At 55.0% G+C, this 245,939-nt stretch overlaps 13 protein-coding genes, 1 long non-coding RNA gene and 1 pseudogene across 25 annotated transcripts; 6 read left to right on the plus strand and 9 right to left on the minus strand.

Moving 5' to 3' along the window:
• Nucleotides 1-30,074: 30,074 nt before the first annotated feature.
• Nucleotides 30,075-44,750, minus strand: LOC138120458 (guanylyl cyclase-activating protein 1-like). Its single transcript, XM_069033157.1, has 4 exons — nucleotides 44,360-44,750; nucleotides 35,169-35,318; nucleotides 33,405-33,495; nucleotides 30,075-32,434 (listed from the first exon to the last, which is right to left on the minus strand). The coding sequence occupies exons 1-4, from the start codon at nucleotides 44,555-44,557 to the stop codon at nucleotides 32,307-32,309; spliced, it is 567 nt and encodes a 188-aa protein (XP_068889258.1). The 5' UTR covers nucleotides 44,558-44,750; the 3' UTR covers nucleotides 30,075-32,306.
• LOC138120452 (acrosin-like) lies at nucleotides 39,393-42,380 on the plus strand (annotated as a pseudogene).
• A 4,250-nt stretch (nucleotides 44,751-49,000) lies between the features above and the next one.
• On the plus strand, nucleotides 49,001-90,136 carry GOLGB1 (golgin B1). Of its 3 annotated transcripts, none has more exons than XM_069033174.1 (24): nucleotides 49,001-49,113; nucleotides 52,148-52,281; nucleotides 54,927-55,023; nucleotides 55,644-55,796; nucleotides 56,543-56,695; nucleotides 60,352-60,498; nucleotides 61,421-61,543; nucleotides 61,972-62,085; nucleotides 63,773-64,184; nucleotides 64,832-64,923; nucleotides 65,227-65,323; nucleotides 68,509-68,582; nucleotides 70,245-70,335; nucleotides 71,100-71,167; nucleotides 72,105-77,122; nucleotides 77,928-79,878; nucleotides 81,328-81,506; nucleotides 82,735-82,900; nucleotides 84,000-84,131; nucleotides 85,260-85,418; nucleotides 85,551-85,648; nucleotides 86,308-86,442; nucleotides 87,980-88,085; nucleotides 88,458-90,136. In XM_069033174.1, the coding sequence occupies exons 3-24, from the start codon at nucleotides 54,934-54,936 to the stop codon at nucleotides 88,590-88,592; spliced, it is 9,693 nt and encodes a 3,230-aa protein (XP_068889275.1). In that variant the 5' UTR covers nucleotides 49,001-49,113; nucleotides 52,148-52,281; nucleotides 54,927-54,933; the 3' UTR covers nucleotides 88,593-90,136. The 3 variants fall into 3 exon arrangements, with proteins under 3 accessions (XP_068889275.1, XP_068889293.1, XP_068889285.1); XM_069033192.1 differs by having other exon boundaries at nucleotides 86,338-86,442; XM_069033184.1 differs by having other exon boundaries at nucleotides 49,001-49,069.
• Nucleotides 90,137-92,035: 1,899 nt separating this feature from the next.
• LOC138120474 (hematopoietic lineage cell-specific protein-like) lies at nucleotides 92,036-108,372 on the plus strand. Of its 2 annotated transcripts, none has more exons than XM_069033214.1 (15): nucleotides 92,036-92,111; nucleotides 94,311-94,394; nucleotides 95,618-95,691; nucleotides 96,382-96,511; nucleotides 97,731-97,841; nucleotides 98,219-98,273; nucleotides 100,732-100,842; nucleotides 101,436-101,546; nucleotides 102,168-102,223; nucleotides 104,573-104,642; nucleotides 104,880-105,016; nucleotides 105,639-105,746; nucleotides 106,240-106,549; nucleotides 107,294-107,365; nucleotides 108,141-108,372. In XM_069033214.1, the coding sequence occupies exons 2-15, from the start codon at nucleotides 94,311-94,313 to the stop codon at nucleotides 108,275-108,277; spliced, it is 1,566 nt and encodes a 521-aa protein (XP_068889315.1). In that variant the 5' UTR covers nucleotides 92,036-92,111; the 3' UTR covers nucleotides 108,278-108,372. The 2 variants fall into 2 exon arrangements, with proteins under 2 accessions (XP_068889315.1, XP_068889305.1); XM_069033204.1 differs by having other exon boundaries at nucleotides 105,636-105,746; nucleotides 108,141-108,371.
• Nucleotides 108,373-112,047: 3,675 nt separating this feature from the next.
• On the minus strand, nucleotides 112,048-113,042 carry LOC138120483 (olfactory receptor 5V1-like). Its single transcript, XM_069033227.1, has one exon. It carries the CDS (start codon nucleotides 113,025-113,027, stop codon nucleotides 112,083-112,085), a length of 945 nt encoding a protein of 314 aa, XP_068889328.1. The 5' UTR covers nucleotides 113,028-113,042; the 3' UTR covers nucleotides 112,048-112,082.
• Nucleotides 113,043-125,628: 12,586 nt separating this feature from the next.
• Nucleotides 125,629-127,898, minus strand: LOC138120506 (nucleoside diphosphate kinase 6-like). The gene is made up of 4 exons (XM_069033260.1): nucleotides 127,672-127,898; nucleotides 127,367-127,527; nucleotides 126,993-127,150; nucleotides 125,629-125,857 (listed from the first exon to the last, which is right to left on the minus strand). The coding sequence occupies exons 2-4, from the start codon at nucleotides 127,518-127,520 to the stop codon at nucleotides 125,732-125,734; spliced, it is 438 nt and encodes a 145-aa protein (XP_068889361.1). The 5' UTR covers nucleotides 127,521-127,527; nucleotides 127,672-127,898; the 3' UTR covers nucleotides 125,629-125,731.
• Nucleotides 127,899-128,246: 348 nt separating this feature from the next.
• LOC138120493 (rab-like protein 2A) lies at nucleotides 128,247-132,957 on the plus strand. 2 transcript variants are annotated; one of them, XM_069033236.1, is made up of 8 exons: nucleotides 128,247-128,649; nucleotides 128,737-128,766; nucleotides 128,891-128,970; nucleotides 130,271-130,350; nucleotides 131,077-131,188; nucleotides 131,809-131,906; nucleotides 132,103-132,243; nucleotides 132,518-132,957. In XM_069033236.1, the coding sequence occupies exons 1-8, from the start codon at nucleotides 128,261-128,263 to the stop codon at nucleotides 132,596-132,598; spliced, it is 1,011 nt and encodes a 336-aa protein (XP_068889337.1). In that variant the 5' UTR covers nucleotides 128,247-128,260; the 3' UTR covers nucleotides 132,599-132,957. The 2 variants fall into 2 exon arrangements, with proteins under 2 accessions (XP_068889337.1, XP_068889347.1); XM_069033246.1 differs by having other exon boundaries at nucleotides 132,160-132,243.
• Nucleotides 129,079-130,264, minus strand: LOC138120513 (uncharacterized). Its single transcript, XR_011155878.1, has 2 exons — nucleotides 129,790-130,264; nucleotides 129,079-129,212 (listed from the first exon to the last, which is right to left on the minus strand). It is a non-coding gene; the product is annotated as an uncharacterized lncRNA (long non-coding RNA).
• Nucleotides 132,958-133,765: 808 nt separating the features above from the next.
• On the minus strand, nucleotides 133,766-140,753 carry LOC138120518 (acrosin-like). The gene is made up of 5 exons (XM_069033279.1): nucleotides 137,632-140,753; nucleotides 135,784-136,026; nucleotides 135,329-135,588; nucleotides 134,753-134,898; nucleotides 133,766-134,348 (listed from the first exon to the last, which is right to left on the minus strand). The coding sequence occupies exons 2-5, from the start codon at nucleotides 136,002-136,004 to the stop codon at nucleotides 133,953-133,955; spliced, it is 1,023 nt and encodes a 340-aa protein (XP_068889380.1). The 5' UTR covers nucleotides 136,005-136,026; nucleotides 137,632-140,753; the 3' UTR covers nucleotides 133,766-133,952.
• Nucleotides 140,754-141,540: 787 nt separating this feature from the next.
• Nucleotides 141,541-143,035, minus strand: ATP6V1F (ATPase H+ transporting V1 subunit F). Its single transcript, XM_069033288.1, has 2 exons — nucleotides 142,694-143,035; nucleotides 141,541-142,330 (listed from the first exon to the last, which is right to left on the minus strand). Exons 1-2 carry the CDS (start codon nucleotides 142,849-142,851, stop codon nucleotides 142,129-142,131), a joined length of 360 nt encoding a protein of 119 aa, XP_068889389.1. The 5' UTR covers nucleotides 142,852-143,035; the 3' UTR covers nucleotides 141,541-142,128.
• A 623-nt stretch (nucleotides 143,036-143,658) lies between these two features.
• Nucleotides 143,659-173,058, minus strand: FLNC (filamin C). Of its 2 annotated transcripts, XM_069033299.1 has the most exons (47): nucleotides 172,659-173,058; nucleotides 170,455-170,703; nucleotides 170,060-170,157; nucleotides 169,498-169,648; nucleotides 168,815-168,933; nucleotides 168,615-168,692; nucleotides 167,891-168,053; nucleotides 167,048-167,248; nucleotides 166,470-166,607; nucleotides 165,985-166,111; nucleotides 165,453-165,589; nucleotides 164,652-164,845; nucleotides 164,389-164,502; nucleotides 163,909-164,052; nucleotides 163,409-163,532; nucleotides 162,830-162,990; nucleotides 162,597-162,687; nucleotides 162,221-162,390; nucleotides 161,438-161,555; nucleotides 160,560-160,822; nucleotides 159,614-160,211; nucleotides 158,765-158,938; nucleotides 158,084-158,246; nucleotides 157,252-157,412; nucleotides 156,363-156,530; nucleotides 155,747-155,870; nucleotides 155,496-155,652; nucleotides 155,136-155,325; nucleotides 154,635-154,658; nucleotides 154,290-154,537; nucleotides 153,457-153,544; nucleotides 153,231-153,371; nucleotides 152,892-153,020; nucleotides 152,591-152,764; nucleotides 151,891-152,052; nucleotides 151,366-151,569; nucleotides 150,533-150,685; nucleotides 150,310-150,432; nucleotides 149,327-149,587; nucleotides 147,671-147,940; nucleotides 147,114-147,251; nucleotides 146,738-146,853; nucleotides 146,004-146,133; nucleotides 145,415-145,591; nucleotides 144,939-145,157; nucleotides 144,219-144,428; nucleotides 143,659-143,903 (listed from the first exon to the last, which is right to left on the minus strand). In XM_069033299.1, exons 1-47 carry the CDS (start codon nucleotides 172,993-172,995, stop codon nucleotides 143,716-143,718), a joined length of 8,067 nt encoding a protein of 2,688 aa, XP_068889400.1. In that variant the 5' UTR covers nucleotides 172,996-173,058; the 3' UTR covers nucleotides 143,659-143,715. The 2 variants fall into 2 exon arrangements, with proteins under 2 accessions (XP_068889400.1, XP_068889410.1); XM_069033309.1 differs by lacking the exon at nucleotides 154,635-154,658.
• Nucleotides 173,059-178,455: 5,397 nt separating this feature from the next.
• Nucleotides 178,456-181,331, plus strand: OPN1SW (opsin 1, short wave sensitive). The gene is made up of 5 exons (XM_069033321.1): nucleotides 178,456-178,798; nucleotides 179,413-179,581; nucleotides 179,820-179,985; nucleotides 180,400-180,639; nucleotides 181,127-181,331. Exons 1-5 carry the CDS (start codon nucleotides 178,456-178,458, stop codon nucleotides 181,247-181,249), a joined length of 1,041 nt encoding a protein of 346 aa, XP_068889422.1. The 3' UTR covers nucleotides 181,250-181,331.
• Nucleotides 181,332-182,183: 852 nt separating this feature from the next.
• On the minus strand, nucleotides 182,184-195,633 carry CALU (calumenin). Its single transcript, XM_069033329.1, has 7 exons — nucleotides 195,567-195,633; nucleotides 191,879-192,109; nucleotides 187,710-187,903; nucleotides 184,316-184,482; nucleotides 184,154-184,214; nucleotides 183,666-183,865; nucleotides 182,184-183,579 (listed from the first exon to the last, which is right to left on the minus strand). Exons 2-7 carry the CDS (start codon nucleotides 192,097-192,099, stop codon nucleotides 183,475-183,477), a joined length of 948 nt encoding a protein of 315 aa, XP_068889430.1. The 5' UTR covers nucleotides 192,100-192,109; nucleotides 195,567-195,633; the 3' UTR covers nucleotides 182,184-183,474.
• Nucleotides 195,634-206,799: 11,166 nt separating this feature from the next.
• Nucleotides 206,800-211,238, plus strand: IRF5 (interferon regulatory factor 5). Of its 7 annotated transcripts, none has more exons than XM_069033403.1 (9): nucleotides 206,800-206,849; nucleotides 207,701-208,105; nucleotides 208,355-208,541; nucleotides 208,813-208,865; nucleotides 208,957-208,987; nucleotides 209,063-209,344; nucleotides 209,630-210,019; nucleotides 210,312-210,430; nucleotides 210,510-211,238. In XM_069033403.1, exons 2-9 carry the CDS (start codon nucleotides 207,935-207,937, stop codon nucleotides 210,741-210,743), a joined length of 1,467 nt encoding a protein of 488 aa, XP_068889504.1. In that variant the 5' UTR covers nucleotides 206,800-206,849; nucleotides 207,701-207,934; the 3' UTR covers nucleotides 210,744-211,238. The 7 variants fall into 7 exon arrangements, with proteins under 7 accessions (XP_068889504.1, XP_068889498.1, XP_068889472.1 ...); XM_069033397.1 differs by having other exon boundaries at nucleotides 206,803-206,849; nucleotides 207,932-208,105; XM_069033411.1 differs by having other exon boundaries at nucleotides 206,805-206,849; nucleotides 207,723-208,105.
• A 95-nt stretch (nucleotides 211,239-211,333) lies between these two features.
• On the minus strand, nucleotides 211,334-233,704 carry TNPO3 (transportin 3). The gene is made up of 23 exons (XM_069033360.1): nucleotides 233,530-233,704; nucleotides 226,089-226,289; nucleotides 225,463-225,536; nucleotides 224,589-224,745; nucleotides 222,837-222,980; nucleotides 222,475-222,650; nucleotides 221,841-221,979; nucleotides 220,652-220,798; nucleotides 219,871-219,978; nucleotides 219,433-219,524; nucleotides 218,293-218,432; nucleotides 218,039-218,230; nucleotides 216,765-216,856; nucleotides 215,705-215,781; nucleotides 215,427-215,487; nucleotides 214,836-214,976; nucleotides 214,159-214,275; nucleotides 213,644-213,738; nucleotides 213,352-213,508; nucleotides 212,814-212,981; nucleotides 212,555-212,667; nucleotides 211,882-211,972; nucleotides 211,334-211,805 (listed from the first exon to the last, which is right to left on the minus strand). The coding sequence occupies exons 1-22, from the start codon at nucleotides 233,653-233,655 to the stop codon at nucleotides 211,912-211,914; spliced, it is 2,778 nt and encodes a 925-aa protein (XP_068889461.1). The 5' UTR covers nucleotides 233,656-233,704; the 3' UTR covers nucleotides 211,334-211,805; nucleotides 211,882-211,911.
• Between the last annotated feature and the right edge of the window lie 12,235 nt (nucleotides 233,705-245,939).

Consider the following 245,939-nt stretch of genomic DNA (forward strand, 5'->3'; position numbering starts at 1 on the left):
TTGTACCTCTTTTACCATGCTCAGCATTTAATTCCCTATACACCTCTCAGCCTTTCCCGTGCTGAGCTTTTTACCCAGCAGCGCTGCCCCGCCGGTCCCACGGTGCAGCTCTTTTAGTGACACGGGGCAGCGGCCATACCTGCTGCTGTACCTTTTGAATATTTCTTAGACCATTGTCAATATTTTATTCCCCTCACGCTTCCCTTTGTCAATATTTTATTCCGCTCACACTTCCCAGCCTTTCCCGTGCGGCTCTTTTTACCCAGCAGCGCTGCCCCGAAGGTCCCTCGGTGCAGCTCTCTTAGTGACACGGGGCAGGGGCGGAGAGCCCTCTAGGTGCGGCTCCTCTGTGGCACTTTACCGTGTTCTATTTTATTTCATTGGTACCTCGCGCATTGCGCCGGGCGGCTCATTCGGAGACATGCGCCGGCTCTCACAGCGCCCCGCCCGCCGCCGCTCCCCGGGGCCCTCCCCGCTGCTCTCGGGAGATCGCACACCGCAGGCGGCCCAAGCCCCGTCCCGCCGACGGCACTCGCCACCCGCCGCCCGCCGCCGCGTTCTCCCGCTGCCTACCGGCACGAAGCGGCGCTGCCGATGACGGAGCCGATGCGCGGCTGCCACGCCGCTTTCCCCGCGCCTCAGGGCCGGCGGCTTCGGCCCCACAGGGCGGCGTCCCCGCATCCGGGCCAGCCCGCGGAGCTCCTGCCGCCGCCGCCGCCGCCCCCCGACTGAGGGGCCGCGACGCCGGCGCCCCCTTTTATACTCCGCACCCCCCTTTTCCCGCCACTGCCGCGCTGGGCTCCCCCCGCCTCAAAACCGCCCTGAAGCGCCCAAGGCGGGAACGGCGCAGCCGCGACGGTGCCTCAGAGAAGCTCTTTTGGCGGCACGGGGCAGCGGCCACCCCCCCTGCAGTACCTTTATTGTACTTCTTTTATTATGCTCAGCATTTTATTCCCTATACACCTCTCAGCCTTTCCCGTGCTGAGCTTTATAACCAGCAGCGCTGCCCCGAAGGTCCCACGGTGCAGCTCTTTTAGTGACACGGGGCAGCGGCCACTCCTGCTGCAGTACCTTTATTGTAGCTCTTTTACCATGCTCAGCATTTTATTCCCTTTACACCTCTCAGCCATTCCCGTGCTGAGCTTTATAACCAGCAGCGCTGCCCCGCCGGTCCCACGGTGCAGCTCTTTTAGTGACACGGGGCAGCGGCCATACCTGCTGCATTACCTTTTGAGTATTTCTTAGACCATTGTCAAAATTTTATTCCCCTCACACTTCCCTTTGTCAATATTTTATTCCGCTCACACTTCCCAGCCTTTCCCGTGCGGCTCTTTTTACCCAGTAGCGCTGCCCCGAAGGTCCCTCGATGCAGCTCTTTTAGTGACACGGGGCAGCGGCCACTCCTGCTGCAGTACCTTTATTGTACCTCTTTTACCGTGCTCAGCATTTTATTCCCTATACACCTCTCAGCCTTTCCCGTGCGGCTCTTTTTACCCAGCAGCGCTGCCCCAAAGGTCCCGCGGTGCAGCTCTTTTAGTGACACGGGGCAGCGGCCACTCCCGCTGCAGTACCTTTATTGTACCTCATTTACCATGCTCAGCATTTCATTCCCTTTACACCTCTCAGCCTTTCCCGTGCTGCTCTTTATAACCATTAGCACTGCCCCGAAGGTCCCACGGTGCAGCTCTTTTAGTGACACGGGGCAGCGGCCACTCCTGCTGCAGTACCTTTTGAATATTTCTTAGACCATTGTCAATATTTTATTCCCCTCACACTTCCCTTTGTCAATATTTTATTCCGCTCACACTTCCCAGCATTTCCCGGGCGGCTCTTTTTACCCCGTAGCGCTGCCCCGAAGGTCCCTCGATGCAGCTCTTTTAGTGACACGGGGCAGCGGCCACTCCCGCTGCAGTACCTTTATTGTACCTCATTTACCATGCTCAGCATTTCATTCCCTTTACACCTCTCAGCCTTTCCCGTGCTGCTCTTTATAACCATTAGCACTGCCCCGCCGGTCCCACGGTGCAGCTCTTTTAGTGACACGGGGCAGCGGCCATACCTGCTGCAGTACCTTTTGAATATTTCTTAGACCATTGTCAACATTTTATTCCGCTCACACTTCTTAGCCTTTCCCGTGCTGAACTTTTTACCCAGCAGCGCTGCCCCGAAGGTCCCGCGGTGCAGCTCTTTTAGTGACACGGGGCAGCGGCCACTCCTGCTGCAGTACCTTTATTGTACCTCTTTTACCATGCTCAGCATTTTATTCCCTTTACACCTCTCAGCCATTCCCGTGCTGAGCTTTATAACCAGCAGCGCTGCCCCGCCGGTCCCACGGTGCAGCTCTTTTAGTGACACGGGGCAGCGGCCATACCTGCTGCATTACCTTTTGAGTATTTCTTAGACCATTGTCAACATTTTATTCCGCTCACACTTCTTAGCCTTTCCCGTGCTGAACTTTTTACCCAGCAGCGCTGCCCCGAAGGTCCCGCGGTGCAGCTCTTTTAGTGACACGGGGCAGCGGCCACTCCTGCTGCAGTACCTTTATTGTACCTCTTTTACCATGCTCAGCATTTAATTCCCTATACACCTCTCAGCCTTTCCCGTGCTGAGCTTTTTACCCAGCAGCGCTGCCCCGCCGGTCCCACGGTGCAGCTCTTTTAGTGACACGGGGCAGCGGCCATACCTGCTGCTGTACCTTTTGAATATTTCTTAGACCATTGTCAATATTTTATTCCCCTCACGCTTCCCTTTGTCAATATTTTATTCCGCTCACACTTCCCAGCCTTTCCCGTGCGGCTCTTTTTACCCAGCAGCGCTGCCCCGAAGGTCCCTCGGTGCAGCTCTCTTAGTGACACGGGGCAGGGGCGGAGAGCCCTCTAGGTGCGGCTCCTCTGTGGCACTTTACCGTGTTCTATTTTATTTCATTGGTACCTCGCGCATTGCGCCGGGCGGGTCATTCGGAGACATGCGCCGGCTCTCACAGCGCCCCGCCCGCCGCCGCTCCCCGGGGCCCTCCCCGCTGCTCTCGGGAGATCGCACACCGCAGGCGGCCCAAGCCCCGTCCCGCCGACGGCACTCGCCACCCGCCGCCCGCCGCCGCGTTCTCCCGCTGCCTACCGGCACGAAGCGGCGCTGCCGATGACGGAGCCGATGCGCGGCTGCCACGCCGCTTTCCCCGCGCCTCAGGGCCGGCGGCTTCGGCCCCACAGGGCGGCGTCCCCGCATCCGGGCCAGCCCGCGGAGCTCCTGCCGCCGCCGCCGCCGCCCCCCGACTGAGGGGCCGCGACGCCGGCGCCCCCTTTTATACTCCGCACCCCCCTTTTCCCGCCACTGCCGCGCTGGGCTCCCCCCGCCTCAAAACCGCCCTGAAGCGCCCAAGGCGGGAACGGCGCAGCCGCGACGGTGCCTCAGAGAAGCTCTTTTGGCGGCACGGGGCAGCGGCCACCCCCCCTGCAGTACCTTTATTGTACTTCTTTTATTATGCTCAGCATTTTATTCCCTATACACCTCTCAGCCTTTCCCGTGCTGAGCTTTTTACCCAGCAGCGCTGCCCCGCCGGTCCCACGGTGCAGCTCTTTTTGTGACACGGGGCAGCGGCCATACCTGCTGCATTACCTTTTCAAAATTTCTTAGACCATTGTCAATATTTTATTCCCCTCACACTTCCCTTTGTCAATATTTTATTCCGCTCACACTTCCCAGCCTTTCCCGTGCGGCTCTTTTTACCCAGCAGCGCTGCCCCGAAGGTCCCTCGATGCAGCTCTTTTAGTGACACGGGGCAGCGGCCTCTCCTGCTGCAGTACCTTTATTGTACCTCTTTTACCATGCTCAGCATTTTATTCCCTTTACACCTCTCAGCCATTCCCGTGCGGCTCTTTTTACCCAGCAGCGCTGCCCCGCCGGTCCCACGGTGCAGCTCTTTTAGTGACACGGGGCAGCGGCCATACCTGCTGCATTACCTTTTGAGTATTTCTTAGACCATTGTCAAAATTTTATTCCCCTCACACTTCCCTTTGTCAATATTTTATTCCGCTCACACTTCCCAGCCTTTCCCGTTCGGCTCTTTTTACCCAGTAGCGCTGCCCCGAAGGTCCCTCGATGCAGCTCTTTTAGTGACACGGGGCAGCGGCCACTCCTGCTGCAGTACCTTTATTGTACCTCTTTTACCGTGCTCAGCATTTTATTCCCTATACACCTCTCAGCCTTTCCCGTGCGGCTCTTTTTACCCAGCAGCGCTGCCCCAAAGGTCCCGCGGTGCAGCTCTTTTAGTGACACGGGGCAGCGGCCACTCCCGCTGCAGTACCTTTATTGTACCTCATTTACCATGCTCAGCATTTCATTCCCTTTACACCTCTCAGCCTTTCCCGTGCTGCTCTTTATAACCATTAGCACTGCCCCGCCGGTCCCACGGTGCAGCTCTTTTAGTGACACGGGGCAGCCGCCATACCTGCTGCAGTACCTTTTGAATATTTCTTAGACCATTGTCAACATTTTATTCCGCTCACACTTCTTAGCCTTTCCCGTGCTGAACTTTTTACCCAGCAGCGCTGCCCCGAAGGTCCCGCGGTGCAGCTCTTTTAGTGACACGGGGCAGCGGCCACTCCTGCTGCAGTACCTTTATTGTACCTCTTTTACCATGCTCAGCATTTTATTCCCTTTACACCTCTCAGCCATTCCCGTGCTGAGCTTTATAACCAGCAGCGCTGCCCCGCCGGTCCCACGGTGCAGCTCTTTTAGTGACACGGGGCAGCGGCCATACCTGCTGCATTGCCTTTTGAGTATTTCTTAGACCATTGTCAATATTTTATTCCCCTCACACTTCCCTTTGTCAATATTTTATTCCGCTCACACTTCCCAGCCTTTCCCGGGCGGCTCTTTTTACCCAGCAGCGCTGCCCCGAAGGTCCCTCGATGCAGCTCTTTTAGTGACACGGGGCAGCGGCCACTCCCGCTGCAGTACCTTTATTGTACCTCATTTACCATGCTCAGCATTTCATTCCCTTTACACCTCTCAGCCTTTCCCGTGCTGCTCTTTATAACCATTAGCACTGCCCCGCCGGTCCCACGGTGCAGCTCTTTTAGTGACACGGGGCAGCCGCCATACCTGCTGCAGTACCTTTTGAATATTTCTTAGACCATTGTCAACATTTTATTCCCCTCACACTTCCCATTGTCAACATTTTAATCCGCTCAAACTTCTTAGCCTTTCCCGTGCTGAACTTTTTACCCAGCAGCGCTGCCCCGAAGGTCCCACGGTGCAGCTCTTTTAGTGACACGGGGCAGCGGCCATACCTGCTGCAGTACCTTTTGAATATTTCTTAGACCATTGTCAATATTTTATTCCCCTCACACTTCCCTTTGTCAATATTTTATTCCGCTCACACTTCCCAGCCTTTCCCGTGCGGCTCTTTTTACCCAGCAGCGCTGCCCCGAAGGTCCCTCGGTGCAGCTCTTTTAGTGACACGGGGCAGCGGCCTCTCCTGCTGCAGTACCTTTATTGTACCTCTTTTACCATGCTCAGCATTTCATTCCCTTTACACCTCTCAGCCTTTCCCGTGCTGCTCTTTATAACCAGTAGCGCTGCCCCGCCGGTCCCACGGTGCAGCTCTTTTAGTGACACGGGGCAGCCGCCATACCTGCTGCAGTACCTTTTGAATATTTCTTAGACCATTGTCAACATTTTATTCCGCTCACACTTCTTAGCCTTTCCCGTGCTGAACTTTTTACCCAGCAGCGCTGCCCCGAAGGTCCCGCGGTGCAGCTCTTTTAGTGACACGGGGCAGCGGCCACTCCTGCTGCAGTACCTTTATTGTACCTCTTTTACCATGCTCAGCATTTTATTCCCTTTACACCTCTCAGCCATTCCCGTGCTGAGCTTTATAACCAGCAGCGCTGGCCCGCCGGTCCCACGGTGCAGCTCTTTTAGTGACACGGGGCAGCGGCCATACCTGCTGCATTGCCTTTTGAGTATTTCTTAGACCATTGTCAATATTTTATTCCCCTCACACTTCCCTTTGTCAATATTTTATTCCGCTCACACTTCCCAGCCTTTCCCGGGCGGCTCTTTTTACCCAGTAGCGCTGCCCCGAAGGTCCCTCGATGCAGCTCTTTTAGTGACACGGGGCAGCGGCCACTCCCGCTGCAGTACCTTTATTGTACCTCATTTACCATGCTCAGCATTTCATTCCCTTTACACCTCTCAGCCTTTCCCGTGCTGCTCTTTATAACCATTAGCACTGCCCCGCCGGTCCCACGGTGCAGCTCTTTTAGTGACACGGGGCAGCCGCCATACCTGCTGCAGTACCTTTTGAATATTTCTTAGACCATTGTCAACATTTTATTCCCCTCACACTTCCCATTGTCAACATTTTAATCCGCTCAAACTTCTTAGCCTTTCCCGTGCTGAACTTTTTACCCAGCAGCGCTGCCCCGCCGGTCCCACGGTGCAGCTCTTTTAGTGACACGGGGCAGCGGCCATACCTGCTGCATTACCTTTTGAGTATTTCTTAGACCATTGTCAAAATTTTATTCCCCTCACACTTCCCTTTGTCAATATTTTATTCCGCTCACACTTCCCAGCCTTTCCCGTTCGGCTCTTTTTACCCAGTAGCGCTGCCCCGAAGGTCCCTCGATGCAGCTCTTTTAGTGACACGGGGCAGCGGCCACTCCTGCTGCAGTACCTTTATTGTACCTCTTTTACCGTGCTCAGCATTTTATTCCCTATACACCTCTCAGCCTTTCCCGTGCGGCTCTTTTTACCCAGCAGCGCTGCCCCAAAGGTCCCGCGGTGCAGCTCTTTTAGTGACACGGGGCAGCGGCCACTCCCGCTGCAGTACCTTTATTGTACCTCATTTACCATGCTCAGCATTTCATTCCCTTTACACCTCTCAGCCTTTCCCGTGCTGCTCTTTATAACCATTAGCACTGCCCCGCCGGTCCCACGGTGCAGCTCTTTTAGTGACACGGGGCAGCCGCCATACCTGCTGCAGTACCTTTTGAATATTTCTTAGACCATTGTCAACATTTTATTCCGCTCACACTTCTTAGCCTTTCCCGTGCTGAACTTTTTACCCAGCAGCGCTGCCCCGAAGGTCCCGCGGTGCAGCTCTTTTAGTGACACGGGGCAGCGGCCACTCCTGCTGCAGTACCTTTATTGTACCTCTTTTACCATGCTCAGCATTTTATTCCCTTTACACCTCTCAGCCATTCCCGTGCTGAGCTTTATAACCAGCAGCGCTGCCCCGCCGGTCCCACGGTGCAGCTCTTTTAGTGACACGGGGCAGCGGCCATACCTGCTGCATTGCCTTTTGAGTATTTCTTAGACCATTGTCAATATTTTATTCCCCTCACACTTCCCTTTGTCAATATTTTATTCCGCTCACACTTCCCAGCCTTTCCCGGGCGGCTCTTTTTACCCAGTAGCGCTGCCCCGAAGGTCCCTCGATGCAGCTCTTTTAGTGACACGGGGCAGCGGCCACTCCCGCTGCAGTACCTTTATTGTACCTCATTTACCATGCTCAGCATTTCATTCCCTTTACACCTCTCCGCCTTTCCCGTGCTGCTCTTTATAACCCTTAGCACTGCCCCGCCGGTCCCACGGTGCAGCTCTTTTAGTGACACGGGGCAGCCGCCATACCTGCTGCAGTACCTTTTGAATATTTCTTAGACCATTGTCAACATTTTATTCCCCTCACACTTCCCATTGTCAACATTTTAATCCGCTCAAACTTCTTAGCCTTTCCCGTGCTGAACTTTTTACCCAGCAGCGCTGCCCCGAAGGTCCCACGGTGCAGCTCTTTTAGTGACACGGGGCAGCGGCCATACCTGCTGCAGTACCTTTTGAATATTTCTTAGACCATTGTCAATATTTTATTCCCCTCACACTTCCCTTTGTCAATATTTTATTCCGCTCACACTTCCCAGCCTTTCCCGTGCGGCTCTTTTTACCCAGCAGCGCTGCCCCGAAGGTCCCTCGGTGCAGCTCTTTTAGTGACACGGGGCAGCGGCCTCTCCTGCTGCAGTACCTTTATTGTACCTCTTTTACCATGCTCAGCATTTCATTCCCTTTACACCTCTCAGCCTTTCCCGTGCTGCTCTTTATAACCAGTAGCGCTGCCCCGCCGGTCCCACGGTGCAGCTCTTTTAGTGACACGGGGCAGCGGCCACTCCTGCTGCAGTACCTTTTGAATATTTCTTAGACCATTGTCAATATTTTATTCCCCTCACACTTCCCTTTGTCAATATTTTATTCCGCTCACACTTCCCAGCATTTCCCGGGCGGCTCTTTTTACCCAGTAGCGCTGCCCCGAAGGTCCCTCGATGCAGCTCTTTTAGTGACACGGGGCAGCGGCCACTCCCGCTGCAGTACCTTTATTGTACCTCATTTACCATGCTCAGCATTTTATTCCCTTTACACCTCTCAGCCTTTCCCGTGCTGCTCTTTATAACCATTAGCACTGCCCCGCCGGTCCCACGGTGCAGCTCTTTTAGTGACACGGGGCAGCCGCCATACCTGCTGCAGTACCTTTTGAATATTTCTTAGACCATTGTCAACATTTTATTCCCCTCACACTTCCCATTGTCAACATTTTAATCCGCTCAAACTTCTTAACCTTTCCCGTGCTGAACTTTTTACCCAGCAGCGCTGCCCCGAAGGTCCCACGGTGCAACTCTTTTAGTGACACGGGGCAGCGGCCACTCCTGCTGCAGTACCTTTATTGTACCTCTTTTACCATGCTCAGCATTTTATTCCCTTTACACCTCTCAGCCATTCCGTGCTGAGCTTTATAACCAGCAGCGCTGCCCCGAAGGTCCCACGGTGCAGCTCTTTTAGTGACACGGGGCAGCGGCCATACCTGCTGCAGTACCTTTTGAATATTTCTTAGACCATTGTCAATATTTTATTCCCCTCACACTTCCCTTTGTCAATATTTTATTCCGCTCACACTTCCCAGCCTTTCCCGTGCGGCTCTTTTTACCCAGCAGCGCTGCACCGAAGGTCCCGCGGTGCAGCTCTTTTAGTGACACGGGGCAGCGGCCTCTCCTGCTGCAGTACCTTTATTGTACCTCTTTTACCATGCTCAGCATTTCATTCCCTTTACACCTCTCAGCCTTTCCCGTGCGGCTCTTTTTACCCAGCAGCGCTGCCCCGAAGGTCCCGCGGTGCAGCTCTTTTAGTGACACGGGGCAGCGGCCACTCCTGCTGCAGTACCTTTATTGTACCTCTTTTACCATGCTCAGCATTTTATTCCCTATACACCTCTCAGCCTTTCCCGTGCTGAGCTTTTTACCCAGCAGCGCTGCCCCGCCGGTCCCACGGTGCAGCTCTTTTAGTGACACGGGGCAGCGGCCATACCTGCTGCAGTACCTTTTGAATATTTCTTAGACCATTGTCAATATTTTATTCCCCTCACGCTTCCCTTTGTCAATATTTTATTCCGCTCACACTTCCCAGCCTTTCCCGTGCGGCTCTTTTTACCCAGCAGCGCTGCCCCGAAGGTCCCTCGGTGCAGCTCTCTTAGTGACACGGGGCAGGGGCGGAGAGCCCTCTAGGTGCGGCTCCTCTGTGGCACTTTACCGTGTTCTATTTTATTTCATTGGTACCTCGCGCATTGCGCCGGGCGGGTCATTCGGAGACATGCGCCGGCTCTCACAGCGCCCCGCCCGCCGCCGCTCCCCGGGGCCCTCCCCGCTGCTCTCGGGAGATCGCACACCGCAGGCGGCCCAAGCCCCGTCCCGCCGACGGCACTCGCCACCCGCCGCCCGCCGCCGCGTTCTCCCGCTGCCTACCGGCACGAAGCGGCGCTGCCGATGACGGAGCCGATGCGCGGCTGCCACGCCGCTTTCCCCGCGCCTCAGGGCCGGCGGCTTCGGCCCCACAGGGCGGCGTCCCCGCATCCGGGCCAGCCCGCGGAGCTCCTGCCGCCGCCGCCGCCGCCCCCCGACTGAGGGGCCGCGACGCCGGCGCCCCCTTTTATACTCCGCACCCCCCTTTTCCCGCCACTGCCGCGCTGGGCTCCCCCCGCCTCAAAACCGCCCTGAAGCGCCCAAGGCGGGAACGGCGCAGCCGCGACGGTGCCTCAGAGAAGCTCTTTTGGCGGCACGGGGCAGCGGCCACCCCCCCTGCAGTACCTTTATTGTACTTCTTTTATTATGCTCAGCATTTTATTCCCTATACACCTCTCAGCCTTTCCCGTGCTGAGCTTTATAACCAGCAGCGCTGCCCCGAAGGTCCCACGGTGCAGCTCTTTTAGTGACACGGGGCAGCGGCCACTCCTGCTGCAGTACCTTTATTGTACCTCTTTTACCGTGCTCAGCATTTTATTCCCTTTACACCTCTCAGCCATTCCCGTGCTGAGCTTTATAACCAGCAGCGCTGCCCCGCCGGTCCCACGGTGCAGCTCTTTTAGTGACACGGGGCAGCGGCCATACCTGCTGCATTACCTTTTGAGTATTTCTTAGACCATTGTCAAAATTTTATTCCCCTCACACTTCCCTTTGTCAATATTTTATTCCGCTCACACTTCCCAGCCTTTCCCGTGCGGCTCTTTTTACCCAGTAGCGCTGCCCCGAAGGTCCCTCGATGCAGCTCTTTTAGTGACACGGGGCAGCGGCCACTCCTGCTGCAGTACCTTTATTGTACCTCTTTTACCGTGCTCAGCATTTTATTCCCTATACACCTCTCAGCCTTTCCCGTGCGGCTCTTTTTACCCAGCAGCGCTGCCCCAAAGGTCCCGCGGTGCAGCTCTTTTAGTGACACGGGGCAGCGGCCACTCCCGCTGCAGTACCTTTATTGTACCTCATTTACCATGCTCAGCATTTCATTCCCTTTACACCTCTCAGCCTTTCCCGTGCTGCTCTTTATAACCATTAGCACTGCCCCGCCGGTCCCACGGTGCAGCTCTTTTAGTGACACGGGGCAGCCGCCATACCTGCTGCAGTACCTTTTGAATATTTCTTAGACCATTGTCAACATTTTATTCCGCTCACACTTCTTAGCCTTTCCCGTGCTGAACTTTTTACCCAGCAGCGCTGCCCCGAAGGTCCCGCGGTGCAGCTCTTTTAGTGACACGGGGCAGCGGCCACTCCTGCTGCAGTACCTTTATTGTACCTCTTTTACCATGCTCAGCATTTTATTCCCTATACACCTCTCAGCCTTTCCCGTGCTGAGCTTTTTACCCAGCAGCGCTGCCCCGCCGGTCCCACGGTGCAGCTCTTTTAGTGACACGGGGCAGCGGCCATACCTGCTGCAGTACCTTTTGAATATTTCTTAGACCATTGTCAATATTTTATTCCCCTCACGCTTCCCTTTGTCAATATTTTATTCCGCTCACACTTCCCGGCCTTTCCCGTGCGGCTCTTTTTACCCAGCAGCGCTGCCCCGAAGGTCCCTCGGTGCAGCTCTCTTAGTGACACGGGGCAGGGGCCGAGAGCCCTCTAGGTGCGGCTCCTCTGTGGCACTTTACCGTGTTCTATTTTATTTCATTGGTACCTCGCGCATTGCGCCGGGCGGGTCATTCGGAGACATGCGCCGGCTCTCACAGCGCCCCGCCCGCCGCCGCTCCCCGGGGCCCTCCCCGCTGCTCTCGGGAGATCGCACACCGCAGGCGGCCCAAGCCCCGTCCCGCCGACGGCACTCGCCACCCGCCGCCCGCCGCCGCGTTCTCCCGCTGCCTACCGGCACGAAGCGGCGCTGCCGATGACGGAGCCGATGCGCGGCTGCCACGCCGCTTTCCCCGCGCCTCAGGGCCGGCGGCTTCGGCCCCACAGGGCGGCGTCCCCGCATCCGGGCCAGCCCGCGGAGCTCCTGCCGCCGCCGCCGCCGCCCCCCGACTGAGGGGCCGCGACGCCGGCGCCCCCTTTTATACTCCGCACCCCCCTTTTCCCGCCACTGCCGCGCTGGGCTCCCCCCGCCTCAAAACCGCCCTGAAGCGCCCAAGGCGGGAACGGCGCAGCCGCGACGGTGCCTCAGAGAAGCTCTTTTGGCGGCACGGGGCAGCGGCCACCCCCCCTGCAGTACCTTTATTGTACTTCTTTTATTATGCTCAGCATTTTATTCCCTATACACCTCTCAGCCTTTCCCGTGCTGAGCTTTATAACCAGCAGCGCTGCCCCGAAGGTCCCACGGTGCAGCTCTTTTAGTGACACGGGGCAGCGGCCACTCCTGCTGCAGTACCTTTTGAATATTTCTTAGACCATTGTCAATATTTTATTCCCCTCACACTTCCCTTTGTCAATATTTTATTCCGCTCACACTTCCCAGCATTTCCCGGGCGGCTCTTTTTACCCAGTAGCGCTGCCCCGAAGGTCCCTCGATGCAGCTCTTTTAGTGACACGGGGCAGCGGCCACTCCCGCTGCAGTACCTTTATTGTACCTCATTTACCATGCTCAGCATTTCATTCCCTTTACACCTCTCAGCCTTTCCCGTGCTGCTCTTTATAACCATTAGCACTGCCCCGCCGGTCCCACGGTGCAGCTCTTTTAGTGACACGGGGCAGCGGCCATACCTGCTGCAGTACCTTTTGAATATTTCTTAGACCATTGTCAACATTTTATTCCGCTCACACTTCTTAGCCTTTCCCGTGCTGAACTTTTTACCCAGCAGCGCTGCCCCGAAGGTCCCGCGGTGCAGCTCTTTTAGTGACACGGGGCAGCGGCCACTCCTGCTGCAGTACCTTTATTGTACCTCTTTTACCATGCTCAGCATTTTATTCCCTATACACCTCTCAGCCTTTCCCGTGCTGAGCTTTTTACCCAGCAGCGCTGCCCCGCCGGTCCCACGGTGCAGCTCTTTTAGTGACACGGGGCAGCGGCCATACCTGCTGCTGTACCTTTTGAATATTTCTTAGACCATTGTCAATATTTTATTCCCCTCACGCTTCCCTTTGTCAATATTTTATTCCGCTCACACTTCCCAGCCTTTCCCGTGCGGCTCTTTTTACCCAGCAGCGCTGCCCCGAAGGTCCCTCGGTGCAGCTCTCTTAGTGACACGGGGCAGGGGCGGAGAGCCCTCTAGGTGCGGCTCCTCTGTGGCACTTTACCGTGTTCTATTTTATTTCATTGGTACCTCGCGCATTGCGCCGGGCGGGTCATTCGGAGACATGCGCCGGCTCTCACAGCGCCCCGCCCGCCGCCGCTCCCCGGGGCCCTCCCCGCTGCTCTCGGGAGATCGCACACCGCAGGCGGCCCAAGCCCCGTCCCGCCGACGGCACTCGCCACCCGCCGCCCGCCGCCGCGTTCTCCCGCTGCCTACCGGCACGAAGCGGCGCTGCCGATGACGGAGCCGATGCGCGGCTGCCACGCCGCTTTCCCCGCGCCTCAGGGCCGGCGGCTTCGGCCCCACAGGGCGGCGTCCCCGCATCCGGGCCAGCCCGCGGAGCTCCTGCCGCCGCCGCCGCCGCCCCCCGACTGAGGGGCCGCGACGCCGGCGCCCCCTTTTATACTCCGCACCCCCCTTTTCCCGCCACTGCCGCGCTGGGCTCCCCCCGCCTCAAAACCGCCCTGAAGCGCCCAAGGCGGGAACGGCGCAGCCGCGACGGTGCCTCAGAGAAGCTCTTTTGGCGGCACGGGGCAGCGGCCACCCCCCCTGCAGTACCTTTATTGTACTTCTTTTATTATGCTCAGCATTTTATTCCCTATACACCTCTCAGCCTTTCCCGTGCTGAGCTTTATAACCAGCAGCGCTGCCCCGAAGGTCCCACGGTGCAGCTCTTTTAGTGACACGGGGCAGCGGCCACTCCTGCTGCAGTACCTTTATTGTACCTCTTTTACCGTGCTCAGCATTTTATTCCCTTTACACCTCTCAGCCATTCCCGTGCTGAGCTTTATAACCAGCAGCGCTGCCCCGCCGGTCCCACGGTGCAGCTCTTTTAGTGACACGGGGCAGCGGCCATACCTGCTGCATTACCTTTTGAGTATTTCTTAGACCATTGTCAAAATTTTATTCCCCTCACACTTCCCTTTGTCAATATTTTATTCCGCTCACACTTCCCAGCCTTTCCCGTGCGGCTCTTTTTACCCAGTAGCGCTGCCCCGAAGGTCCCTCGATGCAGCTCTTTTAGTGACACGGGGCAGCGGCCACTCCTGCTGCAGTACCTTTATTGTACCTCTTTTACCGTGCTCAGCATTTTATTCCCTATACACCTCTCAGCCTTTCCCGTGCGGCTCTTTTTACCCAGCAGCGCTGCCCCAAAAGTCCCGCGGTGCAGCTCTTTTAGTGACACGGGGCAGCGGCCATACCTGCTGCAGTACCTTTATTGTACCTCATTTACCATGCTCAGCATTTCATTCCCTTTACACCTCTCAGCCTTTCCCGTGCTGCTCTTTATAACCATTAGCACTGCCCCGCCGGTCCCACGGTGCAGCTCTTTTAGTGACACGGGGCAGCCGCCATACCTGCTGCAGTACCTTTTGAATATTTCTTAGACCATTGTCAACATTTTATTCCGCTCACACTTCTTAGCCTTTCCCGTGCTGAACTTTTTACCCAGCAGCGCTGCCCCGAAGGTCCCGCGGTGCAGCTCTTTTAGTGACACGGGGCAGCGGCCACTCCTGCTGCAGTACCTTTATTGTACCTCTTTTACCATGCTCAGCATTTTATTCCCTATACACCTCTCAGCCTTTCCCGTGCTGAGCTTTTTACCCAGCAGCGCTGCCCCGCCGGTCCCACGGTGCAGCTCTTTTAGTGACACGGGGCAGCGGCCATACCTGCTGCAGTACCTTTTGAATATTTCTTAGACCATTGTCAATATTTTATTCCCCTCACGCTTCCCTTTGTCAATATTTTATTCCGCTCACACTTCCCAGCCTTTCCCGTGCGGCTCTTTTTACCCAGCAGCGCTGCCCCGAAGGTCCCTCGGTGCAGCTCTCTTAGTGACACGGGGCAGGGGCGGAGAGCCCTCTAGGTGCGGCTCCTCTGTGGCACTTTACCGTGTTCTATTTTATTTCATTGGTACCTCGCGCATTGCGCCGGGCGGCTCATTCGGAGACATGCGCCGGCTCTCACAGCGCCCCGCCCGCCGCCGCTCCCCGGGGCCCTCCCCGCTGCTCTCGGGAGATCGCACACCGCAGGCGGCCCAAGCCCCGTCCCGCCGACGGCACTCGCCACCCGCCGCCCGCCGCCGCGTTCTCCCGCTGCCTACCGGCACGAAGCGGCGCTGCCGATGACGGAGCCGATGCGCGGCTGCCACGCCGCTTTCCCCGCGCCTCAGGGCCGGCGGCTTCGGCCCCACAGGGCGGCGTCCCCGCATCCGGGCCAGCCCGCGGAGCTCCTGCCGCCGCCGCCGCCGCCCCCCGACTGAGGGGCCGCGACGCCGGCGCCCCCTTTTATACTCCGCACCCCCCTTTTCCCGCCACTGCCGCGCTGGGCTCCCCCCGCCTCAAAACCGCCCTGAAGCGCCCAAGGCGGGAACGGCGCAGCCGCGACGGTGCCTCAGAGAAGCTCTTTTGGCGGCACGGGGCAGCGGCCACCCCCCCTGCAGTACCTTTATTGTACTTCTTTTATTATGCTCAGCATTTTATTCCCTATACACCTCTCAGCCTTTCCCGTGCTGAGCTTTTTACCCAGCAGCGCTGCCCCGCCGGTCCCACGGTGCAGCTCTTTTAGTGACACGGGGCAGCGGCCACTCCTGCTGCAGTACTTTTTGAATATTTCTTAGACCATTGTCAACATTTTATTCCCCTCACACTTCCCTTTGTCAATATTTTATTCCGCTCACACTTCCCAGCATTTCCCGGGCGGCTCTTTTTACCCAGTAGCGCTGCCCCGAAGGTCCCACGGTGCAGCTCTTTTAGTGACACGGGGCAGCGGCCACTCCTGCTGCAGCACCTTTATTGTACCTCTTTTACCATGCTCAGCATTTTATTCCCTTTACACCTCTCAGCCATTCCGTGCTGAGCTTTATAACCAGCAGCGCTGCCCCGAAGGTCCCTCGATGCAGCTCTTTTAGTGACACGGGGCAGCGGCCACTCCTGCTGCAGTACCTTTATTGTTCCTCTTTTACCGTGCTCAGCATTTTATTCCCTATACACCTCTCAGCCTTTCCCGTGCGGCTCTTTTTACCCAGCAGCGCTGCCCCAAAGGTCCCGCGGTGCAGCTCTTTTAGTGACACGGGGCAGCGGCCACTCCCGCTGCAGTACCTTTATTGTACCTCATTTACCATGCTCAGCATTTCATTCCCTTTACACCTCTCAGCCTTTCCCGTGCTGAGCTTTTTACCCAGCAGCGCTGCCCCGCCGGTCCCACGGTGCAGCTCCTTTAGTGACACGGGGCAGCGGCCATACCTGCTGCATTACCTTTTGAGTATTTCTTAGACCATTGTCAAAATTTTATTCCCCTCACACTTCCCTTTGTCAATATTTTATTCCGCTCACACTTCCCAGCCTTTCCCGTTCGGCTCTTTTTACCCAGCAGCGCTGCCCCGAAGGTCCCTCGATGCAGCTCTTTTAGTGACACGGGGCAGCGGCCACTCCTGCTGCAGTACCTTTATTGTACCTCTTTTACCGTGCTCAGCATTTTATTCCCTATACACCTCTCAGCCTTTCCCGTGCGGCTCTTTTTACCCAGCAGTGCTGCCCCAAAGGTCCCGCGGTGCAGCTCTTTTAGTGACACGGGGCAGCGGCCACTCCCGCTGCAGTACCTTTATTGTACCTCATTTACCATGCTCAGCATTTCATTCCCTTTACACCTCTCAGCCTTTCCCGTGCTGCTCTTTATAACCATTAGCACTGCCCCGCCGGTCCCACGGTGCAGCTCTTTTAGTGACACGGGGCAGCGGCCATACCTGCTGCAGTACCTTTTGAATATTTCTTAGACCATTGTCAACATTTTATTCCGCTCACACTTCTTAGCCTTTCCCGTGCTGAACTTTTTACCCAGCAGCGCTGCCCCGAAGGTCCCGCGGTGCAGCTCTTTTAGTGACACGGGGCAGCGGCCACTCCTGCTGCAGTACCTTTATTGTACCTCTTTTACCATGCTCAGCATTTTATTCCCTTTACACCTCTCAGCCATTCCCGTGCTGAGCTTTATAACCAGCAGCGCTGCCCCGCCGGTCCCACGGTGCAGCTCTTTTAGTGACACGGGGCAGCGGCCATACCTGCTGCAGTACCTTTTGAATATTTCTTAGACCATTGTCAATATTTTATTCCCCTCACACTTCCCTTTGTCAATATTTTATTCCCCTCACACTTCCCAGCCTTTCCAGTGCGGCTCTTTTTACCCAGCAGCGCTGCACCGAAGGTCCCTCGATGCAGCTCTTTTAGTGACACGGGGCAGCGGCCACTCCTGCTGCAGTACCTTTATTGTACCTCTTTTACCGTGCTCAGCATTTCATTCCCTTTACACCTCTCAGCCTTTCCCGTGCGGCTCTTTTTACCCAGCAGCGCTGCCCCGAAGGTCCCGCGGTGCAGCTCTTTTAGTGACACGGGGCAGCGGCCACTCCTGCTGCAGTACCTTTATTGTACCTCTTTTACCATGCTCAGCATTTTATTCCCTATACACCTCTCAGCCTTTCCCGTGCTGAGCTTTTTACCCAGCAGCGCTGCCCCGCCGGTCCCACGGTGCAGCTCTTTTAGTGACACGGGGCAGCGGCCATACCTGCTGCAGTACCTTTTGAATATTTCTTAGACCATTGTCAATATTTTATTCCCCTCACGCTTCCCTTTGTCAATATTTTATTCCGCTCACACTTCCCAGCCTTTCCCGTGCGGCTCTTTTTACCCAGCAGCGCTGCCCCGAAGGTCCCTCGGTGCAGCTCTCTTAGTGACACGGGGCAGGGGCGGAGAGCCCTCTAGGTGCGGCTCCTCTGTGGCACTTTACCGTGTTCTATTTTATTTCATTGGTACCTCGCGCATTGCGCCGGGCGGGTCATTCGGAGACATGCGCCGGCTCTCACAGCGCCCCGCCCGCCGCCGCTCCCCGGGGCCCTCCCCGCTGCTCTCGGGAGATCGCACACCGCAGGCGGCCCAAGCCCCGTCCCGCCGACGGCACTCGCCACCCGCCGCCCGCCGCCGCGTTCTCCCGCTGCCTACCGGCACGAAGCGGCGCTGCCGATGACGGAGCCGATGCGCGGCTGCCACGCCGCTTTCCCCGCGCCTCAGGGCCGGCGGCTTCGGCCCCACAGGGCGGCGTCCCCGCATCCGGGCCAGCCCGCGGAGCTCCTGCCGCCGCCGCCGCCGCCCCCCGACTGAGGGGCCGCGACGCCGGCGCCCCCTTTTATACTCCGCACCCCCCTTTTCCCGCCACTGCCGCGCTGGGCTCCCCCCGCCTCAAAACCGCCCTGAAGCGCCCAAGGCGGGAACGGCGCAGCCGCGACGGTGCCTCAGAGAAGCTCTTTTGGCGGCACGGGGCAGCGGCCACCCCCCCTGCAGTACCTTTATTGTACCTCTTTTACCATGCTCAGCATTTCATTCCCTTTACACCTCTCAGCCTTTCCCGTGCTGCTCTTTATAACCATTAGCACTGCCCCGCCGGTCCCACGGTGCAGCTCTTTTAGTGACACGGGGCAGCCGCCATACCTGCTGCAGTACCTTTTGAATATTTCTTAGACCATTGTCAACATTTTATTCCCCTCACACTTCCCTTTGTCAATATTTTATTCCGCTCACACTTCCCAGCATTTCCCGTGCTGAACTTTTTACCCAGTAGCGCTGCCCCGAAGGTCCCTCGATGCAGCTCTTTTAGTGACACGGGGCAGCGGCCACTCCCGCTGCAGTACCTTTATTGTACCTCATTTACCATGCTCAGCATTTCATTCCCTTTACACCTCGCAGCCTTTCCCGTGCTGCTCTTTATAACCATTAGCACTGCCCCGCCGGTCCCACGGTGCAGCTCTTTTAGTGACACGGGGCAGCGGCCATACCTGCTGCAGTACCTTTTGAATATTTCTTAGACCATTGTCAACATTTTATTCCCCTCACACTTCCCATTGTCAACATTTTAATCCGCTCAAACTTCTTAGCCTTTCCCGTGCTGAACTTTTTACCCAGCAGCGCTGCCCCGAAGGTCCCACGGTGCAGCTCTTTTAGTGACACGGGGCAGCGGCCACTCCTGCTGCAGTACCTTTATTGTACCTCTTTTACCATGCTCAGCATTTTATTCCCTATACACCTCTCAGCCTTTCCCGTGCTGAGCTTTTTACCCAGCAGCGCTGCCCCAAAGGTCCCGCGGTGCAGCTCTTTTAGTGACACGGGGCAGCGGCCATACCTGCTGCAGTACCTTTTGAATATTTCTTAGACCATTGTCAATATTTTATTCCCCTCACGCTTCCCTTTGTCAATATTTTATTCCGCTCACACTTCCCAGCCTTTCCCGTGCGGCTCTTTTTACCCAGCAGCGCTGCCCCGAAGGTCCCTCGGTGCAGCTCTCTTAGTGACACGGGGCAGGGGCGGAGAGCCCTCTAGGTGCGGCTCCTCTGTGGCACTTTACCGTGTTCTATTTTATTTCATTGGTACCTCGCGCATTGCGCCGGGCGGCTCATTCGGAGACATGCGCCGGCTCTCACAGCGCCCCGCCCGCCGCCGCTCCCCGGGGCCCTCCCCGCTGCTCTCGGGAGATCGCACACCGCAGGCGGCCCAAGCCCCGTCCCGCCGACGGCACTCGCCACCCGCCGCCCGCCGCCGCGTTCTCCCGCTGCCTACCGGCACGAAGCGGCGCTGCCGATGACGGAGCCGATGCGCGGCTGCCACGCCGCTTTCCCCGCGCCTCAGGGCCGGCGGCTTCGGCCCCACAGGGCGGCGTCCCCGCATCCGGGCCAGCCCGCGGAGCTCCTGCCGCCGCCGCCGCCGCCCCCCGACTGAGGGGCCGCGACGCCGGCGCCCCCTTTTATACTCCGCACCCCCCTTTTCCCGCCACTGCCGCGCTGGGCTCCCCCCGCCTCAAAACCGCCCTGAAGCGCCCAAGGCGGGAACGGCGCAGCCGCGACGGTGCCTCAGAGAAGCTCTTTTGGCGGCACGGGGCAGCGGCCACCCCCCCTGCAGTACCTTTATTGTACTTCTTTTATTATGCTCAGCATTTTATTCCCTATACACCTCTCAGCCTTTCCCGTGCTGAGCTTTTTACCCAGCAGCGCTGCCCCGCCGGTCCCACGGTGCAGCTCTTTTAGTGACACGGGGCAGCGGCCACTCCTGCTGCAGTACCTTTTGAATATTTCTTAGACCATTGTCAACATTTTATTCAACTCAAAAGTCCCCTTGTCAATATTTATTCCGCTCACACTTCTCAGCCTTTCCCGTGCTGAGCTTTTTACCCAGCAGCGCTGCCCCGCCGGTCCCACGGTGCAGCTCTTTTAGTGACACGGGGCAGCGGCCATACCTGCTGCAGTACCTTTTGAATATTTCTTAGACCATTGTCAATATTTTATTCCCCTCACACTTCTCTTTGTCAATATTTTATTCCGCTCACACTTCCCAGCCTTTCCCGTGCGGCTCTTTTTACCCAGTAGCGCTGCCCCGCCGGTCCCTCGATGCAGCTCTTTTAGTGACACGGGGCAGCGGCCACTCCTGCTGCAGTACCTTTATTGTACCTCTTTTACCGTGCTCAGCATTTTATTCCCTATACACCTCTCAGCCTTTCCCGTGCGGCTCTTTTTACCCAGCAGCGCTGCCCCAAAGGTCCCGCGGTGCAGCTCTTTTAGTGACACGGGGCAGCGGCCACTCCCGCTGCAGTACCTTTATTGTACCTCATTTACCATGCTCAGCATTTTATTCCCTATACACCTCTCAGCCTTTCCCGTGCTGAGCTCTTCATAACCAGCAGCGCTGCCGTGCCGTGGGTCCCTCGGTGCAGCTCTTTCAGTGACACGGGGCTGCTGCCACTCCTGCTGCAGTACCTTTTGAATATTTCTTAGACCACTGTCAACATTTTATTCAACTCACAAGTCCCCTTGTCAATATGTATTCCGCTCACACTTCTCAGCCTTTCCCGTGCTGAGCTTTTTACCCAGCAGCGCTGCCCCGACAGTCCCACGGTGCAGCTCTTTTAGTGACACGGGGCAGCGGCACACCTTCTGCAGTACCTTTATTGTACCTCATTTACCATGCTCAGCATTTCATTCCCTATACACCTCTCAGCCTTTCCCGTGCTGAGCTTTATAACCAGCAGCGCTGCCCGGAAGGTCCCGCGGTGCAGCTCTTTTAGTGACACGGGGCAGCGGCCATACCTGCTGCATTACCTTTTGAATATTTCTTAGACCATTGTCAACATTTTATTCCCCTCACACTTCCCTTTGTCAATATTTTATTCCGCTCACACTTCCCAGCCTTTCCCGTGCGGCTCTTTTTACCCAGCAGCGCTGCCCCGAAGGTCCCGCGGTGCAGCTCTTTTAGTGACACGGGGCAGCGGCCACTCCTGCTGCAGTACCTTTATTGTACCTCTTTTACCATGCTCAGCATTTTATTCCCTATACACCTCTCAGCCTTTCCCGTGCTGAGCTTTTTACCCAGCAGCGCTGCCCCGCCGGTCCCACGGTGCAGCTCCTTTAGTGACACGGTGCAGCGGCCATACCTGCTGCAGTACCTTTTGAATATTTCTTAGACCATTGTCAATATTTTATTCCCCTCACGCTTCCCTTTGTCAATATTTTATTCCGCTCACATTTCCCAGCCTTTCCCGTGCTGAACTTTTACCCAGCAGCGCTGCCCCGAAGGTCCCTCGGCGCAGCTCTCTTAGTGACACGGGGCAGGGGCCGAGAGCCCTCTAGGTGCGGCTCCTCTGTGGCACTTTACCGTGTTCTATTTTATTTCATTGGTACCTCGCGCGTTGCGCCGGGCGGCTCATTCGGAGACACGCGCCGGCTCTCACAGCGCCCCGCCCGCCGCCGCTCCCCGGGGCCCTCCCCGCTGCTCTCGGGAGATCGCACACCGCAGGCGGCCCAAGCCCCGTCCCGCCGACGGCACTCGCCACCCGCCGCCCGCCGCCGCGTTCTCCCGCTGCCTACCGGCACGAAGCGGCGCTGCCGATGACGGAGCCGATGCGCGGCTGCCACGCCGCTTTCCCCGCGCCTCAGGGCCGGCGGCTTCGGCCCCACAGGGCGGCGTCCCCGCATCCGGGCCAGCCCGCGGAGCTCCTGCCGCCGCCGCCGCCGCCCCCCGACTGAGGGGCCGCGACGCCGGCGCCCCCTTTTATACTCCGCACCCCCCTTTTCCCGCCACTGCCGCGCTGGGCTCCCCTCGCCTCAAAACCGCTCATAAGAGCCCGAGGCGGTATATCCCCTGCGGTGGAATCCCTCCTGTACTGGAAAAGGCGCGGTAAAGAAAAAAAAATTGGGCTCCGAACTTTACACAAACGTCCCAAAAATCGAAGCCGCTGTGAGGGGCTTCGAGCTGGGCCTGGTCCCTCAGGGAACGGCGCTTTCCATTGGCTGCCGGAGTAGCCAGGGCTCCTATTGGCTGCCGCACGCTGCGACGCTTCCGATTGGCTGCTGCCCGACCCGCCGCCCCCGGGCCGCTGCTGCTGGGGGTCTCGCCAGGCGGGCTGCAGCCAGAGCAGGACACAGCGCAGCGCCAGCCGGCGTCCGGCGGTGCTCCGTGTCTGTCGGCGTCTGCACTTCAGACAGACAAATTGAATCCAAATTGCCGGCGATTTCCACCACCTGCTATTTCTCCTCTGTTTTCCTGGATGGATTTGACAGCGCCTTCTTTCCCCCCACAGAGCTGGAAAGCAAAATGCTCAGCTGCCCCTTGGCCATCTCCGCTTCCTTCCACAGCTCCAGCCTTGTCCCTCTTTCTCTCCCCCTTACTTTGCACTAGGTTCTCCCTCCTCCTTTCCCGGGCAGCTCGCAGCAGAGACATTTCACCCACCGGCACCAGCTGCTTCCTCTCACTCCGTCCCAGTTTGCCCACTTTGAACTACTGGAGCCGCCTGCCCGCGGAGCCGGACCCGCCGTGCGCCTGGGTAATGGTGGCGTGAATGATCGCAGGGATTATTGGGGTGGGCTGGGCCTGGCCAGGTGCCTGGTGCCAGCAAAACCGCTCTGTCCCTTTCCTCCTCACCCTGGGCAGGGAACAGAACACATCAGGAAAGGCCCGAGGATCGGGAGAAGGGCACAGAGAGATCACTCACGGGTCACTGGAATAAGAGACACGACTGGGGGGAATAAATTGAATTTATTGTCAAACAAATCAGAGTAAGAGAATGAGAGGTAAACCTGCAGGGGTTCAAGCCTAGGAACGAGGACTTTTTCCCCGGCAGCTCGCAGCTGCACGAGGGGGATAAAGGATCCCCCGGGGCCCCCGAGCAGCGGCTCTGCCCCCCCTCAATGGGGATGTGTCCAGACCCGCCGGTCCATCCCGGGCTTTGGGGGGCAAGAGTGGAGCAGGCGCTGAGCTGCTCCATGGAGCTTCCAGCCCCCGTTGGATCCGTCGGGGCGTGACACAGTCATTGCTGGGCGTCCGTCAGCGCTCGGTGTCTGTCGGCGTTTGCAATCCCGACAGATAAATTGAGTCCAAACCGGCAGCGCCGGCTCATCTTTACTGTTCTTTTTCAATTTCTTAATGAATTAAGGGAAAACTCCCTTTAGTCACCATTTCAAAGCCTTGAATCAAGGGGAAAACGGAGGTTCCCTCTCAATTTAGACCCGTAATTGATGCATAAGGAGGGTCTCCCCTAAATTTAAACCCAAAGAAAAAGTGAATCAAGGGGGAGTTTTGCTCAAATTAGCCTCCTAAAATGAGGGGAAATGCAGTTTTCTCTTCAATTTCCCTCAAGAAACACCATTTTGGGGGCTTTTGGACACATTTTTCCTCTATGAAGGTCCCTTCAAATGAGGGTCCCCCTCGATGGAACTCTTATAATGGCACATAAAGAGGTTCTTCTCAAGGGAAGCCCTTTAAAACCAGGGACGGTGGTGTTTTGCCCTCAATTTTAACCTTAAGATGATGAAAATGGGGCGGTTTCCCTCAATTCAAATCCATCAAACAGCACCATAAAGGCTTCTTCCATTTAGATACAAAAATGTGTGATTCCCTGCCAACTGAGATACAAAATCACGAAAACGTTGTGTGTTCCTTCAATTGAGACCCTCCAAATCGTAGATGAAGTGGGATCCTCCTAAGTTCAAACACAGTTACAGAAATGGAGTGTTTTCCCCTCAATTTAAATCCTTTTTCTTTTCGTAACCCTCCCTCCCCCCCCTTTTTTTTTGGGGGGGGGGGGGGCGAGGCACTGGGAGCATTTCCTCCTCCTCACTGGTCGCACTTGGGGCTACTGCACGTTGGAGAGTGGTGGGAAGTTTCCTCCCAGTTCCCTCCCAGCATTCCCAGTATCTCTTCCAGTGCTCCCACTGGCAAAACACTGGGGGGCACTGCATGGTCTGATGGATTGTCGAGGATCACAGAGGGGCCCAGGGGGTCCCAGGCGTCTTTGGTGGGGTTCTAGATTCAGCAGTAGGATTTTTCTGACTATGAGTGAGCTATGTGGCCTTTGGAGGTGTCCCTTCCTCTCCTGCTCACAACAGAGCAGCTCAGAGGTGATTTGGCTCCTGAGCGTTTCAATTTAGGCCCCCAAAGAGAGGAGGAGCTGCTGCCCACATTACACCTGACAGCTCTGCCAAGGGGCATCTAACCCCATGTATGCTCAGGAGGTGGGGATGCAAACCCCAAATCCCATCTCCACCTCCCTCTGCAGTCCTTTAAGGGGTTCCTCTAGTCTGGAAAACCAGTCCCATAACTACAGTAAACCCAGAGGCTCCTGAGTGAGAAACCACATACTTGTAGTTCCTCTGCAATAGCCTCATCCCACCTCCAGCAGCCCCTGGGAAGTTGCAGGCAAGAACACCTAACCTGGTAAGCAAATCCATTTCTTGGCAGATTTCCAGGGCAATGCAAAAACAGTTCAAAACATTTTCTCAAAACATCTGCTTATTGTCCTTTAATGCAAAATAGTGATTCCATACCAGTCCTAAGAAAAAGAGGCTCAGAGGAGACCTTGGTCTCTACAACTCCCTGACAGGAGGGTGTAGCCAGGTGATTTCCCGCTTCTCCCAGGCAACCAGCAACAGATCAAGAGGAAATGGCCTCAAGCTGCACCAGGGTTGGACATCAGGAGGAATTTCTCCATGGGAAGGGTGGTCAGGCCTTGGCAGGGGCTGCCCAGGGAGGTTTGGAGTGCCCATCCCTGCAGGTGTCCAAGGAAGGACTGGACATGGCACTCAGAGCTCTGGGCTGGGTGGCAAGATGGGCATTGGATACAGGACGGACTTGATGACCTTGGAGGGCTTTTCTAACCTCAGTGATTCTGTGATTCTCATTATTCCAAATTCACTTGCAAAAGCTCTCACACCTCTAGTCACACCTTAGCAGGTGTGTAGGCCCAAGCTCATACATTTGAGAGATTTACTGCCTCCAGTGGGATCTACACCGCAATTTCAGGAAGAGGCAAGACTTCAGCTGTTACGAGAGAAAACCCGACTTTGCAAAAGCATTCCCTGGAGAGACGTCTTGAAGGAAGGTGTCTCCCCTCTTTTGACCATAGAGAGAGCTGAGGCTCCGGTGTTAACTCTAAAACATTCAAGCTCCAAGTCCGACTTGCAGAAATTTTATTGGCCCCACTTCCCAGCATAATACTCAGACCTCACACGTCGAGGAAAAAAGCAGTGCAGATTAAATAATAAATGCTCCTGCGTACTGTTTTCCCTCTAAACTACACACAATCCCAAAGAAACGAAACCCTTAAAGATGATGTATTGCTCTTGCTGGCACAAGAAGAGAAGGAGAAATCTTACAGGAATATACTTCATCATTCTGCCAAGGCTTTGTCAAACACTCCAGCTCCTGCACTTCAGGGAATAAGAAGTGGCTTATAAGAAGTGACTTTTATGTCAGTAAGCATTTTATTATGGATTAATCTTGCCCTGGAAAACAGGGCATACCCTACTGCTCTTTGCATCACCCCAAGAGTTTGGAGGCTGCTGCCTAGCAAGCTCCTGAGTTGTATCTTCCTTGTCAATCTTATCCACCGCTTGTTTAATTGTAAAAACATAAATAAAATGCAACAAGCATTGGCCCAATGGCTCAGGACTCGCATATCCCTTCCAAAGAAAGGGGGAAAAAAAGTGCTTCTCCCAAATCACAGAGTTAAAAGGTTCATCTTATCTACATATATTTTTAAAAGAAAAGGAGGATCAGTAAAATATAAATTACTGTGCCAGTGGTGCTCCAGTCTATTTCTGTTCTCTTCTTTCACTTGTAGCATTTCTAAGAATACTTAAAAAAACAAAACAAAAACCATTGAATTTAAGCTGAACAAGAAGCAATCTGGCTGCTGGCTTGTGGCACTCCACTGCCTGAGTTCCAGTAAGGGATTTCATCCTCTCCACAGTTATGAGCCAGACCCCAAAGTACTGAGCATCAGCTTTTTTAAAAATTTACCTGTAAGAAAAGCTGCTGGCGAGGGCCATGCTCCAGGCACATCCATGGGATTTCATCTGTACAGCTCTCTAAGCTCAATTTGTGCCTTTTCCTCTACCTTGCTGGGCTTGGCTCGTGCACTTCTTGAGGGGAAGGCCCTGCACTGATCAAATCATGTACTGACTGTCAGATAAACAGCTTCTGTCAGTGTGGATCTATCCTAAATGAGCCATTTCCCAAAGTAATTCAAGTGCCTGAATTTCACTTACTCAAAACTGCTTTTAAAGAAACTTGGTTTAATTCACTCTCTTTCTCAAAAACTACTGGGCAGCAGCGCTCCTTCACACCCTGTCAGTGTTATTCTTTGACCCTTGGAGAAAGGCTTTAAAGCAGCAAAGAGCTTGTTAAGCACCGAAAATTTACTCAATCAAGAATTCAAATCAATAGCAAGGGCAGAGCCTGACTTCAAAACCTATTTTAAAACTGAATTTAAAAGCAGTTGCATTGCCAATTGACAAGATTAGAAAGGTTTCCTTAGCAGTCGTTGAGATCACAAAGTAATGAACTGTGCAGGGAGTGGACAGGAGCATGGCGTTGGGGGGGGGGGGCGGGGAAGAAGGGGAAAAGCTTCATTTGCACAGTGGGTTTTTAGCCAACATGGTCACATCTCAATGAAGTCTCAAAAAATGAAAAGCTTCCTGAATATTTTTCATTTCAGCAAGAGCCTAAGGAAGCCCTCAGGAGCAGGAGATTGGAATAACTGCAAGGCTGGTTTCTTGAGCAAAGGGAGCCGGGTGTGCTCCTCAAAGCCAAACCTTCACCCACAGCAGCCAGAAGGTAGAAAAACAAGGATACAACAAAGCCTTAACTGGGGAACGGGTTATCAGGGGTTTTATAAGGAAAGAACAAGGTCTGGAAAATAGGACCTGGAAGGTGAGAGAGGAAGGAAATAGGGAGGCAGCTGAGGAGGAAAGGAAAGGAAAGTCCTACCACTTTGCTGTGCTCGGAATCTCTCCTTTTCCCCGACCCCAATCTCTTGAGCAACCAACAGCTCATAAGGAGCCAGTCAAGCCAAGGATTTTTTTCACAGCTTGTTTCAGGCAGAGGGAAGGAGAAAAAAAAAAAATAAAAAGGAGGCTGTCCTGGAATGTGCAGCCTGGCAACCTCCAGACAATTAAAAAAAAAGCACAGTGCCTTGCAAGTGGGGGGCTCACAAGCAATGGGGCTGGTGGAGAGTAGCTCTTTCTATACATCTCAAAACAGCCTCATCCCCGGTGTAGACTGTTTTCCTCCACAAAATCCATAGGCAGCTCAAGCTATTACTCTCTCCTCATGCTCTGCCTCTGAGGAGGTTCACAAAGGAAACAGGGAGGGAACAGGACAGGTGACTCAAACTGACCAAAGGGATACTCCTCAGCATAGAATGCCATACCGAGTATATAAGCTGGAGGGAATTACCCAGAAGGGCAGCTGATATGGGTTCCAGAAGGGAGGGTCTGGCATTGGTCAGTGGGTGTCGAGTAATTGCGTAACTTGTTTTTTTCTATTATTATTAACCAATATTATTGTATTTTACTTTATTTTCAATTATCAAACTGTTCTTATTTCAACATACAAGTTTTACTTCAACTCTCCTCCCCATTCCACTTGGGTGGAGGGGGAAGAGAGAGGGCATTGAGTGAGCAATTGTGTGATGTTTCTTAAAACCACAAGACATTCCTAAACCATGATACTCCCCTTTACAGAGATCTCCTCTCCCTCTTCCTAGTATCCCTCCTCACAGCTTCTTACAAAGGCATATATACTGCTGGAATGGTCTCTCGAAGAACATGCTGTCCACAGAGCCAAAAGCCAGTGACGTTGTTCAGTTATAGAAGAACTGAAACATTAAGAACAAAACACTCATCTGCAACTTAGACAAAAAACGCCCCCACATCATGCTATCATGACACTGTTACAAATGTCATCACTGCATCTTACTGGGAAATGTTTCATCATTGGCAGCAATGACAGCTAAGTAAGTTTTCTTTAATGCCAATTAAATAATAAATTAAACTCCACTCACAAATATTCAGGATTATTATTGAGAATGTACTGTGTACATGCCCTTTTCCTTTATGTTCATCAAGAAGATTCCGTACAGTGTGTGTAGCAGCTTGCTGCAACACTGCTGACAGCTACAACTTCTTCGTGATTTCTTTAATACATCAGAGGCACTGACAAAAACTCTTCACATTCCTAAGAACTAAAAATAGGGGTGTTTTTCTGTATATCAGATGATAATAAAAAAGCCATTTTACATGTGAATGACCCACAAAACTGCAGGAGACTGAGGACTTATAACAGGTGCAGAACAGGTTCAAAAGAGACTTGGGAAAAAAACTCCACCTTCCTCAGTCCAAAGGGACACCAGGGCTCACATCTGCTCACAGTCATCCTCTGGAGAGTAGAGCAATGTTTGTGTGGAAAGATGCTTGGGGGTAAAATCAGAGGAAACTGAGAAGTTATATTCATATCCTAACAGGGGTTATAATGGGACAGAAATTTTAGGGTAAAATATAGCTGCTATTCTCAGGATGGAACTTGGTTGGCATGCTCCATGATGATTCCCCATACAACCATAAGCACCTGCTAAAGGCGGGTGGAGTGGAGTGGAGACACCACAACGAGGCTCTGCTGAAATCCTTGCAAGGGCAGCAACTTGATGATACTTTGAAGCTGATAAACTGCATAGCAGCTCTCAGCCAAGGGAGAGAGGAGATGTCTTGCTGCCAAGCCAGCAACTGTGGCAAAATCACTCTCCTTGGATGAACGTGGTTCATTATAGCCTAACTGTAATATTAACGCACACCTCCATCCCAAAGTTACCTGCCTCCAAGGTATGACCACCTCTCACTGGGCACGTGCTCTATATTTTTTTTACTGTATCTTTAAAAGTGAAGTTAGATAATTTTACACCAATCAGTAGCCAAAAGTATGCATGTCTAGAATCACTCAAGCTTCACCTAAATATAAAGAAATAGTATAAAAGTAAGCCAAGAATGAAGGAAAAGTTAAAGAAGGCTCCATCATAACTGCTGCGATCAGTCAATGGGAAGACCTGCTCAGGGGTCTCCCTTATGCTGTTGGCATATTTCCCTGAATGTCAGTCAAATTTCCCTCCAATCCAGCATGACTGCTCAGTGAAGGATCCCTGTAACAGGCCGCTGACAGACTGGTCGAGCACAAGGGTCTCAGCTTTCCTGGGGCACTGACAGACAAATTAAATACTAAGTGTCAAGGAAATCTTCCCTTCTCATGTGACAGTTTGCCAACTGCCAGGCTGTAATTCCTTGCAGAAGCTCTAAGACTGCAGACATGCACATGCCAGTGGGACCTGGAGCATGAGCCTGCCTAGAAAAATGTTGGTGGCTACTCTAAGCATGATCACTCCAATGACAGTACTTACTAAATCTCCCTTGACTTCAGTGAAAGGCAAGACACTTTGTTTTGAATACTATTGTGGTGGGTTTGTGTTTTGAATACTATTGTGCCAGGTGCCCACCAAAGCCTCTCTATCAATCAGTTCCCTCCTCAGCTGGATAAAATACAACAAAAGCTCATGAACTGATATAAGGACAGGGAGACATCACTCACCAATTACCATCACAGAGAAAAAAGGGAGAAATTAACTGAATTTATTACAAATCAAAATCAGAGTAGGATAATGAGAAGTAAAGCAAATCTTTAAAACACCTTCCCCCCATTCCTTTCTCCTTCCCAGCATTAACTTTATTCACGATTCTCTCTGTCCTCCCCACCAGCAGTGCAGGAAGATGAGAACAAAGGTTACAGTCAGTTCATGCCACTGCTTGCCCCTCAGGAAGAGGAGTCCTTGCACTGCTGCCAGCATGAGGTCCTTCCTCCAGGAGACAGTTCTCCATGAACTTCTCCAATATGAGTCCTTCTCATGGGCTGTGGTTCTTCATGAGCTGCTCCTCTATGAGGTGCCTTCCCTGGGGTCAGTCCTTCAGGAACTGCTCCAGCATGGGTCCTTCCATGAGGTCAGTCCTTCAGGAACAGCTCCAAAGTGGGTCCCCTATGGGGTCACAAGTCCTACCAGGAAACCTGCTCTTCTCTCCACAGGCCCACAGGTCCTTCCAGGACCTGCTCCAACATGGGGCTCTTCTACAGGCTGCAGGTGGCCTTCTGCTTCCCTCTGTGGACCTCCATGCGCTCCAGGAGGACAACCTGTTTTGCTATGGGCTGCATCATGGGCTGCAGGGAAATCTCAGCTCCAGTACCTGAAACACATCCTCTCCCTCCTTCTTAGCTGACTTCGGTGTCTGTAGAGCTGTTTCTCTCACATATTCTCAGTCCTCACTTCCCTGACTGCAATTGCTTCTGCCCAATAACTTTGCCTTCTTAAATACGTTATCCCAGAGGATAACGTATAACGTTATATCTCAGAGGATAACTACCATGGCTGAAGGTCTCGGAGCCGGCTGGCATTGTGTCTGCCAGACATGGGGGAAGCTTCCAGCAGCTTCTCAAAGAAGCCACTCCTGTAGCCTCCCTGCTACCAAAACCTTGCCATGCAAACCAATACACATATCAACTTCACAGAAACCTAAATATAAGCAAGAATAAGTCCAATATAAAGTTTTGTTGCAGGTCTGCAAGTTCTTCCTCCTGCACAGGAAAAACATGCCAACTACGCATAGGCACTCTGTTGAACTTTTCCTGCATTCTTCTTTCCTTCTGGTTCTCTCCCCAGATTCAAAAGAGCTTCTGATCACGACCTTATCTAATGAACAGTGAACAAGACACAGTTTGCTGGGTTTCTCTCCATGCTGCATCACTCTTCCCATCGTGTACAAAATCAGAGTCATTTACAGCAGCACTCTCTAGAGTATCAGCTTCACTCCAGCATTCACATGAACAGCACAATTCACAAGTCACCTTGGTGAGTTGTTTCTTTCGATTAGCTTGTCTCCTCAAGAACAAAAAGAAAGACCAATAAAGGATGTGTGAGGGCAATAATATTAGGATCATCTTCAAATATTTCATTTATCATAGAGTCACAGAATGGTTTGCGTAGGAAGGGACCTCAAAGATCATCTTGTTACAGCCCCATGCCATGGGGCTAGATCAGGTTACTCCAAGACTTGTTCAATGTGGCCTTGAACATTCCCAGAGACTCAGTTGTATGAGAGGAGAATAAGTAGGACAATGAGTATATAAAAGATTTGATCTGTCAAATGATTCTTCTGCTTTGGGAAACAGAGTAGCGTATTTTCTCTGGTTACAGAAGCTGCTCCAAACTGTTGACTTGTTTGCTAGAGTTCTTTGATCACAGAAAGCTTGAACAGCTGCAGCTGGAGACAGATTTGTCACTATCAGACTGGTTTTTCTTTCAGTTCTTGTGATCTTATGACTAAAGCTGCTTCTGTAGAGACTACCAAATCCAAGCACATCTGGTATGGACAACCATGCTGGTGCTTATGAACCAATACCATGACAAGAACAGTGCAAGTTACATTCTTTTGATAGCTCTCTATACTAATAACAGTTTGAAACTCTTCTTCTGTATGTCAGAATATTTCCTATGCACTCCACCACCCAGTTCTGCTAGTGCTCTGTACAAACTTGGTGTTATTTTTAGTACATTTCAAAGTGACAATCTGGGACACAGAATAAAAAGGAAATTTGTTCCCTGAAATTTGGCCTTTAAATTTTAGAAAGAGAAGTCAAATACTGCCATCCAGATCCAGTTTTTCTGAACCTGCCCTGCATTTATGTGGCTAAGCTTGAGTATTTGTACAGGAACATGCACTCAGATACACAAATATAGCAGTGTCTTTCTGTTCCTACTTCCATATTCATGTTTATGGAAATTTTGGTTTTTTTAAAAAACATGCTGTCACTCCTTCCTTGTGTTTCTACATCCTTCTGTCTATTGGCAAAGCATTTTTTCCCAGCTTGATTTATACACTATGCCGACGGTTGTTTATCATGGCCACAATGTGTGACAGGTCCAAACTTTTTATCATAACCTCCATGAACTCCTCATCTTTCCTTGCTCCCTCCACAAATTCATCCAGAGAAAGTTCACCTGTGTCAGACACAAATAAAAGACATCAGAATCCACATCTGACTGAAAAAGGAGTACAGTAGTCTAACTTGAGAGACCACTTGCTATATAGGCACTGTTCTAAAGCACTGTTCTAAAGACCTCAGAGAGTCTTCTTAAGCTTTTATGAAACATCCCCAGTATCTAGACAAAACCAGCTTCCTTTTTTTCCCCATACAAGGGAAGTGGCACATAAGAAAGAACGATACATGTGGGTAGCTAAGGAGTGGGATTATAGCATCCTTTTTGGCTCAACCTGTCATAGTAAAAACCTGCCCTATGCTTGCTGGTTCTCAAGGATAAAGCAACTGACAGAGGCTGTGACAGGCGGAAACAGATTTTTCTGACCTAGGCCAAAAAGCCCTTGTGCAGGGAAGCAGCTCAGCAGAGTTATTCTGGAATAACAAAAGAGCCTGTCAGAAAGTAATGAGCACCTGAAGTAGCAAGGAAAGAGATACCTCTCAGGGACATACAGGGACCACAGTGACATTGACCAACTTCTGACTGAGCACTTATGTTCTTGCTGCACTGCCTGCAGCAGACCCAGTGAAGAAACTGTGAACTTCAACTTTAAATTCCAGTTCTTCCTTTCCATGCTGAAATACTTAGGAGCAGCTGGGCTATTTGTTAATATTTCCCACTTCTAACTGGCATGAGCTACACAGCAACGTACAAAAAAGAAAACAAAACACCACTCCAAAACCCTACTACCAAACTCATGTGGATAGAACAAGCTGACTCAGTAGAGGGAACAAATCCTGTCACACTGATTACGTATAATGCCAGAAGAAAAATCCTTTGTGGTCCATGGAGAATACATTACTGGCTGAGAATGCAAACAGAAAGAAAATATGAAATGAAGAGGCCTAAAGTTCAATCAAATAAGGAAGAAATGATGTTACTCTGTAGAACAGAGACTGACTGAGCTGGATGACAAAGGCAGGAATCTTACCGTCGCCGTTTACATCAATCCTGTCAAAGACTCGGCTGGTGAACTCTTCTGCACTAGTTTCATGGTCACCACCATTAATAGCTCTAATAGCCTAAAATAAAAGAGCAAGAACAAGAAGCTGCCTAATGACTCCCAGACTGATTCCACAGGTCAGCATAGATTCAGAATAAGACAGTCATGCTTGGTACCTTCCCCATACAAATGAACAAGCATCATAGGAAAACAAAGCACAAATCATCAGGCCTTATGGATGGCACTGAAGGGTGCAAAGGGAGTGTGGCTCTGGAGCATGGAATAAGCAGCAAAACCCAGAGGATTGGCCTAATTCCGCTTAGGTACAGTTTAGGTGCTGCAGAAATGGCAGAATCAGAATCCAGCTAATTGATCCACTTTGGCCCACTTTGTGACCCTATGGTCCACCAAGCCTCAGAAACACTGTCAAACACCCTCCGCATTTGACATTATGAAATTCCTTTGTTATACGCTGTGGTAATTTATTTCTATTCTTACTTTCACAATTTCCATTTATATACTGCTTCCTGTGTGTCTGGCTTCTCCCTAGAGCTCACAGAAAATTCTTTTTCATCTTGAGAAACTTTAAGCATTATCCACTTTTGTTTGCTACAATTCTCCTTATTCATTACTACATAGTGCAGGGTTCTCTTTTCTTTCAATGCTAATTATTTCCTTTGTTTAAGGATGTCCATGAAATATGTGACTCCAGAGCCTTTATACTAAGACTATTCATTTTCTAGTTTTTACCCTTTGATATTTGGTAATTTTCTTCATTCTTTTTCAAATGCTATTTTACTAAAACTAAGTATCATCTCAGCAACTTCCTGACAACCACCACATAAGGTTACCAAAAAAGACACTGAACTATACCCACAAAATTCAAAGGGCAAGACATTTCTTGCCACCAGTTGTTGCCCACCAGACTTGTTTGTCAAGAGATCCGTGTTAACTATTGCTATCTGTTGCTTCACTGTAATGTCTGAGTATTTCTATTGCAAGCTACTAGGAGGAGGCTGTATGTTACTACAGTTATTGATTTTGGTCAGGTCTCTTTGATATCCAGCTCTAAAATTTTTATCTAGATCAGAATGCATTATTAACATCTTATTAGTGCTTTATCAAATCAATTTTATGACATTTCTTATTCAGAAATGTAATTTATTTAGGGTCATTGAATCTTTCCTGCATCTTGGTAATTTCCCATTATCTGGAAAATAATCTGAATTTGGAGCATAATTCATTTTGAGATATTTATAGTGATCTTTATGCCCGTAATCCCAACCCCATCCACAATAGCTATTGGCATACAAACCTTTCCATTCTCAATCATTCTTCTTCAGGCTACTCACCAGAGTCAGAAATGTTTTAATATGTTGATATTTAGGAGCTGATTCTAAAAAGAAAACTGGGAGTAGCTCTCCAACTTCTCATGGGGAAAAGGACATAGGAAGGACACATTGCAGAGATAGCAACTGACAGTCACAGACTCTGAAACCTTGGAAAGTGCAATTTAGGTCACAGGAAGCTAAAACAATTTTACGGTTAGCTATGCTGTAACATAAGCTATGGTGATAAAGAAGAGTCTGTCAAGTCTGCTTATTGCATTATATGGTAGTGGGGAATTCTGCTCAGATAAGGAATGACGTTAAAGGTCTCATCCATGATCATGCATATGGGAACAGCAAAAGTCTTACTTGTGTGATTTGTCTTTAACGAAAGAGGCAAGGACACAGACCCCTGGAGATTCACCTTAATGATGTTGAGCAGTTCATGTCGGTCAATGCAGCCATTGCCATCTACATCATAGAGCTTGAAATACCACCGCAATTTCTGCTCCATCTTCCCTCGTAGAACGAGGCTGAGGGCAGCCACATATTCCATGAAGTCAATATACCCATCCTGTGGGAAAAAAACCAACAAATTGTGACAGGAATAAACTGAGGAAGTTAGTGCTCTGGAATTGTTCCACCTTATTGCTCTTTAGATTCACAACTGAAAGAGAAAGGCCAACAAATGGCACAGAGACTTGGACTTAGGAAAAATCCTTAGTGCACAGACACATGTTATTTCTCTGGCCACTAAATACCTTCCTAAAGTTATCATCTATTACATGTCTAGGCTCCCCTCTGCTCACCCCCTTCAGTGAGGGAACACTCCTTTTCAGTGTGAACAAAGTCCCCTCTGTGCACCAAAGCTGACTGCCTTTGACCTGCTGGGAGAGAATGCTGAGCCCAGCCCGTGGTCTGCAAGTTTTCTGTACTAGTGTGTGGATACAAAAATGCTGCTAGCAAGGATTTTCTTGCTATTTTCTAAGTCCGTGAGAGATTTTTCTCTCTCACAGAAGAAGTAGCAGAGTTCTGTAAACAATGAAACACCTGCAACTTTGAGAAGTCTTGTTTATAGTTCTACTACAGTAGAAAAATATTTTGACAATGGATGTTTTAGGATTTTAGCCAATCACCCCCAAGGGGTGGCTGATCCTTGTCCAATTAGACTATGAAGAAAAAAGTCTATAAAAGAGTTTGTAAAATAATTAAATAGATCAATCTTGCTGCACAATTCCTGCCTGCTGGATCTTCTCTCCTCCTCTCTACGGCTGCGGGACACAGTAATATACCCTAGGGCATTTTAATACTAGTGTGCTCTGCCTTTGTAGGAAACTATGCTGTTCCACTAAGCTGTAGATCTCTTCTCCATTTTGTGGAAAATAAAGTGACTGGGGATATTTTTAAAAATACATAGAGCGTGATTTGACCACTGAAAAAATGTTCCATATTTAGATTTTTAATATTTCATTTCTTGAATCTACAAAGAAACTCACAAAGCTCTTGTTTCTTCTGCAAGGAAAATGCCAGATAGTAAAGGTTCATAGGCCCTAGACTTAACGCTGGGTAAAATTTGAAGTGGTTAAAAACAAACTACAAATAAAATATGTACCTAGGTCAAAGATTCCGAATAACTACTTCAAGAAATTACAGAGCAAAAAAATGAAACTTTCAATTATTAAGGTATTTAATCAAAGTCAGATGCCTTTCTGAAATGGATGTAAATAAGCATATGTAAAAGGTGAATGTAGGTGAACTAGCAGAGCACCGCTGTTTTACAGAAAGGATCACAACATTTTAAATACTCATTCAGGGTGGGAAGAAGGGCATGACAGGCTGAGTTATGGCTGGTCAGTCTGGAGAACAGAAGGTTCCAGGGAGACTTTGGTGCCCCTTCCAGTACTTAAAGGGGGCTTAGAAAAAGGCTGGAGGGGTACTTTGGATGAGAGCATGTAGTGATAGGACACAGGACAAATGGCCTTAAGCTGAAGGTGGCCACATTTAGATTCGGTGTTAGGAAGGAATTTCTGACTGGGAGGGTGGGGAGGCCCTGGCACAGGTTGCTCAGGGAAGCTGTGGCTGCCCCTGGATCCCTGGAAGTGTTCAAGGCCAGGCTGGACGGGGCTTGGAGCAACCTGGGATAGTGGAAGGTGTCCCTGCCTGCTACAGTGGGGATCTGTAACACGATGTATCAAACAAGGAAGCCGGGGAAAAGAAATATATATGGACAGATTCTTGATAGATGTTTCAGAAATGTTTTTTTCCCCAGCTGCATGGCCGGGATCTGCTGAGGAACTGTTCAATCACGGGACCCGAGGATCCCTGCCCATGCAGGGGAACACAAAACAACCAATGGGGAACGAGGCTGACCAGGGGCTCGGGAAACCCCGTGCCCCTCTCCCAGGGCTACATGGCAGGGGGAATGAACCCCAACACTTCACCCGTTTATTTTTAACAAAAAGAGATTTAAAACTTAACATTGAAAACAACGAGGACAGTTTCAAAACAAAACAAGCTACCCTCCTGAGTCTTTGAATGTCCAAACAGATTCTGTGGAACATCTTAAGGATGACAGAAAGGAGACAGGACTCTCCGGGCATGCTTTGTGGGGAAACTGAGGCAGGAGAGGGTTTAATTTCTTCCCTCCCCCTTTTCATCCCCCACTCGGCACTGGAAAGGGATTTTTGGGGAAACAATTGGCAAATGTACGGTTTTGTGAGGGAAACCATGGATGAAAAAATGGATTGGGAATACACTGGGGGTAATAGGATATAGGGTAAAAGGGAAAGGTGGGATTAGGAAAGGGAGACTGTAGGGGGGGCTTACAATGGAGATATTGTCTAACATGACTATGATTTTTAGCATATATACTGCCTTTTACAGGAACACCATCAGGCCCAGTGACCTCCGCTGCCTGCAACCCCTTTCTACCTTGTAAAATTTTGAATTCCACCACCTCTCCATCTCCTAAACTTGAGATGTATTTTTCAGGGTTATTCTTTTTAATAGCAGTTCTATGAACGAATATGTCTTGCTGGTTGTCACATCTCGTTATAAAACCATAATTTTGTTTAACATGATACCATTTTACTATTCCTAAAACCTTAGCTATGATGATCTTTTCCTTTTTTCAAGTGGCTGCTGCTTTCTGTCTCGCTGCGTTCTTGCTTTCTCTTTCGCTCACTCCCATGTTGGAATTGCCAGAGCTGCTCGTGCCTGCACGCTCTTCCTGGGGTCGCATTTGGGGCCGCGTGGGCCGGGCCGGGCTGTGCCGCTCAGTTCTCCATGTGTTGCCTCCTCTGGTCACAGCTTCGCTGCCGCTGCCAGGTGCTGCAGCCACATCTCGGCCAGGCCCCCAAGTGATGACTCCCCCGCGCCCTGCTCCAGCGTGCGTTTTGGTGAGGCGCGGCTCTGCTCCACTGCCACTGCCGCCGGCTGCCGCCCGCATTCCACCCCTCTCGGTCGGGTGTTCACAGGTCTCGCTCCACCACGCGCTGCGTGCTCCCGCCGTGCCTCGCTCCGCCGCCGACACTGCAGCTCGCATAACTCCGCCCGTGTGCGGGAATTGCCTCACTGCTGCCCGCAGAGCGCTCGGTCCACGTGGCCGAGGCTGCACGGTCCCTGAGCCAGGCTTCCCTTCGCCAAGACACAGCTGACATTGCTCAACAGTCTTGGTAATTAAATAATATTCACGAAAATATTCTTTCATTGGCATATATTTTGACTCAAAAATTAACTGTGTCCAAATGGTCTTCCAAAAGTCTTTGATAAGAATTAAATCCCAAGAAACATAGAAAAAGGTCTTAAACAACCATGCCAGGAAGTGTTTCAGTTCTTTCTGAGCTTGAATTAAGCTAAAATTTACAAATCGTTGTTCAATAATCTTTTGAAGATAAATGTCCATATGTGGCTCTGAGAAAGAGTCTTTCCACGGTTCTTCCATAGTTTAGATATGGAATGGCAAAACAAAAACAAGAAGAGGAATCCACAGTTTCTAGAATTTACTTGTTGGGGTCTCCTCCCCCCGCCATGTAGCCCTGGGAAGAGGGGCCCTGAGGGCACAGACACACGGGGTTTCCCTGCCCCTGGTCAGCCTCGTTCCCCATTGGTTGGTTTGTGTTTCCTGCGCGGGCAAGGACCCTCAGGTCCCGGTGACTGTAGCAGTTCCTCGGCAGATCCCGGCCATGCGGCTGGAGAAATAAACATCTCTGAAACATCTATCAAGAATCCATCCATATATATATTTCTTTTCCACAGGACTCCTGGTTTGATATAGGCGTGTTACAGTATCCCCACTGCAACATTTACTCACAAATCAGTCGCTGTAGGGATCAGGGATCATTCTTCTCACAATTCTCCACCATTTGCTACAGTGGGGATCTGTAACATGATGTATCAAACAAGGAGGCCGGGGAAAAGAAATATATATGGACAGATTCTTGATAGATGTTTCAGAAATGGTTTTTTCCCCAGCCGCATGGCCGGGATCTGCTGAGGAACTGAGGCAGCCATGGGACCCAAGGGTCCCTGCCCGCGCAGGGGAACACAAAGCAACCAGTGGGGAATGAGGCTGACCAGGGGCTTGGGAAACCCCGTGCCCCTCTCCCAGGGCTACATGGCAGGGGGGACGAACCCCAACACCTGCCCATGACAGGGATGGCACTAGGTGGTTGTTAGAGTCCCTTCCACCCAGACTATTCCATGCCTCTATGACTCTGTGCTGCCCCTCCCTGCCATGGCCAGCACACAGAACCGGCCCCTCTGTGACAGCGGCCCTGGGCTGGGGCACTGTGAGCACCACGAAGGTTGTGGCCGCTGTGTCGGTGGCCGCACTGGAGGTGACACCGCAATCCTGGCCACTGCCACCTGCACTGGCACCGATGGCTCTGCTGGGGCTGCTCGTCCTGTTGGGCCTGGCCAGGCCCGTGGGGGGCACCTGGGACACCTGTAGGTGAGTGGTCCCTCTTAGGGGGTCCCCGGTAGGGGCCCCGCATGTTCCCCACACCTGCACCACAGTGTTCCAGCCTCAGTCCCTGGAGGAGAAGCCTCAGTCCCTGGTCAGTGCCCAGCTACTGGCACAACCTGTCTGCAGAGCTGCAGCAGAACGGGGTGGGGGACAGATGTGCCCTTCAGGGGTCCCTGGTCCTCCTGCCGCTCAGTGCCAGGCAGCAAGGGATGATGGGAGACCTTCAGCCTGAGCAGCAGCAGCCACCGAGCAGAACACTGATGGCTTTGTGCTTCCAGAGGCACCTGCGGGCTCCGGCCCATGGCTTCCAACCACATCTCCGTGGCTTCTGCTGGTGGCACTTCCTATATTGTGGGTGCCACCAGTGTCCAGCCAGGGGCCTGGCCTGGCATCGTCAGCATCCAGGCCACCTGGGAGAACGGCACGTGGCACATGTGTTCAGGTGTCCTCCTCAGCTCCCAGTGGGTCCTCACAGTTGCACACTGCTTTGCCAGGAGCGGGTAAGGAGGAGCAGGGACAGAGATGTCCCCCGAGCACGGGCAGGTGGCCAGGTCACAGCACCACATGCTACTTCTATCCTGGCTCTTTCCTCTCTGCTTCTCTCTCTGCCTTGAGAAGCAGAAGGCCGGGAAATGCTGGGCTGCTGCAGCCTCTGGCTCTGCTCCCTGTCACCCCTCTCTCCACATGGGAGGTGGTGATTGGGACCACAGACCTGACTCAGCTGGGCCCCGAGTCCAAGGTGCGCCACATCCAGAGGCTCCTGGTGCACCAGCACTACGTGGCTGCCACGGCGAGGAACGACATCGCCCTGCTGGAGCTGGACCAGCTCGTGGAGTGCAGCGACTACATCCAGCTGGGCTGTGTGCCCAATGCCTCGCTCAGGGTCTCGGAGCTGAAGTCCTGCTACATCGCCGGCTGGGATTTTGCCAGTGGTGGATTCCCAAACAAGATGTGTGCGCCGAAGGTGAGCTGGGCACCCTGGGGACATGGACTGGGCACCCCAGGGACATGGGCTGGCCACAGACAGGGTCCGGCTGCAGGACGTCAGCGGGGCCGGGGCTCGGAGCAGCCCGGGCTGGGGGAAAGAGTCCTCGCCCAAGACGGGGCATGGAACAGGATGAGCTGTAAGGTTCCTTCCCACCCGAACAATTCTGTGACTCTGTGAAGCCTCTGGAGAGATGGGTCTGGCCCCTCCCCCAGAGCCGACAGCAGGGACACAGCTGGACACCGTCGCTCCATGGAGAAGGGGCAAAGCCAGTCCCAGAGAACGGGCAGAGCCAGGCCCGGGGTAGGGATTCACCCCAGGCAGGGGAGAGGATGGGTACCGAGCTGCTGGGGGCTCATTCCCCTCTGTGCCCACAGCTCAGGGATCGGGCATGGTGCTGCAGGAGGCCAAGGTCCATCTCATGGACATGGAGCTCTGCAACAGCAGCCGCTGGTACGCGGGAGTCATCCACCCTGCAACCTGTGTGCAGGATACCCCCAGGGCAGCATCGACACCTGCCAGGTAGGAGTGTGTGACTTACTTTGCTAACACCCAGTGCAAAAATGCTTGTTTGGGGGGTGAGTGCCTCAGCCCCCAGCAGCACAGGGACCCCCTCACCCCCCAAACATGGCCCGGCATCCTGCCAGCCCCAAGTCTCCACCACTGCCTGGGCTGCCCTTCATTTTCCCATCTGAGGGTCCCTCTCCCATATCCCGGGGCTGCCCTTCCCTTCCCCATCTGTCCTATGTCCCTCTGTCCTATGTCCCCTTGTCCCCAAGGCCTGGTCCTGCCCACAAAGTCCATCCAGTGCCCCCAGCAGACCCAAAGTGAGGATGTGGCCCTGGAACATTTGTCTTCCGCACATCTGGGACCAATGTGCAGAGATGGGAGAGCCTCCAAGCTGCTCCCAGCCAAGGGTCTGGAGGCTCCGGCCCCTGAGCAGAGCCTTCCCGTGCCGGGAATGCGGACCTGACAGGGGCTGGGAGAGAGAAGCCAGCCCTGGTGCTGGCAGCAGCCCCCCACAGCCCCTGAGCCCCCTCTCCTGCCGCAGGGGGACAGCGGGGGTCCCCTCATCTGCAAGGACAATGAAGCCGACTACTTCTGGCTCGTAGGAATGAGCAGCTGGGGCAGAGGCTGTGAGAGAGCCAGGCACCCTGGGATCTACACCTCCACTCAGCACTTCTACAACTGGATCCTGCTCCAGACGGGCCTGAGCCCAGCAGAAAGAGCCGGTCCAGCACCAGAGCCAGTCGTCACCTCGGCCCCTGAGCAGCGTCTGAAACCAGCACCAGAGGAACATATCAGCTTGACCCCTGAGTACAGCCTGAGACCAGCGCTGACATCCTCAGGCACGTTAATGCCCATGGCATTCCCACACCAGATCCTGGTGCAATTCCGGAATCTGCTGCAGGAGTTCCTGCAGTTCCTGAAGGACAAAAAGGCTTGAGCAGCAGCGGGATGAGCAGGAGCCAGGGCTACAGTGGATCACGGCATTTCCTGCTGGGCCAAAGGTAGCCTTGGGGCCCGAGGCTTCTCTGTCCTGCCCATGCTGCTCTGCTGGGGCCACGCCGATGCTGACGTGACTGAGGTGTTGAAGTAAAGTTTCTGTGTTCACCATTAACCTTGCTTTCAGCCCTGCTCAGTGCACCCGCGGGCTCGGAGAGTCCCTGCTCTGTCCATCTGCTGTGCGGCTCACATTCATTCTTCAGCCTGCAGAGGGCTCTAGGGAAACCTCAGTGCCCCTTCCAGTGCCTGAAGCAGGTTATAATAATGGGGGAGAGCGGCTTTTTGCATGGGCGGGTCCTGACAGGACAAGGAGGAGTGGTTTAAATCTAGAGGAGGGGAGATTTGGATGAGGTGTTGGGAAGGAGTTTTTACTCAGGGGGTGGTGAGGCCCTGGCACAGGTTGCCCAGGGAAGCTGTGGCTGCCCCTGGATCCCTGGGAAGTGTCCAAGGCCAGGTTGGATGGGGCTTGGAGCAACCTGGGACAGTGGAAGGTGTTCCTGCCCATGGCAGGGGGTTGGAATGAGATGACCTTTAAGGTCCCTTCCAACCCAAACCATTCTATAATTCTATGCTTGCAATTTATAAAAGGAGAATGTTGAAAATTTATCCTCTTTGTCATCATCAAAGTTCTCAAAATCTGAAGGTCCAGAGGGCAGACAATTCCATCCATCATGTGTGTATTACAACAGGGTGGATTTTCCTCTGGGTTCCCTTGTTCCTTGCCCTTGTTTATGAAAGGAGCTTACATTAAGTGACTAAGTATTAACAGACTAAGATTAACTGATGTAGGTCCATCTCCCCTAGTTGCCACACTCTTACTTCATTCCTCCTGAGATCGCTATCACTTTATTTAGATAATAGTTTTTTATCTTTTCTGACCAAATTTGAATTTGAGAATCTTCTTATAACATCGTTTACTGCATAACACAGGGCTCACAGGAGAACTCTGGAATGCACAACATCCTTGAATAAATTTTAAAGTCCTTAAACATCCCAAGAAATGAGAGAGGTGAAGTAAAAGAAAGACTTGTGCAAAAGCTGCAAAGGTTTTGCTTTAGCTGATGAAACTGCTTCTCATCACTATTATCATCCTGGACGCAGAGGACTTTGGGATGAAAAAAGATGTTCTTTGAGGTCTGCAGTCATTTCTAGTCATTACATCGACCACAAGACCTCAGCTACCCTAATGGAGCCTGTCTGCTCCTCTCTTTAAGAATTTTGTAATATTCCTAAGCATTCCTTAACTCCTTATGCTGTCTCACATGTCCAAAATAACATTCTTTGTTGGTCCCTAAGCTTTCCTTCTTTAAGACTAGCTCTGTGATTTCCCACCTGGTTCACATGCCTCTGTAACTGGATCCTCCTTGACTCCATTCCAGAACCTTGGAGCAGAGAGCAAAGCTGAATTTTCCCAGGATGCCATAAACCCAGATTTTTTTGTCATTAAGAATACAGGACTGCAAGCATAGGCTGAAATACATATGGATAAAAAGCAGGCAAAAGTGAGGGCCATTGCATGCTTAAAGGAATTATGGGGGCTACAGTTTCCTACCAGCAGTTGCCCGTCACAGTGAGGAACACTACTCCCCCCCTCACTCCTGCTTCATGCTGCACCTCCTGGCACCAAGGAGAGCCACAGACATTGTCTGCCCATGCAGTGTTAATTTCAGCTGCCAAATACCTGGAAATTACCCCTCTGTGAATGCTATAATGATTTCTATTGTGTCGGATTCCTGTGGTCTCCATGACCTCATACAGATATATTTTTGAATAATAAGAACACGTAAGAAGAATATCGAAATTAGTATTTTGCTAGTCAAACAAGGCCAAATCAAATAATAGGCGGTAAGTAATTTCCAAAATTCAAAGATGAACTTGCATGAGGTAGTTAGATAATTAGGTGTACCTATGTTTATGTCGTCTATGTTATCACCTGTACACATTCATTTGCCCCTTGCATTTAGCTACTTTGCATTAGCATCCTTTGGCAGCTTTCCACACCAATGTTTGCAAGAGAAAATGTTTGCAAGAGAAAATGTTTGCAAGACAATATTTCTGTTCTTTATGTTTGCAAGAGAAAAACAAAGACTCTGAAAGTGCAGGAGGTGGATCACTTCTAAGCAGCACGAGACAGTTAATTCCTTGCCGGAGAACTCACCTTGTTCATATCAAACGTGCGGAACATCTGCTCAATGTACTTATTGGCCTCCGGATCCAGCCCTCGAAGCCCAAAGAACTGCTTAAATTCATGCTCCGTCAGCTGTCCAGAAGGACACTCTGTCATGAATTTCTTGTACCAGTGGTGGATCTCGACAGCCTGTAGATCATCCACTGTGGAGCTGTTGTTGTTTCCCATATGTATCTGTGGTCAGAAGAATGATGCTACAGGAAAGATCCTCTTCCTCCTGTGGCTTTCACAGCACTGCCTGTTTGCTCCTGTCCACGTTCAACACTAATGTCAGTTATGTGAGGGATCTAACTTTCCGCAAGCCAATTATAAACATTAATCTTCTTAGAGGCTGATCCACAAACCAGAAAGTTTCAATGATACAAACAGTCTTCTTAGAATGGAAAGGAGATGCAAGATAATCTAGCAAATCGCTGCTATTTCAGGAGCTAAAGCAGAAAGGATGATAAGGTTAATCAGACACTGGCATTGGGAACTATACTGGTTTGGTAGACTACCCTATTTTTAACCTTGATATAATTATACATGAAGATAAGAGGAAATGGCTACAAGATGTGAGATGTGAGGTTAAGTAAAGATCTGCTCCTCTAACTGGATTTGAAAGTCTGTTTTCTCAAACAGACATGTTGAATAACAGAGTGTGTTGGACCAGAAAGTGTTACAGAAGTGGCCCAGTACAAGAGTGGGAAAAAACTCACCCCCACGCACACAAAGGAGCACAAAGGAACAACGGGGGGTGGAGGAACCCAAATAATCCCCTGGTTTGGCTAATCCAAGAACCACCATGGAAGTGCAGTCAACCCATGAAAAGCTCAACTGCACAAAGAAGAAGGAGCAAAGAGAGACAACCACAGGCTGGGGAACACAAATAACCCAGTAAGTGAAATGAAGGCCCTGTCCCAGCTCCTTCTAAATCTGTCACAGGGGAGCCATCAGTCCCATGGGCCTAGAGGTGGCACCCATCATGGTGAGTCAGTGGGAGAGGTTGTAGAGTACCCTACAGACTAAGAAGCGTGCTGCCTAGGGGCATGGAAAACACTGTGGGGTCCAGGTCAAGAGCATTTGGGGATTGCACAAGACTCACAAGAGGATGTTTAGGGGAAGAACAAAAGGTGGGGAAAGGGATAGGTCTAGGTGGTTTGGGAATGAACAAGCATGAGAAAATGGAGGCAAGGGGAATACAAGGGACTGGTTGCATGTAGAATGGTGCTAATTGGTATGAATGTCTAGCCATGCCTTTTGCCTGGTCAGCACAGTCTTTCCTGTGTTCTAACACTTCTACCTCCTTTTTTTTTTCTGGCTGCACAGAGCTGTGCTCTGGGCATATGTGTGCATGGGGATTTAAGAGCCCACAACTGGATTGAGTGAGACCATGTCAGTCTATGATCACTCATAAGTATCAAGCCAGACTAGTCAGCAAATAGGCAAAGTAGTTTGGGAAACAGGTGTGTGTATGTCTCTGTTAGTGAGAACATTGGAGTAGTTGACTATTAGACTGAAGGTGTAGAATTGAGGGTGACCCACTTGTCTGTGTGTTTCTCTGTGCAGGAGACAGACAGCTGCATACTGAGAGCCTCATCACGTACTGGAGGGACACACAGTGTACATGTCTGTTTGCATGCTGTTGTGTGCAATGGAACCTGTACCAGTGACTGTGGCAGGGTTGTGCACCTTGGAGGGTCTGGCATATCCAGGTGCCAGTACCTGGGGAGACCAGGCATTGAGAGGCAGCTGCTGGGTAGGTTGGATATCTAAGCCCAGACATTGTGTGTGTTTCCCACTGATGGACCTTCACAGAATCACAGAATGGTTTGGGTTGCAAAAGTCCTTAAAGATCATCTAATTACACCCCTTGCGGTGGGCAGAAACACCTCCCCCTAAAGCAGGTAAAGTGGAGGCTAGGCTCCCTTGCTGGCTATGTTCCTTCTGATGGAGCCCAGGCTATAGTCGGCTGTGAGCGCACATTGTTGGCCCATACTCAGTTTTTCGTTCCCCAAGACCCCCAAGTCCTTCTCCACAGGACTGCTCTTGATTCACTCGTCACCCAGCCTGTACCGATGTTTGGGATTGCACTTGGCCTTGCCGAACTTCATGAGGCTGGCATGGGCCCTTCTCTCTAGCCTGTCCAGATCCTTCTGGAGGCCCTATCCCTTCCCTATAGAGTATCAGTCACACAACTTTACATACACATTTAAAGCCACAACTTATTTTTAGTATAAAATAAATTTTAACAGTCTAATTTGAGAGTCATAATTAATCTACATCTAATTACAGAAAAGCAAAGAAAAATAATGTAGGTCAAGTATTTATATACAAGAAAAAAGCCGCACTAATAGCAACAATCCAATTAAAATTGCAACACATGCACTTTGTTTCTGTGTTTTTTCTGGTGTTACATCGACCTGCCTACTGCTCCTCTGGATCTTAAGATCTGTGGTTCACTTGGATGTTTGCAGAGGGGGAGGAGAGAGTCATGGGAAGTTGTCAGCATCTGGAGTTCTACACTGGAAGAAATGTGATGTTCTTGTTAACGGTTTCCTCATCCTCTCTTCTTTTTCTTTTTTTTCTTCCTTACTTCTCTTTCCTTCCACTTAGACTCATATAGGTATGTGTTAGAGTTGTAAATATCTCATTCTACGTAGATAAACTGCTTGCTATTACTACGAATATAAGCCCATGGTTGTACCACACAAAGATAGATAAGTAAAATAAATTAGCCATAGATACCTGAAGAAATTGCTCTCACAGCTAAAGTGAACATAGTGAACAAAGCTGCAGGCAGGGCATGAAAAATTCAGAGCAGGCCTGGCAAGCCTTGGTCCGGAGGCCCTGTGAACTTGGGACAGAGCCCATGGCCATACCAGGACAGCACTATATGGTGCCATTAGAAATAGGAATACAGTGCATCTGAGTGCACAATGAGGGTGGGCAGGAGGCAAGGAAACTGCGCTGCGCAGGCTTCCTGAAATCTCGCCCTACACCTGGCTGGGGGCAACCTCTGGTGCCAGTACAGACCAGGAAGTGAATGTGTTATAAACATATATTGTAATATTGGCTTCTCACAAGTATTAAAGTAGATATTATATAATGTTAGAAATGCTTTTGCTGTGTGGATGTAGTTTTCTTTCTTATTAGCAAGAACGTTAGCAAGTGTGAGCAAGTAAGATAACCTCCAATGGAACAGAGGATGAGGCCCAAGAAGCTGCTAATCAACACTTTGTCCAGAGAACAAAAGGGCCCAAAGGCTGCTCTGCCCGGAGAAAGGGGGGCCAGAAGAGCCCGGAGCCGCTATCACCGCTGCCCGGAGAGACAAAGAGGCCCAAAGCTGCAATCAGCCCTGATTGGAGAATTAAGAGATCCACCCTATTATCAACTCTCACCTAGCGAGCCCAACTCCAAGAATCAAAAGAAATAAAACCGCAAGGCAGAACAATACGCATGCTCTAAAAAGGCGGAATCAAGGAGTGGCCATGCAGAACAGCTCCTGGAAAAGTTTGAATATGAATAGAGAACAGACAGTAAAAATGATATAAGAAGGACTCACCTCGAGCATCAGGTGTGCTCTTGGCAGAGCACCAAGGCCGTTACCTCTTTGCTTTATTTTATGTGTCTCTTATTGTCTTTATATTAAACCCTTTAAATTCTCACAGGAGAGTGAACCTCGTTTTTCACAAATGGATCAAGAGTTCTGAGAAATACAAAAAACTGGACAGGGACTGGCAGTGTGCACATCCCCAGCAGCATGGGCAGCAGGTAAGTGGGAGAATTCTGCCCCTCTGCCCACTCAGGTGAGACCCCACTTATACAGCTGCCTCCAGTCCTGGAGCCCTCAGAACAAGACAGATTTGGAGCTGCCGAAGCGGGTCCAGGGAAGGCTACGGAGATGCTCCAGGGGCTGGAGCCCCCCTGCTCTGGAGACAGGTTGGGACAGCTGGGGCTGTTCAGCCCGGAGAAGGCTCCAGAGAGACTTTATTGCAGCCTATCAGCATGTAGAGGGAGCTTAGAAGAAAGACAGAAAAATATTTTTATGCCAAGAGCTGCGCCAGAGCAAGGGACAACAGTGCCCATGTGCACAAGGGCAGGCTCGGATTGGACATCTCCGGAAGCTCTCACGGCCGGGTTGAACGGGGGTTGGAGCAACCCGGCCTAGTGGGAGGTGCCTATGGCAAGGGGGTGGGACTGGATCATCCTTAAAGGGACGTTCCGACCAAACCACTGGGCACCACTTCGGGCTCTGCCCGGCAGTGACTAAGCGGGAGGCTGAGTCGGCCCCGGCCCCGGCCCCGGCCCCGGCCCCGGCCCCGGCCCCGGCCCCGGCCCCGGCCCCGGCGCCCACCGCCCACCGCCCAGTCCGAGCCTCTGTCTCACCAACACCCCCGGCCCGGCCCGAAACGCCGCAGCTGATTGGTCGCTGCCTTGTTATTGGGCGGGAGCGCAAAGCGTCCTCGGGATTGGTGACTTTGTGCCATGTTGTAGGACAACCATGGCGCCAAGGCGGCTGCTCCGTCGCGATTACCTGGCAGTCCCGTCTATCTTTCAACCCCCGTAGCTGGTTGGTTCTTCTCCGGCCGGGGGGCGGGGCCCCGCCGGAGGCGGAAGCGGCGGCGCCGCGTTCCGGTGCTGAGGTGGCGCGCTGGGAGCGGTTTGGTGGCAGCGGCGTCGGCGGGAGCTCGTCGGCAGGTTAGAGCCGCCCCTCGGTGCTGATCCCCTCCGCCGTGCTTCAGGTCAGTGCCTCCCCCCGCCCTCGGTGCTGTCCGGCCGCCATGTGCGGTCCGAGGATTCTGCCGCCCGGCTCGGCGGCGGTCGCCGGCTGGGCTCCTTTCGTGGCCATGCGGGGCCGGAACGGGTTCGCAGCTCCCTGGGGCCCGGGCCGTAAGGGGCAATGGGCCGGGGCGGGCTTCTCCTCTCGCTCCGGGCTTTGCGGCCCGGCCCAGCCCCCTTCCCCGCTGCCGGCGGTGCCCCCAGGTAGCGGGAGCGCAGTCCGGCCGGGGGAGGTTCGCGCTCCGCGGGGCCCGCCGGAGGCGTACGGTCCGGTCAATCTGCGGGGCTGCTGGGGCCCATCGGCGCTGCCCGTCACCCCTGTGGCGGCAGGAGCCGCCGCTCCCGGAACTCAGCACGGCGCTCCAGTGCTCCCTGTCGCTCCTTGTTTCTCTTGGAACCCCTCTGCACAGCATGAAAAGTTTGGCCCAGGGCTTGTGTACAGCAGCAGTGCCTTTAATGTGAGTTTGGTTTTAAACGAAGGGAAATGCAAGGAATTAACTTCGTTTATGTATAATAAACTTATAATAGAATAAATTAGGGAAAAACACTATCAGTTCTTTCTTTGCTATGACTGATACCTAGGGATAGAAATGCCTGGATTTACGCCCTGCTCACTGCAGACTAGCAGCGGGCTTAGGCTGTTTGAGTCAGGGATGTGTATTTCAGAGGAAAGGAGCCTCCTCCACATCACTGCTGGTAGTCCCAGTGATCAAAGTAAAGTCTTCCCAGCAAAAGTTCATTAGTCATAGGAATGCTGATCAAAATTATTTTCCGCTACAGCTAGAATGTAGAGGATCCTGCCTCACAGCCTGAGCACAGCGAGAATCCTTGTGTTCTGCTGCTCATTAGAGATGGGAATCCATATGCCAGTGTGAGTCTGGGAGAGCAGCAGTCTTACCTCTGAGAGCTGCACTGTTTGCTTTATTGGGGTGAGGCAGTGGAACACGGAATAACTGTCCTTTTGTGTTTGTGGGGAAAGAAACTGGCTGGCATTGTGTAACACCAGGATATTCCTGCCACAAGTCCTTGAAGCTAACGAACAGGACAGCCACCACCCTCTGTTCAGACTGTTGGCTTTGGGTCAGCATTTAAAGCCATGTTATGCTTGTTCCTGGATTTGTTCTCAGGGATAGTTCAAAGAAAGCAGAGCCAGGCTCTTTACAGTGGTGTCTGGTGACAGGATGAGTGGCTGTGAGCATGAACTGAGACAGAGGAGATTACCTCGATCATCAGGAAGTGCTTTTTCACTGTGTGGGTTACTGAGCAATGGCACAGGTTGTCCAGGGAGGTTGTGAAGCCTCTATCCTTGGAGATATTCAGAAGCTGCCTGCACAGTGATCCTGGGCTCCTGGCTCTGGATGGCCTGTTTGAGCAGGGAGCTTAGATCAGATGACCCCCTAACTTCAGCTAGTCTGTGGTTCTGTGATAAGATTCTCCTTGAGCCTTTTATTTGTTGTCCCTCACTGAATTTTCTCCAACAAGTTCCTTCCTCTTATTCTGGGGAGCCCAGAACTGAACGCATTACTCCAGACATGGCCTCACTAGCACCCAGTAGAGAGGAAGGATCACCTTTCTCCTGACAATGCTCCTAATGTAGCCCAGGATGCTGCTGGCCTTTGTCATGAGGGTGCATTGATGACTTAGGTCAGTTGTCTGCTGCAATTCCCAGCCTCTCTCCGCGGTGCTGCTTTACAGGGATGTGTTCTGAGGGATGCTGTCCAGAGCAGTGGCCCACCTAGGCCCATGTTTTCCCTCTTTCCTCTACATAGACAGCAAACGTGTTGCTGTTTATAGAGTTGTAGAATCACTTTTTGTTCCCCATTCACATGCCTTGCCATATTCAGCTGACCTGAGAATATAAATTAAAAGTAAATTCAAAAGACATGAATCTCTTAGACTTGAGTTCAGGTTATTGAAGTCCACATCAGTGCAAATAACTGCAGACGGTTCCTCTGTTTGCATTTTGGGAAGGCCAACTGTGAGCCAAACCCAGCTTGCGTGCAGTATCAGGGTAATGTGGCCAACCTGGGCAAAGGCCAAAGAATATTTTCTCAATCCAGGTATGCATGCTTGAAACTGTTAATACCTGTAGCATGCAGATATGTTCTGAGGCCCATGTAGATGCCTAGATTCTGAATATTTTTCACATTTCTAATACCTCTTCTAATAATTCATCTATTGGTTCTTTTGGTCCCAGCCACATATTATGCATTTGTGACTTTAGAAGCTGTGGCCTAATGCTCAGCTGGAAGATCAGATCCATCTTCTTCAAGTATTGGAGACAGTTAGAAAGAGGCATTCTTGCATTTGGATGGCTGTTTTCTAAAATGCACCGCTGCCAAGACAGCAGGTTTGGTTCCTCATTGGGGCATCATGGGAGTGATGGTTTGCAAAACTATAAATACTTTATTATTCTTATAATGGACTCCAGACATTCCAGGTCTCTAAGTGAGTATCTCATATTACCACCTTGGTAAGCAGTTGAGGTCGTCAACTAGGAAATCTCCCTAGCAGGAGCTGTAAAGCTGTACTATTCTGGAATTCTATGCCTCAGTCTCCCCCAGAACCAGCTGAGAAGTGAGCAAAGCACCAGGACTTGTTTCATTGACTGTTGTGTTGTTGCAGAATGTGAAAAATCCTGGCATTCTGACTGTGTTTCTGGAGGAGTTGCATCCCCTTGAGTTCTTTGCAGGAACCTATCTGAGGCCTGGCTTCTTGCTGCGTGTCTTTTTGCTACACCGACTGCCGCTCGAGCGTTTTATTCCATCGACTGAAGAGACTAAGCTCATGCTATGCAGTGTGAGAAACCAGGGCATATCTGCAAATCCATGTTCCCAAACAGAGCAGACTTTTCACTTTTTTTACTTATTGCAAGTGACTCACGAACAATCCTGGAGTGTACCGTGTAGGATGAAGGATGGGCTTATTTCTTTACTATTGGATAATTTATTTTCCTCTTCCCTTTTTGTTCTTTTTCACTTCTCTCTCCATCAAAAGTCTTGGTTCATGCAACCTGTCAGTACTCAAGAGATAAAAAGGAGTGGCATGAAAGACCTGTTTGTGACTGCTCTACCTTGGAAGCCTTACTACTGAATCAGCAGAACCCATGAGCTCCTTCAAGCACAAAACAGGTGAGTGTACACATGCTGTTTTCTGCTATTGAGGCTCTGATGTGTATTGTCATGTTTTCTACTTCTGCAAAATCAGGTGGCTGCTGCAGAAAAATAGTGCACTGCTCCGCTCCAGTGTCAATATTTTCACACATTTAAGTGGTGATCTAAGACCAAAGATTTCCTTAGTAAGACAAAGGAGGTCAGGAATCTGTGTAACCAGCTTCAGAAGCCTACTTTTAGTGAGGCAGAGACATCTTGTCATATTAAAAGATTCCATTTGATGGAGATAATTTTAATAACGTGAACTTGATCTTATAGCTAATGAGAGTTTGCCTAGTTTCAGCTTGCACTACTGGAGCTTCTGTAATTGTTCAAATGGTTTTGCCACTTACAGGCATGGACCGTTCTGTGGCCTTTCTGTTCAGAGTTGTCAAATGTCCCATGTGACCTCTTTTTATAGAATACTAGAATGATGATTCTGTGGTTCTTAAGGGATTTTTGGGAGTTCAATTGGTCAAATACTTTGCTCTTAGCTTGTCTAACATCAAAAATCAGATCAGGTTGCTATGAGCCTAATACAGTATTTTAACATCTTCCCTGTGCATTTTTTTCCCTGATTGAAATTGCTTGTGCTACGACTTGTGTCCTCTGCCTCATGTCCATCTGATGTGGACCTCGTAAGAGGAGTGTGGCTTTGTCTTTAGCTCCCTTATAAGTGGTTGTAGGGAGGACGGCAATTGTATCCCACTCTTCACCTGCTGTTCTCAGGGCTGAACAAGCCCAGCATTCTTATACTCTCTCTATGTCTTGTAGCCCAAACCCCAGTCATCCTGTGGGCTGTCTGCTGTACTTGATTCAGTATTTTGGAAGTGGGCACTCTACTTCAAATGAAGTCTTATAGGTGTGAATAGAGAGGAAGGAATAATTGCTGCCTGCAGTCCTACCAATACAGCTCAGTATACACCTGACCTTTGCTGTGAGTGCACTGGTGGCTTGTGCCAAGCTTGGCCACCGTACACTTCAAGCTTGTCTTCTGCATCACAGTTGTACAGCCAGTTGCTCCTTAGCCTGTACCACTCATGCTTTTCCCATCCCAGGCATAGGCTTCTGCCTTTCGTGAGCTTCACGATGTTTCTATCCATCTATTTCTCCAGCCTGTTGATATCCTGGTTGGCAACTCTATACTTTGGCTTATCACAGGCTCATTCAAATTTGATGAATTTACTGACATGGAGTGCATCCCATTGTCTTAGTTAATAATGGAGAATTTAATTTGCTGCTCTCCCCGAAATGACGAGTTATATGTTGCTTGCTGGTGCTGTTGCGTGTTTTTTGGCTCTTCATTTCCACTTGCTGGATTAGTTTGGCTCCTGAATTTCAAGGAAAGGAAAAAAGGTATGCTAAGCAGGAGCCAGAGAATATATGTCCTCTCCAGATTATTCCCCTATGTCAAGGTCCTGTCCCGTCCTGTATGTGACATGCGGAGATCTCATCATCTCTCTAATGCGACACACTTGCATCTTTTAGCAAACTTCAAGGCTCAGTCCATTATTTCCACTACTTATTAGCAGAAAGCTGATTTTATGTTACGGGCCATGTTTGGCCTGTAGAGAAATTACTTCATTTAACAATCACCCTTCTTTTCAGTAAACTGAACAGATCATGGTTCTGTGTTCCGGTTTGGCCAAATTTAGAAATATATCCTTTGAGAGAAGGCACAACCACCCCTTCCCCCCCAGGTTCGGGGAAAAAATAAATTTTCCTCGAAGGAAAGTGAAGGAGATAAAACTACTTATTTACCAAACACACAGGAAAAGGAAAATAAGGCTAAATAATAAAATGTTTCGCTGTGGAGGAAAAACCTGGGAAAGTGTTAAGAGTCCTCCCTTTGGTCTCCTCGGAGCTGGGGCTTGGGCCAGGGCTAGGCCCTCTGTGCCCGATGGAAAGTCCTCCCGATGTGCTCTGAGGTTGAAAGCAGTCCAGTAGAAAAGGGAGAAAATCCGGAATTCCAGAGAACGAAAAGCAAAGTCCAACTCTCAGTCTCTCTCTCTCCGGAGAACAAGAAACTGAAACGACTGGGCAAAAGCTGACTGGAAAGCAGCAAGCCAGGTGCTTTCTCGCTCCCCTGCTGCAGCTGGGGAAAAAAAAACCTGCTATCTCTGTGTGACCTTGAACAAGCTGCAAACTGCCCTGAAAAGGTTTTGCTCAGTTTTTTCCTTCCCCCTCTCAGGCTCAGTTTAGAGGCATAGAAAGACACACAAATTAATTTCTGGGCATAGGCAGCGATATGGGATACACATCATAAGGTTACCCCAAGACATTCTATAATGTCATTGTTAAGAAAGATCAAGAGTGAACTATGAGGATGACTTGGCATCTGGTATAAAAATGTATTTACACGTAGAGCAGTGAAGGAATCTTTGTCTGTCTTGACACCAGCACATCCTCTGCTTTAATGTTTAGAGGGTCTGGCTGCTCCTGTTAATGTGACCATTTTTTTTTTCCTGAGGTTTTACTTTGACTTGTCTCTCTTGGCAAAGGAGACAAATTCCCTGCAAGCCTGGTCATCAACTGTTGTAACGTTACAGATCAGTGTGACGGAGCTTATTCTTCACAGCAGTTTTGACTGTGGAACTGTATTTTGACTCTTGGTTTTGTTTTAGGCTCAAGATGCTGAGCCGTTTGTCAGGTTTAGCAAGTACTGTTTTACAAGAACTGTCTGGGGAGGATGGAGATGCAGTTACTGAACCATCTATTGCTGTAAGTACAGTGTTATCTAAAGACTTTCAAACCTTACTGACAATTAGTTTGGGGGCTGTGGTTCCTTATACTGCAGTGAGAACTGTCTCCTGCTTCTTCCTTGCTGAGCACTAGACTGAACTGTCATTCCGCTCTGCTTTTCTCCTACTCCTCACCTCTTAAGTCAGCATTTCTGTTGGGCAGACCATAATCTCTTCAGTTTCCACATCTCAAGGTGATCCTAGGAAACAAACTGGAATTAGGGTGAAGAAAGACTTTTAAGAGTACTAGTGATTGTGTGTAGCAGAAAGGGAAGCTCTGTGTGGTTGGGTGAGAGTGGGAGGCTTCATCTCTGTGCTGCCCTTTGGTATTGAGACAGTGGATAGTGTGTGAGGATGTCTCTCGTTTTAGATTTGTTCATGTGGGGGTCAGCAAGGTACTCTTTGTTTTTGTGTATTGGCTTATGAGTTCTCTGAGCTTTCCTCCTGGTTTCATCTAACTGTATATTTCTGCAGGCTCCATGAAATGCCTGCAGGGGGCAGAATGCAGCATTTAGGAGTGGAGCTGAAGATACCGTGCGGATGCTCCGCTGCCGGCTGTTTATAATTTTTTCCTTCAGAACACTAATTTTGTTGTTTCAGGTACAAGCTTTGGAGTCAGAAGCAGAGAGCATGGAGGAGGCACCTGAGGAGCTGTTGGAGCGCCTAGCCCAAACAGAAAAGCTAGTTGTTCAGCTGAAAGATTTGATTCGAGAAAAGGATGCTCTGCTCCAGGAAAAAGAAGCTGTACTCAAGGTACCATTTCTTTCTCTGGGGACTGAGAATAAAATGCTGCTGCAGTTTTCTGTGCAAGCCAGTCTCTGGTTTTTTTTGAACATGAGATACCTGCATGATGAATGGCATCAGTTCCAGGGAATTATTGGAATTTGAAGAATGGACCCTAATCCAAGAGATGCAGGATATCTTCTGTTAGTTTGATTGGGTTAATTTAGTCTAGAGTAGATAAGTTACATCCAAGTTACACAGCATTTTGTCTCAGAGCTCTTTGAGGTCCATGCAGATTCCCAGGGGCTCTAATAAATACTGACACCTTGTGTGAGGTTGTTCTTTCCCTGCTTCAGGGTGTTTGATACAGAGTAGCCTGTGCTGCACTCATCCACTAGTCCAGTGGTTTTATGGCACATTCCCAAAGGTTTGTGTTGCCTACCCTGTGGTATGGTGGTAGTGCGGTTACTTGAGATAGTTCTGAGGGACTGCATATAGCAGAGGAAGTCAAACTGAGTTTGTATTCACTGCTGGGTGAAGTCCCTGAGTGCTCTGTCCCTTGAAAGGAAGTGCTGGGGTAGAAGCTACAATTTTGGTATGTGTAATGTTTCAGAACAAATTGTTTTGCAGATGTGTTTTTAATAGTGCTGTTACTGGGGAGGCAGGGTTAAACAGAGTATGGCAGACTGACAAGCTGTGTAGCTTTTCAAAGTGATGCTTCTTGGGTAACAGCACTGGAGCCTGAGGTGCAGTCAGTTTGTGTCCTTCTCTTACAGAAAGAGCGAGAGGCTGCAGATGCGAAGCTGATGAAGCTTAAACTTCAAGCCAAAGCCAAACTGGCCTCTCTGAACAAACGCATCGAGGAGCTGACAGAGAAAGGATCACCACTGCCTACACAGACCTTAGCAGAAGAGCTGGCGTATCCCAAGGTTGGGAGAACGGGGCTTCTTAAAAGATGTGGCTTCTATTGGTAACCTGGTACTGCCTGATGTTTCAGGTCACAGTGAGCCAGCAGGGCCTATTTGTCTTATTAGCAGGATGTTCACAGTTCCAGCAAGGATGTCTATGCCTGTGCTGTAGGAAGCCTGTCTGTCTAGCTCCTTGTACTGCAGATACCCTTGGACTGCTCAGCTTGATCTCCTCAAGGGCAGAGGCTAGTTTCCCTTTGCATAACTTTGGTAATCCATTGTAGCCAAGGTCTTTCCTGTAGAAACTGTGTGTCTGTCTGAGCTTTGAGTTTCAAAATGTTACCTGTTATGTCAGTACAGCAAAAGTTGGCTGGAGTACAAGAGCAAAGAGGTAAGGAGGTCATTGAAACTGGAAGGCAGCAACTTAAATATATAAAAAAATAAATATATATTTCTTCCAGTCATGTAGCTTCCTGAGCCATCATAAAGTTTTATGGTTGACAAACCATAATTGTGTAACACTAGGTAAAAACTGAGGGGAAAGTATCCTCTATGAAGACATTAAAGAGGCTGTTAGCTACTTACCAGAAGCTCCCATTCGAGCTGGTAATTTTTGAAAACTTAACTATGTGATTAGCAGAACAATGTTTTAAAAAGTTGGTAATATTACACAAGGGAGATGGGATATAAGTCCAAAATGGTTTCCAGACATCAGATTCTGTTCATTAAACCAGAGAACATAAAGGTTATTTCAGACATTGAAAAAAATATTAAAATATTATAGGAAACAATAAAAGGTGCATGTGAGAGCTGTCAGATGAGAGGTGACTACTAACAAAGCAAAGATTGGTTCTGTGACTTGTGCTGACTATTTTTGATTAGGAGCATCATAAAATCATAGAAATGTGCTTCTGTAATTCCCAATACCAACTTGAGAATCCTTCTCAATGCAAAGCACCATCTGGTTTCATACATGAAGAATTGGATGATCTCAAGGATTGAGCTAATAGAAAAATAAAATAAAATTTAACAAGTGCACGATCGAGCATTTCTGGTGTCATGACACTGTATACTGCAAGGTCATGGACAATATTCCCTGGCTGCAGAGGCCAGTGGAGACCATGGAGGCTGTTTAGCTGCGTTAATTGACATGGCTGTGCTGGTGCTGAGGCTCTTTTTAGCTTACCTATATGCAGCATGTGTGTGTAACAGTCATGTGCTGTTACATGAGTTTGTGTAGACTTGCTGTTGAAGACTGGTGAGTGTTCTTGCTTCAAAATTCAAATTTATCAGTTGAAAAAGGCAAAATGAGAGAAAGCTTATCATCAGTTAATTGGTGCAACATAGATTTGAAAAAGACGCCTTATCTTTTTTGCATACCGTTCTAGCTATTCTACTGAGAGTGGCAAGGCCTTGTGTGGAGTGTTGTCATGTTCTGCTCACTTGGAATCGGGAAAGAGAAATTCTGAGAGCAGCAAGAGGCTTTCTGTTGTCCCATCATGTTAGTAGCTGCACTTGGGAGACACTCAAATAGCTTGGTTATTTAGTCAAGCAAAGTCAGAGAGGAAATGTCTTTTTTTTTCTACAGTTGTACGAGGAAGGTGAGCACTAAGAAGGTGGGAGAACTGTTAAAGGATAATGCAGGTGAATGGATGAATGTAAATTAGTCATTAAGAAAAATGGCCTACTAATTAGAGGAATGAGGGCTTGAGACAGTCTCCAGTGGACATGGTATGGACCACTGCCTTATTTGGTTTGGGTTAGAACATAGTTTGAGTGAAATCATGTTAGGGCAGTTATCTGCAATGTTATGTATTTGACCCAGAAACCACTAACTTCTTTCTTGCAAGGTTAGACCTACTGAGAAGCTACAAAGTACTTTATTTACACTTATTTCTCCAAGTAGATGCTGTCTTGAGTAATGGGGGTATCTCCTAGACAGTTACACTGCCATTTGAAGGTGAAAATTCTAGGTTAGGGTTGCATGTTGTGCTGAAGTATTGAACATTAGCAAAGGGCTGGGTTTTTTTCCTCTCTATGATGTGGGCCCTATGGGAAGGCTGTATTTTGAATATCTAATTAGTACTGTTGCTTCCTGGGCTTTTAGCAGAGTGCTTTATTTTGAGAAGAATGGAAATATCAGCTTATCTCTTTCTATCAGATAGTATTTGTATACAGAATAATTGAGGCTCCTCTCAAACTTTTAGAGTGGGTAAAGATAAATTATGTTCAGATATAAGAGCTTACACATTATGTAAAAACATAATATTTAAAAGCTTGAGCTCTGGGAACTTTATGGCTGTGCTACTGTTCTTAATTGTGGCAATCTGTGTAATGGCCAGTGTAAGAGGCTTTTCCAAATCCGACTGTAAATATCAATCCTGAGAGCTAATTACAAGTAAGCAAACTAGTCCACCCGTCTTCCCCCCAGCAACTCCTCTGCCCCAGTCTTATAAGTTATGTATATCCCCGGCTTCTTAGAGCTTCCTGCATTTCTGGTCTTTATTTTTCTGTCCTGTTCTATTTCTAAACTTAAGCACACTTGAAGCTTCCTTGTCTGTCTGTTCTACTTCCTGCCAAAGACCTTCTCTGTAGGTGAAACATCTTTTGAGAAACAGTAGCATCTTATTCTTATTACACTGATTCATAAGTACTTCTAAAAGCCTTCATCATTTTTTCAGGATGGGTTTAAGGACATAAATACTCTGTAGAATTCCTGTGTTATTGGTGGTATTTGACCAAATACCTGTCACAAATAAAAGAGATGCTTTTTCTATATATTCAGTACAAAATACCCAGCACTGAGTGCTCACAGTAGCTGGAAGTGCTGAGATGAGAATGTGGAATGGGTTTGTCTGCTCAGTGATGGGTGGTGTGAGGGACCTGCCCTGACCCAGGTGTGAAGCACAGCTGTGGGTTCAGGGGCCTGCCTTCACCCAGGTGGTTGAGAGACAGAGAGAAGAGTGCAGGTGTAGTGTGCTGGGTTGTCTGAGTAGACACAGCCTAAGCACATGTTTTATGTGAAATGTTGTTTACATTTCATGGTCATAAGCAGAGGATTAAAGTGCTTCAGAGTGGAGTAGAATTGGTAATTGTTTGCCTGTTCTCTTTGCTGATATCTAGTAAGTTCATTGCTATTAATCCTGTAGTCTAAAGAGATTTCCATGAGCATTTTCTATAGTCTAGAATGTCTACCCCTTTGTCACATGGAGAATACTCTTCTATAGCTAATTTTAAAATGTTTTTATTTTGGCTATTAGAGAAAGATGTGATGTTAAAAAGCCTCACAAATCAGGGTAGTCATATAATAAATTATGTATTATAATGTATTTAATAATATAATTTGCCTTAGTTTATATAGTGAGCAGTCACGGACTGTTAGCTGTTACAAGTGCTTTGACACTTCCCAATTAAAGGTGTCTTGTGCATGTCTACACAAAAATAGAGAAAATAGTTACTTAGTATAGGACAACTTCATTTAAGGAAACAAAAGAAATGTGAAGTTAAGAAATGAAGCAATGTAGCAAAAATCAGCATCTGATTAGGAGTCGAGTGCAGTAGCATTCTAGTGTCTTTTTAGAAATTAATTAATTTATTTAACTTATTAACCAGTAATACTGATAAGTTTACTTTCCTCTATTTCTCTTTTTCCCACTTGTTTCCTCTTGAAATGTCAGAAAAACGAAAATTCAAGTGAAGGGCACAGAGAGGAAGTACTGAAAGAGCAGCTCAGGGAGCAAGAGGAGACTGTTCAGGACCTGAAGAAACAGCTGGCTGTAGCCAAAGTGAATCTGAAAGATGCTGAAATCAAGTATGCAGCACAGGTACAGAATTTTTTTTCTGTTCATCAGTCTGTGTTTCCCACCTCACTGCTTAGACTAGTATGATAGAATAGAACAGTACATACACAGCTGGTCTTCAATTCCCTTACCTCAGTTTTTTCAGTTTTGTTCCTCCTCAAATCACCCAGGTCCATCAATTTCACTGCCTTTGGTTCCTCCTCTAAACATCACAATCCCCACATGATCTTCACCTGCCCCCCATCCTCTACCCCCAGGCCAGAGCCACCCTTGGTGCAAAAGGTGCTCTACAGGTAAAGATGGATTTCACCCTTGGACAGTGGGACTGATGGCTCTCTGAGGAGGGGGGAAACAGTTCCTGGAAGGGCCTGGATAGGGTGTGTACCTTCCTCTGAGTCAGAATTTGGGTTCTTCCCTGTCTGCCCTTGCTGTTTTGTGATGGGTTTTGCAATAGCTGGGGTAGAGTGTTCTTCCAGCTGCCAGGCCTGCCATTGCCTGTCTATGTTCTGCTGTGGGTGTGCAGGGCAGCTGCTTATCACAGAAGGTAACAGCTTTAATGTTACATTGTAGTTATTTATGGCAAGATTTTTGTTAATACTCTGAATTGCAGGTTTAGCTTTTGAACTGTGAATTGGACTGCATCCCATACAATTAAAACCCCAGAAGTTTTATGAACTGTTAGTTATATACTAATTCTTCATCTTTGTAGATGAAATTCTATGCTTTTTACTTTCTGGGATCTGAAATACTATCTGTTATTATACAAATATTAGTAGTATAAAGACACCAGGTAAAAATACCATTTGACCAAGGTGATGTGTAGGATTGTCAAGCTGAAAACTCCATCACACACACAATATGCTGATGCATGTTGAAAGCAAGCCTGTGTGTCTGTCAGGTCCATAACCTTGTTGGTTTGTTTTTATTTTGTGGCATATGTTTTCAGCTGAGTTCCCTGCAGGAAGTGATTCAGGAGAAGGAAGCTCTCTTGGAAGAGCACATGAAGCAGCATCAAGCTGAATTGCTCAAGATGGTTGTCAAGTCAGATCTGGAAGTAGAGATGCAACAGGTATATTTGATATAATAATCATATCATGGGAGGAGGAAGGAAAAGGAATTTTACCAGAAGACAACCTGAAAGAACAGTTCTCATTAAAGTAACTCAGAAGGGATAAGAAGGAAGATGCTTTGGTTGTTTGGAGTTTTTTGGAATGCTAGTTGGGACTTTGAGTCCTAGCTTAAATCTGCTGGTTTGCTATCAGTTGAAGAGAAGAACAGTTGAAAAAAGTATTAAATTATTGTGCTCCAGTTCCCTATTCATGAAGCAATGGGAGCTCGTCCTACTGCACCAGGGCTTCAGAATTGGTGTCAACAAAAATGAAGTAATTCAGGCTATTAAAGTAACCATGTTACAAAAACGAGGTATATCAATGAAACCTGGGAATCTAAACTTGCATTAGCCTCCCCAATTATGGAACAGCCTTGTCTCTCTCACAGAACCTGTGTGCACTCCAGAGGAAGCTTGAGGAGCAGGAAGCAGCTCTGTTAGGACAAACTCGGGAGGTAGAATTGCTGCAGCAGGAGTTACACACTGCTGAAAAACAAAACCAGGTACCTGGTCATGCTTTTTATTGCTTTACTCTGTGTGTGTGTGGTGGGTGGGGCCTTTGTCAGTAGCTCAGAAGTTACCAGATTAGGTTTTTTTTGGCATCAGCTTTCTGTCATGAAATCAGCTGGGGCCTCCCTCAGGTCAGGTGTTAGAGCTGCAGGTCTGTGTGCAACAGCTTACAGCAGGTACAGCCAGACAATGGGGTGCTGCAGCTGCCAGCTCTAGTGATCCAGGTCCTGGGCAAGTGGACAGGGTCTACATCTATCCATATCCATCCTGCTGACTGTACTTTCAAAGCCAAATACACAAGCCTTTGCCAAAAGCAGAAGTGCCTAACATGGTGCTGCTGAAGCCTCAGTGTTTCTGGACTGCAGTGTCCAGGCCAGATCAGAGCAGAAACAGATATTCTTTGGTATGTCTTGCTGAGAACTTGCTTGTATGGTGATTGACACAATTTGTGGAGTGGGATTGGCTCCCACTTCATCAGTTCAAAGTCTGAAGAGGACAAGATCCAGTCTGTGCTACATGACTGTATATACATGTGCTTCTTGAGACAGAATTAAGTACACAACCTCTTAAAAGGTAGGTTTGCAGATAGAGGGTGAGTTTTTCCAATATCTGAACTTCTGAAAATTCTCCATCCCTTTAGAAGAGACTTACACTGAATCAGTCTCATATTTGTAGGCTGCATGATCTCCAGCTAGTCTAATGCTGAACCTCACTTTGATAATTTTTACACACTTGTGCCCCACATACTTTCTTTTCCTCTGTGTCCCAGCCAGGCACAATGGTGGGTCCTCTTAATACCAGGAAGAGGTAAAGAGCCTCAGTGAGCTGACTTGTGCTCACTACTGAGACTGCATTGCTCAGCAGGGTGTGGCATGGAGTGGTGGCATGGATATCTTCATGACATGATTGTTTGGCTTCCTTGACTCCTCCTCGGTGTCTTTGACTTCCCTCATACATTCTGTGGTCTGAAGGCAACCTGGTATAGGTACAAACTTGAGGCCATGTAGCTGAAGCTTCTCTTCCTACCCATAAAGTAAAAGGAGCTCCTCATCATACTCCTCCTGAAATTAGCTATGCTGACCATCCGCAGCTCCAAGAGGAGGAAGTTTGACAACAGGAGCTTGGGCAAGTGTAAGGTCTGTTTCTGTCTCGTGGTCGCCTTTAATCTCTGGTCATTGTCGACCGGCCTTCTGAGATCTTCCTTAAAGTAGTGGGTACTGTGTGGAGCCCTCTGTTACCACCAGATTCATATTTCAGCATTCCCCTTTTACATACACACTTTCGTTCTGTTCTTTTTTAATTCTACTCTGCAATTGTTGAGTTCTTCCTCATTTGTTGTAGCCCTTCCTCCCCTTCTTGGGATGTTTGCTTTCTTCTAAAAGAGAATGCCTGGCCACCATTCTATTGCTTCTTTCCTCTAAATTCCCCTCCTCTAAATCAAGACTTACCTTTACCACAATGATCAATTGTTTCTCCCAGCATTGCTTTCTTGCAATCTCCAAATAGTGGGGCAATTGTTTTCTAATAAATTGGAATTTCTGACATGTTTGTTTCCTCCCTTCTGCTACTCAGGTATTTTAAAAGGATTGAATGAAAACCTTAAAATATAGTTCAGGTACTTTGCTTTTTCAAGGGATTTAACTAGCTGAGAGAGAAATTAATTTCTGTATCACTTTACAGACACTCCTAGATCAGTGCCAGAAGATGGAAGTGGATCTAAGCTCCATGAGGGATGTGCTAGATACGGAGCGACAAGCGTCTCAGGATCTCAGGGAGAAGATGGAGCTGGAACTAGCTGAGAGGAAGCTGTCTTCCCATCGCTTGCAAGAGGAGGTGCAGCGTCTCTCAGAACAGCTGGAGGAGGCAAGAAGAGCACAAACTGAACTAGAGGTGAAGTATAAAGACCTGGAACAGGAACACAGGCTGGAGGTGGAAGACAAAAACCATCTGATCAGTTGCCTTACGGTGTCTGAGCAAGAGCTGCAATGTGGCTGTGCAGCCCTTAGAGCTGAGAAGGACCAGCCGAAACAGGACATTGGCCAGCTCTTGGTGCGATCTGTGGAGCATGGAGCTACAACACATGGACCATTGGGTGAGCAAGCATGGAGCTTAGGTGGAGCAGGTTCTCAGGAGCCTGAGTATCACTGGTCGCCTTCTCTTTGGCTTTGTTTTTGTCACAGCTCATAGGAATGGCTGGTATAACAATTCCTAATTGAACAAGAGCATAGGAGGGGGGTGGTGCTGTCTCAAGCTAAGGGGGTCTAATTCGATCCCACCGTTCTGTCTTTGGCAGCTGCAAGAGGAGCAGAAGCGTGGGGCAGCATATGTGGTGCTTTGCTTGTATACTGTCCCAGCCTCTAGTCTTTTGAGGCCTACAGATTTCTTGAGCTGGATGTATTTCGTAATTGATTTAATTGATTTGTTGGCTTTTTTCCATCAAGTCCTTTTTAGATGTGCCATGTTCTTCACAGTCTGAATTTCTACTGAAATTATAAGTAAAACAACCAAGAAAAGCAAACTACCATTTTCCCCATAGACCTGTGTTAGAAATAAGGACATTGATCTTGCCTCAAGCTCTTATTTCAAATTGATTTTCTTCCAGCTTCTTTATCGCCCAAAGCTGACGCAGGGACTAAGAGATAAGGGATTTCATAAACTATTGTGCATGTGTGTAAAATGGGTGTAGTTTGGCAAAAAAGACAAGAACACATCTTAACTCTGCTTTTTCCCTTCTGTCAGATGAACTTGTACAGAAATCTGAAGAATTTGTCTGCTATCAGGATGAGCTGAAATCCCAGTCACAAGTGCAACTCTCTGAACCGAAGCAGTGGGTATGATATTTTCAAATGATTCTCATTAATTTTTCTGGTATATTTAGGAACTGAAGTCAAATTAAATGTCTGTAATTCCTTTTTTTATCATGCATTGCCTGAGAAAGGCTTTTATTAGTTCTCTCAGCTGATGGGCAGGCATGTTATGACTATAGAACCCTGGAAAGAAGTAGAAGTCAATTTAAATAATTTAAAAGTTGCCAATTGATTTTTTTTTTTAAGTTAACCAAATGATCAAATACTAATATGTATTTATAAACTGTATTAAAATTTATCTTTATCCTCTCCATCCTGTTTAAACAGGATGAATCAACCTCACAGGAAAAAATAATAGATCAGGAAGACCAGAATGAGACTTCATTCCTACCCACAGAAAACTTGGAAAGACAGGAGACAGAAGGTTGTATGATTACCGTACCTATTTTAATATTCTTAATATATTTAAGAATCATTCTAGAATTAGTTTGTACAAAATAAGATATAGCTGAAATGGTAGCTTTCCCAGGTACAAAATGCTGACAACCTGCAGGTGGTACTTTGGTGGAGGGGGGGAGTATTTTTGATAGCTTTTGCTGAAACAGCAAGGGGCCCGTATATATGCCACATATAAAAAAAACCCCAGACAATTACATTGGTTTTGAGTGTCTGGTCATGTAGACTGGTAGCAGCAATATCACAACTCTATTGGAATTGTACTATAAAACAATGGATTCTCTGGTGTTTACTTTAGGGTCTGGTGCACTATGACAGTAGGCTGTCTTGATTTCTGAGAAATAGATTCCTTTTGCTTCCTGTCATTCAAAGATAGAAGCTCTTCATAAGAATCCTGGGGGGGGAATAATCACCAATAAACCAGATTCCTACAGTCCTAGAACATCATCTTTCTCTTTTTTTGGTCCACAATCTCATAGATGCAGGTCTTTAATGGACTTCAAGACATTGTTTAGAATCATGGCATGGTTTGGGTTGGAAGGAAGTCGTAAAGATCATCTGGTCCATCACTTCTGCCGTGAGCAGGGATATCCTTCACCATGTCAGGTTGCTCAGAGCCCCATCCAACTTGACCTTGAACATGTCCAATGATGGGCCAACTGGCAGCTTCTCTGGGCAATGCAGAGAGAAGCAGCCCTCTTGAACGGGTGCGGTAAGGCCTCCCTGGAGCCTTTCTTCTCCAGGCTGAACGATCACAACTCTCTCAGCCTTTCTTCACTGGAGACATGTTCCAGCCCTCTGATGATTTTTGTGGTTTCTTCTGGGCTCACTCCAACAGATTCACGTCTGTCTTGTACAGGGGAACCCCAGAACTGGAAACAGTGCTCTGAGTGGGGTCTCACAAAAGCAGAGAAGAGGGTGAGAATTGTCTCCCTCAACCTGCTGCCTACCTCTTTTGGTGCAGCCCAGGATATGGTTGGCTTTCTGGCCTGCAGGCACACACTGCCAGCTCCTGTCCAATTTTTACTTTACCAGAATCCCAAAGTCATCTTCTGTAGCCTGTTTTCAATCCATTCAGCCCACAATCTGTGCTGATACTGGGGATTGCCCCAGCCCAGGTGTAGGGTCTTGCACTTGGCCTTAGTAAACCTTGCTCTGCACAAGGCCGCATGGCTGAATTCCTCAGGCTTGTCCAGGTCCCTCTGGATGGCATCACATCCCTCCAGCAAAATCAGCCGCTCAGCTTGGTGTCACCTGCAGGTGTGCCGAGGGTGCACTCCATCCAACTGTCTCTGTCAGTAGTTAAGACACTAAATAGTACCGGTCCCAGTATGGACTTTTGTCGGACCTGGTTTCCACTTGGATGCTGAGCCATTGACTGCAACTCTTTGCATGCAGCCAGTTCCTTACCCCACCTAACAGTCCACCTGTGAAACCCGTATCTCAGCAATTTAGTAGCAAGGGTGTTGGGGAGACCATATCAAAGGCCTTACAGAAATCCAGCTTTCAATCTGGTATCATGCCCCAAGTTACAATTGAGTACATCCAAAATGCACCTGGAAAACTTTAATCAGCTTTCTTAAAAAGCAGCTCCTCCCTCTACTGAAAGGCATTCCAGCTGAAAAATGCAGTGACTCAGAGCTTCATTGTCATGTTACTTAAAACATCCTTCCCAGTGCATGTTTAGCTGCATGTTTACTTCAGAACAAGCTGCTCTGTTGTTGTTGTAATTCTGTTTCCATTGGGTGCATTGAACACTTGAGTGCTGACATTTTTTTAGATCTTAAACACTGGGTGATGTAATTTCTTTAAAAACCTACCAAAATATTAAATGAAACGTAAAAAATCATCATCTTTTAAGTCTGCTCTATAGGTTCTAAATACTTTGTTACTCCTTTTTGTCCCATGAATTGTCAGTCTTAACTAAAGTGGGATGCCTAAAACTGCCCACCGTAATCCATTCCTAACTTGAATAGAATGAAATAAGGATTTATAGTTACCTTATATATTACAATTTCTGATGCTTTTCAAGCAGACCTCAACAAATACCTTCAAATTTCAAGCTGTCATTGTTTGAAATGTAAAGATTTTTGAAATCCTTGTAGTCTTTCCATTTCCACGGGTTTAGCAGTGCATTATACCAGAATATCTATAACTCTCTTTACATCCATATGAATTCCTTGAAGTTTTCTTGAAGCAGCTCTTTGAGTGATTGAAGGTCTCTCCTTCTGCTACATAAGGGAACATTGTATGAGGCTTTCCATAGTTCAGTTGGTGGAAAGACTACAGTATAGTATGAATCAGTAAAGGAAAGCCATTATCACAGAAAACACAGACTGTCTTTCATTTGTTAGAGTTCACAAAACTGATTCATTTGAGCTTCCTCAGCTTCCATAATACTTAGCAAATACAGTTTTGTATAATCAGTTGTATGTAGAAAAGTGTTTAAAGGGGTACAGAAGAAAACCTTGTACTGTATGTTGATGGTATGTGTGTCTTCTCTGCATGCTCAGAAGTGAAAAGTACAGAAATTTGAACGCCTAAGAGAACTGTTTTACTTGGTCCTGAATTTTATTTTGCATATATATTAACATATTTTTCATACCATCATTGGTAGTTAATGTGTCTACAAAAATGAGGCCCATTTTTTAATGCTTCTAAGTTGGTATTTCTGGGGAAGACATAGTATTCGTTGCTTTACTAGCTCCTATACTAAAAAACAGAGGCATCACTTAATACATTAATTAGAACTGAGAAGGATTACAGAATGTGTTTTTCTTGTAAATTTATAACAATTTCTCATTTTATTTTTTCCAAATGAAATTTGAAACGTTTTGCTACAACAGTTCTTTCTCTCCTCTCCTTTATAAAAATGTTTCTTAAAACTTGAATCTCTATTACCTGTCTTTCAGTATGTCTGTATGACAACAATTGTTCTTTTCTAAAAGCTGCTTAAAACAGCATGTTGGTTATGGGGTTGCCTCTAAAAAAACTAAACCCACATTATCCAATGACAGTGTTATGTATCTCCACTACATTAACTGTTATTAACAGCCACGTGTCCTTTCTCTAAAGCTCCTGGAAGAATATCCCATTTCTGTCTAAAGCAGAGTCTTAATTTTCAAAAAAATTTTTTGTGTTTGAATGTTTCAGAAATACCACATTTGCAACTTGTTCTCCAGGAGCCTCAGCAGGAAGCTGTGATGGTCACAGAAGATGCAGAACAGGTAATCATTAAGCAGCTGAAATAAGCTAAAATAGGTCAAGGACTGGCCTTAAAACAGCTAAGCTGTCAGGGTCTTTTTATCAATCCTCTTTGGAAGGTTATTATTAACCGGATTAATGGTGAAAGAAATAGCTTCCAAATACTTCTTGCGCTGTGTTCGTAATGGACTGCGTTTCCCTTTGCTGGCTGTGTGGATTTCTTGTGTCCTTCATCCACCCAGTCCATATTTGTGCTATTTTCTGCCTCTTGTGAGTTAGTTTTTCAGCAAAACCATGGGCTAAACTGAGACAGGTCTCTGGAAGTACAGTTCCAAAGACTCAGCTGTCATTATATAAGATGCCTTTCAAACCGGCCCTGGCCGTTCCCACTGCCCTGATGGGCACCTGGCTGACCGACTGGGGGAAGCTGTGTGCTCCTTGAGTGGGAGACAGTTGGGCACTGTCCTTGTGCTACTCCACTGTGTCCAGCTGCAGGTACAAATGCAGTCAGGCTATTGTTGGGAAGACTGCAGGATTAGGAACCTGCTGCTTGGCTTTACCCTCAGCATGGGGAGGGAGATGACAGCCTCTGTGTATCTGTACTGAGGATTTGCTGTGGAACTGTTTGTTAGCTTAGAGCAAGGTCTGGCTCTTTGCAGCCTGTTCTGCTTGCCCATCCTGTCCACAGGGGGAAGGTTAATGCTGTGTTTTATCTAATACATTCCTCTCTATCAGAGGGTTTGTGTATTACTGTGAAGTTTTAAGGTGAAGGTTGATATTTGGGACTCATTGGAACTGGAGAAATGTTTTGAGTCATTCATCCTGCTTGACTCAGACAGTTACCTTCCAACTGCCTGCAGTCAAGCTGTGAGCTGGTAGATCAGTGGGCTACACCCACACATGTAGTCTTTTCAAGGGCAGATGTAAGCATTTGAACTATTTTCTACTGCCCCTTAATAGATAGTGGAAAAAACAGGTTATTTAGCATATGAATCACCTGGAACAAGGTGGATCAAGTTGAAAATGGGTCAATGAAAACAACCCTGGAATTGTCCATTTCAATGTATTCATTATAAAAAAGAGTCCAGCTAAATAGCTTGCATCTAACTTTTTACACATGGACAGCTATTCCTACCATTTGTGCACCTGACCCATGGCTTTAAGCCAAGTTACCTAAACCCAGGTTAAGGACATCTAGCAGTTAAAAGGTTCTTATGGGGTTATTAGTTTGTTTGTGTGATAGAGCCTAGCAAAACTTAATTGGGAAGACTCCAGATCCTTTATCTGCTGGAGCAATGACGTATAGACTGACAGATATGTGACCTCTCACCTTCTCTGCTTGGGCAGTCAGTGAAAGGTTGTGATACTGTAGTTAGTCCCTTTGAAGTAGTGAAGATGGAAGAGAAATCATCTCAGGGTGGGAAGGAAGTTATTTAAATCATTGCATCGATTGATATGTTAATCTGGTGAGATATGTCTTAGTCTATTGCTTAACATCAAAACAAATCTCTCTTTTTTATTATTTATTTATTTACTTATTTATTTTCCATAGGCTTCAGAGTTGCGTCCAAAGTTGGGACCGATAGGTTTACTTAGAGCTTGGCAGACCAGTAGACAGCTATAAGAGCTGTCTTCTCATACCAGGATCCTGGCTCAGAGCTCAGTGTTTTTTCTTCAACCCACAGAATAAGAATATTGGTGCTGAGGCAAAATTGCAAGACTTGAAGACTGTGGAAACTCCAGCCTCTTATGTAGACTGTTCTTCTGCTTCTTCAGGTGAGGACACAGAATAAGGCATGTGACAAGAAAATTGTGGAAATTTGAGAAGTTTCAGGGACAACTCTTAAAATTATTTAGAAGGAGGAGCTCTGAGGTCAGAATCTAAAGATGATAATCTACAGAAGGCAGAAAAAATTTACATGAGGTAGAAGACAACATTCTAATGTGGGATGGGTAGGACATATCAGAAGAGAATAAAAAAGTGGTTGCTAAGGTTAGAAAGAGAGAAGGGTTTGAAGGAGTGCGTTTGTAGATGCAAAGAGGGATGTGTAAGGCACAGAAGAGAATTAAGATAAAATGAAGAACTGTATTTTTCTCTGCAACCCAGTAAATTTCTTTTTGTGTCAGGATTTAGTTCCTGCCCACATCCCACATGAAGAAAAGAAAAAACAGTCAAACCAATCTATTACCTGGTTCACTTGTCTCTTTGCTCTTCATCCTTCTGCAGGGGTCAGAAGTGCTGTGTACAGGTGATGCCAGCATGTGGCAAACACAGGGAGTTTTCACAGAGCCGTATTGCAGCTGCAGGGTCTGAATTGCTGGCTGGGGTTAAACCACAACAGGATGTCTGTGCACTGCATAGACTCAGACTCTGGGTTGTTTTTTTGTGTGCTTGGTTTGCTGCCTTTTTTTTTGTTTTGATTTGTCTTTTCTCACCTTCTATAGAAGCTCCAGTGCAATTTAGTGTCCCATCACTCACCTACTGAGTTTACCTGCAAGTCGTTATGCTGATGGTGACAAGTGTACCTTTTATCATTTAGGTGTGTCAGGAGAGCTGGTGAATTCTGAAGTGCAAAAGCCTTTTGATGACACTTTCGTGCTCTCTGAGGTACAAATGTAGTCCAAAACCCTTTTGGTTTCAGTATTGTATGCATTTGTAGATAGGAAAACTTTAATTTAGTTTAAAAGCCCCAAAGAGTTGGCTTTTTTTAACCTCCTGTGACTTAAAGTGGTTGCTGCATTGCGACAGCAGACTTTTTAAGAGCAGCTCTCCTTCAATGGTTCCCCAAAAATTGTTTCTGCCCTCCAAACTGATGAACAGCCTTTACAACGCAGCATGTTGACTTATTGGTGGGCCGTTGATCCAAAGTTTCTGGGGAGGATTTGTGACTGCTGTTCTTTTGTAATCAGTTTTGGGGGGTGGGAAGAAGCCTTAAGATAGTTATTTGGAAAAAGCCAAGCACTTTGTTCCAGGTGCTTTGTCTAGCGCTTTCAATTTGGACATAGATGCAGATTGGAATATGGGCTTCTATCCTGCTGCTTCTTCATGTTAAATGAACAGATAGAATAGGGGACAAAACCTCCTTATTCTAAGACTATGAATAGGATGCCACAAAAATGTGGCTGGATAAGTACACTAGAGGGCTTGTGAATCACAGGAGAACTTAAAGACTTCAGAGTCATACTGTCTTGTAATCAAGAGAGAAGGGGAAAAAAGGGAATAGGAAGTTGTCCTTATGGTCTGATCCTTCAGACCATAAAGCCAGAATCTTTCATGATGCAACTTCAGAAACTCAAATTAGCAGAAGTGACCTGGGAAGTCATAGAATCACAGAATAGTTGGGGTTGGAAGGGACCTCTGGACATCACCTAGTCCACCCCCCGCTGCCAAGACAGAGTCCCCCTGTTATTAGTGAGGCTTCTATTTATTGCAAAAGCCAGCTTGAGAAAGCTACAAAAGCTACAAAATGTGGACAGTAGATACTTCCAAAAGTGGCCCTTTCACAAGATTCAAAGGAAAAATGATACCTGCTATTTTCTTTCAGGCAGGAACAGATGGCTTTACCAATGGAAGCAAGCAGTTTACTGAGGAAAGTTGTCCACCTGGAATTCTAGAATATATCGCTGCAGAGAAACAGAAAGAGCTGTCAGTTTTGCTGCTCGAACTGAAAGAAGCCCAAGAAGAAATAACTTTTCTGAAAAGCCAGCTCAAGGGCCCCAGTGGCCAAACTTCTACAGGCAGCCAAACAGAAGCTAACCAGCTGGTAGAGAATTCACAGATACAGTGTCTGGAGAGGAAAGAGCTGAAGGTGTCAGATACACAGACTGTCTCATTACTGAGAGAAACAGAAATGCAGCAAATAGGCTTTCTTCAGGGAAACGGAATCAGTCTTCAAGAAGAGCCTCAGGGAAGCCCTGTCCCCTGCAGCAGTAAGGTGGAGGCAATGCAAGAAGTTTCTACAGCAGATCCAGAGCCTAGCACCTCTCAATCTCAAGAACTGATAAAGTTACAAAACCAAATTACAGAACTGCAAATAATTCTGCAGAAATCAGAAGAATCCTTTAGGAAGGATCTAGGAGAAAAATGTGCAGAAATAAATAGGCTAAACCAGTTGGCTGAGGAATACAGAAAAAAAAGAGAGGATTCTGACAGTACATTTTGTGTTTTGACTGAAGAACAAGATCAGCTCTTGTGTCAGGTGAAAGAACTTTCTACCATAACAGAACTGAAGGAGCGAGTGAAGCAACTGGAGGAAGATCTAGCTCTTTCAGAAAAGCAGAGGCTGTCAGACAGTCAGAGCAGTCTTCTAAGAGAGCAAATCCAGAGTCTTAAAAATGAATTTAAATCCAAGGATATAAAAATTGAAGCTTTGCAAAAGGACTTGGATGAAGCACAGCTTCAGCTTTCTGACCAGGACATGCAAATAAAGGATCTGAGAAGCCAGGTTGAGACAAAGGAATGTGAAGTACTTGATCTAGGACAACTTTTGAGGAAGAATACAGCAGAGATGGAAGAGCTTTCCCACAAGTTAGCCGTAAAGGGACACGAGGCAGCAAGCCTAGAACAGCTTGTTGCTGCGCACACCAGGTCTATAGAGAGCCTGCAACAAGCCTTGCTGGAAAAGGACCAACAGATGGCAGAGATCAGTGTCAGCATGTCTGAGAAAATGGTTCTACTGAATGAAGAGAAATTTTCTCTAGGAAATGAGCTGAAGAGTCTTAAGGAGCAGACAAGTCTGTTATTAAAAGCCCAGGAAGAAAAAGAACAAAACATAGGAGCAAAAGATGCATGTCTGAAATGTGGGGCATCTGAGCAGCAGAATGAGACAGAGCCAGCAAGTAAAGAAAATGAGGAATTAATAAATCAAGTTGAACTTCTGAGAAAAGAAAATGAGCAAGTAAAGCGGAAGCTGCAAGCAGCACTTGTGAACAGGAAGGAGCTTCTGAAGAAGGTTACCAAATTGGAGAATGAATTAGAACAACTGAGTAGAGAACAAGAATCAGAAACCTCAGTGGCTCAGGCAGCTACAGGGGAAGAAAACATGAGAAGCATGATCAGCAAAGAAGTGAGTCTTGAAAACCAGCCCAGTGAGGACTATCTAACTCAGCTGCTTTCTGAAAAGGAATCTGAGTTGCAGAGCATCCGGAAGGACCTGCAGGATAAAGAAGCTACTGAAACGGGACTGCAGGCAGTGATTGAAGAAATGAGGCAAAGCTTGCAAGGTAAGGCAAACACTGTTTCAATTAAAGATGAAATCATGGAGCATCAGACAATTCCTGGCAAAGTGACTGAAAGCAATGGAAGCCCAGAAGATGAAGAAAATGAAAAACATAGTTCAGCACGTACAAATCTGGAAGAAAATCAAAAGTCTGCTCTTAAAGAAAGGATTTTGGTTCTTGAACAAGAAAAAGAACAACTTCAAAAAAAACTTCAAGAGGCTCTGGTATCTCGTAAAGACACTATAAAAAAGGCTCAAGAAAAGGACAGGCATCACAGAGAACAACTGAAACAGCAGAAAGATGATTACAACATCCTGCAAGAACAATTTGATCAGCAAAGCAAAGAGAAGGACAGCATTCAGGCTCAGCTCAGACAACTCCAAGAACAGAAACAATCATCAGAGAGTGTTTTTGGGAGTCAAGGTGGGTTGGAGTCTTCATGCATGGAAGCAGAAGATACAACAAATAACAATCTTGTACAAGTTGCAGATGTTTCTGAGGAAGAATTTAAAAAACACCTTGACAAATTGCAGATGGAGAAAGAGAAATTGGAATGTAACGTCAGCCATATGCAAAGGGAACTTGCTCACAAATCAGAATTAATCTTTGATTTGCAACAGCACATAGCACAGTTGTTTGTGGAGATAGAAGGGCTAAAGAGAACCTCTGACCAAGCTGAAGCTAAGGGAGCAAGTCTTCAGCCAGAACTGGAGGAGAGTCATGGAAAAACTTCTGGAGTGGCCAGTCTGGAAGACTTGAAAATCCTTGTGCATCAAAAGGATGAAGAAATGGAATTTCTTAACCGGCAGTTAAAGGAGAAGAGCAAAGTTCTCACTAATGTGCAGGCACAATTGCTGGAAAAAGAGGACTTAGTCAAAAGACTGTGTGGTCAGTTGGAAGCTCAGGCTCAGGTGCATGAGGAACAAAGCAGGGGACTGCAAACAGAGATGCCTGAAATTCAGGAGAAACAAGAGGACAATGCAGAAGCAGCTAAACAGAAGAATCAAATGCAAAGAAAGTTGCAAGCTGCACTTATCTCTAGAAAAGAGGCACTAAAGGAGAGCAAATCTCTAAAAGAGGAGCTGGCTAATGCTAAAACTACTATTGACAGTCTTTCTGTCAAGCTGACAAATATGGAAAGCCAAATATGTGGCCATGTTAAAGAAACAGATACCTTAACAGAAAAGTTAATGTGCCTCACTGGAGAGCGAGAAAAACTTACTGCAGAAATTGGTAAAGTACTTAGAGAAAATCAGAATCTTGATGGATGCTGTAAAAACCTTACACTTAATCTGGACAGAGTTATTCTAGAGAAAGAGAAGCTGGAGAAGGAGGTAGAATCATTGAAGTGCTTTCAAGCCACTGAGAGTTCTGAGTGGCAGGAGAAATACAAGGAGCTTCAGGGAGAATATGAAACTCTGCTGCAGTCATATGAGAATGTGAGTAATGAGGCTGAGCGAATTCAGCGTGTGTTGGAAACTGTTAGGCAGGAAAAGCAGGAAATTTTCGTTCAGCTAAAAAGGGCTGAAGCCAAAAAAGAGGAAACAGATAAGCAGCTACAGGAAGCTGGACAGGAAATTGATGGAATGAAGGAGAAAATGAGAAAATTTGCAAAATCAAAGCAACAAAAGATCTTAGAACTAGAGGAGGAGAATGAGAAGCTTAGAGCAGAGATGCATTTTACAGATGGAGAGCTACACAGGACTGGAGAGAGCTTTACAAACACTAGCCTGAAAGAAGATCTGGAGTGCTCTAGGAGGGAATGCCAGTTTCTTTCTACTCAGCTTGAGACAGTAATAGCTGAAAAGGAGTCTCTTAATCAAGAGATCATGGACTTGAAGTGTCTTTTGCAGTCAACAGAATCTAAGCTGAAAGAAAGCAGAGAACTTGTAAACAAGTATGTTGCCCAGCAGACAACAGGGGAAGAAACAAATGAGGCAGTTGCCACACCACCACCAATGGGAAGGTCTGAAAATCAAGTGGACATAACTTGTAGACCAAAGCCTTTTGCTGCAGAGCTGGAACAAGAGGCATTTGAAGGTGATAAACCTTGTGAGGATCCTGGTATCTACAGACAGCAAGTAGCTGAGCTCACTAAACGAATCACGGAGCTGGAAAATAATAGAAGGGCTTCAGAGCACCAGCTGGGGGACATCCGCAAGTGTGTTGAGACTTTAGCAGGTGAGAAAAGGGCTTTAGAGCACCAAATGGAAGAGAAAGTCCATGAAGTGAGTGCTCTTCAGGCTACAGTAGCAAAGATGGAGCAAACAGTCCAAAAAGCCAAAGACGACCTGGTCACAATGACAGCACTGAAGGATGCGCTAGCGGCTGAAAAGGATGACTTGGAAGAAAGGCTCATGAATCAGCTGGCAGAACTTAATGGAAGTATTGGAAACTATCAGCAAGATGCAACAGACTTCCAAATCAAAAATGATCAACTGAAACATGAGCTTCAGAGTTTGCAGAGAATGATGCATGAACTGGAGGAGGAGAAAAGTCGGATGGCAAAGGAGAAAAGCAAAGCAAGTTCAGAAAAGCAAAAGGAATTTGTAGAAAAGCTAAAAGACAATTGGAGAGGAGAAAGCAGCACACATATAAAGGAGCTTCAAGAACTGCTGAAACAGAAACAGCAGGAGATTAGTCAGCTACAGAAGGACTGTATTAAAAGCCAGGAGAAGAACAGTAGTTTAGAAAGAACTGTTAAAGCTCTGGAATTTCTGCAGAGTGAGACTCAGAGAGAGGTAGAAGCAGCCAAAGAAACTTCAGCTAAAGCAGTTGAAGACACCAAGAAAGCCCAGGCAGAGCTTGCTCTCTGCAAAGTAGTGTTGGATGACACTCAAAGTGAGGCAGCAAGGGTTCTAGCTGAGAGTGTCAAAGTGAAAGAAGAGTTGCAAGCAAACAAAGAGAAAATTAAAATTCAAATGAAGAAAAAGGATGAGGACTTTGAGAGAAGACTGGAACAGGAAAAAGACAAGCACTCAAAGGAAATTAAAAACATGGAAGAAAAGCTGGCGACATTGCAGAGGGAGAAAGACCACATGGAAACAACAGTTGGTGATCTGCAAGACTCCTTGAGGACAAAGGATCACGAAGCCAAGCAACTGGAAGGCAGTCTAAACAAAACACTAGCCCAGCTTGCAGCCTTTACTAGGAGCATGTCTTCCCTTCAGGATGATAGGGATAGAGTGATAGATGAATCAAAAACATGGGAGAAGAAATTCACTGAAACTATTCAAAAGAAGGAAGAGGAAATACGTTCAAAAGAGGAAGCTTGTGTTGTGCTAAAGGACCAGATGAAACACATGACCATGCATATGGAAGAACTCCAGACTCAGATATCCAGGTAAATAAGCTGTGTCAGGGGAGGTTTATGGGGAAAAGGTTACTTTTTATTGTCTGCACAAGGACACAGGGTGATCAGTAATCTAAAATAGTCCTTCTTCACATCATTAGGATACCTGTGTTAAATCTGTTCTCTGTGACAAGCACTCACCATCCGATTACTATCTAGAGTCTTTCAGATTTCAGATTAATTAGTTTCTTTTGCATGGAGTTACTGCACTGAGAGGTCAAGAGAGCATTGGGATACATAATTCCAGTTTAATCCCAAAATAAATTTTATGGGGAAGATGGAGCTATGGACCTATCAGAATGTACATCTGTGTATTTCCAAAATTCAGAACCAAACCATTCTTACATGAGTAAAATTGTTTTATAAAAAGTTTATATGCTGTATCTTTGCATGCTGGAGCATGAAATGGACATCAAAGGTATCAGAACAGCAATTTCATTGTGGGATGGTGTGGGGTTGTTTTTATTGTTAGCTACAGTGGACGAGAGAATTAATGTAATGAAAAGGAGGTGATAACATTCAGTGTTTAAGTGCCTCCATTTTCTTCAGTATTGACATGAACAACTTTAAAAGAATATATTCCCCTGGCACCACCCCTTTCAGGCAGTAGTACAGTCAGAACTTTAAAAGATAGCCTGAATTTTAAATTGAGAGCTATTTCCAGCTCTTCCAGTTTTTCTTTAAGTAAAACGAATTCTGTGGCTTTTCTAAATTAGTATAAAACCAGTGTTAGTGTGGGTTAAGATATTGAGGTACTTCATGGATTTTTGACCAACTTTATCTTTTCTGTTTTCAGGCTGGAACGCAGCAAGAAAGACTGGGAGGCTGACTGCAGGAAGGAGATTCAGCATCATCAAAAGACATGTGAAATGTTGCAGGAGGAAAAAAAAGAGCTTTTGACTAGGCTTGAGCGGTCTCAGGAACTGTACAGCAAGTCTCAGAATAAACAGCAAGAACTGGGGTCAGAAATCAGCAGCCTGAGAAACCAGCTTGCTGACTTACAGAATTCCTTCACCAGATGTGAGCTGGCCAGGGAAGAGCTGGGGACTGTGGTCAAGCAACAAGAGACCAGTATCCAGAATTTTAAACTCAACTGTGAACAGCTTGAAGCTGATCTGCAGGCTTCCAAGGACCTAACAAATAAGCTGCATGAAGAAACCAGTGCCAAAGATCAAAAGATCATGAGTTTGCTGTCTGCCAAAGAAGAAGCAGTGATGGCTGCTCTAGCTGAATTACAGCAGCAACATTCTGAAGAGATGAAAGAGTTGGAGTGTAGGCTAATTAAGGAGGAAGAAGATAAAAAAGCCTTGGAAAATGAAAAGAAAAAATTTCTTGACAAACTTGATTATCTCACTGAAAAGATGAAGATAAGCAGAGAAGAAAGTAAGCAGCAGAAGGCACAACTGGACTCCTTCACCAAGTCCATGTCATCTCTGCAGGACGACCGAGACCGCATACTGAGGGACTACAAGCAGCTTGAGGAACGCCATCTTGTTATAATCTTGGAAAAAGACCAGCTAATTCAAGAGGCTGCTTCTGAAAACAACAAGCTCAAGGAAGAAATTAGAAGTTTCCATAGCCAGATGGATGACCTCAACTCTGAGAATGCCAAGCTGAATGCAGAGTTGGTGCGGTACAGAGAAGACCTTAACCAAGTGATTTCAATAAAGGACTCCCAACAGAAGCAACTTCTCAAAATACAGCTTCAGCGGATCCAAACTCTGGAAAATGAGAAGGCAACCATAGAAACACAGCTGAAAGAGTCTGAGCATACTCAGGACGATCTCAGGAAGTGCATGGAAGCCTTGAGAGAGGATAAAGTCAGTATGTCTCAAGAGATCGAAACCCTTATGTCCTCTCTGTCCCGGGTGCAGAGTGAGATGGCAGCATTACATGAGGGGAGTCCCATCATGGAGTGTCAAGCAGAACTGAAGGCTCGAGAGGAAGAGGTACAAGAACTGAGTCACAAGCTTTCCCTCTCCCAGAAAAGAATAATGGAACTTGAGGGGGAGCTAGAATGTGTTCAAAGGAATGCAGCCAAGAGAGTGGGAGAGGCTGAGGACAGGCTCCAGAAGGAATTGAAGCACCTGCATCATGATGCAGGGATACTGAGGAACGAAACAGAGACAGCAGAAGAGAGAGTAGCAGAGTTGGCACGGGACTTGATGGAAATGGAACAGAAATTGTTTACAGTCACAGATGAAAACAAAGATCTCAGAGCTCAAATTCAGTCTTTTGGGAGGTCCATGAGCTCTCTTCAGGATAGTCGAGACCAGGCCAATGAAGAGCTTCATGTTTTGAAACGGAAATACTCTGCAGACTTAGAGGAACAAAAGAGTCTAGTACAGAATCTTCAGAAACAGATGGCTCAGCTACAAGAGGAGCAACATTCCATTGCCAGGGACCGAGATATGGTCAGGTCTGAGCTGACAGAACTGCAGAAGGCTATTGATGAAAGAGGTCTCTTGGCCCAGATTGAGAAACTTAATCAGCAGCTCAGAGCTAAAGATGATGAGCTTCTCCATTTGTCTTTGGAACTGGAAGGCTCTTCCAACCAAGTCAAATCTTTCACCAAGGCTATGGCAAGCCTGCAGAATGACCGAGACCGTCTGCTGAATGAATTGGACAAAACACATAAGATTGAAGAAGTGAAACAGCCAGCAGAAGGGAGCACTTCCACCACTTCTTCAGAAGTGCAGAGTCTGAAGAAGGCACTGGCCTCCTTGCAGAGTGACAGAGACAGAGTAGTAAGTCCTTGTTCTCTCTTCCTGCTCTTACTTAAAGCACCACACGAGACTTGGATCTTCAAGTCTTAAAATTCAGCAGACTTAGATCTGGTAATTGCAATGCAATGCATAGATCATTGTCATCATGAAATCACAGAATAGCTGAGATTCAAAGGGTCTTCTGGAGATCTTCTAGAGATCTTCTGGTCCAACCCCCCTGCACAAACAAGGTTGGCTGGAATAGGTTGTTCTGTACAATGTCCTGTTGGATTTTGAATATCTCCATTGGTAAATATTCCACAGCTTCTCTGGCCAGCCTGTTTTTTCATGTATCTGGAAATGGTTTCCAGAATTAGTTGCCCCCTCACTTTCCCAGGGATGGAGATGAGGCTGACCAGACTGAAGGTTCCCAGCTCCTCTTTCTTGCCCTTCTTGTAGGTAGGGATGACATTTGCTTTCTTCCAGTCTTCAGGAACCTCTTGGGTCACCATGACCTTTCAAAGGTAATGGAGTTGCCTCCCAATGACCTTAGTATTTGTGGGCATGCTCCATCAGACCCCATGGATCTGGTATGGGCCATCTATGTTATTTCCTCTGACATGGAGGCTGTGATTTCTTCGTTAATTTCCTAGGGTGGTTTCTCTGTTAGCTTGGTTTAAAATATGAAATCATGGAAATCAGGTCCCTGTTAACCTGCTTAGTTCACACCTGTGTCAGCTCATGCATTTGATTTGCCTTAGGTTTCTAAAAGGGACTAGAGCAAAGGCTTGAGTTTCCTCCTCTTCTTGGCAGCTGATTTCCAAGGCGGGTACAAAACGTTGCAGATTCCTTTTGACATCCTTGCCTGCACACTGGATGTGTCTGTGTTTGTGTAGTCACTGGCACAGTGCAGCCCAGCAAGTTTCAGCGTTCTCGTTGCTGGTCAGAAGACAGACTGACAGTTACGTCCCACTGCCACTTATTAAGTACTTTCCTGTCTCCAGAGTCAGCCATATCTTCTTGTCTTCAAAAACAATTGCAGTGATGCATGCGTAACAATGACTTACTTCTAATTACAGCATGACTGGAATTGGAAAGCCAAAAGGATTTTACTTCATCAGTTTCCTGGTTTACAGTAAATACCAACTTCGGGAGTTATGCTTAACCAGCTCCTTCTGTGTCACTTTGTTTTCCTCTGAATAAGATAATTAATATTATAGCCTGGAGTCTTGTAATGTATGTCGTATCTTCATGGGAGGGCTCAAAATTCAACTGCCCTCATTAACAATACAATTCTCTGAGGGTTTTTTTTTTCTGAGTAGTTTTTAGTACACTGCTGCATTTGATGATTCAATTTCTAGTTCCTCTGTCATCTGAATGTGACCTTTTTTCCCTCCAGATACCACACTGAGAAATGGTCTTGAACAGTTCTTAGTAATAAACCTGATGCTTGCTTAGCTGTCACACACTGATGTTTCCCTTTAATTCCAGGTAAGAGAGCTGGAGAATCTGCAGCAGCAATACATCCTGGTCGGGGTGGAAACCGCTGAGAATTCTCGCTTAAAGGCACAACTGCAGGAATGGGAGCAAGAGGCAGACAAACAGCTCCGTCTGCAAGAACAACTGCGGCAAGAAGGACTTGTGTACCGGCAGGAGCTCCAGCAGCTCAGGTGAACTGTCTGTCTGCTCCCTGCCTTGGTGATGATGCAAATGTGTTCGTTTCTATCAAAGAGCAGTTGTGGGCAGAGGTGAAGGGAATGCTGAGAACCTCAGCCTGGACTGTGCCAGGTGCCACTGAGGCATTCTGCCCTGGCCAGGAGAGGGCACATGTTTCCCTCGTCCAGCTTCTGCCTCAGAATTTCAGCCCAGCAGGTTGGAGGTCAATGCCTGTGTGAAATAGATCAGTGACCTTTTAGTTCTTATTTCCTTCATCTGGTGGTGGTCAGTATCCTCTGTTGGAGAGGCAACTGCGGCTGTTTCTTGTATTGGAGCTTACGTATATGATCACAGTACTCTCCATTACAGGCTGCTGCTGAAAACCCTTTATTATCCCACTGATACCATAGTTTAGAACATACTCATTTTGTATGGCTGTCTAATCCTTGATTTCAGTTGATCTATGTCTTCTAGTGTTTTTAAAAAACTCTGTAGTTTACATCTAGTAAAATTGTCTTCTCCAACTGGACTAAAACTAGTCAGACAAATATGCTCTGTTCTGAAAACGGGGGGGGGGGGGGGGAACACTTTCAAATATTTCAGAGATCCATTTAAGAATGCCTGAAGCTGGAATGAAAAGGGTGGGATTTTCTTTGTAAAAACGTCTATGGCTCATCTTTGTCCAGAGTGATATAAAAACCTGTAGTTCTCTCCCTTCCCCCTGCCCCCAATCTGACCCTCAAACTAAAACTTCAGATCTCGTAAAGTTGAAGCATCTTACAAATTTTATTTATCCTGACAAAAGAACAGGAGGTTTATTTCCTGTGTTGCTTTTACACTGTACATGAAGTGATGGCCTCAGGTTGGTGTGGTGGGATCAGTACTATGGACCCATGGTGCACATGTGACCGTGTAGAGAAATTGTTATGGGGACAAGTGGCAATGACAGTGACTTCCTTGACAAAACTCTGTACAGTGAGATCAAAACAATGTCCAGGAACACAAAAAGTGTGAGCATGGAACAATCAGAAGTGTTCAACCAAATACAGAGAACTTCCTTAAACCTGCTCTTAAGGTTCCTCGACTTAAGTGAGTTGTTTTGGCTTGGCTTGGTTATAAAACTTCATGTCTAGCATGGGGATGATGATTGAATCACCCTTTGCTCATTCTTAGCTGGATACCTGGACATCATAAGTGATACTGGTAACTTCCTTGTAATTTCCCTTGTTTTGTGCTGGGCAGACAGGAGAAGACCACCTGGGAAAAGCAGAGCAGCAGCATGAAGGAGCAGTACCTGATGGCCATAGCAGAGAAGGACAGGCAGCTGAGCCATTTACAAAGGATCACACAGGAAATGACGCTACCCTTCAGCAAGTCTCAAGTCATAGAGGAACAGCACCAAGGCAAGGTGAGTGGAAAGATACTTCTTTACTGGAAGTGTGAGCCTCAAAACTCAGCCAGAAGAGCGTGTGTTGCCTGTATCCAGCTCCTACAGACTGCAGTATTGGATGTGGTTATGAGGCCTCCGAAGATAATACCAACAATCTAACTTGCATCACTGAAAGTTTTAGGACTTACCCCTAAGTGCTCTTCCTTAAGTTCCTGGTTTCCAGTGTTTCAAGAAAGAGGGTAAAAGCGGGCTTCATAGGCACTTTGGGTCTTTTGGAGCAGCATGGAACTTCTCAGGTGTGTATTCTGGCTGTTTTAGAATTGCAACCTTGCACTGTCTTTGAATCTAAGATTTTCTGGCTCAGTTCTCATTTTAGTGTCACATCTTAATTTTTAAGTTTTCTAATGAATTTTTCTTGCTGTTTTTACTGTAACAGGGATTTACAATCCTGGTTCAAGCCCAGAGAAGCTGAGGCTTGAACACTGCACCTTCTCTCTTATTCCCCCTGTATATATAGTCCTAAAAGTGGAGTGGAAAATGTTTGGTATTTTGCTTGTCTAGGGAAGGCTGCATGCACAGTGCAGTGCATCAGAGCCAAGAGAGAACTCTCCCACCCACGTCTGCAATTTTCCAGTGGTGTATGTCAGTGGAGGGGGTAGGAAATCTCCCTTATCCCTTTGATACATTCATGCATATATGCAAAGAAAAAGTTTGAACAATGTTCATGTGATGCTTTCCAGGAGGATTCTTCAGTGCTGGCCTTCTGGTCTTTGTTGATTAGAGCAGTGTGGACATTGCTTGGGGTTTTGTTTGTTTTTTCTTTTCTCATTCATGTGCCTTTTTTTTTTTTCTTCCTGTATTGTAAGCAGCTTTAAGACAACTTTTGAGAAGGATCCATCATATATGCAAGTCTGGTGATCTTTCCTAACCGTTTGGATTTTCAGATGGCTTTTAGGATATTTCTGTTTATTGCCCATTTGCTCTTTTGCCTGAGCAGCTCAAGTTCCAGGTCTAGGAATAATGTTGGGTTTGACCTTGGAATACTGAAAAGAGAGGACTAACACAAGAGCAAGTTGTCACACGTGCAATATATTTTTCATTGTTCTTTCCTTGGCAGATGTCTCCAGGAGTCCTGAAAGGGGACTTTTCAAGCCTAGAAACAGAGATGAAACACCTCCAGGCCCAGCTAAGTGACAGTCTGAAAGAACTGCACCAGAAAGAGCTTAGAATTCAGCAGTTAAACAGCAAGGTACTGATCCATGTCTTATACTTGCTTGCGGCTGAGGAATGTGGGGAGGGTTAGGGTGGAATAGGGCTCAGGAAGCAGGAATCAATCTGTCCTTGTGGGCATTCAATGAAGTAACACAAAACCAGAAATATATCTCTCAAAAAAGCAGTGTTAGAATCACATCGATGGATTCCCTGTTGCTGGATGGGGCTTGCACAGCACTAGAGCCCATCCTTCATCTCTCACACTGCTCTCCCTCTGTGAGTAACTGGGGTGAGTCAGAGCACTGGAGAGAGAAGCCATAAGTGGGACAGCTGTTCTGTATGGACCAGAAGGATATCCAGGCCCCATGCAGATCCCATCCAGCAGGCTCACTGACAGGGTCTGAATCAGCAGCTTTTCTGCCACTGAAATGTGGTGCCCTTTCTCCCAGGTGACCAGAGGGAGAAAGGAAGAGGGGAGAGGACAGGGGAGGAAAGAAGGAGGTGAGAGAAGGGGAGAGGTGGGGAGAGAGGACAGATGAGGAGGACTGGGGGAAAGATGGGTGGAGGGAGATGAAGATCAGACAAAGGGACCAAAGAGTGAGACCATATGAAGAAAGTTGTTTACAGGTTCCATGTCTGTTGTCGGGAGCACTTTCTAGCCTCCTCCTTTCTGGGCTGCTGAAGGAAGTCCCTCCTTGGGAAGGCAAGCTTGTCATCTTCACTTCTGCCTGCCAGTTTGAAACACTTCCTTCATTTCAGTGCAGAATCACAATCAGTCAATTCCCACACTGAAATGGAAGACCCAGAATTTATCCATCTTCAGAAAGAGTTGTGTTCAAGAAGAAAATGAGAATATAAAATCATTTACTGATGATAAAATTTAAAAATTTACTGATGATATTTCTGAAAGGTTTAGGTCAATCTCGGCACTTTAGAAATCTTGTTCTTGACATGCAGTATTCTGTACATCTCTTTGATGTTTTGAGACTTCCAGAAATCTTTGCTGCAAGCTACTCTTGGAGATTGTCACTGGTCTTTGGACCTTAGTGATGGGCAGCGTGGTAGTTATATGTTCTCAAGAGAATTCTTACCCTCAGTTAGACAGAGAAGAATTTTGCTTTCACAAAATCAATTTCTTTGCTTGCTAGTTGTGTTCTCTTCTCAGCTATCTCAGGTCTTTGAGGAGAAAAATGCCCTCTCCCTCCAGCTGCGTGGGAGCAGTCGGAGCATCTGTGAGAGCCATCAGCACTACAGTGAGGTCCTGAACCGCTGCCTAGTGCTGGAGAGGCAGCTCCAGGAGCTGCAGGCTGCAGACAAGAGCATGGTAAGGGGGTTGGGCTTGGTGCACAGCAGGGAAAAGCTTATTTCAAGTGGCTCTGCTAACTGTCCAGCATTGTAGTGGCTGTGTGTCCTCTTCATTCAGTGCAGTCTGCAGTACATTCCTGTGTTCTTTCAGGAGCTGTTTGCAACAGATGCTGCTCCAGGAGCACCCCAAGAAAAGAATGAGCCGCAGAGAGGCAGTTACACACCTGAACTGCAGGAGCTACAGCTGAGGTAAAGAAAGTCCGAGAAAACAGGGATGGGGATGTTGGTCCTGATGGAGTTCTTGAGGCTAGTGATGAGCCTGTTGCTTTTATTCTGTACCAGTGTGTTGGGAAAACTCAGTCCCACATTAGGATCTTGTGGATTTGGAGGAACTGTCGTATGCACTTAGTAGCTGTCATTAGTTATCTCTTTGGATTAGAGCTTTAAAAAGCCACAGTGACAACATGCAGCAGCAATGCCAGCCAGCCAGCATCTTGGATCTGGTGGGCTGCATCCTCAGTAGCTGCTGAAGTATATCAATGGTCCTGGTCTCAAGGCTGTAGCCTGAGAGTGTCTGGAATTGAGATGTAGCACGAGATTCCTTGTAACTTTCTGAAACTAAGATCTAGCACATGGCTCCTCATACCTTTTCAAAATAATTTTCAGAAGGTGGAGCCATGGATGACAGAACCAAGGAACTCCCTCCTGATGTGAAACAGAAGCTTCAAGAGATTTATCTTCTCTCATGTTTTCCAAATAGTTTAAATATAGTAAAGATAACTAAGTCCTCTGCGTGAGCTGGGAGGTAATTTGAGTCTCTTCAAACACTGCAATAGTCAATATAAACAGAAACACAATAGTCCATGAATTAGGCCTTTTTTGGCATATGCTTTGTTTTTTTTGGAAAGGTTGTCTGAAACAGAGCATTTACATAGCAGCACAAAGCAGGATATGAAATATTTGGAGGAGCAGCTGGAGGAAGAACGAGACCGTCGTCTTGCTGCAGAGGAGGCGCTTTTTGCGGCACAGGATCAGATCAGGAGGTGAGGCAGGTTGAGCAAACAAACGCTATCACCATAGAAGTGTGGTGGTTCTAGCTCTGTTTTTCATTTGCACTTCATCATACCCTTCTGTCAAATGGCACTGGGGGCATAGAGACAACTACCGTGTCTGTCACAGAACCACAGAAAGGTTGAAGTCGGGAGGGGCCTCCAAAGACTGTCTGGCCCAACCCCCTGCTCAACCTAGATCCAGCTGCCCAGGACCATGTCCAGATGGCTGTTGAGTATCTCCAAGGAGGAAGACTTCACAACCTCCCTGGGCAACTGGTGTGGTGCTCAGTCACTCTTACTGTAAAATAAGTGTTTCCCAGAGTTCAGGAAATTCATTTCCTTCAATTATAGGCAGATAGAATAAGACAAATGACTAGACATTGACAATTTCTGTCTAGAAATTAGATGCCCACTTTCTCAATTAGTTAAATTAACTACTGGAAGATATAATTTGGAGACTGAGAATTGGGTGCAGGCCAATGAGGAGTTGTCATGCTTCCAGGGGATTTGTCTTCTCAGTAAGCACTTGTCTGTCATGCATGAAACAGTTTTGACTTGAAGAATGTCATTCTTTTTTAATGTATTGCCAATTAACACAAACTTTTCATTAATTCGGTTGTTGAGAAGCAATTAAACACTTAGGACTTTTGTCCGCCTTTGCCAGGCTTAGCTTCAGCCTAGATCCCTCCCCTGCCCCCTCCCCAGTATCCAGCACTGTGCTCTGCACTGCACAGGACACTGCTTATCTTGGGGCACTGGACAGATGCCCTGAGAGTCAGCAGAGCAAAGGTGGCTGACCTGGACTAGATGTTGGGATTAGGATGCAGGTTCAAAATGCTTGATTCTCCTCATTGGCTATGGAGGGTTTTTTAGCACATGACCTGACTGTATGCACTTACGCTGTGCATTTCCTCGTAGTTCAAATAACTGGAGTTATGGACTAGTGTAGTCTTTTACATGAAAACAATGCCTTTCTTCTGATACACTTGCTGATTCAGCAAAAAAATAATGGTCTGTATGGAAGAATTCTGGATGAAGTTCCCTGGTAATTGCTACACAGTTTGGACAACTGTAGCTCCTTCTGTCATTGAAGTCTGTAAAAGCCTCCTGCAGCTGATCTCATTAATAAATGGCAGCCCCAGGATGTGACTGCTGCCTCTGTCACTAGAAAATAGTTAGAAAGAACCAGCACTATTGCAGCTAGAGCTGGCTTCAAAAATAATTTCACAGAACTTAAAACATACAGGTGTATCATCTGCCCTGGCTTCTTTCAAGTCACACTATGAAATTTCACTTGAAAGGAAAAAAGACTCCTGCTAGTTGGGTCACCCTGTTCTTTTTCTCAATGTGAGCTCAGGAGGCCTGAAACCTGGACAAATGGAACCAGTTCTTAGCAAGTGAAGCCAGGGTTTGCTTGCAGGGGTTGATTCCTTTTTGGAGAAATACCTTCTTTCCTGAGCTTGATTACAGTGTTGATTTGGGGCATCATAATAAGAAACTGAATTTAATTTCATGTTTGTTGTGGCAGGTTGCAGTCAAGTGAGTGGGCATCTTCCTTAAGTGCCAGCATTGATATGACTCCAGGTCACGAGCAGTCCTTGCTGATCGACTCCATGGATAGTAATTCCAGCAGAGTAAGAATTTAACATTCGCAGCTGTCAATTACGTGAGCCCCAGCTGACGCAAGAAACTGTGAACCTACAGCAGTTAAATCCCTCTGTAGACACACATAAATTGGTTGGGGACTGTGTAATTCTTCTGCTTTTGCCATGCTGGAAACAGGATTGGATGGGGCTGGTTCATGGAAAACCTGCAGAGAGCAGGGGAACGGCAATATTTCATGAGGATTGATGCCCTAGTGTTAGGATCTGACAGTGAATGATTTGGGGAAGGTTTATGCTCATTAGCCTAAACAAACTTACCTCCATGGTCTGGAGAGCTCTGGATGAAGGCAGCTGGGGACACAACCATTCCTTGTAGTGACTGCTCTCTCTTTACTCTTCCAGACTTGGAGTACTCTTGGACTACGACGCCTGTTACGCTCTCTCTTCCGCTCCCGGACCCACTTGCCTCTGCTAGTGGCTGTGTATCTTCTTGCTCTCCATGTTCTGCTCTTCCTGTGCTTTACAGGCCACCTGTGAAGAGGAGTGACAGCCTTTTATGGAGCCTCAGCCCTGTGCGTATCAAGGGCCTGCACGCCCTTACAGAAGGGCAGCACTTCTCCCAGCCGCCGCCTTTCCCAAACCAGCCCTGAAGCAGCAGCTGCACCCAGCATGCTGTTAAGAGTCAGTGCTGGTGCTGGGGAGCTGCTCTCAGGAGATCTGCCATTCCCTCGGTGTTTCTACATGAGTGGTTCATTTTCTGATCCAGGGTTGTGCTGCAAGCCTTGAGGACAGCATCTGTTCCTGTACCTGGAAGTAGTATCACTCATTTTAGACAGTATCGTGCTGCGGTCAGAAGTAAGAAAAATACTCGAGTTGCTGCAGTATGTCAGCACTTCTAAAACTGCAGAATCTTCCCCCTCTTAGGCTGAATCCATGAGTGGGGTTGGAGGAACACTGTAGCTGGGTGTAAAAAGAAGAATTGTCTTCCCTTTCTTCCACCCCTTAGATTTTCTCCGTGGCTCAGAGCTGTCTGAAATGCATATCCTAAGGAAGTTATGGGCACTTTAAGGAATGTGAATCTTAAAATCATGTTTCCTGCTCAGTTGCATCTCCTGTTGAAGAAGGGCCAAAATTAGTATATCTGACCCTGGTGAACATTCCATTTAAAATCAGTCATATGTCTGCCCTGACGGGGCTGTAAAGTAATGCCAGTAATTTAGTTATTTAAAAGGAATAGGAAACATGAAACTTTTTAGCTCTTAAGTTAAAACTCCTCCTATTTATAGCATTTGTGCACCTCTCATGATGGAAGGTGCTCCCTTACCTCTAGAAATAAGAGCAGCCCTGCTCCTGCTTTCTCATCTACTAAACACTCGTCTTGAAACTGAACCTGCACAGGCTGTGTTGAAGGGGTCCATAATGTGCTGTGTGGGCCCAAAGCAAAGGCAGAAACTCCAGAAATAAACTCTCTCCCCTGTGCTGAGGAAAGAGCCAGAGTTCTGAAACCTTCTGGTATCTCTGGTGTAGAAAGCTGGTGCTGATGTTTGGCCATGTTTGGACCCAAATCAAATGATGCAAATGGACTGGATCTTTTAGGATATATGGAAATATGGATATATTTCCATATGTTTTCTAAAGACCTCCTGAATTTGAGACTGCCCTCTTCCAAAAGGAGACTGTTGAATGCCAAGGAAGTTCCAGTCGTGTTTGCTGTCAGATCCCGAGTGGTCATTTCATTCAGAGTACTGGCCAGGAGAATCCTATCTGCCTCTTAGTAGAGTATTAGCACTCACATTTTTCCCATGGGAAAGAGGTAGCTCTTTTGATATTGCTGGTAAACTAAGCTGCTCTAGCCAGTGCAAGTAAGCCTGTTTGAGGATGGATTGATTTCACTGGTAGCTAAACCAGCTGGATCTCTGGCAGGTCCAGAGCACTGGCACTATATATCCTCTTGTGCTGTCCATGAATTATCAGTGTGAACTTCCTCTAGCTATGTAAAATTCAGTGACCAAATAGTTTGTCTATAGCTTCCTGGGGTATGAGCTCCTGTATGTATAATAAAGTTTATTTTTCAGATGGAATTTGTGTAATGTTGTCATGCAACTGTCAAAGTGGAGGATGCAGTGCTGCTCTATCACCACACCTTGTGTGGGACACAGTGGGACCGCAGGTCTCTTTTGTGTGCGCTGCCTTGTGTGATGGGCAGAAGCTCTGTTTCTTTATACAGTGTGAATGCCTAGGTGCTGACCTTTTTTCCCTATCATACCTCTTGCTCAGCCTTTTTCAATTGACAAAATAAGGAAATAGCACTTGAATAGGCAATGTCTCATGGCAGGGGTGTGTGGAACTAATGATTTTAAGGTTCCTTCCAACCCAAACTATTGCATGAATCGTGGAAGCAACTCCAGTAAAACAATATCTGCTGGGGTTTACTTTTCCACATTTGCCTGAGTGCTGCACTCTGTTAGAGTTGTGCAACCCTAGGACAGATACAGGAGTTGGCAACAGTGAGCTGGAATGTGCTGGTAACTCAGATGGGACAGTTAAACTGTCCCCTTCCAACTTTCTGTAGCCAAAACCAGATACCCTTGTTCATAGTCACTACTACAGTCCCCCACCACTGTTGGAACGAACGCCAGCGTTGTGGTGTTGTAAGGCTGTAGATAATGTTTCCACTGTGTTTAACAGGAACAACTATTATAAGCAAAGTATGTTTCCTTTAAGCCCATGCATTTTTCTTCCCCGAACTGAAGAAAGGCACAATTCTGATGCCTCAGATAGATTTATATGTTTTATACCTGCAGATGGAACAGTTATGGCTTAGATTAAATATAGGAATAAAACCTCAAAAGGAGCTCCTGGTCTGCTAAGCGTAATCTGACTGAACAGCTTTGTGGTTTGACCTGATGAAGATGGGGCCTTTTAGCTGATGTTTCCTGTCTCAAACATTTCAACATTTTGTTTCTTCTCCAATGGACCTGTCCTGCCTTGATTTTTGATCTATCTTCAGTAGAGCCTGAGAAGGAGATCAACCAACGAAGCTGTGCTCTATCATCCCTGGGACACTTCACGCCAATTCTGCACCACCACTGAGGCTGAGACAGGGTCTGGTTTTGTGCCAGGAGAAAGGCAACATCATGGGATAGGGAGGAGTGAATATAAGTTACTGCATGGAGCTCTATGGGGAACCGTCCTGACCCTCTCAGCTCCCATTACAGGACAGGTGTTAGGATCTGGGAATGGCAGACAAAGCACATGATGATGTAGAAGAGAGGGAACCTATGCAGGTGCCCTCACCAAGGGCAGATCAACCCACCTCTCATAATGAGAGCTGCATTAAGGCCAGTGCTGAGGAGAACAACAGAGGGGTACAGTCACAAGTGAGTCACTCCTGAGCAGAAGGAAAGCACCCACATGCTAGATTCTTTTCAGGATTGCTTGCTGCCTTTCCGGGAGCCTGAAACAGGGGTGTCACCAGATGACTGACTAAGTTCAATGCAGCCTTTGGACAGTGCCCACTCTGGTCCTTTCATGTGGGTAGTGGTGATGTTGCAACAAGAAGTCCAAGGTTGATCAAAGGAGTTTTCAGGGCCATGGGCAGAACGGGAAAAGGTTCAGGAGCACAGTTAGCATTCTCCTCAATCCTCCAAGTAATGGGGAGAGATATTGAAAGTAAAGGCATGCTCAAGACATCAATACCTGGCTCCAGGATTTGTGCCTCCACCAGAAATTTATTTTTTATACTCATTTGAGAGTTTTCTTTAAAACACAAGGTGTGCTAGGACCTGATGAGATCCACTGTGCTGATGGGGGAACCACTGGGTCTGCACTGTGTCAGTGTCTCAGAGCAGAGGCAGCCTGCAGGGGAACTGCAGCACTGGGGCCAGTTCTGGGACTCACGACTTGAGCAGAGCTGGGGGCTGGGAGGCAGGAAGTGAAAAGAGCTGAAGTTAAAACAGGAACTCGGAGGAGACACAGGCCCAAAGCTGTCGCTGGCAGCAGGTGCCTGAGCAAAAAGCAGCAAGTTTGCCAGCAGGAACTGGTGAGCCTTTAAAGGTAAGAAAACTTGAGTGGGTTTTGGGAGTGGAAAGTGAGAAATTACTACAAAAAAGTGCAGTGTTTGGTGGGAAAAGAGAACTTCCTGACCAAGCATGTTTTAGTGGACAGTGCTCAGCATTTGCTTCTCAGGCCATTGTCCCGTCATCGTTGTTCTTGTGTTTGAGGCTCTGAAGAACCACATTACCAAATCTACCAGCATAACTTTGCTGTATGGTAGCCCTGTATTTGTGCTGTAGTGGATGTTTTCCCAGGGGAAAATGGGATAAAAAATGGTTTGAGATGCTACCCTGGCTGATATTTCTCATACAGACAGTGTCCAGAGCCTCGTGATGCAGCTACAGCCTGTGGTTTGTCATAGTTCCCACAATGTATGGCAGGTGGCTTTGGAGAATGGATGGTCAGGAACCATTTACAGGAGCATTTAAAACCTTGAACCATCTTAAATCAGCTCAAATCAATGGCCCCGATAATGAGCAGCCTTGTGCTAGCTGGTTATTACTGCTGGTTTATGCTTTACAAAAATAAGCAATGAATTTGAAAAATCTTTGGCATGAGAGATGCCAATAAATTAGGGAGGGGAAAAAGAGAAGAAAGGTGGTGTTAGATGGGGCTGTGTTGTCCATGTGAGCCTTTCTGCTTCCCCTGCTTCTAACTGCAATTAGCTGTACTCAGTTTGGCATCAGATTGTGTCAGTGGGGAATGTCACAGACATGCTGTGGTCCTGAGGCACCTGGAGAAGGCCTAAAACCAGGTCTTCACTGTATATCTGCCTTAGCCCTTCATCTTCTCCCTTAGCTGACTACCTGACCTTTGTTGAACAGAAGAAAGAATCATCTCTGTTGTGCTCATTTGGTTTCTGTTCTCTTCGCTCCCTGGTCTTACAGTGCTGGTTCTCTGGAAAGGACAACTTGAAACTCAACTGGAAAGGAGAGCCTGAAAATGAGCAGTGCACTGCACTAAACAGGAAGGTTATTCATTTAAACAGCTTTTGACGTGGGACAGTTAATCACTTAGCAAAAACAGATAATTACTTAATTACTCAGCATAAACATTCTGCTTTCACAGGTGCCCGGGGCTGTCTGAGCCTTCTATACAGCTGTGGGAGAGAGGGGTTAGTGCAGCTGAGCAGCACATGGCAAAAACTGCTGTTAATTGAGGATCCAGCACATAGGAGGTCTCTTCCTTCCTGTTGATTTGGTCACATTCTGGTGTGATGGAGAACAGAGCTTAGCTCAGTCTTTCCTGTACATTCTCTTCCATCTTTCTTTCTGCCCCATGAAAAAGCTGCTTTGGGCAACACAGAGCAGAACTTGCGATTCCTCAACACTGCAGGCAGTAAAAGGGGTGGGATATGAAGGGATGGGGCTCTGATGAGAGTGATTGCTCTGGGGTGTAGGGGCAACCAACTCGTCTTTTATCTCTCTCTCGTTTTGTAAAAGCTCAGTTGTGTGGGGGTGGGACATTTTCATTATGTTTTTTTCACAGTCACCTTGAAAATGAAACACAGGGTTTTTAGATTTCACATTACTTTTAACTTCCTCTTCCTGGGCCCATCACTTCCTCCAGGCCTGCAGGAGTGGTTCCACCACAGCCTCAGCCAGTTTAACCCTACATCCTCAGTGCTTTTACCCCATTTCCCATTTTCTCCACATGACAGACATGAACACCGTACAGCACCAGCTCTGTTACACCTCTGTCCAGCCTTGCTCTGGCCCTTCTTGAGGCTACTGGGAAGGGATTAAAAGGTTGAAAAACAGACAAGAGGCTTGAAGAGTCCACCTCAGTTCCAGCAGCACAGTGTCACAGTGTTGGAGCACGCCATACTGGTGTGTGCAACTGTGCTAAAAGGAGGGGTTAACATAGGGAACAGCCTCCCACAGCACAGAAAATTAATGTGTGTTGGGAAAGCAGAATCTGGTAATTGGATGCCAGCATTTATTTACATTATAATAAGGTGTGTGTTCTAACCTAATAGTCAGGGTGCATGAAGGCTGTGGTTTACACCTACACTCCCTGTGTGTTTTGCCATAAGACATGCTGGGGCTCAGGAGCAGCTTTTTTGGGGTGCCCTGTCCTATATGAGGGACAGATGTATGAGGACAGGCGGCCTGTAAGGACTCCTTCCAGCCCAAGTTCTGCTGTGACTGGGTGTGAGCCAGCTGTGGCCATGGGTGACACCATGTCCTTGTTGTGCAGATGTGGAAAGCAGTTGTGGGACACAACGTGTCAGTGAAGGTGGAGGCTCAGGGAGACGACTGGGACACAGACCCTGATTTCGTGGTGAGTGTCTGGTGTGGCAACTGTTATACTGGTGGTGTGAAGAGTTCCTGGCCCTGGGCACTTACTGCTGAGCTGGGCCGGGGCTCAGGGCTTGGCACTGCATGCAGCACCGCTGGCAGGGCAGGATCAACTGAGTTCCACCAGCCCCTGCAGGTATTGTCAGGTGACCTGTCTGAGCCACTTCTAACACCAGGTTTAGTCTCCAGAACTTCCTACATCATTGCACACCCTATGGCTGACCACAAGTAATGGCACTTAAGGAGTACAGAATATGCAGTGTTTCTTAAACCTGCTCCCTGGTAACTTCCCTTGTCCTCCCCACAACGTATGTTACAAGACACAGTGAAAACTTAATTTTTTCTGTCCCACACTGTTTGTAACTGTACAGGACCCAGGATTTCCCTCATTTCTCTTTTTTTCCAGATGGAAAATCCTACTCTAAATAGAGTCAGCTTGTGCAGATGCAGCTCTGTGCCTCTTTTAGTCTTGTTTTCTATCTAGACCGACTCTGAGTGAGCTGGTGAGAGAGCAGAAGGGCTCAGCCTGGGGAGCACTCTGCATTCATACAGGGTCATGATTTTCATTTTCCGTTTGGTTCTCTATTACTTTCCTAATTAGCCTCTCCTGTTAGACAAAAGTCCTGTGTTTTCAAGGTTCAGTCTTGCCTAATTATTTCCAGTAAGAAATTCTAGTTTGGGACAGAAAAGCAAATTCCTGTCTCATAGTTTCAAGTTATTAATGTTTTAGGAAAAGTCTACACTGTCCAATTCTTTTGCTTACCTAATTTCTTCTATTTGTGGAAGCAGTCAAACTAATGAACAGAATAAGACTTTGTATTGATTTTTTTCATTCTCTTTCATATATACATATTTTCAGCTTTACTGTATATTAGGAAAGACTTTATTGATGCTTCACTTTATCGAATGTATGTTCAGACCTTCCACAAAGCTACAAAACAAGGCTGTGATAGCCAGGCTCTAGGGCTGAGGTCTCTGCGGTTTTTCCAGTATTTTCCCGAACAGCGAATTCCGCAGACTCCTGGTGTCATCTCGGCTCTGCAGAGTGGGTTGGAGACCCCGGCCCGGCCCTGCCCTGCACTGTCCTGCAGGGCGTCGGCGGGCGGCGGGGATGGGGTGCCGGGACTTCTGGGCTGTGCCTGGTCAGACGGAGCGGCACCGAGCCCCGTGCGGGGCCGGGGCTGACGGCCGCGGTTCGCCCCGCAGAACGACATCTCCGAGCGGGAGCAGCGCTGGGGAGCCAAAACCATCGAGGGCTCCGGCCGCGCCGGGCACATCGAGTGAGTGCGACGGGGGGAACCAGCACCGGGGGGTGTGGGGGACCGGCCCTGCGGGAGGACGAGCGGGGCGTTCCCGCGGGCACGTCCCGCCGCGGGGACCGGCCGCATCCGGGCTGGCTTGCGGCGGGGCCGGGAGAGCTCTCCCGGCGGGGCGGGCGCCGCCTCGGCCTCCTGTTGTGCGGCTCCTCGCTGGGTGCTGCCCCGCAGCGGGGTCCGCAGGCCGCCCGGGCTGCTGTGGGGGATCAGGGGGAATACCTGCACATGGGGCTGCCCCAGTGCAAAGGCTTCCCGCTCCTTCCCTGCCCGGGGCTGACCCGCGGCTGCAGCTCCCTCGGGACAGCCCAGCGCGGCCCTGCAGTGTGTCCAGTGCAGCACTCAGAAAAAGGAAGGTGTGGGGTTCCGAGAAAGTCGGGGCGTAGCCCTGAACAGGGCCGCAGGAGGGGGGCTGGATGTCCCCCTGAGCCCATTACTCTGGTCCCTTGCCAGACGCCGGGCTGCCCTCTCAGGCACAGTGGCCGCGTGTGTGGCTGGCACCCAGGGGAGCCCAGCGCAGGCACACGGTGGCAGCTGGTCCTGCGTGCATGTCCTGCTGTGTGCTGGGCTTTGGCTGGTGCAGGGGCACAGGGATGCTCCAGCCAGCTGCATGGCTCTGCAAAATCCCACGCTGACCTGCCCTGTCTCTGTCTCCAGCATCCATGAGCTGAGGAACAAGGTATCAGAGGAACATGAGGTCATCAAGAAGAAGGAGCTGGAGACTGGCCCCAAGGCATCCTATGGCTATGGGGGAAAATTTGGAACAGAGCGAGACCGAATGGATAAGGTAACAGCTGTGGAAGGCTTCCTTGAGCCTCAGTGGAAAAGTGCTTTTCTCATAAAGGAAGGGGCATCCCTGTTTTCTGGCCTGACCCTGAAGGGAGAGAATGGAGAGTTTGCATGGCTGCACAGATTCACACATGTCCAGCTAGCCCGTAATCTGTATCCAGGATCTGTTTGAATTCATTTGCATAACTCATCTCTACAACTTCTTTGCAATGCTGCCTTTAGCTGTGAAGGACTTCCTGTGGCTGTTCAAGCCTGCTGCATAACAATTAAATCTGGTGCCTCCCTATTTGTGCTTGTGGAACTAATGTATAGTAATTCCCTTCTCAAATTCTGCATTACAGACCTCATATCTCCCTGAGATAAAGCCTTCGACATCAGATCCTGTCTATGTTTTGTGATGATCATCATCATAATGCTTCTTCCTGCACCTTTCAGCATTTAATATTTCTTTTTCAGAAGTGAGATGATTCGATTGCAGTAGAGTTCAGTGGGTGTGGTCACTGTGGGATTGAACAATACCAGGATGGCAGGGTGAGAAACAGACTGTCCTGAAAAATTCCCTGCTCTCCCTGCCAGAGGTGTTGTAGTCAGGAACTGCACACACTCCTCAGGAGAAGGGGCAGAAGCTGAACATTTGCAGCATCCTGGTGCAACTGGACAAAGGCCAAGAAGTTGCTCAACAAAAACACCCTCCGTCTGGTCCGGCAGAGTCTGAGCACAGCTGTTCCATTTTGGCATAGAGTATCTGTGGTTCCTGGTCACAGCACCTCCAGCAGGGAGAGCAGAATCCTGGCCTGGCCTGTGGCCAGGTTTGCTGGCCGTCACTGTCAGATGAAGAAATGGGGAATGGGTGCCAGATCTCTGCCTGGAGTTCTCGGTTGTGTGTGCCTATCTGCACTTTTCTTTCCCCTGTGATTATCCACCATGCAACTCCACCAGCACTTGAGAGCAGATGGTATTTGGCTTTGCTCTTTGCCCGCACTTTGCTTAGTGAGCTGGCAGTGGGGATGGTTTGTGAGATGATAGCCCTTGAGGCTCCTTCCAGGCCTCAGAGCAGAGCTGTGCTGCCAAAGGCCACGTGGAGAGCATGGCCACCGTTGGCACAGTCAGCTTGGACCTGTTACCCCGTGGCTACGAGCGTGTCAGCAGCATGTAGAAGCACGTGGATCTCTGTCTGTCCACCATGGATGCTCATGTCATACTGTCTCTCCTCTCAGTGCGCAGTAGGACATGAGTACATTGCTGATGTTGGAAAGCACTCCTCCCAGACGGATGCAGCCCAGGGCTTTGGCGGCAAGTTTGGAGTCCAGCGGGACCGAGCTGACAAGGTGTGTTGGACACTGCAGCTGAAATATGTGCCTGTGGCCTAGAGCACTGCTGCATGCCAGACTGTGGCTCAATTTTCAAAGCTCGGGGTGTGCAGGGTGTGTCGTGTGCTGTGGTCTCTCTGAAGCACAGCTCACCTGTGTGCGGGCCAGTGGCCGATGACACAGTGTGGGGCACCTGTGGAGATAACTGGTGTGCATTGATGTGGTGGGCCTGTCCCATCCAGGCAGAACACTGTTTGTCCTGGGGGGCTGTGGTGTTTGCCCCTGCACTCTGCAGCACAAGACAGGGAGCTGGTAACAGCCTGGCCCCATGGGAGGGAGTCTGAGATCCATCTTGGCCCTCAGGATGACTGACAGTCCTCCCCTTCTTGTTCCAGTCAGCACTGGGCTTTGAATACAAGGGTGAGGTGGAGAAACACTCATCCCAGAAAGGCAAGTCCACGAGCACATGTGGCCCCTTGACCCTTTGCCCAGCTTCTCTTCTGTTCCCAGTATCCCGTGCTGTTGGCTGTGGCACAATCTCCTGTCTCTTGTTTCAGATTCCTGTTCCCAGTCCATCACCCTTGTGGCCCCATTCCCTGCTGTCCTTTCACCATCCTCATACTGTACATCCTGCTTGTCTCTGTGCTTTGCTTTGGTGGAAGCCCCATCCTGGCTGAGCAGAGGAGACACCCCCACCTTACAATGGATGGCTGGTGCTCCCTGTCCTCTCAAAGCCCTTCTTAGAACTGCTCCAGAGGATGCCCAAGCACTGTAGCACTTGAGAAGTGACTGCTGCAAAAGCAGCCCTGTAAGGAAAAGGTACAACAATGGGTATGAAAACAAAACCCTACAGAGCATCCAAACTTCTGCAGAATTCTGCAGATAATTCAACAAACAGTGCAAGAATTGAAACTAAGGGTATTTTAAATATTCTGCACCCAAGAGAAGATGAGAGGGCGTCTCTGAGATGAGATCTCATCTCTGATGAGAGGGCAGTCTGTTAAGGCAGCTGGTGTGGGGTCAGTAGCTCTGACCCACGACGCCGTGACCAGTCCAGAGAGATGGTCCCATGGAGGATCGTCTTCCCAGGTCCCGTGCAGAGAAGCTGTCAGCTCTTAGTGATTTTCAGCTCATGGTTCCAGCTCTTGCTCTACAGGGCAGTCTCCAGCCCAGACCAGGGAGAGGGAGAGACAAGAGGCCTGTGTAGCTGTTCTGCACGAGGTAGCTTTATTCATCCGTGCCTGGGGAAGGGGAGGCCAGTGACGGGCTTCTCTCTGCCCTCGCAGGGGTAGAGGGCTGGCTTTTATAGGGATACAGGGGGTGGGTGTCAGAGGGTAAAGGCCAATGGGTTACAAAGGATCTGCATGGGGTCTCCCAGAGGATTCTGGCTCTGTCGTCTTCTCGCCATAGCTGAAAAGCGGTTGCCTTTCTAGGGAGTCTTGCTGGGAGGTTAAGCAATCTCCTTATCTCAGCAGATGTCCCTCCAGGGCAGGGGCTGGGCATACCCCACAGTCTGTTGCTGTTTGAGGTAAATGTGAGGAATACTGCATTACCACGGAAAGAATTGAATCAGATTCATTTAAAAGGAAACTCTAAAAGAGGGAAAATGGTTTGAGGCATTATTGGTTGATCTTAAAATAATTAATCACATGCAGTTGTGCTCCATTAACATATTCTTGTAGACATAGAAATTCATCAGGCTGTGTGAAACCACAGAAATTGCTCAGGAAATGGAAATGTCAGAAATAGGGTGTTTGGATTGCTTTTCATAAAAATGTGTCCATACTGGAAGCTCTAGCAGCAAGGTAACAGTCATAAAATCTGTGTTTACTGAAAACTGCTCTCTTAAAGATCCATTTCATAACAGCCCCATAAGTAGGTAATAGTTTAGTCACAATAAGTTTAAGCAATTTTGGGACTTACAGATTAAGTAACTGAGCTTCTATGTAGCAGAGATCCATTCTGGAATACATAATGTTCTTATGCATGTTTCTCTAGATCATAGCCTCCATGGATTGGTACAGCTGAAGTTCTTGGAGACACCTCAACTCAGTCCCATGAAATGCAGACCTGTGAGAATAGTGTCAGGGACCAGGGAGAAGCGACTCCAATTTACTCCTGAAGGGCAGGATTTAGACACCAAGCAGGCAGGTGTCTAAAAGGAGGAGTCTGTACAGCCAGGAGTCAGGATGAAGGCTGAAATGTCTCAGGAATCAGCCAGTAATAACAAGGTGGTCCTTAGAAAACAGCTGAACATGGCTGAAGTCATTAATGGATCACTAGTTTGGAGACGGAAGAAGGAGAGGCACAAGGCAACCGTGATGTGCTCTCACACAGTGGCAAGCGTGCCAGTGAGAAGAGTGGGAGCATGTCTGCAGAAAGGGGGGTTCAGCCTTGGTGGCAGTCCCCAGGGTCAGGTGCTTCCGTGTGGAAGCTGAGATTCCACTATAGCAAACGTAAGCCCTTTTGCTATTCTTGTACTTCCAAAGCTCAGTGTACTTACAGCACTTTCCCAAGGCTGGCAGACCACAGGCTGAAATCCTGGCTCTGGAGGTGGGTTAGGGAGTGATGCCCCAGGTGTCAGTGCCCAAGTCCTGCTTGGCTTTGCCTTTGTGGGTGGCAGATCTCCCACTGTCCTTGGCATGTCCATTTTCTTCCTTTCCTCCTGGCCTGCTATGTCTCCTGGTGCCCTGACCCACATTTGCCTTGGGCCCCCATTCCTATGGGCTCTCATCTGTGGTGCTCCCTGCCATCCACTCTGTCCCCTCCAACCCTTCACTTTCTATGGCGTTTTCCATAATCCCTGCTGCCATCCCTTCTCCCTGGTGGCCCTTCCCAGTGCTGCTCCCCATCCTCTCCTCACCAGCCCCATACTGGGGGCAGCATTTGACTCCATACACCACCTCAGATTACTCCAAGGGCTTTGGTGGCCGTTATGGAGTGGAGAGGGATAAGGTGGACAAAGCAGCTGTGGGATTTGACTACAAGAGCCAGGCAGAGAAGCATGACTCTCAGAAAGGTGAGCCACAGCAGCCAGGTGAGCTGGGGAAGCTGGGTGAGGTGGGAGATCTGGGGGAGCAGAGGAAACTGAAGGAGCTGGATGAGCTGGAGGGGCTGGGGTTGCTGGAGGAGGTGGGGGAGCCAGCTGAGGGCAGGGAGCAGGGCTGGAGCTGGGGACTGCCCACTAGGACTATGGGGCACTGTGCAGGGCTTTTGCAATCTGCTGCCAGAATGGTGGAAGAGCTACAGGGAGCTGTTGGGAAAGGGTCAGGTGAGGAAAGCCATTGCACAGTGCATGGCTTCTGGAAAGAGTTCAGGCTAAAGGAAGAGGAGCAGAAGAGTTCTGTGGGCATAGGGATCTCTTGGACAGCATATCACCAAAGGAAGGGTGAAGGGGAAGCCCAGGCAGGTGCTAATAGCAGCAGACCTATCCCAGGGAGGAGGGAGGGCTGTTGCTGCAGCACCAGTGGGGAAATCTGGCCTTGTTCCATGTCCGAGTCCTGGGCACAGAAAACCTGTGAGAAAAGCCTGAACTCACACTGCTGCCACTTGTCTCCTTCCCTCCCTTGTCTGTTCTCTTCCATGCCCTGATCTGGATCCCTGTGGCTGAAGACTATTCTGTGGGCTTTGGTGGGAAGTTTGGGGTCCAGAGGGATCGTCAGGACAAGAATGCCCTTGGCTGGGACCATCAGGAAGAAGTACAACCCCATGCATCCCAAAGAGGTCAGGCAATGTTGCCAGAGGTGGTAGCAGTTTCCTTGGAGCACACACAGACCTGGAGCTTGTGGTTCATAGTAAGAGATCCAGCTGCAGAATGTGTCCAGCACGTTGCAGAGCAGCTGAGACACAGTGAACCCCAAAGCACAAGGGCAGAGTAGGTGTGTGCTTGGATCAGTGGGGGACATGGAATGTGAGTCCCTGAATCAGGACTCCCAGACTCTGCTGTGCTTTCTCTGTGAGGGACATTCCTAACCATAAGCTCACTGTAAAGGTGAGCACAAAGGAGTGAGGCAGAACAGATCCCAGGAATGCCTTGGGTACAGCACATTTGACTTCACTGAACAAGGCCATGCTCCACTCAAGTGGGGTGACTGGCCTCTCACCCTGGTGCCTTGGATTCAGGTTTGGCAGCTACAGCCATGCACACCTGTGCCCTCAGCTGAAACAAGGGAGGGATCAGTCCTAAAAGCTACTGTCCAGAGCACTTAGCTTTATCCATATCTCATCACATACGGAACTAACTAGAGATAACACATGCAAACTCATTTCACTGCTCACAGCATACTGAAGTCAGAGATACACACAAAATAAAAAATACTGTAAAATAACATTTTTTCCATACAGACTATGCCAAGGGATTTGGAGGCCGTTATGGGGTCCAGAAGGATAGAGTGGATAAGGTAAGACTGCTGCAGCCTGAAATTGCTTCCTCCTAATCACTGCTTTTTGCCTAGCTGAAAAAAAAGAGATTCTCCAGGTGGGGGTGAGATCCCAGTGCTCAGTAAACAGCTATGGCAAGAAGGAACTGGCTGAGTGCAAAATGCCAGAGGGTGTAGAGGGATGCAGCCTGGGGAGACTGTAATGCAGGGAATTCCTCATGGCACTGTCTGTAACTCCTCGCTTCTCTGCTGTTTGTTACCTTCTGCAGATTTTTCACTCCTATCAAGGAGTGCCTCATGGTCTGTTTAGGTGCTAAATCTCCCTGCACAGCTTGACAAACCCCATCAAGAATGGGATTGGCATAGATCAATCTGACATGCATGAGAAGAGGTCACCCACTTAGCTGGTTCAGGTTTTCAGTTTGGGCTCGTCTACAGTCACATCTCAGACTGAAGCACTGGGATTAATTCTGTGCTTGGCAGGCTGCCCTGAAGGCTCGGTCAGCAAAAGGGGTCCTGCCAGTGGGTGATGATCTGCATGGGTGTGGATAGCCTAAAAGGTGCGAATCCTGGAGCTTTGGGGTATTTGGAAGAGGTGGTAAGGGTGCCTTTCCTGAAACCTGCTTTCCCTGCTGTGGGGGACAGTGCTGTGCCTGGTACAGCACCAATGCTGCTGTCCTCGGGAGCTCGGGGAAGCAGGAGAGGATATAAACACACTGAAGCAACCCACATGGTCCTGTCCATGCTGCGTGTGTAGGCTGGGCCAGCAGCAGAGAGGGAATGTTGTCCTGCCCTCAGAAGAGATTAGCACTATCTGTGAATTTAACAACAGCAAATGGAGGGGCATTGAAAAAAGTCACATCTTGTCTGTGGTCAAAAACAACATGCAAAAGCAGATGACGACTTGGTAGAAGGGCTGTGGGTCCTTTGGGAAGCAGGGTGCAGAGGAGATAAGCAGTTCTTGTTTGTCTCAAAGTGAACATGAACTTGTGTGTTTTGAGAATACTGAAGCATAAACAAACATAGTAAAAATAAGGATATTTGGGCAAGTAACTAAGTGTCTGATTGCCTGGTCCTTAGGCGCTGCAGAAGTTCTGAATTCACTGCACCAGAGGAGAGCATAACAGACCCTCAGGCAGCCTGAACTCCCCTTTGGTAAAGTTCTGGACTCTCAGTGTCAGACTAAGTCTCACACAAATGCTGTCATATACACAGCATGTCCAGGCCCCTGCTGTGACCTGTGGACACCTGGTTCTGAGCCTGCAGGCTGGTTTGCCTGCTCGGGGGTGTTTTCTGCAGGGAGAGCAGAGCTGCTGACAGGGATCCATGGCGGCGGCAGTGGCAGTCGGGCACCAGCCTATTGTGACACCTGCAGGCAGCACCTGGTGTAAAGTGTCAGGCTGAAAAGTGGGTCCTACCTGCTGGTTCCTTTCTGCATGAAGTAGTTTTCTCATGAAAGCAGATAAACTCTTAAGCCCTCTCTATCTCACTTTGATTTTCCTGCAACCTCCCCACCAATACTATTCCCAGTTCAGCATCTCTTCACACCTCCTGAAGCCAGTGATGCCGCAGGTATTCACACACAGATGCTGGTTTCCAGCCTGTGCCACTGCACACACATGGCAGGTGAGGCAGCTGTGCATGCAGCAGGGAAGTGCTTTCAGGCTTTGTGCCACTGGGAGTGCAGGGATGGATGAATAGTGTTCCTGGGCCTGGGGAAGAGGCAGATGGCCAGGCATCCTGCCAGGCAACCCCTCAGCTCCTTGCCATGGTACAGGGAGTGTTCCCAGCCCTGCTGTCCTGTGCTGTTACAGTGGGGATACTGTAACGCCTATATCAAACCAGGAGTCCCGTGGAAAAGAAATATATATATAGACGGATTCTTGCTAGATGTTTCAGAGATGTTTATTTCCCCAGCCGCAGGGCCGGGGCTCTGCTGAGGGACTCTTACAGTTGGGACCTGAGCTGCTTTGCCCGCGCAGGGGAACACAAACCAACCCATGGGGAACGAGGCTGACCAGGGGCAGGGAAACCCCGTGCCCCTCTCCCAGGGCTACATGGCGGGGGGAGGAGACCCCGACACTGTGCCACTGCTCAGCCTCCCTTGCTGGGCTCCACAGCACTTTTCCAGCTCTCAGTGCCACCTCTCGGGCAGGGACACCTGTGTCCTTGGCTAGGGGGGCAGCCGGCACGTCCCCAGGGTAGGGAGGTGTCAGAAGAGGGGACTGCAGCCAACAGCCTCCCCTGGGCCAGGGCAGATGTACAGGTGAGGACAAACACACCTGGGAACAAAGCTTGCCATCACCAGTACCCAAACCCAGCACTGGCACTGCCCAACAAACTGAACAATTCTTTCCCTTCCTCTTGCAGAGTGCTGCTGGCTTTGATGAGATGGCAGCTCCCACCTCCTCCTATGAGAAAACAAGACCCCTGGAGGCAGGTGAGACCTGAGTTCCAGCCTTGGGCTTAGGAAACTATGGGCCTCACAGTCCCTCCGTGGCAGCATGCTGGCAGGTGTGTGCAGTGGTGGGATGGGGGTTTAACCTGTGCTGGAGGGCAGGAGAAAGTGGCTGAACTGCAAGATTCTCTGGAAGAGGCAGAGGTCTGGGTTTCTCCTGGATGCTTGGGGTGGTGGAAGGAAGACGTAGGGCTGGGTCAATCAGCTGTCTCCTCACAGGAGCTTCCAGTGGCACCAGCAGCCTGCGGTCACGGTTTGAGCACATGGCCAAGTTGGCAGAGGAGGAGAGCAGAAGGCAGGCAGAGGAGGAGCGGGTGAGGCGGCAGGCCCGGGAGCACCCAGTGGCTCAGCAGCAGGTGAGCCGGGGCCATCTTGCCATGTCCTCCAAGACTCATGACACAGACTTTTCCTCAGAGCCAGGCAGCTCCATGTCCTTCTGTCTGGTGTCTTGAGGGTAACCTCATGCCTAAACTGCTTCCCTGCATCTGCCAAGAATGGCCACTGAACTTCACAGTTGTCACTGGACTTTCCTTTTCAGCACACCAAACACTCGTATAAGGACATACCTGCGCCCAACCATGGCACCTGTGCTCTGGACTCAGCTCCTTTTGCCTGTGGTGCCTGGCAAACAATGTGGTTACTCCTCCCCAGCACTGCTATCCCAGCAGTCTGTATGTGGGATGCATTCCAGCAAACTGGAGATGGCACCCAGCCCCTATGTTTACTTGCCTTCCTACCTAGTGCTCTTCCTGCACTCAGAGACCAGAGGGGTGTTGACAGTGAAGCTGTCCTGTTCCCCCCAACATGCTCCTCTTCAGGGCTGCCCCTCTGTTGTCACCAGCCTATGAGTGCCCAGGCCCAGAGCAGGTTTGTAGGTGGAGGAAAATGTTCTGAGTTGCTCTGTTGGGAATGTGAAGAGCCATTGTTCTGGACTCGTTCAAAGGGACTGAGCATGGTCTGATGGCTTTTCTCCAGCAGGAAATCCCACCGAGAGAGAAGGAACCCACCGGGGCAGCCTCTCCAGCTGTGCCAGCAAGGGTCTCCAGGAGCACTGCTGGGGACCAGCCTGTGTCACCAGGAGAACAGGTGCCAAGGCAGCCTGGGAGAGCTGGGAAGGGGAGCAGGCAGAGGGGATTTCACCTGAGAGGGGCTGTGCTTTGTGGGCAGCCCTGCAGGAAGATGTGGAGCACAGCCCCAGCATGTGAGAGGAAGGATAAGGGGGAGCATTGGGATGGGGATGGGACTTGGCTGCACAGCACCCGACCCCATGGGACAAGCTCTGGGAGTGGGTCAGTGCAGTGGCAGTACCATGGGCAGTAGTGAAGCATGAACAGAGTTCAAACACATGAGCCCTGAGGGTCTCCAGAGCAATCCCAGGTGCTGGTTCAGCATGGCCCGAGTAGCTCAGCTGTTTCCCTGGTGTGCAGGGGATGATGCTGTGTGATGATGTGTGCTGGGATGATGTGCCCTGGCAGCAGTAAAGGGGCTGCCTTGTGTCAGGTGCTGGCAGTCAGGGAAGAGCTGCCTGTGGTGGGTGCCTTTCAGGTGACTTTACTGTCACTTTCTCACCTCGTGGCAGGAGGCCAAAAGGGAGGATGAAGAAGTACCACCCACTTTGCCACCAAGGCCAGCAGATCTGAATGCTGAGCTGTGCAAGGTCCCCAGCCAAGGTCAGCCCACCTACAGTATAAGTTCGGATGTTGGTGGAGACTATGAGGAGCTGCCAGAGCCCTCTGACTACTGTGACAGTACCAGTGGAGTTGCTGACTATGAGGAGCTGCCAGCCCCACTGGGAAAGCTGGATGCCACCTATGACTTTGGAGGAGATGAAGGTGAAGACTATGAGGTGATCCTTCCTCAGGAGCCCAGACAGACCCAGCCGCACCTGGGTGAGTACTGATGGAAGAGCCCATGTCTTGGGGAGTTTGTACCTGTCCACTCACCTCACTGGATGTATGGGAAAAAGTCCAGAAGGAATTTTTATCCTGAAGTCTACTGTGATCAGGATAGCAGCTCCTGATGGTGGAGACTTGGTTGTGTCCCACTCCCCTGTCCAGCTCTAAGGTGCAGTTGAGCTGCATGGGATGCTGGACCAGACAGCAGGAATCTGTTGGATCAGGGTCTGGGCAGGAGGCTGCCACAGCCTCAGGAGAAGCTGGATGTGGACCAACACTCTTGCTGCAGTTTCCTGGCAAGCGGCTGCCAGTGCTGCACCAGGGCCTGAGGATGCCTCTGGTTCAGCCCATTCCTCACGTGGCTGGTGTTCGTGAGACCTGGTCTGGTGGAGTCTCCTGGTGTGAGGAGTGCAGGTAGCCTTTGTCTAAGCACAGGAGCAAACTGCATGGGCTGCTGTTGGTGCTTCTGTTGCAGCTTTCCTGGTACTGGAGATGGCAAGTGAAGAGGTTGGAGTTATTCCCCACCTTTTTCTTGGGAGAGGAGCATGAAAGATCAGGACCCAGCTGTCTCATTGAAGAAGGGGAGGGAAGTCACACCTTGCTTTGGGGATGTGGTGCACCTCTCCTTGTTGACAGGGTTTGGATGTGCTTCCCCAAAGCTGGGCTAGAGGGTGGCACTGACCAGTACTGTGTGGTTGCTTCAGCCTCTGTCTCATTTGTCCGTCCTGTGTTCTGCAGGGAACATGGACAGCGCTTATGAGGGGCAGAATCCTGGGATCTGTGCGGTGGCTCTCTATGATTACCAAGGAGGTGGGTCTGCCGTCACGGCTTAGGGGAAGGTGCTGCGCCCCGGCAGGGCTGTGCCCTGGGGACATAGGGATTCACTGCATCAGCAGTGGGGAAAAGATTGTGACTTAGTGGTTTAAATTTCTTCCTCCTGGGAAGCAGAATGAGACCTGGCTTGGGAACTGTCATGGCTTAGGAATGGTATTCTCCAGTTTAGTACTCTCAGTAAAAAAAAACCCTCTCCAACTGGAGGCAGAAAAAGGCAAAGATCACAGGTTGAGACAAGAACAATTTACTGGAAACAGCAATAAGAAAGTGAACAGTAACAGCAACAATATCAATAACAAAAGGTATAAGAAAAGAAATTATTCACATGGAAAAATACCCAACAATAGACAAGGTTGGATGGCTCCCTCCACCACATTTTCTCAACCAGAAGGAACCCCGTCTTCCTCGGAATCGAGAGTCCCTTTCCCCCACCCCTGGCAATGACATGAGGGGGTATAGAATAATCTCCGTGTCTTGGCCATGGCCCCTCCCAGCAACTGCAAAAAATTAGCTTTGTCATGGCCCAAACCAGGACAGAACAGAGAAACTTCATCTTTCACCTGTGATGTCTTGTTCTTTCTCTGCTTTATCTGTGCTGTTGGATGGGGTTGGGTGAGGTAAACTCTTGGGGGTTATCAGAGCACTTGTTCTGTCTTCTCCTGCCTGGGGGAAGGTGGGAGGAGGAATGTGAACCAGCTCTCTCTGAGGTTCTCTTTGCATTATGACTGTCTTTTCTTGACAATTTTTGCAGATGGAGATGATGAGATTTCTTTTGATCCTGATGACACAATCACGCACATTGAGATGGTGGATGAAGGCTGGTGGCGGGGACAGTGTCATGGCAGAGCTGGCCTCTTCCCAGCAAATTATGTGAAGCTTCTGCAATGAAATGAGCACAGTGCAAGCTGCTTCCTTCCAAACTTTTGCCTCTGTCGTGCTTTGATACTGGCCAAATGCCAGGCACCCACAAAAGTCACTCACTCACCCTCCCCTTGAACAGCCTGGTAGAGGAGAGAAAAATTTAATGAAAGGTTCATGAGTTGAGATAAGGACTGGGAGAAAACACTCCAAGGGCAAAACAGGCTCAACCTAGAGGTACAAAGTGAATTTACCACTAGCAGAGTCAGAGGAGGATAATAGGAAGTAAAATACACCCTTAAAAACACCTTTTTTCCCCCCAGCCCCTCCCTCCTTCCCACCAACTGTGCAGGGAGACTGGACGTGGAGGTTTGGTCATTTCGTCACCTGAGATCTGCTGTTGCTGCTCAGGGAGAGGAATCCTTCCCCTGTGAGACCGTGGGTTTCCTCCCAGGGAAGACAGTTCTTTGTGAACTCCCCCGGCGTGGGTCCAATCTCACGAGCAGCAGTCCTCCCAAAACTGCTGCAACATGAGCCCCTCCCACAGGCAAAACAGTCCTCCCAAAACTGCTGCGGCATGGGTCACTCTTCCCACGGGGTGCAGTCCTCCAAGGCCAGGCTGCTCCAGCCTGGGAGCAGGGCCCCTCTCCACCGGGTCTGCCACTGGATCACAGCCTCCTGCAGGCATCCGCCCGCTCCGGCGTGGGCACCTCCCCCGGGGGCTGCGGGTGGATCTCTGCATCCCCCGTGGATCCCCAGGGGCTGCGGGTGGATCTCTGCAGGGAGACATCAGGGTCAGTGGAGAAGGAGGGGGAGGAGGTGCTCCAGGAGCCAGAGTCGAGATTCCTCTGCAGGCTATGGTGATTGCCATGGTGATGCAGCTGGTGCCCCTGCAGCCCCCGGGGATCCACGGGGGATGCAGAGATCCACCCGTCCACGTCCAGTCTCCCTGCACAGTTGGTGGGAAGAAGGGAGGGGTTGGGGGAAAAAAGGTGTTTTTAAGGGCGTATTTTACTTCTTATTATCCTTCTCTGACTCTGCTAGTAATAAATTCACTTTGTACCTCTAGGTTGAGCCTGTTTTGCCCTTGGAGTGTTTTCTTCCGGTCCTTAACTCATGAACCCTTCATTAAATTTTTTTTCTCTCCTCTGCCCAACTGTGGCAGGGGAGAGCAAGTGAGCAGCTGTCATGGGTGCCTGGCGTTTGGCCGGTGTCAAGCCATGACAGCCCCTCTCCGCTTCAGCCTTTTCCATATTATCAGCTTCATTTGGCTCAGCTTGGTGTATCCACATTGAGAGAAATATCAAGGAGCAAACGGGCAGTGTCAGAGGGAATGTTTTGTCTTATGCCCAAGAGGATTTTGATTCTCATCCACTTCCAGGTGGGAAAGGTGGGATGGTTTAAGAGCATATGAGTGCAATATAAGGTGTTTTGATTCTTCTATCTAGGCTGCCCCACCTGGCAGCCAGCAAGCCTGCAGGAGTGTGTCCTATTCCCAGTGGGGCAATTCCCAGAGCAGAAATACCAAATCTAGTTCAGGCAAGGCAGAAGGGACGTGAGCTATGTCTTTCAGTTGCTGTGGCCCTGGATCTCATCCTAGCCAGGGGTCAGGGAAAAGAGCATTGGGAAAGCCAAATCTGCCTTTGTTCCAAGGAAGGGTTTCCACTTTCAGGATGAGCCATGTTTGCAGCATAGAGCAGAGAAACGTGAATGTGGTCTGTGTGCTCCTTTTGGGCACAGGTGTGTCTGTCCCAGGGGGCTGTGCCCTCTCTCACAACTTCTGCTCTGGCCTGGCTCAAATTGTATCATGGTGATTCTGTGACAGCTTGTGTCCCCTGTGCCTGCTGGAGGCTCCTGAAAAGGCCCCCTGACTCTTCATCACAGATGTGGGGAGAAGGCTGGGCAGGTGCGAAGCAGGACAGTAGGAAATATTTTATCATTAACGTTTAAAACAGTTTTCAGAAACGCAAAGCAAAGCCCTCCCTCAAGCCAGTACATCTTAGGCGGATGCTCAGCTGTGTGAGTTGTTGCTCTGTGGGATGCAGGTACCGTCACAGCAGGAATAAACCAGGGACAGCTGAGTAGAACAGTACCTGAAGGGCTGTGGGAACACCTGAGGGGCTGTGGAAGCACACCCCAGTCACTGCCACTGCCAGTAGTGGGTGCAGAGGGTCCCACTGTGACACTAAAGCTTTAGAGTTCAGTGTGGTTCACAGGTGAGTTTTGGACCACACAGCAGTTGACCAAGCCTGTACTACCTGGGCAGGAGTGTGGCATTCCTGCTCAGTGTTTGATTCTGGGAAAACCTACAGGCTGTGTCTGTTACAGGAAAGGTGCATTGGGATTCAAGTTAAAAATTATCAATTTTAATGTAAGTTTTCCAGAGGTTTCTTGTTTGGGTTTCTGTTTGGTTGGCTTTGGGGGTTTTGTTTGGTTGGAGTGCTTTGATTTTTTTGTTTCTCTGAGGTAACTTCCCCAGTCCTTTTTTGTAGTGCAGTTCCTGCTGTGTTTCCTGCTGTTGCTTTCCAGGGGCTCTTCAGAAAGGGGTTCATTGGGCAGACTCTGATGTGTCCAGTGACACTGGACTGAGGGTGGTTCAAGGACTTTTTAGAATCCAGAAGGGCATATAGGAAGGAGGACTGGGGGGCTCGCAGCCTGTCTGGGTAGGAGGAACAGCCCAACCCAAGAGGTGGGTTACAGAAACATTTCTTTCCCTGAAGAATAAAATCAGTATGTGTTGTGCATTAAGAAATGGCAAACTGCTCCCAACAAGGCCATGTGCCTCCTAGTCCCAGTTCTGACTCTCCAGTGGGGTTTTTTGGGAACAGATTGGATATTGCTGGGTATCTCTTGGTAACTGAGCTACAGATGAGCATGTTTGGGTCCAGCTGACGTCCAGCCAACGTAGGCTGTGTGACTGCAGGTGTGACCTGCCTGTGTCATCTCCCTTGCCCCAGTGAGTCTCTGCTCCTGGCTCTGCCACAGTGTTGAACACTCCTGTTCCTCATGTACGTACCTGCAGATTTGGCCATTACCCACCCAGTCATTTGAGCTTGGACCCAGCTGCAGACCCCCTGATGGAAGAAGTGACTGAGGCAGCAGCAGTAGCCCCACGTCCCCAGACAGTCCTCAGCTGCTGTCAACCAGAGCCACACCACACACAACAGCTGCACAGGTAGATTTTTCTGGCCATAAAGCAAAGCATTTCTGGTGAGCAGTTCAGTGCCACCAGCTCACAGCTCAGTGCTGAGACCTCCCTGTCTGACTGCAGCACTGAGGCCATGGGTGGCCTGTGCAAGCGGCTGTGCTTATGTACAAAGTGCTGCAGAGCCTCCCTGGCAGCCTGGGGAAACCCAGCAGACATCAGATTCAAAGCCAAGGCATGTGGGGAAGGTGGATGGTGTGACAGCCCCTCTGTCCAGGCCAGGTTATGCAGTACAAGGCACTGCCCTTGTTCTGCACAGGGCCTGACGCAAGACCTGGGGCAGCCCTAAGGCAGAGCTCGTGGCCATGCTCAGGGCCAGCACATGTCTGGCATCACATGAATTTGTCTTTTGCAGAGTTCCCTGGCAGTAGCACAGCTGCAGCAGGTCCTGTGCTGAGCTCAGCACATGGCATCTGGAAAATAAAGACAGAATCCTGGACCTGTAGCCTTGTTCCTGACTTTATTTTTCCATTCTGCCATCAGTGATACGCTGAGGGTGAGACGAGTGATGGCAGTGTGCCATGTGCTTGGGCTGGGAGCCCCAAGCTCACTGTGCTGTCACAGACGTCCCATGGATGGACACTGCAGTGCCAGCGCTGTGTCGGCAGCCTGTCACAGCCCTGGCATTGCTCAGGCGTTGCCTGGGGAGCTTGGTGTGCCACTCACTCGCACAACCTTCCGCAGGGCCTCCCATACCTCCTGGTTGCGAAGGCTGTAGATGAGGGGGTTGAGCATGGGGCTGATGATGCAGTACAACACGGAGACCAGGGTGTCAGCTGCTGGTGAATAGCCCGAGCTGGGCCGGTTGTAGTTCAGGTTGGCCGCCACGAAGTACAGGGTGACCACAAGCAGGTGGGCAGAGCACGTGGAGAAGGTCTTGCGCCGGCTGGTGGCCAGTGGCATCCCGAGGACGGTGGCCAGGATGCAAAGGTAGGAGATTACGACAAGCAGGAAGGGACTGAGTCCCACAAAGATGCTGGAGACATGGAGGGCCAGCTCATTGGGGTGGGTGTTACTGCAGGCAGCCCCCAGCAGTGGCGGCACATCACAGAAGATGTGCTGGAGCTGGGCAGCCCCGCAGAATGAGAGCTGGGCTGCCAGGAGGGTGTGCACAGCTGAGTCCAGCAGCCCCCAGAGCCAGCAGCCGGCAGCAGCCATCGCACAGGTGCTGCGGCTCATGGCCTGGGCGTAGTGCAGGGGCCGGCACACGGCTGCGTAGCGGTCGTAGGCCATGACAGCCAGCAGCGCGCACTCAGCCCCCGCGCACCACATCAGGAAGAACATCTGCGCCAGGCACCCGCGGTAGGAGATGGTCGCCTGTTGGCGCAGAGCGTTTGCCAGGATCTTGGGCACTGTCACTGATGAGTAGCAAAGGTCTAGGCAGGACAGGTGACTGAGGAAGAAGTACATGGGGTTGTGGAGATGGGGGTCCAGGGACACGAGGGAGAATGTTGCGGAGTTCCCCAGCAGTGTGGCTAGGTAAATGGCCAGGAAAAGAGCAAAGAGGAAGGGCTGTCCGTGGTAAAAGCCCAGGAGCACAAACTCAGTCACCTGTGTCTGGTTCATGCCTTCCATGGGGCAAGCTGGGTCAGCCTTTGGCCAGAACTGAGCACAGAGGAGGAGGGGGGGACTGTGAGCCAGGGGACTAGACCACAGACCCCCATGAGGCCAGGAGTTCACTGGTGGTATGGCTCTGATCCCATGTCCCTAGTGGTTGAAAGTTTCCCATGTCCAGATTTCACAGACACTGGGATTTTGGAGTCCAAAGAGCTGCCATCCAGTGTTGGGTACCTGACTAGAGAAGAAGCACACAGAAAAACCCAAGAGCAGGGGCATCCACCCACACCTCTTGAAGTTCCTTGCAACCCAGCCCCTAGTCCTGATGACTATTCCAAGCATGTGTCTCTCCCCCTCCTGGATGTATTTATGGTGACTAAATGCTCCCCTGCCCCTGGACAGGTCACAGCATTCTCTAGATGCCACAGCCACTAAGCCTGCTCTTCCCCAGCCCCGGGCTGGGGATATGGCATCACCCTGCACCAGTTAAAAGAATGTTTTTTCTTTATCCTGTTTCCTGCTCTGTGATAACCAGCACTCACAAAACAGGGGTTCCACTTACAAAAGTACAGGTTCCAGCAAAGGGCAACTCACCGCATGGGGTTTGTTGAGCCACCGGAAAATTTAAGCTATCAGGCATCTCCTGGCCTGGACCTCCCAACCTTTTTTCCATCATCCTATTTCAATTTTCACCCTGACACAAGGGTTTTGCTCACAGGCACATGGAGCTGTGATCACCATGTCCAAGAGGTGGAGGAGGCATGAGGAAGCATTTAAGGTTCGGAACCTCAGCCAAAGGCTGGTGAAGGTGGCATGTGCTGGGCACTTATGGCCAGGGCTGCTGCTGCCCACCCTGCCCATGCCACGGACTCCACAGGTGGGGCCATGTGGTGCTTCAGTGGGAAAATACAGTGGGCAAAGACCAAAAAAAGAAGAAAGAAAATAGAAAGCATCCCGTTCCTCTTTATAGGCGTATGTCCACTGTAACAGGCGTACTTTTTGCAACAGAAGTCAATTGTCATGTCTCTTCAGGAGATTAAACAACCTGATTAAATTTCAGGTTGGTTCCCTTGCTTTAGACCCATTCATCTGGTTTTAATTTCCCTGCCTGAAGCCTGTATCTGTGCATCAGTCATGTGTTTATAACATTAAGTGCTGGAGAATTCACTGCTTCTGTTGGGAGTTTGTTTCTTACAGCTGTTTACCACAGGAAACCATCAAAGCACTGTTAAAATTGTGTGCTTTTTCCTACTGGAATTGCTCCGGTCAGTTCTGTCTCATTCATAACTTTGAGGTCCTCCAGCTGAAGACCATCCTGTTCTGAGGGTATTTTCTCCCTGTGCACTGGGAGCAATACCAGGGTTTGCTAAGCAGAAGCAGAATTAAATTCTGATTCCTTTCTCTTTCACTTGCTAATTTTTCAACATTTTTTTAAAAATTTAACTTTGAGAGGAAAATGTTCAGTCAGCAGATGAGTTCTTCCTTGCCTGGCACAGTGACATCCTAACTTGTCACTCCATCCAGGATGTGCCAGGCTGGGAAACCTCTGCCTGGGCAAGCTCTCAAGCTGTTGCCCAGATCAACATATTCTTTAATTACTAATTCTGCACACATTGGGTTTTTTTAGATTACTAATTCTGCACACATTGGAGAAGGACACAAGGACTGTATCATCCCATGGTCTGGAAATCTCAGACCATTGCTTTTTCCTCCAGCTCCAGCTTGAGCCAACAGTGTTTCGATGAAGGAGTAGCCCAACATGCCTGTCCCAATGCTGCAGTTGGGAGAGGGTCCTGGGGGGTGAAAACTGGGGGAGCCCATGGTGTGGTTCCCCAGGAATTGCCTCCTGCCTCCCGCTGTCCCTGCTGCAGTGCTGCAGTGTGCACGTGCATCTGTGTGCACTGGAAATTCAGGCTGTGTGAGCTGTCACAGCACTCAGGCACCTGCTTTGTGAGGGCATAGCAACCCCTGTTGTGTGGGGTGAGAGGGGAAGGCTCTGTCCAGGACTTGCCTGGATGCTACTCCTGCTGACCTGTTCGTCAAAGGTAGGAAGCTGCTGACAGGTGAACCTGTCACTGGCAAAGGTGGGGATCTGCCTGTTGCATAGGGGACTTCAGGGACCAGAGTAATAAAAATGTGAATAAATTCAATAGTAGGAGGTTGGGCATATAAAGGTTAGTCACCTGTTCATGCTCCAAACTGGGGCTCAACACCTGGAAAAAGAGCAGGTGAGCAAGAGGTGTGTAAGCCCATCACACCAGGAAATTAACCTTGAGCCCTGCGTGGACCATGGGTGCACAGCAGTGACCCTGTGTCTCACAGAATGCAGGAAATGGTTAATGTCACTGCAGGAGGGGCAGCAAGGGCTGGAGAGCTCAGCTGGTGCCCTCCCCATGCTGACAAATCCAGGCTGGATTGGACATGGAACTCCAGGGCTGCGGAGCAGCCACAAGAATGTGCAGAGGAATGACCCTGACAGTTCACCCTGGAGTGATGTGGCAGTCAGCAAACACAGCCACAGTTCAGAGATGCCAGATTTAATCCATTTGTCTTCAGACATCCTGCGCACCAAGGAATAGGAAGATGTGGGAGGAGAATCTCCCTGTCTCCCTTCGACTGCACAGGAATGAGCCTGGAAAGAGCCTCTGACTTGCTCGACCCTTTTCCTCCCTCTCTCACTTGCACTGAAGGCGATTTCTCATGGTAACTCCCTGTGCAGGTACTAGCGCAGGTACACACACTCTGCCCAGACAGACTGGATGGGGAGCAAAGAGGGAACACAGCTGCCACCAGTGCCAGTCAGGTTCCTGTCCTTCCCTCGGGAGATGGGAGGGACCCTTGTGATGGTGACATATGAGCCGGAGACCCAGCCCTGCTCTGGTGCACTCCCTGAAGCAGGGGACCTTCTGCATAGCTCCAGCGTTTTGGGGACCATTCTGTCACCCTTCCTCGTGCAGGAGCACATATGTGCTCTGTACCCGCCAGGGAAGCTGCTCCTGCAGGAGAATGCAGTTCTCCTCGCCAAGCCACTGCATCCATACTCAGGTGAGCAGAGCAGGTAGCCTGGAGCATACAGCACTGGGAGGTGGGGTCCTGAGCCTTGGGCACAGCCAAAGCCCGATGTGAGGGTACGGCTGAACTGAGGGAGCAGATAACAACACGGGATTCATTTCTCTTGGGAAGGACTGGATGCCTCTATTGGAGGCAGAAGCAGCAGCCACAGCCTGCCCAGACCACCCAGGAGCCCTGGGGGCCAGCACCAGCTTCCCCCCAAGCAGTGCATGACAGGGACCTGGTGAAGCCCTGTCCTCTCACCCCTCCTCACCTCCACAGCCAAGAGCAGAGACTGGATGGCACCTACTCCTTAGTAAGCTGTCCCCAGGTGCTGTCCTATGTTCCATGTCTCAGCCATGTCCCAGGTGCTGCCTGGTTTCTTACCTGCATGAGGAGAAGCTCACATGTCCTTGATGCTGTAAGCGCAGGAGAAGCTTTTAACCCTGCAGGGGCCCTGGGGAGAGGCTTTCAGAGGTGGCTCCTGTTCTGTGACAGGAGCAAGGAGCAAGGAGCAGCACCCACCAGCCTGCACCAGTGGGGTCTGAGCCCACGGGACCAAGCCCATCTGACACCGGACCCACGCTGACCTCCCATCTTGCTCCAGGCTGTGCCAGGTGCAGACCAGTGCCAGACTCCACTCCAGCCTTGCAGCTCTTGGGCACCTGGGCTGCAGCATCTGGGCATGGGAGGAGGATGCTAGAGGGGCTGGGAGCTGCAGTTCCTGGGCCCCAATCCTTCCTACAGCCCCATTTTACCTGTTGCAGGGCTGTGAGGTGCCAGCAGAGATGGAGAGCAGTGATGCTGCCTTTGGCCAGACCGGCAGCACCACAGCTGGTGCCTACACTCCCCTGTGCTCTCACCACCTGTGCTAACCATGCCCACCCAGTCCAGTGCAGAGCTCTCTGGAGGAGATTATGTGGTCCAGAGGCCTGGAAGAGGACTTGGACAGGTGGGACATAGCCCTGGCAGGGGCACTGACCGGAAGGGCTTGGTAGTGACATGATGTCTTGGGGTGACATTATGATGTGTAGCCCATGTTGCTGCCCTATGCCCAGAAATTAATTTTGTGCCTTTCTATGCCTTTAAACTGAGCCTGAGACGAGAAAAACTGGACCAAAACTTTCAAAGCAATTTTGCAGTTTGTTTTCATGTTTTCGTGAAAACAGAGAAAAAACTGGTCTGTTTCTGCAGCGGTGGGAGCAGAAGGCGACAGCTTGCTTTCCAGGCAGTGTTCAGCTTTCTTTTTCTCCAGAGAGAGATGGAGAGTTGAACTTCTGTTTTCCTGGGTCTTTGTTTTTTCCCTTTTTTCTGCTGGATTGCTTCATTATCAGAACACATCAGGAGGACTTTCCACCAAGCACAGAGGGCCTGGACCTGGGCCAAGTCCCAGCTCTGAGGAGGAGGGAGACCAAAGGGAAGACTCTTAACATTTTCCAAGGTTTTTCTCCACAGTGAGAGATTGTAATATTTAGCATTATTTGTTATCTCTTTCACTTTCCTTCGAGGAAAAAGTGGTGGGGGAGGAGTGGTTTGTAACCTGCCTTCTTTCAGGGGATACATTTCTAAATTTGGCCAAACCGGCACACATGGCTCTGACTCAGGCTGGGTGAACATTGCCCGTTCAGAGCCTGGAGCTATTCCTGGTAGAAGGAGTAAGTTTAGATGGAGTTCACCATGTAATGACATGGAAATGTAAAGTGGGAACCCCAGGAAACATGAGGACTGCCACAGGGAGTGAGTCTGGAGGTCGAGACAGCACCGTGATGTTTCTGCAGCAGGGAAGCAGTATTGCTTCACTGCGATGTCCTTGCAGCTTCTGTTCCTGATGATGGAGCAGTAGGAGATGGTCCAAGCATAAGCTCTGGATCTGGAATGTCAAGAGATGAGAGCCCGAGCAGTAATGCCTTTTGGGAAGCAGGGAAAGTGTAGGCTACAACCCTAGAATGGGATGAACACCCTGTGTGGAAATCCAGCACAGATACCAAGGGAGCAGCAGCCTCAGTGAGGGGAAATGCGGGTCAGAGGGTGTCTGGGGCTGAAAAAGATAAGCAGCAGGTGGTAAAAAAAGAGCAGCTGTGACTGTGACCCTGTGTGTGCATGTGGCTGTAACTCTGCGTCCTGTGTGTGCAGTCACTCTGGGCTCTGCCTGTTCTCAAGCAGCTCTCAGGCAGGGCAGCTGAGCTGGCCGGGGAGAGGGGGTCACAATAATGGGACTTTTTCACTCGTTTGCTTTGAGTTTACAAAATTGCACCTCTTTCTTGTGGCAATGATGAGCATTTCCTTGTTTCACACAGAAACTCAGTGCCATGGCATTCCAATACAACTTGGCCTCTCTCACAAGGTTGTAGGGAAGGCACATGCTGGCAGCACTTGGAGAAACCCCCTCCCACTCTGATATTTGAAAAGGGACTTTTCCAACACTGAGACCATCAATACTTGGCACAAATATTAAAACATACTGAAATCTCCCAGGATGCCAGAAACTTCAGTTCTGGTAGTCCACGTCTTCAGTACAGCCTTTAGGATAAGAAATACCACAGTTTGTGTCCCCCTCTAGTCTCCTGATGGATATCAAACCTGGCCAGTGGTGTCCAGCAGTAAATCAAATCTCCATGAACTTGTGAAATGTTAAGGAAGTTGTTTTTTAAACCAAATACCTCAATTTGGGTGTGCAGCCTTCAGTATTGGGCCCAGATCCTATAAATACTCAACACTTCTGAAAATCAGACTCTTAACTTACCTTCTCCAAGCATGTGTTGTACTTCCCAGATCCAAGTGCACTGTTGTAACACCAGGAACTTCTCCCAGTCCTGTTTCCCTGCTTGTTTTGAGGGATGCACAAGAATTCTTTGTCCAGCAGAAACCACCATCGCTTGTATTACAGCTCCCTGCAGCAGCACTGCCAGCTGGTCCTGGTCGCCATATGAGCACAAATGCTTCCTTTGAGGATGGGGACAAGAAAATGGTGGACTTTGTCTGGATTTTGCCTGCCACCCCTCCTCCTCCCTCCATGTCCCACTGTAATGAGCATGGCACTGGTTTTGGGATAATCTCCCTGTAGGGACTGGCAGACAAATGGTTGCTTGGTGTCCCCAAAGCCATTCCTCCTGCTGGCAGAATCCACTCAGCACTTCCAGCCCCTGCTCTCAGCATGGGGGTCCAGCCCCAGCCTTTTTGGGGGGTCTTCACTGACCTCTCCTGAGATTGTTGGTGCATTTTTGTTTCAGGGAGCACTGGGTACAGGACCTGGCATTTGTCTTTGTTGAATTTCACCAGTTCCTTCCAGCTCCATTTCCCAGTCTGTCCATGTCCTTCTGGCCCTGCCCTGGAGCACTGGTCCCCTTGACTTGTGTCAGCCACAACCCTGACAGGAGCACACTCTGTTACCTCTTTCCTACAACTGATGAGATGAGCATGTTCCACAGGACATGGGCCAAGACAGATACTGGTGATACTCCACTTGTCCCTGCCCCCTAGGTAGAGCATGACTTCTTCACACCACCCTCTGAACCTGGTGGCCCAGGCAGGTGCTTTCCCTGACATTGCTGCTGCTCTGACATGTGCTGGCTGAGTGCCCTCCTTGCCCTCATCTCTGCTCACCCCGCTGCTGCCCAGGCAGCCTCTGGGCCTGGGATCCCTGCAGCCACACCTGGCTCCAGAGCTCAGTGGGTTGTTAATAGCCATGACTCTCCCCGCAGCTGCAACAGCTTCTTGTCAGGTTTTTCACCTCAGTGGTTTTGGCTGTCTCAGATGTAGTTCTGAGGGCACTAAAACTGTCCTGTCCTGCAGATGTCACCCAGACAGCAGTTCCAACAGATTTCATACAACCTAGAGCTTGTGCTTATGTGTTCTCCTTTTCTTCTCAGGTTGGGTTTCTCCATCCCTGGAAGTGTCCAAGACTTGGACAGGGCTTAAAGCGGCCTGGTCTAGTGAAAGGTGTCCCTGCCCATGGCAGGGGGTGGAACTGGATGAGCTTTAAGGTCTCTTTCAACCCAAATCAATCTGAGAGTCTGTGATTCTAGCACCACTTTTTAAAACTCTCCATGGGCACTCTTCTGTAGGATTTTCTCATAAGCCCCACTGTTGCTGGAACAAGGAAAAGGGGGCTCTGACCATGGTCTGCAGATGCCTTGTATTATTGGGGAGAGGTGATGGGTACAGACTCTTCTCACAATTGCATGGTGACCAGAGAAGCAACTGGGACAAGCTGGAGCAGGAGATATCCTCACTGGATCTCAGGGAAAAATCCTTTGGGCACTGGATAAAGGCCCTGAGAGGCCCTGGACTTGAACCTTGGGGATACTCAGCACTCACCCACCCACAGATGAACATACAGCTGGAGTCACCTCTGCTACCAGGGCCTGCTCAAAGCAGCCCCTGCTCACCGGCACAAGTCTGATGCTGGAATGAAACTCTCACCAGGTGTTTCAAGAGTGATATTTCAGGGGGTCCTCCCAATGATTTCCTCAGGGTAAACACTTCCTTCAGGATTTTTCAAATTATTTTTAGCTAAGTTGTCAGGGCCACCTGTTACCTGGACCAGGCAAGTAATAAGAGTAAGCTAAATTTGGCATTTCCACTTTGGCCTATCCAAGACAGGAAAACAGCCTCACCCTACGTCTCGTGGCAGAGGTCATGGATTCCTGCCAGAGTCCTCTGCCAACACTTGACAAGGAGATTTTTGTCTGAAGAAATTGTACAGTTTCAAGATTTTGTCCAGTGTCATTTACACATTTGTTTAAGGACACAAGGCAAGAAGGGTTGCAGTTCTATGGTCTTACCATAAACTGGCCAAAGCTGACCAGATTTACATGTGTTTGTAATGTGCTGACGTTTGCAGAAGCCCAAACACTGCGATCACATATGAAGTGAGTGGCCTGTCACGCTGGGGCATCACCCTTGCACAGCGCAGTTTGGAGAGGTCCAACACCTACAGGGGCCTGGAAATGGAAAGTGTGCTCCTGCCACCAGCCCTGGGGTCACTGGTTCTTCCTGGCCAACTTGTGCTCAGAAAGCACTAAGGGAATTCTCTCCTGTCACTTTTGCCTCATGGTTGCTCATGGTCCTTCCTGGGCAGTTGTGGCACCTGCTGCCTGTATCCTTCTTCCCACAGCCAGCTCTGAGGTTCCTCATTCAGGTGTGGGCACCAACTCTGCCCCTGAGGCCAATTAGTGCACTTTCACCAGGAGGCTGAAGTTGGAGAGAGAAGTTCCCTGTGTTCCCAGTTTTCCCACTTGGTCCCACTCCCCACAGACTGCTATCTGCGGGGAACAGACCACAGGAGTTCCAGTGCCAATTACAAAAGCCCAGAGCACTTCACCTGCTCACCTGGCATGTTTGTGAACATGTAAACAAGGCCCACAGTGGGCTGTTAAAAGTTCTGGGCTGGTAAAAGTTCAAGGCAGCCACTTCCTTCACACCACCTGGGATCAGTCACATCCTAGAGGCACTTGGAGCAAGAAGGCCCAGGTCTGCACAGACCTACCACGTTTGAAATGTCTGTGGACACAACACTGTTGAAGTATAATAAAAAGAGAAAACAGTAAGCAATTGGCCAGTGCATTGACAGGCCCTGGGAAATACCTGGATGACAGGTGTTTTGAAAACATCTGTTTTGCAACAAGAAATACAGTGTGGAGATTCCAGGGCTATTTGCAATCCTGGTTGTACCTCCTGCCCAAATTCCTGCTCTGCTCCAGCCACACCAGGTATACCCCACAGTAGGTAGAAGCAGTTATTACACCACTGCATATCTCATACATAACTTGTTTGTGTCATACTGGTGCCTCTTTGGTCCTATGCTGAGTCACCTCTGATTTGTAATTTCCAAAGGGTTTAATTTAACACAATTTATCTCATTTTTTTCTCCTTGCTGCCCCTTTCCCATCCCTGATCTGTAGGTACAGACCAAGCTGAAACCAGAGACCTGGGCCTGTCTCAGGCTTGTTTTTCTCTGCCACAAAGATTTTCTGTTGCTTTATTTGACCTCCAAACTTTGTATCTCCAAATAACAAAGACAATTACCTGAATGCTGGGAGAAAACAGTCCCAATCTATGAGGATTTTTTCCTGCAGTTTGGTGTTTCTCTCGCTCCTTGTTCTCCTGCGTAGTACAGCGGCTCTGTGGGAAAACTGTGGACAGCAGGATTGTGACCCTCACATCCAAGATGACTGTTTGTTTATTCCTCGGTACTTTCAGTGTGGGGATGGATTGGATCTCTCTGGCACAGTCTTCCCTGAACACCTTACTTCTGTTTGCCTGGGATTTGATTATGTGGCTGCTTTCCCAGGCTGTCTTTTCCATGTGAAAACCCCCAGCCTGATAAAAGATCAAATCCACAAAATCTTTGGCAACCTACAACACCCTTGTCTCTAGCTCTGTACAGTGAGATGCAGCTTTAGCAGAGACATGTGCAGTCAGCACTGAAGCGATAACTTTGTCTTTATTTCCATTGTATCCATTTATCCTCATCCCCAGACCTGGGAAAAGGAGGACACAGGCTGTTGGTAAAAGGGCAGATCAGCTGCAGAGATGAAAACACTGAACAGCAACACAGCCCTCCCAAGGTGGGGCTAGTACAAATTACAGCTGTGCTGGAGGAAGGAGAGGCCCGACCTGCTGCCCAGGTGGCCCCTGTGCATTCCCTGCCAGTGCAGCAACAGCCCAGGGTCCACACCTATGGCACACAGGCTCGCCTGTGCCACAGGCACCCGAGTCTCAAGAGCACAGAAGGAACTCTGGAGATTATTCAGCCCAAAGCCCTGCCTTGGCACAGGGGCTCCTGACCTTACTTTATCACACTTGGAAGTATAACAATAATAAAAGAGGCTCTTCAGTGAAATTGCCAGTGTTTCAGATTGTTTCCATTGCCTTGTGTCCATTCCTGGGACACCTGAAGTTCCCTTCACTGCTCACACCTGGTATTTCTACCCATTGATAAACCCCACTGAGCTCCTGAGTCTGAGCAGTCCCCGCCCTCAGCCTCTCCTTACCTGTCAGGTTCTCAGATGTCCTAATCAACCCATGCTGGTCTCCAGTTCTGACCAGGCTGTCTTGTACTGGGGAGCCTGAAACTGGTGCCAGGCTCCAGATGTGGCTTTACCTGTGCCCCAGGGAGGGGATGGGGGTCTCCCCTACCTGTGGGCAAGTGCTCTGGCTCCCACACCTGAGGATGCTCTGGGACCATGGAGGTGCATTGCTGACTCAGGGGTGGCTCACGGCCCATCAGGACAGCCAGGTACTTCTCTGCAACTTTGCTCTGGTCCCCCATGTGAGTGTTGAGAAATGGAAATACCCCTGCCCAGGTGCAGGATATGGCATTTCCCTCTACGAACTTCAAGAAATTCCCATTGGCCCATTTCTCCCTGAAGGGATCAGCCCAGGGAGGACCATGGCAGAGCAGGTACACACCTGAGGGACTGAGGCCTGTGGGTGTGCCATGAGAGAGTAAACAAGAAGGAAAGAGGAAGAAATGACAAATAGAAAACAAAGCCCAGCCCCAACCCCCTGTGCTATGTCACTTCCCCCAGGGACTGGGAGAGACTGGGCAGAACCTGCAGGGAAAGAGGGAAGAAAAGATGTTGGACTGAAGCTGAACCTGGGAAAGCAGAGGAAAGGTGTTTCCCCAGGTGTTTCTTTAATGGTCATCTCGGGTTTTCCTCGGTATCTGAAGCAGTAACTAAAAGTTTGTGTTACAGCAATAAATCAAGTGGAATTCCTCAGCTGAGAGGGTTCTGCCCATGGTGGCAGGGACTGAGGCCAGGCCTGGGCTAGGATCAGCAGCCTGGGATGGGATCAGTACTGATTTCCCTCTGAAGCCTTTTCTTCCCTTCCTCCCAGGCCAAGCCATGTCATCCCCTCCAGTGCTGAGACAAACCTGCTCAATTCTTCCAAGAGCAGATCAAGTTTATGCCCAAAACTCACATGTGCCCGTGAGACTCCCTGGGCCAGCTCCACACCTGAGGTGTCTCTGCAGGTGCCTGGGCTGGACCTTGTGGCCCCAGGCAGTGCTTTTGCAGCAGCACCTGAGGTGGAACCTGCTGCAGATACACAGCTGTGACCAGCCCTGTGCACAGACCTGTGCTCCCTTGCATACCCACGCCACAAGTGGGCCAGGGACCTGCAGCTTCCAGGAAAAAACAGGGATCTCAAACTGCCCTTCACACCTATACTGAGGTGCCACACCCATCAGCATGGAATGGCTTGGGCTGGGAGGGACCATAAAGCTCATCCAGCTCCACGTCCCTGCCATGAACACGGATGTCACCCACTACACCAGGCTGCTCCAGGCCCATCCAGCTCAGCCCAAGAAACTGCCTGGGATAGGGCAAGCACCATCAGAAAAGTGAAAAACCATGTCGTAGGTACTTACAAGGAGGGGAAAAAGAAAATGAAAAAACCAAACCTTGTTGAGCTTTTGATGGGGTACCCTTCCTTCTTGGACCAGGGTAAAAGAGCAGAGGAGACTGCTGTTCTGCTAAGTTCTTTATTTCACAGTCTCACAGCTGTCTTGAAGGCAGAGTTCGAAGGGGGTTACATGATAAAGCCAAGCAGCGGCAGCAACAGCAGGCAAAACCAGCTTCTTCTCTATGTTCTATATGCTCCATATATTTTTTCTTACAGAAGTGTGGATTATATTTGTTAACTGACCAATAAGATTAATACATTATTCTAGTTTTTCTTTTCTTAATCTCTCCTGGTCTAATTCTAACAGTCGTAAGCCTCACACAAGTACTACATAGGTATTACACAGATTTGTGGATGCAGTTTCTATCGGCTCTTATTGTTTATGTGAACGCTCCATCTAAAAAATGTGAACAGTGTAATTCTATCTATATATAGTCTAAAGAATTCTGTGAAAAGGTAACACTGCTGCAGCAAGAACTGTGTTTAAGGTCTCTGCTACAGCTTTTTAATGTTTAAGGCACTTAGCATATATTTCTACGGAAGTTAAAAATCTGTATTTCTATTTCACTTCAGTGTGGCTTCATGGATGTCAGCTTGTCCAAAGGTTTTAATTCAACCCCCGTGCTTTGGCTTCCCTCTGGGCCTGAGTTCAGAGGAACTTTCACTCCAACACAAACCCACTTTGGTAAGAGCCCTCAAAGCAGAACTACCTGTGACATTCCATACGGCTTCCTTGGAGACCAAAAATCAGTTTTGACACTGTTTCCTGCATCCAATACCAAGTGTTTCAACCTCAGGTCTCTGATAAAGTTTGCTGGACAGCTTTAGATTTGCACAATAAACCCTCTGTCTGGGGCAATGGACTGCCCAGTCTGAGCACCTGTGCTCAGGTACAACCTCAGGGCCAGGGCAGTGTCAAGGTGACACCTGGCAGCTACCTGAATCACAGAGGCTGTGAGGTGGCATCACTCTGTGACAATCCTGCTGTCACGAGTTCTCTGCACTGGCAATGTTCAAAGGGGCCCTTTCCCAAATGTAACCACTGCAAGTTAGTAGGAAAAAACACCAAAACTTTAAAAATGGGAAGTGTGAGCCAGGAATTATCAGTTAATGATATTCCCAAGTAATATCCAAAAAGGAACGTGCAACATGAAAGAGAAAAGGTGAAAAATAGTGAAGTTTAATAGTTAAAAGAAAAACACATAGATCTAAGCTAAACCTCCAGGAATCAGCAAAACAACTGATGCAACGTCATTAAAGTATCAACAGCACTGGGGACAGCAGCTCTCAGACCTTTGTGAAGACACACAGGATCCTGAGCAGATCCACTCTGGACACTGCTGAGGACAGGGACAGCAGTGATGCCCCGCAGATCCCCGGCTCTGTACCTGGAACAGAACAATGACCATTTGATCCCAGACAGGAGGAGGAGAGAACACAAACACGGATGAGTTTAACCACGGCACCTCTGGGCAGTGCCTTCCGCAACAGAGCATTGTCAGTCACTAACCAACACCTCACAGAATTCTGGAAGCACCTAGAAAGTCCCTGCCTTGGATCTGTGATGTACCACGGCACTGGTGAATCTCGGCTCAGCTTTCCTGCCCCAAGCACAGCACAGCATGCCTTCCCCAGCCCAAGCATTTGGGATTGCCCAAAAGAAATTCCCACAGTACAACAAGGCACTGTAACTAAAACGGCAGCACTGTAAGGAGCCCGCAGGGATATGGCATAAATGGACTGAAACCCCGTCCAGGAACACATCTCACACAGCATCCCAGAGAGAAACACAGATCAGCACTCCAGGACCTGGCTCTGTACCTCCCAACCAAGCCCTCCTGCACCACCTTATCATCATTCTATCACATATATGGATAATTCAGTGTCTTTGTCCATCCCACTTCCCAAGGACACAGAACTGCCCCAGCACCCAGTGAGGCCATGGACACTGAGGGTTCCAAGCTGCCCTCAGGTGTTTCGTCACAAAGTCTCACATGAAGAGCTATTAGCAAAGCTCTTCACTTCCCAGCCTGGCTGCAGGTGAGTGAGGACAGGACAGTTCATCTTGCCCTGCTGATACCTTTCTTCATGCTCTTTTTCCTTCTTTTCTCCCTAAGGCACTGTGGGAACAGCCAGCAGGGAGAACATGAGGCTTCCCATCAGCAAACCCAGGCCAATCCGATCTGGAACAAGCAACTCATCCTTCACCTGGCCCTTGACAAACTGACCTGTCCTGTTCACACCCAAACAAACTCAAGGGGCCAGTGAGCTGCATGGCCAGACTCTGTCAGCATGAGCACTGCTGGGGGAATTCCTCCTACAGCACCCCAGTATCTGCCTGTTACACCAATAATGTGATACCAGGCAGCGCAACCTAATCTCATGCAGCACAATGTGCACGAGGCTTTCGCTCTCCCACACTCCCTAAAACACAGCACAGCTCTGTGTCTGGTGCCCCAAGAGAGTGCCCACACATGCTGCCAGGTCAGCAAACCAAACCCTACCACAGGTAACTCAGGTCACCTCTGCCTCCTCTGCCCTGAGCACGCGGTGCACACGCTCCTCGGCGCTGTAGTACAGCTGCCCGCAGCGGAGCTGGGGCTCGTCCTGCTCGTACCAGTGCTGCTCATCGAACTCGGGGAAAAAAAAGGCAATTTCTCTGCTGGCTGAGGCAGGTGAGTCTGTCAAAAGAGAAGAAAAGGCAATGAGAGAGAGAGATGCCAGTCTGCCACCACAAACACACCAAAGGCACCTGGCTAGGCTGCACCTGGCCAGATGTGCGTGGGGTGTGCAGAAGGGAACAAATCATTCATTTGGAGCCCCAGAACTAAAGCAAAGGCAGACAAAGCACCATCATTCCTGCCTCCCCAAGTGCCATCCAAGAATGCCAGGCCTACCTGAGCCATGGGTCGTGTTCCTGGTGTCCGTGAGGCCGTAGGCACCTCGAATGGAGTCTGGGTCGCTGTGTCGGGCTCGGAACACTTTAGTGGGTCCCATCAGGGATCTCCATAGAGGGACAGCATTCTCGTGGGCCAAGATGTAAGCCCACATGGGGCCACTGGGGCAATGGCCCAGGAAGAACAGGAGAAAAGATGAAGAAGCGCTCATTACAAACAGGTTATTCGTCCTTACGAACCTGCACAGTACGGCTGCCATGCCGGGCCCTGGCCTGCCTTGCCAGGCCATGGGGAGGGGCACGAACCTGCCACGGCACCGACGCCACGGCGTCGGCACTGGTGACCTACTCCAAATGATGACCTCCACCACCTTCGGGGGTGCCACCCACCAGGTACCGCTGCTGTCGCGTTAGGGCAGCATCCCGACACTCCTCCTGCCGCGGCCAGAGCCTCCCACCTCCGCACATCCCAGCGAGCCCCTCCACACACGGGTCACCTGCAACGCGGGGCTTCCCCGCGCCCCGCACACCCGCGGCAGGTACCTGGCCATGAACTCCACCAGCCGCTGGTAGAAGAAACGCCCTGCGAAGAGACATGGACCGAGTCGGCACCGGCCCATGCGCACCGGCCCAAGTCAGCATCCCGCTCTAGCAGCCCCTGAGCCCCGCTCGTACCTGCGTGCTCCCGGTAGAAGCGGCGGCTCTGCTCCGGGCCGCACCGCAGCTCCTTGGCGCGGACAATGAGGAACCGGTGACGGAGGATGGCGGCGTGCACAGCCTGCGGGAAGAGGAGGCGCTGGGGCGGGAGGAGAAGGCGGGCCGTGGCGAGGCCTGCTGTGCCCTGCCCGGCCCGGCCCGGTCCTGCCCGGCCGTCGCTCACCTCGTGCACGAGCGGATGGGCCGCAGCGTCCGGCTTGAGCAGCGCCAGAGTCAACTGCAGCCGCCGCGCGCCACCGCGCGGGGCCGCCATGGCCGGGCCCAGCGGCGCGGCCGAGGCGCCGGCGCAGAGAGGGCAGGGCAGGGGTCAGAGGCTGCGGGCGGGGAGGGGCCGGGGTCCGAGGGCGGTGGGGCCGGCATGAGGCGGGGCCGGGATGGGGCGGGGCCGGGACTCGCCGCGCGGCGCGGAGGACGCGCAGGCGCTGCCATGGCGACGGCGGCGGAGGAGCGCGGCCGGGACGGGGCCCGGCAGGAAGCCCCGGATGAGAACCGCGATGAGGCCGCGGCCGGCGCTGAGGAGACGGTGAAGATCATCTGCCTGGGCGACAGCGCCGTGGGCAAGTCCAAGTGCGTGGGGCGCGGAGGGCCCCGCGGGGACGGGCGGGGGCAGCGGCGGGTCCCGCGGGCTCACGGCGGCGCGTGCTCTCTCCGCAGGCTGCTGGAGCGGTTCCTGCTCGACGGCTTGTATCCTTGGGAGCGGGGGAGCGGGGGAGCGGTGCAGGCACGACGGGAAGCGGCGTGGGCCTGGCCCGGTGGTCGCGGCGGAGCGGGGTCTGCACCTCTCCGTCGGCTCCTTAACGCGCCGCAGCCGCCCCCAGCAGTTTTCCACGTTCGCCCTGACGCTGTACCAGCACCACGCCCGGGTGGGCGGGCAGGAGGTCCGCGTGGGTGAGTAGGGCCAGGGGGGGCATGCCGTGTTCCCGAGGACAGGCGGTGCCATGGCGGAGGGAACAGCTGGGAACTGGAGATCCCCTTGGTCTGGATCTTGCTTAGGGGTTTTGATAGACTACAACATCCTGACAGAACTGGTGCCCTTCTGTGACGGGGCTGCAGGTGCAAAGTGACTGCCTTCATCCCCCTGGGCTTGGCAAAGTGTTGGGCACTGTCCCCGTGATGTCCTGGGCTCTGAGCTGGAGAGACAGGGATTGGATGGATGGGTGGAGAATCGGGGGATGAACAGTGGTCTGGATGACCGCATGGAGTCACTGGTCATGGCTCGTTGTCCTTGTGGAGACCTGGACAAGTGGGGGTCCTCAGGGGTCCCTCAGGGTCAGGGTTGGGGCTGGCACTGTTCAACATCTTTGTTGTGACACAGACAGTGAATGCAAATGTGGTCTGATAGGGACCTGTCTGTATTTGGGCAGTTTAAGAAGGTCACTGTCCAACAGGTCTGACACAGTGTCCAGTCAGACACAGTATCAGTGCAAAGGAATCCCTAAGGAAACTGGTTTGTTTGGCTTTGGGTACAGCACCACGCTTGGGTCCAGCTGACAAGAGTTGTGACTACATTGAGGTGCTTAACTGAAGCTATTCAAATGTATACAGCAAACCAGACTCATGTGAGCCTACAAACCCAGTGAGAGGTGGGGGATCTCCACCTGAGCTGCACCAACAGCAAAAGGCATGGTCATGTCCAGGTTTGCCCCATGATATCTGGTGTACACAGAACTTAAGGGACTGGGACCTGTTTGCCTCTGGCTGACTTACCTTCAGCACTTCAGAGTGAGTCCTGCCCCTGGGAGAGCAGAGTCAGATGTCTACAAGAGGAGCTGGAGCATTTCCCACAGCAGGGCCCTGGCTGACCATCACTGGGCCAGAAACCAGCAGTGTCCAGCAGTTTCTGCAGTTTTAGGTAGTTTCCCATTGTCATCCCTAAAGACAGAGTGCCACACATTGCTACTGCTCTTTGCACTTCTGCCTGTCTTGGTCCTGCTGTCCCATAAAACTCGTGTCACTGGTGGCTTCTCCTTTGTTGATGGCCAGTGCCAGCACAGCCCACAGCTGAGCCCAACTAAGAAAAGATCCCAGTTTGGCACAATTTCTTAACCCTAGACTGTTTCAGATTGGTGAGGTGAAACTCAATTTATGTCCCTGAGCAGGTGGGCTGGGCTTTTCCCCTTGGGTGTTAAGTTGTGAGAAGAACAGAGCTTGGTGAGTTGTGTCATTCTGAGCTGTTCTTGCGTTACAGACTTCTGGGACACGGCAGGCCAGGAACGCTTCCGGAGCATGCACGCCTCCTACTACCACCAGGCCCACGCCTGCATCATGGTGAGGGAGTCTCAGCTGGGATCCATGGGATTTGGGCTCAGAATAGTCTCAGTGACACTTGGCCTTTGTGTTACTTTTATGGTTACACTGCTGTGTGTTCCTTGTCTCTTCCAGTGGTTTAAAAAACTTTCCTAGATTGTTCTTTCTTCTCTCACCAGATAAACCCCCTGTAGTTGGACCTGGTTAGCTCTGGTCTGTCTCTCCTGGTAACACTTTCCTCTATCCCCTGGCTCTGATGTCTTCTCAATGTCTTCATGTTTGCCCCTGTTCCCAGTTTCCTTGGCTCCTCACCTGCTCAGATCTCCTGGTTTGTCCTGTTGCTCTCACTTTCCACTGTTCCTCACCACTTGGGAGCACCAGTCATTTTCACTGGTGGTTTAGTTGTCAGAACAGAGGAGGCCACATCTGACCCTGCTTGGCACAAACTGTTCCCAGTGCCTGCTCCCTGTGTGGGGTGGCAGGGACTTGTCACAGGACACAGTGACAGTGTAAAGGACATCAAGGGGCTGTTTCCTGCTGGCTGGGCTTGGGGACACTGTCCCTTTCTCTTTCACCATTTCTAATAACACCCAGTTCCCTTTGTCGTGTCTTCCTGGGAACATTCTGGATTCTGTCCTTTGTTGGTCAGAGCTGCCTGGGCTTGGCCCCACAGAGTGATCAGAGCTGTCCTGGGTCAGTCAGAGCTGTCCTGGGCTGGCCCCGGGATAGGTGGTTCTCTTTTGGAAGGTGTTCGATGTGCAGCGGAAGGTCACCTATAAGAACCTAAACAGCTGGTACAAGGAGCTGAGGGAATTCCGCCCAGAGATTCCATGCATCGTCGTAGCCAACAAGATTGATGGTGAGTGTCCCTTCTGCTCCCAGCTTGCCAGGGTTGTGGTGGGATTCGCTCCTGTCCTGACTGAGAACAAATGTCCCTTGTCTGTTGGGTCCAGAGATTTCCTGAGTCCTCCAGGGCTGGATACTATGCTGACCTCACCTGCTGTCTTACAGGTGCCTGTCCTGTGTCGCCAGCAGTTAAAAGTGCAAATTTGATCCATTTCAGTTTTATTCAAGTGATGTTCTTCCAATTCTGTCCTTACCACACTGCCCATTCTATCCAGCAAGTACCCAAAAGTGGTTGGAACAGCACCTGGTCAAAAATGGCAGCAAAAGGAGGCAAAAGCTGTTCTGTAGCTTCCCTGGATCAGTCAGGGATGGCCTTGATGCTGCTCCTTCAGCCTGCACAGGCTCCTGTGTGCTGATGTGTCTCAATGCACCTGCTGACAAAACTGTTCACCTGGCTCTGCAGGAGGCTGGAAGGTTCCCTCCCATGAGGAATGCTAGCCAGCCGTCCATGATTGCTGTCGCTGGGGCTGTGGCTTGTCTGGGTCAGCAGTGGCTGACATGTCACCCAGAAGACACCCACCTTCTGGACCTCCTGCCGTGTCTGACTGACCATGTCTTCTTTGTCTGCCTCAGTGGATATGAAGGTGACCCAGAAAAGCTTCAATTTTGCTCGGAAGTTCAGTTTGCCCTTTTACTTCGTGTCTGCTGCTGATGGCACCAACGTGGTGAAGGTGAGATGGGCGTTTGACTGCTGGACTTGGTGTCCATGAGGCCCCTCGGCAGCCCAGGGACTCGGGGGCTGCTGTGGGCACAGAGAGCAGGAAAACGGTCCATCACTTCAGCTCCATGTGAGAAGCTGGTGGCTATGGAGAGTTGCAGAGGGTTTTTTTTTCCTTGGGATGTGGGAACAGTCTCCATCTGCTACAGGAACTCAATGCCCGTGTGCCCCATCCGGTGAGTGACGGGCCTTGTCCTTCTCACCAGCTCTTCAACGACGCCATCAGGCTGGCCGTGGCTTACAAACAGCACTCGGGAGACTTCATGGACGAGGTCCTGCGGGAGCTGGAGGTAGGGAAGCCTCTGTCCCTGCTTGTCCTGAAGGATGAGCAGTTCTGCTTTTTCCCCTGTGGCAAAGGGGGGACGCTGTGCAGCACGGGAAGCTTTGCCCTCTGCTGGTGATCCCGGGGGCTTTGTGTGCTGCTCATGTCTGGGCTGGGGGGGGGAAGTGGGAACCATCACCAGAGCTCTCAGTGCCCTAGGTGGAGTCTAAAAGAGCCACAGCAGATACTGTTGTTGCAGTCTCTGTCACTTCTCAGCAGTTCCTTGTCCTGCTCCTTTCCAGAGCTTTGACCTGCAGAAGACAAGCAAGGATTTCTCGGATGAAGGGAAGAGCTGCACTGAAGAGGAGCCCCCATCTGCCTAGGCCTGGACCCTGAGCCTGGTTTTCCCTTGGCTCTGGATCTCTGGGGCCTGCACAGAGGACAGTGATGTTTCTCGTGCCCTAGAGATGTGGTGATGGGCAGCTGGGCCTCTTCCCTTCTTGTGGGAGCCTATCTGGGCTGGATCTTCATTGGCTCAGCCCTCACTACTGCACATTTCACTCAGGGGAGGGATGGGAGAATCCACATGATTCCACATGGATCATTGCTCATTCCTACTGCTCCTTCAGGACAAAGCTGGCTGGGAGAGGTGAGCCATCTTGGACCTGCAGGAAGGATCCTGCCCAGATGCTGTAGTGGTACCTGCGGCAGAAAGCAAACACTAAAGCATATTTTTTACAAAGCTATGAGATGGCATCCTTCTTGCACTGCTGCGGTAAGGAGGCAGGTCCCAGGTGGTATAAGGCCACGGGCCAGCCCTGCCTGCTCACAGCTGAGCCAGTGCTGCCTCTGTCCACCCCTGACCTCTGCCACAACATTCCCGGGCTCCCATCCCTGTTCTGCCCCAGAACAGCCAGATCCCATGGGCTGCTGAGCGCAGGAGGTTTCTCCTTCCAGGTCCCTACAGCTGACACAGGTGGGCTCACACCCATGGGCTGGTTCTGTCCCAGCTTGTTGGATCTGGCCATGGCTCTTGTCTGTGTGTGTGTGTATGCACGCACAAGATGCTGCATTCCAGGGAGCTGGACACACACACTCTTAGACATTCATGGAATCATGGAAAGGTTTGGTTTGAAAGAGACCTTAAAGGTCATCTCATTCCAACCCCCTGCCATGGGCAGGAACACCTTCCACTGTCCCAGGTTGCTCCAAGCCCCATCCAACCTGGCCTTGGACACTTCCCAGGGATCCAGGGGCAGCCACAGCTTCCCTGGGCAACCTGTGCCAGGGCCTCACCACCCCCTGAGTAAAAACTCCTTCCCAACACCTCATCCAAATCTCCCCTCCTCTAGATTTAAACCACTCCTCCTTGTCCTGTCAGGACCCGCCCATGCAAAAAGCCGCTCTCCCCCATTATTATAACCTGCTTCAGGCACTGGAAGGGGCACTGAGGTTTCCCTAGAGCCCTCTGCAGGCTGAAGAATGAATGTGAGCCGCACAGCAGATGGACAGAGCAGGGACTCTCCGAGCCCGCGGGTGCACTGAGCAGGGCTGAAAACAAGGTTAATGGTGAACACAGAAACTTTACTTCAACACCTCAGTCACGTCAGCATCGGCGTGGCCCCAGCAGAGCAGCATGGGCAGGACAGAGAAGCCTCGGGCCCCAAGGCTACCTTTGGCCCAGCAGGAAATGCCGTGATCCACTGTAGCCCTGGCTCCTGCTCATCCCGCTGCTGCTCAAGCCTTTTTGTCCTTCAGGAACTGCAGGAACTCCTGCAGCAGATTCCGGAATTGCACCAGGATCTGGTGTGGGAATGCCATGGGCATTAACGTGCCTGAGGATGTCAGCGCTGGTCTCAGGCTGTACTCAGGGGTCAAGCTGATATGTTCCTCTGGTGCTGGTTTCAGACGCTGCTCAGGGGCCGAGGTGACGACTGGCTCTGGTGCTGGACCGGCTCTTTCTGCTGGGCTCAGGCCCGTCTGGAGCAGGATCCAGTTGTAGAAGTGCTGAGTGGAGGTGTAGATCCCAGGGTGCCTGGCTCTCTCACAGCCTCTGCCCCAGCTGCTCATTCCCACGAGCCAGAAGTAGTCGGCTTCGTTGTCCTTGCAGATGAGGGGACCCCCGCTGTCCCCCTGCGGCAGGAGAGGGGGCTCAGGGGCTGTGGGGGGCTGCTGCCAGCACCAGGGCTGGCTTCTCTCTCCCAGCCCCTGTCAGGTCCGCATTCCCGGCACGGGAAGGCTCTGCTCAGGGGCCGGAGCCTCCAGACCCTTGGCTGGGAGCAGCTTGGAGGCTCTCCCATCTCTGCACATTGGTCCCAGATGTGCGGAAGACAAACGTTCCAGGGTCACATCCTCACTTTGGGTCTGCTGGGGGCACTGGATGGACTTTGTGGGCAGGACCAGGCCTTGGGGACAAGGGGACATAGGACAGAGACCTGCAGATGGGGAAGGGAAGGGCAGCCCCGGGACACGGACCTGTGGGCGGGGAAGGGTGGGGTGGACACAGGACAGGCTGGGCTGTGTTTGGGGGCTCCTACCTGGCAGGTGTCGATGCTGCCCTGGGGGTACCCTGCACACAGGTTGTCAAGATGAACGGCCCCCGCGTACCATGGGCTGCTGTTGCAGAGCTCCGTGTCCATGAGGTGGACCTTGGACTCCTGCAGCACCATGCCCGATCCCTGAGCTGTGGGCACAGAGGGGAATGAGCCCCCAGCAGCTCGGTACCCATCCTCTCCCCTGCCTGGGGTGAATCCCTACCCCGGGCCTGGCTCTGCCCCTTCTCTGGGACTGGCTTTGCCCCTTCTCCGTGGAGCGACGGTGTCCAGCTGTGTCCCTGCTGTCGGCTCTGGGGGAGGGGCCAGACCCATCTCTCCAGAGGCTTCACAGAGTCACGGAATTGTTCGGGTGGGAAGGAACCTTACAGCTCATCCTGTTCCATGCCCCGTCTTGGGCGAGGACTCTTTCCCCCAGCCCGGGCTGCTCCGAGCCCCAGCCCCGCTGATGTCCTGCAGCCAGACCCTGTCTGTGGCCAGCCCATGTCCCTGGGGTGCCCAGTCCATGTCCCCAGGGTGCCCAGCTCACCCTGGGCGCACACATCTTGTTTGGGAACCCACCACTGGCAAAATCCCAGCCGGCGATGTAGCAGGACTTCAGCTCCGAGACCCTGAGCGAGGCGTCGGGCACACAGCCCAGCTGGATGTAGTCGCTGCACTCCACGGGCTGGTCCAGCTCCAGCAGGGCGATGTCGTTCCTCGCCGTGGCAGCCACGTAGTGCTGGTGCACCAGGAGCCTCTGGATGTGGCGCACCTTGGACTCGGGGCCCAGCTGAGTCAGGTCTGTGGTCCCAATCACCACCTCCCACGTGGAGACGCCCCTGGAGAGCAGATGGAGAGAGGGGTGACAGGGAGCAGAGCCACAGGCTGCAGCAGCCCAGCATTTCCTGGCCTTCTGCTTCCCAAGGCAGAGAGAGAAGCAGAGAGGAAAGAGCCAGGATAGAAGTGGCATGTGGTGCTGTGACCTGGCCACCTGCCCGTGCTCGGGGGACATCTCTGTCCCTGCTCCTCCTTACCCGCTCCTGGCAAAGCAGTGTGCAACTGTGAGGACCCACTGGGAGCTGAGGAGGACACCTGAACACATGTGCCACGTGCCGTTCTCCCAGGTGGCCTGGATGCTGACGATGCCAGGCCAGGCCCCTGGCTGGACACTGGTGCCACCCTCAGCACCGGATGTGCCATCAGCAGAAGCCATGGAGTCGTAGTCGAGAACTCCAGAGCTATGGTCAGAAGCCATGGGCCGGAGCCCGCAGGTGCCTCTGGAAGCACAAAGCCATCAGTGTTCTGCTCGGTGGCTGCTGCTGCTCAGGCTGAAGGTCCCACCTGGTGCTGAGGGCAGCAGGGCCAGAGAACCCTGAGGGGCATCTGTCTCCCCCAGTTCTGCCAGGGAAGCCCCCAAGTGTTCCTCGAGCTCCCTCCCAGCCCCTGGGGCCGCTCACCTACAGGTGTCCCAGGTGCCCCCCACGGGCCCAGCCAGGGCCAGCAGGACAAGCAGCCCCAGCAGAGCCATCGGTGCCAGTGCAGGTGGCAGTGGCCAGGATTGCGGTGTCACCTCCAGTGCGGCCACCGACACAGCGGCCACAACCTTCGTGGTGCTCACAGTGCCCCAGCCCAGGGCCGCTGTCACAGAGGGGCCGGTTCTGTGTGCTGGCCATGGCAGGGAGGGGCAGCACAGAGTCATAGAGGCATGGAATAGTCTGGGTGGAAGGGACTCTAACGACCACCTAGTGCCATCCCTGTCATGGGCAGGGACACCTTCCACTATCCCAGGGTGCTCCAAGCCCCGTCCAGCCTGGCCTTGAACACTTCCAGGGATCCAGGGGCAGCCACAGCTTCCCTGAGGAACCTGTGCCAGGGCCTCCCCACCCTCCCAGTCAGAGATTCCTTCCTAACACCGAATCTAAATGTGGCCACCTTCAGCTTAAGGCCATTTGTCCTGTGTCCTATCACTACATGCTCTCATCCAAAGTACCCCTCCAGCCTTTTTCTAAGCCCCCTTTAAGTACTGGAAGGGGCACCAAAGTCTCCCTGGAACCTTCTGTTCTCCAGACTGACCAGCCATAACTCAGCCTGTCATGCCCTTCTTCCCACCCTGAATGAGTATTTAAAATGTTGTGATCCTTTCTGTAAAACAGCGGTGCTCTGCTAGTTCACCTACATTCACCTTTTACATATGCTTATTTACATCCATTTCAGAAAGGCATCTGACTTTGATTAAATACCTTAATAATTGAAAGTTTTATTTTTTTGCTCTGTAATTTCTTGAAGTGTTTTGTGGGAGGATGGCTGAGGGTAAAAAGATAACAGTATGAAATTATAGGGGAAAATACAGTTGCAGCTCTCTGGATGGAAGGCAGTCAGCACACCTGACCTCCCTCACACAACACAATCCAAGAGAATCCCCTGCTGCCCATGCTATGGGATAAGCCCAGGACAAAGGGGTTCTGGGCAGGATCGTGTCCAGACCCCCACCCACCAGCACCCCCAAATCCTTCTCCCAGGGCTCCTCCCTCTGTTCATTCCCAGCCTGGATTGATTCCAAAGGTTGCCCCAGGCGCAGCATCTGCACTTGGTCTTGTCAAACCTCATAAGGTTCCCATGGGCCACCACTTGAGCCCATCCAGGTCCCTCAGGGGGAGACCTGCCCCACTCAGGTTGGTGTCACCTGCAAACCTGCTGATGGTGCCCTCCATCCCTTCATCCTTGCCATTAACAAAGATATTAAATTCTTCCTGCACATCTGTGATCCCAGGTTCTCCCTTCCCTTTTGGGTGGGACATCACAGGGGTGTTGGACAGAGCATGGCCAGCAGGTCAGGGAGCTCATCCTGCCCCTCTGCCCTGCCCAGGTGAGGGAGGCTGTACCTGGACTGTTGTGTTCAGTTCTGGGCTCCACAACTCAGGAAAGACAAGAAGCTGCTGGAGAGGGTCAAGGAGGCCACAAAGATGATTCAGGGTCTGGAGCGTGTCTGTGATGGGAAGAGACTGCAGGAGCTGGGCCTGGTTAGTCTGGAGAAGGCTGAGAGAGGATTCCATCAATCCACACAAATTGCCCTTCCCCAGCTACATTGTCCTTCTCTGGACACACTCCAGCCCCTCAATGTCCTTCTTGAACTGAGGGGCTGAGAACTGGGCACAGGACTTGAGGTGTGGCCTCACGAATGCCAAGTTCAGGGGGACAATCACTTCCCGACCCATTCATTTTTCGTCACATAGGGACAGGCTGCTCCTGCACCTTCAAGGTTTCTTTCTTAATGTACACCCAGCCTTCCTGGGACCCTTTGTTTTTAAGGGCTGCTTCCCAAGGGACTTTCCAAATCAGTGTCCCAAATAGGCTGAAATTCGCCCTCTGAAAGTCCAGGGTAGAGGTTTTGTTGACACACCTTGTTACTTCACCAAGGATTGAAAACTCTTTCATTTCATGGTCACTGTGCCCAAGATGGCCCTGACCACCACATCTTCCAGCAGCCCTTCTCAGTCTGCAAACAGCAGGTCCAGCAGGCCCCCCACCTTGGTCAGCTGCTCACCTACTGTGTCTGAAGTTCTCTTCCACACATTCCAGGAACCTCTCAGACTGTCTCTTCTCCACCACGTTGTTTCCAGCAGACATCCAGCAAGTTAAAGGCTCCCACAAGAACAAGGGCTGGCAACCATGAAATATCAGCCAGCACTTTAAAAAATAATTCATCCGCCTCTTCATCCTGGTTGGGCGGTCTAGAACAGACTCTCGCAAGGATATCTGCCTTACCCGCCTTCCCCTTGATTCTCACCCATGACCCAGTGACCTTATCGTCACTGCCACAAAGCTCAAGACAGTCAAAACACTCCCTAACATACAGAGTCATCACACCACCTCTCCTTCCTCGCCTGTCCCTTCAGAAGAGCTTGGTGCCATCCACTGCAGCATTGCAGTCATGGAGTCATCTCATCACAGTTCCGTGATGGCAACTATGTCAGAGCTTTGCTGCTGCACGATGGCCTCCAGCTCCTCCTGTATGTTGCCCACACTGCTGCATTGGTGTAGATGCACTTCAGCTAGGCTATCGATTTCTCCCCAACATTGGCCTGCTGCCCACAGGTTCATCTCTAGTGAGCATGGTCTTATCCCCTTCTCTCTTCAAATCTAGTTTAAAGCCCTCTCAATCAGCCCTGCCACAGGCTGGAACCCTTTTGCCTCTTCTAGAGAGGTGAACCCCATCTGTCTCCAGCCTGGTGCCATACAAACCACCTCATGACCAAAAAACCCAAAACTCCACCAATGGCACCAGTCTTTAAGCCACTTTTTCATCCCATGGGTTTTCCTGTTCATTTTGGCATTCATCCCTACTACCAAAGGAATCAAGACCACCACCTTTGCTCTTGTCCCTTCAGCCAGGCAACCCAGTGCCTTGAAGTCCTTTTCTGTTACCCCGGTACTTTTCTCATCAGCCTCGTCCCTGCCAACCAGGACAACGAGCAGTGGGCAGCAATCGGTGGGCTGAATTAGTCCAGAGAGCCTCCCAGCAATATTCCTTGCCTGGCCCCAGGGAGGCAGCAGACTTCCCTGTTGGATGGGTCTGGTTGGCATACAGGGTCCCCAGTTCCCCTCAGAAGCGTCACCCACTACAACTACCCTTCTTTTTTTTTAATACCCATAGTTGTGATCTGACTGACTGCACTGATCTGGGATACCCTCCAGGTAGACCTTCTTCACTCTCACCTGCCTGACCCTCAAAATACAGGACCTTGTATCTGTTCTGTAAGGGCACCTGGGAAGGCGAGGGAAGCCAATTCTTCTACCTCCCCAAGCAGGGACATTATTTCCATTCCCCAGCTTTTAAGTCTCCTCTTGCCATCAGGCAAGAGGGTCAGGGCCACTCTGACTCTTCCTGAGCTTCCATCCACTGCATTTCTCTCCTGGATGGAAGGGTGCAACTCCACCAAGCTATTTCTCCTTTGCATTCCCTGATACTCCTCAGGCTCTCCAGCTCCTCTTTAAGACCCTTCGCCCATTCACACCACATGCAGGCGTCATTTCCACTGTCCTCCAGTAGTAACAGGAGGCTCAGACAGTCCCTGCAGCTGGAGACCTGGACAGCTGCATGTTTCCTGGGAAGCTCTGTCTAGGTCTGCGCATTCCTGCCAGCAATGGCTTTTGTCAGTGTGTAAACTACTGCGGGGTCTAACCAAGTTGGACAAGAGAAAAAAACAACCCCCACCTCCCCTCCAAGCCCTCACAGGACTCCCCTAGGAGCTCCCTGAGCTCACCTCAGGAGCCAGGAGGGTGTCTGTGCCCTCCTGCGCACTCTCCTGCTTGAACTGCCACGCCATGTCCTGCTGCTGCTCCACGTCCTATTTGCCTGCCCCAGCCACGACGCTTTGGGTCACTTGTACTGCCCGGAGCCATTTTAATCTCCCGCGCTGCTCCTGGCAATGCCCTCTCTGTGCCTGCCTGGCTGCCAAAGCTCCCGAGTCCACACGGGGCTTTAGACTGCTGCTCACATGTCCACACAAATCTCTCACCTGAGGGGATTGCACCAATCCATACAAATATGTGCGGGGTGATCCCACCAATCCCCACAAATCTCCCCAGGGTATGAGGATGGTGCCAGACCCAGCCCGGTGGTACCCAGCGACAGGATGAGGAGCCATGCCCTGAACTCCAACACTCCCACTGCCAGCTCAGCATGAGGCAGAACTTCCCTCCATCATGGAAGGGCCAAGCCCTGGGACAGCTGCCCAGGGAAGGTGCAGGGTCTCCCTCCATGGAGACATACCAACCCACCTGGGCAAGTGTCACCTGCTTCAGGTGACCCTGCCTGGGCAGGGGCTGGGCTGGATCATCACCAGAGGGCCCCTTCCACTCCAGCTGGGATTCTGTGTGTGATAAATGTGTGTGTGTGTGTGATATGCATGTGACACCTGTATGTGAGACACCTGTGTGGCCTGTGTGTGATACCCCTGGGTGTGTGACACCTGTGTCTGTGTCCACCTGTGTCCACCCTTGCCCACCCACCACTGCATGTCCCCAGCATGGCCACCACCCAGGCCCCCCAGAGATGTAGGTTCCCCCTCAACTCCCCCAAGCCTCAGGGACCTCTCCAGGCATCACCCCTGGCCCCAGGGGCACAGCATGGGCCGCTGAGGGGGTGGGGGGGGCATGGGGACATGCGGGATGGGAACAGAAACATGGGGGCAGGGCTGGGTGGATGGGGCCCCCAGGCTCTCGGACCAATGCCCCTCAGGCCCTGGGGATCACTGTGGGTGCAGGGGATCATCCCTGCTGTCCCCCCTGAGGTTGGGGGTTATGGGGGGGTCTTAGGGTGCTCCTGTGCCCTGAGCCCTCCATGTCTCTGTCCCCCCATGTCCCATAGCATGTTCCTGTGCCACATCCCTGAGTCCCCTCCATTTCTGTCCCCACTGTGCCCCACAGCTTGTCCCTCCCATGCCCCCATCCCTCACAGCAGCCCACAGAGCAGAGCAGACAATGAGTGGTGTCAGTACATGTTGGGGACACTGTGGGGGGGACACATGGGGGACACAAGTGACAATTGGGCACCAGGGGGTACAATAAATAACCTTCCCCCCAGGATTCTGCTGGGGCTGAGGAGGCTGGGGAGGAACTGGGGGAATGGTGACAAGGTCACGGCAACAACTCCCAGTGTCCTTGGGGTGATCCTTTACTCCCCCCCCAGCTGTCCCTCCCCGCCTACAGGCAGGATCTGGCAGGATTCAACAGGATGCAGTGGTGGCACTTCCCCATCACGGGACACAGCTGAGACATGGTCACGGGTCACCCACAAGGCCCCCGTGGTCCCCCCAGGCACCGTCAGAGACACCCCAGGTTTCCCATCACCCTCAGACCCATGGGGCAACCACAGCCCCCTAACACCCAAAGGACACCCTGGGAACCCCAGGGGCCTCTCAGCAGCACCGTGGGACGGGCTGGGGACTCCTTGGGGTGGGGACCCCCAGGCATGGGGCACAACTGCCCCATGTGGGCTGGGGACCCCCGGGTGGGTTTCCCTGGGGTGGAGACCCCCAGGCCAGGCTTGTGACCCCGTGGGGTGCCAGGGGGTGTTTGGGGGTACCAGGGACAGCTATCACAGGTTGTCGAGTGTGAAGAAGTTGGGGGAGTGGTGGGGGTCTGTTTGGGGGTGCTGGGAAGGTACCAGGGACTGTTTGGGAGTGCCTGGGGGTGCCCATCACCTGTGGCTGGGTGCAAAGAGGCCACGGGCACAGGACGGAGGGGACAATTTGGGGGTGTCGTGGGGGTTTGCACATATTGGGGGGTATCAGGGGAACTGTTTGGGGGGGAGCTTAGAGGGGGTCCGAGGGAGATTTGGGGGTGTCTCGGGAGGGGCTGGGGACTCCTGGGGGGCTCTATCGCAGCTCATCAGGTGCGAAGAGCCCCCGGGCACGGCGCAGCACCGAGTCCCGGGCCGGGTCGTAGGGGTGGTCCTTGGAGGGGATCTCGAGCACTGCGGGCAGCGCCCGGGCATGGGCTGCGACTGCCGGCCGGATCTGCTCCGCGAGGGCCTGCGAGATCAGGATCATCCCCACGTCCTCCCGCGCCAGGAAACCCCTAGGAACAGGGAAAAAAGGGAGAGTGAGGGGGGCACAGAGAGCGCACCGCGGGCGCCCCAGCGAGGTGGGACAAGTTCCTCGGGACTCCCCTTGGGCCGTCTGATCCCCCTAAACACTCCTGGGACTCTGACCTGAGACTCCTGGGAGCCCTCTCCTTCCCCTCCAGGAATTCTGTGACCCCCCCAGGCCGCAAAATATGCCTGGATCCTCCTCAGAGACCCCTCTAGGGACTCACAAACTAACACAGGGACCCCTCAGACAGCCTCCAAACCTTGTTGATCCCCCTGACACTTCTGAGACACTCCCAGAGCCCTCCTCAGACCGCCCCATGCCCCCCAGGCCCCGCTGCCCCCGCACACACCGGAAGGTCTCCTCGATCTCCGCCAGGCTTGTTTCCTTCTCCACCACCAGGAAGTTGGGCCGCCGGTGCTTGTCCAGCTCCCCGATGCCGCCCAGCAGAAACCCGGTCACCGTGTCCTCGTCGCCCATCACCGCGATCAGCTTCCCGCGGCCCGCCATGCCCGGGGCTCGCTGAGAACGGAATCCACCGGGATCAGGACCCTCCGAAAGCCGCTGCCGGGACCCGGCGGGATCCGGACGCGCCGCCGGGAGCGGCTGTCGGGATCAGGATCGATCGGGAACGAGCGGGACCCGCCGCCACTTCCGGGCTCCGCCGCCGCCGCCCCGGCAGCGCAGCCGCCGCCCCGCCCCCACAGCGCCCCGCCCGCCGCCGTGGGTGGAGCCGCACTGTGCCCACGCCCCCCTCGCGGTCTCGCCGGCCCGGCCCCGCGGCCTGGCCGCGCGCATGCGCAGCGCGCCGTGTCCTTGCGGGGACGCGGGGCGCGCCCCTGCACACCGCCCCCTACCGGACGGCGCGGGCCCCGCAGGGCAGCCCGGACCGCGCTGCCGGGACTCCCCTGAGCCTCCCCGGCCCCCAGGATACCGCTGCTCTGCCATGGAATCCCCCTAGGGCCCCCTCAGGTCATTCTGTCCCAGACCTTCCCAGGCCACCTCCACTGTTCTATTCCAGACCCCACCATCTCACACCAGGACCTCATGATCCCATCCTGGAGCCCCCAGAACCGCCCCCCCCACACCCCCCCAGTACCACGATGTCCTGCTCTGGAGCCCCCCGGGCCCCATAATCCTGCCCCGGACCCCCAGAACCGCCCCCAAACCCTTCTGTGCTGTTCTGGACACCACAGAACTCTGACGTCCTGCTCAGGACACCCCTAGATCTGGTGTCCTTCCCCAGAGTCCCCTAGGACCCTGGCACCCTCCCAGCCCCACTCCGTGTTGTGTCCCATGTCATCACTCGGACCACTCTTCCTCTCCCAGTGCTTTATTGGCAGGCCTGGGACCCCCTGAGATCCCGGGGGGGTCTCAGGCCACAGTGACACGGAAGGGGCTCCCCGGGACATCGCGGTCACCCCACCGCAGCAGCAGCACGTACTCCCCACGCTCCCGCACGCTGTAGGTCACCGTGTACACGCGGTTCCCCTCGTGCTTCACATGCACCTCCTCGCACGGGGCCTTGGGGCCGTGCACCCCCACCAGCAGCATGTTTGTGCCTAGCAGGGGACAGGGGCAGGGTGAGCTTGAGACCCCAGGGTCACCCCAAACTTCCCCCCCTGCATCCCAGACGCTTCACCGCACTCCCCCTCTTACCCACCCCATCCCCTCCCAGGATGCCCAGGCCCCACTTTAACCCACCCCATCCCTTCTCAAGATCCCCCAGAATTCCCTGAACACCCCACAGACCCACCACCTCCCCTCCAAGCCCTCACAGGACTCCCCTAGGAGCCCCTGGACTGCGCTGCTGAGCCCCCATCTGCCCTCCCTCCTCCCAGCCACCCCAGCTCCCCAGGACCCCCAGCGCCCCTCACCGGCCTTGCTGCAGTCCACGGTGAAGTGGTTCTTGTGGCCCAGGCGGGCAGTTGCCAGCCCTGGCCCCCGGGCCACCACCTGACTGGCGTCCGATGGGGCCTTGGTGACCCCCCCAAAGGCGGGGGGGCCCCGTGACCCCCCCCTCACCACCGGCTCTACCAGCACTGTTGAGGTCTCATGCAGACTGTGTCCCCCCGACAGCCGTGGGCCTGGGGAGTACAGGGGGGACACCATCAGCCCCCACCATGGGGACACCCCCATCACACCATGCTGGGGGCACATGAGGACATCCTTCAGGGACAACCCCCCCTCCTCCAGGGACCCCCACCATGTCATCCTACACCACGTCACCCCCAGGACCCACTGTCACCACCCTGGGAACCCTCCCCTTCATGTCACCCGGGGGGTCCTCCAGGGTGGCCCTCCTGCAACCTTCCATCATGCCCATCATTGACCCCTTGTCACTCCACACTGGGGACCTGAATATTCTCCTCCCCCCATCTCCCTTATCCATGCTCCCCATCCCCATGTCTACCCCCACCCCATCTGTACCAGTGACCTTGGCCTTGAGGGGGCTGTCCATGATGCAGTGGGGACCCCGGTATCCCCACGTCCCCCACAGGTCCCGTGTCCCCCCTAGCTCCCATGTTCCTGCCTGTCCCCATGTCCCTTCCCAAACCTGTGTCCCTTCCCATCCCCATGTCCCCCCTCATTCATACCAGTGACCTTGGCCTTGAAGGGGCTCCCCACAATGTGGTGGGGACCCCCATACTTGATGGAGATGAGGTAGTTGCCAGGGGCCATCGGGGTGTAGGTGACACGGTGGCCCTCAGGGACCTCAGTACAGTCCAGCTCCACTTTGGAGGGGCCATCGATGGTGACAGCCAGTGCTCCTGCCCCTGCGTTGGCTGTCTGCACCAGGAACTCTGAGGGCACCCCTGGAACACAGACATGGGGATGGCATCATGGGGGCACACCAGGACATTGTTGTGGTCACCACCCATCGCCACGTTCCCATCATGGCAACTCCCATGGCCACATCCCCTCTGCCACCACCCTGGCCACATCTCCATCATGGCCCTGTCCCCATCACCATTTCATGGCCATGTCTGTCCTGCCACCACCAAGGCTGTGTCTCCGTCCCCACCCCCCTCCCACAGCCGTATCCCTGTCCCTGTATCCACAGCAGTGTCACCTGTGCGGCCACCCTCGAGGCCCGGCCCAAAGGCAGTGACGAGCCCAGGGTCCCCAGCCTGGCTCTGCTCGCCCACGCGGATGTTGAAGGGGCTCCCAGGCACATGGCGCCCGTTGAAGCGCAGGTCAATGGAGTGGACTCCGTTCTCACGTGGCAGGAACCCCAGTGCATACCGGTCTGGGGAACACAGACATGTCACCGTGTCCTCATGTCCCCATGTCCCTGTGTTCCCATGTCCCCACACTGCCATGTCCCCACACCACCATGTCCCCACACCCCTGTTCTTGCGCAGCAGGAACCCCAGCGCATACCAGTCAGGGGGATACAGACACGTCCCCATATCCCTGTGTCCTGTGTCCCCATGTCCCATGTCCCCACACCCCATGCAAGAACCCCAGCGTGTACTAGTCTGGGGGATGCCATCATGGCACTCTGTCCCCATACCCCATGTCCCCATGTTCTCAAGCCCCATGTCCCCACATCCCGTGTCCCCATGTCCTGTGCCCTGCACCCACAACCCCACATCTGCAGACCCGGTCTCCCGGTGTCCCCATGGTGTCCCCGCGGTATCCCCGCAGTGTCCCCTCACCGCTGTCCAGCTCAGACACGTAGCACTCCTCCACCACCCCTGCAGGCGTATGCACTTTGGCATCGATGACACCACGCGCCCCATTCAGCTGCACCGCAAAGGATGCTGGCTGGTTCACTGCCACTGTCTCCTGCAGGGACACCACGGTGGCATCAGGGACATGGGGGGACAGGGGGACATCATGAATGATGCCAGCTGGTTTGCCCCAGAGAATGGGGGGACATGAGGGAGTGGGAGGGCAGTGGGGCAGAGGGAGCACCATGGGGCCCAAGGGCGACACATGGAGGCAAGGTGGCCCAGGATTAATGCAAGGGACACAGGGGTGGCACCAGGGAGGGTACCAATGGTGACATGTGGGAGAGAGAGGTGGCTCCAGGGGATCCCAAGGGTGACAACGGGGCCACACAATGGTCCCAAGGGTGACACAGGGGTACAATGTGACACGGGGGACAGGAGGTTGGCACCAGAGAGGGTCCCAAGGCTGGCATGGAGGGGCATAAAGGTGGTCTAGGGGGTGACATGAAGGAGAGAGAGGCAGCCCCAAGAATGACATGAGGGAGGGAGAGGTGGCCCCAGAGGGTCCAAGGGTGCCACAGGAGACCCAAAGGTGGCACACAGTAGGGGTCCCAAGAGTGCAGTAGGGGTCCAGAATGGCCCAGGAGTGACCTGGGGACCCAGGGGGCATATGTGAGCCCAGGGGTGCCCCAGGGTGTCACAGGGGGTGTCCCCAGTACCTGCAGGCTGGTGACGGTGAGGCGTCGGGCATCATCGGAGTGGGAGGCGACAGGGACAACAAAGGGGCTGTCAGGGATGTGCTCCTCATTGAACTTGATGGACACCTCGTAGTCACCTGGGGGACATGGGGACAGTCAGGCAGGGAGCCCCCACATGGGAACACTCTCACATGAAAACACCCTCACATGGGACCTCCCATGCACAGACAGTACTCATGGGGACAGCCACACTTGGGGACACCCTTAACTGGGGATACCTTTGCATGTGGGTCCCTCCTCACATGAGGGTCCTGTGGCCCCCACCACAGGCCAAGCACCCTGGGGGATGCTAGGGTGATTGGGACACTGGGAGTGTTGGGGTGCAGCCCCCTCTCACCTGGCTCCTGCACCAGGTAGGAGACGCCACAGGAGCCGTCCTTTCGGTCCTCAAAGGAGATCTCAGCCTTGCTGGGCCCCTCGACGGCAATGGAGAGTCCCCCCGCACCCGCCTCACGCGTCCAGATGCTGAACTCAGCTGGGGGGGTCACCAGGTTCACCCTGGCCCTCAACGGCACCCCAGGATGGCAACACCCAGCATAGACCTGCACCCACCTCCCCATGGCACCCACATCCCCTATAGCACCCACATTCCACTCATGGCACCCAGACCACCCATAACATTCCCCCATTGCCCCCACACCCCACTCTACCCAAATCCCCCATCACAGCACCCAGAGACCCTGAATTTCACCAACACCCCACACACACATAGCACCTACACCCCCATTGCCACCCATACACCCCAATAGCACCCAGACCCCCATACACCCCCACTCCCCCAACAGTACCCACCCCTCATTGCCCCCATATCCCCATCACACCCGCACCCCCACATCCCCCCCAGTCGCCCCCAGAGCCCCCATCATCCCCCATGCCTGGCAGACCACCCCATACCTGGCGTGCCGGCCACCGCGCGCTGCAGGCCAGTGCCCCCTGCACGCACCTTGTGGGCACCGCCCTCGCCCAGGGGCCCCACGGTGAACTGGAAGGGGCTCCCGGGCACATGCTGCCCCCGGAACTTGACACTGACAGTGTGGGCGCCTGTCTCCTGGGGCACGAAGCGCACGCTGTACACCCCCGCGCCCCCCGGCACCACCTCGGCCTCACGCCGCTGCCCCGATGGGCTCAGCACCTGCGCCGACAGCTCCTGTGCTGAAGCCTCGCCTGCAGGCACACACCACGTCACCGTGGGCACCCCAACACCCCATCGGCACCCCAGTGTCACCCCAACACTGTATCACTATGGCATCCCAGTTCCTGCACCACCACCACCTCACCTGCAGGCACACACCATGTCACCCTGAAGGCACCTAGGCACCCCAACATCACCCCATTGTAACCCCACCACTGCGCCACTGTGGCACCCCAGCACCCCATCACTATATGGCACACTGTCATCCTGTCACCAGGGCACCTTGTCACCACATCACTCCATCATCCTGTAACCCTGGTACCCCAGCACCAGGGCACCCTGGCCCCTCAGCACCCCATTTCTTTATCACCATGTCACTATGGCACCCCAGCACCTGTCACTGGGGAAGCCTGTCATCCGGTCACAGTGGCACCCTGTCACTCCAGCAAGCCATCACCCTGGGACCACAGCACCCCTGCATCCTGTCACCCCAGCATCCTGTCACTTTGATACCAGGGCACTGGGGCACCCCATTGCCCCATCACCTTCTCACCATCATCCCAAGGGCTCCCAGGCACACTAGGACCATTGTCACCCTGCTACCCCATCACTCTGTCACCCTGTCAGCCCACCACCAGGGCACCCTGTCACTGTCATCCCACCACCCTGCCCCCAGTGTGCCCTGACACCCCAACACCCACCAGAGCCCACGTGCAACCCCGCTGGGTGCACCCTGCCCTGCGAGCATGCACAGGACGTGCACTTGCCAGCATGCACACACAGGCATTCACACACAGGTGTGCACACACCCTTGTGAGACTGAACACTCATGCCAAGGGCACCCACAGCCCTCTGGGCAGGTGTGCACTCCCCATGAGCCCACACACCCCGTGAGCAGGTGTGCACCTGTTTGTGCAAAGAGCCAGCATTGCCCCCCACCTCCACACACATCCCCGTGTGAAGGGCACAGCAGCCCCAACGCGTGTGCCAGGGAGTCCGTCCCAGGTGTGTCCTGGGCACACGCAGGTGGGCCCTTGTGTGAGCACATGCAGCCCTATCCAAGGGCACTCCCACAGCAAGTGTGCCCAGCTCTCATGCAAGCCCACTTCCCTGCACACCCAGCCCTTGTGCCAGCACAGGGCCCTGCCCACACACCCCCAGGCCTCGTGCACAGCCAGCCCTTGTGCAAGCACAGCTCTGTGCAAACACACATCGGTGCTCCCATGCACCCAGTCCTTTTTCAAACACACTTCCCTGCACTCATGTTCCCCTCATGCCCACCCAGCCCTCGTGCAAGCCCAGTGCCCTGCACACTCAGCCCTCATGCACGCTTGCCCGTCGTGCACACCCCCCTCCTGTGCAATCCCACTTTGCTGCACACCCCCATGCACAGTAGGACCCCCCGGTGCAGGACGCACCCTCGTGTGCGCGTGCAGGGGCTGTGAAGGCGCCAATGCCCTCGCGGGTCCCAAAGGCCCCGAAGGCACTGAAGGGCTCCGGGGGGGCACGGGGGAAGGCGCCGCCCACACGGGTCGATTCCTCCACGTGCACCTCGCGCGTGGTCTCGCCGCCGCGCGTCTTGCTGATCTCAGTACGCTCCGTGCGCGTGTACGTGTGGCTGCTGCGCGTGAACGTGCGCGTCAGCCGCTCCTGCGCCGACACCATCTGGAACCAGTTCCCTGGGGAACACCCGGCAGGGACACAGAGGGACAGCGGGGACACGTGGGGACACATGGGGACAACAGGATGTGGGCACAGGTGGGGGAACAGAAGGGTGCACAGAGGGGTGATGGGGACACAGGAGGACATGGATGGACATGGGGATAGATGGACATAGTGATGGGAGGAGACATGGATGGGTGGAGACATGGAGGGATGGAGACAAGGATGGACACAGGGATGATGGAATCATGATGGGTGGAGACATGGGTGGTCACAAGGTTGAAAGTAGAAGATGGTGCAAGGAGGGGCGGACACAGGGATGGATGTAGGGATAGTTGCAGGAATGGATGGAGCCAAGGGTGGATGAAGCCAGGGATGGACACATGGACAGAGGTGTGGATGGAGACATTGGTGGGTGGTGGCATGCACAGAGGGATGCATGGATGCAGGCGCAGACGCACAGAGGGACACAGACATGGACACAGACACATGGAGGGGAGAGAAGAAAGAAGGAAGGAGAAATCAGAGCTGGAGTGGCTGAGATGCATCTCCATCCCCATGACCCACAAAGCCGGAGGAGGAAGAGGATTAGGATGGAGGAAGGGGAAGAAGAGGAGGATGATGGAGGATGATGGAGGATGAAAGATGAAGGAGGAGAGAAGGAATAGGAAGAAGAGGAAAAGAGAAGGAGGAGGACCAGGAGCAGGAGGAGGAGGAGGAGGAAGAAGGCCAACCCTACCTGGGATCTTGAGGTTGAGGTCGCAGGTGCTGCCAACAGTGGCGATGGAGGGTGCCTGCCGCCGGCGCGTAATGCTCTCCTTCATCCGCCCCTCGCCCGTCACCTTCACGGTGAAGGGGCTTCCTGTGGGAGATGGTTACCTCAGGGACCTGTCACCCCCTGGGGGTCCTAGCACCTCTCCCCACCACAAACCTCTGCCCCGCCATGTTTCCCCCAGTCCCACCTGGGACATGTTTGTCAGCAAACTTGATGTTGATGATGTAGTTGCCGGGCTCGGTGGGGCAGTAGGTGACCTTGCAGGTGCCATCCTCCATGTCCTCACAGTTAATGTCCACCTTGCTGGGGCCCTCAATGGACAGGCCCAGTCCGCCATAACCTGGGTGGCCATGGGGACATGTTCACAGGTGTCCCATGGAGGCTGTCCCTGTCCTGTCCATGGTCACACCAAGGCCACCAGCCCAAACTGGCCATGGTCACCACCCAATTGCAGTCATCACCCCCATCCTGGCCATGGCCATGCCATGGTCACCACAGCATCCCCCTCTCAGTGACACCATGGCCACAGCTACCACTCTGTCCTGGCCATGGTCATACCATGGCCATAATCATGGCCATCACCCCATCCTGTGTTGGCCACAGCCATGGTATGGCCTTAGCCACCTCTCACATGGGCATTGGCCATGCCACCACCATGGTCACCATCCCATTCAGATGAAGGTCACACCATAGGACCACCTCATCCTGTGCTGGCCACAGTTGTGGCACAGCCATGGCCCTCAAATCATCCTGGCTATGGCCACACCACCACCACAGCCACCAATCAACCCCAGCCACAGTGACCATCCTGCCTTGGCCATGACCATAGCCACCATCCCTTCCTGGCCACATACAGCCTTGGCCACCAACACATGTGGCCATAGCAAACCACAGCCATAACCATGGCCCCCACCTCATCCTTGGGTGACCATAACCAACACATGGTCATGGCCATCATCCCATCCTGCCCTTAGCCATGTCTACCACCTCCCCCATAGTTATCCCCCACCGTGGCCTCACCAGCGCTGCGTGTGTCCACGATGAACTCGGCCACCTCGAAGGTGTGGCCCTCCAGCAGCCCCTGGCCCCACACCTTGACCCGGCCGGCATCACCAATCTCTGACTGTCCCACCAGGATCTTGAAGGGGCTGTTGGTGACATGCTGCCCACTCTTCCGCACACTCACCACATGCTCGCCCACCTCCTTGGGTGTGAATGAGATGCCTGGGGGGTAACACCATGGTTACACACCACCACCAGCCTTGGCCACCACCCATGTACCATCCCCATCCCCTACCCATTGCCACCAGCCCCGGCCACCTCCATCAGCTGCTGGTCACCATCCAAGTCCCCTGATCATGGCCACCAACCCCCTGCTGACCCAATGCCACAAGGCCCATCCCTGTGACCCCGTAGCCCCACTGATCCCTGTCCCAGCAAGTCCCCAAGTCCCACATCCTCCTCTCATGTGCCCATGTCCCAGTTTTCCTGTGCCTACATCTGCATGTGCCCGTGTCCCCCCAGTGTCCCCATGTCCCTGCACACCAATGTGGCGGTTGGGCAGCCGCTTGAGCAGGCACGGCTCCTCATTGCCCGAGGGTGCACGGATGGTAGCTGCCAACAGGCTCAGGTCTGTCTCTGCGATCTTCAGTGACACGTCAGTCGAGGTGCCCACATTGAGCTGGGACGTGCGCATGGAGTCATCCCCTGCAGAGATGCCATCAGCAGGGACATCAGCCCAAGGTGGAGGACAGGATGGAATAGGGCCCCAATGGTGATGGAATGATATACCCAAAGCCCCACAAGGTCTCAATGGCTTATGGAGGGGGTCCCCAGAATGAGGGGTCACCCAAAGATGTGTGAATAGGGTCCTCAAGGCCATGGATAGGGTCCCCACAAGGTCTCCATGGCCTTGTGATGGGGTCCTCAAAGCTCCATGATGTCCCCATGGCCATGGGCTGGGGTCTCCAAGGCTTCAGTTTCCCCAAGGCCATGGGAGGGGGAATCCTGGTGGCCAGGGATGGACAAGAGACACCACAGTTGTCCCAATGGCCATGGGGCAAGTGTGCCCACTACCCCACAGGTGCCCCCACAGCCACACAGGTGCCCTCATGGCCATGACTCCATAGGTGTCTCTAGGGCCACCCAGGTGCCCCCATGGCCGTGTGGAAGCCCCAGAACTCCCCCAGATCCCAGAATCCCCAGAACTCCCCCAGATCCCACTGTGCCCCCCAGCCTGTCTCACCAGTGATCTTGGCAGTGAAGGGGCTGCCTGGGATGTGTTTGTCATCAAAGCGCACAATGATGCTGTAGTCACCAGGGGCTGTGGGCAGGTAGGACACAGTGCATGTCCCGTCCTTGTTGTCCTGGCAGGTGATCTCTGCCTTGGAGGGACCTTCAACCGCTAGCGACAGCCCACCTGGAGGCACAGGGGGTGTCAGAAGGCACCAGACAAGAGGCATCGGGGGTACCAGGGGTCTCCAACCTCTCCTTGTGGCACTGGGGGGTCCTCACAACCTCTCAGCCCCTCCTTGGCCATCACTCACCCTCGCCAGCATCCTTGGTGACAATGGTGAATGTGCATGGCTTGTTGACCATCCCATGGCTCAGCCCAGGCCCATAGGCACTGACATGGCGTGGGTTGATGGCGTCCACGTAGAACTGGAGGGGACTCCCTGGGGACACAGGGGACAACGGTCAGGGACCCATGGGGACACCCCAACCCAAGGGTGACCAACCATGGACCCCACAGGGACATTCCACACCATGGTGGGTGCCTGACCCATGGGAGCCCAACCAGGGCATAGTGGTATCAACCTTCCTCAGCCACCTCCCAGTGGCTCCCACTGCCCCCCAGTGGTTCCCAGTGCCCCCCAGTGGCTCACCGGGGATGTGGTTGCCATCATAGCGAATGTCCATCTCATGCAGCCCCTTCTCGGAGGGGGCATAGTGCACTGTCACCGTCCCGTCCTTGTTGTCGGTGATGTTGGGCCGCGCCGTCTTCCCCGAGGGCATCCGCACCTCACCTGGAGATACCGTGTCAGTGGGGTCACCAAGAGGGGGGCTGGTACCTCAGGGGGTGGTCCCTGTCCCCACAACCCTGCACTGTACCTGTGATCTCACCCTTCTGCACGGTGAAGGGGATGACGAGGTTAAAGGGCCGAAGGTTCTCAGAGGTGGCTGGGGGCTCCTCTGTGGCCTAATCATGGGGCAGAGAGGGAGGGTGAGAACTCTGTGGTGGGATCTCAGCCCCAGGGTGACCATAGAGGGGACATGAGAACCCCCACGGTGGGCTCCCAGCCCTGTGATGATCCTCATGACCTCCAAACCCCATGGTGTCCGCCATGACCCCAACCCCCCACACGACAACCCTGGCCAACGTGGTGGGTCATCCAGCCCCACAGTGCCTACCATGGTCTCCCAACTCTCTCAGCTCCATGATGGCCACCATCATCCTGACACTGCTCCACCATGGTCCCCCAGTCCCTTAACTCCTGTCATGGTCACCCAACTGTGCAGTGCCCATTGTGCTCTTGCAACTCCATGCTAACTGACTCAACTCTCTGTCCCTTGGTATCCACCATGGCCCCAGTCCTCTGTCTGCTGGTGCCTACAATGATGTTCCAACCCCACCATGGTTGTCCTACTCCATGGTGTCACCCTCGTCTTCAAGATCTGTTCCATGGTGCCCATTGTGCCCTTGACTCTTTGCCCCTCAGATCCACCACCGTTTCCCAACCCCAAGGCCCCACCTCTCTGCCCCACAGCACCCACTATGATCTTCCAACCCCACAGTGCCCATCATGGTCCCAGCTCTCTGCCCCATGGCACCCACCGCAGTCTCCCGATTCCATGCTGCCCACACCATGGTCTCCCAAACTCTGACCCATGATGCTCATCACAACCCCCCAGACCCACAGTGACCCCCCCAGTGCTCCACCCACCATGACATGGAAGGGGCTGTTAGGGACGTGCTCCCCGCCAAAGCGGATGGTGATGACGTATTTGCCGGGCTCAGGTGCAGTGTAGAAGATGTCGAAAGTGCCATCATGGTTTTCCACCACATCCACGTCCAGCTCAGCGCCATCAGGTGTTGACACCTTGCAGGTGACCTTGCCCTGTCCTGCCGCCTTTGCATCCACCGTGATCACCGTCTCCTCCCCAATCTGGATCGTGGGGCCCAGGCAGGCACCTGCAGGGGAGGGTGGGGTCAGGGCCATGGGGGGACTCCAAACCTATCCCCCAGCTGCCTCCTCCCAGCCCCCCAACTGCCCCCTGGCACCACTTACCCAGTCCATGGCCCCCAATGGATACTGCAAGAGAGACCAGGGAGAGCGGTGAGAAGGGGTTGGGGGGCTGGTTGGGGGGCCGGGGGTGCCGAGGGGGCCGGGGGGCTCCGGGGGGGCCGGCACATCCTGTCCTGGGGGCACCCGCTCATCCCCACTGCTCCATGGGGCAGGTTTGGGGGTGGTGGGAGGGATGCTGAGGGGCAGCAGTGGGGCAGGTGGGTGTGCTGGGGGACAGCCATAGGGTGGTGGGGGGTGAGGCAGGGATGTCTGGGGTGGGTGCTGTGGGACAGCCAGGGGACACTGTGGGTCAGCATGTGGATATTGTGGGGCAGGAGGGGATGCCATGGGGCAGCAGGGATACTGTGGGGCAGGGAGGGGTGCAGTGGGGCAGCAAGATGACATCATGGGGCAGTGAGGGGATGCTGTGGGTCAGCAAGGGTATGCCATGGGCCAGCAAGGGGATGACACAGGTCAGCATAAGGATACTGTGGGGCAGCCCACCTGTGACGAGGCACTTGCTGGCATCACCAGCGGGCACGGCGAGGACGCGGAAGGGCGATGCAGGGATCTCGTCGCCCCCATACTTGACGGTGCTGGTGTAGCGCCCCGGCACATCAGGCACGTAGGACACTGTGTAGGTGCCATCCCCGTTGTCCCGGATTGATGCCTTCTTGGGCTGCCCCTCGGGGTCCTGCAGGCAACCCCCATCAGTTCCCTGTGCTGGGGGCACCCTGTGGGGCTCAGCACCCCATGGCTCCCCCTGCACTGACTAGGATCTGGACTGTGAGCAGCCCTTCACCCATCTTCAATGTGTCCCCCATGACCCCCATGCTCCCCCATGTTTCCCCCTCACACACTGACCAGAATCTGCACTGTGAGCAGTCCCTCGCCAGCATCGCGGGCATCAATGGTGAATTCGACAGGGAGGCTGGCAGGGATCCCTCCTGCACTCAGCCCGGGGCCACTTGCCCGCACCTTGCTGGCATCATGGGTGGGCAGCGCTGTCACCTTGAAGGGGCTGGGGGAAGCAGGGAGTCAGGAGGGTGCCGGGATCTCCGGGCTGTGTGGGGATCCCGTGTCCCCTCATCTGCCCAGCCTAGGTGGGGTCTCACCTGCGTGGCACCTCCTGCCCTCCGTACTTGACAGACACGGTGTAGGGCCCGTCAGTGGCCGGGGTGTAAGTGACTTTGTGGGTGCCGTCACCATTGTCTCGGACCTCCACTGGCTCCGGCAGCCCTGTGGGGCAGTGGGACATGTGGGGTGGGGACATGTGAGGCAAGGGGACATGTGGGACAGGAGGACATGGGGGGTATAGAGCAGCACGTAGGGCATGACCTCCCTGGGCAGGGAACTCCATGGAGCAGGACACCCTGTGGATCTGTGTATCCATGGGGAGGGCACCCCATAGAACTGGGCACCCTATGAAGGAGAACATCCATGGGGCTGGATGTCCTATGGGATAGGACACCCTATGGAGCAGGACATCCATAGGTAGGACACTCTATATAACAGGGGACACCATGAGGCAGGACACCCTATGGAACATGGCATCCATGGTGCTGGACAGCCCATGAGGCAGGACATCCCAAAGGGCAGAACTCTCTATAGACCACGGGATCCAAGGGGCAGGACACCCTATGGAGTAGGACGCTCATGAGGCAGGACACCCCACAGCTCAGGACACCCCATAAGACACGAGTCCCCCCTGCCCCCTGTGTCCCCACGTACCAGTGGGCCCCAGCAGCGTCACCTCAAGGGCTGCACGTCCCGCGGCACTGACATCCACGGTGAAGCTCTGGGGCAGCCGTGCACGGACACTGGGGCCCAGCCCTGGCCCTGAGCACGTCACCTTGGAGGGGTCCACAGCATCCCGCACTCGCACCCGGAATGGGCTTCCTGTGTGGAGAAGGGGGTCAGTACGTGGGGGAGGCAGCATGGGGCAGGGTAGGGTGGGGATGGGGGCAGTGTGACCACTGCCAGTGTTAGCATGGGGCCAGTGTGGGAATGGGGTCAGTGTGGGGATGGGGTCAGCATGAGGACAAGATAAACATGGCCATGAGGACAATGTGGGCACAGGGCCATAGAGCTGGTGTGTCCATCACGTGTGTGGGCACAGTGTGGGGCCAGTGTGCTCATGAGGTCAATGTGGTCATGGGGTCAATACATTCATAGGGTCAACATGGCTATGGGTTCAAAATGGGCATGGGGACATGGCCATAAGGTCAACATGACCATGGGGTCAGTGTGGGCCCAATGACTGCATGGCCAAGGGGTCAGCATGGGGAAGGGCTCAATATGGGGATGAGCACAGTGTGGGGTCACCATGGTCATGGGGGCAACATGTCCATACAGTCAGCATGGGAACAAGGACAGCATGGCCATGGAAACAGTTTGGGCAAAGGCTGCAGATGAGGTCAGTGTGGCCATGTGTCAGTGTGGCCATGGGGTCACTGTGGCCGTGGAGGCATGAAAGCCATGGCCATGGGGACAGCACAGGCAGGGGACAGCTTGGCCATGAGGCCACCATGGGTGGCATCACCACAGTGAAGCCCTGTGACCAACAGATGACAACCAGGACACCTCTACCCCCAGCCCCCATCCCTCTGTCCCCCCGCACCAGGGATGGGGTGGCCGCCGAAGGTGATGTTGACGTCGTAGTCACCAGGCGTGAAGGGGACATACTCCACTGCACAGCTCCCGTCCTTGTTGTCCTTGCAGGACATCTTCGCCTCCGAGGGACCCTCAATAGCCAGGCCCAGCCCCCCGGTGCCCGCGCCCCTGGGGACATGCCATCACTCAGAGGGGTCACACAGGCATGGTGGGGTCAGGGGGAAAAACAGCCATGGTGGGGAGATGGAGGTGGCACCTCCATGGCAAGGGGACAGAGATTCCATGCTGGTGACATGGGATGGAGGTGTCACTTTCATGGCAGGGGATGGAGATGCCCATTTGGTGATGTGGGAGGGAGGTAGTACACCCATAGGAAGGGACACAGGCAGTAGAGGATGCAAGAGGACGGACGTGGGACCTCCGTGGCAGAACATGGAGATGCCAGAGTGGTGGTACAGGATGGAGGTGGCAGGTTGGTGACATGGGATAGAGGTGGTACATGCACATGAAGGGCACAGGTGCAAGAGGACAGTGGTGGCGCTTCCACAGCAGGGGATGGAGATGGTGGGTTGGCGGCTTGGGATGGAGGTGACACCTCTTGGGGGGGGGGAATCTGGGGGTGCGTGGGGGGGGGCAGGGTGGGAATGGAGAGACTCAGGGTTGGTGCCCACCTGGTCTCCACACTGAAGCAGGTGGCCATGCCCACCCCAAACCCCCCAGCATGAACAACATGGGGGGTCAGTGGGTGTGGAATAGGGATAGGGAAGGGGATTTGGAAGGCAGGGGTTGGGGGGCTTTGGGGAGCAGGGCTGGGTTGGGGTTGGGGGGTCAGTGCCCACCTGGTCTCCACAGTGAAGTGGTTGGCTGTGCCCACCAGGCCACCCTCCAGGCCGGGGCCGTGCGCCCGAACGCGTGTGGGGTCACAGCCCTCAGCCACCCCCACACGGAACGGGCTCTTGGGGACCGGCACATCATCGTATGTCACCTCCACCAGGTGCAGCCCTGCGACAGGGACACCATCACATACTGTCCATGGAGGGGGCACAAGGGGTCTCTGGGGGGTGGGGTGGGAATTTTCAGGGGATTTTGGGGGTCACTGGGTGGAGTTTGGAAGGTCTTGGGGGCTTTGGAGATCCCTGAATGAGGTTTTGGGGGGAGGTTGGGAGTCCCTGGTTGGGATTTGGGGCTTGGGGGTTCCAGGTTCTGGGGACCATGGGGAAATTGAAGGGGGTCCCCACTTGGATGTGGTATGGGAAGAGCCCTCTCTGAGGGTTCCTCATGAGGATGGAGGATGCCTGGCCAGGACTTGGGATTTCGGGGGTGTGTTGGGGTCTGGTGTGCGAACAGAGTCCCTGGGGGTGCTCATGGTCCCTGGAGGTTCCTGGAGTGTGTTGGTGTTCCCCAGGGGGAGGGGGTCCCTAGGGGTTTGGGAGTCCCCTGGGGGTGTCTGTGTTCTCCAAGGGGGTCTGGGGGTCCCTGGGAGTGTTGGGGTTCCCAGGGAGGTTGGGGGGGTCCCTCACCCTCCTCGAAGGGTGTGTACTCCACACGGTAGGTGCCATCGCCAAGGTCAGTGACGAAGGTGTCGATGGGGGTCCCTGAGGGGTTCAGCACCCGTGCCCGGACATGGGGTCCCCCGGTGGGGGCCAGTGCCCGCGCATCCACCATGAACTCAGTGCCCACCTCCCGTAGCACCCCTGAGGGGAACAGGGGGGTCAAGGGGGCCCAGAGGTCATCTGGGGGTCCCTTACAGCACCCTCTGAGAGCCCATGGCCCCTCGGCACACACAGGGGGTTCAAGGGGGAACTGGCACACCCTTGGGGTCCCAGCCCATACCCCCTGCACCCTCAAACCTTCCCCCCATGAGTGGAAGGAAAACCACAGAGTCCCCTGAATAGTGGTGGGGGCAAGGGGGACAGGGAAGGGGGATGCCTGTGGGGTGGCCAGGAGAGCCCCCATTAGAGGGGGTGCCCATGGGAAGGAGATGTTGATGACCATGGGAGTGTCCATGGCCACAGGGTTGTCCAGGCAAGGGGGAGGTGCCCATGGAGGGATGTCCATGGGGTGCCCAGCAGACCCCCACATGAGAAGGGCTGTCCATGGGATGCCCATGGGGAGGGGATGCCCGTGGGGTTGGAATGCCTGTGAGCGGGGATGTCCACAAAGAGGGGGTACCCACAGGGATGGAGTGCCCATGGAGATGCTCATGGAGGGGAGATGCCTGTGGTGGTGTCCATGGGGGTACCCAGGAGGAAGAGATGCCCACAGGGATGGGATGCCCTTGGGGAGAAGGAGATCCCCATGGGAAGGAGATGCCCACCCAAGGGAAGGAGGGGACATGGCGAGCAGCCCCTGCATGGCCCCTCCCTCACCTCGCGGCTCCACGCCTTTGCCGTAGACCTTGACGCTGCTGGTGTCGATGGCTGGGTCAACAGTGACGCGCACAGGGCAGTTGGGGACTGGGAGGCCGCCATAGTTGATGGTGATGGTGTAGGCGCCAGCACAGGCCGGCGTGTAGGTGATGGCATAGGTGCCGTCACGGTTGTTCTGCACCAGCACCTCGGCCTTGGTGCCGGCCTCGGAGCGGATCTCGATGGTGAGCTCGGCCTCTCCAGCCTGTGAGCAGTCCACAGAGAAGGCGGCCACCTCGCCCGCACGGCCACGCTCCAGCCCCGGCCCCGACGCTGTCACTTTGGCCGGGTCGAAGGGAGCCGTGACTGCAGCTGTGAAGGGGCTGCCCGGGATATGGCGCCCAGCGAAGAGGATGTTGATGTGGTACTCTCCAGGTGCCGTGGGCAAGTAGGACACAGCGCAGGAGCCATCCCCGTTGTCCTGGCACTCGATCTTGGCCTCGCAGGGCCCCTCCACTGTCAACCCCAGCCCCCCACTGCCCGCACCCTGCGTGGCAATGGAGAAGGGTGCCGGGACCCCAACACGGCCGCCCTTCAGCCCTGGCCCCGAGGCCACCACCTGCAGGCACAGGGACACATGGGTGTCAGGGGGAACACAGGGACAGGTGGAGGTCAAGTGGGACACAGGGACAGGTAGGGGTCAGGGGGAACAGAGGGACACATGGAGGGGGGTCAAGGGGGACAGGGGGAAGGTGGGGGTCAGGGGACCCCCCTGTGCCTGCCCTGCAGCCCCAGCCCCAAGGCCAGCACCCATTTGCACAAGAACATGTAGGGGTCGGGAGGACATGCAGGGGGGGAATGGGCACATGTGGGGCTTGTGAGTGGCACATGAGGGTCACGAGGGCAGAGGGACACACAGGGGTTGGGACACACACACCCCTGTTGCACACACGTGTGCCATGCTCACCTTGGAGGGGTCAGGGGGCAGCAGAGCCTCCACAGGGAAGGGGCTGCCTGGAACCGGGTGCCCATCGTAGGTGACCTCAACACGGTGGGGCCCCTCCTCGGAGGGTGTGAAGGTGACAGGGTGGGGACCTCCGGGGGGCGCAGGCCCCACTGTGCAGGGCACGGGGCGCCGCGAGGGGCCCGTCACCTTCACCTCCAGGTGCCCCTGTCCCCCTGCGCCCTGTGCCTCCACCTGGAACTCCTGCACCTGCCCCACCTCCGCCTCTGCAAGGGAGTGGGGGATCAGAGGGGCATCCCACACCCTGGGGTGCCCCCAGACCCATGAGGAACCCCACACCCAGATGTGTCCCCCAGATCCTGGGGGGGTGTGTGTGTGTGTCTGTCCCAGGGTGTGTCACCTCCACCCAAGGGTGTCCCTCATATCCAGGGTATTGTCTCTCCACAGGGTGTGTCTCCCCAATGCCCTCACCCATGTCTGTCCCCCATATCTGGTTGCCCCCTCACACGGGTGGTCCCAAACCTCTCCTACTAGGATGCCCCCCAAACCACCCCTGGGGCCCCCCATATCCAAGCTGCACCCCATAACCAGGGTGTGTATCCCCCACCCAGGTACCCCTACATGCAGCATCCGTGCCCTCATGTGCCCTCACCCCATGCTGAGCCCCACACCCAAGGGTGCCCTCCCCGTGTGCCCCCACATTCAGCGTGCCCCCCTCCCAGGCTGATCCCCTGACCCAAGTATCCCCTCCAGGGTCTCTTCCCCCAGGGTGCTCCCAATGCTCAAGTGTCCCTTGCCAGGGCCACCCCCCACCGTACACCACATGCAGGGTGCTCCCCTCCCTCGGTCCCCTCCCCCATTCCCCCAGTGCCACCACTCACTGCTGTTGAGCCCCTGCACCTTGACCTTGCCCAGCTGCAGGGGGGGGGCCACAGTGACAGGGAAGGGGCTCTTGGGGATGGGGTCCCCCCCATAGGTGACCACCACGGACAGGGGGCCCTGCAGGAACAACTCCACTTCAGGGTGCTGCCAGGGGTCCCCCACACAGCGCCCAGTCATAGGGCAGAGGGCAGACACCCATGGGATGGTGCTGGGGGTTCCAAGGGGGTCCCGGGGGACACGCAGCCATCAGGCTGGGGGAGGCTGGGGGTCACCCATGGGTGCTGGGGAGGGGAAAGTCACAGGGATGGGGGGTACCCGTGGATCTGGGGGTGCCCTGGGTTGACAGGTACCCATGTGGGGCTGCAGCTGCCCCAGGGGGGTGTCCACAGAGGTGGGGTGCCCACAGGGATAGGGGGTGTTCAGAGGGGTGAGCTTCCCAGCAGCTGGGGTGCTCACGGGGGTGCCTGTGGGGAGGGGGTGCTCACGGGGGTGCCCCTATACGCTGGGCTGTATGGGGGGATGTCCCTGGGGGAGCCCAGGGAATGGGGTGCCAATGAGGGGGCCCCTCTTGGGTACCCCATGGGCTGGGGTGCCCAGACAGGTTGAGGTGCCTCCATGGGGTCTCCCCATGGGTCAGGGTGCCCCCCCCATGTCAGGCTGTCCCCTGGCAGCCACCTGCTGCAGTGGGGTCTGCTTGGTGGTGGGTGCCCATAGCGGTTGGGGGGCCCCACCATGGGTCAGGGTGCCCCCTTTCCCAGGTCAGGGTGCCCCCCAGGACCCACCTGCTGCAGCGGGGTGTACTTGACAGTGTAGGAATAGTCGTGATTGTCGATGACCTCGAAGTCAGCAACAGCCGGGCCAGGCCCCGTCCCCATGAACCGTACGTCCAGGGGAGCCTTCCCTGCCCCCCGCGTCTGCACGCGGAAGTGGGTTGGGGTCCCCACCTCCACCCCTGCACCACATCGTCAAGTCACTGTAGGACCCATGGCACCCACAGGACCCACAGTCCCTGCCCCACAGCACCCAGAAGTGGGTGGGGGTCCCCACCTCCACCCCTGCACCCCATTGTCAGCCAATGCAGGACCCATGGCACTCACAGCACCCATCACCCCCAGCCCATGTCCCCCATCCCCCACCCCACTGCCCCTGGCCCTTCACCTGTCCGGCTGAGCCCAGGTCCCTCAGCTTTGACCTTGGTGGCATCGTGGGATGGGTCCACCTTGATGCGGAAGGGGCTGGAGGGGATCTCCTGGGGACCAAAACCAGGGCACAGTGACACAGCAGCACCACAGGGTCGAAGCTCCAGCCCCACCTGGCCCCTGGGGGCTGGGGGCACCCCACAGAGTGGGGGATGGGCCCTCAGGGATATGGGGCAGTCCCAGAACTCTCACCTGGTTGGCAAAGAGCACCATGATGGTGTAGAGCCCCGCGCCCGGCGCTGTGTACTTGACCGTGAAGGTGTCATTGTCATTCTTAATGATGTCAAAGTCAATGTCCGCCTCGAGCGGCCCCACCACTCCTGGGGCGCACTTGATGCCAATGCTGACGTCACCTGTGGGGTTGGCCGGGTCAGTGGCATCCACTCGCCAGGGGGACACCGAGGAGTGGAACCAGGCACATGGGGCAGAGGGCTGGCTCAGGACTGGGGCTGATGGACAGGATCAGGGTTGATGGACCAGGATCAGAGATTATGGACCAGGGATGCAGGTGCAGGAACAGGGATGCAGGCCCAGGAATCCTGGACCAGGAGCAGGGACAATGGACCAGGAGCAGGGATGCAGGATCAGGGAAGTTGGACCAGGGATGCAGGACCAGGACCAGAATTGATGGGCTCAGAATGAAGGACCCTTGATCCAGGGATGATGGAGCAGGACCAGCGGCAATGGTCCAGGACCAGGGATGCTGGCCCAGGGACACAGGCCTCACGCCCACAGAGGAGTTCCCAGGGTGCCCCCCTCCACAGCACCCACCCTGTCCAGCCTCGCTGCAGTCCACAGTGAAGTAGGTGGGCTCGTTGGCCTTCAGCCCCGTCTTCTCCACACCCGGCCCGTGGACTTTCACCCTGCTGGGGTGGCTGCCCTCACCCACGCTCACCTGCGGGCCCACAGTGTCACATGTGGGGCAGGGGCACGGACCCCTCCTTCCCTGGCACCCCATGGGACTGGGACCTCCAACCCTGCCACTGGCACCCTGCCTCCATCCAACCACTCCACAGACTGCCATCCCCAGTACTTCAGGGGACCTCCAACCCCTCCCCAGCACCCTACAGGTCTGGGACCCCCATCCCCACATCCAGCACCCCATGAGACCCCCCTCTTCAACCACATCACCCCATAGGCTCCCAGCCCCACCCTGGCCCCCCATCCCCACAGGACCCCTGTGCCCCACATCTGACACCTTAACACCCTCCATGATTAGCACCCCCTCCCACAGCCACCCCAGCACCCCATGGGCCCCCTATGACACCCACACGGAAGGGGCTGTTGGGAGTGTTGACTCCCCCCCAGGCGACGATGACGGTGTGCTTCATGGCCTTGGTGGGGACGTAGACACAGTGGAAGGTGCCATCACCATTGTCCTTCACCTTGATGTCAATAGGGAAGCCTTCGGCATCCTGTGAGCAGCAGAGGGAAGGTGAGGGAACCCCAACAGCACTCAGTGTTGGCCAACAGCACCCAACAGCACCCAACAGCACTCAGTGTTGGTCAACGGCACCCAACAGCACCCAACAGCACTCAGTGTTGGTCAACGGCACCCAATGGTGCCCAGCAGTGCCCAACAGCACCCAGTAGTGCTCAAGGGCACCCAATGGCGCCCAACAACACTAAATGGAACCCAACAGTGTTCAACAGCACTCAGAGGTGCTCAACACCACCCAGTGTCACTCAACAGCACCAAGCACCACCCCGTGGCCCCCAGCACCACCCAGCAGCCCCCCTACAGTTCCCACCTGTGCATAGAGCTTGAGAGGCCCCTTGCCGGCACCACGGGCGTCGATGGTAAACTCGGCTGGGCGGTCCACGATGCAGCCAGTGGGCTCCAGGCCTGGCCCAAAGGCCTTCACCTGTGGAGAGGGGGTTGGGAGGATGCAATGGGGTGCTGGCACCCCCAGCACCCACAGGTGAGGTGTAATGGGGTGCAATGGGGCACAGCAGGGCACTGTGGGGAACAAGGGCACAGTGGGGATCTGTGGGTTGCCGTGGGCTGCAGCACCTTGTCGGGCCAGGAGTCAGGGGGAGCAGGGCGGATGTCAGCCATGAAAGGGCTGTCCCGGATGTCCTCGTCGTCACAGACCACGTGCACAGCGTAGAGCCCTGGCTCCGTGGGCCAGTACCGCACATCACACGAGCCATCGCCCTTGTCGTCACACTCGATGCGTGCCTGGGATGGGCCCTCGATGGAGAACCCTGGGGGCACCGCAGCCACTGTGACCCTGTGCCCATGCCAGGAGCCCCAGACCCCATCCTTGTCCCCCCTCTGTGCCCATGCCCCCAGCAGGGTGCCACCTAACATGTCTTTATGTCCCCACAGCGGGGACCCTGAGAGCATTGTCCCCTCTCTGTGACCACATCCCCAGGGTGGCACCACCCATGTCCCCACGACCCCACTGGGGCCAACCCCAACCCCAGCCTGCCCCATGTCCCCACCTCTGTGTGCCTGTGTCACCACAGCAGTTGGGGACCCCACCATGGCACCCATCCTCCAGCCTGTCCCCATATCCCCAGTGGGGTTTCACCCACTCTCTACCCTTGTCCCCGCCACAGTGACACCCCTCAGTGCTGCATCCCCCCATGGCGCCCCCTCATTCTGTCCCCATGTCCCCAACAGGGTGTCACCTACTCATGCTCTTGTCCCCACCATGTAGCTCCCCACCCTGTTCCCACCACACTACCCCCAACCTTGTCCTCATGTCCCCACCATAGTGCCCCTGACCCTCTCTCCATGTTCCCCCCTTCAGGGCTCACCCAGGGTCCCCACCACAGGGCCCCCCACCTCCACATCCCCCCGGCTCACCAAGGGTCCCCACTTCGGTCCCGATGGCCTCAACCACGAAGTCCGCAGGGTGCCCCACAACCCCGCCCTCGAGCCCCGGTCCCCAGGCCCGGACCTTCTGTGCCCCCGGCTGGGGGGACACCTGCACCTCAAACGGGCTGGGGGGAACAGGTAGGTGTGAGTGGGGGCTGTAACACACCTGTACACCCCCACTCGCACACACCTGCAACTCGAGCAGGCTGGGGGGAATAGGGGGGAGGGGGCTATACTACACCTGCACACAGCTGCACCCCCAGCCCCCCCAAACATCTCCCATCCCTGGGGGGACACCTGCACCTCAAATAGGTTGGGGGGATAAGGGAGGGTTTGTACCCCCCACACACACACCCCCCCATGCCCCAAAACCCCCCATCCCCAGGGAGACATCTGCATCTCAAATGGGCTGGGGGGGTGGAGGGGCAGTAAGGGGTGGGGCTCGTACACCACCCCTCCCCCCTGCAAAAACCCACCCCACTCACTTCCCCCTGCCAGGACCCCTGCACTTGCCACTGACCTGCGGGGGATGGCGTAGCCCCCCCAGGTGATGGACACCTGGTAGCTGCCAGGCACCCGGGGCACATACTCGCACTCGTAGACGCCGTCACCGACATCCCGCACCGTCACTGGTTCCTCCGTGCCCCCTGTGGGAGGGGGTCAGACGGGGCACCCGCCCCAGGAGCACCCCCCAACCATGCACTTCCCATGGTGCCCCCCCACCCATGGTCAACCCCAGGATGCCCCTCAACCATCCAACCTCCATGGACACCCTCACGGGACCCTAACCCACACACCCACCTCCCCGTGGCCCCCCCTGGTGTCCCCCAACCCTAGACTCCCCATGGGGCCCCCATCTATATCCATCCCTCCATGGGGAACCCCGACCCATACACTCAGCCCATGGGACCCCCAGTGGGACCCTACCCACGGACCCCCCATGGAGAAGCCTATGGTGCCCCCCAACCATCCAACCCTGCCGTGCTCCCCCACAGTGACACGCACCTGGTCCCCGCAGAGTCACCCGCAGGTCCCCACTGCCCGCGCCCCGTGTCAGGACCTTGAAGTCAGCCACGTCCTGCACTCGGACCCCCCGTGGCTGCAGCCCCCGGCCCGTGGCCCGGACAGCTGAGGGGGTGCAGGCTGCGAACTCTGATTAGCACCCACCAGCATCCATTGGGCACTGGGAGGTCCCTGGGGAACCCCCAGGGACAGGAAGGGATGGGGTGTCCCCAGGGCTGGGAGGGGCCCATGGGGATGCCTTGGGGATGCCATGGGGACAAGGGAGTGCCATGGGGTCCTCAGAGGCACAAGGAACCAACCCCTGGGGACACCCTGGGACTGATGGGTGCCACAGGGACACCCTGGGGACAGGGGTGCCAGAGGGACACCCTGGGGAGTGTGACGGGACCATGGGTTCGCCCATGGACACTCATGGGTGTCATGGACCACCACGGTCACCACTGGGTGCCTTGGGGCCACCGTGGTCACCACTGGGTGACATGGGGCCTCTGATAGTTGTCATTAGCTACAGAGGTCACAAATGTTGTGGAGCCATGTGGGGACCTGGGGGGGACCCTCACCTTCAGCCACGTTGACAGTGAAGGGGCTCCTGGGGACCTGAGCGCCAGCATAGGTGACACAGATGGTGTGTGGCCCTTCGAGGACGGGCCGGTAGGTGCAGCGGAACACGTTGTCCCCTTTGTCCTCCAGCATCACCTCCACTGTGTCCCGCCGGCCCTGGGGGTCCGTGATCACCACCCCCACATCGCCCGGGCCAGCCCCTGTCACCACCAGGACACGGGCTCAACACCATGGCCAGACCACCATGGGGAGCCACCAGGCCATAAGATGGCCAGGTCACTATGAGGACAGGTCCCCAGGGTCACCCAGCCATGCCATGGCCCTGTCACCCTGATGACACGGCCCCACAGCCACCAGACCATCCCATGGCCACAGCACAAGGACACAGACTTGGTGCCACTTGCCATGCCATGGCCCTGCCGCCATGAGACCACCCCATGGCCATGTTACCATGAAGGCATGGCCCCAGAGCCACCAAGTCATGCTGCATTGAGGCCACCTTGAGGACATGGCCCCAAAGCCACCTGGCCATGCCCTGGCCCTGGAATGAGAACGTGTCCCCAAGCCACCATGAGATCATGCCATGGTCATGCCATGGCCGTGCCACTCCAAGAGCACATCCCCAGAGCCACCAGGCCATCCCATGTCATCATGAGGACATGACCTCAGTGCCACCAAGTCATGTCACAGCCACACCACCACAAGGACACGTCCTCAAAGTGTCTGGGTCATGCCATGGTCATGCCACCATGAAGGCACATCCCCAGTCACCTGGCCATGCCATGGCAACACCACCACAAGGACATGTCCCCAGAGACCCACAGCTCCCCCTGTGCCCCCACCTGCAGTGTAGATGTCGAAGTAGGTAGCCTTGTTGGCCACGTTGCCCACGGGCTCCAGGCCAGGGCCGCGTGCCGTCACTTTGGTGGCATCACCCAGAGCCATGCCCACAGTCACCCCAAAGGGGCTCCCGTCAATGTTCTGTCCCGCGAACAGCACTGTCACCTGGAGGGCACAGGGACATCAAGGGTAGCAGGGGACCACGGCCCCCATGGCCGCACCACATCCCCCATGGACTCCCATGGAGTCAGCATGTGAGACATCCCCAGGACCCCCCCCTAGGATGGCAACCTGAAGAGGATCCCCCAGCAGTGACCACCTCCCTGGGACTCCCTATTGCCCCCTCAGGGACCCTAATGGATAGGATACCCAAGAATCCCAACGGGACACTCCAAGGTCCCCCCCATTACAACACCACCCCCATGGACTTCAGTGTGGCACCCCAGGGACCCTATAAGGGCACCCCAGGGCCACCCCCAGGGGACCCCAAGGGAGCCCCCCAGGGACCCTCAAACCCCACTGTGCCAAGTGCCCCTCATCCCCCTTGGTGGGGGGGGCGTGGGAGGGGCAGCCACCACTCTGAGAGTGGGGGAGTGTCACAGGGTGGGGGTGTCACCGGGGACATCACAGGGGGTGTGTTCTGGGGGTATCATGAGGGGTCTTGCAGGGAGGGCAGCAAGAGGATGTCACAGAAGGGGTGCCTTGGGGATTCACCAAGGGGCTCACCTTGTGCAGCCCTCCGACCTTGGGGACATAGGTGACGCTGTATGTTCGCTTCTTGTCGTTGTTGGGGACCACCTTGGCCTGGGATAGGAAGAGACCCCAAAACCGGGGAGAGGGGGTGACACAGAGCTGGGGCACTGGGGGCTCTCCCAGAGAGGGAGACTGGGGGGATTCCCCAGACAGGGAGCCAGGGTCCCCTGTACCTCCTCAGTGTGTCCCTCGGGGTCCTCAACATAGACAAGGACCTCACCCATCCCCGCCTCGAGGGTCTCCACTGTGAACTGGGCTGGGCGCAGCACCACATTCCCCTGTGGCTCGATGCCTGCAGGGTGGGGGGAGTGAGGAGGGGCCCCAGAACCCCACAACCCCCCAACACCCCACAACCCCCCAGGACCTGGGGGCCCCAGGTTATCCTTGGTGGTAGCAGGGGGGTCCAGATTGTCAATGGTGGTCTCCCAAGTATGGGTGGGTGAGCTTGAGGGGACTTTGAGGGGTCCCTGGGCATGGGGGGACTCTTGGAGAACCCTGGGTGGAGGTGGACACCCTGGGGTTTCCCTCAGGTGTCCCTGGGCACAGGTAACACCCCAGGACTGGAGAGGAGTCCCTGGGCTTGGGGGGGGCCCATGGTTTACTGTCATGCCCTGACAGCCCATAGCCCCCAGGTGCTCTCTTGTGCTGGGTTCCCCCTGAGCCCCCCCCCGTGTCCTCCACCCAGTACCCCTCCCCATGTGCGCCCCCTGTGCCAGCCCCCATGTGCCCTGACCTCCCTCTGCGTGGGGTCCGTGCCCCTCATGTGTCCCATCTGTGCCAAGTCCCCAGCCTCCTGGTGCCCCCACAAACCTCCACATCCCCTCATGCCCCCCTGAGCCCCCTGAGCCTCCCGTACCGGGCCCGTAGGCACGTGCACGGCCGGGCTGGGGGGGGCGAGGGCGCAGGGGGGCCCCTGGCCGGAGCTTGGCCTTGGGGAACTGGGACAGGTACGTCATCACCGAGTGCTCATCCACGTTGGGGTCCACGATCTCCTCGGGGGCGATCACCTGGGGGGGAAGCCCAACACCTGTCAGACCCTCCCAACACCCCCACCCAGGAGGACCCTGCTGGGAAACCCCCCCACCATGCACCCCACTACCAGGAGGGACCTCCTAACACCTGCCTGACCTTCCTGAGACCCCCAACACCCATCAGACCCTCCCCGCCCTGCTGGGGAATCCCCCCACACCCACACCCCTACCACACCCACAGGTGCCATGGGGTACCCCAGGTGCCCAGGGAGCCCTGTGGATCCCCAAGGACACCCCCAGACACACCCCTGCACCCCCAGCGTCCTCTCCCACTGCCCCCCCGTGTTCCTCCCCTGCATCCCGTACCTGGGCGACAGCCAGTGCCCCCCCATGCCCTGTACCTGGGAGACCCCCAGCATCCCCCATGCCCCGCATTGTGCCCCATACCTGGGGGACTCCCAGCCAGTCGTCTGCCTGCTGCATGGCCTCCCGGGCGTTCTGCACCGGCTCGTTGGGGTCCCATTTCTCCCAGTCTGGGCACAGACCTGGGGGTGCCAGAAGGGTCAGGGGCGCACCCCCATCCTGACCCTCGTCCTGACCCCCCCATCCTGCGCCTCCTCCCTTCTGCGCCCAGTGCCCCCCAACATCTCTATCAGTGCCCTCCGAGCCAGCCTGGACCCCGTACCTCCCAGTACCCCTGCCAGCTGCCCCCTGTCCCACCCTCTGCCCCCAGCACCCCCCGCCCCCTACTCCCTCCTCACCGGGGGCGCAGTTTTCCCCCCCATTTGTCCCTCCCACGCCCCCCGCGCCCCCATGGCCTCCGCCCCCGCCGCGCTCCTCACCCGGGGCGCAGTTGTCCACCAGCGCTCCCAGCGCTTTCCCGTCGCGCCAGTCGCGATTGAAGTTGGTGATGGGCAGCTGCGGCACCTTGTGCTGGATCCAGCCCAGCAGCCGTTGCTTGGGGGTCTGGCGGCGGCCTTCGTCGTCGTCCTCCTCCTCCCACATCGGCATCGAGATGGAATAGTGCAGGATGAGGGTCCAGATCAGCCCCAGGATCAGCTTCAGGTTCCCGTCCACGATTGCCTTGCTGTCTGCGGGGACGAAACGGGGGGGCTGAACCCCGAGATCCCTCGGAACCCCCCCCCGGGGCACCCCGACATCCTGCGGGACCTGCCGGGAGGACCTCGGCACCCTACAGACCCCGACACTCCACACCATCCCCCAGGGCACCCCGACATCCTGTGGAACCCTCCGGGGGTATCCCCGCACCCTGAGAGCCCCAAGCCCTGGATCAGCTGCAGGGTCCCGTCCCGGCTGTCTGCGGGAAGGGGGGATAATGGGAGGACCCGCCTGGGGCTCCTCGAAACCCCACAGCACCACCACAGGGACCCCAACACCCCAACACCCCACGGCAGTGCCACGGGACCCTGCACCCCAACACCTGTCTGGGGACACCCCGGGGCACAGGAAGTGAGGGCTGAACCCCGACACCCGCCTGGGAACACCCCGACACCCCGGGGCAAAGGAGGGGTCCCTGTTATGGGCCTGGGGATACCCCGACACTGCCCCATGTCCTCCCCGAGTACCCTACACCCTGTGGGGGGACCCCAATAGCCTGCCGGGAAGTGCCTGGTGGGGGCACAACACTGGCAGCACCCGGGGGGTCCCCAAGTGAGCACCCTGGGGGTCCCCTGACCGCCCGCGGCACCCTGGGGTGCCACACCCCTGACCTCCCCAAGGGATTCCTTGAGTGCCAGGATAGGGAAACTGAGGCAGGGGACGGCTGGGGGGGAAGGGGGCCCAAAGCATCCCGGCCCCTCCCCCACCGCCCTGCGGAGCGGACCCTCCCCCGCTCCCTTCCCCCGCCACTTCCCCCCACGAGCGATCGCGTTTCAGGGAGGAAATGGGGGAGATGTGGGAGTGGGCGGGACAAGCCCCTCCCCGCCGGGAGCTCCCGGGGAGACAACACCTGGGAGATCCCCAAAACTTGGGGTCACATCTGGGGGGGGAGGGGGGCACGGGAGGGGGCAAAGACACGCGTGGGGAGGGGGAGGTGACACCGCGGGAGGGGGTCTGGCAACCCCCGGGCCCGGGTGTGCGAGGGGGGCTGTGCACGAACGTGTGTGCGGGGGGGCTGCGAGCCGTCCCCCCGTGCCGGGGGGGTCACCCTGCAGCTGTCGGGTGGGGGTGGGCGCTGGGGCCCCGCGAGGGGTGCGGGAGCGTGCGAGGGCCGGTCCCCCCCGCGCTGAGCTCACCGCGCGCGGCCCCGAGCCAAGCGTGAGCTCAGCCCCCCCGCACGGCCCCTCGCACCAGGGCCGGACCCCCCCGGCTCTGCCCGGCCCTGCGCGGGGTCAGCCCGCAGCTCGCACAGCCCTTGCACACTCACCCCTTGCACACGTCCACAGCCCCACGGCTGCGTCCAGCCTTGCACACTCACCCCCATTCCCATTCCTCCACTGCTCTTGCACACTCATCCAGCTTCTGCTCCTCTGTCACCCCTCCCCTTGCACAATCATCCTCATTCTCATCTGTCCGTCGGCCTTGCTCTTGCACACTCATCCTCCATTCCCATTTATTCATCACCCTACTCTTGCACACTCACCTACGGGCCCATCCTAATTTGTCCATCATGCCCCTTTCACACTCATCCTTCAGTTCCACTCCTCCATCCCCCACCCTTGCACTCTCATCCTATTCACTCATCCATCTCCTCCCCTTACACACTCACCCACATCCCCACTTGTCCACCCCGGCCCTTGTACACTCACCCTCAATTTCCCATCCCTCTGTCACACCAACCCTTGCACACTCATTTCTCATTTGTCCATTGGCCTTGCCCTTGCACGCTCATCGCCAGCCCCATCCTCACTCCTCTGTTCTCACAGTCACCCGATTCCCACTCCACCACCACTGCCCCTGCCCTTGCACACTCACCATTCCCATTCTTCTTCCACCTTCCAGCACTCTCGCCCTTTCCCCTCTCACACGTCCCTTGCACACCCACCCATGGACACTGTTCCCCCCCGCATGCCCCTTGCACACCCACCAATGGACACGAGCTTGATGTGCTCCCGCTCCAGGAACTCGAGGGCCACCGAGACGTTCTCCAGCTTCATCTGGCGGAAGTTGGGGCGCGGGTGGTGCTTGCGCCCCATCTTCTTCTGGCTGAGCACCTCGAGCAGCGCAATGAGGCGCAGCCCGTCACTCAGGTCACGCTGCAGGTCCACGATGCGCTTCTGCACACACTTGAGGTGCTCATTGCACCAGCGCGTGAACGTGTTCTGCTGGATCTTCTTCCAGGGCGCGTCCTCTGCAAGGTCCTTCTCGGTGGCTGGGAGCTCCTCGGGGTCCTCACCCGGTGCTGCCTCAAAAGTAGAGTTCATCCTGGAGGGGCTGGGGGGGTCCTCGATGAGCAGGGGGGTTGCTGAGTGGTGTGGAGGGTCCTGAAGGGGGGGGGGGGGTTAGTCCTGGGTCACTCCTGGTGCTGGGTGGGAGTCCTGGGTCAGTCCCAGTGTCCTGAAGGGATCCTGGTCCCGTGGGTGTGGGTCCCAAATCACTGTGGGAGTCCTGGGTCAACGTGGGTGCCCGGGGTGAGGGTTCTGGGTCCCGGTGGCAAAGCCGGTGCTGGGGGACGGTGTCCTGGGTTGGGGACGGTGTCCTGGGTCAGAGCTGGTGTCCTGGGTGGGGGCCCTGGGTGGGTGCTGGTGCCCACTACGGGGTCCCGGTGCTGGGGGACGGCGTCCTGGGTCAGTCCCGGTTCCTGGGTGGGGGTCCAGGTGGGTGTCTGTGTCCTGGATGGGGTCCCAGTTCTCGGCGATGGGGGATGGTGTCCTCGGTCAGTCCCAGTGCTCAGGGAGGGTCCCGGTTCCCGGGGTCAGTACGGGTGCCTGGGGACGGGGTCCCGTCTCAGTCCCGGTGTCCCGAGAGGGGTTCGCTGCTCGGTTCCGGTGTCCCGGGTAGGCGTCCCTATTCCCGGAATCGGGGGCTGGTGTCCTGGGTCTGTCCCGGCGCAAGTTCCCGGTGCTGGGGTTGGTTCCCGGTGGGTTCCCGGAGCGGAGCGGCGGGTCCCGGAGGGATGGGGGGTCCGGTGGGTTCCCGGGTCGGTTTCCGATGAGTTCTCGGAGCGGCGGTTCGCGGTGGGGTCCTGAGTGTTCGCGCTGCTTTCCAGGAGGGTTCCTGGGCCGGGGGCGACGGCGGCAAGTGGCGGGGCCGGGGACGGCGGCGGCTTTAAGCGCTGCCCCGGCCCGGCCCGCCCCGTCCCGGGGAGGGACCGACCAGGAGGGACGGAAAGACCGCCCGACCGGTCAGGGGGCGGGGGGCCCGGCCGTCGCTATTTATAGCCCCGGCCTCACACCCGGACCCCCAGATACCGGCACCCCCAAAACCCCCGGACTTCAGCACTCCCCAAACATCGCACTCCGGGACCCTCAAAACCCCGGAATTCGGCACCTCCCAAAACCCCGGATCCCAGCACACCCCGGACCCCCAAACCCCGGCATCCCCGAAACTCCCAAACGCCAGCAGTTCCGAAAACGCACAGACATCAGCACCCCTAAAGTCTCCAACATCCCTAAAACCTCAGTAACCTCAAACACTGGCACACCCAAACACCGACACTCCCAAATATTGACACCCCAAAACGCCGGCACCCAGAAACCCCCAGACACCAACTCCCCAAAACAGTAACCCCAAACAACGACACACCCAAACACTGACACTCACAAATACAAACACCCCAAAATGCCGGCACCCACAAACTCCTAAACAGTGGTACTCCAACACCCCAAAACTCCCCAAATTCGGTCCCTAAAGTCCAGTGCCACAAACTCCTAAATTCTGGCACCTCAAAACCGGCACCCCCCGCCCCCAGACATTGGCACCCCCAACCTTTGCATGCTGAACCACTGGCATGCCTGAACTTCAGCATCCTCAAAACTCAGCACCACCAAACCTCGGCCCTCGAGTACCCCAGCCTCCCTACCTTGAAACACTGGTACCCCAAATCCTGGCACCCAGACATCCCCGAAACTGTGACGCCCCAAAACCCCACAACTCTGGAACCCCAAAATCTAGGCACCCCCAAACTCCAAAATCCACCCCCAATAATCCCAAATACCTGCAACCTTGACACCCCAAAACCCCAGCACCCTATAGCCCGGGCACCCCAACACCCTGTTATCCTGATATACCTGTACCTTGATACCCCAACACTGCAGGCACCCCAATACCGCAGGCCCCCAGCAGCGCAACACACCCCAAAACACCCCGCAAAGATGCCCCCTAAACTTAGTCGGAATCCCGTCACTCCTCCCTTCCCACTTGGGAACCCTGGAAAAACTCACATAAAAATCCTCGCCCAGACCCCAGGGGCACAACGGAGATCCCACAAACCCTCTCAGGATCCCCCTCCGGGGAAACCCACCGGGACACCCGCCCCCAGAACTACCCCTGGAATGGAACCCCCACCCAGCCCCTCCCGGTTGCACCCCACTCCCCCCCGGTGACTCCAGCTGTGGTCCCCCTGGCCGTGCCTCAGTTTCCCCATTGCAGTGACACATGCCTGGGGAGGGGGTTCGGTCATATTTGGGGGCGACCCCTGAACCCCGCTGCCCCCTGAAACTCTCTTGTGTCCCCCCCCACTCCAGATGCCCGAAGCCTCCTCGAGACCCTTGAGAAGGGCGTGCGGGGACACCTGGGTGACCCACATCTGGGTCCTTTTGGGGGGGTAATTTGGGGGGTATCGTGTTCCCCCCTGTTCCGGTGCCTGCCCTGGAAGCTTCCAGCGGGGGGGGGGGTGCGGTGTGGGTGCACCCCGAGGTGACAACGGGTGACAGGGGGGTGACGTGGGGGGGTGACGTGTGGGGGGGTGACGTGGTGGCGCCTGCGCCAACACCTAAAAATAACCTGCCGAGTCAGAGCCACGCACCGGCACCCAAAATACCCGGGGGGGCACGCGGTGGGGGGGGCAGCCCCAACACACCATCACCCAAAATACCCCAGGGGAGGGGGCTGGGGGGGCACGCAACGGGGGTGGAGGTGAAACGCGAGGGGGTCCCCCACCGGGACCCTCAAACCCATGGCAGGTGTAGGAAGGTGAGCAAGTGGATTGTTTGGGGGGTCAGGGTGGTCTGGGACGTGGGGGTCAGGATGTTTGGGGAAGTCGAGGGTGGTCCAGGAGGGTCTGGGCAGTCAGGGTGCTCCAGGGGAGTCAGTGTAGTCCAGGATGGGGGTTCAGGATGCTGCCGGGGCAGGTCAGGGGGAGCCAGGGGGGCCAGGGTGCTTCGCAGGGTGTCCCGGTGCCCTCTGGAGTCTCGGCTCTGCGGCAGCCGGGGCAGAGGAAGATGATGGTGGAGAAAATGATGAAGGAACAAAGGACTTGGCTCCGCCAGTGTCTCCTGGGGAGGAGACAGAGAGCAGAGCCACTGCCCCCTGCGGTAACACCCTGAGTCCCGTGTCCCCCCACCCTGTCCCTGGGTTTCCTCTGGGCACTGGGGTTGGAAGCAGAGGAGGGGACCATGGGCAGCATGGGGGCACAGAGAGGGGAACAGGGGGACACTGGGGACGTGGCCATGGGGACAAGGGGGACAGGGCTGGGGGGCACAAGGGACAGGGACAGTGGGACACAGGGAATATGGCCATGAGGACAGCAGGGACACATGTGGGGCCACATCCAGGAGGGCACAAGAGCAGGGACTTGGAGGGCCTGGGGGTCCCATGGGTGCCATGGGGCTACAGACAGAGTGCTGGGGGGCTGTGGGGGCCATGGGTCCCGTGTGGCAGGGGTGCTGCCAGTACCAGGGGGTGCCAGGGGGTTGGTGGTGCCAGCACTGGTGGGCACTGGGAGGTCCTGGCAGGGCTGGTGCTGCAGCCCCCGGAGCCTCGCACTCAGCACCTCCTGCTGCGCCCACGGGGGGAGCAGCTGCTCTGCACCACTCCACTGCCCCCTGAGTCCCTTCCCTGCTCCATGGCCACCATCCCAGAGTCACAGAACCATAGAACCACTGAGGCTGGAAAAGCCCTCCCAAGGCCTTGGAGTCCCAGCTGTGCCCGATGCCCACCTTGTCCCCAGCCCAGAGCCCTGAGTGCCACGTCTGGGCCTTCCTTGAACACCTTCAGGGATGGGGAACCCAAACCTCCCTGGGCAGCCCCTGCCAAGGCCTGACTGTTCCCCACTGTGCCCCAGCTCTGCCGTGGCCCCCACTACTCCTGTATTGTGTCCCCCCCTCCACAGCCCCATGGCCTCTGTGCCCCCAGTGACCGCAGCTCCGTGGGGAACACGGTGGGCACACAGAGAGGGATATGGGGACCCTTCGTGGTGTCCCCTGGATCACCATCCCTGTGGCAACCATTTGGGGGATGCCTGTTTGGGGGTGCCCCTCCATGGGGATGCCCAGTACAGCACCAGCAGAGCTGACCTGATCCAGTAGAGCCCAGTACAGCCCACTACGACCCTGTTCAGCCCAGTACACCCTGGTACAGTATGACCAGAGCAGTACAGCCCAGTATGACACAGTACAATCCCATATGATACAATACAGGGCGGTGCAGCCCAGTGCAGTCTAGTATATCCCATTACAGCCTAGTAGGATACAGTACAGCCCAGTACAAACCAGTACAGTCCAGGCCAGAATGATCTAGTACAGCCCAGTCCAGCCAGTACTGTCCAGTAAAACATGGGCTGGGGGTTCAGTTCACCCAATCCCCTTGTTCCTCCCCTGGCCCCATCCCTGAGCCCCCTGGCCTCATCTCTGCCCTAGAGCTGGACACAACCCCAGGGGTACCCCAGGGCACCCCCAAGGTGGACACCCCACACACACTCCTCGGGACACAGCTTCTCCTGGAGGCATCCCCCCCCGCTTGAGCACCCCTTCCATGGGGGTCCCAGGTGCCAGAGCCTGGTCCCTGCACCGGCCTTTATAGGTGCCCCCAGCCCGGGGGGGGCCCAGCGCCTCTAATCCCCCCCCTAAGCAGCTTCTGCTCATCCTTCCTGTTCCCTGGGGGTTCCACAGCCTGGGGGAGGGCAAGGTGGGGAGGGAGGGCAGGAAACGCTGGGGGTCTTCTGGGATTTGAGTCCCAGCAGTGCACCCCCAAAGTGGCCCCCCAGCAATGACCCCCCAGCACTGCACCCCCAAAATGAACACCCCCTGTCAGACACCCCGCCTCAAGCAGTGCCCCCCCAATCTTCCCCCCCACCCCTTGGTACCCCCAGATTCCCCCCACCTCACTTGGGACCTCCCCAGCACAGGGCTCCTGACCTCCCCAGACCCAGTGGGAACAATCACTTGAGGGGGGAGACACTTGGCAGGGGGCACCCTGGGGTGCTGGGGTGGGGGCAGCAGGTGACCTCCTGAGGGAAATTCCAAGTTCTTCCCAAGGCATCCAGGGCTGGGCCATCCTGGGGGAGCGGGATCAAGGTTGGAGACACCTGGGGACCTCTGGGGATACCTGGCCATACTAGGGGGAGCACAACTGGGCTTGGGAGCACTGAGAACCCTGGTGGGACCAGGACCAGGACTCTGGCCATTGTGGTGGGACCAAGACTGGGCTTGGGAACACCTGGGGACACCTGAACACCCCAGGAGGAGCAGGATCAAGCTGGGAGACCCTTGGGGACCCTCCCCATACCCAGGTGTGGGGGGGAGTCCTTCCACCCGCCCCCCCCAAATCCCCCAGAGCACCGGCAATCGGCTCGACCCGGCTCAGGGGGCCGATTAGGCGCTGAGCCTGGTTTAGCCCACCCTAATCCCCAAGTTTGGCCGGGCTGAGCCCTGATCCCCCCTAAGCGGCTTTGGGGGCACAGGGTATATCAGAGGGGCGGGCACCGCCCCCCCCCCACTGCCACCATGGACGAGGACGAGTTCTACCTGTTCAAGAATGAGTCGGCGGTGGGGCCCTGGGATGGGCCCCAGTACCACATCGCGCCCATGTGGGCCTTCTACCTGCAGACCATCTTCATGGGCGTGGTGTTCGTGGTGGGCACCCCCCTGAACGCCATTGTCCTCATCGTCACCGTCAAGTACAAGAAGCTGCGGCAGCCACTCAACTACATCCTGGTGAACATCTCCTTCAGCGGCTTCTTGTGCTGCATCTTCAGCGTCTTCACTGTCTTCGTCTCCAGTGCCCAGGGATACTTCATCTTCGGGAAGCACATGTGTGCCTTGGAGGGCTTTGCGGGGGCCACCGGAGGTATGAAGGGACCACTGGGGCTGCTGGGGCCGGAGGTGATGGAGTGACCACTGGGGGCTGCTGGGGCCAGAGGTGGCCACTGTGATCTCCTGGGGCTGTGGGATTTGGGGTGACCACCATGGTCTGTCTGGTAGGGCTTGAGGTATTGTTGACCACCACATTCTACTGAGGCTGTAACAGTTGGGCTGACAGCCACGGGCTGCTGGGGTGCAAGCATTGAGGTGACCTGCTGGACCTTTAGGAGTTGACCACTGTAGTCTGGTGGGACTATAGGATTTGGGGTGACCACTGGCATCTGGTGGAGCTGGAAGTGGGGGTGACCATCACGTTCTTCTGGGGCCGGGGGGAATTGGGGTGATCATCGTGGTCTGGTGGGGCTGGAGGTAACAAAATGGGTAAGGGCCATGGGTAGGGTTGAGCCTTGTGATCTGTTGTGGCTGGAGTGAGGTCTGAAGGTATGGCTGAAGGTAGGGGTGATTACTACATTCTACTGGGGTTGTAGGACTTGTGATCACCCAGTGGCCAGGGGGGCTACGGGCGTTGGGGTGACCTGTAGCCCTGGTGGCCCTGGTGGCCATGGGCGGTGTGTGAGGCCAGCGGCCGTGTTTCCCCAGGGCTGGTGACGGGGTGGTCCTTGGCTTTCCTGGCCGTCGAGCGCTACATCGTCATCTGCAAACCCTTCGGCAACTTCCGCTTCACCTCCCGCCATGCGTTGCTGGTCGTGGCGGCCACCTGGGTCATCAGCATCAGCATCGCCATCCCCCCCTTCCTTGGCTGGAGCAGGTGAGGACATGGCGGGCATGGGGGGCAGGGGGTGAGCAGGGTGTGGAACAGCTCCAGAAGTGGCAAGTGGGGAGTCACCGGGGTGCCATGGGTGGGTCACAGGGGTGCCATGGGGGTGCCAGGTGAGTGCTTGAGACACCAGAAGTGTCGTGGGGTGCCACAGGGTGCCATGGGGTGCTGTGGGGCACCAGGGGGGTGCTACACGGTGCAGAGTGGGGGCTGAGCACAGGTGCTGCAGGTACGTCCCCGAGGGGCTGCAGTGCTCCTGCGGCCCTGACTGGTACACGGTCGGCACCAAGTACAAGAGCGAGTACTACACCTGGTTCCTCTTCATCTTCTGCTTCCTCGTCCCCCTCTCCCTCATCATCTTCTCCTACTCCCAGCTGCTCAGAGCCCTGCGGGCCGTGAGTCCCAGGGGCACGGGGGGCATGGGGGACATGGAGGGCACAGGGGTCAGGCACACCTGTGGCTGAGGGCAAGGGATGGAGAGTGGAGAGGGGCTGGGGGTCAGAAGGGAGGGAGGGAGAGAACAAGGGATGGAGAGATGGAGAATTGCCTGGAAGCGGGGAGGAAGGGAGGGCAGGATGGGGAGCAGGAGCGGGGAAGAGGTGACTGGAGGGATGAAGGGATGCAGGAAGGGAGGGGAGGTTGCTTGGACAGAAGGCTGGGCAGGAGCACAGGCGGGAGGATGGGGGGGGGGCAGACAGGTGCACGGGCACGGGACTGGGCAGGGGGTCGGTCAGGGGGCTGGACAGGGGATGGGGGGGGCAGGGGGCCAGCAGCCCGGGCAGGCTCGAGGTGTCCTATCGCCGGCGCAGGTGGCGGCGCAGCAGCAGGAGTCAGCCACAACACAGAAGGCAGAGCGGGAGGTGTCACGCATGGTCGTGGTCATGGTCGGGTCCTTCTGCCTGTGCTACGTCCCCTACGCGGCGCTGGCCATGTACATGGTGAACAACCGCGACCATGGCCTCGACCTGCGCCTCGTCACCATCCCTGCCTTCTTCTCCAAGAGCGCCTGTGTCTACAACCCCATCATCTACTGCTTCATGAACAAACAGGTGACATCAGCGACACCGGGACACCCACAGAGACACATGGTGGGGGGACATCTAGGGCACCCAGGAGATGGGACACCCAGGACACATGGGATAGGGGGGACACCCAGGACACCAGGTGATGGGGGCATCCAGGGGTGCCCAAGCACATCTGAGGACCAGGGACACCCAGGGACTCCCAAGCATGGGGAACACCCACAGATACCCCTGTGAGGGGACACCTCAGGACACTGGGGCAACAGGAGCATGCAGGGGTGCCCAAGGACATCTGGGGACCAGGGACACCTGGAGACGGGGTACTTGTGGTATAAGGGGCATCGGGAACACTTGCATGGCTGGGGGTTCCATGACCCCAGGGACAGGAGATGGGGCAAATGCGGCATCAGAGGGTGTGAGGACAGTGCCAGGGCTGGACACAGGACCAGTGGGACCCCCAGGCTGAGCTGTCCCCTCTCCTGTGACCCTGTGTCACCTGTCTGTGTCCCTGCAGTTCCGCGCCTGCATCATGGAGACGGTGTGCGGGCGGCCCATGTCAGACGAGTCCGAGGTGTCCAGCTCGGCCCAGCGCACCGAGGTCTCATCGGTGTCCTCCAGCCAGGTCAGCCCCAGCTGAGGGGCTCTGGCACCACCCCAGCCCCTGGGACCCCCGGCTGCCCCCCGGGACCCCCAGCTACCCCCCAGCTGCCCCCAGTGTGGGGCTGGCACTGCCCTGGGGGCCTGGGGGCCCCGGCCAGCCTAGGATGTAGCGCGGGTGGGACAATAAACCATGGCCGCGGTCTGAGCGCAACAGGGATCCATTGAGCACCTGGGGCCCATGGGACGGGGGATCCATGGGATGGGCATCCTAGGGGCAGCTGTGCCCCACAGCACGGTGAGGATGGGGGAGCCTGGGGGTGGCTGTGCTGCGTGGTGGGATGGGACAGGGGTCTCGGGGGTGGCTGTGCCCCATGGTTGGCTGGGCTGGGGGTCCCAGGGGTAGCTGTGCCCCACAGCAGGAGGAGACAGGTCCCAGGAGTGGCTGTGCCCCATGGCAGGGAGGGACAGTGGGTCCCAGGGGAAACTGCCCCACAGTCGGGCAGGACAGGGGTCCCGGAGGTGGCTGTGCCCTGCAGTGGGGCAGGATGGAGGTCCCATGGGTCGCTGTGCTCCACAGTGGGGCAGGATGGGGGTCCCATGGGTGGCCATGCTCCACGGTGATGCCATGGTGGACTCTGCTCCCTTGTCCCCCTCAGGCCTCACGGGCAGTGGGGGGCAGGGAGGTGGGATGCTGCTACCCATCTCCATCTGTGCGGCTGGGGTGGAGCTGGGCCCCCCATCTGTGGGGTGGAGGTGGGACTGAGCCCCCCATCCATGGGGCTGGATTCCCTCTATGAGGCTGAGCCCCCCAAGCCCCAGGGGCAGGACTCCCACAGGCCTCACATCCCCCCCCACCCCGCATCCCCCCATCCAGTTGCCCCCACTCCCCTCCTCAGGGCGCCCCTGTCTGAACCCTCCTGGCTCAGGCAGAGGGAGCTCCCCCAGATCCCGGTTTAGGGGGAAACAGGGAATTAGGGTCCGTCCCCCTCGGCCCATCGGGGGGTGAACAGGTTTATTGAGTTCCAACTGATCTGAATCCCTTCAATCAGCCCGAGGAGAAAATCGAAGAATAAACCCGGAGGAGGCGAAAAATCTGTGTCCAGAGTTGTCACAGGGTCCCAAATCCTCATGGATGGGCAGGGGGTGTTAGGAGAGGGGCTGTTGTGGGGCTGGGTGGCTGCACCAGAGGCTTTCCCAGTATTCCGAAAATCACTTACGCTGTCCCAAATCATCCCTGGCATCCCAGATCACCCCCAGCATTCCCAGATTCCCAAGGCCTGCATGGGGGCATATTCCCAACCCACTGACCCCTGGATTTAGGGAGGAGAGGAAAGGAGGAAGAATAGAGAGAGGAGGAGGAGGAGATGGGAAGATCTGGTCAGCCCTTGGAAACCTTTGGGAAAGGACCTAAGGGAAAATCTGGGCATTTGGAGATGGCCGGGCCTGATTCCTTGCAGCTCCGGTGGCTGCAGGGGGACGAACAACACAGAAAAGAGAAAACCTTGGGAATTGTCCCAGAGCAGGGTGGGATGGTGGGATGAGCCCCCCCCCCCAGAGGTTTGGGGGGTTCAAGGCACTTGGAGCGGGGCTGGGGGGAGGGGTCTTGCCCAGATCCCAGGGGGCAGCGACGGGGGAGGAGGGTCCGACCGCCCTGGGGTCACCTCCAGGTCACTCCCTGGGTCCTGCTGCTGCTCCAACGCTTTTTGGGGTTTTCTTGGGTTTGAATTTTCATTTCAATGTTCACTTTTTATTCCAATTTCACATCAATGTTTCCATTTCATTCAATTTCACTTCTCTGGTTCCAATTCTATTTCAATTTTGATTTTCATTTCAATGTTTAATTCCAATTCCATTTTTAATTCAAATTTCAGTCCAATTCAAATTCCAATTTTAATTTCAATTTCAACTTTAATTCCAATTTTAATTTTAATTCCAATTCCAATTCTAATTTTTATTCCAACGGCAATTCCAATCCCAATCCCTCTGTGAATTTCCCATTCCCCCCCGGGCCCCGCAGCCCCAGGCAGCCCCATCGCTGCCCCCGCGCGAGGGGAGCTGTTTCCACACGTGGTAAAACCAAAACATACAAAAATAACCCAAAAGTCATTAAAACCCGGGGAAAACCCACAACAAGACGAGCCCCAAGTGCCGGGGGAGTGTGGCTTTCCCGAGCCCCATCCCCGGGAGCCGGGATGGGGTTTCTCCGCGGCAGGAACGGCCTCGGCGAGGGACGGAGCCCATAAATAGGTGTCGGTGTCGAGCCTAGAACTCGTCGTGCCGCACCAGCGCCTCCCCGAAGTCCGTGGCCTGGCTGCCCACGAACAGGTCCGACTTGTCCACGATCTCCTCCCGTGTCAGCTTCCCGTCCTGCAGGGAACGCCACATCCTGCTATTTCCCCATCCAGCCATTTCCCCACTCCTCCCATCCGGCTCCCGAAATCCCACTGGCCCACCTTGTCCTGGTCAGACTCATAGACGAGGTGCCGGGCTTCGGCCTCGGCGTGGTCGTAGTCTGAGGGCAGGATCCAATCCTTGGTCTCCTCCTTGTCCATCTTCCCATCCCGGTTCTTGTCCCGGAATTCCACAAACTGTTCCCGCTCTGTCTTCACCCACTCGGGCTCATCAGCATCACCGTCCTGGCTGTACATGTCACCTGTGGGGAGAGCGGGATCAGGATCAGCCCTACGGCCCCTGCCCCATCCCAAAGATTGACCCAAAGCCTTGAGTTCCCTAAATCCATCCCCAAAATCCAAAAGCACCATCTGGGTCACCCGAAAATTTCACCCGAAAATCCTCAATGGAGGCATGGGGGCAGGTGGAAGTTGAGAGAGAGAAGAACATTCTGTGAGGGGGAGGGCTGGGAAGGACATGGCAGCAGTGGCTCCCACTGGACGGGGACACTGAGAGGATTTGGAGAGCACGTGGAGCTCCAGCATCTCACCGATGTACTCCTCCAGGTCAATGAAACCATCGCCGTTCTTGTCAATGTCCTCCATGGTTTCCTGCAAGAAGATGTTGGTGTGAGCTGGGCCCAGAGCAATTCCTGCCCCTCAGTGACCACCCGCCACCAGAGCTTCCCAAAATGCCTCTGTGTTGGCCCCACCTGCACAACAATGTCCTTCATGTAGTCATACTCCTCAGGGTGCAGGAAGGCCGTGAACTCCTCCTTGGTGGCTGCCAGGTCCCCATCCTTGTCGGCCATCTTGAAGCGCCGCTCGTCCCGCACCATCATCTGTTTGTAGTTGAAGCCATCGTCAGGGTCTGGATCGTCTGGGAAGGAGCACAGGGAGCACTCAGGTCAGCTTGGGCAGGGGAAGGACCAAGGCACCCACCAACCCAACCCCACACAACCTCAAACCAACCTCAACCCAACTCAACATTCTCAATTCAACCTCAACCCAAACTCAACCTCCTCTACTGAACCTCAACTTCCTCACAACTTCAACCTCAGGACAACCTCAATCTCCTCAACCCAACCTCAACCTTCACCCCAACCCAACCTCCTCCACACAACCTTCTCCATCCTCAGCTTCCTCAACGCAACCTCAGCATCCTCCACCCAACCTCAAACTCCTCAACTCAACTTCCTCCATCTCAGCACAACCTCCCAACACTTTGCCAACGAAAGCTCAGTTGCAGCCACCACTTCTCTCCTGTGCCCACTCCCTGGAGGAGGAGGAGCTGTGGAAGCCCTGGGATCATGACATTCCCAGGGAGAGGCCCCAAAAGACAAGGCTCAGGGGCTTTGGCCAGCACAGCCAGAGGCTCAACTTGAGCTATTTTGGGAGGGGAATGTGTAAGGGGATCTCACTCGCTGCCGGGGCAGTGGCAGGGCCAGGAGGCTTCAGCTGGGTGGGATCATGGGGCACGCGTGGCCTCTTGGCATAGCCTTGCCAGCAGCAGGACAGGAGTTCCAGGACACGGGGCCAGCAGTGTCCAGCAGCCTATGGAGAACGTGGATGCTGGGGGACACTGCCATGCTCTGGTTAAGTTAAACCTGAGCCAGGCCCAATCTAAAAAAGGGTCCAAAAGTCCCTGTGTCCCTGCTCTTTTACCTGGGACAAAAGGCAGGCATAGGGAGCCCTGGATTAAGGAGCTCTGGAGCAGCCCTGAGGCCATTAAATATCCAAAGATTGTGACTTGAGGTAGCTCTAGAGCAGAATGAACCCCAAATTCCTCATTCTGTTCCCAAGGTTTTGCCTTGAGAAGCAGCATAGCCCTGAACAAGGAAACCTTCGGGACCAATTCCTTAACTGCTGTTGGGCTAATTAATGGGTTTGATGGGGGAGTGGTGGGGGGGGCAGGTGGGTTAGAAAGGGTTAAACCCTCCCAACGCCCCCAAAGTCACTTCCTGTCTCGGTCCCTGGGCTGGGAGAGGTTTGGGGGAGCAGATGGAGGGGAAGGAGACAGAGTTGGGGAATTGCTCAGAGTATGGCAGCAAAGCCACAAGCTCAACCCAATGTCTTGTCTCCTGGGACAAGCATTCCTGGTTTTGGATCCTACCATGGGATTGAGGAATTAACAAAAATAGGAATGATGATGATGATGATGATTATAATTTCTGATTTTGAAGGGAGTTTCAAAGGAATTTCCAGTCTCAGATGAAGCTCGTGGACATTTATCACTTGATATTCCCTGATTCCCAGGATTCCCCCCAGCAGAACCCCACACTGCTCCGTGACACTTCTGGGGGCCACCCAGTGACTCATCCTGGCATGTAATTAATTAATTAATAAAACCAGTCCCAGCACCTCGTTTTGCTGACAAAACACCACATTCTGGACCCTCCAGAGCAGCCAAGGGTGATGCCTGGCCCCATGCATCACTTGGCCACTGCTCAACACACAGACGGCACCTCCAGAGGCATTCCAGCCCCATTCTGGCCATGGAGGGGAGCAAGGAGAAGAGAGAGGAACATTTCAGCAGCAAGGAGCTGTGGAAAAGTAATTCCTGCCGAGAGGAGACGGAGCCAGAGCCAGAGCGTGAGGCAGGATCCTCCCGGCACTCCGTAAGGATACAAGTATGTGGGAGCAGCATGAGTCGAGGCTCCATCAGGGCCTGCCAAGGGCACTCAGCCTCCAGCACTGCTCCAGGTTTGGAATCGGCCGTGCCGGGGGCTGGGCACTCCCACTCACTGCTCTGCCTGTGGGAAGGAACTCCTTAAGCTCATTAAGGGGATTCCATTAATTCAGGGTTTTCTCATTAAGGCTTTTCCTCATGAATGTTCCTATTTTTCCCTATCCAACACCTGCAGGTCCTAAATCCCACCCCAGACTTCTCAAACAGTGCTCAAACCCTTCCCAGGACCTCTCTTTCTCCTTCCAGTCTGGATTTACACAGGCAGACTAGCCCAGACCCCAGAAATCCATGGAAAAGGGAGGTTTGGGAAGCGCTGCCCCAGCCTGGGGGTGTCATGGGGATTTCCCTGGCCACCAGCACAGCAAATCCAGATCCTCCCTGATCCCAAGGGAGATGGATGAGCCTCCTGTGCTGTGCAGCAGCTCCCTCTCTGCACATCCCGTGGAGCAGTTTGACTATTTTTGGCAATATTTAGGAAATTAGAGTGGATTCAACACTCCAGAGCTGCAGCTCCTCCACCCGGGTCAGTCTACAGTGCTGGAGGCCAGAGCTGGCACAGGGCTTTAGCGTTTAAAGTTTTAACCCCAAAAGAGCTGTTGCTTCCCACACTCCCAGGGATGTCTGAAGCCGTGCCACACTGCTGGCCCAGCATGTGTCCCAACATCTCCGAGTTCTGGGGTCTAACACTGCTCCCAGGATAAAAGAAAGCGACAGAAATCTCTGCTAATGGTTTTTTGTGGGTTCAGGGATGCAATGGACACACCAAGGTGGTTCCACAGCCGCAGGTCAGTCGGTTCCACCTGCAGGTCCCAAATGCCCCCACAAGCCAGGAATTCCAAAGGGCTGGAAACCCCCATTCCCACATGCCATTAATCCCAAAATCACCTGCATTCAGCCCAGAGCTGCATTTGTCACCAGGGACATCAATAATGCCCAGACGTGGCTGCAGAGGGGAAAAAAGGGATGGGTGGGGGTGTAAACATGCCCTTTGGGGGATTTCCATGTATTTTGGGTTCTTTTCCTTAGATTTCTCTTTGTTAATGCCACCAGGAGATCAATTTGGAGAGTTTTGGAGGTTTTAAAGTGTGAGATCTCGGGGACATCTGCTCCAGCTGGCCCCATGTATACCAAGGCCATGCCCTACATCATATTCCTGTGCTTATCCCAGGGGAAAAATCCATCTTGGGTCAGCCAAACACCTGCCACTGCCGCTCCACACTCCCAACCACGGACTTCCTCTGGGCCTCCTTAATCCAGGCCCCAAACTCCCCCTCTGGATCCACGTCCATCCCACTGACTGTCATGCTACAAGCCCATCCTGATCCACCTCCACCCCACCGGCTCTCGCACTCTAAAGCAGAGCAGGATGTCCCAGCTGCTGGCTCCAGGAAAGGCTCATCCCAAGAGCCAGGACCTACCCAGGATATATCCATAGGTGGCATTTTTATACTCCTCCCAGGAAACCAGCCCGTCCTCATTGAGGTCATGGCCCTTCCACTGGCGCTCCACGTCCTCGTAAATCCAGCGCTTTTGGGCAAACTTGATCCAGGCCTTGAGCTCCTCCACTGTCACGAACCCGTCTCCATCCTCATCTATTTTCCCTACAATCTTCCTGTAGGAAACGCAGAGAAATCCAGCAAAAGTTAAGAAAAATGAGGGGTTAGCAGGGAGGGAATGGGAAGGGGCAGAGGGGGTTAGTCGAGGGTGTTACAGACTTTGGGAATTCAAATATTTGGAGTTCATCCTTAAAACCAACATATGGTTCAGCTGCCAAAGCTTCAGCTCAGACATGAAAATTGCTGGCTCAGCCATTTTTGGACTACTCAGGTTTTGGTTTCTTCAGAAATTATCAGTTTTAGGGAAAAAATTCTGTTTTAGCCCCTGGGAAAGACCTATCCATGCGTCCTTTGACCAAGACAGCACCAGGTGATGAGCATGGACCCATATTTATATTAAAAATGGGAATATTGGCTCTGCCTCTCCTGGTGATGCCAGGAGAAAGTTGAGGTGGTTATAGAATTTGCAAATTCAACCATTTGAAGAGTTTATCTTTAAAACCAACATTTGAGTTAGCTGCTGAAAAAGTGGGTCAGCTGCCAAAATGCTGTCCCGGACGCAGAAAACATTGGCTCAGACATGGAAATCACCAGCTTGGCCACTCTTGAACCACTCAGGCTTTGGTTTCTTCAGGAATTACAAATTTTAGAGGAAAATCTTCCCTGTTAAATCTTAGGAATCCATCTGTGTGTCCTCCCACCTCGATGGCGCCGGGTGAGGAGCACAGACGCACATTTCTGCTAAACCCGGGAAGTTCGGCTCTGCAGTAGGAACTGGAGCCGCCCAAGCCCAGCCCAAGCCCAGCGGAGCAGAGGAGCCCTGGAGCAGCCGGTGCCGGGCCCATCCCACCCGCTGCCCGGGGGAGCAACCGGAGCCGCGCAGCCCCAGTGCCGCAGCGGCCGCGTGCCTCCGTTATTTTTAGCAGCAGCTGTAGGAAAAGCCGGCAGGAATGCAGGATCCAGGGGCAGATGGAGCCGGGGGGTGGGGGCTGTTTGATCCACACCGCTCCACAGGGCTCGCTCCCCGGAGCAGACGCAGCTCTGTGCGGGGAAAGTTTCGGGCTCCTCAGATGAAAATCAGGGGTAACGGTCCCAAAATCCTTTGTCTGGCGAAGCAGGATCCTGGTTTTTTCCTTTTATATGAAGGTTTAACAGAAAACCATTCAGGAATCCTGAGCTCCAGCCCGGGTATTTGAGGAATTTTAGAAGACAGGTGGAAAACACGGAATTTTTAAATTTCAAATCACCACTAGGACTATTAATTCCAAAAATATTGGTGCAAAGGAAAACCCGGACACCGGAGCCACCCATGCTCACAGCCAGGTTTCCATGTTTCAGAATTGCCTTGGTCAAGGACAATCAGGAATTCCTCTGTGGCACAAAGGATGTTCCTGGCAATGAGACACTGGAGAGAGACTGGAAGAAAATGGGGGAAAATGTGAAATTTAGTTCTGACAGTGAGGTGCCAGAGTGGGGGCAGTGAGCAGGGCTTGGAGACCTGAGCGGTTTTATAGAGAAATACATAAAATAAATATGTAAGTATCAAAAATAGCTCATCAGTAGTGCCTAAAGTTATGCATAAATATGTAGAATATTATATAAATATTTCAGAATTTTATATATCAATATGCAAAGCGTCCCTTCCAATATTCCTGATCAAACGCAGAAATATGAAAAATATCACATAAATATTCAGAATTTTCCATACAAACATATAAAAAAATCAGTATTATAAAATTCTGCATACAATTATGTAAAGTATCACATGAATACTAAACATTTGTCCATGTAAATATATAAACCACAGATAAATCTGTCAAATTCTTTCTATTTCAGGGAAACAATTCCATGTTTCCTTCTCCCAAGAAGGTAACACCACCGGCAAAGGGAGTTATTGGGGAAAACCCCTGGAATGGAGGACCAGAGCCGGCAGGGGTTGATGGCCAAAGAAGTTTTTCCAGGGCAGTTACCAGGGGGTTAATTAGGGAACAGCTTCCCAGGCAAGTCAAACCCTCTCCAACCCGAGCCGGGCACTCAGGAAGCTCCCAAACCTCCTCCCCACCCTGGTCCCGCGCCCGGGGCCGGCACCAGCTGCTCCCGGCTGCTTTCCCAGGGCAGGAGCCACCGAATCCTCACATTTTCCCAAACCCCCATTCTGCCCCCCCCGCAAGGGAGGGCAGCAGATGCTCGGGAAGGGCCGGCAGCTGCTCGCCGTTCCCACTCCCTGATCCAAGGGGATCCGCGTGCCCAGGGCTGCTGCCAGGGAACGGCACTGCCGCCGGCACTAAACAAGGTACGGCCCGGGCATTGTTCCCAAATCCCCGACGGCCCAAAAGGCAAGGAGGTGAGCAGAGCTGCGTGGAAAGCACTTGGAAAGCCGGAGGCGGAGCTCTCGCAGAAAAACAGGCCCTTCCTGCAGCACAACCCCGTTAAAGCACAGAATTTATAGAATCAGACCGTGATAACGAGTTTATCAAAGCAATTCCAGCTCGGGATAGCAGGAATTGGCCTCAGCGGATAAAACTGCGGCTGGTTTGTGCGGAGGGCGGAAAATCTCCGCTGGAAAGTCGGCGCGGGCGGGCGCTGCCGGCGTTCCGGGAGATAACTCGGCAGAACAATGGGATTGAGCCGTGACGGAGCCCGGGCAGCGGGAACGCGGCGGGGGAGGGCGGCCGGGGCTGAGCTTCCCCCGGCATCTGACGCTGCTCCAGGGGGTCGAGGGATTCGCTCTGATTTTGCCAGGAGGCAAAAAGACTCCTGGATCCTATATTTTGGAGTTTACAGAGCAAGCAGGGCCTGGCTTCAAGGGATCATGGGGTTCTCCAGTTGAAATAGTCCCTGGAGGGCGGAAATTCCCTCCGGCCCACCAAGTGCTGGGGGAGAGGCCAGCACCTCCTTCCCACTGGGAGCCTGGACGATCCATAGGGATGGATGGAACGTGACACTCCCTGGCCTGCACATCCCACTGTATCTGTGGGACTCGGCTCACTCTGAAAGTTTCCTCAGCACCCACATGTGGTTGAGCTTTTCTTTCCCATCAAGGAGCACCATTCCCCAAAAACAGCCCAAAATTCACCGTGGGCTGCATAGGTGCTGCTCTGGCAGCAGCAAGGTTGGGATGCTTGGCTGAAAAAATCGGGTCTGACTAAAAAAGGGGAGATTTAGGTGGGATATTGGGAAGGAATTCCTGGCACAGGGTGCCCAGAGCAGCTGTGGCTGCCCCTGGATCCCTGGCAGTGCCCAAGGCCGGGCTGGACATTGGGGCTGGGAGCAGCCTGGGACAGTGGGTAGCACTGGATGGGCTTTAAGGTCCCTTCCCAGCTAGATCATTTCAAGAAAATCCAGCCAAAGGCACCCAGTTCCAAGGTGATTGGAGCCCAGCATCCTGAGGAGTGTCCAGAGTTGCCCAGGGAGCCTCCGCTTCCCCAGTTCCCCCCACCTCACCCCGCTGGAGGCTGCAGTTCCCAGGTTTGAGCCACCCGGAGCCCCAGAACAACTGCGGCAGCAGCTGCTGCGGGGGCACCCGGCCCCACTCCGCTCCCGGGAATGATCCCAGGGCCAGGCCGGGGGGGCCCGGGGGAGACACAGCCAGATCCCAGGGGAGGCGCAGCCATCCTGGATCTGAAGGGAGGCACAGCGCATCCCGGGGTCCCAGCTGAGGCCCAGCCCCACGCTGGAGGGGGAATCTCCATGCAGGGTCTGTTTACCCAGCTCCCAACCAGCTCCTTCCAGCTGAGAAATACCCGTGATCCCAGGGGCTCCAGTGGTACCCGGAGAACACAGAGTGAGTGCAGCACAGCACAGCCCCCCATTGTCTGCTCCGGAGTTTTGGGGAATGCCTGGCACTGGGAATGGCTCCAGGTGACTTCCTGGGGAATGCCTGGTTCTGGGAAGTGAATTCCTAGGCTGGGAGCGGGGTCTCCTGCAGGGGGAACGGTGCACGTGCCACCATCCCCACCGGTGCTGCTCCCTGTGTCCCCGCTCCCTGTGCCCAGAGCTCTCTCTGGGAAGGGTTGGGATGCTCTCCTTACCCCAGGCGCTCCTTGCTCTCCTCCGGTGTGAGCTGGTCGAAGCTCTTGGCCTCGTCGGCGCCCAGGAAGGCGTCGTGGTCGTAGTCGAAGCTCTGGGCATCGTCGTGTTCGCGGGCGCTGAGCGGGGCCTCGCGCACCACGCGCTCCTTGCGCTCCGTGGGCTTGGCGGAGCCGCACAGCGCCCACACGCTCAGGCACAGCAGGAGCCGCGGGAACAGCATCGTGCTGGGCCTGTGGGGACAGGGACACCGCGATGGGCTGCGCCCGCCGGCACGGGCACCGGGCGGCACGGGCACCGGGCGGCACGGGCAGCAACAGCATTAGGGCGTGCTGTCAGGGAAAAATGGGGATTAGGGCAAAATATCTGGGGAAAATAGGGATTAGGGCATGTTATTGGGGAAAAACCAGTTTAATAGTAATACTGATTATGGGAGCAAAAATGATGAATTAATCCAGATGATCTGGATAAAATGATAAATATGGATTTTCTGGGCAAAGACGATGAACTAATGCAGATTGTCTGGGAAAATGGGGAATTAGTGCAGATTATGTGGGCACAAATGACTAAAAAATGCAAATTATCTGGGAAAGTGATGAATTCCTGAATATTCTCAGGGCAAATTGATTAATTGATCCCAATTATCAGGGCACTGTAATGAACTGATATGGGTTATCTGGGCAAAAATGATTCACTGACATGGATTATCAGGGCACAGGGATTAATTAACACAGATTATCAAGGCACAGGGATCAATGGATGTGGATTATCAGGGCACAGTGACTAACTGACAGATTATCAAGGCACAGGGATTAATTAACACAGATCATCAGGGCACAGGGATTAATGGATGTGGATTATCAAGGAACAGGGATTAATTAACACAGATTATCAGGGCACAGGGACCTTCAAGACCCCGGCGCACGTGGGCAACATCCCGTTTCCCCCGGAGCTGCTCCCAACCCCATCCCAGAGCCCCTCAGAGTGGCAACTGTGGCTGGGAAGGGATCCAGGGGTGGGGAAAGGGATCCTGGCGGGAAGGAAGGAAGTGGATCCAGATGGGAGGAATGTGAAGGACGTGCGGCACAGGCCCCCTCTGCTCTCCCTCCTCCCAACATTCCCTCCCCAAACCCTTGTGCCGCCTCCTCCCAACGCGTCTGGACGCTCCTCCAGACCCGATGTGGGTGGAATCCTCCCCCACCAACCCGATCCCCTCGCACTGGAACCTGCCTAATCCAACCACCCAAATGTGCCTGGGATCGATGGCAGCTCTGGAAGGATTCCAGAGGCCGATCCCTTTAAATCCCAACCGAAATTCAGGTGTTCCCCACCCTTGTCACTGAGATCCCAACTTAGATTCCATCATAGATCCAGGTGTTCCCCATCCTGATCTCTTTAAACTTCGGTCCAGGTATTCCTCATCCTGAAGTATTTACCCTTAAATTTTAATCAAGATATTTCTTTTCTTTAACTCTTTCACTCCAAATTTAATCCAGATACTCACCATCCAGAGCTCTTCAATGCAAATTTAATTCAAGACATTCCTCATCCTTATTACTTTAATCTAAATTTAAACCCAAGATATTCCTCATCCTTATTGCTTTAATCTAAATTTAAACCCAAGATATTCCCCATCCTTACCCCTTTAAATTTACATCCAGGTCCTCCCCACCCAGAGCTCTTAAACATAAAAGTAAACCAGGTATTCCCATTCCTTAGCACTTTAAATCTGTGGTTTAAAATCCAGGTATTCCCCTTTAACCTGAACTAAGACCAAGGAATTCTGCCCTGGGAGTGACCCAGGAATGACCTGGGACTGGTCCCATGTCAAACCAAGACAGTGGTGGCAGGACATGGGGGAAAGGACATAGAAAGGCCCTTTCCTTCCTTTTTATTTTTTTTGAATAAGGATCTATCGGACCATTCAGAAAACCCACAAATTTCAATTCCTTGGAAGTGGGGAAGGAGGGGGTATGGAGAGGGGGTTTGGGTTATAAAGAGTAAAAGTCACTTTTTTAGTGTTTCTGGAGAGGAAAAACATTCCAGGAGGGAAAGCCAATTCCAGGTGTAAGTGGAGCTCTGGATATCCCTGTGCTGAGGACCTTACTCCTGCTCACTGTGGGCACATCCCAGTGCCCGGGGCCTGCCCAGCCTCATGCTGATCCCAGGATCAGCCCAGCCTGGAGCACAGGGTGACCTGGAACAGGTCAAACACCCCGATTTTATCTCCCAGTGTCCACACAGAGCCTGGGAGGCACTTGGAAGTGATTAAAGAGGGACAATCCAACCTCCAACCGGATCCGGGCACAGGGCCGGGAGCTGCTGTGGGAAAGGTGTTCAGAGACACCAAAACCCACGAACCAACTGTGATCCGTAAACAATTATCCATAAAAAACTGGCAGTATCAGCAGCTTCTGCTGACCAACGGGATGGGCCCCTGGATTTTCTGCAGAGATCCCAATCTGAGGAAAAAGGCAGAGCCCCTCTCCTCACAGGAGGAGCCACTGGCAGCAGATCCCTTTTCTCCTGAATAAAGGGGTGAACTGTGGGGAAGTCGGGAACAGGAAACAGTGGTGGGAAGATGTGGGGGTCAGAATGGGGGTCCAGACCCTCAGCTGGGGAGGAACTGAGGATTCCAGTGGGGCTAGGTGGGATTCTGATGGAGGACCTTGAGATTGCAAGGATATTGATGGAGAAACTTGGGATTCCAAGTGGGTTTGCTGTAATATTGATGGTGAAACCCAGAATTTCCATTGGGTTTGCTGGGATACTGACAGAAGAACTCGGAATTCTGCACTGGGCTTGGAACTGTGGTGACATTTAGAGCAAATTGATGGGAAGAAGCCCCTCTGGACACACATTTCCAGTCTGGGAGGCCAATAGGATCCCATAAAACCCCTCATAGGCAACACAATTTGTTCAGGTTTGGGTATCAGCCTCTGTTTTGGCTTTTTACCAATGGGATTGATCCCATTGGAGCAGCCAGGGAACAATTAACTGGGACCCCAAGGTGCCACCCCAGGGGCACAGCAAGGGTGAGGGGTGGGGTTCAGGGAATTCCGGCCCTGAGAAAGATTTATGGATGCGGGGGAGATACTGGGAGCCGAAACCAATCCCGGGATAGAAACGGGCTGGTCCTGCCCCAAACCAACCCCAAAGTTTTGGGGGTCACTGATGGCTGCGGGAGAGGAACACGGATTTGGGGTGATACCTCCTCGGCCCAGAGCCCCCGCGCAGGGCAGCACCGGGGGTCCCACAGCCCGTTATCTTGGTATCCCGGGGGTCTCACAGCCCCTTATCCCGGCGGTCCTACAGCCCGGAATCCCGGCGGATGCCCCGGGGGACTCCATGGATCCCCGCGGGCCGGTCCCGCCCGGGTCGCGAGATGCGGACGAGGCTCCATCCCCGGGACAGGCGGTCCCCGCCGGCCCAGCCCACCCGCCCTGGGCCGGTACACGGGCCCTGGGACTCAGCATCGCACAGCGGGACTGGCCGCAAAACTCGCGGACGCGGCGGCGCCGCCGCTCCCGCCCGTTCCCATGGAGACCGGGCCCGGCGCTGCCGCCGTCGCGTTACCGCCACACCGCAGCGGCCCCGCAGAGCCGCTCCCACCACTTCCCCGGGCTCCAAGCTCCGGCCCCGACCCCCATGCCGGCGCCCATCCCGATCCCGTCCTGTCCCGTCCCTCACCGTCCCCGCCGCCGCCGCCGCCGCCGCCGCTCCGCGCACCGGAAGTCGGCGCCGCGCCACGCCGCACAGCCCCCCGCGCGCCCTCCCCGTCAACCAATCACAGGAAGGCCACGCCTCCCCCGCCGCGCCGCTCCGCGTCTCGATTGGTCCCCTCTGCCGCCACTCCGCCCCTCTGCCCGCCTCAGCCCCGCCCCCGCGCACTCCTCCGGCCCTGCTCCCTCCGGCCCCGCCCCCTGCCGGGGATGCGGGCGCTGATTGGCTGGAATGCGCCACGTCCTCAGGCGCGCGCCGGCCGCGGACCCCGCCCACCGGGGCGCCCCGCGGTGCACTGCGCACGCGCCTGCGAGGTGGGCAGAGTCACGTGTGTGGAAAAGGCGGGAAAGTCGAGGCGGCGGCGGGCTCGGGGAGTGTTGTGTCCCTTCCCTGCTCATTCCTTGGTCGCTCCCTGGTCATTCCCGGCCTTTGCCAGCTGGCTGGTGTGGCCCAGCTGAGTGGCCGGGCTGCCACGGAGCCGCAGAATCAGTTACACTTGCCCAGTGACAGACTCCCCTGAGTCAGATCCACAGGGATCATGGATCCAGCTCTTGGCCCTACACAGACATCCCAAAGTACGGAAAGTCACGCAATGAAAAGCCAGTGTCCACGAATGAGACAGAGGAACCCTGCAACTTCATTTGAATAAAGGGAGAGAGTCTGCTGGGACACATGCCCGCGGGGTTTTCTCTGTCGAGGTTTCAGAGGCCGCAGCCTCCTTTTATCCCAAACTCCCGGCCGCACGTTGCTCTCTTCCTTTCCCTGTTGCTGAGGTACCAGGAAGGTGCAGCCTTCCCGAACCGCCTACCACATATTCCCCCTTAAACACGTCAGTTTTCCCCCAAAGTTCAGAAGTTCAGGCTTGTGCAGACCCTTGTCTGAGCTGTCTGGGCTCTGTAAGGAACCGGCTGCTTGATGTTGGTAGAGACATTAAGACATTTCAAAGATGTTAACAGTCATACCCTCACCTATGGAATTGTTTGTAAAGACATTAGCACACATCTTTCCTATCACCAACAATCCCCCCTGTGCATCCCCGGCAGCACTGTCCAAACACTCCTGGAGCTCTGGCAGCCTCAGGGCCGTGCCCATTCCCTGGGGAGCCTGGGCAGTGCCCAGCACCCTCTGGGGGAAGAACCTTTCCCTGATCTCCAACCTGACCCTCCCCTGACACAGCTCTAGCCATTCTCTGTGTCCTGCAGTGTTTATCCAGCTGGGCTGGGCAGTTTGTCCAGAAAGGTCTGGGGAGAGACAGAGCTGAAATGTCTCAAACTTCAAGAAAGATGTTAAGGGTCTGGAGCCCCAGGAGCAGCTGAGGGAGCTGGGAAAGGGGCTCAGGCTGGAGCAAAGGAGGCTCGGGGGGCCCTTGTGGCTCTGCACAAGTCCCTGACAGGAGGGGGCAGCCGGGGGGGTCAGGCTCTGCTCCCAGGGAACAGGGACAGGAGAGAGGGAACGGCCTCAGGCTGGGCCAGGGGAGGGGCAGGGTGGGCAGCAGCAGGAATTTTCCCATGGAAAGGTTGCTCAGGCCTTGGCAGGGGCTGCCCAGGGAGGTTTGGAGTGCCCATCCCTGCAGGTATCCAAGGAATTCCTGGAGGTGGCACTCAGGGCTCTGGGCTGGGGACAAGGTGGGCATCGGGCAGAGCTTGGACTCAATGGTCTTGGGGTCTTTCCCAAGCTCAGTGATTCTGGGATTCTGGGAAAACTTTACTGAGATCCAAAGTTATATTTTCTGGCTTCCCTGGATCACCTCAGGGGTACCTTGTGGTACAAGGTAAAGAGGTTTGGCAATCAGGATGTTCTCTGGTGACCCCGTGGCTGCAGCCTTCTCAATAACTCCCAGAGGAATCTGTTCCAAGATTGTGCAGGGCACCAAAGGGATACCAACAGGCCTGGAGCTTGCAGGTTGTGCTTTTGGCCCATCTTGAAAACTGGGACAACTTTTGCCTGCTGCCAATTGATTTTGGTTGGAAAAGCCTCCGTGACCATCGAGTTTCCCCAGCACTGCCAAGGCCACCAATGCCCATGTCCCCAAGTGCCACATTCACAAAGCTTTGAAATCCCTCCAGGCATGGAGACTCCACCCCTGCCCTGGACAGCTGTGCCAGTGCTTTCCAGGAGGAATTTGCCCAACATCCAACCTGAGCCGTTCCCTCTCTCCTGTCCCTGTTCCCTGGGAGCAGAGCCCGACCCCCCCGGCTGTCCCCTCCTGTCAGGGACTTGTGCAGAGCCACAAGGTCCCCCCGGAGCCTCCTTTGCTCCAGGCTGAGCCCTTTTCCCAGCCCCCTCAGCCACTCCTGGGGCTCCAGACCCTTCCCGGCTCCGTTCCCTGCCGTGGACACGCCCCAGCCCCTCTCTCTCCATGCAGGTCGCAACCACACTCCAGACATGCCCCAAGCCATGACCACATCGATCCCAAAATAGCCCCAGGGCTCCACGTCCGAAGTGACGGCCTGGCTATAAATACACCTCGCTCTGGTGTGCGAGGCTGTGCTGCTTTAGCGGCTCCCTTGGACAAGGTGTGATCCCATCGGCAGGGAATGTCTCCCAGGACCCAAATCCTGGTTTACGGGCTCCCAGCAGCGTCAGGCTCTATTTAACCCGCGCTGCCTGTGCACCGTGACACATCAGCCGACGCCACAGGCTGAGGTCAGCGCCGATCCCGCTGGATGATCCCTGCGGAGACACGCGTGGCCACGTCTGCCCAACTCCCCGCAGAGTCACTGAGGAGAAACCGGCGCTTCCAGGGCCGTGATTCATCCCATCCTGCAGAAATGCCTAAATTAGGGCAGCAGGAGCATCCTGGGGCTGCAGTTCTCCCACTCCAAGGGAGCTGTGCCGGGGCAGAGGCTCCCGGCAGATATTTACAGTCAATGAGATAATTCCCACCCTCGGCCTCGCTGGGAGCCATGCCAGAACTGACACTCGGACACGGCCCCGCAGTGAAGTCACGGACTGAAAAAGCTCAGCCCAGAATTCCTTGGAAAACCTCCCACTGTGTTTTTCCCCTTGTTAATCTCCCTTGGTGCTGGAATTGCATGGTTTTGAGGGAAAAATGACCCCAGATATGGGGAACAGGCACTGAACGCATGAGGTTTTTATCTTATTAATAAAATGTGTCTCAGCAGGGTTGAGACGGTTTTTTGAACAAAAGGTGGCTCAGGAAGGTTGAAATGTTTCACTTTTTATTAAAATGTGAGTTAAGAGGGTTTAGATGGGTTTTTTAAATAAAAAAATGGTTTGAGGGTCATTGAGTTTTGGGGTTTTTTTAAATAAAAATGCTTGGGAGGTTGAAATGTGAGGGGTCTTTTTGAATAAAAGATGGTTTGGAGTTGGGCTTCTTTGTGGTTTTTAGATTTTAATGTTTGTGGTTGTGAGCTTTTCTTTACACCGGTGGAGTAAAAGTATGGATGACTCCACACTTCTTCCTTTCCAAGGAATCTCAGAGAATCCTCAGTTGGAAGGGCCCCTGAGGCTCATCTCATGTAAAACAGGAAATAAGAGCTCCAAGGAAAACCAGGAGCAGCCTGGCTTGCCCCAGGTCCTGCCCACGCCAGCGGCTCCAGCCTGGGACCTGCTCCCCTTCCCAGGAGGTTGGGAATCCTCCCGGGCACAGGGGGACCTGGACCTGAAGAGATCCCATGAGTGGATCTACAGGACATGGAGCCATCCCAGCGGAGGCCTCGGAGGGTAATGGAGCAAAGGCTGGATCCTGGGACCAGGCCCTGCTCCCCCTCTGCAGGGGCGGGAACTCATCCCAGGCACGGAGGGACCCGGACACAGAGGAATCCCACATCGACAGGACACGGAGGGCTCGGGGAGCGACAGGCTTGGGAAGCTCCGGGGTGGACACTCGTGCTCAATCCCAGGGACATGAAACAGCTCCTGGCCCAGAGTCCTGGCCATGGTCCAACAATGCTGACCAAAACCTGGAGGGGTTTTTCCTGAGGGGAATTTGAGGCTCTTTCTGTGTTATTCCCCTTTTGGAGGAGCTGAAGGACCTCCAAACTCCAAGTCCCTCATGAACCCCCTTTTCTCCATGTCTCAGACCATTCCCATTGTTTCTTTTTTCAGTTCTTGCAGTTTCTCAGTCTTTCGAAGCCATTGACACGTTGCAGCTGGATCCTCTTCTCTCCCAGTACTTCGCATAAGGCAAAACCCACTCCCAATCCCCGTTTTCTTCCTGACCTCCTCAATCCCACTGGTTTTGCCCAAACTGTGGACATTTAGGGGTTTCTCTGCTCAGACAGCACTGACAGACAACATTTCTCTTCCCCAATGGTCTTGTCCCACTCCCAACTGTCGGTGAGACCAGCTACCAAACTGGGTAAAAATTCTGATTTTCACACACTTCGCAGCTGGATATTTATTAATGGGACCTTCAGACATTTCCAAGTCCCAGAATTTAGGAAGGCATGTTATTTATTAACCAGCTTTTTGGCTGCAGCCGTGTTTGCCTCATTGTCACACACCCTGGCCAGCAAAGCTCCAGGGAGGATGGCCTTGGAATTTGGGCAAAAGAGAGGGAATTTTATTGGTCTGTGGGTGTTATTGATCCCCACCCGCCCACTGCAGGGCCCCAGACACAGATTCCACGCTGGCTTTGCTTCTGTGAATTCCCAGAGAAACTCCTGGAGGAAGATCTGGGATGGTCTGGGAAGAGACAAAACCCAAGGGATATGAGACCCCTGGAGGTCCCAGACCATCATCTGTGAGGAGAGGACAGAAAACCTGTGCTTGAAATGTGGGAAAAAGAGGATATATAGAAATGTTTTAGAAATCCAGGAGCAGGGCAGAGCCATCCGGGCACGTCTGGGTGGAGGATGAGGGTGTGGATAGTCTGAGTCCAGCACGTGGACCTGCAGTGGGGGAATTTGGGTGGGAAGGACAGAGAACCTGGGATGCAGAACCTCCATCAGGAGGCCGTTTGGGAGGTGCATCCCAATGGGAAAGGCTGATTCATGCTCTGCTTCGGTTTACCTCAGCCCATGGGAAGGAAGATGGTGTCAAGAAACCAGACCACGAGCCTTTCCCAGCTTCTTCCAATGGCTCATTCCCAGTCCATCCCAATGCTCTTGTGCCTTGTCGTGACCCTCTGTGGGACCCGTTGGGGGCACAGGCAGGGCATTCCCTCACAGCCCTAGTCCCACAGCCGCACCCCAGAGCGGAGCCCCGCGGCAGGGCTGGGCCCAATCCCATAAAACCCGGAGCCAGGCCCTGGACCCCGCATGGTGCTGCCTGTGCACTGGTCCCTGGGCTGGCACCGCCGTGACGCTTCGGACACGGGCAGCGGCTCGGAACGGCCTCACGCTCCACCAGCGGGGCCGGGGCGTCACCGGGAAAAGCCCAAACGCCGCTGCCAAATCTAAGCGGAACAAACCCGGCCGGGCTCGGGTGGCTGTGGATGCCCCCGCGCTGGTTTGGAGGGGTGGCGTGAGGGAGGAGGAGAATCCCAAGGCCAGGGGAGTTCAGGAGCAAGGCGGCTGTGGGAGGATGGATGAGCTGAGGAATGCCCCGGCTAATCCTGCTGCCCGCCGCCGGCTATTTAGGGAAGAACCAAGGAGACCGCGCTCAGCTCCTGGCTCCCCTCCCGGTCCAGCTGGCTGAATCCCGCCCCGACACCCCCTCCTCCCTCTGCTCCGGGCCAGCCCTCGGCTCCGCTCCCCCGGAGCGGGCTGGGGACCACGGTGGCCCCGTCCCGCCGGCACAGCGCCCTCGGCTCGGCTGGAACGGCTCTCGAGGGCCCGGAGAGGCGAATCGCCGCTCCTCGGGCCGCCCCGCGTGTGCCGGGGCCGCGGGAGCCGGGGATGAGCCCTGCGAGCCGTGATCTCAGGAAGCAGCAATGCGAGGGCGCTGCCAGCCCGGCTGCCGGCAGCGCCAGCCCAGAAATGTCCTTGTCCCAGCACGGCGCTGTCCCCGGCGCTGCCAGCGCACAGGTCACTCACCATTGTCCTGCCAGCCCCGGGACACCACCACTGGCCCCGGCCCCCATCAGCCCCGGGCGCGGGGGTACCTGGGCGGCGGCCGCGGCAGGAGCGGCTCCGGCCACGCTCGGGTGTATTTTGAGGAAGAAAAGAGGTTTTTGCACCTGCTGAGTTGCGCGGCCCAGACCTCCCGCTCCCCCCTTTGCACCCCAAAATCCCGTGGGTTTCTGCACCTCCGAGCCCTCACTGCCAGGACACACTCGCGTTGGAGCTACAACACGAATTCCAAGCGGCTGTCCCGCCGCAGTTTGGAACTGCCGGGATCCCGCGGCGGGATGGGGCTGCGGGGGAGGCGGCAGCTCCCAGCTCCGGGGTGCCGCCAGAGAGGGCTCCGGGGGTTTCCTCTGCCCTCCTCTCCCGCTGCAGGATGACGGATGGAGGTCAAAGATGACGCCATCAGCCTCTCCTCATCCTGGGCGTTGACTTTTCCCAGCTCTCTCCATCTGCCGGACCTTTGATTGGGAGAGCTTCAGCCAAAAAGGAGAAACTGAACCATGGAATTCCTGGTTCCAGAGCAGCAGAATTTAATTAAAACCACTTAAATCATTAAAGTGATTTGCCAACTAAATCAACACAATGAGAAACCTCCCATCAATTCTGCCCCTCCCTCGGGTTTGTTTCCTCAGGGAAAGGTCATGGGAGCAGTGGCCAGGCCGGGCCTGCACCCCAGTGAGGGTGGAAGTACCCAGGGACAACTGTGTGTCCCCAATGTCCTGTGGTGCTCCAGGACTCTGTGTGTGGCTGTCCTGGCATGGTGCCTTTGCTGCAGGACGTCCTGGATTCGATCCCTGTGACCGGGTCCTGTTTGTGTCCATGTGCGGCCCTGCCTGTCCCAGAGCACCAGGCTGCTTCCTGCTGCCTGGCAGGTTTCAAAGCTCATCCCGTGCTGCCCTTGGTCACCCGACCCCAGAGAACTCCTCTTTGCTGGCTCCCAGCTCCCGGCCCCTCACAGCGCCCAAGGGAACATCCCGTCACGGCTCCATGAACTCAGCACCCCCCAAATAGCCCAGCGAGCCTGGCCCCCAGCAGGAGTGCTCCGGCCCCGGCTCTGGCCGGTGGATGATCTTACAGCCTGGGAAGCTCCAAACATGCTGCTCCTGCCCATAAAAAGCAAAGGGCTTTGGGCATGGAATCATCGGGAACACAGGGATTGCGCCAGCCAGGGGAAGTGTTCCCAGGAGGCAGCGCTGTTGGAGAGGCAAAAGGGCAGAGGGAGCCAGGGCTGGGGGTGGGGGGAGCCCCAAAACACGGCTCAGTCCTGGCCCTGATCCCTCCAAGGGTTTGTAAAACACACCCAGAGCTTTGCTGCCGCCATTCGGCTCCTTGGCCACCTCATCCCGATGGGAATATGTGACCCAAGTTATGACAGCTGGTGGACGGTCAGTAGCTCTGACCGAGGAAGTTGTGACCGGTCTGGAGAGATGGTCTCGAAAGGAATCGCCTTCCCGAGGCCCGGTGTCTGCCCTCAGCTGCTGGCAGGAGGGGCCGTGCAGAGACTGTCAGCTCTTTAGTGATTATCGTGATTTCAGCTCAGCTCTGCAGGGCAGCCTCCAGGCCAGACCAGGGAGAGAGAGACGAGAGATCCATGTAGCTGTTCCGCACGAGGTAGCTTTATTTGTCCATACCTGGGGAAGGGGAGGCCAGTGACGGGCTTCTCTCTGCCCTCGCAGGGGTAGAGGGCTGGCTTTATAGGGATACAGGGGGTGGGTGTCAGAGGGTAAAGGCCAGTGGGCTACAAAGGATCTGCATGGGGTCTCCCAGAGGATTCTGGGTTTGTCTTCTTCTCGCTGTAACTGAAGAGTAGCTCCCTTTCCAGGGGAGTCCTGCTGGGAGATTGAGCACTCTCCTTATCTCAGCAGATGTCCCTCCAGGGCAGGATGGGCATACCCCGCACCAAATCATGCACCAGAGGCAGTTGTTAGGAACACAAAAGTGGTTATTCTGTTGTATTGTAATCCCTATTTTTCGATTGCCCCAAATACCAGTCTATCCCATACCACCAGCTATGGAGACCATTCCAGAGTGCTGGGAAGCTGGCAGAAGCTGTCCCCTCCCGGCAGTGCTTGAGGCTCTGGGCACCACCCCAGCAGTGGAGCCCACCTGGCTGCAAGAGACCACACAGGGAAGTCCTCTCAGTGAGAAGCCAAGTTTTCCAGGCAGGAAGAGGAAAAACACCCCACTGGAGCAATGGTCCAATGGATAAAATTGGAATTTAATTAAGTTAAGGAGATGTTTGCAAAACTAGAAGATCCAAACCCCCCTCCCAGCAACACCATGTGCTGCCCCCTGCCTGGACACATGTGGAGACAACGGTCCCTCTGGAGCCCCCTGGGCCGCTTCTGCAGCTCCCAGGAATTCGTCTTCCTGATCTTCTTTGGCCACCCACAGCCTGTCCTCATCCACCGCCGTCCCCAGGGCCAGCCCGCAGGTCTGGGCGCAGGCGGATTTCCACCAGCCGGACAGCGCGGAGCAGCACGGCCAGCTGGGAGCACACCCGGGCCACCATGTCCAGGACAGGATCCGTCAGGTCCCGGACGCCACCCAGCACCTTCAGCAGGAAGAGCAGGAGTGGCTGCAGGAGGCTGTGAAACGCCGCCACCAGCAAGGGCTTCAGGACATGGTCGCCAATGGCTGTCAGGACACCGACCACCAGCGCCTGGATTTGGGGTGAAATCCTGAGTTTGAGGCATATTTGCCAGGAGTCACCAAAAATGGGCTGAGGCACAAAAATTCCACTACGGGAGGGGAAATGTGCAACAGTGGGAAATGGAAGTTCCTTCTCCCAATACTGAAGGATTTTGACATCCTCAGCAGCTGCTCCGGCCGTGGCTCTGCGGGAACAGGGCGGCTCACCTGGACCACGGCCTCGCCAAGGAAGCGGATCAGCTCCACAAGGAAGAGGCTGAACACGCTGACCAGGCACCGTGGGATGGCAAAGAATTCCCGCAGCTTCCGCTGAATCGTCCACTCAGAGCTGCCGTGGAGAAAAAGGAATGTCAGAACCAGAGAGCTGACCCGCTGAGGGGATGGATCTCCATCCCAGAGCGGGGCCGGCACCCCAGGCAGTTCCTTGGCAGCACATCCCAGCTCCACAGCCATCAAATTAGGGATGAGAAAGCGATGGAGGCGTGTTTCCACATGCTCTCCCTGTACGGCCCAAACCCGCCTGAAGTAGCCCCAAAATCCAGTCCATTGGGATGGGACCCAGAGCAGCGGCTGGCCGGGAGCCCGGGAAGCAACAGCCCAGCTCCAGGGAATCCCGTCCAACACCAGCCGGAGCAGCTCCGGTGTGGGCAGTGCTGAGGCTCCCTCTCATGGCCACCACCACGAGGTGATCCGGGAGATCTACTCCGGTTTCTCTTTCCAGAAAAATACCAAGTGAAGAGGGGGAATTGTGCCCGGCTGGGAGGCAACTCCAGCCCACTGGAGCACCAGCGTGCCCGGGAATGCGACAGCAGCAGTGCCGGCTCGGGGGAGAAGGAGCGACCGCAGGATAATCCAGACCCTGAGGTTTTCCCCCATTTTGTCCCCATAACCAAACTTCCCATTTCCCAGAACCCCAGCCGAGATGTTCGATGCTGGCGCTCTCCCACCCAGGATCCCACTCTGGAGAAACCCCCAGTGAGGCCTGAGCAGATACCAGGGTGGGATCCCTGGGGAAATATCCCTTCAGCATCCCATAACTGGTGGTTTTGGTGCCGTTGACCATCTGGGATCAGGCCCTGGCCTGCAGCCAGACTTCACACAGGCTGCAGCTGTCCCTTGGGATCAACTGGGATCCTGGGAACAGGATGGACAGGCAAGTGCAGGCAAAGTGGTGGGGTAAGCTGCAGAGAGGTGATCCAGCTGGGAATCCACCGGGACCTGCTCCTCTCCCCCGGGGATCCACTGGGCTCTGCTCCTACTCCCCCATTCACAGGGATCTGAGTCTCTTTCCCTGGGAATCCACCGGGATCTGATCTTCTGTTCTCCCAGGAATCCACTGGGATCTGCTCCCCACCACCACCCTGAACACAGTGGGATCTGCTGCTCTCTCCTAATAATCCCCCCGCACCTGCGCTCCCGCGAGAAAGCCCCGATCCCGTTCCCAGCGGTAGCACCGGGATCGGGGCAAAAAATAGCATTAAAACCCTGAAATCCGCAAGTTAAATGACGCGAGACTGCCCCAAACCCGTCGGGACTCCCGAGTCCCCTCCGTCCCCCCGGGGACTCCCCGACACCGGCAGCGCCGGGGACAAACCCGCACCCCCGGCCCCCGCGTGGCAGCAGCTACGGGTCTCCTTCACCGGCGGGTCCCAGGGCAGGGAGGGGTCCCGATACCTCCTTCGGTTCTTCCTCCCGGGGCGGGGCGGGGGCACCGGGGGGGCGCGGGGGGCACCGGGGGGTCCCGGCGTGCGGCGGGGCGCGCCCGGCGCCATGGAACAGGCCCCACCCACCGGAACAGGCCCCACCCACCGGAACAGGCCCCGCCCCCGCCCGCGCCATGGAACAGGCCCCACCCACCGGAACAGGCCCCGCCCCCGCCCGCGCCATGGAACAGGCCCCACCCACCGGAACAGGCCCCGCCCCCGCCCGCGCCATGGAACAGGCCCCACCCACCGGAACAGGCCCCGCCCGCGCCATGGAACAGGCCCCACCCACCGGAACAGGCCCCGCCCACCGGAACAGGCCCCGCCCACCGGAACAGGCCCCGCCGCCGGGACAGGCCCCGCCCCTTCCAGTTGCCGCCTTGGTCACGCCCACCGCAGGCCACGCCCCTTCGTTGACGGACAGCGGCCCCAGGGAGGGGCGGGGCCGCATCGGGGGCGGGAGCGCGCGAGCGCCCACAGATGAATGACAGCGAGCGCGACCAATCAAAGCCCGCAGAGAGACTCCGCGGTTCCCGCCCACCGCGGAGTTCCCCGCGCGTCACGTGGAGAGGGAGATGGGCACGGAGTATGCAAATATATGCAAAGTGTATGTTAATAAAGGGTCTGCCAGCAGTGCGGGGCGACAGCCGGGGAGATGGGATCCGGGAGGGGGACACGAGGGTGGGGACACGAGGGTGGGGACACGGGGAGGACACAGGGGAACAAGGGTGGGGGGACACGGAAGGGCACGAGGGGGGTGACACGAGGTGGGGGGATCCTGTGGGGACACGGGGGGGCCCCGGTCCACGCCCCAGGCGCGGCGGTCCCGGGGCGGTCCCGGCCGGTCTCGCCCCACGCCCACGCCCGGCCCCGAGTGCGGAAGCTCCGGGCGGCGGCCCCGGGACCGGCCCCGAGCACAGGTGGGACCCGGGGCGCGGAGGAGTTCGCGGGTGGGTCCCCGTGGGAATGGGGGCCTGTGGGGTGTATGCCCATGGGGAGGGGGCCGTGGGAGCGGGCGCCGTGGCGGAGCGATGCTGAGGTGGCCGGGAAGAGCCTTGGGGACACGCGGGGACAGTGCCCCGTCCGTGAGTGGGGGCAGCAGCCCGGGGCACCCGCGGGACTGGCCGGGCAGGGTGGCCGCGGCCGAGGACGTGCCCGTCCGTGCGACACGCGTGGGCGCTGCTCGGTGATGGGGGACACGCGGGGACACCCGGCTCGAGGGGACCGGGGGTGGTCTCCCCTCGCGCGGCTTCTGTGACCCCGCAGGGACCACGGTCGGGAATTCACGTGTCGCCGTGTCCCCCCATCCCTCGCGTGTCACCCCGTGTTCTGCTCTGGCTCTGTGTCTCCCGTCCCCCCTCATCCTGTGACCGTGTCCTCCCCATCCCGTGTCCCCTGTCTCCTCACGCCACCCCTCTGTCCCTCTTCCCTTCTCCATGTCCCCTGTCTCTCCGTGTCCCCTGTCTCCCGTATGCTTCCCATGTCCCTCCGTGTCCTCACTGTGTCCTCACTGTGCCCCCCACGTCGCTACACGTGTCCCCCGTCCGTCGTGTGTCCCCTGTCCCCCTGTGTCGCCTGTCCCCTGTGTACTCCCTTGTCCACATGTGTCCACGTGTCTCCCATCCTGTGTCCTCCCCTTGTCCCTCACGTCCCTGTCCCCCATGTCCCCCATCCCGTGTCTTCTGTCCCACGTCCCCCCCGTCTCCCTCACGTCCCACATCCTCTGTGTCCCACTGTCCCTCCTGTCCCTCCTGTCCCGTCCCCTTCTCAGCTCCACTTTTCTTTCCCTGAAGCCACCGCAGCTTCTGCTTTCGGGCTGTGGGTGACGCCCCCAACACCCACGGGGGAGACAGAGCCCGGGGGCGGCCTCACCCACCCTCCTGGCCCTGAAAGCGGAACCGGGGCCACGCACGGCCCCTCTGGGGGAGCCCCCGTTCCTCTTTCAGGACCGAGGGTGCCACGCGGGGGCGTGGAGTCACGAGGTGCCCGCTGGTGTCCCCAGGCCATGGACCCCCCCCGGCGGGTGCGCCTCAAGCCCTGGCTGGTGGCCCAGGTGAGCAGCCGGCGCTTCCCGGGGCTCCGCTGGCTCGACCCCGAGCGCCGACGCTTCGTCATCCCCTGGGGACACGCCACCAGGAACCCCCCGGGGCCCCAGGACCACGACACCATCTTCAAGGTGACACCGGGAGACTCGGGGTGGGAGTGACAATGGGGACGTGGGATGCGGGTGACAGGGTGATGAGGTGACAATGGGAACATGGGGTGGGTGACAAGAGGGACACTGGGTGGCAGTGACAAGGATGATGGGGGGACATGGGATGGGTGGGTGACAGTGGGGTGGGGTGGCGAGGGGGACCGGGGACGTGGGGATGATGGGATGACGGGGCGCACAGGCGGGGGGTGCCGGGCGCTGACATCCCCGCAGGCGTGGGCGCAGGAGACGGGCCGGTTCCGGGCCGGGGACCCGCCGGACCCGCCGCGCTGGAAAGCCACGCTGCGCTGCGCCCTCAACAAGAGCCGCGAGTTCCGGCTGCTGCTGGACGGGCCCCGCGGCTCCCCGGCCCAGCCCTTCCGCGTGTACGAGCTCTGCGAGGAGCCCCGCGGGGGCGCAGGTACGGGGGGGCTCTGGGGAGGGCTTTGGGCACCCCCGAAGTCCCAGCACCCCACAAGGACATGACGCCCCACAAGTATCCCACACCCAAAAGCCCCAGCACCCCATGAGGTCCCAGCCCCCCAGCAGCCCCCCACACCCCCAAGGACTCAGAGCCCCCAGAGACCTGGCCCCCCACAAGGGACCTGCCTCCCTGAGAAGCCTCAGTGCCCCATGAGTCCCCAGGACCCCTCAACTCCCTCGGCACTTCCCAGCCCCTCTCTCCTTTGCAGAGGTGGGGGATGAGGATGACTATGGCTGCAGCGGGGAGGAAGACGTCAGCCAGGTATCGGGGGGGCTCAGGGTGGGGGGATCCCCAAACCGGGGACACCTCAGGGGGCCGGGGGTGTCCCTGTAACACCCACTGTGCCCTGCAGCTCCAGAAGATGACATCCCTGAGCATCGATGGTGAGTGGAGGGCGTTGGGTGGGTCAGGGTGTCGGGGGGTTGGGCTGCACCCCCTGACCCCCCTCTCTGCTCCAGACACACAACACAGGGGGGACCTGCTGCCCCCCTACCCCTGGTCCAAGGAGGAACCCCCCGCCTTTGCCAGCTGCTGCCCCTCGGGAAGGCCCTTTGGGCCTCCCCCCCCGGCACTGCTGCAGGGGGAGGTAGGGGGCACTCATGGGACCCCTGAGCTGCTCCCCAGTGCCCTCGCTGAGACGGGGCCCCCCCTGGGCCCCCCAGGGCCCTCGTCCTCCTGCCCGGTGGCACCGACAGAGCACCTGATCCCTGACCTGCTCGTCAGCCCCCACATGCTGCCACGTGAGGAGGGGGCTGGGGGGCTTGGGGGGGCTGGATGGGGTGGCTGTGGGTGTGGCGAGGCCATGTGGTGGCTGGAAGGATGTGGTGGCCGTGGGGTAGTGGGACAGAGGTGGTCATGGGTGTGGGGTGGCCATGGGATGGCCGTGGGGTGGCTGGACTGGAGTGACCATGGATGCAGAGTGGCTCTGGGATGGATGAGGGTGGCCAGGGGATGGGTGGAGGTGGCCAGCTGGAGTGGCCCTGGGGTGCTCCCTGACCCCTGCTGACCACCGTGGCCCCCGGCAGTGACTGACCTGGAGCTGAAGTTCCAGTACCGGGGCCGCCAGGTCTGCGCCCTCACCGTCAGCAACCCCCACGGCTGCCGGCTGTTCCACAGCAGCCTGGAGCCCACACGCGAGCAGGAGGAGCTCTTCGGGCCCCTGACGCTGGAGCAGGTGCCCTTCCCTGCTCCCGACGCCATTCCCAACGAGAAGCAGCGCTTCTACACCCACCAGCTGCTGGACGTGCTGGACCGAGGGCTCATCCTGGAGCTCCAGGGCCAGGATCTCTTCGCCCTCCGGCTCTGCCAGTGCAAGGTCTTCTGGACGGGGCCCTGTGCTTCTCCCCAGCCCGGCCCCAACCCCATCCAGAGGGAGAGGAGGACCAAGCTCTTCAGCCTCGAGGGCTTCCTCAACGGTCAGAGGGCAATGGATTGGGATGGAGAGGTCAGCTGGGGCGGGGGGACCCCAGGTACTTGGGCACCTGGTGGCATGAGGGGGACAAAGGTGTAATGGGGACACCAGCTGGAATGGTGGGGACACCAGGTAGGATGGGGAGACAGCAGGTGGCACCTGGGAACCTGGTGGAACGGAGCTGGGATGGGGGTTACCAGCTGGCTCTGGGGTTGCCCTGGGTTGTCCTGGGTGGGGTGGTGGTGGCACGGGCAGGCACAGGTCCCTTCCCCTCACCTCGGCATTGGGCCCCGCAGGCCTCATCCAGTTCCAGAAGGGGCAGACCCCCACCCCGCCCCCCTTTGAGATCTTCCTCTGCTTCGGCGAGGAGTGGCCAGACCAGAAGCCCAAGGAGAAGAAGCTGATCACGGTGCAGGTGAGGGGCCAGGCCTGCAGCTGTCCCGGGGGACAGGGGCGGGTGTCCCTGCCCTCGGTGACGCCCTGGGCTCCTGCAGGTGGTGCCGGTGGCGGCGCGGCTGCTGCTAGAGATGTTCTCCGGGGAGCTGTCCTGGTCGGCCGACAGCATCCCGCTGCAGATCTCCCACCCCGACCTCAAGGACAGGATGGTGGAGCAGTTCAAGGAGCTGCACCAGCTCTGGCAGAGCCACCAGCGGCTGCCGCCAGCGCAGCCCCCACCCGGCCCCTCCACGGGTGCCTGGGCGCTGCCCCCCGGCCCCCTGCCCCACTGACAGGGACACGGGCACAGCCCTGGCACTGCCAGCCGGGGTGAGTCACTCGTGGCCATCTCGGCTGGTGGAGGCGGGGCCACCCAGCACCGTCCTCATCCCGTCCCCATCCCCCGTGTCCCTAGAGCTGCCAGCGACCAGCACCCAGGGGGGCTCCGAGGGGGACCACCCACCCTGGGGCGGCTCTATCGGTGCCGAAGCAGCCGGACCCCCCTCGCTGGATTCCCCAAGGATAATCCCCCCGGGGTTTGGGGGGAAACAGCAAGAAGACAGGGGCTGGGGCCCCCTTGGACCTGGAGCTCCCAGGGATGGGGGGTACCCAGCGCTGGGGGGCACAAAGCAGCCCCAGCCCCGAGAGAAGAACCAGAGGGGGCGTGGGAGGTTTTAATTTATTTTTTCAAGTTTTTGTTGTTTTTTATTGTTCTCGAGATGGCTACACACCCCCAGAGGGAACCGCATGCGCCCACCCGCCCTGCCCGCACTCGAGCCACCGCCTCCTACCCCAAAATCAAACCAAAGAAAACCCCAAAAAAAGGAAAAAAAAAAGAAAAAAAAACCCAAAGAAGAAAACAAACTAAAAAAGCAGAACAAAATAAAATATAAATCTCTATTTGCAGAGTCCGTCCCGCCTGTGTCATCTCTGGGAGTCGGCACCAGGCAGGCCATGGTGGGCTCAGGGGGGAAGTGCCCCAGGACCCCCAGACTGACCCCCCATTTTCCTAAACAATTTGTATTGTTTGGTTTTTGTTTCTTTTCTTTCTTTTTCTTTTTTGTCTCCATTTCACAGAAAGTTTTTCTACTTCTTTTGCTGCCGGGCGAATCCGAGTGGATCCGTCTGACTCCTGTGCCTGGTGGGGTTGGAGTTGGGTTGGAGGGTGTTCCCGTTGGGCTGTTTCTCGGGCGGTGGCCGAGCTCCGGGGTGCGAGGCCGCCGGGCAGGCAGGATCCCCGAGCCGTCCTCCCACGGCTCCGGACTCCGGGACGCGCTGGAGCGGGCGAGAGCCCTCGGCTGATTGTGGGACACATTCTTGGGTTGCTGTTTCCTGTCTTCTCCTTAAAGACATTCCTGGGAGGAGGAAGGGAGCATCAGCCCTCTGTCCCCACTGTCCTGTGGGTCGAGGGACCCCAAGCCAGGCCCTTACCTGGGAGACAGGAGCCACGTGGAGCCGGAGCTATCGGAACAGGCGGGTGAAGTCCCTCAGAGCCCAGCAGACTTGTTTACATTCCTCAGCACTGCAAGACAAGGGGTGACACCAGGGGCTGACCCCAAGGGACCTGGGTTTGGGACCCAGGGCAGGTGTCCTGCTGAGGGATGGGAGCTGGGAGTGTGGCAGCTTGGCTCCGAGATGCTGGGAGAGATGAAGGGACAATCACCGGGGCAGACCGAGGTTGGTAGCCCCCGGGACCATCCCTGGGGGGGACCAGGTGCCACCACAGTGGTGGCGGGGTGAAGGAACCCGCTGCCCCTGGCACTCGGCCTCTGGGATTTGTCCAGGGACGAGCTGGAGCCAGGCAGAGGGAGGTGATGTTCCTAAAGCAGCCAGTGGCCCTGGGAGGGGACAGGCCCGGGCAGGGCCCGGCAGCTGGAGCCAGTGACTCACAGGGATGAGGAGGCGGCTCCGAAGGGATGGGGCCGGGCAGAAAAACCCGTTGGGTGACAGCAAAGGCGCCTGTGGCCCCCAGGGCTCCGTGTGCCCATGCAGGCGGATGGCACATCCAGCAGGGTGAACACAGGAAGGGGTGGGGGCTCCGGAGCTGCTGGGGGCCATCCTGAGGGAAGCAGCTGTCCCAGCTGCAGACCCCGGCACCACTCACCTGGTGACCTGCTTGTGGAAGTCGGTGAGCTGTTTGTGTGTCACCTGGATGGCTCCACCCGTGGTTTCCTTTGGCAGCCCCTTCAGAGAGTTCTCCAGCCAGCGGCAGAATGTCTGTGCCGAGGGACAGGGAGGAACTCGGAATGGGGACCCCAACTCGGCTCCCAGGTCCTGCCTCGGCAGAGCTCTGGGGTCCCATGGGTCCACCCCAGCCCTCTGGGGGGGTCCCTTCCGTCCCTCTGGGGGGTCCCTCCCCTCACCGGGCGGTCGATCTGCATGATCTCCCAGAGCACCTCGGCGACGTCGGGCAGGGTGTAGGGCGGGAGGCAGAAGCAGCACGTCTGCAGGAGCTGGTTCACGAGCTGCTGCCCCAGCTGGGTCATCACCTGGTTGATGAGCTCCTTCCGCACTTCGAAGTCCTCCTCATGCTGTGGGAGGAAGGAGAATGGGGTGGGCAGGTCATGGGGACAGGGACACACTGCTCCTGGGGACGGGAACACAGCTGCTCCTGGGGACAGGGACACGCTCCTTGCTCCACAGGCAACTCCCAGAGCTTCTCCGCCAGCAGTGGTGGAGGAACCCAGGTGGCTTGTGGGGACAACAGGACAGGACTGATGAGGACGATGGGGCTGATGGGGTGTAGAGCCCCCTGGTGTAGTGGAAGGTGTCCCTGCCCATGGCAGGGGGTGGAACTGGATGGGCTTTAAGGTTCCTTCCCACCCAAACCATTCCATGATTCCATGGTGACATCCCCATGGAGGGAGAGCCCCCTGAGGAACATCCCTGTGTGTCACTCACATCGTTGGCCACACCGGTGTGGATCAGATCCCGCAGGAATTTCATGACGCTGCAGTTGGCGTCCCGGTGGTCCAGGGTGGTGGCAGCAATGGCCCACTGCAGGATTGGGATCATCACCTGGCTGCGCAGGAGGGTGACTGGGCTGCGCTGGATAAACCTGCCCGGGGACAGACAGACATCAGGGGCAGGTCCTGCCCCCTCCCCGCTCCACTGCTCCCACGGGTGCTCCCATAGGGACCCTCCACAAGGGGAGAGGGGCTGGTGTCCTGCAGCAGGAGGTGGCAGGCGGCACCTGGCTGCCAGGCGGAAGAGGTCATCCACAGTGTCCGGGTGGTTCTGGAGGCCGTTGGGTTGCTCGAGGAGCTGGAAGGTGGGGATGCAGAGAGCCTGGGGAGAACAGGGATCCATCAGCAACCACCTGGGATCACTCCTCAAACTGCCCTTCCTTGCATGGAACAAGCCTGGGCTCCCCATCCCTGGAAGTGTCCAAGGACAGGCTGGAGGGGGCTTGGGACAACCTGGGATAGTGGAAGGTGTCTCTGCCCATGGACAGGCTTCAAGGTCCCTTCTCACCCAAACCAGTTTGAGATTCTATATAGATTGGGTATTAGGAAAATTCCTCCTGGAAAGGGCTGCCCAGGGCAGGGGTGGAGTCCCCATCCCTGCTGGGATTTAAAAGTCATGTGGATGTGGCACCTGGGGACAGGGTCAGTGGTGGCCTTGGTAGTGCTGGGGATGGTTGGACTGGATGGGCTCAGAGGGATTTTCCACCCCGAGCGATGCCGTGATTTGGCCGGCAGGCCCCACCTGCAGCATGTCGAGCAGGCCCTGCCGGCAGCCCTCCTCCATGCCGTACTCATCCACCAGGATGCTGCCCAGGTAGAGGAAGCAGGAGTGCTGGTGTTCCCGGTACACATTCACCATCTGGGGAGACAGGAGCGCTGGCACAGGCACTGCTGGATCTGCCCTGATCCCACATCCCCCCGAGGCCCGGCCTGAGCCGGCGTCCCAGCCTGTCCCATGCGGGCAGGAACATCCCAATGCACTCGCCCAGGTCCTGGCAGCATCCCTGTGCTGAGGCTCCCTGAGCTGGCACAGCTGCTCCGTGGAAGCTTCCCCTTTGAGCCTGGCAGAGCCCAAGCGGAGCAGGGAACACCCAGCTCTGGGATTCACAGATCCTTCCACCAGGCAGGGTCACCTCCCTGAGGAGCTGCACCACGCAGGGTTTGCTCCTCCCAAATCACACACACACACACACACACACACACGGGGCTCCACAACCTCCCGGCACCCCCCACCTCTTCCAAAGCCTCTCTCCTCCCCAAGGGTTTATCCTGAAATTCCTGAGCCTGCCAGGATTTACTGCAGCACTTCCCAGTGCCCGCAGCCACCCCTGTGACACTCCCAGCAGCCACAGTGACCTGAGCAAGCCCCCCCGAGCCAGCTGTGTCCCCCTGGTGCCCCCAGGCCAGCAGGGTCCCCACCTGGGTGACGAGGGGCTGCAGCAGCGCGGCCGAGCCCTTGCCCACGCAGCGCACGGCGAAGCGCAGGCAGCGGCAGCACCGCTCCACGATCCGGTTGTCGGCACTGTGCTTGTTCAGGGTCTCTGACAGCACCGGCCAGATCTGGGCGCGGACAGGGAGAATGGTCGCACCCCACCCTGGAGCATCCCCCGCTCCCTCTCGGTCCCCAAAACACCCAGATCCCAGTGTGGGACGGCAGATGGGGGAGAAAAGCTTTCTGGAGGAGCCTGGAGTGTTTTATTCCCTCCAGTGCAGCGTGGCAAACGGGACATGGGCAGGGAAACCAAACACCCAGGACATTCCCAGAGCCAGGGCCCCTTCCAGGGGTTGAAGTCCAAAATCTTCCCCCTCCACACCCCAATCCCTGCTTCCAGGAGGGACAGGAGGGTGCTCCACAGCTCCTCTCCAGTGCAGCCCTGGGCAGACACACGGATCCCCCCAGCCAGGGGTCAGGACTCTGTACAACACCCCAGGTACCCTCACACCTGGAAACACCCACCCACAACCCCCCACCACAACCTTCTCCCCAAATCCCAGCCCTGTCCCACGCACCTCCTGAATGACTTTTTGGCACGGGTGGACCTGGCCGTTCTCGACAATGGGGTTGGTGTGTCTGTGGGAACAGCCAAGGGTTAAGGGGGGTTTGGGGTTAAAGCCAAGGAAAAGGGTTGGAGCTGTGGGAAGTGGACCAGGAATTGGCTTGGGGGCCACCTCGGGAGCTGGAACTTGGGGAAGCAGAGACTTCCAGCCCATTCCTCAAGGGCTGGGGAGAAAGAGGCAGTGCAGATTCAGGCTCTGGGGGAGCAGCTGTGCCCCAGCTCCTTCCTCACCTGAAGATGACGGCAAGTCGATCCAGGGGCACTGTAGGGTCTGAGGAGAGGCCATTGCTTGGCTCCTGGGAGAGCAGCTGGAAAACAAGGAAAAGGATACGATTTCAGGACCACAGGTAGCCCTGTGCCCAGGGAAGACTCTGCCTGGACACCGACCCCACCAGCAGCACCTCTGCACATCCTCACAGCTGGCCCTGCAGCCCCACCCTTGGCCACAGGCTCCCTGTGTTTCCTCCGCATCCAGAGCTCACTCCCAGGGGTCTTTGAGGAGCAGGGAGCGGGGGGGAGGTGGAAGAATCTGGCCAAGGACCACAGGAGGAGCTCCTCAGAACCACGTGCACACCCCTTTCCTGAGGCTTCCCTCCCTCCTCCTGCCATCCTGAGATTTCTGCTCTGCTCTCCTGGGTCTGCATGGAAAGGTCACTTGGGCCAACACAGTTTTGGGACAGGACATGACTTTTTTGGGCTCTGTGTCCCACAGGGGAGTCAAGTTCCCACCCGCTCCATCCTGGGGAGGCAGGGTGCAAGCTGCCCACGCCACTTGTGGGGTCACAGAGACTCCTGGGCTCCTGCCACAGACAGTGATTCCCAGGGATGGTTCTCTTCCCATGTAACACAGGACACAGCACCAGCGCAGTGCTTCCCAGCCGGGAGGGATTCAGGGAAGGGCTCGGTCCTGGACATGTCCCGTGTGGGTGCTGGGCTCTGCTCGCACGGAACAAGCGACAGGAGGAGAGGGAACGGCCTCAAGCTGTGCCAGGGGAGGCTCGGAGTGGATATCAGGGAAATTCTTCCTGGCCCTGGCACGGCTGCCCAGGGCAGGGGTGGAGTCCCCATCCCTGAAGGGATTTAAAAGCCATGTGGCACTTGGGGACATAGGTCAGTGGTGGCCTTGGCAGTGCTGGGGAATGCTCAGACTCGATGGGCTCCAGGGGCTTCTCCAACCCAAACAATTCCATGACTCTAGGATACACCTCTGGCTCTGAGGACACAGCTGCTGTGGTAGGGCCACTGTTCCCTCCCAGCTGCTGTCCCCACTGTCCCCCCCATCCGGACGCACCTTCTTGAGCGCCAGCACCTGCACGGCGCACAGCTCGCTCAGGCACTCTGAGATCTTCTCCAGGGGCAGCCGGGCCAGCACCAGTGCCGTCCCTGCAAGGATACACACGGCTCAGGAGCAGGGACGCAGCACTGGAGGACGGAGGGGTCATGACATTTCCAAATGGAAAGGCAGCGGGTCAAGGGCAGGGCCTGGGAGAGTTTCCCCACAGCTGAACCTGGCTCTGGTTGAACCAGACACTGCAATGCTTCAGTCCCAGCAGGGAGCAATGCTGGCACAGGGAAAGGCCAATGGATGCCACAAGCACATCTGGTCCCCCATGTGTCCCCAATGTCCTGGTCCTGGCCCAGCAGCACCATGAGATCCTGGGAAGCTCCAGTGAAGGCGCTTCAGGGCTTCCAGCCATGAACACGAGGAGCACTGAGCTGCTCCCAGTGCCACCGGCAGCAGTTGCGCTGCCCGGCCCCGGCACTGCTGGCTCTGGCATGGCTGTGGTGCCAACCCCCCTGGGGGAAAATCTCCCTGGCTCGGCAATTCCTGGCTTGTTCTAAGGGAGGGGGAGAAAACCCTTTGGCAGGGAGAGGAGCAGCTCAGCCAGTGCTGGGGCACCCAGGGGAACAAGGGGAGTTTTGTCACCCATAGCAGCACACGACTGTAGGAAAGGCTCCCTGGCTCGGCTCTGGGGGTAGAGGCTCCAGCAGCACTGGAATTCCTTGGAAATCTTTAAGGCACATCCCTGAAACCAGCTGTGGTTGAAGAGGCTCATGGTGCCCAACATTCCAGTGACACCAACAAGTCCAAACTCCAAGTCTAAACTGCAGTTAAAATCTCCATTCTTGGGCTCAAACTCTCTAAAATGACCAGTATTCCCAAATTTCTACCCTCTGCGTCCAGCAGGTGATTCCCAGTGTTTGGATGGAGCAGTGATCCACTGCCAGCCTGGTTCTCAGCATTTCCCGCATGTTCTTCCCACACAACCAGCTCAGGACAGTCCCCGAGCTGTGCCTCAGGGATGGGGACAGCTTCCAATCCAAGATTTATTTCTGCCTCCAGCCCCAAGGGAACTCCTGAGGATGCTCTGCATGCGGAATGGGACTCGGGGCACATCAGGACAAACCCTGTGAGGACGGGGCTCAGTACCCTGGGGAGTGACTCCCATGGATACCCCAGCAGATCCCATGGATACCCCAGCAGTTCCCACAGGTACCCTGGCAGATCCCATGGATACCGCAGCAGTTCCCACAGGTACCCCGGCAGATCCCACGGATACCAACCCTTGAGTAGCCCCACGGCAGCCTCAGGCGACAGCGCGAAGGAGTCGAGGGCGCGGGCGATCTCCAGCAGCCCCGAGAAGTGCTGGGCCATGTGGTCCCGGCACACGGAGCAGATGTTGTGGATGGCCTTGGCCGCGGCCGACGCCAGGCGCCGGTCACAGAGCCCCTTCATCAGGTAGCCCAGTACGGGATCTGCAGAGACAGAGGGTCAGGGGGCGGTGGGCACAGTGGGGCCGCGGGGCCGCGGGACTCACCCAGGAATTGTGGGTTCCTGTCCACCACCTCGCTCATCTCGCCCACCAGCTCGATGCTGGTGTAGCGCACGGCCGTGTGCACCGACTCGGGCAGCCGCACCACGCCCTCCAGCACCTCCACCAGCGTCGGGTTGTTCTCCCTGCGGGACAGACTCTGCTCAGCTCCCAGAGCACCGCGGTGTGGGCTGGGAGGGGCTGCCGGAGCTGGGTCCGGTCCCACCGCCAGACCGGACACGCTGAACTGGGACAAACCCTGTGAGGATGGGGCTCAGCCCCACGGATACCCCAGCAGATCCCCACAGATACCAGTGCCATAGCAGGAAACAGACAGGCAACACCGAACACCTCCAGGGAGAGCCCCACCACCAGCAGGGGGGTTCGCTATCTGGGAATCGCCTGCTCTGGCGTGGGAGGGTGGGATGGGGCGACCCCAGGCCGGAGCCTCGTGGGACGGGCTGGTGGGAGCAGAGTCCCCAGTGCTTCCAGCCAGTGCTCCCAGAACAGGACACGGGAAAAATGAGCAGGAGCAGCCTTGACACAGATAACAGGAGCTAGTGACGTGAAAGGACTGAGGTGACTCCTCCAGGCGCCTAGGGAACGGGGGGATAGGATTCCCAGCCTCACACGGAAGGGAGGGATAGTGTTCCCAGCCTGGGAAAAGGAGTGATGGCAATCATAGCCTCCCAGGGAAGAGAGGAATGAGGATCATCCCAGGGGAGGGAGGGACAGCATTCCCAGCCCAGGGAAGGTCAGCTGGGCTGTCCCACTGCTGGCAGTGCACAGGACTCTCTGTGGGCTCACCCCACTGGGTGTCACCTGTCCATGCTTCCACTGTCACTAACAGGGGAGGAAACACACCGTCAGTGACTTAACCTCCCCTGAAGATACCCAGGAAAACTCTGCCTGGATGTGGAAGAATCCTCAAGGAATGGTTTGGGTGTGAACAGACCTTAAAGCCCATGCAGTGCCATCCCTGCCGTGGGCAGGGACACCTTCCACTGTCCCAGGTTGTTCCAAACCCTGTCCAACCTAGCCTTGGACACTGCCAGGGACGTGAATGTCTTTGGGACATTTGTGGTGTCTGTGTCACACAGAGGCAGCCCTGGCCCCCCAGCCCCCCTGGACACGGGTGGGACTCACTGGTCAACACTCTTGGCGATGGAGGCCATGATGAAGAGCACGGCTTCGGTTACCTCCCAGGGCGGGTTCCCGTCCTTGAGCGTCGCATAGAGCTGCAGGAGGGGACAGTCACTGAGGGGCCACAGACCCCCAGCACCAACCCTTGCCCTCAAAGCCCTGTTCCTGACCCCTCCCATCCCCAAACTCCCACCCCAGCCGCAGGCCCACAGAAACCCCACATTACACAGGCCACCCCGAGACTGTGGGACCACAGCGGCTTTCCCCAAAACGTCAGACACCTCCCGCTGCCCCCCCACCTCCTGCTCTCCCAGAACAGCTCCCAGCACACACTTCCTCGTGCACGAGATGTGTGTGACCTCCTCCAATCCCAAAGGCCACCAGGGCTCGGTGACCTCCCTTGGGATTTGCCTGCGGCCCATTGCACTCCTGCAAACCTACCTGAGCAAAACACTCCACTGAGCCCACCAGGAAGATGAGGTCTTTCACCAGGTCCGAGACACGCATCCGAAACTCCCCGAAGTCATCGGTCTCCTCCGGGACACCCTCCTGAGAGAGAGAAGGGAAAGCACAAGGGCAGCTCAGGGGAATTCAGGTTCCCACTCAGCCACAGCCAGGGGAACACCAACGATTTTGTTTTAGGGAGATCCATCATTCCAGCCCTCCTGTCCCAGACCAGGCTGCTGAAGGGATCAGAGAGCTGTGCCGAAGGAAAACATAACCAGCCTGAGCACACACTGCGTATTCCTGCTCCGACAAGCCGGGGAAGGGAGGGGAAGCAAGGGGATGACGAGCTGAGGAGGGGAGAAGAGGATAAACCATCCCAGACGGCACAGAAAAAGATTCCAACTGTGGCTAGTGAGCTGTGCCAGCTTTATCCCAACAAAACCTCCTCAAGCAGGGAAGACACAGCTCTCCAAGGGGAACCATCCAGGGAAGGTGGGAGAGGGTCCCCCTGCAGCCTCCAGCAGAACAAAAACTGAGTGAATGAAAGAGGTTTAAAGCAGCAGATTTATCCCTCTCATGCCTTCCTGGAATCCCTAAAAGCACAGGATGCTGCCCCTGCAGAGCCCCAGAGCTACGGAGAAGCCCTGGTACACAACAGCACAACTGGACATGTCCCCCCACCCTGGCTGCCCCCACAGGGACACACCCACCCCACTGCCCCATACACAGACACACACCCCCCCCACTGCCCTGGCTGTTCCAGAAGGGACCTTACGTGGTCGGAGTCAAGCTGGCAATGCCGTGCCAGCGCGTGGAGCAGGCGCTGGATGTAGGCTTTGAAGATGCTGTGGATCACAACGTCATCCGTCTTGTACAGGTGCTCCCCCAGTCTGTACCAGAAGTTAAAGGAAATTTCTACCACCTGTTTGGAAAGAAAAATCCAGCATTTTGTTACCAGCAACATTTTTTCCCCACTGTCAGTGGTACTGATGGAGAAACAGAAACCCTCCCTGAGGTGCTGGCAGTGGTGGCATCACAGATCTGCGTCGGTGCTGCAGTGTCACACAGTGGTGACACGGGGACCGGTTCCCCCAGAGCCACTGATTTCTCTGCCTGTCACTCAGTGAAGCACTTGGAACCCCCCAGTGACCCTGAAGACCTGTCCCAGCCCTTGGCAGCCAAAGCCTTTCTGGCTCGGAACCACCCCGGAGCGGGGCTGGCGGCTCTAGGAGCAGCTCGGGCTGGAAGCAGACACAGCCCCTTTGTGGTGGGTTCTTTCATTTATTGTGTGGTTATTAAACAGAAACCACGAGTATCAATTTGCCCAGGAGCAGCTGCAGAGCTCCACGTCCCCCTCAGCACTGACGGCACAGGACGAGGTCGTGGCCAAGGAAAACTGAGCTTAACAGACCTGGGAAGGGAGGAAAAGGGTCCCAGGGACCCCAGCGAGCATGTGGGGCCTGCTGGAGCACAGCCACTCTGCACCTCCCACAGCAAACCTGCCATGCAGCCCCTTCCATCCACTGAACATAGGCAGGGATCAGCTATAGGGACTAAATTATCGGTTTGGGAAGAATCAAAGGATAAAGAATTAAATAAAGGATAAAAAGAGACAAAAACAATGACAAGTTTTGCTCCTGAGGCAGGTGGGTGGGAGCTTTGACAAGAAGCATTTCAGTCACTCGCAGGGCAAAATTCCCAGGAACCACAAATCCCCACTGAGCTCAACTTTAACATGTGGGAAAGCACTCTCAGGGGTTTCAGAGCTGTGCTGGCAATCCGACTTCCAGGACACCCGGAAGGAAATGCGAAGCCAGAGTCCTGCCCACGAGCGCAGAGCGGGCATTCCAGAGCCAGCAGCTCACAGGGACCAAGGCCACGACTGTGTGGCGACGGAAGGGAAAGACCTTCCCCTCTGGCAGGGCTCTGGAGGGTGGGGTTTGGGCTGTGGCTGCCCCGCTCACCTCGTACTGAGGGTGCCCGGCGCAGATGAGCAGCAGCTCCAGTGTGCGCAGGTCGCCCAGGCCCTGGCCTGGGGTGCACACGATCTTGTCCAGGAAGGTCTCACACAGCTCGGTGAACACACGGCAGTAGTTGAGCACCCTGGGGAGGGACAAGGGTCAGATCAGCCTCACAGGCTTTACCCCAGTGCGGGGCAGGGCTGGGCCAAAATGTGCCCAGAGCCACGGCCAGAGCAAGAAACCCCAACTTCTGCTTCGTCAGCAGCTGGGAAACGCCTCAGCAGGGGAAGTGGGTGCAAACATGGGGTTCCAATATGCAAATCTGCTGAAATACTCATCTCATACTTCTCCAAAAGCCCAGTGCCAAGTGTGAGGGTACAGCTCCAGTCCAGCCCAGCCCCGGCCCTGGGCCCCTCCATGTCTCTCTTGCAGCAAGGGGCCCAGACCTGCCCCCAGGGTTTGGGTGTGACCCCATGAGTGCCCAGCACAGGGATGGGCACTGCCCAGCCCCCATGCCCTCAGCACTGCTGATGCTCCTGGCACTGGTATCCCCATCTGGAGGCTGACATGGCACCAGCTGGGTCAATGCTGCCCTGCCCGTCCTCTCCCGGCCACGGCGCAGGTCCCTGTCCCTCACTTGTCCAGGTCCTCCCGTGCCACAGCCATGTGATAGGCACTCTCGAGGGTGAGCACACCCTGGAAGAGCTGCAGGGCCAGGGGCAGGTTGGTCTCCACATTCTCGATGGCGTAGAGGGCCGAGCACACACAGTCTGACGCCGCCTCGTGCAGATTGGACGATGTCTTGTCCTGTTGCTGCAAGGCACAAAAGCCCAGCAATCATCAAAGAATCGTGGAATACCCTGAGCTGGAAGGGATCCCCAGGGATCATAGATCCAGCTCCTGGCCCCACACAGGCAGCCCAACAGCCCCACCCTGTGCATCCCTGGGAGCGGTGTCCAAACACTCCCGGAGCCCCCCTACTTCCTGGGAAACACTCACCAGCACCTCGAAGAGGAGGGACAGCAGCTTGCTGTTGGCCATGAAGGTGCTGTCCAGGACACCCAGGTTGAACCAGCTGCCCAGGCACCGGAAGATTTTGATGAGCATCTTCTCCTCATTGCCCGCCTTCTCCACACACGTCACCTGTGGGGACACGGGAGAACGGGTCAGGATCCAACTCCAGCGGTGATCCATGAGAAATAACCGATAACATCCTCTGGACCCCATGTGAGAACATTCCAGAAGCAGGCTGCTCCCAACACCCCTGTTGCCTACCGCCCTGGACTCAGTGAGCAGGAGGGACAGAGGCCAGACCCTCCCTCCAGCTCCAGCCGCTGTCACAGGAGCAGCAAGAGCAGCTGGAATGTCTCCCTCATTCCCACTCCTGCAGGATGCCGTGTCAGGCCACCAGGGATGTTCACACACAACAAATCCCAGTTTAATCCTTCTCCCCACAAACCACCTCTGCAGAGAGAAGCTGGAGCTGAGAGCCAGACCTGTCCCAAGGGACATTCCAAACATGCCATCCCAGTGTCCAAGCCAGGATGTGCCGGGATGTGGGAAGGCAGCAGCTCATTCCCAGCACTGGCCAATGCTCCAGCTGCAGCCCAACACCCAGCAGAGCCCTGCCCAAAGCCCCGGCCTCGACAGGCACAGGGAAAGAGGGAAGAGGTGGACAGGCAGGACATGGAGAAAGATCCCAGACCCCTTGGACTGGCCCAGGCATCCTTGCACAAGAGCTTCCAGAGATCCTCTCTCCTCACTTGACACTTCAGTCCTAAAGGTGGAATGCTGGACCTCATCCCAGTCCCTGGAAGGCTGCTTTAACCCCCCCATCTTGTAACTGAAAATGGGAATTTGGCATTCAAATCCCACATAGAAAATGTAAATATGGCTCTTCAGGCAGGTGATGGAAACACCCGTGCTGGCACTAATAGGGAAAGCTCAGGAAAGCTCCAGGCAGGTGCAGAGGGAGCAGGAATGTGCAGGGACAGGGCCAGCCCCTGGTGATCCTGTGTCAGCTCCAAGCGGCTGTGAGCACCAGAGCAAGGGGACACTGCCTGTGTCCCCAGCGTGCCAGCCAGGATCTCCCAGGGATCCCACGAAAAGCTGGGGCTGGACATGGCTGGAGGGAACAGCCCAGTGCAGGGACTCTCTGATGTGCCAGCTGGGATACCCCAAGGGTCCCGGGAAAAGCCAGGGCTGGGGCTGGCTGGGCAGGGTGGCACTGGATGGGGACTGGAGGAAGGTGAAGGAATTTCAGAGTGAGCAAGGGCTTGCTCAGACAACTTCTCCCAGGAACAGGTGGAGCTGGGCTGCCCTGACGGCTGCAGTGGCACTGGCAGGGAACTCCGCCGGGATAAACACGGAATGGGGAAAGGCTTCTCCAGCAACACCTGAGCTGCTGAACACAGGACACAGCTCAGCTCCATCTCCTGACACAGGATAAGGGGAAGCAGCCTCGAGTTGTGCCAGGGGAGGCTTAGGTGGGATATTGGGAAAATTCCTTCCTGGAAAGAGCTGTCCATCCCTGGCACAGCTGCCCATCCCTGGAGAGATTAAAAAGCCCTGTGGATGCGGCACTTGGGGACATGGTCAGTGGTGGTCTTGGCAGTGCTGGGAATGGTTGGACATGTGGGCTCTGAGGGCTTTTCCAGCACAAACAATTCCATGATCCCATGAGCTGGGCTGGGCACTGTGGAGCAGAGGGAGCTGCAGCTGGAGGCGCTGCCCGGGCCTGGCCCCGCTCACCAGCAGTGACACCACGGTGCTGGAGTAGTAGGCCAGGTCCTCGATGATCTCGGTGCGGCGGTTGGCCCCGATGCGCAGGGAGCGGCTGTGCACCTCCTCCGGCAGCACCGTCAGGATCTCCAGCAGGAAGGGCAGCGACGTCACGTCATTGCTGTACCTGGAGCATGGGAGCAGGGACAGGAGACACCTCAGCACTGGGAACAGCACAGCAACAGCTGGAGGGGCATCCCGGCCCACAGCAGGGCGTGGGACTGGGTGGGCTTTGAGGTCCCTTCCACCCAAAGCATCCCAGGACTCCATATTCCACAGATTTGGCAGCAGTGTCACCTCAAGGACAGGCAGTGTCCAGCACAGGGGCACAGCCCTGCCAAGAGGAGCCTCCAGGATGGCTCAGCCCAGGATTTCCCACAGAGCGGTGGCAGAAGCTTTCCCAGCCCATGAGCTCTGTGAGTCCAGGTGCCACTGCCCGGACAAATCCCGTCCCCTCCTGCTGCCAATGGACACAGGGCCACCTCAGCGTGGTGGCAGCCCCAGGGGCTGTTGCTGTCACTGGGCAGCAGCACATGGCATCCTGCAGGGATACTTGGGGACACCCAACAGTGACCAGCTCCAGCCTCACTGCTCCATCCCGCAGCACAGCTCCAGCTGAGGGGAGAGGGATCATCCCAAACAAAACAGGGACGAGGAAAAGCGCTGAGTGTTGGGCTGTGGGCAGGGAAGCGTGCACAGCAGACAGTCCCTCCTGCCACCACCCAGGGCACCTGAAACCAGGGATCATGGGAGAAAAACTGCCCTTTCCCAGACCACACAGGACCACCCGCCAAACATCTGCCCACAGGACAATCCCCAGTGCAGAGCCAGAACAGTCACTCACTTCTCCACCAGTGTCTGCACACAGCCCTTCCACGAAGCCATTTGCAGGGCGAGGTCAGCTATTGCCAAAGCAAGCTGGAAGGGAATGGGAAAACACACGGATCAGTGTGGGGAATGCTGGGATGTGCCCAGGGGAAAGGGCTGGCAGGCAGCTCTGGAATCCATCCCTACCATCCCTGCCAGCAGGTAACTCCGGAATCATTCCCAACATCACCTGAGGGCAGGGAGCTCTGGGCTGGCTGCCCCCAGGGGTGACATTCCCTGCCACAATAGTCAGGGGCTGGAGGAGCACCCTGGCCTCAGCCTGGGGTGTCAGACCCCCCAGTGCCACAGGAACATATGGATAATGGGAATGAAGGGTGCAGAGAAATCCCCCTGAACACCCAGGGTGCTGCTGAGTTTGGTCTCAGGGAAAATCCCTGCTCCTCCTCTCCACACAGCAAACAAGGATGAAGTAATGGATGTCACTGAAGGAACCAAGTGATGAAGGAAGGGAAACAATCTTTTGGCAGGCAGGAGCAGGGATCAGCCTTCCCTGCTCTCCAGCCCACGGAGAGCAGTCCCAGAGCAACTGCCAGGAGCAGGACATGGAGGGAGCAGCTCCATCCCTCCCCCGCCAGCACCCACCTGTGTGACAATGACCGGGGACAGGTCCTTCAAGTTCTGGATGTGGGACAGCAAAGAGTCCCGGAGTGAGGCATGAGAATCCGTGGGAAGTTCATAGAATGAAGTTTGGATCTTCATCTTCATGGTCTGTGCCGCAAAGTAGCAGGACTCCACATCCTGGTGGATCTGCAGCAGCTGGTCTGAGATCTCCCAAGCATGGACCTGTGGGAAAACCACGGCGTGCTCAGTGGGCAGGGCCGGGGCAGCACTGAGAGGTGGAGGGTCAGGGGGCTGCAGACAGTCCAAATTCCCAAATGGAAAAATGGCCCTGTCCTGCCAGAGAGAGTCCAGAGAGGCCCCGGAGCTGCTCCAGGGCTGGAGCCCCTCTGCTCTGGAGCCAGGCTGGGAGAGCTGGGGGTGCTCGCCTGGAGAGGAGAAGCTCCAGGGAGAGCTGAGAGCCCCTTGCAGGACATAAAGGGGCTCCAGGGGAGCTGCAGAGGGACTGGGGACAAGGCATGGAGGGCCAGGAGCCAGGGAATGGCTTCCCAGTGCCAGAGGGCAGGGATGGGAGATTGGGAATTGGGAATTGCTGGCTGGGAGGGTGGGCAGGCCCTGGCACAGGGTGCCCAGAGCAGCTGGGGCTGCCCCTGGATCCCTGGCAGTGGCCAAGGCCAGGCTGGACATTGGGGCTGGAGCAGCCTGGCACAGTGGGAGGTGTCCCTGCCATGGCAGGGGTGGGGCTGGAGGGGCTCTGAGGTCCCTTCCCACTCAACCATTCCATGACTCCCCAAACGCCCCTGGGGGCTGGGAAGGTGCTGGCACTGGGACAGCCACCCAAGGAGGGACAGAGCAGCTCCATAACATCCTGACATCGGCAGAGACCCCACAACCCATTCAGGAGAGCAGATTCCACAGTGGATACGATGCCCCAGCCTTGCAGGAAAGGGCAGTCAGAGGCTTTTCTGGGCTGAGTGGAGTCTCACATGGAAACGAACACAGGGAGAGCCCAGCAAGGGACAGGGGGCAGGAGGGGGTTGGATAAAGACCAAAATCACGATAGGGAATCCCAGTACTGAGGACACCAGGCCCATCTGAGGGCCCACACCAGGACTCCAAAGCAGAACATGGATGTGCCCAAGAGCTGGAGGAGAGCCAGGCAGGAAACCACAGCCTGCCCGGCCTCAGAGCTGCTCCAGCCAGTGCCGGGCTGGTCTGAGCCCAAAGGCTTGGTCCTGAGTGTGGGATCGGGGCACTGCTGAACCAGGGAAACGCCAGGCAGACCCCAGAGCCCCCTGGCTGGGCTGGGGCTTGGGAACAGACTGTCACTGAATCCCAGCGTCACTGAGGTTGCAAAAGATCTTCAAGACCATCGAGGCCAAACTGTGCCCCATCCCCACCTTGTCCCCAGCCCAGACCCCTGAGTGCCACATCCAGGCCTTCCATGGACACCTCCAGGGGTGGGGACTCCAAACCTCCCTGGGCAGCATGGTTAAAAATCCCAAATCCAGCTGATGCAGAAACCTGGGAGCAAAACTTGAGCTGATTCCATGAGCTTCGTAGCCCTTGTCTCTGATAGCCTTTGGGCCACAGGATTTCCCTGAGCTCAACTCAGTGTGAAATAAAACCTCTGCATCCCTAAAACCCATCTCTGGTCCTCAATGCAGCCTCACTAACAAAGGCAATTCCATCACAACCCTTGGCCAGCCACTCCAACAGCCAAACAGCTCATTGTTATAAACCACTGCCTGCCCAGCCTCGCTTCCAGCTGCATTCCAGCCTGGAAGAAAAAATAATCCCCTTTCCAAATCTCTCCCACAGGCAGGACAGTGGTGCCCAGAGGCTCCACCCCTACCAGTGCTCCAGACCCAAATCCTGGGCCAGGGTTCCCAGGGCTCTCCAGCATCACAAAGGGAACAAGAGGGCAGCACCAGGCCAGATCAGCATGATCCAGGCTCATTCCCAGGAAAACCCATCCTCTTGCAGGTGGAAAAGGAAAACGTTATAGCTGGTGATAGCACAGAGCCTAGCTCCTGATCCCACTCCCAGAATTTCTGCTAGGAGATCTTTCCACAGCCACTGCAGCCTGGAATGCAGCCAGAGCCAACTGCGGAATCCAAAGGGCCCAGACAAGCTGAGGAGGGCTGGGACCCTCAGCACCTCCCCTCCCCTCCCCTCCCCTCCCCTCCCCTCCCCTCCCCTCCCCTCCCCTCCCTCCACAGAATCCTTTGAGCTGGAAACCCCCAGAGCCCACCAAGTCCAACCGTTCCGCAGCACTGCCAAGGCCACCACTGCCCCCGTCCCCAGGTGCCACATCCACAGGGCTCTCCAGTCCCTCCTGGCTCAACCCCACGGCCGGAGGATCCATCCCTGCCACATCCAGGCAGAAACTCTTCGCAGCTTCCCACGGGACACAGCACGTTTTCCCCATGGAATGCCGCTCCATCACCATCACTGACCACAGGAGGGTCAAGGAGAGTCTTTCCCGAGCTTTCAGACAAGCTCCTTTGCTTTTTTCCAGGCCCTGATCCTCCTTTCCCAGCGGCCTCCATGACATGTGCTGTTCCAGGTCAGTAACTCCAGTATCTCCAGCAACTCCTGGTGTGAAACTCGCCCATAATGACACTGACAGGGAGTGAGAAAAATCTGGAGGCATTGCAAATGTCCCCTCAAGATTTATTTATCCTCACCAGGAAGTTACCAAACTGGGCATAAACAAAAAGTTAAGACACTCAACACCCAAAACTTCCAGAATCCCAGCAAACCCTCCCATTAAACTCTTTCTCCCCTCAATTAACAGGCTGGTAATTCCCAGTTTAGACGCACACAGTGGCAGACACAGGAGATCCTCCCAAACCCACCCACCCCAGAGCACATGGATAATCCCTCATGGAGCCACCGACTCAGCAAAGAGCACAATTATTAACGGGCTGTGAGCACCAATGGCTACAAGAAGCTGTTTCTATCCCTGAAACTCCTCATGGCACATTCAGGAATTCTACAAAGCCTTCAAGAGCTGAATGACATCGGCTCCTGCACCCTCAGGCAGCTCCAACAATGCTGACCTGGGATCGGTGTCCTGGGAAATCCCACCCTGATGGAGCATTCAGCAGGAACAGGTGCATAGGGCAGCAGAACAGGTAGGGAAAAACTTAAAGCAGTGTCAGGAAATAAACAAATCCTCAGTCCTCAACTGAGGGCTGGAGCCCCTCTGCTGTGGAGACAGGATGGGAGAGCTGGGGGTGCTCACCTGGGGAAGAGAAACGTCCAGGGAGGTCTTGGAGCCCCTTCCAAGGCCTAAAGGGGCTTCTTAACCCCAGGCTGTGCCCAAGCAGACTCCCGGTGCTGCTCTGCAGCCGCCACTTGCAGTGGCCCAGGGCTCCAGGACACAAACAGCCAGCGATCTCGTTGCTGGGCACACACCAGGAATCGGGGATTTCTCATTTCCACTGGTGTCCTGGCAGTCCAAACCCTACACGTTGGGTCAGGCTGAAGCCCCGAGGAGAGGACAGGTTGAGCCATGGCCTCATCACCATCGCCAAGGAGCCAGGGCTGAGCCTGGAGAGGGGGACACTGGGGACCCCCAGGGGACACTTTCCCAGCCCCTTGTGGGCACAGGGCCAGGAGAGTTTATTCCCATAGAAGTGGGAAAGGACTTCGAACTTCTGCCCAGGACACTTCATCCGGTACAAGGTGCTCTGGAGGGTTTTTAATTAATTAGGGGTCACTCTGCTCCCCGATGTCATCAATGAGCTTTGTCCCCACATGAGCTTTGGGGACAGATCAAAGGGACTGTGAAACGTCAGACCCAGCCACTCCAATGAACCCTGTTGGCTACATGCCAGAGGATTTCCTTCCCAGAAAGCACTTCCTGAACCACCACTACAACCCAAACCAATCTCCACTCAATCCACACCACAACCCCAACATCCAGCTCACAGCCACAGATCCATGTGGAACATTCTCCCACAGCTCTGCCCCAGACACCAGGGATGCAGAGAAACTGCAGCCATGAAACTCAGAAAGCCAGGATGAGGCGAATCCCCATGCTGGGTACGGCTCCTCTGCCTCAGGAAACCCCAGTGGGTCAGGAATCAGCCCTCACATGACTCCCACCATACAGCTGGCTGAAGGATCCTCAAATTCTGGGATTTAGGTCAACTTGCACCTTCAGCCGAGCTCTCCAGTGCTGTGCAAGCTCGAAGCCGCTCCGCTACATCCGGCCCCATTTCCCAGGAATAACCAGCAGGCAAGGCAAGAGCGAGGCTGCCAGAGGAGCTGACGGACAAACCTGAACCCCCAGTGCCCTCCAGACCCAAACCTGAACCCCATGTCCTGCCAGAGATCCCAGGGATGGGAACCGTGGGGATCTCACTCAGGTTTGGGGGTCCCCAGTGCCAAATCTGAACCCCCACAGATTGACTCAGGCACCCAAACTCAGCTTTAGGCTTTGCCTTCTCATGCCCATGATGGCTCTGATCCCCCTGACAAACAGGGAGAGCTCAACACAACATCCCTGGCAGTGGCCAAGGCCAGGCTGGACATTGGGGCTGGGAGCAGCCTGGCACAGTGGGAGGTGTCCCTGCCATGGCAGGGCTGGCACTGGAGGGGCTCTGAGGTCCCTTCCCACCCAGCCATTCCAGGATTCTGTGCTTATAACTCCAGAAAGGCAAAAAACAGTGGGAACCCAACCCCGAGAGCTCGTCCCAGTGGAGGCAAATGGGACAGAACTGACCAGGGCTGAGTGCTCTGGAACGGGCACAGACTGCCCCAGGGATGTCAGGGACACCCCGTGACAGGTGGCACTGCATGGACACATTCTGGCCACAGAAGAGGATCCAAGCAAACGTCCTTTGGGGGTCAATCCCAGGGACTCAATCCAGACCAGGGCACGGGGAGGCCTGAGAAACAAACACCAGTGACAAGGGAGCGCCCAGCCAGGGCCACCAGTGCCACCAATGCCACAGTGACTCCCAAGCCGTGGCCTGTCCCACCGTTGTCACCGTGGCCCCCAAGCCTTGGCCTGTGCCTAAGTGCCCAGCCAGTGCCACCACTGCCAGAGTGACCCTCGAGCCGGGGCCTGTCCCTGCTGCCACCCCAAGTGGGCAGTCAGTTCTGTCCCCACGTGCCCAGCAGGGACGCTGGGCAGCAAACCCACCACTCCCAGGATTTCCATTCCTGACAGAACCCTGGGCACGACCCTCCCTTGGAGCTCCCCGGGGTTGTGCCTGCTGCACCACGCTTGGGAGCACGGGAAGGGAAAGGAGCGGGGCTGGAGGGGCCAGAAACACCAGAAAGGAGCTTTTCTTTCCTGTTTTCCTCCAACAGCCACAGCCCTGTGCAGGTGCCACGAGCAGCTCCTGCAGGACGCTGCCCTCACGGAGCTCCAGGGGCAGCGGGCAAAGTCACCTCCAAAGGACCCAGTTACGAGCTTTTTGTTCATATCGAGTGGATGAAATCCAGGGGCAACGAGAGCACTGCCATTCCCAGCCATGTCTGCTGGAATGGGTAACGAGGAAAGGCCTTAAGCCCCAACCTGAGCGGCTCCTGCAGCTCCATTTGCCTCCGTGAGCACTGAAATATCTGGGTTTGCTCTCTGTGCCCAAAAACAAGGCAGAAAGACCTTTGCTTCCCCACACACCTTCCAGGCAGCTCCCCCAGCCACCCCTGGCTGGGAAAGGTCCCGCCGGAGCATCCCAGCCCTCCCACCCCATGCCAGGGGAGCTCCTGCTGTGGAGCGTCAGCTCCCGCTGCCTCACGGCCAGGGCTGGAATAACCCAGCAGCTCCAAGGAGAGGAAGGTGCTGGATGGAACCAGGCTGGGCCCAGAACACCTGGAAAATAACTGGGATTCCTTCTGAGACCCGGCAAATAAACCCCAGGAAGGACCAGGGTGAATAAGCACAATAAAAGGGGAGAAGCAGGAATGCAGCTGACCTGGGGCTGAGCTGCTTTAATAACAATATTGTTATTGCTGTGGTTACTGTCATTATTATTATTATTATGACTATTACTACTATTGTGTCAAAAGCAGCCCAGACAAGCAGGGAAAGGCCCAGAGGAACTGGAGCAGAGATCCCGGCCCTGCAGAGGGTCAGAGTGCTCAGGAATACAAATCAGTCCCCAAAAGCACAAACTCTCCTTGGGATGAGGCGGCCTGTCCTGAGGACACCCCTTTATCCAACAGGAATCCTGAGGGTCTCACCCCCAGCCCCACTGGGTGATCCCGACTTGGGAGTCCCTGGGACAGGAATTTTGGGGTCTCACCCAGGTTCAGGGGACCCTGTGACAGGAACCCATCCCTGAAATGCAAATCTGCCTCCTCTAGCTGCCCTGAGATCTCTGTTCCAGCAAAGCCCCTCCCCAGGGGAAAACAGGGGAGCAGCTCCAATGGGAACTGGAATGTGGCTGCAGCACTGAAGGGAATTTAGGGGAAAAAACATGGGAAAAACATTGAGTTTGTGGGAACAGAGAGTCTCGAGATTGGCCCAAGGGTGGGAAGGGAACGGAGCTGAAGCTGCTCCGGAGGGAGCCGAGCAGGAACTGGGATACACAGAGCAGGGAGGGGGCAGGATACAGCTCCTCCCCAGTCCCAGCTTGAGGGAATCTTGTCCCACGGGGAGGGTTTGGGGAGAGCGGGGGGGAGGACAAGGCACCCCAAGGGCCCCGAGGGCAGCACAGAGGGGACACTGCCCAGTTCTGGGGAGAGGGGAGCATCCACCCCCTGAGGGGGGGGACAAAGCAGATCCAGCAGGACAAGATGAGGCCACAAAACACTAACAAACACCCCAAACCGGGTGGAGCTGGGGGAAGGAGCTGGGGGTGTGTTCTAAGGGCTCTGGGGAGGGGAACGAGGCCTTGGCTCCATCCCGTCACGCATGCCAGCGGCTCTCTCGGCCCAGCTGGCAGGAGAAGCCCGGAGGGAGCCCACGTTTTCCTCCGGGAGCCGATTCCTCCTTCCCAGCTACCTCAGGACTGTGCCAAACGTCCCAGCCCGTTGTTCCTGGTGTTAATCACAGAGAGGGACCTCAGAGCCCCTCCAGTGCCAGCCCTGCCATGGCAGGGACACCTCCCACTGTGCCAGGCTGCTCCAGCCCCAATGTCCAGCCTGGCCTTGGCCACTGCCAGGGATCCAGGGGCAGCCCCAGCTGCTCTGGGCACCCTGTGCCAGGGCCTGCCCACCCTCCCAGCCAGCAATTCCCAATTCCCAATCTCCCATCCAGCCCTGCCCTCTGCCACTGGGAAGCCATTCCCTGGCTCCTGTCCCTCCAGGCCCTTGTCCCCAGTCTCTCTCCAAAACACTCCCAGGAATGGAGCAGCCACAGAGCAGCGGGAAGCGGCACAGGCGAGGTAAGGGCTCCCTGGGGCCGCCCCGAAGCCGCCGTTCCCTGCCCCGCCCCACCCCGGATGGGGCCCGAGGCCTCCCCGCGAGCTCGGGCCCGGTTCCCGCCGCCCGCGGCTCTCACCGAGCGCTGCAGTTCACCCAGCCAGCAGCTCGCCCGCTCCTTGCCGCTGGGGTCGGGGTCGTGGTACAGCGCCTGCACGGCCTGCTGGACGAGCTGCAGGCTGGGCCGGCCCGGCCCGCGCTCCATGACCGGTCCCTCAGCGCCGCCCGCCCGCCGCCATCGCCGCTCCGCCGCACCGGGCCGGCCTCCGGAAACGCGCCCGCGCGCCTTCCGTTCCGCGTCCTTCCGTTCCGCCGGCCTCGCGCGCCGCCGCCCGCTCCGCCCAGTTCCGCCCCGCTCACCCTCTCCCATCTCATCCCATCCCATCCCATCTCATCCCATCCCGTCCAGATCCGTCCCGTCCCGTCCCATTCCATCGCATCACGTCCCGTTCTTTCCCATCCCGCCCTGGTTTGTCCCACCGCCCCCCCACCACGCCCTGCCCGGAACGGGTTTCCGGCGGTGCGGCGGTTAAACGTGTCCGGGCGCACCCGGCGGAGCAGGAAGGACCCGCGACCCCCCCCAAATGGGAACGTGGGGTGCAGGACCCTCCCCCCCAGCCCCCATAGCCTGTCCTGAGGACTCCAGAGACCCCCCAGCCCCCATGGACCGTCCCACGGGGGTCCCACCCCCCATTCTCAATGAACAGTCCCTGAGGGCTCCCACCCACATCGGGCCGGGGAGTGCCAGCCCCAGTGAACCGTCCCGAGGGGCTCCACCCCCCCAGACCTCTTACCCCATTTCCCGCTCCCCAGTCCCTTATCGCAGCCTGGCCCGGTGTCCCCATCACTTCCACTGGTCCCAACCGCCCAGCCGTAGCCGTTTGGGAGGTCTCCTGTGGGACCAGGGCTGGGCTCAGCTCCCTGTGCCAGGACACGCTCCAATTGTTATGGAATATAAATCTTTAATCATGATTGGCGACAATTGAATCCCAGACCACGGCGGGGCCTCAGGCCTCAGGTTCCAAAGCCCACGGTCCCTACAATAAACCCCTGACCAAAGAGGTCTGTACCCACGGGTGCCTCAAGAAGGACAAGATCACATTGACCCCGAGGGAATTCTCCATCCAAGCTGGAGAACGACAGGGAATTATCACCAAACTCCTTCCCCATGTTTGTCAGCCCCACAAACCCCCCGGAGTGGGGCCAGTGGTGATAGATCACATTCGTGGGGGTGGCTCCAACACAGGCTGGAGGAGGAATGAACACACGTGGCCACTGAGGGGGGCTCCGGCTGCTCCCCACCGTCTGATTGAGAAAACTTTGGCTGCAGCTGAGGAGTAATTTTGGGATGTGGAGGGGGCTTCCCTGGAGCCTCAATCCCACCTTGTTCCTCATCCCGATCACTTGTTTGGTGATGAGCCTGGAGTCAAACCCAATGTGCCATCAGGTGGGGGTGCTGGATTGAGAAGGATTTTGGGGGAAAACTCCTTTAATTTCCTTTCCCTCATAATCATTGTTGAATAATGATGAGGTGGTTTCTGGGGCCAGTGGTGCCTGTTCCCTCTGCCCAGGGCTGGGACAGCCACCGTGTCACCTCATGGTGCTGCCCATAGCACCATAGCATAGGTGGTAGCACAAAGTCATCTCTTGGTCTTTTCCAACTCAGACCAGTCTGAGATTCCATGATTCCATGGTCAGCCCAGCTACAGTTGTGATTTCACTGGTGTCAGGCCGTTGGGTGGCTTCACCACTGTTAGATGCTGAATTTGGGTGGTCAGCAGAACGTGCCCTCAGAGCCTGATGGTGTCACCCTCATTTGGGGTAATTACTGCTCAGCTGCCCGGATTACAGACCTCGGGAAGCTGTTTGGATGCCCCAGGGCACAGGTTCAACCAGGCAGGAAGGAGCCACGGTCATTAACGCCCAGCCTCGTAATCACACCCAGTTTACACAGCACAGACAAATAATTAATCCCCAATCAGAAATGAAAGTGCTGGTTTTGATCCACTGGAGCTGTGGCAGCTGATGCTGGGTGTCAGTGACAGGAACTGCCATAGATACGGCAATGGAATGGTCTTTATCTTGGACCACTTCAGAGCAGGGTGGTTGGCTGGGCCTCAGCGGTGGGGCAGTGAAGATCCTCCTACTTTGGGTCAATCCAATTAAACCATTAACAAGATTTGGTTGCTCTGCCACCCCACAGCACCCGCTTGGCCAACACCGTGATGGCTACAAGCAAAGCTGGTGGCCCAACCTCTCTGATGCCAGGTGACACTGCCCTGGTGGCACCAAGGGTCCCAGGATCCCCAGCCGTGGTGGGCAGGTGCCACGCCATGTCTTGGGCCCTCCGTGTCCCAGCCTGGAACCTGAACCCTCGACTTCCTACAGGTGATGAGCACAGGGACTCTGCTGCCCTGGAGGTGTTTGTGACCTGATCAGTACATCCTGGTCAATGTGTCCTGGTCAGTGTGACCTAATCAGAGTGTCCTGACCAATGTGTCCTAGTCAGACTGTCCTTATCAAAGACACCTGTTGGTTTCCCACTAACGAACCGGTACAAATAAGAGCTGGGTCTGTGCCCGTGTCAGGAGGTTTGACAAGGCCAAGTGCAGGTGCTGCTCCCAGGCCTGGGCAATCCCAGCACAACTCCAGGCTGGGCCAGGAACGGGAGAACAGCCCTGGGACAGGGCCTCAGCACCCCGAACTTGCTCCAGACAGGATTGCTCCCAGCAGAAGCAGCTGCTCCAACACCAGGGCCAGACATCCCCCCGGTGCCCGGGCAGGAGCCGACGCCAACACGAGAACCAGACAGGCTTCTGCTCATCCCGGTCCCGTACCGGAGCCTGGTGAAATTCTGTGACCTGCTCGGGGACTTCCTGCAGTTTCTGAAGGACCGGCTGGGCTGACCAGGAGGACGAGCAGCTCCAGCTCCGGCCGCCGAGGCCCCGGGCCGTTCCCTGCCGGAATCGCGGGGCCAAAGGCAGCCCCCGCGCCCGGGGCCGCGCTGTCCTGCCCCGCCCTCCCCTGCGCCCAGCCCGGTGCCGGAGCTCCGTTTGTGTTCAAATAACGCTGCTCGCGTTCCCGTGAACCGCGGCCTCAGCGCAGTGCAGCCTCCGGGGCACGGCGAGCCGGGAGGGAAAGCGAGCGGGGTCGGCCCCGGTTTGGGAGGAGACGAGGGCGGAGCCGGGAAGGAGTGGGAGAAGCGATTTAATAACGGAGCGGAACGGGAACGGGAGCAGCTCGAGCTGGGAGGCCCCGAGTGCCGAGGGACGCGGAGGTGTCGGAGGTGCCCACCCGGAGCTGCTGCTGCCGCCCAGGGGTGTCCCCTCTGTCCCCAGGCCCTGCCCCTGAGCTGCCGGGACCCCCCATGCCACTGCCCCCGCTGTGCCCTCGGCCCCGGCAGCGCTGGAGCTGCAGCCCCGGCTCTGCTCCCACCCTGGGCCCAGCCGGGATCCCTGGGTCCGGGACGTTCCCTCTGCTCCAAAGAGCTCTTCTGGCTCTGGAGAAGGTGGTGGAGCGTGGTCCCTGCTGGAGCGAGTCAGGGATCCTGTCAGGGGCCTCACCTGGAATGTTCCACACGGAGCACAGAGCTCTGCCTGCACGCCCGGCAGGGTTAGGGGTTTCCCCGACCTCCCGTTTGCTACCCCAGCACCCCGTTAGTCTTAGGGGTCCCCGAGATGGAGCTGTGGGGCAGCTCTAAGGCTGAGCTTGGTTAGTTGCGATCTGGTGGGTTTGGGATGTCAGGGTGCCACTCTGCAGCCACCTGGGACAGAAGCAGACAGAGGTCTCACAGGAGCCCGTTCCCCTCCCCAGGGCTCAGCCCGTGTCCCGGGACTGCCCCTTCTCCGTGGAGCGACAGTGTCCAGTTGTGTCCCTGTGTTGGCTCTGGGGGAGGGGCCAGACCCATCTCTCCAGAGGCTTCACAGAGTCACGGAATTGTTCGGGTGGGAAGGAACCTTACAGCTCATCCTGTTCCATGCCCCGTCTTGGGCGAGGACTCTTTCCCCCAGCCCGGGCTGCTCCGAGCCCCGGCCCCGCTGACGTCCTGCAGCCGGACCCTGTCTGTGGCCAGCCCATGTCCCTGGGGTGCCCACTCCATGTCCCCAGGGTGCCCAGCTCACCCTGGGCGCACACATCTTGTTTGGGAACCCACCATTGGCAAAATCCCAGCCGGCGATGTAGCAGGACTTCAGCTCCGAGACCCTGAGCGAGGCGTCGGGCACACAGCCCAGCTGGATGTAGTCGCTGCGCTCCTGGTCCAGCTCCAGCACGGCCATGTCCCCATCCCTGTCCCGCTGACTGACCAGTGATGAAATCCCACTGCCGTGGGCTCCAAGAGTGCCCGGGAGCCACCTGGGCTGTGCCAGACCCAGGAGAGCTGCCGGAGCTTCAGGGGGTCTGGGGGTCCCTGCTGGGCCCTGGCACATACAGCTAACAACACACAGCTGGGCACACACACACAGCTGGGCACACTGACAGGGTGTGAGCACACCTGTGCACATGCACACACACACAGGTGTCACACACACACACGCGGGTGTCACACACACACAGGTGTCACACACACACGCGGGTGTCACACACACACACACACGGGTGTCACACACACACACACATGGGTGTCACACACACACAGGTGTCACACACACACACGCGGGTGTCACACACACATGCGGGTGTCACACACACACGCGGGTGTCACACACACATGCGGGTGTCACACACACACCTGCACACACTCTCTCACCTCATTTTCACACCTGCACCCCACCCCCCTTAGTGCCACCCCCATGCCACTTCCCCCTCCCCCCGGCTCATCCTCTTTGTCCCCAAAGCGGATTATGGCGGTGGCTCAGCAGGGACATGAGAGTGTGCAAGGCGGGGGCCACACCCCCGACCAGCCTCACACGGAGACACAGGTGTGCACGGGGTGTCACACCGCCTCTCAGGTGTGCATGGGGTGTCACACCCCCTCCCAGGTGTGCAGGGAGGGTCACACCCCCTCCCTGGGCCCAAACGTATGCAGGCAGCACGGGCAGGTCGTGCCCAGCCCAGCAGGGCAGGCAGTGCAGGTACTGTGGGCAGGGGGTGCCCCAGGCAGAGCCCTCGGGCACGGGCAGGTGGGGGACGAGGTGCAGGCAGGTGACAGGGGATGCTCCAGACAGCACAGGCGGGTGACATTTCCCGAAGCACAAGCAGTGCAAGCAGGGATCGGTGCAGGCAGGTGATCCCCAGGCAGGTGGGGCTGCTGGGGCTCAGGGCAAACAGGGCTCTGAGCAGGAAGGGCTGAGGGCAGGGCAGGGGATGCCCCAGGCAGGGCAGGTGCGAGCAGGTGATGGCCGGGAGGTGCAGGCAGGACAGATGATAAAGGTGATGCCCAGGAGGTGCAGGAGAGCAGGTGATGCCCGGGTGATGCCCAGGTGATGCAGGTGCTGCCAAGGTTGGGCAAGTGATGCAGGTGATGCCCCGGGGATGCCTAGCTGATACAGGTGATTCGGGTGATGCAGGTGATGCCCCAGGCAAGGCAGGTGATTCGGGTGATGCCCAGGTGGTGCAGGTGATGCCCAGGGGATGCCCAGGTGATGCCCAGGTGGGTCAGGTGATCCAGGTGATGTCCAGGTGATCCAGGTGATGTCCAGGTGGTGCCTCAGGTAGGGCAGGTGATGCAGGTGATGCCCAGGGGATGCAGGTGATGTTCAGGTGGTGCCCAGGCAGGGCAGGACTCAGATCCCAGGTCGCAGGTCCCGGGTCAGCCCCGCCCCCGCTGGCCCCGCCCCCTCTCGGCCCCGCCCCCCCGTCCGGCCGGGCCGGGGCAGCAGCGCCGGGGGCGGCGGCGCCGGGCAGGTACGGGGGGGGCGGGGGCTGGGGGGGGCCGGGGGCTACGGGGCGGCCGGGGGCGACGGGGAGAGGGCATTATGGGGGGCCGTGATCCCGGGGAGGGCATCCTGGACACGGGGGTCCTCTGCCCCGGAGGTGACACACGGGCGGGGTGACACCCAGGGACCCGCAGGGTGGGAAGGGGACGCCCCCCCGACTCCCCCTCTGTCCCGCAACAGGGACGGGGTCCTGGGGGGGACTCCCCATGCCGATGCCGGGGATGGTTGGGGTGGCAGATGGGGAGCGCCCCTCCCTCCGCCCTAATTAGCCGCCGCTAATTGTGGGGGGGCGCCATATGGCTCCCAGTGCCAAGCGCAGGGAAGGCTCGGGGACCCCCTGCAGACCCCCATGGCAGCGGGGTCGCACACTGTGGGGCGCGGGGACACGAGGGGGGCACGGAGGGGGGACACGGCTGTCCCACAGGGAGCGGTGCCGGCCTGGCACCGGCTGGTGAGACCCTCGGGCGGGGACAGGGACACCCTGGGGACATGCACCGGGGACAGGGACACCGCCCTGGGGTCCTGGGGAAGGGGCCACGGGCACGGCGACCCGGGTGGGTGACACGGGCAGAGACAGCCGAGCGCGAGAGTCCCAGGGGAAGGGGACGCCAGAGTGGTGACAGCGCTGGGGATCCCAGGAGAGAGAAGCTGGCAGAGGGACAGGGGTGAGGACACGGGCACAGGGACCCAGGGAAGGGGACCTCGGGGTGGTGACAGTGCTGTCACCGGGGTTGTCCGACTGGTGAGACACTGCCGAGGGGGCTGGGGACAGGGGAGCGGGGCCGGGGGTGGCAGCCCCGCTCCTCCCTTCCCCGCCACAGGCGCCCCCCGAGCTCCCCGTGTCCCCATGGCGGCCGCGTCCTGCCCGGCGCTCCTGGCCGCCTGCCTGGCGCTGCACCTGGCCACAGGTGAGCACCTGGGGGGGACCTGGGGGACAAGGGACACTTGAGGAGGCCACCGGGATTGGGAGGGAGCCTGCGGGCGGCTGGTGGGGACCCAAGGAGGGGACCCTGGGAGTGGCAACTAGGGGTGGTGGGGACCCAAGGGATGAGGTCACCCAAGGAATGGGGACTTGGGGACATGGAAAGGGGACCCTGCGAGAAGCAACCGTGAGAGGTGGGACCCCAGAGCATGGGGACACAGAGGACCCTGGGGGGACCCAAAGATGTCACCTGAGTGCAGGACCACTGGGGGTGATGGCCCACTGGTCTCCTGGGGACGGAGACTTGGGGGTGAGGACCAAGGGGTGGGGATCCTGGGGGACACAGGAGTGACCGTGCTGGGGTCCAGGAAGTGGGACTTGGGGGTCGGGAACACGGGGGGACTGAGGGGGGGAAGTGGGAATGCAGGTGGAGTTGTTGGTCGGGGATATGGGGACCCTGGGGGCGGGGACTCGAGAGACCCTGTGGGGGTCAGCAAGGAACAGGGAGGGGGGGCAGGAAGTGGGACATGGGGGACCCGGGAGAACGAGGGGTGGGAGTGCAGATCTTGGGGATGAGGAAGAGGGGATGGGGACGTGGGACATGGGGACCCAGGGGCTGGGGACCCGCGGGGCCACACCCCCCGCAGACACCCGTGTGCCCATCCCCGGCGCGGCGATGGCAGCCCGGGGCGACGGGTGCAGCGGGTTCGGGAACCTGTTCACGGAGATCGCGGAGAACAGCGCCCACGGGAGCCTGGTGGCGCGGCTGCCCTCGCCGGGGGACGCGGGGGGCGGCGCCGGCCTCCAGCTCTGCCTGGTGGGCACCGACGCAGCCTGGTTCTACCTGGACGGGCGCAGCCTCCGGCTCAACGTCTCGGCCGGGCGGGCGCTGGACCGTGAGGTGACACTGCCGGGACACCCCCCAGTCCCCTGTCCTACTTCAGCCATCCTGTGTCCGTCGGGTGTCCATCCTGCATCCATCCTGTGGCCACTGTCCATCCTGAATCCACCTGCACCCATCCTATGTCCATCTACCTCCACCATCTATCCATCCATCCTACCTCCACCTGTGTCCATCCTACATCCATCCTGCATCCATCCTATGTCTACCCTGTGTCCGTCCCTGCATCCCGCATCTACCTGTGTCCATCCTGCCTGTCATCCATACTCCATCCATCCTGTGTCCATCAGTATCCATCCCGTGTCCATCCCATACTCATCCTAGGTCCATATTGCGTCCATCCAGGGTCCATCCATTCACCCTCCCCCCATGCTGAGTCCGTCCATCCTGCAGCCCCCTCCATCCCAGATCATCCTGCTCCACCCTCATCCTGCACCTGCTTGGCTGAGGACTCCAGCATGTCCCCAGGGGGCAGCCCCCCATGTCCCAGTGCCCCGTCCCTTGTCCCCTGCAGGAACTGGAGTCCCCGGTGCTGATGGTGGCCCTGACCTGTGCCGAGGACGGCTCCTCCCCGGTATGGCCACACACCGTGGGGACCCTGGGGAGCTCGGGGGGGGCACAGTCCCACCCTGGTCACTCCCCGTGTTCCCTCCCACGCCCGGCAGGTCGAGTTCCGGATCATTGTCCAGGTCCTCAATGAGAACGACAACCGGCCCCACTTCCAGGGGGCCACTGTCCTCACCCACAACGTCAGCGAGGTGACAGTGGCACTGTGGGCACATGCTGGGGACAGGGGTGGTCATGAATATGGTCATGGTGATGGGGCAGGGATGGGCACCAGGACAGGGATGGCCGTGGGCATGGATTGCAGACGGGGATGGGGATAGGAGTGGGGTCAGAGATGGTCAGGGTCATGGGCACAGTGATGGGGATGGGCACAGGGACAGCACTTGGGACAGACATGGTCAGGGTCAATCGTGGGCACCGTGGCAGAGATGGGGACAGGGCTGGGGGCAGGGATGACACTGGCCATGGACACAGGGAGAGGAGTGGGGGTGGTGGGGATGGGGACAGGGCTGGGAGAAGGTGGGTGCCCGGAAGGGATGAGGACACCCAAAAAGTAGGAATGGAGTGTGTTCTTGAGTTCTGGGGGTGTTGGGGGACCATAGGGGGTGTTTAGGGGTGCAGGGTGTGGTTGGGGGGGGTGGGGACCCCGGAGGATGTTGGCGGCCCCCGGGGTGTCTGGGGACCCCTGGTGACCCCCGCGGGCAGCTGGCACCGGTGCACTCGGTGGTGTTCAGCGCCCAGGCCGAGGACGCGGACGGGGACACGCTCATGTACGTCATCGACACGGCCTCGGTGAGCCGGGGCGGGGGCGGGGGGCCGCGGGGGGGCCGGGGCCATCTGCCGGGCTGACCGAGCTCCCCCACCCCATCCCAGCCCGACGCCCGCTTCTTCCGCATCGACCTCCCGAACAGCGGCCGCGTGGTGCTGGCGCGGGCGCTCGACTTCGAGAGCCGGCGGCACCTCGAGGTGGTCGTGACCGCCGTGGTGAGACCCCCGCCCGCCCGCGGGACCCCTCGTGTCTCCCCTGTCTCTCCCCATGTCTTTGGGACCCCCGTCTGTGTGCCCCCCGCTTGTGGGACCCTGGTGCAGGACCCTGATATGAGACCCCCGCCTGTGGGACCCCTGCCCACCCTCATGAATTGGGGAGACCTGGCACCCACCCCTGGCCCCAGGGAGGACCCCAGCCCGACCCCAGCCCCACAGAGCCGGCAGGTGTGGGGTCCTCGTCCCCACCGCCCCCCCGGGTCGCACCCCCGGCACGGCCATGGCACGGGTGGGCTGCACAGGTGGGGGTCCCCCCCGGCCCTTCCGCCCCCCCCCACGCCCGCCGGCCGTCCCCGCCGGCCCCGCTAATTGGGGGTGACGTGATCCCGTCACCTGCCCTCAATCCCCCTCATTTCCTTAATGGGCCACCTGCGCCCCCTCCCCCCTCCAGCGCCCAGCCCCCACCCCGGCTCTGCCCGGCACCCCCACCCCACGGTGGGAACTCGGCGGGACCCCGCGGCCCTGGGCTGCGACCCCCGCTCCTGCCTGGGGCTGGGAGTTCCTGTCCCTCGAGGTCCCCTTTACATGGGGACCCCTGTACCTGCGGCCCCGTGTGCCTGTGGGGTCACCACTCAATGAAGTCGCTGTTCCCTGGGGGTTCCCTGTCCACCTGGGGAGTCGTGAGGGGCCCCGTGCCTCTCTGTGCATCCCCCAGCAGGTTTTGGGGCATCCTTGCCCGGCTTTTTCCCGCAGGAGATGAACACCCGGGAGCGGTTCAACGCCTCGGCCCGGGTGCGGGTCAATGTCCTGGACGGGGATGACCAATACCCCCAGTTCCTGCCCTGCACCCCCCGCGCCCCCCACAGCCCCCCCGTCTGCACCAGCCCCGTCTACACCGCCAACATCACCGAGGGCCAGCTCCAGGTGGGACACGGGACCGTGGGGACACCGCGGGAATACGGGGGTCGGGGGGGCCCACAGGGCTCAGCCGGACACCTCCGTGTCCCCTCCATGTCCCCAGGGGGGTCCCCTGAGCTTCAGCCCCGGCGCCGTCTATGCCGAGGACGGGGACAGGGGGCTGCGGGCGGCCATCACCTACTCCCTGCTGGCAGGTAACGGGGGACAGGGGACACGGCGGGACACGGGGGGCAGGGACACACGGACACGGGAGGCCAGGGAGATGGGGACACGGGGACACAGGTAGGCACAGACGCGTGGGCAGGAACACAGTGACACCACAATACGGACGCAGGTGGGCAGGGACATGGGGACAGGGATGTGCTGGGCGGGGACATGGGTGGGCAGAGGTGGCCGTGGTGCCGGGGGTGGTTCCCAGCGCTGCCCTGTGTCCCCCAGTCCCTGGCAGTGCCGGGGATCCCCGCACGGTGGGGGGTGTCTGTGGTGATTGGGGGTCCCCATGCTGTGGTGATTGGGGGTCCCCATGTGTCTCCGCCAGGGGTCCCTGTGCCAGGGGGGTCCAATCAGCACAATCCAATTGCCGGCTCCTCTGGGGCAAATTGAATAAAAGGATTGAGATGGGGGGGGGGCCTAATCCCCCCCGGTGCGGGGGGGCTGCGGGGTGGGGGTCAACCCCTGGTGTACCCAAGGGTGCTCCAGCACCACAGGGGTTAAACCCCCCTATATTGGAGGTCAAAGGGTTAATAACGCCCACCCCGTGCGTCCCACCTCCCCCCCCCCCCCCCATTAAAGGGTGTCCTCCCCGCCATGAAGGTCCGGGAATGGATGGGGGGACATGAGGAACCTCCCACAGGGCTGCCCCAGGGGGAGTTTCCCACAGTTCCCCGGGGCAGGGGGCAGGTAGGGAGGTCCCGGGGGTCCCCATCTCTGTGCCCCCCCCCAGGTCAGGAGAGCAGCAGGTTCCACATCGACAACGTGACCGGGGCCATCACGCTGCTGCGGGCAGTGGAGAGCAGCCGCCAGACCCCCGAGATCTGCCTCAGCGTCATGGTGGGTGGGGGACGAGGGGGGCCCCGGGGAGATGGGGGGGACCTGGGAATATTGGGGAGTACTCAGGGAGATGGGGGGGCCCAGGGAGATGGGGGTCTCTGGGGAGATGGGGAGACCCAAGAGGATGGGGTTCCCTGGGGAGATGGGGGGTCCCGGGGAGATGGGGGTCCCTGAGACAGTGGGAGCTGCCTGGGGTACTCCAGGAAGCCCCCGTAGGTGCAGGAAGCTGGTGGCAGTGGGTAAAACCTGGGTGTCCCCTGTGTCCCTCCACGTTCCATGTGCCCTGTGTCCCCCCATGTCCCACCGTGCCCCCGAATGTCCCCCCATCCCCTGTGTCCCCCTGTCCCTTTCCTGTGGCCCTCCCGTGTCTCCCCTGTGTCCCCCCTATGTTCCCCTGTATTCCCCCCACGTCCCCCCTGTCCTGTTGCCGTGTCCACCGCGCCCCCCAGGCCTCGCAGGTGAACGACCCCTCCAAGTACGCGGTGGCGCGGGCCCTGGTGCGGGTCCTGGCCCCGAACCGGCACCCGCCGCGCTTCCCCCGCGCCCGCTACCGCGCGTTCGTGCCCGCGGCCCCGCGCCGCGCCGCGCTGCTGCTCACCTTCGGCGGGCAGGTGCTCGCCCTGCGCGCACACGACCCCGACTTCCCCGAGGTGAGCGGGGCAGGGGGGCGGGCAGGGGGTGCAGGTGAGGGTGCAGACAAGGTGTGGGCACGGGATGCAGGTAGGGACGGGCAGGGGGCGGGGAGTGGTGCAGGTGGGAGGCAGGTGGAGGCGTGGGCAGGAGGCTCAGGTAGGGATGCAGGTAGAGGCAGGAAGAGGGCGGGCAGAGAGGTGGGAAGTGGTGCAGGTAGGGAGGCAGGTGGGATGCAGGTAGGGATGCAGGTGGAGGTGTGGGCAGCAGTGCAGGTACCGGGTGAGGATGGGTACAGGAGGTGCAGGCAGGGGCTGACCCCCCCCACCCCGCAGGGGCTGAACCCCCAGGTGCGCTACACCCTGAGCCACGGCGCCAACCAGAGCCAGCAACTGTTCCAGGTCATGCCCAACGGGCTCCTGGTGGCCCAGGCGGACCAGCTGCGGCCCGGGCAGAGCTACCGCCTGCAGGTGGGCATGGAGGGCAGGGGGAGACCGGGGCGCAGGGGACATGGCGGTCTAGGGAGACGGAAGGGGCACTGGGGGCTGGGAGACGTGGGCGGCAGGGGGACCCGAGGGGCCTGGGGGACATCGGAGCCTTGGGGGCAGGGAGCACCGGGGGCACTGGGTGGGCACGGGGGC

This window comes from Aphelocoma coerulescens, chromosome 1A, assembly GCF_041296385.1.
Source record: "Aphelocoma coerulescens isolate FSJ_1873_10779 chromosome 1A, UR_Acoe_1.0, whole genome shotgun sequence".
NCBI classification, from domain to species: domain Eukaryota; kingdom Metazoa; phylum Chordata; class Aves; order Passeriformes; family Corvidae; genus Aphelocoma; species Aphelocoma coerulescens.

Coding starts and splice junctions, on each gene's coding strand:
- LOC138120458 (XM_069033157.1), bottom strand. CDS start 44,557: ATGGGAAACAACAACAGCTCCACAGTGGATGATCTACAGGCTGTCGAG. Junction 35,319..44,359: donor GCACGTTTGATATGAACAAG/GTGAGTTCTCCG, acceptor TTTTTCCCACAG/GATGGGTATATTGACTTCAT. Junction 33,496..35,168: donor AACTGCTCAACATCATTAAG/GTGAATCTCCAG, acceptor CTTTTATTTTAG/GCTATTAGAGCTATTAATGG.
- GOLGB1 (XM_069033174.1), top strand. CDS start 54,934: ATGCTGAGCCGTTTGTCAGGTTTAGCAAGTACTGTTTTACAAGAACTG. Junction 61,544..61,971: donor TGGAAGTAGAGATGCAACAG/GTATATTTGATA, acceptor TCTCTCTCACAG/AACCTGTGTGCACTCCAGAG. Junction 84,132..85,259: donor TTCAGCAGTTAAACAGCAAG/GTACTGATCCAT, acceptor TTCTCTTCTCAG/CTATCTCAGGTCTTTGAGGA.
- LOC138120474 (XM_069033204.1), top strand. CDS start 94,311: ATGTGGAAAGCAGTTGTGGGACACAACGTGTCAGTGAAGGTGGAGGCT. Junction 96,512..97,730: donor AGCGAGACCGAATGGATAAG/GTAACAGCTGTG, acceptor CTCTCCTCTCAG/TGCGCAGTAGGACATGAGTA. Junction 98,274..100,731: donor GAAACACTCATCCCAGAAAG/GCAAGTCCACGA, acceptor ACACCACCTCAG/ATTACTCCAAGGGCTTTGGT.
- LOC138120483 (XM_069033227.1), bottom strand. CDS start 113,027: ATGGAAGGCATGAACCAGACACAGGTGACTGAGTTTGTGCTCCTGGGC.
- LOC138120506 (XM_069033260.1), bottom strand. CDS start 127,520: ATGTGGGCTTACATCTTGGCCCACGAGAATGCTGTCCCTCTATGGAGA. Junction 127,151..127,366: donor GAACACGACCCATGGCTCAG/GTAGGCCTGGCA, acceptor CTCTTTTGACAG/ACTCACCTGCCTCAGCCAGC. Junction 125,858..126,992: donor TCAGGGCAGAGGAGGCAGAG/GTGACCTGAGTT, acceptor GTTCTGTTCCAG/GTACAGAGCCGGGGATCTGC.
- LOC138120493 (XM_069033236.1), top strand. CDS start 128,261: ATGGGCCGCAGCGTCCGGCTTGAGCAGCGCCAGAGTCAACTGCAGCCG. Junction 128,767..128,890: donor CGGTTCCTGCTCGACGGCTT/GTATCCTTGGGA, acceptor AACGCGCCGCAG/CCGCCCCCAGCAGTTTTCCA. Junction 131,907..132,102: donor ATGGCACCAACGTGGTGAAG/GTGAGATGGGCG, acceptor CATCTGCTACAG/GAACTCAATGCCCGTGTGCC.
- LOC138120518 (XM_069033279.1), bottom strand. CDS start 136,004: ATGGCTTCTGACCATAGCTCTGGAGTTCTCGACTACGACTCCATGGCT. Junction 134,899..135,328: donor CGGCTGGGATTTTGCCAGTG/GTGGGTTCCCAA, acceptor CTGTGCCCACAG/CTCAGGGATCGGGCATGGTG. Junction 134,349..134,752: donor GCAGCATCGACACCTGCCAG/GTAGGAGCCCCC, acceptor CTCCTGCCGCAG/GGGGACAGCGGGGGTCCCCT.
- ATP6V1F (XM_069033288.1), bottom strand. CDS start 142,851: ATGGCGGGCCGCGGGAAGCTGATCGCGGTGATGGGCGACGAGGACACG. Junction 142,331..142,693: donor GAGATCGAGGAGACCTTCCG/GTGTGTGCGGGG, acceptor CCCTGTTCCTAG/GGGTTTCCTGGCGCGGGAGG.
- FLNC (XM_069033299.1), bottom strand. CDS start 172,995: ATGAACTCTACTTTTGAGGCAGCACCGGGTGAGGACCCCGAGGAGCTC. Junction 154,538..154,634: donor CATTGGGGGCCATGGACTGG/GTAAGTGGTGCC, acceptor CCTCCCCTGCAG/GTGCCTGCCTGGGCCCCACG. Junction 147,252..147,670: donor CGCGGTGGCCGGCACGCCAG/GTATGGGGTGGT, acceptor TGACCCCCCCAG/CTGAGTTCAGCATCTGGACG.
- OPN1SW (XM_069033321.1), top strand. CDS start 178,456: ATGGACGAGGACGAGTTCTACCTGTTCAAGAATGAGTCGGCGGTGGGG. Junction 179,986..180,399: donor TGCTCAGAGCCCTGCGGGCC/GTGAGTCCCAGG, acceptor TCGCCGGCGCAG/GTGGCGGCGCAGCAGCAGGA. Junction 180,640..181,126: donor ACTGCTTCATGAACAAACAG/GTGACATCAGCG, acceptor GTGTCCCTGCAG/TTCCGCGCCTGCATCATGGA.
- CALU (XM_069033329.1), bottom strand. CDS start 192,099: ATGCTGTTCCCGCGGCTCCTGCTGTGCCTGAGCGTGTGGGCGCTGTGC. Junction 187,904..191,878: donor GAGAGCAAGGAGCGCCTGGG/GTAAGGAGAGCA, acceptor CGTTTCCTACAG/GAAGATTGTAGGGAAAATAG. Junction 184,215..184,315: donor TGAAGGACATTGTTGTGCAG/GTGGGGCCAACA, acceptor ATCTTCTTGCAG/GAAACCATGGAGGACATTGA.
- IRF5 (XM_069033371.1), top strand. CDS start 207,401: ATGCTTCCCATGTCCCTCCGTGTCCTCACTGTGTCCTCACTGTGCCCC. Junction 208,866..208,956: donor GGGAGGAAGACGTCAGCCAG/GTATCGGGGGGG, acceptor TGTGCCCTGCAG/CTCCAGAAGATGACATCCCT. Junction 210,431..210,509: donor AGAAGCTGATCACGGTGCAG/GTGAGGGGCCAG, acceptor GGGCTCCTGCAG/GTGGTGCCGGTGGCGGCGCG.
- TNPO3 (XM_069033360.1), bottom strand. CDS start 233,655: ATGGAGCGCGGGCCGGGCCGGCCCAGCCTGCAGCTCGTCCAGCAGGCC. Junction 225,537..226,088: donor CCCCGGTCATTGTCACACAG/GTGGGTGCTGGC, acceptor ATTCCCTTCCAG/CTTGCTTTGGCAATAGCTGA. Junction 222,651..222,836: donor CCCTCCTCTTCGAGGTGCTG/GTGAGTGTTTCC, acceptor TGTGCCTTGCAG/CAACAGGACAAGACATCGTC.